This window comes from Oreochromis aureus, linkage group 5, assembly GCF_013358895.1.
Source record: "Oreochromis aureus strain Israel breed Guangdong linkage group 5, ZZ_aureus, whole genome shotgun sequence".
Classification (NCBI taxonomy): domain Eukaryota; kingdom Metazoa; phylum Chordata; class Actinopteri; order Cichliformes; family Cichlidae; genus Oreochromis; species Oreochromis aureus.
In genome coordinates, this window is record NC_052946.1 from 34,929,749 (window position 1) to 35,155,797 (window position 226,049).

A 226,049-nucleotide genomic window follows, 5' to 3' on the forward strand; every position below is an offset into this window, starting at 1 on the left:
TCATACTATATACTCCAGATAACTTCTGCAAGCCTGTCTCGTTCCTCTTTCCTTCCTCTTAGTCTCTTTTTCATTTCCCCCTCTATTTCTCCCTGTCAGTAGCATCATGCATGTTTTCACCTCTAAAGTGATTGTACCTGATTTATATGACAGGCCTTTAACCCTGCGTGTTCTTGTCCATCAGCATCAGGCAGAAAAACACCCAAGGGCATGTGTGAGTAGGACCAAATCTGGTTCTCTGTCATTCAGTACCTGTAACCTCCAACTAGAATGCACTCCAACAAATCGCATTTATTCCTGCCCGGTTAGGAGATGTGAATCAATCACACAAGGTGGGAAGTGCTGCTGAAAGTATGTATCCAAAAATACATTTCTTTCTTGTGCCAGTAATCTGTTTGAGTTATGCATTTTTGTCCGTATGCATTTTGGTTAGGTAAATGAATAGGATACTAACTGACAGTGACTGGCAGTATGAATAAAACCACAGCATTTGAATCCAACTCTTCACCAGAGATAAGGAGTGCAAAAATAGTTGGAAACTAATTTACAGAATGTATTAGGTGAAAGAGATGAAAGAGAACACCTTCATGCAGGAGGACATGGATTTCTAAAACATTGTAGTGAAACTAAAAGGAGCCCAGCAAAACGGAACATTGTCTCCACCTGCAGTACAACGATGGAAACAAAAGTCAATGGGTTGGTGGTGTAACAGCCCCACTTGCTGACCACGAATAGGAACAGACAGTACGGGCAGGGAAATTAACTGGGGAATGATTGCCTGCAGTTTTGCTACATTTAATGGCCAAGATAATTATCGTCAGCAAATATTCATAAGAGCTTAAGCACCGTATCTACCAAGAAAGTGGTTTATTAAGGTCTACAGGAGTTTATTAACAAAATAACTGCTAAGCATATCTCCATAAAATAATATTTAATGGCCTCTTTATTAGTTAACAAAAAAAACAAATCATCATTACAAAATCCCATTGCTTTTACAATCTGAGTAAAATAAACAAATACTTGTGTAAATATTTGTTAGCTAAAGCTCTAGTGGTTATGTAATGTGTCTTTTTTTAATGTTTCTCCATAGTTTAACCTCCGGTAAGGAAGCTGGTTTAGTTTGTGTGTGTGTCATTCTTTCTGTAACTGTAAAATGTGATGTGTATTGCCCACATACAGAAGCTATGTTAACATTTGACCTCTGATCTTCCCTTCAAGGTTAATTGATTGATCTAAAGGTCAAAGTGATAAAACTATGTTTCTTACTGCTATTGACTGTATTGACAACATATAGGCATATAGGTAATGATATTTGGGGATTCTAAATATCACATTACTAATCACATTGCTTTCTGTGTATAGTTAGTTAGAAATATACTGTAGTAGCTTTTCCAGTCAGAATTACGATTATGAGAATTGCGAGTGCATTCAGATCATAATTCTGTTTGCAAATGCTGCCAGACAAGACAAGATAAAAAAAAAAAATAGCGAATTGTTTTTCAAAAGCTGAAAATATTTGTATCCAGTTATTTACAAATCAATACCACCTGCTCCTACATAATGCTTGTGTAATCAAAGTACATATATGTCATGCTACCCTTGTCTGATTTTTACTGCACTGTAGACTTCTTCGAGTACTTTTAAAAAGAACCAAAATATATATTTTTAATGAATATATACAAAATACAACACTTTTCTCTTACAATTAAATACTGGCTAGAGAGTGAGCTGAGGTGAGTTTTGCGCTCTTGAAGTGCTTATTAATAGTTTCAGTATTTTGGTATTTAAAATATAAAGCTGTTTATAGTATAGTATTAATAAATTCAGTCGCAAGACGTTTGTATGCAAAGTATACGTTCTAATAGTGATAATAGCTTCTTTGGTTTAGATGAGGAGTAAATAGCGTGTACATGTGTGCAAAAAAATACATGCACGTTTTTCTCTAGCCTCCGGAAACACTTTTCTTGCAACGATTTCAAAATAGAAGTCTTGTTGGTCCGTGGTCACGTGACTCCTCTGTTTACAGACATCCGGAGAAACATGGAGGACAGCACTGGCAGTAATCCCCAGTCACCCGGATTCACAGAGAAACTGAAGTCTTGGCTCTCTTGGTCATGGACGTATGTGTGCTTCCTTTGGTTCGGGATGGTGCTGATAATGCTATACGTCCTGTGGAGTCCGCTGAAACTGCAGGAAACTCTTACCTCAGGTGAATTAAGGCAGATGCTAGCTAGCTATTGTTAGCCTACGGGTGTATAGCTTTAGCGAAAGCTGTTGGTTTGACAGCTCGCTGTCTGTGTTATTGAGACACGAACAGCGGCGACTTTCTGGTTAAAAGTAAAGCTTGTATTTAGATATTAATTGGCAGACACATTTTGCATTTTCTCCTACCGTAGATCATACTGAATGCAGTCGAAATTAAGTAGTTTATGATTTGTGTTACCAAGTTTGCTACTGTGAGCTAAATGTCACCTGCTAAGGACCATCGAAGTTGAATATTTTTAATGTTTTTATTAAAACGCGTAAGTGTCTCCTTTATTTTCTTCTTTCAGCTTCAGTGTTTTTAAACACACTGACACCCAAATTTTACGTGGCTCTCACTGGAACCTCCTCTCTTATTTCTGGACTCATCCTTGTGAGTTAATTTCTTTATCACCATAAATTACATTTTAAGCGTTACACATTTTAATACATTCAGTTTTAACTAACACTGCTTTGTAACGTATAACGTATATATTTAATTATAATTTTTCATTTTCATTCCTTCTTATGTTCAGAAGAAACCCAAAAAAATCATTATAAAACCTTTAATCATCATTATTATTATTATTATTAGTATTATTATTATTTAGCTTTTTAAGTGTTTAAATTCATCAATTTCAATTTGAAGGTTTATTTAGCACAAAGTAAATAACAAATACCAATACAAATGTTCAGGCTGTGTAATGGCACATCACTAGTTTTCTGATCAGATTTGCTTTTAAGGCACATATTAATAAAAGCATATTAACCGTTTATGTTTTTATTACAGATATTTGAATGGTGGTATTTTCGTAAATATGGGACTTCGTTTATTGAACAAGTATCGGTGAGCCACCTGCGTCCTTTGCTGGGTGGAGTGGAAAGCAGCTCCACAACTGGTCTGTTCTCATCAGTTAATGGAGATGCAGAGCCCAGGCCCAGCGTTTCAGGTAAAAAAAAAAAAAAAAAAAATGTACATGATGCAGCCGATCATAGAATTATTATTCATATTTATGTAAACAGTAACAACAATCTCTTCCTGTTTGTAGAGTGCAAGGTCTGGCGAAATCCTTTGAATCTTTTTAGAGGAGCTGAATATAACAGGTATGTTTTTGTTTAAGATTTTAATCAGATAATTATGTGGCTTAAACATATTTAAATGTCATAAAGGTTAAGTGTGTAAAATCTCACCACTTGATGTCAGTAGATTGCAGATTGCAGTCAGCTTAATTGATAGAGCAGTGGTGGAGGAGGAGAAAGAGCTATTTGTGATTTTTAGATCAAAAGAATGTTGTAAGGTATGCTACATATGTGGCCAATCTTTAGCTAAATATATAAAACTTATCAGGAACAATGGCAATGTCCATCTTAGCCACTGTATTCAAGACAAGGAGGCAACATGGCAGCTTTCACCAACCAGTGCCTGCTGCTATGTGAATGAACATTATTTTTTTTTCTGTTAAATAACCTTAAAAAAACTACTGACTGTACCCTTTAAAATGAGTAATTCATAATATCTGAATTTTTCTAAAGATTTGTAATGATTTAAACCTACTTTTTGTCTTTAGTGCAGAAGTATTATTTTTTTAATTTGATTCACTGAACCATAAAATGGAAGCTATTATTTTTACTCTGTGTACAACAGGTACACCTGGGTGACTGGGAAGGAACCCTTAACATATTATGATATGAACCTGTCTGCTCAAGATCATCAGACCTTCTTCACAGGAGACACCCAGCAGTTAAGGCCAGAGGATGCTGGTGAGTTATAAAAAGATGAGGAAAATTGCTAAAATCCATGCAATCAATGCATACATGCAATACATGTCAGAAATTCCTTTTTTATGATGTGAAGCACTACAGGTTTGTATACCAGTACCATAAACTCACATCTATATTGCAGTAAGCCTAGATGATCATCTTCTTACAGTGATGCAGAAGGCCTGGAGAGAGAGAAATCCTCAAGCCAGGATCAGGGCAGCTTATCAGGCCATAGAGATCAACCACCAGTGAGTTCTACTCGTACACAGTGAACCTCGCCATACATATTTCTAGACACCTGCAACCTCAAACGCCTCAGTGTTAGGCTTCATTAAAGTGAGACTGTATTCCATTTATATTGCCATCACATTAATGAGAAAAAGAAAGTGAAAGTGTTTTTTCTTCTTTTTTGAGGTTGGTGCTGCAGTTTAGAATCTTAAATTTAGAGTACTTAGAGTTTAGAGTACAAGTAAATTCAGACAGCTTTATATGGTATTTATAATAATTAAATAATCTTTGAAGTGTCTTTATTGTGCTGAGTTTTGTTTAACTGCATTAATATATTTCCATTATAATGTGTATATACAGTATATTAGCCTCTTTAAGGGTGCTACCATTCTCAAGTTTTGTCTTTGTTATTACATCATCTCTTATTTTTTATTTGTGAGTAAATATAAATATTTTCTTGTGCACTATAAAAAACAGCTTGGATTGCTATTTATAAATACATTAATTTCTTGTGTACATTTGTGTAGATGTGCTGCAGCCTATGTGCTTCTAGCAGAGGAAGAAGCAACAACTATCACAGAAGCCGAACGCCTTTTTAAAAAAGCTCTAAGTATTGGTAAGGATGGATTTTAGTGCAGTACAATAAAGGACTCTAGAGCATAGTAGTACAAAGAAAGCTCAGTAGATGAAGAGTAACTCAACACTGTATATTAATCCTGCTTGTGCTGCATGCCCTTACCCACGTTGTGCAGTGTAGTACTTCAGTATGGACCTCTCAACAACAATATGCCACAGATAGATATGATACAGCAAAGTGTATTATTTTTTTACACTCCCTCTCATGATGGAAGAATTACAGCTCCAAGATAACATCAGTGCTTTACATTGGACCATAAAATGTAGCGTGATGATTCATACACAATACAGTTTAATTTGTTTTGTTTTTTAAACTGATAGTTATTTTGCTTTGCAGTGAAATATTTTCTCTTTGCAATACAGCAGGAAAAGATATCAACCTTCTAGTATACATTAAACGCAGATTGGCAATGTGTGCACGCAAGTTGGGGCGAATTAAAGAAGCAGTAAAAATGATGAGAGATGTGAGTATCACCTTTAAACATGTTTACTGCTTTATTGTTTTGTCACGGAAAGTATGTAACTGTGTCGACATGTTTACTGTAACTAAAACTGTGAACCTTAATATGTTTTATCTCTTTACAGTTAATGAAGGAGTTCCCATTGTTGGGAATGTTAAATATACACGAAAACCTCCTTGAGGCTCTTCTAGAGCTTCAGGCATATGCTGATGTGCAAGCAGTCCTTGCAAAATATGATGGTAAGACTAAACTCAACAAATATTTAAATACTTTTGAATATCAACATACCATGATTTTGCACAAAGTAGGTCAGTCATTTGAGTTGCATGCCCAGTCACATAAACACAACTTTTGCTTCTACTTTAGACATCAGTTTGCCAAAATCAGCTACTATATGCTATACATCTGCACTGCTGAAAGCACGGGCTGTCTCAGATAAGTAAGTTATCTTTTCTGTTAGCTTCAGTTGTTGTATGTGATTGCCCTAACTTTGTCACTAATGTGAGATGTGATGTCTTAGGTTTTCACCAGAGGCAGCATCCAGGCGGGGGCTAAGCACGGCAGAGATGAATGCTGTGGAGGCCATACACAGAGCCGTTGAGTTTAATCCCCACGTGCCAAAGGTCAGTCATTTATCTGACAGCAAACATAGGTCTTCATCCTGCAATGTTTGCCTATAAATGAAAACATACATTAGTGATCAGATGATCTTTAAACCAGGCTGTCAAACACAAAGCCCGGGGCTGGAATTGCCCCACCAAAGACTCCATTCCAACCCACTGGATGGCTTTGGGAAAAAAAACGAGGGCATAGATTTTGCACTTTTAACTGTATTGTTTTTTTTCCGTTTTTTTGCATTTCCGGCTTTTATTGGATAGTTTAACAGTGAAAATAGACAGGAAACTGGGGAGAAAGAGAGGGGGAAGAAACGCAGCAAAGGGCCGCAGGTATGATTCAAACCTGGGCCGCTGAGATTAAGTGGTGCCCACTTTTCAATGTATTTTCATTGGTTTTACAGCTTTTTTACTGATAAAGATCGCCACCCTAATTAGATAAACAATAACACCTAAAACAGAAGATTTCTTGTATTTTTTTTAAAAACTCTCTTTCACTATCTACTATGGAAATGTCTTTGCATCAGGTTGAGGGGGGTTATGTTAATTTAGACATTTTTGGTGCTGATAGAGTTCTCTGTGCTACAGCAACATTTCTTTATCATATAAAAAAACTGAGATGTACTGTTAAAATAATAATAAGCATCTTTACACTGAGAAAATGTTTATGTTTTTGAATTTAAACCTTTTTTATCTCCACACAAACGGTCTTGAGGCATTGTAACACTGTCAGTTCACGTCCTTCATCCGTGTGCCACAAGTGGTTTGGTGGATTGTTTTTTGTTTTTTCTTCTTTTTTTATTGGATGGATAGTTCTGTTTATCCATCACGTTTTACTGGACACATCATTTGGAATTGGAAGTATGAGTATGAAGTATGAGGTGATGAAATTCAAAAGTCACTCTAACCTCACAAAAAATGTATTTTGGTCACTCAAGAATGCGCTTTCTGTTACAAAATTTCACCGTTGCCTTATGTAGGTGAAAATGATGAAAAACTGGCATTTTAGAGGCGAAAGGTCAGAGGACAGTCTCACTGTGACACCTTAATATTCTGAAAAAACAGCTTTTTCAGCTAATGAACTGAAGAGGAAATTCTGACCAGATTTCACAGTTGAATGGATACTCAGTTTGTGATACTAGTGTTTGTTGCCCAGATATTAAATTATTTCAGAGCCTTGAGTTCATATATTACATGAGTCTGCACAGACATGGACGTAAACTGCAACTTTACCTGTACGGGGAGACATACAAACAAAAGGCAGAAGTTTAGTTTGACGTTACTTTCAATTTCACTGCCTGTATCTAGTCTAATCACGTGACACTCACATGGCTGCCATTTGTAAAGGTTCCATACAGGACAAACAGGAAAAGCAGACAGTTAAGTAAACAGTCAATCAAAAGCGAGTTATTTTGACTGTAATAGGTGGTGCAACTACTGCAGCTTTCATTCCATTCATTCTGTGGTGCTGGCTCACCAGGAGATGTCAGTAAAGGTTATTTTCTCACTGGTAGTGTCATCTCTAGACCATGGATTTTTCTACAGTATACAATTCACTTTGATTGTTATTAGATTGATATTTATATATATTTATATATATTATGTTTATTATTGTTGTAGTTATTATACAATGTATACAAATTTGATCAGCATATTTCATTTTTTTAAGTCGGAACACTATTTTTGGTATCAAGTCTATATTGTTCTTACCAGTTTTTTAGTGCAAAGAATATTTTTTAACTTGGTGATGAGTTGGTCATATTATCACAGCTCTGTGGGACTCTAGCTGCATATCTCTTTTCACATCAGTTCCCACAGGTTTAGATGTCACACGTCCACATGCACACAGATTGATACACAACCAGATGCAACAGAGTTTTGTCCCAGTTCAGCCTTTGTAGTGTGGTGTTATTTCATTTCACAGACTCCTATTCTGAGAGAGAGAAAGAGAAGCTGTGTGTTTGCATGCACGGAGGGGGAAACATCAGCCAGCACTTTGATCCAGCCTTTGATTTTAAAGTGAGGGCCCTCATCTTCAATATCTCTCCAACTGCTCCCTTCCCATTCTGCCCAGAGGCAGCCGTCCTCTTTCCTCTCATCACATACCCTCATCTTGTTTCTTATCCTCTCATGTTCCCTTATCCCCTCATCCCTTGTTTGAGCCAAACAGACAGTCTGAATGTCACACTGCCAACTTTGTCAAAATGACTTCTTTGAATTGAGGTGAATGGCTAAATGACATTATGAAATTTTAACACACCTTTCATGGAGGATTATTGGACAGCTCGTCTTTCAGCATTTGACTCTGGAATCTGGTGCATACCCAGTGCTCTCATAGCAGAGCACTGGGTATGGAAATGCAACAGTAGGGAAGGAGGGGGTGTTGCTTTGTGTTGTGTGGCATGTCTAAGAGATGAGTGCACCTGCGACTCCTTTGGCCTCTTTAAATGGGCGGGCTTGTTGTCACCAAAAGCAGATTTGGTGCATGAGGCTTTTAAAAAAAAAAAAAGAACATCTGAGTTTAGTTTCCTCAACTGTAGGACAACTGTTGCTTTGGCAAAGTTTCTAATACAAGAACTATACCAGCCAGATCACACCATCATGTTTCCATCAGCTGATGAAAACTTCAGAACTGTTTTAAAGACAAAGTCTCAAAACTATCAGCATCTGCCCATTTGAACTGAAAGTGATTTTGGGTTATCAGAGTCATTTCTCATTTTTTATAGTAATTGGTTTCAGTACAGATTTAATGTTTTTTTTTTATGATCTTTCCACAGTACATCTAACTTTTTTGTCCTACCAAAGCATCTATAAATTTCAGTTAAACTTCAGACAACATTAAACCCACTAAAAAAAGAAGTAATAAACTAAAACATGTACGTGAGACCACAGAAGATGCATTATAGTTGGCTTGATAAGAGAAGGGGAGTATGTTTTTGTTACTGTAAAGAATCCAGAACAGATAGTATTGCACTCAACCGGTGCAAGCAGAGTAGAGGAGCTTTGGCTGTTGTGATCCAAAGTTTAGAGAAGTCATTGGGCAAAAGAATAAGTGACCAATTTCCAATTTGCAGGTTAAATCTACATAAGAAAAAAAAAGCTAACAGCTACTTGATTAAGTGTGCTAGCCATAAATTCTTTTTTCCAAAGCACTGGAAAACAATTAATGGCAGTAGGTGAAGAATTAAGTAAGTATAGTTGTTATTAGGTATAAGAACTTGTGCATTGAGGACTTTAAATATATTTGTGTAGGTCTTGATATAGCATACTATAGTATTTCTCACTGCAGCCAAAATGTCATCCTCCTAGATTGATAAATGAGATCACCACCATTGCAGTCCTTTGGATTTTCAAGCTACTTCTCAAAAACAAATTTAATAAACATTGAACTACTGGAGCTCCTCGAAGAAGTCAAAGTCAGCAGAATTTATTCTCTGTATGATGAGAAGCTGAGCCAAGCGTTATGATCATGCTTTCATTTCAGTCCAAACTCAGGTGGTTAACTGACTTTAGTCAGACTGTCGTTACCGTCCATACAGTCACACAATAAAAACAGTGCAGTAGCCTGTGGTACACAATACTGAAGGAGCATTGTTGCTCCAAGCATTAAGTGGTGAGTGTGTTATCAAGCATGCCAAGCAGATTATATATGAATCTAATACTAGGCTACATCACATGAGTTCATTCAGACTGCTTAAAAGGCTATGCACACACAAAAATCTACTTCCATATACAGACACACACACACACACTTCATTTGCACAGCTGGTTCAGTGCTCTCGCTCAGCCTCTTCTCCTCACCAGCTTTTCATCCATCTAATTTCCTCCTCTTCTCTTTTTCTCCCTTCTATTTTCTTCTCCTCCTCATCTTCTTGTCCTCTTCTATTTATCCTCCACTCATTTCTACATCTGCCTGTCCATTCCAGTTATCCTCTGTAGCAGCCAGTGGTTAAGAAACTGACAGTTTCCCAGATGCTTGGATAACTGATCAAATGTCCCTGCTCGCTAAATCTGCTTTACATTTATTTTTACTACCATTTTTGCTAACATGCATTCAATCTGAAGCGCTCAAAGCGACCCAGGCCTATTTACTTTGCTAGTTTACCCCACTTTAAATGGCAGTTTTTTATCTCACCCCATTCTCAATGACATTCTCTCCTCTAGATTGCCTGTCAAGGCTCAGAAAACCAGAGTTTTTTTTCTAAGTGTATCACTGAAATTGGCTATTTGATTTGTAAATTGAGACGGAATACGAGCATTTGGGTTTGTTCTGAATTAAGATGGACGAGGTTTCATATAGATGACAAAAATGGGGTAGTTAAAGGACTTGGACTGTGGTTTAAGTTTCGCCCACTTGGGGACAAATATAAGTTCCCTTACCTGTGGCACAAGATGAAGTAGCTGGTGTCAATGTTTGTTAAAATTATATATTTAAAAAAAAAAATTAAACTTTAAACTTTTCTTTGTGTTTTTCCATTGTTCACATATTTGGCCAAAAATTATAAACAACTACAGGGTTGATGGCATGTTGCCTCTGCGCTCCATTGTGTGCGGCAAAGTGCCGCAGATTAGAATCAAAAGGAAGCTTATGAGTTATGCTCTGAGCTTATGACTGCCCAGGGATGAAAGGAGAACACATGAAATTCAATCCCCTCATCAAAGAAGCGACAGGGAGTGCAGAGGAAGGCTGCAGAACAGGGAGGTGGGGGTGTGACTGAGGTGTCACCAGTTCTAATGCCATGGCATGCAAGGAAGGACAGCTGAGCAGCCAGCCACTCTAAATGGTTAGTCTTAAAACATAGAAACACCCAGACATATGTGTGCCATGTACTGTCCACTCTTTATTAACAACAGAGATAAAAAATACATACAAAAATATTCAGGTTTTACTAAAAAATATGTAGAAGTACGGTGGTGCTTGAAAGTTTGTGAATCTTTTAGAATTGTCCTAATTTCTGGATGAATATCGATCAAAATATCATCTGATCTTCTCAGAATACCTATAAGTAGTTGAAGTTAACCCAGTTAAAAAATTAGAAATATTTACTTGGTCATTTATGTATTTTCAAGGAACATGATCATTAAAAGTTTGTGAATCTTTACTATAGCAACATTACGAGGTACTGTGGGATGTTGGTGGTGTTTCTTCCATGAACTGCTTGCTTTAGATCCTTCCAGCATGATTATTAGTCAGGATTTTGACTTAACTCTTCTAAAACCCCACCTTTGTTTTTCTCTACTGTTCTTTTGTAGAAGAACTTTTATGCTTATGTCATTGTATTGCTGCATGACCCACTTTTCCTTACAAGTTCACCTTTAGGATTATTGATGTCATCTACATCTAAAGAAAATTGAATGCCTGTCCTCAATTAATAAATTTAAAGTATAATATCCTTGTATATTTTATAGGGATCTTAGTGTCTGATTTTTTATAAAATCATGTTTTGAGCTCAAATATATTGAAATACAGGAAATAATAATAATCGAAAAAAAACACCTCTGTTTTACTGAAGGAACGAATTGGCTTGCTTGCTGATAAATGGTCTGAATTAAAGCTTGCTTCCCTACTCACTAAGTTCTTTCTTCTATTTTATGCTATCCTTTGTTGTGTTGCATAAACTTAATGTGCATTATTTTAGCAGTTAGGGTGGTTTTATAATCCACCACAATAAACCAGTGATAGGTTTCGTCTGTGGTGGTCGAGCTGGCTAGCTGCCTCTCCTCTGAGAGGGAATAGAGCATGGTGAAATGTTTGTGCTGAGAATAAAGGAAGGAAGAAGATGAAGACAGTCAAGTGCCTTGGCTGAACCGAGTAGAGCTGATGTAAGTAAGTCAGACAGGATAAGTGAGAAGGGCAAACAAGCACCTTCTGGTTGTCTCTTGGCTGCCGATTGCTGTTACAGAGAATGTCAGGATGGACAGAGAAAAACTGCAAGACAGTACAGTCCACTAAAATCCTGTGAAGTACAGATGATAACTTAAGTGTTGCTTTATGATGGTAGGCTGCTTAATTGAGCCTTTACCCGTGAAGCTGAGAGGTATGAGAGATGAGAAGGACAGAGGTAACATAGGTGTAAATTTGCAAGCTTTTTTGTACAGCTATGTATAGGTGTCTAAAAATAATATGTGATGAGAAATGTAAGAATCTGCATGTCAACTGAGAAAGAAAGAAAATGATGCGCAGCTACAGGCAGTAGGAAAAATGGGTGAGACAGGTAGCAGTTATAGGGCCTGGAACATAGCAAGCTGAAAATATGTAAAGACAAATTGGAGAAAGACAATGATGAGCCTTGGTAGTAAGTGATTATGGGGATGGGGGTAGGGGACAGGGTCAGGGATGGTGAAGCTGCATGGTCTGACTGGCTAGATGGATGGATGGATGACTGAGCCTGTGACCATGGAAGGGATTAGACAGGATTAGCTGTGGGGTAACCTTCCCAAAGTGTCAGTTTGAGATCCAAAGCACTGCAAAGCTGGCCGCTCGGGAATCCAGCCCAGGGGGCCCCAGCACTGCACTTGGATTTTGTTTAAAGCAGACCCCTGCCACAATGGCCACCACAGAGATGAAATGCATAGATTGTCACATTCATCAGCGTCAGTAGGTATACATTAAGGACTTCTATGCTGATGGATATAGACCTTTAAAAACATTTATTGCAAAAAAAAAAAGCTCTACACAATATATTGATGTATGTACTCTAAAAGCTTGATTTCTTCTATTTCAGAGTGAGAGAGGAAGTTCCATAAGTTGTAACTCTGGGATTTGTCAGCTCAGTGAACCGACTGACTAACTGGGACAAACTTATGCAGTAGGCCAAGAAAATAGGAGCAAGTTGGGCATGTTACACATTCATGGAATGATATTACTGTACCGTAACAATAAAACACATACACTGACTCACATATATGGAGAGAGTGAGAGCTTTGGAAAACTGTTCCCTTCCACCTTGAACAATTGCAGAATGAGGTTCTAGAGAAATACCTCACACGTACAGAATATGATTACATTCCACAGGGAGTTAGCCCGGGGGATTTGCACAATAAAGGAAAAAGTACTCATTGAGAAATGAGGAGAAAATATGAATGACAACATTGAAGCTGCATGAAGTTATTTGGGACCACAAGGAATCTTTTTTTAAACCCAAACCCTCATCAGTACAGTTGAGTCAGCTGATCTCTAATAATGGATATGGGCACGTGAGTTTGTGGGCATTGGATAAGATTTTGGTTGCTTTAATTTTCCTGGTTTCTGTTTCCAGTAGTTGTACTTTTGAGCAGACTTTGGTTGCATGTTGTTAAGAGTCCATTTGTCCAAATGCAATTTCAGAACCATCAGCTTACATCTAAGATGCGTCATAAATCTGCCGGGTCTACTGTCATAGACATGTGTGCCGGCTGCATCAAAAGTCCCAAAATGTTGTCCAATGTCCACATTGCCTTCCTCAGACAACACCCAGACTGTGATTCAGTAAACAGTTGTCTGCTGCTTTGTCCAAATTGTCATGCAATTTCAGGTCATTATCTCACCATCTATCAGAATAGAAATTGTTTTAAATGCTTTATTTTCCTTGCTCTTCTTCAAAAACATACTGAAAGAAGTCAGTAACCCTGAACAAATTCAGGATGTTTTTTTTGCTCAGAATGGTCTTTTATGAGCGTGACTATGTGCAGTTAATCCCCATAGAAGAAAAGAAGTGTCAGTCTTACCTTGTGGATCAGAAATCTATGCAAACTTATTCACATTTAAAGCTATTTGAAAAGCACGTTTTCATTCGTTATGCCTGAGTAAATCCTGTAAAGAAAAAAAAAAAAGGTGGAAATCTGAATCACTGACTAAACATAATGTGCAATGTGCTCGTTTGAGTTCATGTTGTTTGCGCACCTGATCACAGTATGACAGTAAATTAAAACTAAACAGTACAGCTGAGAGAAGGATGAGAAATGAAGATATAAAGGTACCAAAAAGACCAGATACTGAACAGAAGTCCTGTATTTTTTCCACTTCCTATTTGTAGTACTTATTAGAGATGAAGAGCCTGATCCTGCCTCCAGAGCACATCTTGAAGAGGGGTGACAGTGAGGCAGTAGCATATGCTTTCTTCCATCTGCAGCACTGGAAGAGGGCAGAAGGAGCCTTAAACCTACTACACTGCACCTGGGAGGGCAGTATGTACCTTTCTTTTTTTGACCATTTTTTTCAGATATAAATGTTTTAGGTTCTCGTTTGCTTTCTTCAATGTTAGTAAGCTGTCACCCAACCTAGCCTGTACTTTGAAAACACTATACTAGAAAAGCTACTTCGGTTCTCTTGATAATGGTTTTGAACCTACAGCCTTGTAGTTGTAAAGCTTTACTAGTCAGCTGCCCTGTCTTTTTTTTTAATCATTGTGTCATAAGTCATGTATCCACAGTACACCCACAAATACGCATTACTCTAAGTGGATGAGATCATCACAAGAAGAATATTATTGTTATATTTTATCCGGATGTCAGTATCTTGTATCCAACTTAAATGGTTTACCGAAAATTGCTCCGTATTTGTGTTTTAAATAGCTGCACTTAAGCATAGTTTGTGGTGTGTTATTCACCCAGATTTAATGTCCTGCTTTCCCCCTTTGACTGTCTTCTGCAGCTTTCCGAATAATTCCCTACCCACTGGAGAAGGGTCACCTCTTTTACCCCTACCCAGGATGCACAGAAACTGCAGATAGGGAACTACTGCCCTGTAAGTACATTAAATCTACTTAAAACCTCGTCTCTTTAAAACACAAGTTCATTTGCCCTGCTTGTGATACTGTTTCTCTTTTTGTCTCGATTTTCTCCAGCTTTCCACGAGGTGTCTGTGTACCCAAAAAAAGAGCTTCCCTTCTTCATCCTCTTCACAGCAGGCCTTTGCTCTTTCACTGCCATGCTGGCCATGCTCACACATCAGTTTCCTGAACTAATGGGTGTCTTTGCCAAAGCAGTAAGTGGTATTGCTTGACTTCCCAGTTTCATCTCAAACACTTTCGGTTTGAATTTATAGATTTCTTATCACTGAAATCGGCGTCAGCTTCATTTTTAACTTTATCATGAGTTTGACTCAGATTTCAGGGTTATTGGCTGACCAGTTTTAGCTTTGACCATTGGGTCTCATTTTTTAATGGATGTTATTGGTAACCCGAACCTTTAAGTTCCTTTGGTAATTGCTGCCTTCTATCACTGTCAGTAACACTGGAGGCTCATGGGAGTCGAAGGCTTGTAAAGTCAGTGTTTACGATAACAAGTTACAGTCTAACTTTAGCTATCAGTGGGAAGGAGCTGAAAAATACAAGTTTAAACCCACAGCAAACATGCAGCCTTAAAGATGAGAACTTGTGGATGCTTGCACTGCTTCATTTTGTGTTTGTGTATTATAGAAGTGTTGTGTTATGTGTTTTAGCCAGTTTAGCAAACTTCTTACTTTGGCTAATCTTTTGTTTATGGTCAGCCTGTTTATTAGGACCTTTTAGTCTTGAAGCGTGTATCTGAGAACATCTAGTTCTGTTCCTTTTGTTATGGGAAAGATTGGGTGCAGATTGGACTTTTACAGCCAGTCCCGCTAGTCTGGTTTGTGTAATGTTCAGATGTTCAGATAGAGTGCATGAAAACCAATGAGGGAGGAACACAGAGGTCCTCACTGCCTTCTGAGGAAAAACAGATTTCTATGAATCTGCTGCTCTTAAAAGCAAGAAAACTCGGCGGATTTTGGTGGTGGTGACAGTCCGCGTGTTTTTCTTACCTGTGGATCACCCACTTTTACTAATTGGATTTTAAGTGTATCAAACACACTTTTAGCAAGACCTCATATTGTAATATTTCAGAGGACATCTAACTATTATTATTAGCTAGCATTTAAATTATATTCAAATGTTATATAACATTTATACTAGATCTAAATTGCATCATAACGTAATTCTTTGTGGCATAGATTCAACAAGGTGCCTGAAACATTCCTCAGAGATTGTGGTCCGTGATGAGATGATAAGATCTCACAGTTGTTGCAGATTTGTTGGCTGCACATTCATGATCTGATTCTCAACTACATCCCAAAGGTGCTCTACTGGACTGAGATCTGGTGACTGTGGAGGCTATTTGAGTACAGAGACCTCATTGTGATATTAAAGTTTGACATGATTTGAGTTTTGTGAAATAGTGCACTAAGCTGCTGGAAGCAGCCATCGGAAGATGGATAACCTGTGGTCATAAAGGGATGGACGTGGTCAGTGCACATTTAGTAGCCCTGGTTCGAATCCACCCTGAGCATTTTAATGCATATCTTCCCTCTGTTCTCTCTCTTCAGCTTTCCTGTCTTCTCACTACTGTCCTATAACAATAAAGGTTCAAAGCTACCACCAAAAAATATACTTAAGAGGTTCTTTTTTCTGCAGTCTTATCTCTTTAATATAATAAAGTCTGATTGTAGCTTTTGATTATTGTTTGCCTTTTGTTGTTATTGCTCAAATCATACTATCAAAGGTTATTAAGAATCTTTTATTCACTTTTTATGGGTAAGTCTGCAGCTTTTCCCAGCGGCAATAAATACTATAGTTTATTTACTTTTTTTCATTTTTTCACTTGAAGATGGTGAAGCTGTAAGAGTGACTGTTATTGATACTGCTGTCCAAAAGTGTCTCGCATAAATCATGGATAATATAAAGTTTATAGAGAGACTGCTTAAATGTAGTGATTCATCTGCGATCTTTCTACAAATGCAGTTTGTAAAATGATCAATCTTGGATGATGCTGCTTTCTTGAGGAAATGTACAAATATGTTCAGCCTTTGACTTCCTGACTGCACCAAATTGTAAACTGTGCTTTGCATTTGCAGCACTGAATGACTTCAGCTTGATTTATAGGGAGAAAAAAAGCTAAGCAATCAACTGTATATCCCAGCATATAAAAGTCAGGCTTGTGGGGAATTCTTATATAATTTTCTTTTTCCGTGTATGTTGCCATTTTAAAAGGGGTGAGCTAGAGGACAGTAGTTTGTATTTACTTTTATTTAAATCTGTGTATTTTTCTCACTGTGTGTAACAGCAGTATTTTGTAATCTTTTCTAAATGAGGCTTACTGTACCTCAAAGTATATATTAAAAAAACACATAATACATTTTTTTTTTAAGTTTTGAAGTCCATTGTTAAATGGACTTCAAAATTATATGTTATGTAGTAGTAATATTAATTTGAAATTGAAGAAATTTCACAAACCACTGACCGGAAGTCACTTCTGCCTTTTCTTACTTTCAGTTCTTCAGCACACTCTTTGCACCCCTGGGTTTCTTCGCAGACAAGATGGAAAGCTTCATGCCGTCCAGTTTTTGGCACCAGCTGACTCGGATCTGACCCCGTCTAACACAGACAAATGCATACACACAGACACACAGACACACACCAATACCACTCCAAACCCTTGAACAAAAAGTGTTTGCTCTCCTGTCTTCAGCATTACTGCCCACTTGCTGCATTGTTACTGATTATGTTGGCTGAAGTTGTATCAACACAGTAATACCACTTCTAAGATGCTCTCCCACACTCTTCCAATAGTCAGAGTTTTTCCAAGAACACATTTGGTGAATACCATTTGCAACAGTTTCATAGGGTCATTAACTTTTGTTAGCATGGGGAAATCCTGCATTTTTCAATAATCCAGAATGCCTCGGTGAGAGGAGTTCCTGAGTTAACTCAGATAAAAAAAAAAGAAAAATTAAAATTTGGTTTTGCCTGTGTATGGAAGAAAAAATGTGTACATAAAGGATCTCCTGCCCATTTGCAAACACAACATATTCTTTTTATTTGTGTATATCAAAAAGATGCCATTTCAGTGTGCTATATCGACCCTCACACACATCTAGCAGGGCAGATTTAAACGTCTGAGGCCTCCTAAAACAGAGGCAGGATTTATAACCTCAGAGGGACTGCAGTGTATACAATGCCTGTGCAGTTCAACTATTGTCGCTAAGGCTGGACATCTCAGCACTACATCTCTGGGGTAACCACTGCAACATCAAAATGTAAATAGGATCATCAGCGGTCAGTTAGGCCTCTTTGGCATTACTTGTGCACTACAGACTCTTTCAGCTGCTGCCTGACAAAAATCTCGAGGCAACAATTGCAGCTATCATACTTAAAATCACACAGCATAGGCAATTTCACATCTCCAATAACAATAAATAAAATAATTCTAAATATGCTGTTTAAGGTCAACTTGGGGCAGTAACCCTCATGATCTATCATTAGGCAAACATGTCAAGTTGGTCACTTCAGCTGCCTGCTGATATGCATTTAGAGTGGGCAGAATTTCCCTATTAAACAAATACTTTACTAAACTTTTGATGACTGTCTGAACTGGTATAATTAAGGTAATGTTTTCTTCTGTGAAAGGTTGTCTCTTTTGTATTAAATTAAATATGCTCTATTAGATGTATACAGTGAAAGATCTTATTGAAACATAACAACAGGAAACAAATGTACCTGTTTTTAATTCATAGAAAACTTATAAAGGTAATATAGAAAGTTTTAAAAACCACAAATTTACTTGGACCTTCTAAAATAATTTCCTTAAATCTCAGGTATCAGCATTTCCTCAGATATCCTGAAAAGAAAGTGAAAGATGTTATAATAATTTTAAAAAGTGCCTTTTAGATCATTACATAGCTAAACTACTGTGTAGTGATTAAAAGTCTGTTTGGTATTTATTACACCTGCAGTATGATAGACTCAGTTTGGAAAAAAATGCTTAAAGGGTGATTTTTATAGAAATGTTAAAATATGGAATCAGTATAACAATGAAAAACAAAAGCAAAAAAAGGGCATGCTGGTTATTATGCAAGGGAACACACAAACACATCATCCAGACCTAGTCCAAACTGTGACTACTTAGGCTGTATTCTGTGTTTTACCTTGATCTTAAGTATTTGTCTATTTAAATTTGTGACACACAAAGGATCTTTAGTGTGCAGCTGAAATTTAACAGTGTGCTGAAGACAGGAGGATCTGTGAACAACTGTAACTATGCGTGGATGAGTTGGAAAGCAAAACAAAATAAATTAGTCTTTCATTGACCTTTCTGTGCTTTTGTCGTATTTCTGATTTGAGTTTGTTGCAAAGAGCCCCATTTTTACCCTGTTAAAGGCAAAGTCGATGTTTCCTATAAGCAAGCTTTATTTTTTGATGATTTGTGGAAAGCGGCTTACAGAGGCACAGCCAATGGCTTAGCTGATAAAATGAGATATATAAATGCGGTCCTTTGCACAGCTGATGTCATTTTCCTCCATCTTTTTAAATCTCTAGTGTCTTATTGAAAGACACTTACTCTGGCATCCAGCTACCGCTATATATAGCCAAGAGCCATTTTGCGCAGCATTATGATTATACTACTCTGCCACCATCAGCAGATGCTTTAATGTGGCATGTTCCCACTGAACCTTTGATGCCATAATCATACTCCATACACTCGTGCTTAAGTGGTGTGCAGCAGTAATGAATAAGTCTGTTGAGGACTGTTGACTGGACCTCAAGTGTTTGCTCAGAGTGCCAGAGCGTGGTTTCATGCTGCATGTCGAAACTTGAATTGCTCACGGACCTTCGTGGCAGAGCCATTCAAGGTCAAGATGACAGGAAAAATATGTAAGAAAGAAAAAAGGAAAATGCATTTGTGTTTCACTGAATAATCTGAATTTCATTTCTGTTATGATAAGTTGAAACATTTACATTTGTGACCACAGTCGGTACGGTTAGTACAAAATTAAAAACTGGAATGATGAGAGGTAAATCCACGTGGAAAACTGTTTAATGCATACATTAATGGCTGTGATGTGTGACCTTAGTGCATACCTTAAACAGTTGACCTACTAAATAAGAGTTTTTAATACTCCACTATCAATCTAGTAAAGTCTCCGGCGTGATAAATGAACAAACTCTTGTGGAGTGGGATCTGTGCCAAGTCCAAGCATGTCCCTGAAGGCTGCATACAGTATGTGTTGGACTGAAGACTCTTGAAAATCTGCTTCTGGGAGTGAAAGAACATACTGCTCACAACGGTTTATGGGTTTTGTCTGTCCATGGCTCTGTTTCACTGTGTTCACATCGATCCTTTCCAAGAAAGCACCAAGTGAAATGTGGTTTTGTAACTTATAAATTCTGACATTATGAGGTGTTTTGCATATTTCATCATGACCACCCAGTGCGTTAATATAAGCAACATGGCACAGCGCTAACAGTTATATTGGTCCAATATTCTAACGTGTCCATTGCATTTGACATAACTTGTCACTCACAAGTGACAGACTATAACTGATTACAGTATATACTCCATCTGTCACACTTCACACGGGTTTGCTCTGCTGAAAACAACTGCGATCTAGGTTTTTATTACATGATTTGACTGTTAGCTAAATCTATCTGCTCCTATGTTGCCACAGTAACTGATATTTATCAGTTTCATCGACTGGCCTTAGTCCTGGCGTTCCATATCAGAATTCAATTAAAACTGGAAGGGATGTTTCTTGAGGACTTCTTCAGCCAAGTTTCATATAGCGCTTTTCAAGGCACCCAAAGCGCTTTACAATGCCACTATTCATTCACTCTCACATTCACACACTGGTGGAGGCTACGGTTGTAGCCACAGCTGCCCTGGGGCAGACTGACAGAGGCGAGGCTGCCATATCGCGCCATCGGCCCCTCTGGCCAACACCAGTAGGCGGTAGGGTAAAGTGTCTTGCCCAAGGACACAACGACCAGGACAGAGAGCCCGGGGATCGAACCGGCGACCTTCCAGTAGCAGATACGCTTCCCAACCCCCTGAGCCACGGTCGCCCCGAGTGCACTGCTGTGTTTCCTAACATACGTATCTTTCAAAATTTCACTTGGACGAATAGCATGTAATCCCATTTGTTCTTTACCCTTTGGGTTATGTCTCTTTGATTGGCAAATAAGTAACCACTGACTGTTTTCATGTGTATTGCTATGGTTATTTGCTTAAGAGTAGTGCAGCTTTTTGCCAGTTATTGGTTGCTGGTGATGCTGAAATTGACATGGTAATGCATGCTGAGGTCTAAAGATAACACTTAAATCAGACTATTTTAATGTTATTTGCTTTACAAGAGTAAACTTGTTTTATTGCAAACCTGGTTTTGTCACACATATTGAATGTGAATGTCCTCACCCTAAAGCTTTACTGCTGCTTACACTCCTCCTGCACCTCCTTAACAATTTATCCATGGCCTGCAGTTTACAACTGGGATGTAAGATGACATTGTTTGCACTGTTTGCATTTTGAATGCTGCTTTGATGGTTGATGGTGGATTTACTCATTCCAAAAGATGAATTTTGTAAGGAAAAAAGTGTCACAGCAGCTATAAAATATACGCTGGCTCTTCCTGCTGCAGTAACAGCTGCTGCCCGACTCAAGTTTTCTTGAAAATGGCACTAAAATCTGAAATGTTAGTTTTTTTGCATGTTACTATAGATTTGGTGGTGAAGTAGATACTTGAAATAAGGCTAAGTGTTGTAAAGAGTCTGTTCCTTGGCCTTTATATGCATACATTATGATTTATATCTAAATTTTACTCCTTTTACCAGTTACAAATCTGTAACATATCACTTGGCAAGTAATAAACTATAGCAGCTACAGTCGAGTCCAATTTCATGTCCACATAATACCCTTAATTACTCCTGATGGGGTCATAAGGGTGATCTTCTTTTCCAAGAACAACAGTGAAACTGTTGGGACATTTCATTAAAAAAAATAATTTTCATTTCCAAAACGCTCTACAGTGCAACGGTTTCAGCGTGCATGCGTATCAGCATGTTTCTCATATTACTATACGCAAGTCACAGATGTAGATGTGATCGGAGTGCAATGACTTAGACTGCAGTACTTGTCAAGCAAGGCTAAAATAAACATGTTTGGTTTAAAAGTGGCATAGCAATAAATTGTTCTTGAGTCATTACAGTTTGTGAGTACAGATTATGGAATTTCTTTCTTCTGCTTCCCATGAATGTGAAACATCCATGCGGACCACACTGTCCCCTGAGATCATTTTAGCTCTGAAATGTTGTTAAACCATTTGATATCACTGCGATGGCAGTGAATGCCTGCAATGCCACTCCTTTTATTTTTACAGACTTCAACTGGGTGACCCACACTGGAGGACAAAGTAGCACGGATACTATGACTAATTTGAAGATCAACAATATATTAATAGAAATTTCTTTGTTTATACAGCTTAATAGTTGGTCGATCAAGAAATTACTTTGAAAAGAAACGTAGATAAAATGTTATATTTTAATTTAAAGATATTTTGTGATTCTTTTTATCTAAGACTACCTTCAGTCGTGTTATGCTAATAAAAAAATATTTGTCTAACACTGAACAATGAACTTTAAAAAAACCCAGCCTGGCCATTTGCATTGTTTTTATCCCCTCCATGCCATAGCTAAGGTAATGATAACTGTAATAGGAGACCAGATCAATATATAAAACCCAAATATATACATGTGGGTTATAGGCCCTTAGGCTTAATTGAGAAGATTATTATTACTTTTTTCTGCCTGGAATTACAAAAAAGAAAAAGAAAAACATCTGGAAGTTGACATCTTTTAATAGTAGACCGAACAGAACCAAATGAACTCATAATTATGACACTGGCGCTCCATAAATCCAAATCAGTGAAACTGCTGTGGTTACAGATGTAGGATTGAATATAGCATGTTAAAACTTATAAAGAACTTGGGAATTAAAAGTATGAACAGAACAGCACAGGTCCAGGCCTGAGCCCACAATGTGAAACAGTTTTCCTCTTATCTTTCAAAAACAGCTAAATTACTCTTCATTTACATTCAAAACTGGCTTTTTTCTTTTTTTCTTGCATGCAATTAACTTTTGACTTGGTGTCATTTGCCGTTGTCCAAAGCACTTTATTTTGGCTGTGTATCTCATTACGTGGACTTGAAACAATTTGTTGACTCTTAGCATTTCACAGCTTGTTGTCAGATTCATTTAGATCTATAAACTCCTCTGAGGGTTGTGTCTCCAATGGCTTAACACTATGTCTGGCTGTATTACCAGATGTTAGAAAACCAAATGCAAGGTCTGTAGCTACTTCAGTGCTCTTTTTGCAATGGCTTGGCTTTGTTTCATGAAATAATTCACTTCTTACAAACCGGCCAGAGCCAGTGAGTGTGTCCACAAAGAACTGAAAGCACAGTTGCATAAGATTGCATTATAAATGTGTTCTGTCACAATATGATGGCTGAAGAAATATGCTGTTTTGGCCTTTGTAATGGGGATAAGGCAAATGGTAAACAAAAGCTGTATTTAAGATAAATCAGTCTGGAAACTAATATTGAGTTTTGAAAATATTTGCAGGTCCAGTGACATATCAAGAAGGCGGGTTTAAAAGTCTGTATTAACTAAAATGCAGTTGCATGACACTGCATTTTACAACTTTGGAGGTCACTATGTCCAAAATAAAGAAGCTTTGTATTTTCTTTTTACTGTGCACTTGTCTGTATTAGCATGGCCTATGGAATTTGTTTAAAGTTCACAGTAATAATGGAAGCAAAAACAAAGAACCGGAGGTAGAAATTAGAATTGTTTTCCATGAAGCAGAATGATTTGTTAGATTTGTTACAGTCAAATATTAGCATACTGTACAAGTATCTTTCAAACAACAGACCAAAATTTGTGAGGCTATTTTGTTGTGTTGGTGTGTCCTTTTTCTTTCAACACAGCTAAATCTACCACAACCCTTGTACACAAAGTGAGCTGTCACTGTAAATGGTAAGTCTTTGCTTGCTCTTCTGTTTGTGGCTCCTTTGACTTCACAATGTGATTACCTGGCTTTAATTAGGAAGAAAGACCTCTTGGAAAGCACTATGTTTCTTTAGTGTGATAGCTGCACAAATTAGCACAGTGGGATCAAAAACGTTTTGGACGTTTTGGAAAAGCAAAAACCACAGGCTAACACCAGTCTCCAAGTAATCATGTGCAGAGGTCTGCTGTAACATCTGGAGCTTTCACAGGGCACTCACCCTACCCATTAGATTTGGTTCTATGCAACTTGATCTTTTTTCATAAAATTAAGTTAAACATTTAAAGGTCACTGTTTTGCCACTGTGGAGTGTGAATGCACTACCGGAGAGTGTTCTAATAGAATGGGAACCAGTCCAGGGGTGTACAAGGCAACCTTGAAGGAGAGATCCGCAGACGATCTCACTCGCTTCAGTCTAAGTACTACTGTTAACTGTGATTATCTCTTTCATCTCTTATGTGCACACAGTTTTTACATACTATAAAACAAGAAGCAGGCAGTAGCTCATATATCTGCCTCAACCAAGGGTACATTTACAACAGAATATAATATTAAGCCATTTTGCATCAAAGATTCAAAGTCTGATTCAAAAACGCTCAACACATTATTTTTTAAAACACTTTTTAAAGCAGCACATGATCAGTAACTGGTTCTAATTTCCAGTTTACCATCACCTAACAAAGGTTTGTGAAGTATAAAAGCATCAAAAGCCAGAGGTATTATAGTTAAAAGATCCCAACTAGAATGGAGTCATTAGTGCACAGGCTAATGAGTCAGGTGCACGTTTGATTTGTCCGCTCTCCTTCCTAGGTTACGTCCAGCCAGTCGGGTCGCTTGTGGGGCTTGCAGGTGTGAACGTCCACTACGTTTTCACAGTCTTTGCACTCCACAGCGCAGCACCACTTGAACTTGCACTCACACTTAGTGACACGTTTGACTCTCATGGTGTCGTAGCCACGTCCACAGCACATGACCTCACAGCCATCTATGCCTCTTGAGGACTTGTTGCACACTCTGCCTGCAGTGCCCAAGGAGCCTATAATGAGAATAAAGGACCAGAGATGTTGTTTTGGCATACAAAGAATATTGGTACTGCAACTGACAGGAAAAAGGTTCGTTTATTATTAGAAGACAGCCATCTGTGCATGCCCTGCCAAATTATTAAAATAAATAGTTATCACAAAGAGAAATAAAGGTTAGGATGAAAGAAATCGAATGTTCGTTAATACGCATGATACTTTTGTTTATATATATTAAACAGCTAATATAAAATTTAACCTAACACAAGCAGTGGATTTCCTCTCAGTCCTGTAATGTGTTAACAAGTTTTAAATGTCCGGGACTCTCTTTTTTTTTTTTTTTAGAAAAAAAACTAATGATTTTGTCATTTGATGTTGGACTGATAATATGCAGCAGATTTAACAATTAGATTTAAGGGAACAGAAATACCTGCTGCTGACAAAAATGATGCTGATGAGAGTGTTTGCAAAACCTGATCAATGTGAAACAAACATGTGTCCTGTAGAGCTGCAGAGAGGGATGATAACTCTGTGTGCTTTCATTATTAAATCACTGATAAGTACAGCTCCTTGATTAGAAGTTGCTTCTTATTTTAAAGTAGGCATAGAATACAACTTTAATTGCGGACATCCAGTAACTATACTGGGTTTCCTGTCTATGCATTCCCTTGGGGAACTGAATGATTTATACCACATTCTAGTCTGACTGACCGCTCAAATGTCTTTCCACCATAAACTACATTGACCTTTTCGCATGTATCCATAGAGCACTTTTTTCAATGTACCTAAGTGCTTTATCTCCTGTGCATTCACACCTAAAGCCCATTTAGAATCCCAATTTAACCTAAGAGGCATGTCTCAGTGCTCAGAAGGAAGCAGGAGTAGACACAGTTCGACTGCACCCTGCCATTCAACTCAGCTTAATAGCATTTTGAAAAATTTCCATGATTACGTGGATGCCCAGGAGTGAAAGCTGGCAGGAGTTATTATTGGCAATGTTCGTGTTGATGCTGAAAACTGAAACTGTTTTGCCAAAGCAAAATATCACTTTCCCTCACTCTTCAGCAGGCTTTAAGCTTCCCAACAGAATAGTCTCAGACCTAAATGCAATTGTGTTCATGTACTCAGGTGTAAAATCCAAGCCTAAGATCAGGTGCCAGGTCCATTAACAAAGCATCCCAGAAGTAGAGAGAACAAAAGATAAGAGGAGATCTTCCCCTCAGGCTCTAGGGAGTGGAGCTCAATGCTGACCAAAGGAAAGATTTGAAAAATAAGCCTGCATGTATCCTTAGGCTGTGAATTCCTATACAATGAAGATTAGTGGTGAGGAGGGTCATGGGCTACTTTTTAAGATCACCTTGTAACAAGGAAAGGCAGCTTTTCCTTTGAGCGAACACACCTTCATTGCATCTCAGTTGTCAAAGTGCGGCCAAGCTAACCGCAGGTAGGAGTGACAGAATCTGTTAAGTTAGAACCAACGTGTCCACTGCACATGCCATCTTCCCTAACATATTAACAGTGAGTTAGCAAAGTTCTTCACGCTCTACTGAAGGAGCTGGACTTTAGGAAAGAGATGAGCCTAACAAGGCAAAGCAAACATTAGGTATTAAAGGAGATGTTAAAGGTCAAATCACTGAACTTTAAGCTGTGAAGGAATGCAAGCCTGCGGTCAATGAGTCTCTGAGTCTCATAGATTTTGTTAAGCAGTGGGTCCTATTTGCCCCGTCCCATTACAACATACTCATGATTTTAAATTAAAATAATAATAACAGCATTTTACACAAAAATGATTAGACTGTTTAAGCACAACTTCAAAAGAACTTCACTGAATCTCAGAATGTAAGTTGGTGATGTTTTCCACAAACACAACATATCAATATGCTACTCCTCAGAAGTTAGGGTGACACTATAAAAGGACCCTCTTTAAGGCAATTTCTTTATTGTAATATTAAATTATTGTCATAATAATATTACTCTTGTGTGACAGTGGCACTTTACTAAAGTTTGACATGTTAAAAATTGAATTAGCAAGTTAGCACAAGCAAGTTATTTAAGAATTATCAGCATTGGCCAATAATAATTAAAAAAAAAACCCTTCTTTTAAACTTCACTAGTCTCACTAGTGACACATATCACCTGCCTAAACGTTGTTTTCCCAAAGACAGTGGCCTCCTTCAGCAGGACGGTGTTTCCCACTACGCCACAAAAACTGCTTGTGTTGGAAAAAAGCTAAAGGTGTTGACCAGGCCTCCAGACACCACAGTCTAATCGAACATCTGTTGAACATGCTGGGAAGAGTAGATCCACGGAAACCCCCCACCTGCTGCAATCGCAGGACCCAAATGATCTGCTGCCAGTATGCTGGTGCCAAATACCAATGAACACCCTCAGAGCTCTCTTGTCCATCCCTCAACTAGTCAAAGCTGTTCTGACTGAGGGCTGTGGATGTACACAATATAAAGCAAGTGGTTTTATTTTTGTAGCTTATTTGTGTGTCTCACCTGCTGCACGGTCCATGAGACAGTAATCTGGAGAGTTCTCAACAAAGACTAACTCATTCTTGGTGCTTCCCTTAAAGTCCTTGTCAGCCACAATAAATCCTGTCCCATCTTGGTTCATGGTTACCTCGACGGCTGTGTTGTACTTCTTGCGAAGATAGTCTCCAGTTCGCCTGAAGTCAGACATAGCCAGCCAACAGGTTCTCAGAGAACAGGAACCACTGACCCCGTGACACTTGCACTCCAGCTTCATAAAGCGCTTCACTGCCTAGAGCAGAGATCAAAGGTGACACAGTATCAAGCCAACAATGTTGTACAAGAGAAGATGTAGGTGTAATAAGCCCTCCTAGCATAACGGCTAGCTAAATATTCTTAGGATAACAGATTTTACTTCATTATCCTTCAGAGACGTCTTTACTGAAAAAGCCAGTTCAATAACTTGAACAGTGCAGAATTTAATGCTATGGGACCCTCATATACAGTTATCATATTAATATGCATTATGCTGGATCATCAATAGATGCTGGGATAATGCTCTGAATAAACAGATTCTTAGTCTTAAGAGATTTACTTCTTAGCCAAGAAGTCAAGTAAGCCAACTAGCCTAGTAGTTGAAGACATCTTTAGGCAAAAAAGAATTTCTAATGATTTTAAGAGTCAGTGTTTATTATGACCAACTTTAAGCTTGGAGAGACCAATCTATGACTCACAGAAGACGGATGAGTTGAAGGGCCATGTGTATCTCTCAGGTTTTGTGACACGTCTTTTTTTGGTAATTATTTCTACTTTTTTTATTTCATTGGATCTTTGTTATCTCTTGTGTGCAGACACAAAAAGGGTTCATCACTTGAGTTGGGTGCCTTTTTATGTTTGAATAAATGTGTAGGTCAATGTTAAGTTTAACAAAAACAACAATTAAAGCATCCCCTGAAAACGTTCAGGTGAAAGGACTGATGAAGAACCTTCAGAAAGCCTGGAGTGGTATTTGCTTCTCTTACTTTTTTGTTTTCATTGTTACTTCCTAAATGTATCTAAATTTAGAATTCCACTAAGAGATAAAGCTTAAACATTAATATCAAAAACGTTTCCACTGACCATCCGACCGCATCGGTTGTTGTGCAGATTCATCAGGGCTCGAGCATCTTTCACCATCCTCTCACGGGCATCGACGAAAGCTTTGGCAAATTTTATGCCGTAGTTGATGTTGTCGCTGCATCCGCCCCAGTCAAAATTGCCTTTGTCGTCACTGTCTTGCCCTCGTTTTTGGCTGTCACAGTTGCAGATCTTCAGTTCCCCCTGACTGCAGGCCCTGGTAATGGCATAGACCACTCCTGCTGAAGAGATGGCGTACACAAATGCTGCCTCTCTGCTGCCTGGGTAGACGGGGAAGGGAGCGTTGCAATTGCAATCATTTAAAAAAGTAACTTATGACTGTTGGTAAAGAGAGACCTAATATTGCCTATATCTGACATGTGACAGTATTCAAAAGTTCTCATAGCACTTGTTTTTTTTCAGCTGTTCTTCTAGTGCCCAGAGTCACGTGTTATTGGTGAGTAAAGCAGCCATCTCTCTGCAAATTCTAGACAGTAGGCATACCAAGATCAGTTCATTTATGGTGGATGGTCCAGACAGTGGTAGCAGCTTGTCAGCTATAACATTAGACCAGCCGACTCTCCTTTCACCTATTAATTTGCACAGATGGCAGCTTTCTAAGTCATTGAGCAGTGTTTTCATTTTAGATGAGAGGAGATTTTGGAGGTTATTTGGTCTGGCTGTCCCACCCTCCTCCTGTTCTCATTCCTGCTCACGCAATGAAGCAGAACACAGGCGATATGTCAGGGAGTAAAGCTTTGTCTGGCTGCCAGAAACATCTACCCAAATATTTACATCTCCTATTACTGTTTATACATCACCAGTGTGGATCTCTCAATCTGCTACTTGTTTTCAGAGAACATCCACTTTCCCAATGTTCCTTCATTCCTGAGAAGGTAAAAAACCCACAACAATTTCTCTTTCTGTTTGCATTCCAGGGTAAAGTTGATTTAATAAGACACCTATTAATTCCCTGCTTATCTGATAACAGAGGAGACATTTATGAGGATGATTAACTTGAGTGTCACTGATATAAACAACCACTGTCACGCACAAAGAACCACACAGATAGAAGCCCTAGCCATGTATGTTCAGACTCACTTCGGAGCATCACCCTGCCAAAAACGGTGTGGTCCCGGTCCAGTGTGCTGCAGTTCCAGCGGTGGTGTCTGAACTGATGTTGGCACTCTTTGATCCACTCTTTGGCTCCCTCGCTGATGGACTGCATCAGGTCCGGGTGCCGCTGACAGAGCTGCCGCTGCTTGTTCACAAGACCGGGAATGTTGTCGCATATCACCCGCGCACCCAGAGCTCCGATGTACCTGCGCACAGATCCATCGAACACAGTGCTGGTAAATTCAAGGACAATTGCACTGAAAGCGCACTCTGTGGTAGTGCACCTGCAGCTGTCACTACACTGTGTGCCAGGATTTCTTTTCCCAGTGAGTTTACTTTCAAATTTGCCTCCTGTTTTCAACAAGAAAAAACTGAAAAAATTGTGTAGATAGCTGATCTAGCTGATTTGCAAGAGGTTAAGGTCCAGTCTGATTTTCAAGAAATATACATGGCGGAAATAGTACAAACAACAGAGGAGTGTGTTTGCTGCATTTAGGTTAATGGGGTGAAGCCCACCCTACAATGGCCTTTGGTGTGCCACGTGTTTTAAATGCCAGCACAAATAAGCTGTCAGTGTGAAATCTGTTCTGACTACATCTTCAGACAATTCACATTTCTAAACATTTGTGTAAAAAAATTGGGAACTCTGAGTGAAGAAAATTCCAGTGTTTACCACATATAGAGGGTCCCCCCAAAAATCTTTGGGGTTATATTATGGGTAACCAACATTTAAGAGCTCATTAAATTCTGTGGACTCAAAGGGGCCTGCTACAGATCACTGCTGCTTGGGGTTTTTCATGTTAAAAAAAGCCCTTTAACTATCAGACATCTGTACTCAGTGCTCCTTTGTAATCACAGGGTTCTCAAGTGCAGCCTGCAGCCAGGAGCAACCCCTGAGCAGCATTTAATTCAGTTGCCATTCAGTGAGGTACAGCAGTGCGGTATGGTAGAAAATATTCACTATATATTAAAAAATATTTTAATATTCCCAAATTTGGCTAGTGCAAAAATAGGAAAGGCTCTCCCACTAATTGAGAATTTTAAACTAGCAAAAGAAATAAATTTAAAAAAGACAATTACCAGCATAAATTTAACATCTGACAAATTTAAAAGTTTAAAGTAATACTTGCACTTTGAAACATAAAACACCAAAACTAAACCAAAATATGTTGGTGCTCCTAATCACATGCATTTGATTAATTGATCATCAGCAGGTCTGGTCTGAAGCATTCAGGTTTGTGTTAACACAATGCCACAATAGAGTGGATATCGCAGCAAATTCAGATCAGATCAGAATGTGCAATACTCAGAGAAATTACAGATAAATAAATAAAATTAAAGCAAGAAAAGTATGGCTTGTTTGGAAAAGTTGCCAGGAGAAAGCCTCTTCTCTAAAAAGAACAAGACAGCATGTCTTAGTTTTGCAAAGTTGGATCTAAGCAAACCACGAGACTGCCCCAGGACAAAAGCAGTTCTTTGGTTTGTTTTATGGAACATTAAACATCAAGTAAGCTATAGTAAAGCTGCTAAGTGGATTTTATTGCCTTTAGACAAAGAGAGGACAAACTGTTTTTCATTTTCTGTCTTCTGTGTCAGTTAACGTTACTAGTTTACTTTTCTCCCAGTGTAAAATGCTTTTTGATGAATCTAAATTATTAATAGTGTTCCTAATTTTCTTCACATTCATCCCCATTGTCTTCTTAAGACTCAGATATTCAGGATGTTGAAGAGATTATTACATTCCTCACGTTCAGTGAAAAGCCTTTGCTTCCTGCTTTCTTCAAATAATCCCCAACTTTGTAGCAACTCTTAAGAAGGTTGATCACATGCTGATTGCATTGTGACTCTGGGGGTCCTCTTATCAACAGGACATGGCAGGCATCTACAGTACAAATGAGCACTTGCCCCCCCCTTCTCAGTCCATCTATAAGCCTACACACTCTATTCTCCATCCGGATATCATTATAGTCCCTAATCACAGCCACATTTGTGTTGCCTGGCCACTGAGACAGAAACAGATATAGCAGGTAGTTTCCACTCCTGTTATGGCTGTCCCAGTCCCATTCTAGCTGCAACTATCTGCCTGAGCAGTATAGCAGAACAGAAGCACTGCTTGTGTTTATTGTGTGTTGTACAAACCAGCTGTGCCAAAGGACCCCTGACTCTCCAAGAGGACACACACAGAGGGAGAGAGAAGTGCAGCATGACACACGGTGCTTATATAAATTATTACAATGGTTAAAAATAGGCCTAAACAATTCAAAGGAAGATTTAAAAAAGCATGAATCAATTAAGTTTTTCTTTGGAATTTCTCAACGATTTATTCACAGTTTACTCTGAATTTGCCTAAAAGGGAAACTTGAGAGCAAATTGGATGACATATGCTTTCGGCTCTCTTGGGAAATTACCAGACATAGCATTATTTACAATCGGTGCGTTTTAGCTTTAAATACATTCATAAATTAGATCTTAACTGTTATGAAGTGTAGGGTAAGATCCTAAAATGGGGGATTTCCTCCGGCTAGTTAAATGTAAAGTCATTTAATAGGTTTTCTGTTAAGTGTCACCTGAAATATGAGAACAACAATTTCAGGTGAGAGAGACTGGGGGTGGGGGGTCTCCAGCATGTTTTACCCTCCCCATCAGGGTCTTGAAAACCTCAAGAGAAATCATCAAGGGGCATTTATTCATGCATCAACGCCTGCACCTGCCGCGTACTCTGGGCAAAATAGATGGATAGGGGAGACGCTGCCTTCCCCCCGTACACACACACACACACACACACACACACACACACACACACACACACACACACACACACACACACACACACATCATTAATCTTCATGAACTTTGGATATACAGCCTGCTCTTTTCATTTATGGACATGGATGTTCATGTGAACTTTGGCAAAGTAGATCTTTTACTAGAAAATCTGAGAAGTAAGCAGGTGTACATTACATGTAAACAGAAGGATTTCTCATCTTTAAATCTGTAACAGATCCAAGGACAGGGATACATAGGGTTAAATAATAAAATCCACTGTAAGATGGCTTTTTCAACTGCAAACGTAATTAATTGAAACCAATTTTCTGGGTGAAAATTTGCCCTTGCTGTAGTTGTAAGTTGTACTTTATATTAGATTGGTATGTGACACCAGCTAATCAGACGAAACATCAAATTCCTCTCAGTGGTGAAACTTACCACCACGATGAATCCACTATCGGTGTGAACATGAGCAGGAGCAAAATAAAGATGAAGTATATTTTAGAGATGGGTTTAGAGTGATGCTGGTTTCTTGCCCCATTTCTGATCCCCATTGCCTTCTCCGGCAACCCCCGAGATGTCATCATGTTTCTTCTTTTCATGTATTGGCTGTGCAATAAGGTGTGAAAGTCCTTGACGCCTGCGCGTCCTCCATCATCTGGTGGAAATAAAAGTTAGGAAAGAGGAAAAGTGCTTTTGAGATCCCTCAGTTATTCGCTGTCATAATGCAGTCTTGATTTTCTAGCATTACATCCATAAGCTTTGGACATCGCACTTGAGTGAGTGGGATGAGTCCTTCGTTTCAGACAATCTTGCGTAGATTCACGTTTTCTCCTCAGCTGTTGCGCTCCGAATCTGTCTTCACTAAATCTGTGAGAAGTTGCAAACTATAAAATCCAATGCCGATGATCAGTTTCGTAACTGGTAAAAGCCGCTCGAATCAGATCCTCACACAGGAGAAGTGTCTGCGAGGATGGGACAGGCGCTGCTCACCTTTCATCCCACTTGCCGATAATGAAGATGCGCACCGAAATGCTCCGCTTTCCGCTTCAGTGCGTCAGCTGTCCGCGCCTCCCCTCCCTCCCTTCTCACCACACCAATGCCCTTTGTCAAAAAATCACAGACACCGGTATGCAGATCTGCAGACAGAAGGAAAGGAGGTTCTGCCTGACTTCTCCCGGCAAATCAATTAATTCACTCTTTAATTTACACCTGCATCGCTGTTCGTTAATTTAATTAAAAGGTCGGTAAGAAGGTTGTCTCTGTTTTCTCTTTCTGTCATATCAGAGAAAGTTTAGTTTGAAAAAATCTGCTGTCAGTAATGATGCAAGCGTGTAAGCGTTTACACATTATCAAAAATACATAATCCTTCCCAGGGCTCATTGCATCTGCTCCTCTAATGTAATTGGTCTCAATCCTGGGGGGGGGTTGTTGTTTTTGTTGTTGTTGTTGTTTTGTAAGGTTGTGTGATTCCTGGCAAAGGAACACATATTAGGAGCAATTTACAGTCACTGACATGCTGAAGTTTCTTTTAAAATGAAACTTGTCATTAAGTGGCCAGTTTGTTTATTACGTTCAGCAAAACGTTTTGCAAAAACTGGCTTTACAGTAAACCTTTAACAGCATCTAACAACAAGAAAAGAGGAGAGAGTTCCCCAAAAGAAAAACATCCAATAGATGCATGCAAAGGTATGCACTCTACTGATCTGGTCCAGATTTTGCTCTTGTTCTTCTGCTTTGTTTGTTTACTGTACTTTGCATGTGCAAGTGTTTGTTGCACATAGCCACACTTATTTATACATATGTTTTAATAAACTGTATGCATGTATATGTATAAAATATACATATAAGAGAAGACATCAAGCTATGTTGTGCTTGCAACGTACACCAAACCTGATAATAATAATGTGTATGCGACCTGAACCACCCAAGCAGTGCTTTTGCTGTTTGTTTGCTTTTTCTTCTATTTGTCTTTCCCTCTATATCCAAGTGCTTGCTCAGTGGGGATCATCTGATTGTTGGTGTTTTCTCTCTAATATTGTAGGGTCACTATGTTGCAATATAATGGGCCTTGAAGTTACTGTTATTGCGAATTAGCGCTGTATAAATAAAACTGAATCAAACTGCTAAAAGTTGACTCCACTCAGCAATTAGGCCTGGAAATACTTAAGGTGATGGAGAGAAAAACCCCAGTGCTAGAGTGTCTTTGTCTTGAAAGCGTGTGGCCTGTGTGTTCGTGGCCACCTACGCCTTCCCTGTGAAGAGGAACACATTTGATTGTTGAACTGTTTGACTTCCCTCATGTTGGTCATTTTTGATTCTTTTTGTTTTTCTTAGTAATCACAGCTAAATATCTCTTCTGCCTCCCCGTCTCCTTTTTTCTCTCTCTGGCAATAACACTACAGCAAAGGTCATGTAAGAGGCGTACACATGCATGAAAGATGTACCAGTATACACTCAGGCACTGAAAGCCCAGATGCTGCAAGACTTCCCTCCAGTTACAACTGAGCATGTAGAATAAACATTTGCTTCTTTATTAATTTGAGCTCCATGTGAATAAAAGTAGATTTATTGTCGATCTTGAACAATTTTTATAACTGTCACGTCGTGCAGTATTCTCTGGTTTCTCCAAATTTGGCATAGTGCTCAGTATAATTCCCTTGTGCTCAAAAATGATTAATAAATTACTGAAGTTTCCTCTGTGCCATGCAACACAGTGGGAGAATAAAATGTTCTTTTTAGGTCCAAGCATTTGAAACTCCCTTTGTAATGCCTCTGGAGCGCATGTTTGTAGTTCAGCTCATACCAGCAGTCCTGATCCAATATCATCTGGGTAATGTGGAAACATCTGACCCACCTCAAGGACATTTCTGGCTTGTATCCCTTCGACTTAGGTGAGTAAATCAGTGTCTTGTGTATCCAGCAGGTAGGCAGACCAAGATGTCATGTGTATGAGTGTGTGTGAAGTCATTTTAATCAGTGCAAATCCAGGGTGTTATTTAGGGATGTAAGTAAAGGTCAATAACAATGCTGCTGCCTAAAAATACCACAGCACAGACAGTGAATGTAATAGTGTGTTTTACATGTGAATGCAAACAGTTTTCCAGCTGGGAATTTACCAGGATTTTTTTAAAGTATTGTATAAGTATGTAATTGTAAATTTTACTGAAATAACATTGCATACTTTACAATAATAATTTAGTAATGAAGGCTTAAAATTTCTGGCTCGTCTATCACCGGACATTTTCTCTTCTCATCCTATGTCATAGACAAACATAGGTCAGCTGTTTGTCCTTCAGTTATGTCATACCTGGACTTAGGGCCATACTATGATCCACATTACATGTAACCCTGTCTTCCTTTACCACTGGACAAGCTATTTTACAGTGACAACTCCATAATAAATTGCTTTACAGGGAGCAGGTGATGGTGGCGATAACATTCATCATCCAGCCCTCCCTCTACCCCTGTCTCGCTTTGAGCCAGCTCCAGCTGTGGTCTTTAAGGGGCTCAATATGGGGGCTTGAGCTCCTATTCTTAGCTCATGTCGTGGCCTGGGATAATTTTGGATGGAGAAAATGAGATCAAGAAAAGAAAAGGAACAGGAAAATAAGAAAGGGATTGGGCCACTGCAACCACAGATGAGTGTGTAGATCGTAATGATTACAACATTTTTGGGGGTCCAATGCTGTCACTCATCGTCGATACAGACGATAAAATGAAAGGCCAGACAGTTGTTCTGTGCTTTCTTGGAACACGTCTGACTCCAAGATGACAAGGCTGTAAATTTGTGGTTTAGCTCCTGACAGGTTATGCGCTCCCTCCTTGACCTCCGTTTCATCATCTCATTCACACGACATGACACTGCAACCATATGCCTTGTCTGAAATTGTAATAAAGCATGCCAGGGAGAGGCATGTAATGTCAGCAATCCTTTTTCAAGTTCAAGTTCATTTATTTATATATAGTGAAATAGAGTGTATATTTTGCAGAGTGTGCATTTTGATAGAAGGAAATAAAAAATCTGGAGCCAAAAACTTAAAAAGAAATCTAATCAATTGCCCTGCGATTTATTCTTTGTTTTTCCAGTTATTCTTAATAACATGTCTTCAAGTGTCATGATGTTTATACAAGTTATCTAGCCCAGTTAATCTGGTCCCTGAATATCAGTTCGGCAGGCTGATATTTTGCCTTTGTGGCTTAACATCGGTAAAACTGCATAACCCTGCTGAAAACTCACTTTAGAAGTTATCATATCTAGTAGAGCTGGGCGATATGACCCAAAATTCATATATCGATATTTTTAATAAAACTCGATATATCGCCCAGCTCTAATACCTAGGCTACAAAACAATGTAATTGATATTTATTTTGCTAAATACCACGATTTTCAGGGTCCTCACATAATGTTTTCAATTACTGACTATTTCTTGAACTCTGTGCCCTGCTGCTGAAGGCAGCAGTGGCGTATGAAACAGAGTGAGCAGCCAGCATGGCTTCCCGGACTGCTGATGAGCTGTGACCCCTCACAGCTCATCAACCTGAGCCCGTGTTTATGGAGGTGGAGAAGGATGGGGCTTTGCTGTGTCTGTGCATGTCTGTGTTAGAAGTGGAATACAGCTATGCTGTCCTACACTGGAATGTTAATTAGGTGAACTGAAAAAAAAGAGAGATGACCCGTCCTGTTAACCGCTCATTGCTTTGCCCGCAACCAGGAGGGTAATTTAGTGTATCAAAAGAGCCGAGTCAGCGAGTGTTCACTGTTAGGACACTCGGACTCAGACTAAGAATGTGATCGACTCAGAGAGAATGCACACCTTGTCAATTTATTAGTCTGCTGCTTCACCTCTTTCTGTATTTTGTGTGGACTTATACTAAAATAAAAGGTTAATAAAAGGTCATCGCCGCAATCTAGCTTCTCTCTCTTAACTGACTCTCTTAACACGGAGCACAAAAACCAACCAGTTGAGTTAATTCAAAGATCTCATATTCATTTTTGAAATGAAACAAAAGCAAAATATAAAAATCCTCTTCTCAGTACACCCTTCCTTCAATCTTAGATATATTTCCATAAGATATGGGTGCTTCTTGCTCTGACTAAATTTAAAAAAAGAAGAAGCAAATAATACACTAACCTAATATCTTATGTTAATGGATTCACTCTCATTGTCAACACAGTCAACAGAACTTATTTGATAAATTTTGCATGTAAGGCCTTCACGCAGAGGTTTCTGTCATTATGCAGACTGAACCATGCATGTAGTGAAATAACCATTTTTCAGTCTGTAAAATTACAAACAGATGCACAGATAAACACACCTGTTTTTTACAGCTATATTTATGTAAAAAGTACAATATAGAAATTGATTTAAAAATCTGATTCCATTCACAACTCAGCACTTCCCTGCCTGTGCAAAGCTACCTGTGGCTTCTTATCAAGCACTGACCTCTGGTGGACACTGTTTGGCAGTACAATATTGAAAACATAATAAGAAGCCACAACGTTTAATATTACCTGTGTAATATTGTATGATATGAAATTAAGTCACTCCAGTAATTATATTCACTGTGATGGATTGTTAGACTATGTTTTTCAGAATTGATTTAATGCAATGTTTGCTTGCTCTCAAGCACATCACTCCCAAACCCAACCAAAAATTTTAACAATTTTTCCTGCTCAAGACAACACACTCACGTTTCTTCAAGACAACAGAACAACAGAGTAAATAACAGAATGAGCAAAAAGATAACACAGATAAAGATGCACTGATACAGACGAGAATCTTATGGGAAATAGACATTTAAAACTCTGTTTATTAAAATAGTTAAATCGGACCAAAGGTTTGCTCCATGCTCTGTCAACACAGACAGCAGCTTGTAAATGGAATTTTAAAACAGATGACCCCTTGGTGCACAGTCATGTCAGCTGCCTGGCACTGAGATGTTGGGAGCGGATCCTCAGGGTTTGGCAGGGTGGGGCATGAAGCCTGATTGGATTGGGATCTCAGGGATTTAGAGGTCAGGTCAGCACCTTGTGCTCAATGTCATTTTTCTCAAGCTGTTCCTGAACAATTTTTGCAACAACTGCTTTTTTAAGAGGTGCATCATGCTTTATGTACTGCTTTATGTAGCAGCGCATGTACAATTTTGGATTTTTTTTGTTATATATAGTATACATTCACTACTTTGTTTAGTATACCTGTGCCGGTGTTAATTAATGCAAATATAAGTATAATCAGCCAATAACATGGCAACAACCCAGTGCATGTAGACATGATCAGTACGGCTTGCTGAAGTTCAAACTGAGCATCAGAATGAGGAAGAAAGGTGATTTGAGGGAGTTTGAATGGTTGCAATTTCCCACACATGCATCTCTAGGGTTTTCAAATAATTGTCTGGAAAAAAAAGAAAGAAATATCTGTTACATCCAAGGTATGTAGAAAAGCATTCTTTGGTTGCACAGCGCGTCACATCTTGAAGCAGAAGGGCCATGGCATTAGATGGCCACAGCATGCAACACTCCGGTTACATGCTAACAACAGGAAACTGAGATTACAATTCACACTCTGGCTAACCCAAATTGTACAGTAGAAAACTGGGAAAAAATTGCCTGGTCTGATGAGTCTAAATTTCTACTGCAGCATTTGGATGGTACGGTCAGAGTCTGGCTTAACCAACATGAAAGAATGGACCGTCCTGCCTTGTATCAATATTTCAGGCAACCGGTGGTGGTGCAAGGGTGTAGGGGTTATTTTCTTGGTACACTTTGGACTCCATAACACCTACAGGCTATAGTTGTTTCTTAAGCAAATCTGACCTCACTGGTTTTTCCATATCAAAAGTGAGGAATTAATACGATTTATCATATATATAACACCAAACTGAATGTCCTTTTTTATGTTATTTAAACACGTTATTGGCAATAATACCCAAAACACTATAATTCCTGTAGGAGGGCTAATAAACAGATGAATGCATGACAAAATTTAGGATATATTTATTAAAGATGCCACTTTCCAGCCTAAAAAAAGTACTATAAAAAATATAATTAAAAACAGAGGAATACCCAGCATGGCAGGATGCGATATTAATCAAAGCTATGATTGGCTACATTTTCTTTCTTATAGTGATTTGTTATAAATGATAAAGACATGATGATCAGAACAGTTTTTACAACAGCACCTGCATATAATCATCAGAGTCTACATAGTTATTGTAACTACATCATTAAATTAATAGAGAACAAAACATGACATGACATTACAGCACTAATCAGATTATTTGTTGTGTTAAAATAAGATGCAGTAATAAGTAAGGACTACTGGGTTTTTATTTAAAAATAAGAACACTAGTGCAAACTAAAATGATTCTGTAGCCTAAACTGGTCAAAGATTGAGTTACTGGTGATTATTCTTACAATAAAAAGCGACATACTTGAGACAAAATAAATGGAAAGACACTTTAAAAAATATACATCGTAATAACATAATATGCACCTTATGAAACTTAAACTCAGCTGTAATTGTTCATTACTACCGGCTCTTCATCTACTACCTACAATAGTGCCCTTGCACGTATTTCAAATAAATCTAATAAATACAAACAGCATAACAGTGTTTGAGGGGCATTTGTTCAAAAAAAGGAAATGATAAAACTCTGGTTATATACAAGCCTATATCTTATTATGAAACGTGGATGTTGCCACAAGCAGATCGGTTAATTAGATGAAACCACCATGTCCAGTTCTTTAACTCCTTCCTGGCCGGAGGTGAGGCCACAGCTTCCTGCGAGGGGGCTATCAGAGAAATGGCTGGCAGACCTGGGGACTGCAGCTGGAGAAGAAGGGGCCTGGGCTAGACCAGGCTTCTTAGGAGGGATTGGTGGAGGGTTGCCCCGCTCTGCCCTGGGAATGGTGGGCGATTTTATTCCTTGGGGAACCATCCCTGCAGCCCTTCCAATGATTGGAGACAAAGGTGCTGCCAGGCTGCGGTAGTCTGTACCAAAGGGTGAGTTGTTCGATGTGGCGAGCTTCGCTGTAGCACTTTGCTGGGCGGTGGTGAAACGTGACAGGACTTGAGTAACTGTGCTGCGGGCAATCTGCTTGACCGGGCTGGCCTCTGGCGACGAGGTGACGGCCGCAGGAGAGGGGTCCTTCGGCAAGAGAGGAAGAGCAGGCTGCACAGCCTGGGACTGCGGCTCTGGGTCAGGGGTACCCTGAAACTTATGACGAGCAGCATGGAAACGCTGATTGATCCCGGCTTGGTAGGGAGACTGAAAGCTTTCTTGATTTGGGCTGGTTGGTGGCCGTTTGGCAAGAATGGGTGAGGCGCAGGGGGAGGAACAAGGAAGAGTTGGAGAAACAGCAGTGGAGGGGGAGAACGATGTTTGGGTCTGAATTGGAGGATTTTCATTTCCATTCTGTGGGCCATGATGCCCGTTAGTCTCTGCTGGACAATGATGACCGTTTGCCTGTGAAGGTGGCTTATTTCTGTCCTCCTCTATGTCCTCAACCTTAATAGAGTCTACTAATGACTTTCCCGGAGGAACTTTTGTGGCCCACTCCTTTTCTCCTGGCTCAGTTGGAGCTGTAATGGCTCCTCTAGTTTCCTTCGTTGTGTTCACTTCCTCCAGCTTCCTCTTGAGCTCTTCTACCTGATTACAAGAAAAATAAAAAGATGCATTTTTAAGCAGAAATGTGACTCTGCACTAAGATTCCCCTGCTGTAGTAAGATTATATGAAATTAGAAATTTTGCCAAATGTGCATCCTCCATAGTGATGACTGTGTGCAAACCTGAAGCTGTAGCTGACAACAGTGAGCTTCCTCCTTCTTCAGACGTGAGCGGAGCTGTTCACGCTCTGTGTCAAACTCAGCCAGCTGCTCCTCCACTCTCGCCTCCATCCTCAGAGCTTTTGTCCTCTCATCCTCCAGTTCTTTTCTAAGAGACTGACAAGTCTCTTTTTCCTACATCAGAGAAAAAAAATCAAAAATCTAACATGCCTAAGCACAAACAGGTGCTAGGCAATGCTGGGGTTCCAAATGTTTTTATACCTTTTCGAGTTTACGGCTCAGTTCGCTCAGTCGGTGTCCCTCCTCCAGAGCTCTGGCACTGGCCCACTTGCACTCTTTGGCCAAAGCACAGGAGAGCTGTTTGTGCTGAGCCCGCTCTTCCTCTAACTGGTCAGTAATGCGCCGCTGTTCTTTCTCCAGCCGGCGGACCTGACTCCTCTCAAATTCCAGCTAGCAACACAGAGAAGAAAAAATAAATTTAAAAAAATCTGAAAATACACTGATTTCCATATACACACTATGGTTGCTTAAAAATCTGAAAATTACTGATTTAGCACATTTTGGACAAATATTTGATGAGTCATCAGTGAGAAGGCACCTGTTGTTGTAAGCGCTCCCTCTCCTTTTCCAGGATATAAGTGACATCATCTCCCTCCGCTGTATCCTCTGCATGCTTCCTCTTTTCCTCCTCCAGGTCTGCAATGACCTGAAAGAGACACAGCAGGGAGACAAAATCTGAGTTTGTCCTGCTAAATAATAAAATTAATACTGATTATCTCTATAACAGCTGCCCATGGCAGATAAGTTAAGCAAGTTAAATGGGGCAGCGGCCTCCTGGCCTGGTGGGCTTTGGAGGTACTGCATATGCGGTATTTTACAGAAAAATAAAATCTTTTGAATTTGCATTTTTTAGTTATAAATAAATAATAAACAACAGTAAATATAATAAATAATATAAATATAAATCATTTGACTGAATATTTGCATTTTGAAAAGTCACCAAAACTCATAAAAAGCAATTTTAAAAACCCTCTTTATTCACAGTGCATTACAAGCCAGCACTTCACTGGCTACTGCCTCATTTATGTTTTCTTTCTCAAACGCTGAGGATTACTTTTAACTTTTTTTCCCTCCAAATCATCTCATTACCAGCGCTTCTGATTAAGGACGACATATCCACCCACCCTTCTGTGCCTGCTCTCAGCTGCAGCCAGCTGGGCCAGCATCTTCTCCTGCATTCTCCTGCAGTGGCTCACCACCAGTTTGAGGACCACTAGAGGGTTGGAGGTAGAGGAAGAACAGCCAGCCTCTTTGTCCTGGCCCCCCACAGCCTCACTGTCTCTCTGCAAAGCCTGGAAGGGGTCACTGAGGTTGTACCTTCCATAGCGCTCCTGAATGAATAGCTCTTTACGCTGTGCCTGCAGGGGAGGGTAAAAAAAGAGAGAGAGAGAGAGAGAGAGAGGAGTCAGCCTTTTTCCACACAATGTTTGTAACTGGGCTGTAGCAACTGTATCAGTTTTCTGGCTTCTCAGACTGAACAGAATCTTAGCCATTATTGCCTTTTGAGAATGGAGGGCAACGGAACTTGGTACACATGTTCTAGAGCTTGATGTGTTTTTTGGGGGACAATAAAGAGTAGAAAACTGTAGAGTAGAAAAAAAGGCATTTATATGAAACATTATAATTAATATATTATATATATATATTAATATATTATATATACACACACACATACACACAAACATATATTTTAATTATAATGTTTCATATAAATGCCTTTTTTTTTTTACACTGGTCTTTTTCAAAAGCTGACTCATGAAGGACTTTAAAAGTTTTTCTGTGGCATTGGCTGCTTTTTTATTTATTTTAGTACTTGAACCTGATCATTTTTGACAAATTCTTTTCTGTTTCTTAACCCACTTGACACTAACCTATGAATCATTCCAAGGAAACCTAACTGAAGTAATGAGCCAGTGCTCCGTGTATGCATAACAGACAAATTAACAAAGAACCCATTTTAAATTGTATCTTTAGGCCCTCCGTTATTAGCAGACTGTCACAAAAACACAAACATTTGTTACCACCTCTTTAAATGAATATGCAAAAAATGCCAAAGATAACAGTTTTACAGGCATAAAACTGTGTTTTTGTACCAACAATATTAACGATATTAACCAAAGAGCTATTATCAGAAAATGTAGCATATCTCAGGTTTTCGTGCAGTGTTTCCTTTAAAGATTTGTGGAAACTGAACGATTGGATGACAAATAAAGAAGCAACAGGCCTAAAAAACTATCTACACCAAATATCTGAAAGTCATGTCCTTAAGACATTTAGAGGAAGAAAAAAACAGACAAGAGACCTGACACATAATCTAAGAGACGCATCTGGCCTTTAAGTTGATCCATCTACTGTTCACCGAAGTCTCATCAGAAAAGTCTCAAAGGAAGGGTGGCTGTCAAGAAACCATTTTTAAGGAAGAGAAACAGGGAGAAAAGATTGAGGTACTAGTGGCAACAGGTCTTTTGAAGTGATGAATCAAACTATGCACACAGGATGTACAGAGTATAGATTATTCTTTATAAGTTATTCTTTCACTTTCCAGGCACGTATTTAACAAGAGTCATTAACCTACTGTGAAGACAATATCTGACTCTGCACTGCTGTATCGTAAGATATTCACTTGACCCTGACCACTATTTCTGCATTATATGATATTGGATGACACATATGCCAACACCAGAATATGTATGATAGCCAATTTTATCAGCTGACATCTCTCTTTTGTGTTCATGAACGGTTTAAGTTCTCCAATAGACCCACCATGGGGTTGATGTTCATCTAGTACCAACATCACATCAAAATAATTCTGTTTAAGAATAAATACTTGCAAAATTGAATGAATATTAATCTTGGTGCATTTTACCTGGTTGCATCAAAATGCCTCCATACCAAAGAACAGTCTCATGAACAGAATTCCACTCTAGTATATAATGCTTCTCTCGGTCGGTAAAAAAGATATCCTATCTCAATTAATTTAAGTAGACAGTATCAATCCACAGCGTGCGATTATGAAATGATTTAATAGCTTTAATCTCTGGCAGCTATGACATTAACACATGCTGCTATCTCTTCCCTTCCATGAAAAGAGGAAATCAAACGCTGTTTTCAGCACACCATGATTATCATTTCTAATACTGATGGTGAAGATGTAAAGAAGCAGTACTTAGGGGAAGAGAGAGAAAGAGAGATGGAGAAGGAGATGTTTAAAAAACAAAATAAGAAAAAATGCTAACAGGAAAAAGAGCAACAGATGGTCCACGTGTCAGTCTATCTTTAGCAGGACAGCTGCACTAGACTGGGCCTCGGCCACGGCAGACCTGTTTTGTTTAACTCATGACAAAGAAGGGACAATAGCAGCAAGACATTTCAGGTTTAGATGTCTTTAGGCCTGCCCTGAAGAGGTACTGCAGAAAGAGGTAGAGAGAGAAAGCAAGTGAAAGAGAGAGAGAGGGAGAGGAGGGCTGTAGCAGAGCCGGCAGTGTGTTAGTGGGGTTTCAACAAAAGAGGATGAAGAGATTAAAGAGAGCGGTATCAGCTCTGGCAGGGTGAGGACAGAGCTCCTGATGACTGATACCAAGATTACTTGAAAGGTTTAAAGTGTTGTCAAAGTGTGGAAAGGCCTGCAGAGCAATATTCATCCATTCTTTTACAAAGCCTGTAAGAAAAGCAAAATAAGTAATTAAAATCTTTACATCTTGCTGCAGTTCATTGGGAGCATTTATTAAGGAGTCCCGTGGTATAAAAACCCCACTGTGGCTGACAGATTAGCCATCATGGTGGATAACTACCGAGCTTAATAAATTGACTATTGCATGAGCACATCATCAGCTTCCTCAGGCAGAATATAATTAATACAAAAGTGCCATTAGCTATTAGTAGTTGTGGAGAGATTCTGACACAAATGAAATTTCACAAGACAAAATAGACATTTGCTAATCAAGCGGGGAGAAAACGTGAGCTGAAAAACACCAAGATCCTTTATAATACTGTACTCAATTCTATAGAACTAAAACGACAGTGTCAGATCAAACTCTAACTGCTTTTAGGAAGTTCTTCAAGTTCACTTAGTTGTTTCCAGAAAAACACCGGGAGTGTTCACCAATGGCTTTAGACAGAAAATCAAAGTTCAAACATGGTTTCACGAGAGATCAGAAGCTTTACGGCTAACGTTTTCTCCATCCTCAGTGTTGGCTCATCTGGCACAAAGCGAGTAGGACAAGGCTGCGAGGCTTCGCAGCTGTTATTTGATCTAGTCCGCTGAGGACGGTGTGAAGGCGGATCAAACAGAATGGAGGGTGAAACAGGAAAACACAGTTTGCCCGAGAGAATTCAAAAATGCCTCTCAAATGTGGGCACTATCAAAAGCCCAATCACCCTTCAGGAACTCAGAAGCAGACTTTTGTGCCATGCAAGACATCTACTCTGTTGTTCTTGTACCAACTATGTTATAAGGAGCATATAGTGTTTATACTGGGGCTAAAAATAACATACCATCACCTAATTTTAAAGAGAAGTCTGAAAAGCGAAATCTGTCTGCAGAGCTGACCCACAGCCCACTCCTGTTCCCGTCAGTGACTGTCTGCTCTGATGTGTCACTTTACATGCCAAGACTAAAAAAGCTTATATGGGAGTTTCCATTCTTGCCTAAGTCAGTCATATAAAATGACACTTAAAGGGAAAATAAGACTAGATTTATAAGTCATTCCTTACAGAGGAGAAAGTTGTTTAGAAACATATGCATAACTAAAATAAAGTTTTCATTGCTTTCCTTGTTTATGTCTATTTATTCAGTCTGCACTGTTTACACTTTAATATACGTAGATAACGAGCCTTTAAATTGTCAGGATTTTTTAAAAAAAATAAATTCACAGCACCCCCCTACCCCCTCGTTACACAAATGTTTACTCATAAACACAGACTGTGCTTCTCTCTCTCTCTCCTTCTCCTCTCCCTCCACAGCCCTTCAGTGCACAGACAGATGTGTACTTCCTCAGCACAGAGAGAGTTTGTTTTCTTCTGCATTGCTTCTCTGTGAAGGGAAAAAAAACAAACATTTCTCATGCTACTTCATACTTAGCGCCCACACCTACCAGAGTATTCATCGCATCATACAGTACATGTACAACACCCATAAATACTCAGGGCATGGTTGTTATGCATCACAGTCTAGTTTCATTATTTACGCCTTTGTCAGTTGGCAACAGTTCCTGGCAACCTGTGGGTGCTTTTTCTTGGGAAGCTGTCTTTTTGCCATGGCTACGTTGGTTCAAATCCAGCTTATCTTTTGCTGACATATGCCTCAAGTCTTTCTGCTATGCAGTGTGAGTGACAAGATTGATAAAATACAAAGTTATGAATAACTTTCTACCCTGGAATCCTGTATACTGTATGTCAGATGTTGTTAATGCATGTCATTAGCAATCTATGGTAAGGAAAAGGTTATCTAAAACCACTATCCATCACTGAAGTGCAAAATATGTTACGTTAACTGATAGCGAATCTAATCAGCTGATGCATCGCAGCCCAACAAACAAACTGCTCTTTCCTATTTCAGCACCTAAACACAGCACAAGGTAAAGCTTTTGAAGTAGCTTCATTTGGAAGCTGTAGTCTGCCACACCATGCGAACCCAACAGTTAATTAAAGGCTAATTTCCATATTTGAGTCCCTTTTGAACATAAAGACTCATATTCCTTTCCCAAACCAAAGGGACTACTGGATCACTGCAGGGTTTTGTGTGCCAAACATAAGCGTTGCCAGAGACTCACTTCCTTTTGAAAGCCACAGCGTGAGCAGCTGCAAAAGTGAGTCACAAGGGGAAAAATGCAGCAGATAGTTAGAATGCCACTGATAGTTCTGCATAATTAAATATAGAGTACCACAGAAGAAACATGCCATTTACCTCACATCCTGTACTTGCCATACAATACAATATCCTGTAGAAAATCACTGATAAGAGATTTGAAAAACACAGAGAAAGTAGACAACAGATGAAACTTGACAGTTTTTATACTTTTAAAAGCAAATGTGTGAAGAGTTTATCGTGCATGTGATACAGTTTATCTGTATCTGTGTTATTACTATGGAAAATTGTGTTAAAGCTAAACATCTCTCACATGACGGTGACAGTGTGGCACTGACACATCAGCTAAAACCAACATGAGTGGCCTTACTTCTCCAATTACTGCTGGCAGACTTGCTAATATCCACAACGAGCAATGGATACAAGTTACTCTTATAAAGTACAAATATTAGACAAACTCAATTTTTATGGGGAATCAAATCTATCCACAGTGGACAACCAAAAGCCCAAAATGTCAACCTCATTTATGTAGATAAAAATGAGAGAATTAAATGCCTGAGAACTTTGCACATAACTTTTGGGTGTTTTTTTTGTTGTTTATGACAGTCCCTTCAACGGCAGTTACAACATTTTACTAACAGACAAACTGCCATTCATAAATCCATGCAACAACAATGGGAGATATGGTTATGGGGGTGCTATTTCTCTGATAACAATCCACTTTTCATGTCAGGGCAAGACCCAAGGTGCCATGTTTCAAGAGCAGAACACCAGAAAGGTATGAACTTGTGTTTTCACTTTAGCAAACTCATTTAGAAAAACTAGAGTCCTGCAGCGCTGGATGATTAAAAATCCTAACTGCATATGACTGGAATTAAAGGCTGCGTGACTAATACTGATTTTTTTCCTTGAAAAAACAATTTTTTTTACCCATAACTTAGTGATCGCATAATTATTAAAGTACCATAAAACTGTCTCACTAGTCCAACTGAAGGGATGAATGGGTTAAGAATTTGTGTAGATGAGTGCAGCATAGCCATATTCACTTCAAGCTCCCTCCAGTTAAGGCCAATGTTTATTTGTTCACTCCTACTCTTGCTCACAGTGAGTCATCAGGCACCTAGTGTGCTGTAACTCTTCTTGCCTTAGATGGCCAGATCCCTGAGGAGATGTAGGAATGTGGTCTAGACACAACACATGAACATTCAGCAGTGGGCCCTCTTAGACGGCTGCAGCCACTAGCTGCCTCCTCTCAAGTTTGTTCTTTCAATGGCACATTTTACAACAAGAAAATGACTAGCATTCCAAGTGTGTAAGGGCTGTAAGACGCAAACATTACTGGAAGGAATGAAGTATGCAAAGCATTAAAAAAATATTTGAAAAAGGCAAAGCCATCTTTTGCAGGAATGTTGCATCATGAAGTTGCTTAACCGCTATTTATCATGCATTTGTGATTTTGCGTCAAAGTGACATTTATTACCTTTTTTAAAAATATCTAAATAAAATACAATAGATCCTTAATATAACATAAACATTTACAGAAAGCATGAGAAAGCATGTGAGCCTGATGGTACAGCAAAAGGACACAGAATGGGGGAAAATAGCCTGCCAATCCTTTAATTGAAATGCAGCATTAATCCTGCCAGCGTAAGGCATTTTAACGTCAGAGCTGGTGGCTCTACGTCAAACTGACAGTCCAAACTCTGCAACAGCTAGTTCAAAGTGAGTGCATGTGCACTGTTCACTGGTCCATCTATTCACTCCAGCTTATGGTATACGTAGACAATGCCCGGAAAGATTTAGTCCATTCTCTCAGACACAGAGAGTAGTTCTTAGATTAGGCAAACTCAGAGAAATTTTAGCTTAACGGTCACAGAAAATAGCCTTGCATGATTTTTAAATGTCTACAGCACACTGTATGCTACTAAAAATCTAGATGACATGTAAGTAGAAATGGTTTGTAGGCTACATATAACTCTGTACTTGGGTTACCACTTGTGTACATTAACCAATGGACAAATCCCTCTCTCCTCTTTTGAAAGATGATTTGCTGATAAATAAAGATAGGCTGAGATACTGGATGGATATATCAGGGTAAGCATACCCTGATATATCCTATCAGATATATATCCTATCCTACCTTCTCTTCCTATCTGTCTTTACCATCCTTTTCAGAGGCCGCTTCTAAGGTCAGATTCTCTTCCATTCATCCTGCCTACAGCGTACCACAAAGTCCTGTTTCAGGATCTTTCCTTTTTCTGTTACATCTCCTCCCCCTTCACTACATTTTGATCACTTTTAAGGATATTTCTTATCACTTCTACACAGATGACATTCTGCTGTTTATCTCTTTTAAGGCATGAGATATTTCTAAAGTTATGATCTTGCACAGGTTCTTAGATTCTATTAAAAGTTGGATGGCTGATAATTTTCTCCAACTTAATGAAGAAAAAACAGAAGTCCTTAATTGTGCGCTGGACAGAATGTGTCTAAAGTAATGGAAACTCTAGATTTCCTTGTCACTATCGCTGAATTTTCATTTAGGAACTTGGGGTAACTTTTGACTCCTTTTTCACTCTGGGATTCTCACATTCATTTCTGTTTTGCTCTTAGTTTTATCACTTAAGAAATATTGCCAAGTTCAGTTCCATTGTGTCATGCTCTGAACTGGAAATTGTTATTCATGCTTATATTTCATAACATCTGGATTATTGTAATTCATTGCTCACTTGTATTAACAAAACTTTACTGGAACGTCTGCAGGTTATGCAGGACACCAGTGGGAGGCTTCTGACTACGTCTTCTAAGTATTAGCATATCACATCATTGGTAGTTCATTTGCAATGGCTCCCCATTAACGTCACTCCACTTTAAGATTCTGATTTTGACTTTTAGAGGTCTGCACAGACAAGCATGAGAATAAATTAATGAAGTTTTACTTGGAGTTCATTTGTAGGATAAGAGACTCACTGCAGAGCCAGCACTGCAGAGCCAGCTCATTATATCAGTTCATTATTTAATTGTCATGAAGTACTTGCTCATGCTAATCAGCTTTTGCTAATCTGATGAAAGCGTTAATGTTTAAAGATCCTTCAGGTAAAGACTGAACTAAAAATGCACTCAAATTTTTTGTTTACAACCTAATGTGGATCAAGTCCTGTCTGTAGTAGAACAATTTTAGTAGTAGTTTTTCTAATTAACAAACAAAGACGGGGGAAATCGAAAAATGTCACATCCCAACTACATATCTATAGATTAGTATCTAGAGACTTGAACAGAGTTATTATAATGGGTTTATAGTTATAACATTATTCTGGATGAAGATTTCTAATGCATGAATGCTGTGGTAATATGCATGCTACTCCTCATGTTTCCACATTTCTACACCAGGGTCAAAAGTGAAAACTTAGCATGATCCAACATCCATAACATCCAAATTAATGGATAAATACACCAGTTAGAAATAAAACCAAAATGATCGTTTAAGCAGACAGTATAAATGAACAGCGATGGCTGCATACAAGAGTTATATGAGATATTTCTATGGATAAATTAATTGCTGCTGTGAAAGCCTGTCATTGCTGAATTCATTCTGAAAACTGATTTACTGCCAAAACCACGAGTGTTGAATAGCCACTTTTCAGCCTCGGGTTTGAATGTTTCACATTAAAAAGACATTTTGTGCAGAGAATTTATAATAACACAACACATTCCCAGCTCTGATGACGGGTACCTTTAGGGCTTCAATGACAAGATCCCGGGCCTCCAGCTCTCCCTCCAGGATGCTGAAAAGCATCAGCAACTCTGGCTTGCTCAGACTCTCCATGTTCAGTTTGGACTGTGAAGGCAAGACATAAAAGAGAAAGCTTTTTTTTGTTGCTCATTGTGATTTATACATTGTGTAATTATTACTCTACTACTGAAGAAAAATCACATGGAAAGTATTAATCTTGCTTTTTCCCCATAACAATACTGCAGTTACTCAGTCTTTCATTTCATTGTGAAATAAAGCTTAATGTTTTCCAATTCTCCCAAAATCAGAGATCCAGACAGCCATCTGATCTAACCCACTGATTTATGAGCTTTCTGTGGATTAGTGGAGATTATCTTGGGATAGGGTCATTTTACAAAGCAGACTTAGTTTGCAAAATATATACAGAATCTTTTCTGTCTTATATTTGAGGAAACCCGATCATTAGTTTGGATATAGCTTAAAGGTACAGTGACTTTCTCTAGTAAAACGCAATAAATATTTAGCAACAGCGCAATTTCTATGTTTGTAAGGTTGCTCACTAACATGACTACAGTGCAAATGGATGTGTTGATCAGAGCACACGGATCTCAAATAAGAGACCGTAGCTAGAGACCGGATAATCTCCGAGTAACTTAACTTTCACATGTAGAAGAAAACATCACTTTGTTTCCCAGCTGTGTGTTCCCATCATAATTGGACATTATGGCAGTTGGTTATTTTTTTGTTGTTAAAGTTATGTGGTCTCTTTGTAGTGTCTCTGTTCTCACAGCTGTGTTGGTACTGCTGACAAGCCCTGCGGTGTCCACATCTCAAACATCCAACCACGCTCTGCCCAAGTGAATGCAAGCAGGCCTCTCTTTGAAATGAGATCAAAGCTGTTGATGGCACTACACTGACGATCCTTTATAGACGAGAATCATCACGTGGGATGTCTGGGATGGATGAACACTCCACCAACTGACTACTTAATAACAGTCATGCACGCTCAAGCTTGAATAACTGAAATATTCTTTCTGTTAAGTGGCTGAAGCATCTAAAAAATCTCCCTCTTTGGTGTCACCAGACTGTGATCAAGACCTGAACAAGCATTCGCTCTGATCTGAGCAGTCTGTGGTCACCACACCTTCCCACATCACAAAGTCATCACGAGATATCTTAGCAAAAAAAGACACAATATTTCCCAGTCTTCTACAGCGCAAGTTGCACAGAAGCCTGAAGATGAATAGCATTCTTGAAACCTTAGCATTTACACGACGCCTAACAGGAGAACAAGTATGCAGAAATTGAAATGAAATGACCCTGCTGAACTGCATTTACCGTCTACAGCAGCGTCCTCTCACAAAGAAGGCACAGTGTTTTAGTTGTGCCGTTAGAAGAACTCATGGCCTGTGGCCTAACCACAAGGGTAAAAAGCTAATTAAACTACAGCACACACATCTCCCTCGGTTTTGGTTTACAGGCCTGCTTGCTAATTTCACAGGCCACCATAATCACTGTGAGAAGTGTGTGCACTGTGTTATGAGAAGAGTCTGGACCAACAGGAGCCTGCATGAGCCACTGTACTTTTCTAGACCCTCAACATTTTAAAATTGTTCTGCCTAATCCCCCTGAGCTACAGTTGGCAATTATTAGTGTATACAAACAAAGAGTGGTAGCATGGGAAATGCAAATATTCCCACAAGTTCTCCTTGCTCTACTTCCGATGACGAAAGCCCTGTGTCCATAATCTTTTTATCCGTGGTTGTTTTAAGCCAGGTCAGCCATGTGCCTTGTCTGCAACACTGTAAACTCGTTAAAAACACACAGTTACTTTCGCTGCAAACAAACATTGGAGCAAAGAGGCCTTTGTTTTGTATCTTCTTTTGTCTTTGTATGTAGTATAAGGGGCAAAAAAACCCTCTTTCACCCTAGTACAGCCAAAGCCCTTTAAATACCCCCCCCCTCCTGTTTTTTCCTTTTTTCTTTTTTTTTTAAATCCAAGAAGGATTTCTAAGCTTCCAAATCCCAGTTGGATCGCAACAACAGTCATACTGACACTATCCAAAGTATGTCAGACAGCAATTTATTTTACTTGAAACTATACGAAACCTTATCAAAAACCACTCAACCTCATCTGACAGATGATTTCATACTTAGTCAAAGATAAAAGTTTCGCACAGATTCTTATTTGCAGTCTGAAACCACACAAACTAACGTGAGATGGAGGTCAGCTAGAAATAAAGCCTGAGAGGTCTCCTGAATTTCCTGCAGCATGTCTAGATACTAAATTGGATTTGTTAGCCAACCTAATTTCTGCACAGGCCACTTAGCTTCCTTCCTCACTCAGCTTCCTCCCTACATGCGGGGATGTATTTTTAAAATAAGAACTACATCGAGTTAAGCAGCTGTTTGTTGTAACACCGGCGTATGCTCCTCTGTGATTTAAGAGTCGTTTAACAACTGGAGCCGCTGCAACAGAGAGCAGCATTATCAAAGATCAGTCGGTCATCTGAAACTCAAGATGATGATGACGAGCTGAAAAGTCGTTTGTTTTGTTTTTTGTTTTGTTTTGATTTTTAGGAAAAATATTTAGTCTTAAACTTTTTTCACAAATAGAAACACGTCAAACGGTTCGGCCTGTACCCTCTCTACTGAAGCTTTATGCTTTTTTTTCTTTTTTCCCTTCTTTAGACAAAAAGTCTCCGTGCAAAACTGCAAACTATCATGTACAACTTCACAACGCAAACACAGAAAACGCTGTCAGCGTGACTTCTTACCTTCATGAGGCCCTCGGAGGTCTTTGAGAACTCCAGCATGAACTTTTCTCCTGTCAGAAGATTTCTTTCACTTGATTTGCGTCTTCTGATCCCGTCGCAGCGGAACCCTGGACGGCCAAGAAGCGTCCTGAACGACGGCCGAGCTAGCCAATTGGCGTGAACGGCCGCTGAGCCCTGACCAATGAGAGGCGAGATTACGCGGGAATGGGCAGACTCTGTGACGATCTACTTCTTGGTTTTTGGTTGGACTTCTTTGTTTAGTATTTCTCGAGTTCCTCCTCTGTCTTTTCTCTGGTGTCTTACAACCATGCAAACCATGCGAACGTCTTTACACGTGGTTTACTTTTAGACATGTCACGAAGTGACTTTGTTTCTCTTGCATATCGCGCTTTTGTGTAGTAGAGTTTTTGTTGTCCTCTCCTCGAAATAAGCGTGTAATATTTCCCCAGGTAAATCGTGGACATTGATGCGGTTATAATAGTTAAGTCCTTCAAAAAATACAGAATACATTTATTTCAGTACTGTAATACCACAGTAGACTAAGGAAGATATTCTAGTGCAAGCCCGAAATAAAAGCGCAAATAAATATTAATAGTGCAGTATACTTAACAGACTCTAGAGGGGGCTATTATGCGTAGTGGGTTGGTGAATTGGACTGAAACTTATTGTCCTCCTAGAGACAATATTATGCGCTGCCCTGCAGCGTAAAACAAGTAAACACATCAAATAAACAGAACCAACAACAATCCCTCTAGCAGCCATTATAAATGAATAATTAATTATAAAAGCATTTTTCCCCTGATTGGTCAGTAATGAATATTGTTGGATTGGGGATTCTTTTCATGAATCATTTTGATTGTGCTGTTTATCTGATTTGGAATCACAGCTGCTATGTTGGATCAAACGTAGAATAAAAAGAAAAATCTCAAGTACAATACTTCAAAATCAAACTTGGTGCAAAAGTGTAAAGGTAGTCACGTTGTGCAACTGACAGCATGAATACTTCATTTTCACACACACAAAAAATCAATTTAGTGTGACATGTGCACATTAAAACAGCACATAACAAATATAACACACACACACACACACACACATATATATCACCTCATTAAGAATTTTAAGATATGTCCATGAATATTAATAATTCCAGTAAAGGATTCGTAGATTTGTGGGATTTCAGTATTATTGACTGCTGTCTGGTGCCACCGTCACTGTAAGAGTCTGCAGTAAGTCTAAGTGCTTTTTGAAAAGAGTGGTAAAAATGTCACAGGGTTGCTGAGGTCACTTGGGAAATCAAAGGGTTTTCAGACTGTAGACGAACTAATATAACAGCCAGTTTCAAACTCTGAGAATTTAAAGCTCCCCGGATGGAAGCAACTGGAGGTATTAAATTCCCTGTGTTTTTGCGTGATTTAAAAGACAGACCTTAATAGCTCTTTGTATCTTATTAACGAGACAACGTTGTCTATGAATTTCTAAATCTATAGCAAAGGGGATACAGCTGTGTTGTTGTTTTTGTAGTTGTTATCAGGCGTAGCTCTCCAGATGCCGTGTGCAAAAATCAGGTGAGTTATTCATTGTGCTGAAGAGCTGAAGATTGAAAACTGTCTCAGAGGAAAGCTGGAGCCCATTCTGCAATACATAATAGCTGCCAGTAGAGTGCAATGCTCTCACAATGCAAGCCAACATTACAATGACCAAAAGGGGCTTTATCACCCAATACACACGCGGGGAATACTAACGAAAATACAAGCTATTCACCGTGGCTGCGGATAAGAATAATGGTTAATTAAGCACTTTTATTATTTCCAGTGCCATTAATGGCTGTCAAGAGGTCATTCTGGTGATCCACTCCTGCTCGTGATTATTGGCCACAGGGACTTAAGCTATAACTCTGAATCTAATGCTGAAAGAGAAAAGGGCTTGAAGTTTTAGGGCATACCACAAAAAGCACAAGTGTGCCTCCTATCTATGACTATGCAGCATTTCTGTGCTATTCGATAACTGTGTCTCTTTTTTCCCCTCACAGTATCTTGAGGGTATACAGAGAGCAAAGTCAGAGAATTGTCTCTCCTGATAGGCTGCTGGTGAATGGTGTCTTCCCAGCCCTAATAGAATGTCTCTATTTCAGGCTCCTCAATTAGCCAGCTCTGTTCAGGCTGCTGACTGGCTGCTGTGAAGAATTCGTGTCCTCAGATCCGTTGTCCCGTGTCCTTGTCTCTCTTTTACAAACAACCGAGTGTGCAGAGTTTTTCATTTAGCTCCGCTTTGTTGTGAAAACAGTGGGTATAGAGCCTACTGGCTTAAAATTGAACCATCAAGAGGGATTTTCTCAGTGCTGGTCTTTTTATTTAGAAGTGATCAAAAACAGTACTTTTGTTAATCATCAACAATATTATAACATGGTTTTTGTTGGACTATTAATGTGAGCGAATGAATATTTTTTTGAATATGAATATAATTTTAAGTACTTTTTATTTTACAATACTTCTCCAGTTCAGGGGGAAACATGATACTGTACATTATATTAGATTTACCAGAGGTTACATGTCATTTTATGGATATAACTCTAAAACAAATGACACACTATCACCCAGCACTTAATAAACTATTTAAAAGAGCGACAAGGCCATACTACGCATTACAGCTTTTCACGTGTGTGTGTGTGTGTGTGTGTGTGTGTGTGTGTGTTATGATTAATAAATCAATGCCAGAAAATGACATTGTGTTATTTTATTAGTTTGATAGAGTGACTGGTGACTCCAGAAGCGTGCTATCCTCCTTAAATTCCTAACAGTCTTGTCCTTCATCATTTCACTGATGATTACCAACCCAGATAATTAATACTTAGAGGATGGCTGATTTCTGTTTATCAGTGTGAATGATAATATGATGGTTAGGGGGATTTTCCTCGAATGGTCATGGAAAACAGTAAACCACAGTAAAAAACAAACACCCAGATTATCAACACTAAGACATGTGCAGGGATGAAATAATAAGCCTCCTGTGAGCAATATTAAAGAGAGTAACAGCAACGGTGCTTGCAATTCGTTCACTCATTTGGCCATAGATTCTCATCGACCAAATGTTATTCTTTTCATTCATTGTTTACATTTTCATATTGTTCTTTGCAAATCCCTTTATTTTTCACATGGTAAATGGATGTAGTAGTTTATTGAAATGGTCAAATTTACGCAGAAATACAGTATATGAGGTGAAAGCAATGCATGTACAATTCTAATAAGCTTAAGTGTAATATGACGACCTTTATTCTTCTGAACTTTTTTAGGCATACTTTCTTCTAATTATTTTAAATAGTTTTCAGAAATAGACCCTCAGTTCTCTTGAAGGAGATTAAAAGCTCTTGTTTTGATGTTGGCTGCATTGTGTCCCTTTTTCTGTCAACAGTATTTCAAACTGCTTCACCGTTGTTGAACATTTTTGAAGGTCTGGGCTCATGTTTTTCCATCTAGGTATTCTTTTACTGAATTGCCGGTGTGTTTGGGTTCGTTGTCATGCTGATGAGACATTTTTCAGATGGTGTTGCATGGTGGATCAAATTCTAACTGTACATTTCTGCATTCATAATTCCATCAATTTTGACAAAAGCAAGATAAAAGCTCCACTACATTTTACAGATGGCTGTAGGCACTCACTGTTGTAGCTCTCTCTTCACTGCCTCATTCTATAAGACCTGTTGACACTGAGTTTCAGTTCAGGTCGTGCATAATTTGGCATACCTCAGTCTGTTCTCCATTTCCCGTTCTTAAAAATGGCTTCTGCACAGTCACGCTTCCATTGAGACATTTTTGATGAGGCTTTGGTGAACAGTAGGTGGATCAGTTTAAAGGCCAGGTGCATCTCTTGGGTTATGTGTCAGGTCTTTGATGGATTTTCTTCCTGCTTCTTAAGGACATGACTTTTAGATACTGTTCATCTGCTGTAGATACTTTTTAGGCCTGAAAGATCCTCCTTTTTCCTCTACTTGTCCAGTTTCCTTATTTTTTTAAGAACACATTGCACAGTGCGATATGCCAAATTTTTGGTAATAACTCTGTGGGAAAACTCTGTACAAAAAGCTATTATGCCCATCAAACTGTGTAAACTTTAGCATTTTCCACAGATTCAAAAATGCTAACTATATGTGTAGTTACACCAGTGGTTCATACTCTTGAGTTAGGTGGCTTTTTATGCGTGACTCAATATTAAGCTTAGCAACACCGCGCCACCCCCACCCCCCAACAACACACACACACACACAAACAAATAAAAAACAAATAACAAAAACAGTCCTCTGAAAATGGTGAGGTATAAGGAATGGACTGAAAATTAATGGTATCCAGTGGAAAACTTGGAAAGAACTAAAAAGCTGGGAGAAGCATTCCTCAAACGGCACATTAAAGAGAAATGTCTCTTGAGGTTGCAGAGTATGGGGGTGCCTACTGGGGTCAGCGGGGGAGCTGGCCCCAGGGAGGGGTCACTTGCCCCTCCCTTCCTTCCCTCCCCATCTCCAGCTGCCTCCCTCTTCCCGCTCCACCACAATCACCCACACATGCAGGGCCTTGGGGTAGGGGTGTGTCACCAGGGTGCAGAGGAGACATCCCCCCCCTCTGTCCCCTTCTGGCTGCCTCCGCCTCAATTTTATCCCACAACTTAGACATTCACATTACTCACACTCTCATTACACATACATATAGGATCTTGGGGGTGGGCACGCTACACGGATTCCAAATTACCATCAGGGTGTACACCTCACCCCTGGCGTCGTTGCCCACCTCTCAATTTTAAATACACGTGAGACATTGAGGGCTAGCAGGAGGGGCTATACGCTTACCTGCTGCTCTGGCAGGTAGCTCCATGCCCTCCTGGGTTTTAAATGCACCTTAGAACACACATACATCAACACTACATATGAGCGGGTGGAGGGAGGTTTGGAGTCTTCCTACACCCCCGTTCTCTGCGGCCTGCTGGAGCGGGGGGGCTAGGAGGAGGAGTTGGCCGTCCGACTGGGGTCTGGAATGTGGGGCCTCCCTGCTGCTGCAGAGTCGGGGCGGTCTGCTTCTCCCCACCGCAGGAAAAGGGTAACACCACCTGGGTCTGGGCGCAGTTTCCCCTCCAGGGGCAAGGGTACCTAGACCCGGGGCTTAGAGTACGCTTGGGGAGTGTGATTGTGTGTACAGTGTCTCTCTATGTCTGTCTCCACGTTGGGTGAGTGTTGAGTAATTGTATATGAGAGCATGAGGGTGGGAATAGATGTTTGTATCTGTGTGTGCCTGTTTGTCTGTGTCTATATGTCAGGTTGGGTATCAGACGCCACCTCTCTGGGGACATCTCAGGCCCTCCAAGGTTTGGAGGCCCATCTCCCCACCACTTCCCCTGCCGGTGGCAGACGCCCTCAGACATCGGTGCGTTGGTGGTTCTTTGTGTCCGGGGTGGGCGCCCAGGTACCCACCGGCTCACTCCTTGGCGGCTGCTTATCGGGGCCTGGAGCCTGGGGCTCGCTCGGGCCACGCCGGGGATGGGGTGCCCTTGGCCTCGGCCCGGGGCTCGGTCACTCAGGCACAGCTGGCTGCCGGCGGAGCTCACGGGCACGTCACTGCAACCCCCGGCTTCTGCTCCGCGGCTGCTGAGTGACCCCTCATCTGGGACTCTCCTCAGCTCTTTCTGGGATAGTGACGCTGGCTGCCCCTCTGTTGGTCTTCCTTGGTCTCTTGTGTTCTGGGGGCCTCTGGATGTCTGGAGTTTTGATCTCCTCCATACCTGCTTCATGCCCTGGAGGACGGGGCAGTGGCCCCCACACCCTCTAGCAGATCATTACATGAAGGAACCTTTTTAAAAACAAGCGCGTTCATGCTCACAGGTGCACACACGGGTGATCACACACACAAACTACACCCTTTTTGGCTCCTACCTCAAAGCACACTGTGCGCTGTCGATCTCACGTGCTGCACAATAATGTTTAATATTTAGTATTTACTGTCATATTCCCATATATCATTGTGATGTTGTTTATTACTCTCGTTTTCTTCTGCTTGCTTTCTTTTTCTTTCTCAACAGGTGATCCAGGTGATCGATATATGTATTTTTTGTCTGCTTATTCTGTTGGTTTTGGTTTTGCCCTTTTTCCCCGTCCCTCTTCTCAGCTGTTTTTCTTTCCCTCTTTCTTTCTCCCCTTTCTTTCCACCAGTCAAGTCTGTCCCGTATTCAGCAAGTGAAAATAAAATAAACAATAAAGGTGAATCAAATGGACCATTACGGCAAGGCTGGGATGGTCAATTTGTAAAAGTAAATCCGTTGGGCATCTTTCTTCGCCTTTAGACAATAATTCTGATGGCAAAAGAACCAAACGGGACAGGTTAAAAAAAAAAAAAAAAAAAAAAAAAAAAAAAAGAGAAATGTCTCAAAGTGTCACTCCTTGGAAGTAATTGCAACGGCAATTTTATTTGTATAGCATATTTCATTATATGTAAGCTTAATCTGCTTAACACTGAAGATAAGAACATAAAAACCTCTGTGTGTTTACCATTCCTTAAGGCAGTAAAAACAGCAAAATAAAACTTAAAAATAAAATAATTTTGAGCTTGTTTATGTCTATTGGTTCAGAAGTAATTGATCTCAGGTCAGCAGGCAGCTTGCTCCAAAAAGCAGGGCCACAACAACTGAAGGCACCCTCAGCATACCTCTTCATTCTAAGAAATTTTTAAAAGATCTACACCTGATGACCTGAGAGCTCTGACTGGGTGCACAAGTCAAAGATGTACTGGAAGGCCAAACCACTGAGAGCTTTGTGAACTAATAAAATGATTTTAAAAGTAATTCTATATTGCACTGCGAGCTAACAAAGTGGTATCAGTCCTGGAATAGGTGCAAGTGTGTCATCTGCACAACAATGGTAGGACATATTATGATTTTTTTTCATGATAGTACCAAACCAGAACATGTAAAGTTGAAAGAATAATGGACCAGGGACAGAATCTTGAGGACTTCCTGGTTGAATCTTTACTTGTGCATATCTAAAACTGCTGATTGAAACATAAAAACTTCCACACTTCAGGTATCATGAGAGACAAATAAGAATCTGACCAACTGAATCATGAAACCGTTAAATTAAAATGTGATGAATAACAGTGCCAAAAGCAGCAGTGAGATAAAGTAAAACTAAGACTGAAACTCTCTTTAAATCACTGCTGATCTTCAGTAACTCGTGCTTTTAGTAAGAGCTGTTTCTGTGCAATGATTAGCTCTGAAGCCTGATTGGCACCTATCATAAATACTATGTAATGAAAGCATTCATTGAGTTGTCTGTAAAAAAATATTTCTAATATTTTGCTGAGGAATGAAAGATTAGAAATAGGTCTATAGCCATTAATTACCAGCATTAATGTATTTTTTCTTAAGCAGCAGTGTGATTACTATGCTTTTAGGAGGAAAAAGAAAAATGCCACACTATGGAGAGCTGTTGATAATATTTACTAAGTGATTTGTAAAACAATGAGATACAGATGTGAATAGTTTGGTGGAGCCGGGCTCAAGTATTGAAGTGCAAGACTTTAACTGATGAATAAGTTCTTTTAGATCGATGATCCTTCACTCATTCTGCTATTAGATTACTTAACTCTGACAGGGCTCGTTTAGAATAATTTCTCTGTGACTGTTCATTTTTACACACTTGTCCTTGTCATTACTTATTTATTTTGGAGATATTGTATTTATGGAGATATATTATTTATCTCTACTTCATTGTTTTCTGTGCCTTGACACACACCAGTGTTAATGTAAGAGGTGGCTCAAAACTTTTACACAACACTATATAAATGGCCTGTATTTGTATAGCGCTTTACTAGCCCCGCCTAAGGACCCCAAAGCGCTTTACATACCCAGTCATCCACCCATTCACACACACACACACATTCACACACTGGTGGAGGCAAGCTACTGTTGTAGCCACAGCTGCCCTGGGGCAGACTGACAGAAGCGAGGCTGCCATATTGCGCCATCGGCCCTTCTGGCCAACACCAGTAGGCGGTAGGCGGTAGATGAAGTGTCTTGCCCAAGGACACAACGACCGAGACTGTCCGAGCCGGGGCTCGAACCGGCAACCTTCCGATTACAAGGCGGACTCCAAACTCTTGAGCCACGATCGCCCCTATAATATGTTGTCTTACCACTCCTCTTCCTCTTCCATGGATATGCTGGAGTTTGACAATTAGATGAACAATACTGCATGTGAAGACTTGCACAGTGGAACATACATATAGTGGTGAATAAACCAGTGAGGGAAGAAACATTATAACACATATACAATACAACCAATGTTATTTGCCTGAATGTTATAAAACATTTCAAGATTCAAGATTCAAAATTCAAGAACTTTATTGTCAGTACAACAATATACACAGTATACAGCGTAACGAAATGCCGTTTCACCCCAAGCCCCCCGTGGTACATTTGCTAATTTTTTTAAAAGAATGAGAATTTCTCTTTTTTGAGTGCAGAAGTAAGTAAATATTGTGAATTAAGCCAAAGCAACTCAAAAAACATTGTAATACATCAGTGATATAATGTGTAGCAGCATGGAACCCACTTTATGTATTCTTCATAAAACATTAATACTGATAACAAAACCGTTAATTTAATACGTTTATACTTTAACTTGGTGGTCCTATAAATCTTCTTCAAAAGAAAGGCTTTCAAGTCAAAATTTTGGTGTCAGCACATGTTCTGTATGCTCCTTTGTACTTTTCCCCCACACCAATCTTCCCCCACACTCTTTCTCTTATCTCTTTTGACATCATTGCTGACTAGGATGTTTTTTTTGTCAACTCCATAGACCATTTTTAAAGATCCTTGCTTTCAGTGAAATTCAGAATCCAATTCTAAACTGAGGACTGATATTTAGCTCACCACTGGGGAAAAAAAAAGAAGAAAAAACACATTTTATCTTTCAAAATAGCTGGATGAAACACAAAGAACATCATTTTCATTTGCTCAGCTGTGATAGTTCCAGGTTCCGTCATGAGAAAATGTTTTAAAAGTGCTCTCACAACTGCAAAAAAACATATTTAACCCCTAACATCTGGGGCCCCGGTCTGAATCGCAAATGCATATACTTCAAAAACTTCAATCTCTCTTACTTCTGCAGTATTATTCCCTTCTTAAGTGAAAGTGTGCTGGTATTCAAAATGAATATTTCATCTCCATTTCACACCTGGCACTCCATCGTAGATGCCAGACATAATGTGGAGATGACACACCACGGTGGCACAGACGATCAGAGGAGAGGAGCTGTAAATATAGCATCAGTCTTGGCGGGAGCCGATGACAATCTAGGATCTAATCTGAAGCAGTTATCAGCATCTGTTGCCTGGCACCCATTTCTGTGGGGGTTTTAGTTATTCATCTATTGCTCCATATCTATCACTTTTTTGCATCTGATTCTCTGTACAGAGGACACTTTCAAGAGTGTGGGAGGATGTAGCCTCTCAGTAGCCCCTTCTGACTTACTCTGTCACCAGCACGCATGTCTCCGTTGCCAAGTCACCTAATGGCATGAAGAGGTTAAGTTTTAGAAATTGATTTGTTTTGCTAGTGACCATGGTAAATGTAAATTGCCTGAGCGCCTGACCTTGAAGAAGTCCTGATTAATAATTTGCATATCTCCAGAGGGGTTATGTGTCTTCACGCTGTGGACTCCCATCATGGTTACCAGAGCCTTTGTTTTCTAATTATGCAGCAGCAGCTGGATGTGAAATTTAACATCTAACAACAGTTTTTTCATTCTGTAGTCACTGTGTACAGTATGCAAGCAGGTTGTTTACAGACATTTTTTTGTTGTGAGTCATAAAAAGTCTCATATTAGCACAGCCATTTAAGTGTATCTTCACTTGAATAACTGGATATGAAGTCTGGGAACATTACTTGGAGAAGGATGTAAAGAGTCTAATTTATGGGCGAGACAACAAGAAGTCTCTGGGTTTAGATAAACTTGAATATGAGCAGACAAAAAGGGAGACCACCACAAATCACAGGCTTACAAGAGACGGGAGACAATTGGAGGTTTGTGATTTATCAGTGTGCAACGTTTGAACCAGCTTTTTGACAAAGGCCTTTTCTCCACAAAGAGACAAACCAGCCTCATCAATTTGGCTGTCCACTGCAGTCTTTGTTATCAAGGCTTGTGAGTTATAAACCAGAGTATGTTGATCAGCATGGGGCTTGTTTTATGCCCCTGTCTGAGCTGAATATGCCTCAGCTCATTTTCCTGAAGGTGGGATTTTTTTTGTAATGTGTGCAGAAAGAAATATATTGAATGATGACTGGGAGGCACTGTAAGGCTAAAAAAAAAAGAAAGTTGGCTCTAATATGTCACCAAGACAAGAAAGGAATGAATGCCATCTTAACGTCAAATATCCCTCAAACTAAGATGCTTTCATAACTCAAAATGCGACTTATTGTGTGGTTTATGATGTCTAAAAGACATTTTTTTTAAATTGTTGTTTTCCCTTATGAAATGGACTTCACTAAACCCGGTTTGCTAGGATCAATACTTCACTTCAACACTTGACGCAGTCTTTCTTACTCAAAGAGTCTGAACTCAACTGCATTGAAAGTGGAAGTAGCAGTTTATTCTTTGCAGCTGCCAAATGCAACACATCTGTTAAAATTAAAGGTATCAATATAAAACGGCACCGTGACACTGTGTAGATATCATGTCTCTCTTCTGCTCTTAAATTGTACTCAAACTCTTAAAAAAAATGCAATTTGAATAAATTATTGTACAATATGGAAAACACATATCTCTCTCGGAAGAGGCAGCCTGTTTATCCAGGCAACCATCCAGGCTAAAAGCACAAAATAGTAAAATTATGAATGGTAATTTAATCACATAATGGCTCCTACACTCTCCAAAAGTCTAATTCCTTGTGTCTGCTCCTCTGTAAGTAGTATGCAGTGTGAATTTTAATGATGGATATTGAGGACAATTGTTTTATTCCATTTTAGACAACTCTATTCGTGACCGATGGAAAATGATCTTCAGCAGATTCAATATAATAACTCAGAGGAGATATAATGCTTTTGCACATCTCTGAACAATGTTATAAAAGTGTATTAGATTATCTACTTCATAAGAAATATCAGAGTTATAAAAATTCCAGAATGGCTTGTTATCCTTTCTTCTTCTGCTTCACAGTGCACATTTAAGTATTTATCTGCAGAGCTAGATAGTATTCAAGGAGACATTGATAAGATTTTGCGATAGTTTTATAAATATTCTAAAGTTTAATCCGAATTGGGTCCATCTGTGGGGCTCATAATTCGGCAGCTGCCTGTACAGAAATCAAAATTAACTTTGATGTTCAAAACTATTCCCAGGCAAGAAAGTTAATAATGCATGATTCAGAAAAACTGTGCATGATCTTTGGCAAAGTTTTAGAGTGCAAAATGTAAACATCCACAGATGGTTATTACAGTTGGGTTAAAGTTGGGAGAAAGATGGTCCATATGATTATTATAAACATGACCTTTAATTGCAGGTCAGTGACAAGAGGAAAGTTTCCTGCATTTAAGTTAAGCAACTTACATCCACAAACCTGACCTCCACATCCTTTCTTTCAGCCTCTTACAAGTAGCACACAGTAAGTGACAATTTGCTAAGCCCAGCCCCTTTAATTACTGCCCTTATCCCTGTCAGTCTTTCTATTCTTGCACAGCAGATAACAGGGATTTTTAATTCCTTTGCAGTTTTTAAGCAGTTTAGACCTAGAAGTGGGGAAATGTTGCACTTTTTTTTGTAACTGCAAACTTTAGGGTTAGTCTTTCATGTAAATGGATTGGTTCTTATATAGACTTTTCTACTCTACATGAGTGCTCAAAGCGCTTTATACAACTTGCCTCATTCACTCATTCAGACCCACTCATACAAGACATAGAAACAGAGTTTATTTAATCCCACACTGGGGAAATTCACTTGTTACAGGAAGAAAAGGTGAATTAGAGCTATATTAGAAAAATGTAAATATAAAAAAGAAGCCAGAATACCATACAATGCAAAGATGGCTGCTATATACAGAAAACAAGCACTTTTTCCTACCTAAGTGCTTTCTTTCTAACATTCACACACATTTATACTTTAATGAGTGCATCGGAGAGCAGCTTGGGGTTAGTATCTTGCCCAAGGACATTTGGCATGCAGACTGGGAGCAGCCAGGGATTGACCCACCAAGCTTCCGATTAGCAGCTCTACCTCCTGAGCTCCAGCCCCAATGTGTTTCATGATTGATCGACATTTTAAGAAGTTATCTTGTTAGTCATGTTACACATGTCATGCTTGCAGCTTGCATTAGAGCAGATAAAGGCACTTATACCTATATAAGATGAAATCCAACTATTTGAATGGTGTACACAAAAGTGCAGAACAATGTTCACTTCTCATCCTTAATGGCTGCCATCTTGCTATCTGTGTGGTAGAAAGGTAAAAATTATAGAATCGAGTCATAGGGTAGATCTGACTTAAAATAATCATAATGGTGGGCTTGACCTAAAGCTTGTCATTTTTTTTACTTTAATGGTGAGCATAATTCACTAACTGAACATCATGTTGTATTCAGTAAGACTACAAAAACTCCCAACCATAGAAGTTGCCATTTGCTGGCTATTATGAAAAGTATAGGTTTATGGCATGTATGCACTGTGTTCTCTTTTCAGGCCCAGGGGCACGTCCATGTTTTTCACATGCAGTCTGTTAGCCATTAACAAGCCTCTGGCTGGATATGTGACCAGTTCTGTCTTAGCAGAACTGGTCACATGTGACTGTCTACCAGTTCTGTCTTAGCAGAACTGGTAGATTTTATTCAAACTGGTTGATTTTAAGTGGGTCAAAACCAGTTTTGATGTTTGTTTGTGATCATTGTCCTATTGGAACACCCACCTGTGTCCAAGTTTCAACCATCTAGCTGCTGATTTATGGTGAAGTTGAAGAATTTCAAGATAGTCCTCCCTCTTTATTATTCCATCCACTTTCTGCAATGAACTACCACTGGCAGCAAAACCACAGAGCATGATGCTACATTGTGCTTACAATTAGAGAGATACATTGTTGTTAGGTTTCAAAGAGTCACCTTTACTACTTCAGACATACCTTTGTCATTGTGATAGCTCGTTTTTGTCTCTTCTGACCATGAAACTTTTTTCCAGAGAGTATCTTTGCTTGTCAGTTCAATTCAATTCAGTTTTATTTATATAGTGCCAAATCACATAGCAGTCACATCAAGGTGCTTTATGTTGTAAGGTAGAGACAGTACAATAATACAGAGAATGTTGGCAACTATAAATTTCAGTCGAGCTTGAAGGTGTTGATTTTGAAGCTGGGGCTTCTTTCCTCATCAGCACCCTCTCAGTCCATTGTGGACAGTCACAATTTTCCAGCTAAGGGTAAGCTTGAGCTTACAATGTATATTTGTATATAATGTATATATGTATATTTGAACCTGTGTGTATAATTTTGACCATGCCTGCATTAGAGAAAAGCAAAAAATAAATAGAGAAAATAAATTCAAAAATCTGCACCAGTCCTTGTTTTTTCACTCTTTAAAGATGCAATCACAAGAACATTTCAAATATAATTCAAAAATAATTCAAATTTCGCAAAACCACGACATTCATGCCTATGATGACTAAATAACACAGAATGTAGTACGTTACTTAATTACTCCAAAAAAAAAAGTAACTCGTTATACTACTCTTTAATTCCACGTTTCTCCATAAAATGACGTGAAACGCATTATCTCATAATCACCATCCAGTAATATAAACCTATAGGCTACAGTCCTATAGGTTACACACCGACACAAATCCCTATTTTAATGAATTAAAGCTTTTCTTGGTATTTAAACACAAAGCCAACAGCACAAAGCTGAGGTGAAAACCAGCACAAAGACACTTCAGAGCAGTCGTCGCAGTGATTCTACTGTAGAAATATGAACAGGTAGAAATAGAGGCCGCAGGCTGACTGCTCATCACTGCCTTTGTTACCTGTTGAAGTTCAGGGTCTGGCTGCTGGGCTGGTGTCGGCGTTTACTCAGCTTTATCATCACGCTAGGTTCTTGGCTAGCTTAGCATTAGCATGCTATATTTGCAGGTGTTTGCAAAGATTCAAAGTTCGGTTAGCGGCATAATACTGGTGTTTCTGTCCTGGATGCAGTTTCCACTTTAGCATCGCACTCCCATCCTTTTTGTGCAATATAAGTACAATGTCGATATCCACGCTGTAGACCGTGGAGTGTGCCACTATTTTCCTCCTCCAGCACATGAACTCAGCTCAGCTGATTGTACTGCAAGTGCAACTAGAACCAACAAGCTGGATTGATAGGCAAGCAGACTAACAATTCCAAGTAATTGAACTATTTGGAACTGGTTCTTGTAGAGAACCGGTTCTCGATTCCCATCCCTAGTGATATTATGCCTAAGCGCTGATTATATCTATATATATAGAGAGAGAGAAATAGAGAACATTTAAAACATGTTTTGAAATGATGAATTTAAGTACCCTGTCCAAATTCATGTGCTAGCCTGCACAATTAAGAGTCTCAGACATGGCTTGCTAAATGGGGCATGAGACACAGGGCTAGTTTCAAAACATGGATTAAACCAGGTCATAGACCACAAACTTTCTCTGTGAAAATTTCCATCAAACTTTTCTTTCAATCTGGGAAATTTGCTGTTGTTTTCTGACTTTGACACAAAAAAGTCAGTTTGATTCGAATCAGTCGCTTTTTAAATGACATGTTTTTTAATATGTGCATTTTTAATGGGGTGAAAATGAAATACATATATACATCCTTTCTGTCCTTCAATCCAACCCACCAATTTTGGCTGTGACAAATCAATAGACAAAGGATAGATTACCTTTTGAGCAGCTGGAAGTATCCCTGCCACCCTGCCGGGGTATTGCTCTGAAAGCCGGGCACTTTTCACTTTTATGTTGAAATGGTGACACTATTGATTCAGAGACATAAACCCTGGAGGACTTTCAAAGCATGTCTCCACCCCCCTCTGAATCAAAGACCTGTTTGAGGGGATTTGAGGGGTATATTCCTGTCAGAAAAACAGAATCTGAGCAGATACTCCAAGAAATTAATAAATAATGTGAAACTATATTTTTTTCTGTAACTCTTTAAAAGATGAGCACCAAGTAAAAGTAACCATCACCAGATATTTAGAACTCATCAAAGTCTTTGTGCTAAGTACAATCTGTGGCTGGACTCAAATAAATGCCATTTGACTTCTCAGGTGAGTAAAGTAATTCTTTTTCTCGATGTGAAATGGCAGGCTGTGACTGCTCATATAGTGCAGTGTTTACTTCTAGCTTTGCCATTATCACTCACCAGACAGATTGTCTCAAAGGCACAATCAGACCAGTTGAAGAAGATTGTTTGTTTATGTCTATCTGGCCCTGGGTATTTTTGTGCAGTGCCCTATTTCAGTCTTGATAGCGGGCCATAATTTCAGTGTTCACTATGGAAAAGATCCTTAGAATAAACTCAATTTTCTGTCATTTTCATCAGTAAAAAGATCACTGAAAAGTCTAAGATGACAGCCAAATGAGAGAAAAAGTTGTTTTTTGTGTTGTTTTGTTTTTTACCCAAAAGATCTGAACTGAGTTAAAATAAATTAGAACACCATAGTAACAGAAGGACATCACAAGGCTTTAAAAAAAATTCATTTTAAGCATCAATGCCAAATGGATGTTGGTATTCAGATAAGGTATTTCCCCCATATTGCACATTCCATGCAAGGAAGAAAAATGGACATAGCCAAAAATGAATCCAGCAGTCTCAAAATTTTAAGTACTCGGTCATACTTCACTCTAATCTAATTGAGTTGGAAATTAAAGCTCCAGAATAAGGTTAGTGACAGAGCTTTTATAAATGAGGTATAATAATAGCCAATGCAAATTGGGTGTAATATCATCAAGTCAGTACTGGGAAGTCATGGAAGGTAAAATATCTTCGGACAAAGTAGTTTAAAGTGAGTTTCGAATGTATTTTTTTTTTTGTGTAGTTGCAGAAAATGCAGCATATTTCTAGTAAAGTGTGAATTAAAGTGTGTATTCATAACTCATCTTGTAAAATTACAGCAATGTATCCTCAGTAAATGTTTCACAGAATAAAGTCTTTCACAAAATAGTCTGGTAGCGTGTTAAATAAATGACTCGATAATGACAGGAAAGTAACCACGCTCGCTGTTTTAGAGTAGAGGATAATATTTGAACTCGACACTGCCCTCATCAAAGTAATACATTTCAGTTGTTTCTGTGTTTGACTTTTAAAGCTGATTAAGTTCAGAGCATGCATGCAGCTTTCAAGCTAAAATTAACTCGGTCTGGAAAATATCATCTAAATGTCATCACAACATCATACCTTACTTTTCATTGTGAGTATATGGCCACTGACCCATGCCTGATTGGTCAGAGTGTTCAAACACTGGCGCTAGTGTATCGCTTTCTTTGATTTTCGCATTCTTTCATTCTTTTTTCTCCATCTGCTTCAAACACACACTTTTTATTTTGAACTTTCAGTCAGCGATGGTCCTTTTGATGTAAGGACAGTTTCAGAAAGTACAAAAGTTAGTGTTGCTGTGCTTTTCTACAATTTTTTTTTAGGTTGCAAGTAGCTGATAGCTGTCCCTGTAATGTTCACATTCGAGAGACAGCTGTTTATGGAGAGCTCAGAAACTTGCCATAAATTAAGGTAACAACCACTCTCTTTTTTTCAATATCAACAATGCAGAATCTAGCAATACAAAATTTCTTACCAGCCTGGATTTATGCTACAGTCTCCTGATTTTTTATTCTTGGCCTTTCCTGTGTTTCCTGTAATCAGTTGCTAATTTCCCCCCAGTATGGATGTTCAAATGTTTTGTTGCTTCCTGTTTTATTTTGTCAGCCCCTCTTCTTGTGTTTATGGTGTTTGGTTTTGCTTCCCTGGTCTTGTCTACTGTGATTAGTTTAAGCCATGTGTCTTCCCACCCTTGCATTAAATCAGTATATTCAGAGTCCATCCAGAAACTCATTAAGATGAAACATCAATCCCCAAATTCCTCCATGAAAAGTGGCGTATTTGCTGCACAATGACAGTAAAGACTGGGCAACCTTGCTTTTATGTAGGAATATAAACAGCATGAGGTACTAAGGTAGTTGAGTCCCCTACTGCACAGACAAGTGCACATGCAATGCAAGTGAGTAGTGCACATCGGTGCAGTCTAACTCAGATCAATTGCAACATGTTGGCATTGTATCCATTCATAAATTGGATGGCAATCAAAATCTAGGAACTGGTTATCGATTAGATGAGAAAGAAATGAATTCAGCCCGTTCTCAGTAACTACACAAAAGAACTTTACAGTTCCTGCTGCCTAAAAAAAATAAATAAAAAAAAATAAAAGACCTTTCCCAAGGTAGACACTTTCCATTTGAACTGCTGCCCTCGGGCAGATGTTTCAGAGCAATTAAAACACAGACAAAAAGATTAAAAAATATTCTTTATTCAAAGGTCATGACTGCACTAAAGACTGCTGGGACCAGTGCATTTTTTAGGGGAATGCATTGTACAGTGAATCCCTGCAGAATGTGAAAATGTCTCTGTGTGCAGTATGATGTGTCTTTCGCTTTCCTCTTCAGAATTTCTGTTAGAATTTTTGTATGTTTTCTTATTTTTGTGTTTTATGTAATTTTTTATATTTTTATATATATATATTTTATATTTTTTGACATATTTTGAAGCCTTTGCAGAGGTTTTCATAGGATTTTATCTAATGCTGTTGTTCACATTGTATTGTATATTTGCAGTGAGCCTGAGTCCGACCACCAGGCAACTAGTTGCAAGGTGATTGTAGTCGCTTATTTTTAAGCTAGTATGACGGAACAATTAGGGAACGTAATGTTGGTCTCTCGACCAGTCAGCTCAATGCTTTGATACAGGTTAATTCACATGAAATATGGAACTTGCATCCTTTTTTTCCTCTGCTTTATTCTGGTGAGCCACCATGAGGTTCACGTCTGTGGAATTGAGTGAAATAGCTTAAACTATTAGAAAACTATGAAATCTTGCACACATGCTGATGTTTGTCAGTGTGTGTCAAACGTGTAGATACATAATAATCTGCTATTTTGCATTTAGGTCTAATTCAAACACTAATTTCAACATTTTTGAATATTTTAGCACATTTTTGAAAACTGAGAGTTAAAGTCATAATGCTTAGTGCTTTGATGTCTTTGAGTAACTGGTACATATTATTATGATGCAGGCCATTAGTAACCCAACAGGAGGTTGGGCTGTAAGATCCTACTGTTTTAACATTTTCATCTATCAGCACATTTTTATGTGTGTGTGTGTGGGCATACATGTTGCTGTAGTACAAGACAAGAATTAGAAAATTCTTGTGCCTCTCACATGAAATCCAGACTAAACTTTCAGAGAGTGAGGTTTGTCACATTTGAACGCACTGAGGCTGATGATTTTGTCAGCCAGGACTGCTATAATTGAAAATATTCATTACTCTGTGTAATTTATAACTTTGTCATAAATCAGCCTTGGAGTTCTTGGACCATCCAGTGTGCTCATTAGAGTTTTAATTAAAGCACTGAACTACGATAACGTTGCGATTTTCTGAAGGGCAATGAAATATAATGGTAGAATCACTATATCTCCTCTTAATTTTCTCTATTGTACAGTACAAGGTTTTGTCTCTTTTGCTTTGATGATGCCGTGCAATCAGCTTGGGGCTTTTTCACCACGTAAACACGCAGTACTCTGCATCTTCACACATTTGCTTTCACATTGCAAAGTTGGCTTTGTCCTTTAAATGGTGGGTTGGAGTTATTCATGTGACAGTGACAGCATCAATAGATGGGTCTGTGTCAGCCCTACTGCTGATGGGTTTTCCATAGGCTGTATATAATTTAAAAACATGGGTGAACGCAAATGTAATATTCACCACTGAATATCCACAGAAGTATGTCATAAACAAACAACCTTCAGAAAGGATCATTTGCATCACCATTAGAGTCGACTACCATCAATGCTTTAGTGTATAATTGCTTAAATTGTCTGTTACTTTAACACACCTGCATTTTCTGGGTCCATTTGCTGTTGACAAACAAGCTTTAACACTCTGCCACAAAGCTTTCTATTCACCATTTCATCCTTATGGCGGGGTGCTGCGTTTACATTCGAATTCCTCATCCCACCCCCACCTGATTTGAATCTGTTTTGTGCGTGCACTATCGGCTGTTATGAATTTCACGTAGGATTTTTGTATGGTGTTTATTTGCTCTGCTGCTCAAAGCTTAAGAGGTTCCCAGAGTCAAAATCATTTCTCTCTAAGTGGTGGGCTTTCATGAGCAGCTGCTACACAGCAGCCGGTCCTAAGATGTTGGTCAACACTGCAGTTGATGAGTCTTTTCAGATTGTGCATTTTCTTTGCATCCCTGCAGTAGGCTGGATGAGCAGGATTCACATGCTTGTTACTCTGTAGTGTGGCTTTATGTTTTGGATAATGAGGGGTGGGCTTTGATGTTTTGTAAGTGAGTCATAAGATGACTACTCAAGTACAATCAAGGCTACTGGGGTCCCTGTGAATTTATTAATCCACACCCACATTGTTTTTTGTTCTCTTTTTTTTGGCTCTATAGCAAACTGATTATCTGAGCTGTTTTCTCTCCTTTGTAAATGCAATCTTTCTATTTGGCATAGTCACGATTTCACTATCTTTTCTACATGTTTTACCTTCTTGCTCTGCTTCTCCAGTTGTTCATGCATTGAAACTGATCAGAAAACACTTTTGGCCCATGTCCACCTCATTGCCTTTATTTCCTTTTCTTGACTGCTACCTTTTTTCAATCCCCCTTTCAACCTACTGTTTATCTATTTCTCTTTCTAACAGCTATTAAAATGGGTTTCTTTACTTCAACAAGGAAGAAATATCTGCCTTTATTCCCTTTTGAATGTCCACTGCATGTATCTTGAATAACAGTACCACACATCTTACAGTAATGAATGTGTAATGGCTGTAGTAATTGCTGTAGAAAGGGTTTTACCAAATAAAGAGGGACATTAAAACCACTATATTTACAACATTCGTACTCATGATTAATATTCATTGGACTGAGGCTTGGCAGAAAGACCAAATGAAATCATTTGCAATCATCATGGGTCGTATATCGAGGGATATTATGTATATGAGCTGTGCTGTGTGAGATGGTGCAGACTAAACTATGAAAATATCATGTTATGGGTTTTCATCATGGCATCACAAAGTAAATGGATGCAAATAATCCTTTTTTAAAATAAAATCAATTATCCTTGATGCTTCAATCATGCATTAATCGATTTCTTCCTTTGATATAGTACTTAGCAGCCTATCAACACAACACTAATTTATCATCACTTCATAAAGCTAATGTGATTAGTTTTAGTTTTATTCATTATTTTTCAGGAACCATCCACTAAAATATTGATCTCACAAGAGAAAAGTTGCCTTGCACTAGATTTTGCTAACAGTTAATCTCCATGTGCATTTGCTGGACTTATACACAAAATATTAAATATGCTATAAAGGCAAATACATATCTACAATGTAAGTATAGTAATATAATCAAATATATTCATACGTCTGCAACATATTAGCAAAATTGCATTGACCTGGAGTTGTTTTGCGTGTGCTTCTTTCCCCCTTTTCTGCTTTGATCTTCACCAGTTCTTAAAGGGATTGTGTGGCGTAGCTGCTTTATGTTTACAAGTCCTGTAACTTCTTTCTTTTCATTTCTTTCAGATCACAAATGTTTTTGAGCCTTTTAGGCAGTAAAATTCTCACTGATGATGTCTGTGGAAGAGAATAAAAAAAAACTAAAAAAGCTGTAGGCTGTGCTAGTTTTTTTTTTAAAAACAGTCCAGATAAAAGCTCAAATGCTGTTGTGAGCTTAGGATCACTGCATCAATGAATAAAAATGTTCTGTCACACTTTTTATATTAAATAATTTCATTTAAGCAGTTTGGATTCTCTTGATTCAAACGCAACATAATTACCACCTGTTTATTTATGTTAATGATTCATTCTTTTTATTCCTAAACATAAGTTATCAACCAACAATCAGTGAGAATGGCTGTTAGTTGATAATAGTTCATTTTAAAAGAAGATGTCATTGTTAATCATTTCATTTATTCAAGTGTATTCTGACTGTGAAGGTGAAGTCAGAGTTCCAGTATGTTAAAGTTGCATGTTAAGCGAGCATGACCATCGTCTCAGTCGTTAGTACTTCTGCACACATAATACTTCATGTGCTTTTGAGACCTTGAAGTTTTTATTTTCCTTGTGGAATAACAGAGCAGTTTAAGTACAGAGAAAAAAAATGTCCATGCAATCCTGAAACTAACTCACTGCCCACTATAGGTACACCTTGCTAGTACTGAGTTGGATCCCTGTCAGAAATGCCTTAATTCTTCATTGCATAGATTCAGAAAGTGCTGGAAACATTCCTCTCAGATTTTGGTCCATATTAATATGATAACATCAGATATGTGCTGCAGATCTGTTGGCTGCACATCCGTGACCTCCTATTCCACCACATCCCAAAAGGTGCTCTGTTGCATTGAGCTCGAGTGAATGTGGGGGCCATTTGAGTATAGTGAATTCATTCCATGTTTGAAAAACCAGCTGGAGATGATGTGGACCAGTGCCTTATCTGGCTGGAAGCAACCATGAGACGATGGGTACACAGTCAAAAATGGATGGACATGGTCAGTAATAATACTCAGATAGGCTGTGGTGTTTAAATGATGCTCAGTTGGTATTAATGGCCCCAAAGTGTGTGAAGAAAATAACCCGCACAACATTATACCACTGCCAGCAGCCTGAACCACTGACACAGGGCAGAATGGATCCATGCTTTCATGTCGGTTTTGACAAATTCTGATCCTACCATCTGAATATCACAGCAAAAATTGAGGCTAATTAGACCAAGCAACATTTCTCCAATCTCCTGTTATCCAGTTTTAGTGAATCTGTGTAAATTCTATCCACAGTTTCCTGTTCTTAACTGAGAGGAGTGGCACCTGTGCTGTAGCCCATCTGCCTCAAGGTTTGACATGCTGTGCATTCAGAGACGCTCTTCTGCATTTCTTGGTTCTAATGAGTTGCTGTTAACTTCCTATCAGTTTAAAGCATTCTGGCCATTCTCTTCTGACCTCTGGCATCAACAACACATTTTCCCACACAGAATGGATGCTCACTGAATATTTTTTCTTTTTTAGAACGTTCTCTGTTGTGTGGGAAAATTGCAGCTGTTTAGCAGGTTCTGAAATGCTCAGCACAGCTCATCTGTCACCAACAACTATGCCACATATATATATACACACATATATATCAGTCGAATTTAAATCAATCCAAATAAATGTGGTACTCTTGTAGAGACTGTTTTTTCTGTTTTATAAGGGGCTATAAAAAGACTAAATTACATACAAATATGTCTCATGCACTCAGCAAGCATTGCCCCAGGTGCAGGACAGTGACATCAGAAACACCTTCAAAACTCAGCTTTATGGGCAATTAACTATTAAAGATATTTCCCAGTCATTGTGGAAGATTGGAATGTATGACGCATATAGTCTGAATGCACCTGTATTTTCTTAATCTAACCACAAAGATTAAACTAAACCTTAATATGCTGTTACCATTTTATCAATGAAAATTTGAGCACATTGCCAAAAATGCAATTTTGTCAAAAAAATACCCACACAATTAATTTTAAACGACATTTTCCTGTTATCCTAAATTTTGGTGAATATTTGAAAGTCTCTACTGTCACTAGTTAATGCAAAGCACTGTGAAAAATTGCTAGTAAATGTACTCTAAAGTTCAGCTGGCACCCAAAAGCTTTGAACGTGTCACAGAAAATAGTGTGAGAAATCATCAGGCAATTGACAGACTGAGGTAAGAGTATGTCAAATTATTAAATATATTAATACATAATTCTGATATAGACAATGATAACATTATTCTTTATTTTTAGGCTGGATGTTTTCATTTATTTTTTTTTTATCTTTGTTATGCAGGGAACAGTGATAGATTTTGGAATAGTGCACCTTTACCTACATTTTACTTGACATGGTGTGCATATCACATAACATACAATGCAAAAACTTATATTTTTACACTAAATTTTACAGATTTATAGAGGAAAATTGGAAAACTGGTTTACAAATGTGCCCCAGCACCATAACATGGTAGATAAAACAAAAGCAAACCCTGTGTGAAAAATCCATGCGACTTAAAAAGTTTAAATCCTCAATTCATGAATATTGTACATCATGTCGTAGAACTTGATCTGAATATCTGAATGTACTGGAGTCCATCAATAGCCTATCTGTCTTAATACCAAAGCCACACAGCCTCTCTCTCCCTTTCATTTTCTCCCTCTGACTCTCCCCTCCAACAGCCACACACAAGGCCATCCATTCAAAGGCCTTCCTCGTCCAGTGCCAGCAGTCCCCTGAGGCGTCTATACGTTCAGACCATGCTGCCTGGGATTAAAGTGTAAGATCGAAGTAGCTAGTGGGGATTGCTGCTTCTTCCTAGCTGATGGCGAGGCTCTGTAGGGCTTCTTTTGACACCCCCTCTCTCCTTTGGCTCACAGTTTGAAGATGAAGGCTTATTTGAGGAAAAATTATAGAGGAGAGTTTTTGGTGCTGGTTTATATTAATGTTATTCTCCTGTACAGTATAAGAGCCCAAAAGTTAAAAGCATTTAACAATTGGATTGCTGCATAATAATCCTGCCCTGTATTTCTTTCACATTAACTGTGTTAAAAAAAATCATAATGAGAGGTGTCCTGTGATTTTAGCTAGCTACTACTCTAAATTGTTCACGCGGTACTTTGCTTAATCAGTAAACTCAAATGATGCTTTTATGTACCAACAAAAATATCTGGACAGCTCTGTGTCAGCTGGGTTGTCTGGATTTAATAGGAAATTCTTCCAGGAATATGCATCACTAAGGTATAATAAACTGCATCACACTGTTCTGATTATCACTGAAGTCTTTTTGCATTACTGCTTGTATTTTAAGTCTGTCCAAATTATGTTTTGAAATTACCACTCATCATCGACAGAGCACCATAATGGCACAAATTTAAGGTGATATTTTTTCGGCATATTGCATTATTCAGAACGTGTAATTGACTTTTAGTTTTTCACAACGCCAATATTATTTCTTTATAAATCAAGTAGTGTAGCATGGATGAAGGAATAAGGCTGCCACATTACAAGAAAACTCCTTTATGGACTGTTTGTGGTCTAAATGCACCATTGTGTTTAAAGTATGCCAGTATCCTAAATAATTTATCCATATTTTGCAGTTTTACACATCATAATTTACAGTATTCTTTTATCTAAAAATGTCCTGTTATTAAGCTCCTTAGATATGTTTACATATGTTTAGCTCTGTGTCCAGAAAATTCACCCCAAGATCAAACCATGCAGTGCTCAATGAATAAAATACAGAGCTTCATCTCAGAATCTACAAGCCTCAGCTTGCATGTTAAATCTTAAAGTTCATAACAGTACAATTGGAACAAGTCTGAATAAGTAGGGCTTGTTTGGAAGGGTTTCCAAGAAAAAGCCTTGTCTCTCTTAAAAGAGCATGCCATAAAGCTTGGGTTTGCAAGGTTGCATCTTAACAAATCAAAAGATGTCCTTCAGAAAGATGAGACCATAGTGGAAATGTTTTGCCATAATACGCAGCACCAAGCTTGACGATAACATACAGAGCAGATCAGCACAAAGCACTCTGGTGGAGGGATGACAATTTGAATCTTGAATTGCAGCCATGGGACCTAGTCACTTTGGAGTCATTCAGTTAACCGTGAACCATGTATACCAAAGTCTTCAGGAGGCAAATGTCAGGCTATCTCTCTAGCAGCTAAAGCTTGGCTGAACTTGGATCATACAAGAAGACAATGATCCCAAGCACACCAGCAAATCTACAACAGGATGGCTGCAAAAGAATCAAGGTGCAGCAATGGCCCTGTCAAACTGCAGACCTCAACTGGCCTAAAATGCTGTGGTGGGACTTGCCAACGACTTGCATAAACAAATGCTCACAAACTTTAATGAATTGAAGCAACATTTAGAAGAAAAGTGGGCCAAAATTCCTCCACAACGATGTGAAAGCATGTTAAAGTCATACTCAAATTTATTACTTCAAATTATTGCAGCTAAATGTAGTTTAGCTGCAATACAAGCTACTGAATCATGGGGTATATCCAGGCTTTCAAAGGATTGCACAGGGTCCTGTAAAAAGTCTTTTTCACATGACTGTATGTAACAGCACTTTATTACATTACACCACGATGCATTTTAAGGTAATTTAACATTGTTTAAATGAAAATACAAGACAGCAAAACAGTGAAGCTTTCTTTTCAAGTTTTTAATACTACGTCCTAGAGTACATGGTGATGTTTTAAAGTGAAGTGACCGCTAGCTCCTGTGTTAATCACTGCATAATATGCACCACTGTGTCCCACCTGTACTCATGATGGAAAGTAGCACCTGAAAACAAACACTGAGCTTTGTAATGTGTGTTTAATTTAGTAAAAAGCTGTATTTTAACTCAAAACACGTTGTTGTCCTATCCCTAACAAGCAGTTATATGCCAAAATGTCACCTACCGTGAATAAAAAATTAAAGTAAACAAGAAATTAAAATAAAACTTTAAAGTGGTTTTGAGCAACAGTCACGTTCCAGCATCCGAGGTAAAAGTTGGATGTGTTTTTGCCACCTTCCTGCTACCCTTCCTGCTTTCTAATGCAAACTTTTCCCCTTTTTTTAAGTGCAAAAACCTGAATATATGTCATGTCCCAGCAAACACTTAATCAATGAATTACCGCTGACTGTCAATCTTGTCTTGACATTTGGTATAGAAACATTTCCAAAATGAAAGTTATGCCAGAGAAATAACTTAACTGTTATACCTTCGAGCAAATTTGTGTAAAAAAAAATGAAAAAGAAAAAAAAATATTATATTTCTTCATACCACACAGACAGAGGTAAATTCCTTCCAAACAAGCACTGTTTTGTCAAATATTTTGTCCACGAGAAAACTGTCAGCAGCATGCCAACGCAACAAGTGGCAATATAACTGACTTCATAAAAGAAGATAAGAGCGCACACCTTTGACACTGTAAGGCAAGGTTTTATTTTTTTTTCCACAGGAAAAGGCAAAAGCAGAGTTTCTAAAATTCTTCAGCCTGGAGGAAATCTTCCGAGCTGTTTGTTTGCTTCTTTGTGAAAGGAGTAAAGGACGATTTGATCATTTAGATGAGGGACTTGTTAAGGTCAAACGTTAACAAGGGTACCAAGCAGGTTAAGGCGGGGTGTAAAACATTAGGCCTACAGGGCATGAAACATGTGCAAAGGGGAATTAGTAATAATAATAATAATAATGATAATAGAAGAAGAAGAAGAAGAATTAAAGTTTTTTGTGTGCCAATAGGTTTTATTTTTCATTTTATTTTATTATAAAAATAATAATAAGTAAACAAATACATAATAACTTGAAATTTTAAATCACATTTAAAGTTGATTGATTTATCAAGTCCAGTTTCCTGCATCACAACGTCACGTTTTCTGCTTTACAGTGCATCACCACCATACTGGAAGTGCCAAGTGAGTTGAAGTCTGTCACAGATGATGGCAAAGTGAGGCGGAGGAGGAGGACTGATGACACGGAGCTGGCACAGCGAGCGAGTCGTACATTGTACTTTGTGGTGAAGGAAGGGAAGCGTGCGTCTCCTCTCCATCACATTTCACTTTTTCAAACAGTGACGGGGAATCAAAGAAGGCAGGATGTAGAATCCGTCAGACACACAGAGCGTTTCTTCAGAGTCTTGCGGTCCCACAGAGTGGTTAATTCTGCTGCTTTTAGTCGCGTTTTTTCGCTCTGCTCGGTGCGGGAGTCTGCCGATCGACCGAGGTGGAGAAGAGAGGTGTTGCTCGCTGCCTCAGCTCGCTGGATGGATCCGAGCAAATCCTTTCTCACTTACAACTGAGGACTCGGTTTGGAAGAGTTGGGATTTTGTTCCCTCCTCCACTCCATCTCCTTTTCTGTGAGTATTCCTGTTTTCGCCGACCCTTTCATCCAGTTCTTATCTTTGGAAGGGCTGATATATTTTGAAATTTGCATTTATCAGGTGAATAAATGCGTTTGTTGGGGAAGTTGTGCGATTCGTGCGCTGGAGGCGAAAAGCGGTGTTTCTAATGCGTGAACGTTACAGAATCACTTTTTGTCACGTTTTGAATATAACATGCACGGACACAAGCTGTTTGCTTATACTCGTCCAGGTAATACAGGTCAGTAAAGAAACATCATCAGGTCATTGTGTAATTTATGTACTTTAAAATTCTAACAGGGAAAGCCGCGTAACCTTATCAGCGCATGGAGAACTCTGAAGTAGATTTCCTCCTTATTTAGATTCAACAGGTTTGGCTGTCACTGTTTTTCACCGTAGGATAGTTAATGAAGCTGCTCAGAACAGAAGCCTTATAGTTGTTTCTTAATGTCGCTGATGCTGGTTAAACTGTACATCTAATTGTTCCTTTCCGACATAGGCTTGGACACAAGAAGGGAGTCATTTGATTCACATGCATACCAATTAATTGTGGTCTAAGTCGAACTCGTGCACATTTTATTTTTTCATAGAAATCAGATTTTGCATTTCGTACAAACTTTTACATCCACCTTAAGCTGTTGTTTCCATTTTTAGCAGCTCAGGTGGCATTTTGTATAGATGACATTTTCAGAGATCTGAACAAGAGACTGCTGAAAGTGAAAGGAGATTTAACAGAGGGGAAAAATGTTTTGAAACTCATAGTAGAATAGGCATAATGGTATACAGCACCTTGATGGTCAGCACTGATCATTTGGTTGAAGACTGAATGTGTTGCTGTTAATTATCCACTTTCCCTTTTTTGTGTTTTCTTCCTCAGATGCCAGATCATTTTCAGGACAGTTAAGTCTGAAGGTGTGGAAGACTTTGCTTCACAATGGCAACAGGAGTAGCAGCGTGGCTCCCCTTTGCCAGGGCTGCAGCAATTGGCTGGATGCCTGTGGCCAACTGCCCCATGCCTATCGCGCCAAGAGACAACAGCAAGAAACAAGATGAACTTATCATCCTCAATGTCAGCGGCCGTCGTTTTCAGACCTGGAGAACAACATTGGACCGCTACCCAGACACACTACTGGGCAGTTCTGAGAAAGATTTCTTTTACAACGAGGAAACCAAGGAGTACTTTTTTGACCGGGACCCTGACGCCTTCAGAAGCATTCTCAACTTCTACCGAACGGGAAAGCTCCATTATCCTCGTCACGAGTGCATCTCGGCCTATGATGAGGAGCTGACTTTCTTTGGCATCATACCTGAGATCATTGGTGACTGCTGCTATGAAGAATACAAGGACAGAAAGCGGGAGAACTTAGAGCGGCTGCAGGATGATCAGGAAGAGAATATGGACCTGAAGATGCCCAACATGAACTTCAGAGAGACCATGTGGCGCGCCTTTGAAAACCCCCACACCTCCACCATGGCCCTGGTCTTTTACTATGTCACTGGGTTCTTCATTGCTGTCTCGGTCATCACGAATGTGGTGGAGACCGTGCCGTGTGGTGCTACTGCCAATCAGAAAGACATGCCATGTGGCGAACGCTATACTGTTGCGTTCTTCTGCATGGACACCGCCTGTGTTATGATTTTCACCGTGGAGTATCTGTTGCGCTTGTTTGCCGCACCTAGTCGTTACCGCTTCATGCGCTCTGTGATGAGCATCATCGACGTGGTGGCTATCTTGCCATATTATATTGGTCTAGTGATGACCAACAACGAGGATGTCAGCGGCGCCTTCGTGACACTGCGTGTGTTTCGAGTGTTTCGTATCTTCAAGTTCTCCCGCCACTCGCAAGGCCTGCGGATCCTGGGTTATACACTCAAGAGCTGCGCTTCGGAGCTGGGTTTCCTCCTCTTCTCACTCACCATGGCCATCATCATCTTTGCCACGGTCATGTTCTATGCAGAGAAGGGCTCCAGCTCCAGCAAGTTCACCAGCATCCCAGCTTCATTCTGGTACACTATTGTCACCATGACGACGCTGGGGTGAGTAATAGACATATGCAACCCCCACACGCGCACACTGACACAGGTAAATGCATTCACACACAGTTACACATTGTGGTATATGTGTATTTTGTTTGCAGAATTATAACAGAGTTGCTTATGATTTTAATAAACTGAATAATTTATGAAAACCACTTTGAATTTCAAATGAGCATTAAGACAGCCTTCCCCCATACTTCAGTACGCTACAGCTTATTTGAAACTGCCAGTGTGATTAATGGTGGGGAGTGTAGCATTTATCTATCAGCACAAACATTCATGGCGTTTTGTTTGCCTTAGTTAGAGCTCTCCAAATAAGAAGACACTGTTTGAATACATGCAATACACAAGTAGATGCTCAGATAATAGATTTGTATTTGTGCAGGGGATGTACAGCTCATGCAGAGCCACATCTTGTAGTTTCTCTTTTGATCAGTGTAAATTCTTGGTATAGAAAAAAAAGTTTACATTTCATTTCCCATGTCATTAGGTTGCCACAACCAAAACATTTGAACATTTTTACTAATATTAAAACAAACAGTTCTGATTATTCATAACCCTCCAATTAAGTAACAACTCTTTTCCACCTCCACACTCTTATGGCATGACTTCTAATCATCTTTGAATAAATAGTAAGTTTGATTGTTTTCAGAGGACAAAAAATAGCTTTTCTACTGTTTTTTCAACAAACTTTCCTTTTGCTAATTGGGGCCAAACCAGGAGCTCCGTATGAATGGCTAAAGCTTCAGTTTAAAAATGCTTTGCGAGCGTGAAATAATTTAACTGCATTATAAAGTGAGATTTTCCCTCTGTACGCCTGGAGGCGAAGTGTCCCATGAAGCATCCTCTGTCACCTTTATTATGATTCCACTCTGCTCTTAATCTTTCCTTCGAGCTCGCTGAGATTCTGTGCCATGAATGGCAAGGTGAACTTAAAAGTGTTCCCGAAGTTTGGTCGAGTGTATTACTCTATTAAAGAAGCAGAATTGAAGAATAATTACGAGTTCCTAAAAATGCATTCTTCACTCAGACTCTCTTTGTAGATAATGCTATGCATGTAAATGGAAAATGTGCTTTTGGAAAGAAATGACATGACACAAAATAATTTGAATGGTTTTTGTGACTCACATGAGTAATATAAACGTATTTTTGAATATAAATCACTTTCAACATGAGTGAGCAGGAAACACGTTAAAGGAAATGCCTATCGTTTTAAGTCTGTCTAAAAGGAAGACCTACATTTTATATGTATTGAAAACATTTTTGGCCTCTGTCATTTTTCATTCTCTCCACAGCAGCTATGAAAAGATTCCCACCTCATGTGATTTCAGTGAAAGTAATGCGCGACTCTAAACTTCAGGATAAAAAGATAAAGTTTATATGAGTCTTCAAGAATTTAATAAATTGTGAAAAATGGACTTAAGATAATAATATTTTTGAAACGTCAGTGAGTTGGATTTTTTTAGAGAAACGGTGAAAGATGCTATTACTATACTAGAACTGATGGGTTGGATTTTACATTGTTTGATTTATGTGACCACAAAGATATGTATGTTCTAATTACCAACAAGTGAGAATCAAGAACTTTTTGAACGTTTATTAAAAATACATATGTACACTACATTTCATTAATTATTTCAGCTCTTTTACAATATTTAATCAACTCAAAAAATAAGGTAAAAGTCTAAAAAAATACATTACTCACTGAAATTTTACCAATTCTTTAACCAATTATTGGTAGGAGGGCTGTGAGATACACTCATAACTTCCTATCCGAAATGCAATGTTTATTACAATAACATCTGTAAATGTAGTGAATTTATAAGGTTATATAATGACCACAAGGATAGACATTTTTCTTTCATCATTTGATAAATATGGTTATGTTGTACAGCCCCGATTGCTGGGGGGTAACCTACTAGCCTTAATAAACCTTTATATATACATTTTTATAAACCTAATAAATAGACATTAAGAATTGTATTTACAACATTTAATTACTTTAACCTACACCGATCTTTATTCCTATCAAGGAATAAAGCTAATAGATGCTATGAACTACAAATTCCTCTTTTAATTCTTCTGAATTGATTAACAATAGGAGGCCTCACATGTGAGTGTGACACTGTCACAAGGTGTCACTGGTTGTGTCTGCTGCAATGATCTGATTAGATTAGACAAGAAATTATGAAATCTGACAATTCTGATATTCTCATTCTCAAAAACAAGCCTTAAGCAGAAAATTTGGTGTAACATCATATTGCAGACCAGTCAGCTTACCATTTGTTATTGAGTTGGCCATCCTCATAGAGAAATGCAGCCTCGCTGAGATCTTCTTTGACATGAAGTCTACATTTCCATGACATTTCTTTTTAAACTGACCAGATGTTCTATGCTGTTCATGTGTCTGACTTCCTGCCCAGCTCATCAGCTCTGTGCAGGTTGCCATTGCTTCCATCAGTGTACTTTTAGCAGAGCTACTTGTGGGAAGCTTCTGAAATGCAAAGTGGCATATTTGGAGGAATCATAAGCATTAGCTTGACTGGCCATGACCTGTTCCTGCATCCTAGCGAGACCGAAGGCACAAGGTTAGATGAGTTCAAGACGGTAAAGACACGGACAGATAGCCTGTTCCTCTCACCAACGAAAATAATTGATTGATGTTGAAACCTTATTGATGTAGCACTGACTGTTCAATCACTGAGAATTTCCTTTTTGTTTCACTACAGGAAATCATCTCAAACTCAAAGCAAAGTAACTAACTTTTCACTTCAACCATTTGCTTTATTTATCTATTTGACTACAAAAGCTATATCTTAGCTTTAGTTAGGATTTTGAATTGTCCCCTTTGTTGAAAGTGATATTGTTTGTGCAGATATTAGTGCTGCTGGATGAACCAAAGAATGGCTTTAATTTATGTGTGGAAGTTTTGTTTTACACATAGAATCTAAAACCTAACTTTTTACTATCAAGATTTATATTGTCTAGAAACTACAAATATTTATGTTTAGTGACATAATAATTTTTATTTTCAAAAATAATTATACTGTTTATTATTGATTCATATGCAGAAACCATGAATGCTGGATTGGACAGCATGTGTGGGAGCTGTCCTGCTGCACCAGATTACTACAGATAATTACACTGCAAATGTCATGAGCTTCTGCCTCTTTCCTAAACTAAAATGAAATTAAATAAAGTATGGTTAGATTCCTGGTCAGGAGTCAAATGACATGTTTTGCTGGTCGACCTAAAACTTCTGAACTAGACATTTCCCAGCTTGACTTGTGGCAAACAGCCTTTTTTCTGTTTTGTTATATATACAGTATAGTACGAAAGACAAGCATGGACCATAATAGTCCTATTAGTCTCTGTGTTGTGTAAGGCCAAACAGGCTGCCTGACCTTACCTGTGCAATATTTGTGTGGTTTGCTGTGTGTGGTACAAGTACTTTCTTTTGTATCACACATACTAAAGGATAGAAATGCCAAGGTGAAAGCATTATGTAAACTGTAAACCTGAACAATGTGTTTTTACAAAGACCCATTATTTCTGATGCACAATAGGCAGTGGCACTGAGAGTCTATCTACAGCTCTGACAAAGTGATCCTCATCACTACCCAAGGACAATTATTTGTAATCGGGAAAACTATCAATCGATGCACGTTCAAAGCAAACACACGCATCATTTTGTAAGTGCTGAATTCAAGGGCTGAAATTCAATACCTATTACAAAAACTAACATTGGATACTGTTGGAAATAATTCTGCAGACAATATCGAATGTATGAAGTCAGAGTATAAATCAGTATAAGAATAAACTTTGCTGTGCAGAGGTTTGGGGCAATACTTACAAATGTTCGCTATCATCAATCTCTATATTACAAAAAAGGGCCATAAGGATAATCCATAAAACTGGTTACAGAGATCATACAAATCCACTGTTCTTAAAATCAAAAATTCTAAAATTCACAGATCTGGTTCATTTTCTTACTGCACAAATTATATATAAAGCAATAAATAACCAGCTTCCTGACAATATTCTAAAATGTTTTCTAAAAGGGGAACGGGATACAATTTGAGGGGGGAATTAAATTTAAAACATCCTCGTATCCGTACAACATCAAAAAGTTTTGCATCTCTGTGTGTGGAGTGAAGCTGTGGAACAGACTAAGTAAAGATATGAAGCAATGTCCGAGCATGGCGCAGTTTAAAAAGCGGTTTAAGGATATGGTTTTTACAGGGTACAGGGAGGAGGTAGAGATTTGATAGGGTGTTCTTGTCTAATATTTTCATGTGTGTGCGGGTGCACGGGTATATTGGTATGGGTATATATATATATATATTTGTAGGTTGTGTATCCTTGAGGTGTTAATGGGGTTATTGAAAATGTGTATATGTGCGTATGTGTATATACGTATGTATGGATAGATAGAAACATATATGTATATATGAAAAAAAAAAAAAAAAATACACATGACATATAATGTAATTGCAAGGAGGTATTTCTGTTGTCTATTGATACTAGATAGTGGAAAAGGGGTGGGATTAAATAAGCTTATGCTTCTTCCTGCTCCTTTTTGAACATGAAAGTTATTTGGAGTTGTGGTTGCTCGTTTTCCTTTTGTTTTGCTTTGTTCATTTGTCTCTTTTAATTCTATTTTGTTGTACTTTTTCAACATGTTCAAAATAAAGATTCAATCAATCAATCAATCAACCATACAGTTCATACCATAGTTTATACCATAGGGTTTTGTCTAATTACCTGAAAAAGATCTGTTCAGTATTATTGACTCTGTAAGTAAAAGATTCATTTTAATCTGAGTCATTGTCCCCTGTGCTTTTAGGTAACACTGAGATCCGTTACAATATTGTAAAATATATTCTATTGTGTAATATACTGTATATTGTATATATTTAAAGTGTATAATATTGTATAGTAAATCTTAAAATATTATAAGAGTTGTATTCAGCTTGAGTAATATCATAATCACTTCACCATTCTCTCCTATGTTGAGGTGGGCTTCATGTGTGCAGTAGTACACATCATAAAGTAGACATAAATCAGAATAGACTCACAACTCATCATGGTCATTTTGGGCTTTTTAATTATTTCTTTGAAATGTTCTTTTTTTGAGGGTGGAATGATTGTACAGCATATATCTTTAATGACTTTAAACAATTAGAATTTGGCTTTATTTTGTATTTTCTCTAATCCACACAGGGTCAACTATACTTATAGGCTCAAATATACACATAAAATCACTTAAAACTTTTAGTAAGTGGCACTGAAGGTTCTAAAGTGTCTTTTAATTTGCCAAGGCCAAGGCCTGTTAGCTTCTCGTTAGTGGTCATGGTTGACTAAAACTAGCAATTTCTCGTTGTCTGAATAAAAACCATTTGTTTGACTGCACACACTGGACTGACCAATTTCAAATTTGCCAAATCACAACAACTCAAGGCACTTAATATTTTAAGGTGATGACCCAACAATATTATGACTGACACGCAGAACAATGGGAAAGTTCAAGGAATTCATTGAGGATCTAAGAAGGAGAACTATATATCTACACAAGTTAGGGGAAGGTTGCTTGAAGCCATTTCTATCCAACTGCACATTTGAGGATCATCTGTACAAACAATTGCATGTAAGTATAGTTTATCGCCACTTTGCCAAAGTCTGGAAGAAGAACCAAATGGTCACACTCACATGAGAGGAAATTGGTTAGGATGTTCAGAAACAACTCAGGATCTACCAAGGCTTCCATGAACTGCAAACTGCTTGAATACCAGCATTACTGTTCACAATGAAACAAGTTTTAAATCGCCGCCCGTGGACTGAGAAGGTCCCAACAAAGGAAGATTCTACTCCAAATCGACACCTTTAAGCTTGACTGAAATTTGCTGCCGCCCATATGGACAAGCCAGTTACCTTACAATAGGTATGTTTGGAAGTGTAAAGGTGAGGCTTTAAACCTAAGAACTCTGTACCAACTCTCAAGTATGGTGCTGGTAGGGGCATGGCCATGATGAAACAAGCTAAGGTTTTGGAATGGCTTTCTCAAAGCCCCAGCCTCATTCTTTTCAACACACTAACCAACTTAAATAAACTTTACTGATTCATCAAGTCAAATATCCAGTCAGAATTATGCCCAAAGGCTTGTTGGCTACTAAAATCCTCTGATCTGATCTGCATTTAACCATATATTACTGGGTGTATGTATATATCAGAGACTGTATGTATACTTGTGTGGATTACAGAAAATTCAAAATGAATTCAAACTTGTGCATCCAATCATTATTTGTTAGAGTCATTGAAAATGTATGCTGTACAGCTAATCCACCCTGAAATAAGAACAGTTTAAAGAAATTATAAAAAGTGCCAAATAACCTTTACATTTAACCGTATATAAATAACCATACATATAAGGTCATGATGTAAACTTCTGACGAAAACTCTATATTTAAAAGGGCAACCAAAAAAACAAGCAAAGACACAGTACTGTACACTCTTTGTTTTAACAGCTTACACCCACACCTATAAAACAAAGCCAGTCAGGTGAAAATAAAATAGTTCAAATGTTTTTGCGTGTACATCACCCACCCGCCCTTCTCTAAAGCTTCTTATATGTGAATTAGTATGGGTAAATATGTATATATGAGTACAACTGCAACTGAACAAACACACCAGCCTTTCATGAGGCGCAGTGTTCCCTCCTGCCTGTCGCCTGTCAGTCTGTTCACCTACTGAAGGAACATATGCTCAGGTGATGAGGTCACCAATATCCCATCTGTCAATGCATATAAAAAGCTCTGGAGATGAAAATCTTTTATCTAACACTGTTTTTTTATTCCCTTGGGTTGTGTTTGAACTGGTCTGTTTGATTTCTGAGAAAATCTATCTGCACTAGTTTAAATCCACATTTATGTTTGCTTGTCTGTGTTTTATTATTTATGTGTTATAAATGCTATAAAATCATTTACAGTCTTTGTGTTCAAATGAGTTTAAGTTTGTATTTCCATTTTTTATTCATCAAAAAAACGCTTTTAGCAGATATTGATATGAATAAGTTTCTATCGCACAATATACAACGTGCTGTAAGTTTATTTTTATTTTTATCTTTAGGTAATGTAGATAATGGGTTTTTTGGGGGGAGGGGGGTTGTATCTTGTGTGGACATACTGCAAATCAATTGCCCACTGGGGACAATAAAGTTACCATTGAACTTGCAAGCAAACACCCATGTACACTAGCTAACCACACACTTTATACCATATAAAAAACATTCAGTCTAAACCCTCTGATAGAATTTAAGCTTTAGCCTTAATACAACCTAAAGCTGTATATTTTCTCAAAGTTGTAAAAGAAACATTAACAAAGGGGATCTGAATATTCTCCCTAGATTGAAACAGCTTCAAAACCACTGAAATTCTAAACTTGTTTTTTTTTATTAGATCTATTCTGACATCTTTCAACAACCACATTGTCATGTTAGAAATACACAACTTTTTGAGTATCACAGCTCATGCCCAGCTTCAACACGGTGATTCTAATGATGAATACATTTACTCAGTGAAGTACCCTTTTAGTTCAGCATAAGGTGAAATGGTTACTGCATTCAATTTGGTTAGTGATCATATTTCTGTGAGACTTCTGCAAAGTCCAGAAACACAATACACGAGACAACAAGCACCTTTACAAAAATATTGGATGCTATTATGTTATGGGTTTGAATTTTTTTAAAAGCCATTAAGATTTACATAAAAAAAAACTCAGTTACCAATTTCTTTTGCAACAACAACAACAACAAAAAAATCAAAGTCTTTGATGTTGATAGCCAATAATTGAGTCTGTCAATTATTTATCAGCCACATTTAAATTATAACCCCAAAGAGCACATATGCACATTCAGATTTTGATTCATTTACACGCATAAATAGTTATTGCCTTTGATCTTGTCGGGTTTATGACCTGCCTCCCTGCGCCCTCTCCGCGTTTTCATGAGCCCAGACAGCACAGCACAGCAGTTCTGGGTAATGGGCTGGAGCTGAGGGAGATGAGGGGGGAAAGGGACTGACTGGCTGTATAATCAGCCACTTTCACTGTCCAGGAACAGGGGTGTTAAATCAACCTCAGGTGGCTGATAAAAGAATCTGGATTGAATCTCAGCAAGGTCCGCTCCCTGCGGCTGCCTGCCGATGCTGGCGCTGTCGGATACACGGGCACCGGCATCAGTGGGACAGCATCCGAAAGATTGATGAGGAAGGAGAAATCCCTCTCTCCTGCTCTCTTTCTCCCTCCGACTGTCTTTTTCTCCCCCATCCTCCCCTCATCCCCCATGAGTCTCCCAGGGGAACAGCTATTTTGAGAGCACAGACACTATGTGTGAAAGGGAGTTAGCAGTTTCAACTATAATCTGATACATGAGCCAGACACAATGCATGAAAGCAGTCATTTTTACCTGCGTGACAGGTGCACTGAAAGCAAAGGTTCACTGGTGAGGTATCATCTCTCCCAAGTCTCCCACACCTCTAAAAACATTATTAACCCAATAATGAGAGAAATATTAATGAGGTGTGCATTGAAATCTGACTCTGGTGTTATAATTAGAGTGATTCTCCCAGTTGTAGAGTCCTGGTCCTGGACGGAGGCTTGTTCTGTAGCAGAAAGTGAGAGAAAATGTTGTTATGCATGTAGGTCATGTTCCCATCTCTGCCTTAATCAGTGGCTATATATAATCTGCTTCTTTCTTCAGAGAGACTTTAAGCTCTCTTCCCTCTGTGTTCTCTGCTCAACATCTCTATTAGATAAAGTGGACTGGGCCTAGGGGCCAAAGGCAGGACTAGAGAGGTCAGATGAATTGTGCTTGCTGTTCACAAGCGCTCTTTGTTCTATTGGGAAAAATGAATAGGAACTGGCTGAGAAAGACAAACAAAACTCGCCAAAGTCACTCCTGTCATTGCTTCAGTTTTTTTTTAATACAGTGCTCAAATTCCTAAACCACACAACCATAAACATGCAGACCTGAATGAGGAAACTAATCATTATTTTCATCATCGATCAAGATAGGGATTAATTTTTCAGTGTGTCCATTAGGCTCAAATTACACTGTAGAACCATGAAGGATTGCCTAATGTAAATTTATTTGCCCGTGAAGGTGGTATTACATTTTTTTCCCTCTGGTTGCCGCCAGTCCAGCATCTGACGTTGGCCGATATATAAATGGAGGTGTGTGTGAAACTTTTCAGGAAGGTTCTGCAAACACATTACCTAAATTGGGTTATTTGAGTTCAAACCCAGATAAAACTGACTCGAGTGAAAGCAAATGAAAACATGTATGCCTATAAGGTCCAACCTGTAAGGTGTGGTGGTGCTGGTGAAAAATTTGCAATGGCAGGCTCCAGAATAACTTTTTATCTCAGAAAGGACCTGGGTCTCCATGGCACTGCATTGGCAAGTCACACTTGAATAGCAGAACACAAACAACATAACCAGCGTCAACTCATTAAAAAAACCAGAAGGTACCACCTTGTGGTTTTCATCCAGCAGTGACAAAGTACCTCTTAAACTAGTGTGTCAATAATAGTATGCATAATGTGGCCTCAATCCAACCGGCACTTCCACTTAGCACATTGCCTTTGATTGTGTTTTAAAGGTTAATTATTGATACTGAATTACATTTTCAAGGAGGGAGACCAGTAATCAGTAAAATTAAAACAGCAAAATTCAACCAAAAAACAACTATCCAGCAACAGACTTGATAACTGATATGTATATATCATATATTCCTCCAATGCTCCTCTCTGCAAATATTTGCATTGAGTGTAAAGTTCAACGTGTGTATTTGCACTCCATGAAAACTGGGATTCGTTTTTTTATGCAATAACAACACATGGCTCTGGTGACAAACCATGTTGTAATAATGACTTCTCAAGGTTTTGTCCCAGAATACCAATCTCTGCAATGCTAGATTTCCTTTTCCAATAGTCAAGTCTGATTTCTTTGACCTTCACCATGGGGTACCTATTCTAACCAATCATCCTCATCCCCTAGTCATAATACCATAGTTTTCTGATCTCATACCAGCTGTTTTCTTATGTAAACCAAACAACAGCATAACTATGGCAGGTTCACATCAATACACCTGCAGGTTGATATTTGCAAAATGTGCAAAATAATACATTGATTTATTTAGCAGTCTTAGGAGGCACTGAAAATATTATTCACACTTCCCAAAAAAGAGCTCAGATCACACAGTGTTTGTCTTTTTGACTGTTATTATTAATAATGTCTCAGCATAGGATCACATAAACATTTTTGTTGTTTTGAGCTTTTCCAAAACTCTTGTTCTTTGTGCACCTTATGAATATTTCACAAAATCTAAATAGGTTTAATTGCTCAACTTCACCACTGATTCCCAGGGTAATGTGAAATTTTAATGAGTAAGTCTGTAGCACTAAGTTTGGTGATGATTAAAAAAGCAACAATCTTAGACCTGATTTTAACTCTTAAATCCTTTCTTAGTTCAACACTCAGTTTTGTGTAAAGCGATTAATTAACACTGAGAAGAACAAAGCCTCTCATGTTGGGACTGAATTAACAGTCTGTAAAAGAAGCTGAGTATTATATTTTTTTAAAGCCTGCATGTAATATCTGAAGGATTCTTTGTTTTTCCATGGAAATGTGGTTATCACTGTGCAAGAAAATGGGACGTGAATTTGATTTCTAGCCTCTGCTTGTTATGTTAATCTATCTATTTCCCTAGTACTTGCAAATTGTGTTTACAGTTAATTATGGATAATTGGTAACAAAAGTGGGGAGCTGGATTGCATTTTAGAAAGCAATAAATGCCAATTAATTGTGGAATGTCATACATTTGTTAATAATGCAGGATCTCTGTGCCAAGCTGAAACAGAACTGGGAGGCAGTGCTTCCTAGTTTCTAAGTGGGATTATTCCTTCACACAAATCATCTGACGTTGTTAGAGATTGTTGTAGTTTTCTATGGCAGTCTGCTTTCAGACAAAATTAATGGGCTATTTTGCTGCCTTGCAGAACCCCTGGGGTCAAAATGAGTGCAGCTAGTAGGAAATTAGAAGTATTCCTGCCTTTATCGGGCCAAGATGCTCTTGGAGCCAATTTCCCAACACAAGGCTCTTTAATAGAAACCTTTCTAATGATAGCTGTGGAATTTAATTTAGCTCCAGTACGGGTTCATTTAACACCTAAACTCATTTAAAAGGAATTAAACTTGCAAAGGATAGTGGTCTCTGGCAAGCTTAACAACCCCTACACTCTCTTGACATTTTTCTCTTTCTCTTACTGGGATTGTAAAATGGCCAAAGCTTCGTCCTATAAAGCTTCAGATACTAGTTTGACAGCAGGGAACAAGAAAAACTGGCAGGTAACATTGCAAAGGGTTTTTTTTTTCAAACTATGTTTAACCAGCAGTGTGCTTACATCATTTCTTTTTCAAGGTGGAGCAGCAGCACAGCATAGTGTACAAAAAAATTGCTCATCCAATTATCAAGTTGTGTTGTTTCTGCATGAATCATGAGGCAATATATGCAGAAGCAGGATTAATAGTTACACTAACAATCCTCATTATTATCTATGTAATCTATCTATAAAGCGATTATCCTTGGTTGGAAGATGTTACCTTACAATAACCTATTAAAATACCACTTTAAAGGTAATTCTAACATAAAGTAAGTTCTCGCAAGAGCTTTTCTAAATACAAATGATATAAACAATGGTGTATGAAATGCCATAGCTAGAGGACATTACATGTCTAGGAGTGAGAAGGCTAACGAGCATGTCAGAGATATAATGTACTAGTAAACCAATTACATTTCTTTTTAATATTGTCAAAGAATTCCACCTACTTCTGCATAACCCAGGTATAAACATCCAGTGACAGAAACACTGGCAGGTAGAGTTATAATCTGGAAATTAAGCAGATGTGGAAACCTGGGAAGCTGTTGCTGTTGCTTACTTGCACACCTTGTAGATGCTGAGAAGCATAGTATACTCCCACTAAAAGGATGTTTTTGGCCTGGAACCCCTGAGATAAATTCAGTTTTCTTTTTGTAAAAGGTAATAACTACTTTAGTTTGTTCAAAACGATATTTTTGTGTTCAGTGCTGTGTCTTAACAACTGCGGCATTTTATAAAAAGAATTAATACATTTATATTCACAGTTTTGCAACCTTAAACTGAGTTTTTTGTACCATTTCTCTCCCTCCTAGACATCTAATAGTTTTACACCATCAGTCCACAGGCTCTGTAATAACTTCTCAGTTATTTTTATTTCAAAAGTCAGTTCTTTTATGACACCACTTGCCTAAAACAAGCAGTTGGGGCATCACTGAACAGTCCTTTATCTATCTTCATAGAAATCCAGCTTGAAACGGCTGAACTATTCACTCTCGTTCTCTGCTGTCCCTGGACTCCAATTTTTTTTCTTTCATCTTTTTTTCTTTCATCTCTTTTTTCTTTCTGGCCCTGATTTTTTAGTTCTCTGTTGCCAGTAAGGTCTGATTGCTTTTAACAGTTAAGCTGCAGCAGTAAACATACTGCAGTCCATTCACTATTAGTTTTTAAGCAGTGAGGGGAAAACGTTCTCTTCATATAGTCTGAATATAGCCATAAAAATGATTATTGATACAGCTGAAAACCTCTTTATACAAAAGCTTATTATAAAGTTATTTCTTTTCTTCCTAGTCATTACATTTTGAAAACGCTACATTTTTAGGTTTCAAATTTGTTTCATGACAGATTACTTGTAAAAGTCTTTCTGCTGTAAACAAGAGCTGTCAGCAGGCCTCCTTCAACCATGACTTATCGTGCACGCTCTCTCTACCAACTTCCATTCAAGTTGCGTGTTTTGCGTGGTGCCGTCACATTAAGTGTCATAAGTCATGAGTGGGAGTGTGTTACAAAACCCTCCACAGAGAGTCTGCCACAGTGCTTCACTTACAGGCTACATATAAACATGTGCTGTTTGCCACGGAAGACGATCCATGCAAATGTAAAGTGTATGTGACTACTGGTATGTTTACATTTTATAAACTACTAAAACTGTGATATAGACATAAAGACTAAAAGCTGATGTCTTCACCAAGACAAGCAGTCACAGATGACCACAGTAAAAAAAAAAAAAATTGATTATCAGCCTGAAACCTACGGTGTCCTGGTGACAAGTGTATTTATGACTACCATCATGGTCAAAATTTGTATTTGTTAGACAAACTAACACCGAAGTTCAGTAACATACACCTCTCTGGTTTAGACATGGCAGGCCATTTCTCCCTCACACTACTCCAGGTTTCCCTCTCAATGACCACTTGAGAACTGAAGTCTCCCAGATGGAACACTTTCCAGTAACCTACCCTGAGACTCCAGTACACCCACCCCTCTTTAGCCATGCCTTGACATAAACCTGACTGCCAGTATCTCTCAACATTAGAAGCTTGGGCCTCCTCCACCAAAGAGATGATATTCCATGTCCTTAGAACCAGTTTTGGCAACTGCCTCATGTTCTGACTGCTTCACATGGCACCAGACCCCTACGGCTCCTCCTACTGGTGGTGAGCCCAAAGGAGGGTGAAGCTATTTGGCTGGGGTTAGGCCCTGTTGGGCCTTTAGGGCAAATTGCACCAGGCGATATAATATCTGGGATCACACCTTATACTATGACAAAATAGTTTTAAGAACACAGACAAACCAGGTGGATTATGTGCCAGTCATGGCAAAAATATGGAGGGATTGCTTTTTTAGCGAGCTGCAGGGACACTTGTGGTGTAACCCAAGGGGAAAAAATTACAGCTGATCTGTCAGCTACAATTATGAGAAAGTTGGAACCAGCTGGATGAAAAATATTTTTCAGCAGAGAAGTTCATACCTCAGGCTGCACGACTTAAGAGGTGCAACAGCCTGAGGTATGGACCATGCGGTATGGCACCTCTAAGGCTTACAGCCTGAGGGCGAGCAATAAAGTACTAATTGTGATGTATTTTTTGATGATTTCATACATTTTTCTCTGAATGATCTGGGGAAAAACATTAATTAAATATAGTTTTAAAATTTGTTTTAGGTGTGTTTCACAAAGTCAGAATTTCCTTTTAAACAAAAATGGGTTGTCTCATATGTGTGGTTTGTTTATTTGCTACAAAGTAAAAGAGTTGAAGATCACAATTTTTGCCAGGAGCTGTAAACATTTTTATTAAGAATAAGAATAAGAATAACTTTATTTATCCCGAGGGAAATTCTTTTGTCATGTACATGCTCAAAGCAGCAGGAGAGACAGAGGAACAGATGAATAAGATATAAGATATACAATATATACAATAAGAATAGTAGTGTACAGTAATATACAGTAGGATAGTGCAAGACATAGTATCGAATAACTCTAACGAAGTAATATATATAACTATATCCTGGTGAATAAATAACTTAACTATCAGTGTAGGCGATTCTAGAAGGTGACAAAGTATTGTGCAATAGAATAAAGGGAGTAGCAGCGTATGATGGGGGGATGAAACAAATATTCAATAAGGTACTCTTTGGTAATATTGCCTGGCCTGGGAGGGAACAGAATAACATTGGTAATCGTCTCAGGAAAATCACCTACAGAGTGAGGAAGAGTTGAACAGTCTTATTGCCACCGGCACAAAGGATTTCCTGTGGCGGTCAGTTCTGCATTTCGGGGCAATGAGTCTTTTGCTGCGTTTGCTCCGATGGTCCATCATGGGAGCGTGCATGGGGTGGGAGGGGTTGTCCATGATAGAAACAAGCTTTTTTAGCATTCTCCTCTCAGACATCCTCCAGGTTCTCAAGTCTGACACCCAGGACAGAACCAGCCTTACACTGGTATAAAATTAGGCCATTTTATACCAGTGTAAATCTAAATTAAATAAATAATAATTATATTAATATAAATATAAGCTCTAACTCATATGGATTGGAATGAATATACATTTTAAATGTTAGTTTAACAGTTTAACTGTGTGTATATGTCTGTCTGTCTGTCGCTGTGGATTGTCTTACAGCGAACACTAAAAGGATGGCTGTTTGATAGCATATGGCAACTTTTGTGACAAAGGCACAAGCTTGCCTCCTTTAAACAAGTTTAAGTTTGTTTATTTGCCACTTAAAGTGAAAAATACACTAAAAAAATGTTAGGCTGTCTGCTCTACATGTTTGTGAAATTGCCCATGACATGTTTTGCCTGCTGTATGATCTCACCCTCTGAGAGAGTAGGAGCAGTCTGTTGCACTTGGCTGAGTGAGTGAGTGTATATGATTGAATTTGGCACACAAAGTTCAACAAAGTGAGGGGAAGTGTAGGAAGATTATGTAAAATTAGGTTAGGGGAAAATCAACATGTACAAAGGGAAGAAGCATTGGAAATTGGAAACATTTTTTAGATAAAATTATCTGAAGAATGTGACATTGGGAAGTGATAGATGAGAGAAGGTACGAAAAAAGAAAGCAAGTAGTAGAAAGGCAAAAAGGAAAAAGGAAGTAGGTGAACATCAAATTAAAAAGAAAAGGACAAAAGGGAGCAAGGAGGATAGAAGATGTGATTGTATCTAGTATAGCTCCCTGCAAGTTATCTCAAGATGTTTGTATCAGGACACAAAGAAGAACCTTGAATGACACAGCATGCTCTTTACCCCGAATAAGTGGGCTATTTTTAGATGCTTGGCCCTTATCTCACTACACAGCTGGCAAGGTTTTGGCTCGCAGAAAAGGTAAAGAAAATGTATTAATAACCTTCAATGTGATGTGAAGGTGGATGCAGACAGGGGAACAGGACTGGTACAGTTACATTATCTGAGTGGACCGTCAAGGTTAACTGAGCGTACCTTAAAGATAAAATAAAATGCATGAAACAAAGAGAGAACTAAGAAATGTCTGATTGTAGAATTTTGTGTGAGCTAATTTAAATGATATGTAAGTGAATGTTACTTGTTATGTGTGTGTGTGTGTGCGCGCGCGCGTGCGTGCGTGTGTGCGTGTGTGTGTGTGTGTCCAAGCCTCCAGTGCATATATCTAACTGACATTATAAATAACACCAGCATGTTTATTTGTTTTCCATTACTGTCTCAAATGTAGCTCTAGGATACAGACTCAGTTCCTTCTTTTTTAACCTCACCTTTAAATATAAATTTATATTCAGCCAGAGTTCAGCAGATGGTTAAATAATACAAAGTGTTGGTTTTCCATACATGTTTTGAATCAAGTGTTATTTTTTATTCAATATCAGACTTGCAAGTCAAGTCATGAAGGAAGTAAAAGAAGCTTTCTGATTGGATGTCAGAAGTAATCAACATTACATCATTTAAATCAGTTACAACGAGGACAAACAGCATGTTCATATGGAAGAGGGGTGTTGCATTTATATTGTGCCATGATTAGTGAATGACAATGGAATGGTTACTTTTCTGGCTAATTTAAGCACCAGTTTGAAAAAGCAAAGTGGTGATTAGCATAATTATACCTTAATCTGGCCTCATTAGCAAACCAATGTCTGATGTTAACATGTAATAAGAGAGTTTTCTGATCATTTCTACCTGTACCTGTTTTTTATTCACTCTATGCTTTCATAAACTGAGGAAATGCTATCACATTTCCACTAGTGATTTCTGAAAGCATTCATTTGAACACAGAAAAAATCATAGTAAATTAAATACAAACACATAATGTAAGTAGTATTCCCTGAATTTACTGGAGTAAGGAGCATCACTGCCTTCTCGAGCTTATAAAGAGAAAAAGTAATAATTTCAGTCAAAAACCTTTTGAAAAATTTGTAAACTGACTCATTTTATATTTGCATAGGAAGTGATCCAATTGAGGTCATAGGGGGTTGGAACTTCCATAGGAAAGTCAAAAAGGGAGGTACACCCTGGACAGGTTGCCAGTTTGTCATAGAGAAACAGACAACCATGAAAACCTACTGCTGATTTAGAAGCACCAGGTAACCTAACCATGGACTGTAGAAAGAAGCCAGAGTATCCATAGAGAAGCCACACAGACACAGGGGAACATGCATACTCCACAAAGGCCTTCTTGCGAGAAGGCAACAGTGCTAACCATGATGCCACCCTGTAGGAAGTCATGATTTTTGTTTATGCAGTTGTTGCAAAAGCTCCAGTAGTAAAGCTGTGACATGTTCAAGATGTTTAATCTTTTATTTCCCCCACTCCTCCCTGCTGACATTTTGCAGTCCCTACCCTGGAAATTTCCCTGCATCTGATATAAATGTTGGTAGTTTGTCATTAGTCAAAAGTACTGTGTTAAATTTCAGAAGTCATTCATTAGTAATTATACACAGATTTGTTTATTTTGTATTTTTGCATTAAACACTGGTCCTAATTACCAAGTAATGAATATTCCAAAACAAGTATTTTTAAAAAATGAGGAATGAACCAGTTTTACCACACGATATGTAACAACAACAAAAAAGTTATGTATGAGAAAGCTAATTGTTGATACAGAGAACTTCTTTTGTTAGTGTAAACTTGCTCCCTTGAGATAGTTTAACAAACCAAAATATACAGTAGTTGTATAATGATGCTAAAATGTGAAAGCTGTCACTCAACTGCACATCGTAGCTATTAAACCATCCCCTTGTGAAAGCATTTAAACCCTTGACAGCATAGAAGCTGGGTGGCCTGTGACGCTATGCTGATGTAACAGTTAACGTCAAAAATACAAGCCGCGCTTACTAACAGGTGCCATAAAAGGACTGTAAGGTGACAGTCTGACAGCTGGCCTGATTTTGCTTTTTAATGTCTCCAGCTGTGCTGTTTTTCTAAACTGCCTGTGAGCCACCAGTGAACAGTGACATTACTTTTAAATATGAAACAGTGGAAAAATACTAAAGAATGAAACAGATGTGTCTCACAGATTACTGCCTTTACATGATGCTTGCAGATTGTCTGCGCTGGTTAGTTTAATACACCGTTGGGCTAGTAAACAACACAACCACAGCTTTTTTGATGAAATTCCAACAAGTCTTGATCTTGTGATAGTTTGCTTTAGGTTTTTTGAACTGTTTTCAAGTATTGCCTACTTTTCAAATCTTCTACAGCTATGATATCATTCAAAGTATAAATAAGCAGATAAACAAGAGCCTCGAGCTGTGCTTTGATTACCATTCTTACAGAGTCAGAGCCTCCATTTAGAATTGTTATCGTCTGTCAAACAGGGGTCCGGCTCTGTCTGTGGCCACTTCAACATGACACATCTCTCTTGAAGTGAATCAGCTGCTCTGGATGCCAATTATGTTGGCATCTACAGACCAAGCTGACTTCTATATGTCCTTTCACCACAAGAAGCCTCCTCAAGGTTTGTCAGACAAACATGATTACATATTCAAACTGCATTTACCGCAGTTACAGGGCATGTTCAGCCACTGAGGATCGTTTGGTAATCTTCTTGTTTTATTTTTTCTTTTGTTTTTTAATCATCTGGCACTAAAACATCCTGTTCAGGCAATGTTATTTATGTTAATCGTCATTTTGTTGACTAATGATTATTGCATCATTGCATCGTTAAGAGGCTGTAAATTACTTTGTCAGAACTCACAAATACATTAATTCACTCATAACATTTTCATTTTTCCTTTATTTACTGTAAGTGTGTTGATTACAAAAGCCCTTAATCTCCTGTTTTGGTGATAATGACATTGATTAAATTCAGCATAGACATAAAGATCATTATGAATACGACTTGTTAAACAAAATTGTTTTGTGCAGCATGAATTGCATCCCTCATAATTAACATGTTGATTTTTTGTCTGTTTCCAGTAACGTCTCTTCATTTTTGATGCTTCTCTCTTCTCTGAACTTATACGGTGCCTTCATGTTATTGTCTTGCTCATACTCGCTATATTTTGTCCTTCGTTGAACTGCTGGAGTCACTGCAGAGATCATTATGACCAGATGAGTAATTATTGGTGTGTTTTGCTTATCTACTGCTAATCTGTAATGACAGGAGTGGTAATGACCATGTGTGAAATTTGTCTGACTGTTATACTTTTGACAAGTGTTGAATTGCATCTGTTGAATTCACCGTGCAGCTGTGTTAAATCCTTTTAGATAGTTAAAAATGTCAAGCTGAAAAGCTTGAAAAGTAGACTGATAAATGTGAAATACACACAGGCATGGCCCACAGATGAGACCAAATGACATCTCTTCATAGACACGCCAAGCAGTTTCAGCCATAAGCATCAGCAAGGCATTTATTTTTCCTCAAGCACTGTGTATACCTTTATTCCTTGTCTGTGCCGACTTCCCAGCCTGGGTGGAACTAGTTTATGAATTCCAAAACGTTCCAAGAGAAAAAGTTTCAGCTCAAAGAGGTGAAACTGAACTGATAGTCTGTTTAAGGCAATTTTTGTGTATTTGAACAAGCAAATACTGTTAAACAGTACTTTTGAACTGTCACAACTGTCATAAAATGTGGATTCAGTGCATTTCTAAAAATACTATCTCATGATAGCTGTTCACTTACACAAGCACATGCATTTTAGCTTTTTTGGTTGCCCCACCAACACTCAGCCATTCAGTCTTTTGCAGTTTGACTATTCAATTAACTTTTTTTTCCCTTTTTGATACATTTGGCCTTGTACTTTCACCTTTTTAGAACAGGAAAATACATTTTTTTTTGAAAAAAGAAATAGGAAAACATGTAGAAACTAACACACCAATTTTAAAGCCTTTGAAATGTTATTGAGTGGTCAACAGGACATAGCAACAAGCTGGAACCAACTGGAGAACTAAATTGATCAAGTAAATTGCATATCAAATTTGAATTTCAAAACCCTGCATCCATTTCGGAGCACTCCATAATAAATTGCAGTTTTGGGCTGGAAGATTGGTATTTATTCCTTTTTCATGTGAGCAACAGAGTAATCATGAACCGTGACTCTGTCCAGTATCATCATTTGCATCCTTTGTATCTCTCTCTCTCTCTCATATAAACAGACAGATAGATAGATAGATAGATAGATAGATAGATAGATAGATAGATAGATAGATAGATAGATAGATAGATAGATAGATAGATAGATAGATAGATATACCACCACCACCACCAGTTGTCTGCTGCTGTCGCCCATCTGCTTCGATGTTCATTGTGTTGTGCCTTCAAATATGCTCTTCTGCATACCTTGGTTATAATGAGTTCGAGTTAATGTTGCCTTCCTATCAGCCTGAAGCAGTCAGGCCATTCTTCTCTGACCTCTGACATCAACAATGCATTTTCACCCAGAGAACTGCAGCTAACTGAATAGTTTCTCTTTTCCTATCCACACTCTGTAAACTCTAGACATGTTTGTGTGAAAAAATCCCAGTAGATCAGCAGTTTCTGCCACTAAGAAGCATGCCACATTCCAAGTAACTTAAATCAGCTTTCTTCCTTATTCTTATTCTCAGTTTGAACTCCAGCAGGCTGTCTTGACCATGTCTACATTCCTAATGCACTGACAGTGAATGTTGCTGACATCTGATTGGCTTTGCGTTAATGCACAGTTGAAGAATTTTACCTAAGAAAGTGACCAATGAGTGCGATCTGATTTACACTTTTTTATTACATCAAAAGCATTTACGCCTACTCAGTTTACAATGGGGATGGCCAGTCAGCCGTTAATAGTCAGAGGTCAAAATTATGAAACAATGTCTTCACTTCTGTTACATCACTTAAATAGCAGGTTTTCTGTTGAATATATAGTACTGTGCAAAAGTTTTAGGCAGGTGAGGAAAAAATGCTGTAAACAAAGAATGCTTTCCAAAATGTAACCGTCAATCATTTATTTTCATCAATCAACAAAATGAGAAATCTAAATCAAATCAATATTTCGTGTGACCACCCTTTGCCTTCTTGTAGGTACACTTGCACACAGTTTTTGAAGGATCTCGGCTGCTAGGTTGTTCCAAACATTTTGGAGAACTAACCACAGGTCTACTGTGGATATCATGTAATCCCAGACACACTCAGTGATGTTGAGATCAGGGCTCTGTGGAGCCCATACCATCACTTCCAGTACTTCTTGTTCTTCTTTACTCTGAAGATAGTTCTTACTGACTTTAGCTTTATGTTTGGGGTCGTCATCCTGCTGCAGAATACATTTGGGGCCAACAAACAATCATTTCTGTTTCTTAAAGCATTCTTTGTTTACAGCATTTGTTTCACGCCTGCCTAAAACTTTTGCACAGTACTGAATGTTTCTTTCCACTTGATAAAGTCACATAACCCATCAACCACAGATTGATTATTTGCTACATGTGGCAACAAAAATGGCCTTGATTCTACTGTAATTATAACAAATGGAAAAAAAAGCTTCCTATTAAAGTTCTGTCATTGTGTTCACATCTGTCTATGGAGTCCTCTTTGTTTTATGTAATCTAACTCTTCCACAGCTTAAGCTGTATACCCCTGTCTCATCTGAACCCAGACATTCAGCACTGAACTCAACGACAGTTCCAGGCCTTTACTTCCTGGGCTATTAAACTTATTATTGGTCTCATTATGCTATTGTGTATTCTTGATTTGCTTGTTTGGACACCGCTGTGGTTGTTGCATTTTTCTAAGTGGCCCATAATGAGGCACCAATGTCAGTTGCACTTTTGGTGTAATTTGATGGCTCTTCTTAGTGGCAAAGGGTCAAATATAAAGAGTGCACACACGCTCCCCGCTGCTGCTCATGGCTCTGTGTGTGTGCCAAACAAGACCATTTTGTTTCTGTTTATTCTGCCGCTGTGAATTACTGTTTATCAATTCTTTATAAAACTCTTCAGGAGATTGCATAGATTTGTTTTCCACATAGCTGTCACCTCACATCTAACAGTGATTGCCACTATTGATTTTTCTTGTGTTTGCCGCCTCCGGAGAGCACATCTCTGCTTGTAGTATCTGAACATTTTTGTTTTAATAATTTAAGAAAGGATTTAGAAGATGGAACCCAGGCTTACCGAGAAGCAATAATCTTGGTCTTTGGCAGATGCCACTCAAGCATAAGAGAGAATATCATGTACTGAGCTGAAACTGTTTGTTTTTATTCTCTGAAGTTAGACTTTCTTGTACTTCAGTATATTTCAGTTTCACCTTCAAAATAAAATCCACCTTGTAATTATTGTGGTATCCTCTGTTAATCTGAATCTTCCATAACCAGAATGTTTATACAGTTTATATTCTGGTAGGGGAAGAGAAATAAAGCTTTTTTTAAATATATAATGTGTGCAACAACTTTAAATAACATTACAACTGTTTCTTTTTGAAACATTTATGCATGTGTAGTTATTCATATTTGATTTAAAATTTAAATTTAAAATTTGATTTGCCCACCTTTGTCTACTCTCACTCTTATCACCAGGCTTCCTTTAATATACCTGTAACTACTAGCAAAACCTACCCTGACTGATTCAAAGTGAAAGCATCATGATATTGATTGATACTCACTCCAATTATTTGTGCAAAGTTGCCTTAAATACATATGCAAGAAAGACTGTGCCATATATGTAATGTCAACTGTCCTCACAGGCTGCTGTGTCTGTGTGATGAAACCCACAGAAGAAGCAGAATGCAAAGATGTAGGTAGTTTGGCCCATAGTAGGCAAGGGCAATAATACTATATACATAAACATATAATATGTGTATATAAGTTTATACTATATGTACTATATGAGTAAAATGTGATTTACCTGATTTTAGTCGTGGTATTCATAAGAATTTAAAATTGCAATGAGATGAACCACAAAACATTAAGTTGCTCAAAATATGAAATAATACAAAAGAAAGAAAAAAACAATGTTTTCACAGGACTAAATGTAATCCTGTGAAATATTTAATACACCCTTACCGCTGGGAATTAAAGGGTAAGTCGCAGCCAGATAAAAGCAGATGTTCTGGCAGCGTGCTGGTCTGGAGCATTCAGGTGTGTGTTAACACAATGCCACATATTCCCAGGAGTTGACATATCAGCAAATTCACCCCAAGGTCAGGCTGTGCAATGCGCAGAGAAAGTGCAAAAACCCCAAAAGCTACATCTTAGACTCTGCAGGCCTCAGTTAGCATGTTAAATGCTAGACTTTAATGTTAATTATTCAGTAAGATCAAAAAAGATTGAATAAGTATGGTTTGTGTTTAAGGGCTGCCAGGAGAAAGTCTCTTCTCTACAAAGAAAATGGCAGCATTTCCATTCAACGTGTGCATCTTAATGGTGGCCATCCCACATGTTGCCCATCAACATGTGCTCAACAATATGCGTCCTGGTGATTCATTCACATCCAAAAAGCAGAAAGCTGCCAATCTTTCATAAGAACAGAAGATTCCTTCACGTTGACAGGAGCACATGCAGTTAATATATCAGCCATTCTCTTGCTTTGCACACCATCTCCAACTGTGTAGAACTTTCTTTGGAGTCACTATGCAGAAAGGCTTCTGCAAGGGGTGGTTTTATCTGGGTGACCTGATCATAAAGGCCTCCTTCCATTTATCAGAGTGCCACTCTTAGAACACTTGGTTTTGGCATAAACTGGCAGAAAAGATTTCAGTTTCCCACTCTTTACATCCATGTGTAGTCTGTATTAAATCGGCTATTTCTCATGACGATTAAACTGGAGAGATTATGCCTTGGGTACAAACAGTGCACTTTAAATAAAGCATTTCCTTAAAGGGTCCAAGGAATGGAGAGCTGCTGTAGGCATCTGTGTAATTTATCTACTGCTGTCCCTTTTTCATCCAATAGCACAAACCTCTTAAAATGCTCTCTTTAAATTTTAATCTTGACTTCAGCTAAGATAGTGAATGACATATGTGCTTGCCATCCTCTCTTAATATCATATGGATGGGAGCATTGCTACTTTACATCCAAAACCATCTTTTTACTGTACATACTGTGCCTAACAGCATGAACAGCTCTTTTAGGGTGAGGGTTATCTCGCTTTCCTCTCACCTTTAAAGAGTGACGCATAAGAGTCATCTCACCTGCTGCGCTTGGTGCACGCTCGTTATGTTTGGCATATAGCCACCATCAGACAGATGCAAGAACTTTTCATCTGACACAGAGGGCTTTCTTTCAAAATAGTGTTTGTCTCATTGGCTATTAGACAACCACACAACACAACAGCATCAGAGGCTCTGCAGGACGCCTGTGTTCACTCTGCAAGAGCCTTAACTGTGGCAGACACAGTAGCATCTTTGCTCTCTGCCTCTTCATTGGTTTGTTTCTGTGCAGTGTATCTGAGTACTCCCCGGCTGACTCAGTTAGCCAGCATGCTGGGCAGTCATACTCTTACATACGTGATACAGCATGTCTCTCTAATCCCATCATTGACGAGTAAGCGTGTGCAAAATGTCCTGTTCTCCTGCTGTGGAAAGTTGAGATAAAGGAGTGTTCTTTTCACAAGATTTTTTTTCAGACAGATAAGCCCTAACTTGACACTTTTAATAAATTACAATAATAATACAATAATAGTACAATAATGCCACTTTTCACTGCTTTATTGTGCGTTTTACTTTGTATGGGTTGTTGTCCGATATATGTTACCTGCTTGTAGACCTTGATATCGCAATGGCCATATCTCGCCATCACATCAAAAGTCACAGTTATAGCATATTCAAAAACACATATACTCTACATGTACTAGAGTAGCCCTCTATGCAGTGGACCACACTGGTTCCACATGTGTAATTTGAAAATGTTCATACTGTTGGTAACATAAATAGTGATACTAAATTTGACTGGGCTAACAAAGCTAGCGGCTGGCACATTTTACAAAAAAAAAGATATCACTTTAACTGTCCTTCTAAGAGCACTATAAACATATTTTTGCGAGTATTTTTCTGACAGTATGACATTTATAGCAAATTAACTCAAAAGGTTTTGTTGAACTATAAAAAATGTTTTAAAAAAACAAAAAGCTTGTTTCTCACCCCTTGTCTGAAAAATACTGAAAAAATACTTAACGTAGCACTAATAAGAGTGTTAACGTTTGTTCCTGAAACAAAGACAGGAAGATAGAAACTGTTTGCTCCTCTAGTGATATACCAGCATGCCCTGAGCATAGCATGAGGCAAAGTAGATGTTATTTCTGTATTGTGTATTTAGCTTTAGTGGTTTCTGATCCCTGTACAACCAAAGTGACAGCTCGGACCACACTGTCAGCAAAAAGTCAGATTCATTCCTGGTGGTTGTTGGTCTCTAGCAGGGCTGCCCTTTGTCCAAGATTCTGTTCATTACTTTTTGTAGACAGAGCACAGAGTATCTCGTGTCTTGTTCATGTATAATGGGAGCGTGGAGCAGTGGTGTGGTGTCTGCAGTGATGAGTATGTTGAAAATGGAGCTGTTGATTTACAGATAAATCTGCGTTTGAGTCTTCATTTAGCTATGTCACAAGCTTTGGCTAGTGACTGACACTGTGAATGCAAGTGGCAGAAATTTATTCATTTGGGAGGGGTTCGGAATACTGTATACCCACTACTCCTCTTTATCAAAAGGAGCCAGCTAAGGTGGGATGGGTGTCTGACAAGGATGCCTGAGGTGTTTCAGCCATCAGCTGCTGAGATGAGGCCCCGAGCAGATCCAGGACAGACCGGAGACATTACATCTCTGGGCTGGCTGGTGTTTATAATGTTAGTATGTTTATTTCAGTTATTTTATAGTGAAAATGACCCTGACTGGTTTCATCATGTAAATCCAGCACAAATAATTACTTGATATTGCTGAAAACTAAGGGATACCAGAGTGGAAAGGATGGTTAAAGAAAAAGCTTTTGTACTTTGAATAAAAGCTGCAGGTTGTATTGAAGAAAAGCCAGGATTTCCATGTTAGAAAATATACAAATTAATGGTATCTACATGTATTACACAACTAATATTGCTCTGAGAAGATAGTTTTGCTGTTATTATGATTTTGCTATTATGATTGTTTCTTACAGTAAATAATTCTAGGGGTCCCCAGGGATCTCAGACTGCAGTCCATGTATGTTACATGTTAGGTCGGTAGGATGAGGGTTAATGTGCGTGTTGAAAAAACATGTCCTGGTCAAAAATTACTCCAAGATTCCTCACAGTAGATTCGGAGGGGAAGGTAATGCCATCCATATTAAGTATCTGGTTAGATGCAGTGTTTCAGAATTGTTTCCAAGATTTATACTGGCAGAATCATTCTTGATGTATGCCAAGGCTAAGTACGATTCGCTCTTCTCCCAGTGGTGTGGCCCCTGCTCATCTTATCTGAAAGAAGGAAACAAACTCCCTGATATTTAGCTCTCCTTATAAGCATTAGTGTATCTGCACAGAAGTAGCTGCACTTACAAAATTCTACTGTTCTGTCTGTGCAAGAAAGCATGCATAAGAACTGGAAGATAGTTCTCAGTTAGGAGGAAACTCTCACAAGAAGAAGCTCTTTTTCCATAATCAAGCTAAACCAGAAGACTGGTTCTGGTTGGGCTTCACAATGTCACTGAACCATTTCTTTAACTTGTCAGTGACTCTTCTAGGTTCATGATAACAAGGTAACCAAATGCCTCTTTTTCTCATTTCGATCAAGGTGTTCAAAGATGTTTCTTCTTGAGAGAATTCACAGAGTTCACTGCACTTATACTACATGGATTAATTCCACCTTTTTCCACCCATTTATGCCCTCAAACCTATCACAGTTCATAATGTTCTGATGTTGAATCATGAAATGAGCATAAGCGAAGTGCAATGACTTTAGCTTTTAAATAGCTTCAGTGGCTTTAACTATCTTTACAGCCGCAACCACAGAGCCTCAGAACTTCAAAGCAATGCAATAACAAAAACATATTACAGTCAGTGTACACAACATGTCTACAGTTAAGATTCTGGATCTAAACTTTACTGAACATCTGATTTTAACTGTTCATCTTACTAAAATGTCAATTGTCTGACCAAAAGTTATGGAGGTTTATAAACACATTTCCCAACTTATTTTAAAGTTCCAATAACTCATGATGATTCCTATAAGAGCTCATCATTGTGAGGTGTTGTCTATGCTTAGACTTAGGTCATAACATCTTGTTAGCACCAAGTCAGACTGGAAGAACCAGGGCAGCTTTTCAAAGCGGGGAGTCACCATGGAGACGAACCGACTCAGTTTAAATTGTCTCCTGTGGCCTTTTCTCGTCTGTCATTGTCTCTTCAGACGAAGCAGCAGCACAATGCTTCATTCCCTTGAGCTGTCAGGAATGTGTTCCTCTACTGTCCTCAACACAATAGACAGGCTGCCTTGTTTGGTGCTCTTCCTGGAAAGCAATGTGACTGTGGGAGTTTGGGCTCCGAAACAGTATTGCTGCTGCCATAAGAAAAGCTCTTTCAGGTATCGATTTTTTCCCCAAAAATGGCATTCGTGATCAATTTTAAGGCAAATGATCTAACTAAACTTTTACATTACAGTTTACATTTTCATTATAACATAAAGTATATCTATAACAATTTTGAAGCCACTTGTTTTGGGTTCTGACTTCATCCTGCCAATGTGTCAAACTCATAGTTTTACAAGGCTGAGCTGCAAAATGTTTTTAGCACAACTTTTCACATTTACTCTAATTTCTTTAGTTAGACAAAGATTTATAACTGGTACCCTCTTTTATGCTGAGACCCATCTATGTGACTGTTAAATATGAATATATATATATATAGCTGAATAGCTTATATAAATAGCTTGATGTGAGCTTAACAAAAAGATTTTGAAAATCAGTGGGGTCGATTTTTAGTGAATGTTTATATAATTTTACATTTTTTAGATACAGTAATAGAGTTAGAATATACACAGGTAAGAATGTTGTGTAAACAAGTATAACTCGTGTAATGCACTGAACAGAAAATAATACCACTGACAAAAAGAGAACGGTATTTTATTTGCTGAAATATCTTTTTGTTCTCTGTTTTGTTGTCTGGTATCTCACCATTTATCACTTTTCGAAAGGGTTGTGTTAAATTTTAGATGCAGTCTCGTCGTCTGCAGTCATCAGCAGTGATAAATCAGGTGGAGCAGCAATTACTCCATACCCTACACAGTCTTCTAAGGTTTACACCTCTTAACAGGAATATCTTTAAGTACGTACATGTTTTTTGCCTCATGTTCACTGTCAGCCTCTTCAGGATAAATTGCCCACTAAAGGTGAAAATGCCCCAAAAAGCATCTTATGAGCTAGATTAACATTTTGTAGTATTTTAGCACAACAGATATTAAAAATCAAAAGTGGAATATTGAGAGCCTGAAGGAATGCAAATTTTAGTAGATATCTTAAAAATGCTTTACTGCTTATTAACAGAAGGTTAATCTATAATAATCAATATTCAGTTGTGGAAGTGAACATAACAGTAATATGACATCAAATCTAGATGACCCATTAACTAAAAATGTTTCCCCTAGTAGAAAGCTCTTGAGTTATTCCTTGAGCTCTTCCCTTTAGGGGTGACCACAGCACATCATCTGCCTCCATCTTACCCTTATCCCCCAGTATTCTCCTCATTCACACCAGCTCTCCCAATAAAGTCATTCACTGATCCTCTGTTCTTGACCTAGCTTCCTAACTCTTTTCCTATATTTTCATGGTATGGCTCTTTAGTTTTTTTTCCATCTGTGGTTACTAGCTAACTTTGCACATCACACTTTTTCTCGAAAATTGGTATCAGTCCACTTCTTTTCCATTCCTCTGGCATTTTCTCACTTTCCACGATTGTATTAAACAGTCTCATTAAAAAGTCTGCTGCCCTCTCTCTTAGGCATTTCCATATCTTCACAGGTTTGCCATCTGAGCTAACTCCATTTTCACTCCTTATCATAGCTGCCCTCACTTCCTCCTTACAAATCCTCCGCGCCTCCATCCATCCTCCTCTCTCTCTTAGTTTCTTCATTCACCAGTTTCTCAAAATACTCCTTCCACCTTCTCAACACACTCTTTTCACTTGTTACTATGTTTCCATTTCTATCCTTAATCAGCTTAACCTGCTGCATATCCTTTTCAGCTCAGTCTCTCTGCCTAGCCAACTGATATGAGTCCTTTTCTCCTTCTTGAGTCTGCAGCATCAGATACAAATAACTGTAAATCTTTTCCTTTGCCTTTGCCAAGATATTTATTTTGTTAATTATATTTTGCACACATTACAGGTTCTGTAATGCTTTGACTGAATTTTGTGTAATGAAGAGGAAAATTTAAATATTCAAGTAAAATATAAGTAATGCACAATTGTACTTCAGTACTTTACTAGATTTCCACTGATGAATTTGGAGAACTTTGTGGTTTGAGTTTAAAGCAACCAATGCTTATTAACACAGCAACACTTTAAACCTATACATGTTTTATGTCATTCGTTGTACTTCTTTTTTAGATCCCACGCATTTACCGCATCTGCTGTTTAAGTGGTCAAAACAGAACTTCTAGTGTTGTTGATCAGGCCAGCTTTTCTCTGTGTTTTTTAAACATCTCTGATTCACACACAGCCAAGTATCAGCAAGCAGAGATGAGAAACAGAGGGGCTGCATTGTGTTAATGGTTGAGTGGTTGATGATGATGGCTCAGCCCTCTTACAAATGAGCCACAAGATGACCACTTGAGCACAATGAATGTTCCAGGCTTTCAAATGAACTTATTGAGCCCACCAATCAAAACTCTCATATCTTGTGTCTGTCTTTTTGTCTGTTTTTCTCCGTCCCGCTCCTTCTGCTCCAAATTCTGCATTCAGAGCCCATTAGACCCTATTTTCTCAATCTAATATTTATTATCTTAGAAAATATGTGTAACATAATGACTCAGTGTTGCAACAGATCCTTGTAGCAAACAGGTAAAGTCGTGAAGCAGCTGGTGCTCAGAAAGACATTAAGATTGATATGTACCCTTTCCTAAAGAGCCACTGCAAAAAATACTGATGCTAATTAACTCCAAGGACGTCTATAGTTGCAGAGCTCGTATCAATTTCCTCACTAGATCATTTGTGGTGCTGAGATCAGGCAGAGAGCCAACGCTCTGATATGTATGCAGTGTCGTGAGATACTTGATGTGGTTCTACTTAAGGAAACGTTACACATGGCAATGCCTGATGTTGTTATTACGTTTAAACAGAGAAGGTAGTGGAAGGCATTAATGATAATGATTGTGTACGTCAGCATCACTGATGGATGTCCACCCAAACAGGTGGCATCCTGCAGGCAAAGCAATCACAACCTCATCAATAAGACGTTGGCCAACTAATATTCTGTTAACATTCAAGACTGTCTGGTATTTGAAAAATGCAAAGAAAGATAGGTGCATGTGTGTGTCTGTCTGTGCATTATTATCATAAATGAACAGTACAACCAGTGAAGCAAGATGCTAAAACAACTTAACATAAGTCGAAATTGGGAGGCAGAATCAGGCATTACCACTTTTAATATGCTCATGTCAGGAAGGCTGACACCCTAAAGAGCATCGTGTGTCATTAAGTCTAAGACTTGAAATTAATTCTGTGACCTTTAGGCGGTTTTGTTGCATTGCATAGAGGTCGATGTATGCTTGCTGGTTAATTTCATTTTTAAGTGAATATGACTGATTACTTTAGGACATTTGAAGCAGACCTGTATAAGAATGAGCCCCACATTTCCACAGTGTCAACAAAGTCCACACACAGGCACACATTCATTTTTTTTTTCTCAAAATCAAAGAATAAAAATAATTGGTGCAACTTGGATTTAAAGCCTAATGAATAATGACATAAATGCAATCAGGGTGTAAAACTAATGACAGGAAAAAGCACTGCAGTGGCAATTTTGAACTAATTCAGTCTCACTCAGATTTCCAAAATGCAATAACAACACAAATAAAATAGCTGTTTTGCTTAAAGGTAAAGACCAGGAAGAGTTGTTTGTTTTGCTTTGTCTCTCTCAGTGCAGGTAATTGAAAGCATGTCTGATAATATCTTGCATATACTTGTGTTGTATTCTTGTGAAAGTAGCTAGCCTCTCTATCTCTGCTACCAGCTAACGCCACTTTCTCAGATTACAGCCAGACCCGGCATGAAGAGGTACCAATTTATTATGGTCATCACTCAGGGCATGGTTACTTTTGAAACGTCATGCACTTGTTAAACTTTTACTTACATTTTTATTGACATGGGCCTTTTTCTATCATTTTATGTCAACCTGAGCTAAACCTGCTTCAGTATGGTGGGGAGTTAGTTTGAGCTTTTAGAGTGGGCTGAAAGAGGTGCTCTGCATTTATACCTCAAAACAAAAGAAGAGCACTATTACGAAAACGAATAATAATTAGGATAATTGCTTTATGGGTTTTTTTTCAGAATTGGTGGAAGTTAAAATTCTAATTGAAAATAAAAATTTGATTACTGCACTGCCATGCCGTGCATCATTAATGAAACTTGGTCATTGTGTGTAGTTTGATTACTTTGCAGTTTGAGGGAATCAGCAGCAATGTTGAATATCCAATACTCTGAACAGAAAATTGAAAATCAGAAAGCCAAATAAAGCTATTTTCAAACATGAACTCAAGTCAGGACATGAACTCAAGTCTGATGTCTCCCCACAACTGAAAATTCTGGGTAGACTTTGCAGAACAGGAAACACATGAATCCCAGTGGGATGCTGTGAAACTACCTGCTCTATTCTCACTAGATCACAATCAGATGGTGCGCGGGCTTTGTACTACGAAGGTCGCAGAATGACGACCAATAAATGTCTGATCTGCTGAGTCAGACACTTGCGTCCTCACAGACAGCACCGCCGGGTAATGGTGAAATAAGTAGTGCTGTAATAGAGTGTGAAATCAAGACAAGAAAAAAAACATACATTTAGAAAATCTAGGTCATGGATGGTATTAGAGATGTTGTGAAAATGCACCAACTACAGTGTAATGACAATTTTGCAAGGATTTGTTTAAAATGTAGGCTCTGTGAACGGTTTTTATGCCATTTTATGATTAATTGTGGAAAACTGTATACAATTACATGCTTTATAAACATCTAATATTAAAATATGAATTTTAAAACTGTACTGTTTGTTCTGATACTCGTTACCTTTGGCTTTATAATTGCTCTTCTTCCTTAGTGAGAGAAAAACACAACACATATGATGTATGTATGCTGTATGTCGCCTAAATTTCATTATGATTTTTTCTGTGCAGTTATTGCCAAGTCAATCAAAACTGTTCTTGAATTGCTCTGGATGAAAGAGAGTGATCATCTCTGAGGCAATATTTAAAATCAGCCATAAGCAGCTGAAAAACAAAATACACAAAAACACAGTTGACTGAGTGATGAACCTAAAACTCAAAGCTGAAAGCCTTGTTGGTATTAATTAAAGTGCTGTAGCCAAATAGGCCATCTGTTAAAGCGAGTTTAATTCTGTGGTAGTACAGTGTACATATACTGTCATGCCATTAATACAAGGCTTGGGTCCCTTGGGCTGCAGGCAGAGGCTGAGCCAGATGAGTGCCTGATCACACCGCTCCGTGATCCTTCAGGGACCTCCATGAACACTGAGTTCAGTGTGGTCTTAGTTGGAATGTGCATTCATGTGGAGCTTATGAGTAGTGTTGTGACTACTCACAAGCTCCACATGATGCCATAGCTGTCACACCAGACGTGAAATTAGGTTTCTAATCATGTGTTCTCATGCTTTCTGCAAAATCAGCTGCAAATCTCTAAAATGACTGGCAAAACATGTGCACCCACTTGACCTAATAGATAAGATTAAAAATTAGAGTTAAACTATAAATAGTCTTTAAAATACTTTGTATTCTGATACAGAAAATACTGTGTGCTGCTAGTCAGTGAAAGTTATGCCCAGCTTCTGAATAATAAATATCCCTGGCTCCAGCTCCAAAATTTTAAAATCAGTCTTGTTGCCCCATTTCTGAGCAGCTGGCAGGCTGAATTGTAAATTGCCCAGCCGCTTAAATCAGTGAAAAGTTTTAAGTGAAAACTGGGCGATAGCAGTTAAAAGACAATATTCAGTTCAGGCCAACTTGGTAGACTGGATTATGACTGTATTTTACTCTTTTGTGTATGACAGGATGACACATGCCAGGATAGGAATCTGCAGACTTACAGAAATATCAAATGTTACGTTTCTTTTAACGGTTGGGCCAAGGACTTCATGATAGTTCTGTTAGCTCTTTGAGAAAAAACATAGCATCTTACGACGTGTTTTTAACATTGTTTCCCTTCTTCTGCTTCACTCTGCTCTGTGTGTAGAACATGAGGCATATTCATACAGAATGAAAAACAGGGCTTAGAAAAATTACTTCATGCTATTTGGATGAGTTTTAAAGAAGCTGCACACTACAGTCTGCCTCAGTTAGTATTCACTCTGCTCCTCACAGTCACCATTTTCAATTCAAGATTTTCAATTTATTTTCATGTAAAAACAATCGAATTACAGTTATGCTAACCTCACATGGTGTATAGAATTAAATAAGAAACAAATAGTTACACATATGAAAAGTATGTATGTGTAACAACAAATATAGACTAATATCAAAGTGTCACTGAAACATTCTGAGAAAATGACCCTAAAAAATTTATAATTGGATGATCTCCCAATAAAGGTCATCCTCTCTGGCATATCCAGACAGCTTCCAGTGTGGTTTCATTTTTAGATCAGTCTGTGATCTCACCAGGGACTTCAAACTTGTGCTGAGAGTAAACAATCAATTTTGTTTCAAACTATGATTACCTGCTTGAAGGCTCATTAAACTGGCGATCTGGCTAAAACTGAGCAGTTTTTTGTTTGTTTTTTCCACAATCTCAAACACAAAGGAAGTAAATCAGGTGAGAAATGAGAGCGAAAGACTGCTCATCATTTTCTCCGACATTCATCATGATGCACACTGTGATTTAATGCCAAAGGAACACACTGTAAGTGTAGAATTCCACTAAATTCAAAAGACTGCTTTTTTGAAAGAAAGGAGACCCTGCATGCAACACAGGGGCACAAGGAAACATAACAGGGCTGAGAATTCAAACATAGCAGCTGTTGCAAATGGTCCTGAGGTGCACAAGAAGATGACTTTGAATGTGAGGTGACTTTCTGTCCATCTCTCCCCAATTCCTGCTACGCAATCAGGATTTGAGCAACCAAACTTGGAAAACAGGTATATCTTAGACCACTAAGGTTCTTATCTATAAGACATACTGCCACATCAGCATCACCTAGCAACCACCTGCCAACAGGGCAAAATTAGCCATTTGTAGCATTTCTGCATCAACAGTATAGCACCTTGTGAAAGCGTTGTATTATTTTAATTTGTCTACAGTAATTTATATCCGCAAAGGATATATCAGTTATAATGCCATGTTACCCAGCAACAACCTAACAATAGACTATATTTATATAGAAGACCATTGCCTTTGTAGACTGGAAAACAAGGTCTATCACCCCTATTTCTTTTTACCTTTCATTCTGATTAAGTATATCAGCTTTGGCTGGTAAATATATGTAAGCATTCATTCACACAGGATTTAATATATTCTTACAATACATCAATGCTGCAATATGTTTATTGAGTTCAGGATTAATTGTGTGGCTGCTTTTTGAAAATGAGAAAAAAAGCTTTTATTTTTCATGGCTGCAGTTTTCAGAGCTCCATAGTAAAAGTGTCTGTATTTGTATGTGTAGAATAGGGAAGTGTGAACCTTTTGCTCTCACACATATACACAGTTTAAACACTAAAAGCTAGAGATACTGGAGAGAGCAATTTCTTTAAAAAAGTTAATAATTTTGACCACTAAAGTCCTCTGGGGCATGTCTTGTATTAAGAGTAAGAATAAATTGAATTCTGAAAAGAGACAGGCGAGGGAGGAAATGAAATGATTATTTCCTGTATGGCTTTTTCTTTACAGTGTGTCCTGGGATTAATTTCTGTTTTCCTGTGTATACAACAGAAAACAGGTCCATCTCTCATTCTCTGAATTCACTAGTGTCTTTATCTCAGTGCGCTGTTGCAGTTTTTTCCCTTCCCAAGTAGGATAGGTGCACCTAAGTGGCTGGATGTAATTTGTGAAATCTGGTGCTTTTGCCTGCTCTGTTTGATTGCGATAAACAAACGTCTCGTTCTCCCAGTGACAGCTGGACACCGTAGATGCCCCCAGACAGCAAAACAAGGTGATTTGGAAATTACAGGGCCTTGTTCTAGGTGAATTGCACTCAGTACCAGTGAGTGCTGGCAAAGGTTGACTAAGTTATTTGATTTCAGTTGTAGCTGCTCACCTGTCAATAGAGCACCACTGAACAAACTTAAAGTTCAAATGCTTTTATTGGATGTTCATGCCTGTGTTGCCCTTTGTATTGTGTCACTAGCACTAGAGAAATGGTCGACCTGTTTTTGTGTATTTTCAGAGAAAAAATTTCTACTTATTTTGGCATTTACCTAACAGAGAATTAATTTTTTACTCTACATACTTCTTTTTTTTAACCCAGACTACTCTTCAATTTGACCTTTTTTAGCAACTACAGGAGTTTTCTCGCCTTTAGAAAGATGCCCTTTTAGATTAGCTTCACTTTTAAAGAGCTGGAAGCTACAGCCTTGTTATGTTTTTTCTATATATGTAATATCTTATGAAAATAGGGATACAGCTCTCTACAAGGGAGAACAACACTTTAATTGAAATTAAACCTATATAACACAGTTGGCTCGTTATTGCTAGATGTTAGAAATCATTTCAACTAACTTACCTTTGAAGTCAGAATGCAAGATATTACCTTCCTCGCCTCTGACAGTTTTCCCTGAATTCACCTAAAATTGTTTCGGTAATAGAGGCTTTGGTCCAATGCGATGGCGTACAGGGAGGTGGTCTCTTTATGGTTTTGTACTTGCTGTTAAAGGCTGAGGTCAGGCTGAAAGGGTACTACGTGAAGCCTCAGAGCTTGAGTGGGATGGGGAGGGTACATTGGAGTTATAGACTCCCCCTGCTGTGGACCACGGTGGGTGGAGAGCTCTGAAAAGCACAAGCACGTTCTGTTCTCTCTCACCAACCCCAGTTTCTGCAAGATGAAAGCAGGGGGATGATGGTGGAGACGTGGCGTGAGGGGGAGTATGCAGCTTCAGAAGAATCGATAATAGTATATTTCTGACTGTTATGCTTTGTCTTTTGTTTTATTTTTGGCTGTCGGGCAGGGCCGTGTGTACATACATGGAAACCTTTTTCCCTTTTCCTGCTATACATTGAAATATGGAGATGTTTGCTTCATCTTTACTTTTGTGATATGGCTTTGCATTTCTTTCATCTTATATCCTCACGCCTCCAGCTACAAAAGGGATTTGATCAAAATGAGTCTCATACGTTTATTTCACCTCTGTGTCTTTATTAAGCGTACCCTGCATTGCTTTCCTCTTCCCACCTTTTCAGAGACTTGGAACTGATCTCAGGAGTTAAAATGGACATTTCGTCCCCTGGCACATTTCAAAATAGAAGCCTAGCAGTGAAAAAAGGGGAAAAAAAGCTTAGATTTATTTTCAAAAATGCCTTACACTATAGATAGTATAAGAGGTTCAACATTAACATAGCTGCCATAGTCCTATTAATGAAATGGAGCAAAATGTGTAAGTTTTGTGTACTTGTTTTTGTTTATGTATGCATTTTTTGCAAGCTAATAAAGAAAACCCCGATTTACTCTTTATTACCAGATTATACACTACTCTGTAATAATAATCTATATAGCCACCATAATGTCACCCATTGGTTCATGTACTTGTAAAGCTTTGACTTGAGCTAGAGCACTGACCTCTAGGAGCACTGTGAAGCATGCTGAATTGAGAACTATATTTACAGCACGTGCTTCATATGATGCAAAAATTGAGAAAAATTAAATGACAGTTAAAACTCCACAATTTATTGTTTTTAAAAGGACAAGCATTATGATTCACAATTTATAAAGCAGACGATTTGCAACATTTATAACTGCACATTTATAAACAGCATGCTGGATAATGCTAGCTAACTAGCCAGGTGGTGTAACAGTGTGCTACCAGCAGGTAGTGGCTCTGCCTCTGCATTCAAAAACAATGAAGACAGATGGAGGATGATGAAAAAATCAGCAAAGACACTACAAAATGTGACCAAGAGGAGCTGTGTCAGCTGTTTGGAAGCTTTTTGGGTTTCAGAAATGAAATGTGTTTTGCTGTCATTTCTGTCACATGGCTTCAAGGCTCAAGCAGCTCATCTATACATAGCGACAGGGGACCAGGTCAAGGTAAAAGCGTGTGTTACTCAAGGTTAAAAGGCTGTTTTTCTCATGACAGGTTAATTCGTGCTATTATATTTGGGGGGGAAAGTCAAAACTTTGGAGTTTGTTTTAAAGATACACTTTACAGATTTTCTGTAAGAATAATCATTTTAGTTACACTGCTCAGTACTTCCAAGCTCCTGCTGTATGAGTAAATTATTAATAAAAAAAAAAAAGACACACCCTAACTCTGATTATTTTACTATAAACTGGACCTTAATTTAAAAATTTAGCATGATGTTAGATAAAATACTCAAAACCGGCAATCACAACTATCAACTTATCAGGAAAGTATATCTCATAAATGACGTCGGCAGCAGTGTTTTTTTAACCCTGACATCTACAGTCTGACTTGTTTTAGCAACTACAGGAAGTTTGTTCACCTTTAGAAAGAATCCAGGTGTAAGGCACTTATCCATTAGCTTCACTTTTAAAGAGAAATTCTTGTTTTATATACAGTCTGTAATTCAGACACTTAGACAAGAACATTTTCTGTCTAGCTCATATTAATCATAGAAATTAAATAGTAATTAAATACTAATTAATAGTAATTAAATTCTAGAGCAACACAGATGAGGAGTTTGACCATTGCCATTTTTTTTCTTTGCCAACTCTGCAGGCCTCAGGTCGAGGTTTGTTAAACACTGTAGTCTTTTTAACTGTTGCACTTAACTCTACACTATATCCAATAGCCCAGGTATGAATGACTTTCAAAATGAAAAGCCAAAAGGCTTTTTGATGGATTATTGTAATCATCAAATCTTGCTGTTAGCCCAGTGGATATCTAAATTAATATCATTTTCAATTTATAAAATCCGCCTTACAGTACGCATTAAGCAGGATTTGTACCTCACATTCTTAATCATTTATGGTAGTAACGATATTCATCATGCATGTAGTCACCTCTCTTCTCCATCCACGGTGTCCAAACACTAACTGCAGCCAAACACATCATCATGTGTGACAGCTAGATGATGACAATATTGTATGTAATCAGAAAGAGGCACAGAGGCACATACACAGTGCCGATGTGTTCATTTATCATGTTTATTGGCTTCCCCGAACATGCTCTGTGATGCATTTGTCCCACAGTAAAGAAAAGTGGTTTGGTGCATCACGGTGAAATCCGTAAAATACAGTAAAACTAATGAAAACTGCATTATTCTCACCTGATCTGATTGAAGGGGGAATACCATTAAAGTCCAGTGCAATATTAATCTGGCATTTGAAACAAAGGTCTGATTAGCTCTCTATTTGACCGGAAGAGGCAAAGCATTTAACTACGAGTTTATTTAAGATTTATTTAATTTTGATGTAGTTCACTCAGATATCCAGCTCTGGTGAGACTCACCATCCTCTATCCCTGGGGAACTCTCCAAGCTTCTAAAAGTTAATACTGGATCATTACAACGACTGGTGAGAGAAAAAGATTTATGCATTGGTAAAACACATTTTAACTTGTTCTTTCAGCAGTATTAAACATGGATTAAAACAAAACAAATAAGAATTGCAAAGTGTCGTTTCAGGGTTTTTTCAGGTGCCATGTGTCTCCTTTTTTCATAATGGTAACATGCATTTATGATTGTGAAGATTCACACCGCAAGGTAGGGATGAACGATAAGTCACACAGCACTGCTTCAGTATACACCGCTGGCTAAAAGCAGTCACTCTAACATTTCGTTGGACTGCCTTTACCTCTGATAATGGCACAAATTTGCTGTGGCATAATTTAATAAGCCACCCAGAGAGATATTTTATCAACATTTTGTATTAATGATGGGAGAGTTGGACCACAGAGTGAAGTCTTCTCCAGCACACCCCAAATTCTGTCAAAGGGGTTAAAGTCTGGACTCTGTGGTGGCCAATCCATGTGTGAAAATGATGTCTCATGCTCCCTGAACCACAGTTTCACAGTCTGAGCCTGATGAATCCTGGCATTGTCATCTTGGAATATGCCCATGCCATCAGGGCAGAACAAAATCCATTGATAGAAAAACCTGGTGATTCAGTGTATTTAGGTAGTCAGGCGTCATTTTCTGGGCACATGCCATTGCTGAACCTAGATCTGACCAACTGAAGCAATCCCAGACTACAGGGAGTGCAGAATTATTAGGCAAGTTGTATTTTTGAGGAATAATTTAATTATTGAACAACAACCATGTTCTCAATGAACCCAAAAAACTCATTAATATCAAAGCTGAATGTTTTTGGAAGTAGTTTTAGTTTGTTTTAGTTTTAGCTATTTTAGGGGATATCTGTGTGTGCAGGTGACTATTACTGTGCATAATTATTAGGCAACTTAACAAAAACAAATATATACCCATTTCAATGATTTATTTTACCAGTGAAATCAATATAACATCTCCACATTCACAAATATACATTTCTGACATTCAAAAACAAAACAAAAACAAATCAGCGACCAATATAGCCACCTTTCTTTGCAAGGACACTCAAAAGCCTGCCATCCATGGATTCTGTCAGTGTTTTGATCTGTTCACCATCAACATTGCGTGCAGCAGCAACCACAGCCTCCCAGACACTGTTCAGAGAGAGGTGTACTGTTTTCCCTCCTTGTAAATCTCACATTTGATGATGGACCACAGGTTCTCAATGGGGTTCAGATCAGGTGAACAAGGAGGCCATGTCATTAGTTTTTCTTCTTTTATACCCTTTCTTGCCAGCCACGCTGTGGAGTACTTGGACGCGTGTGATGGAGCATTGTCCTGCATGAAAATCATGTTTTTCTTGAAGGATGCAGACTTCTTCCTGTACCACTGCTTGAAGAAGGTGTCTTCCAGAAACTGGCAGTAGGACTGGGAGTTGAGCTTGACTCCATCCTCAACCCGAAAAGGCCCCACAAGCTCATCTTTGATGATACCAGCCCAAACCAGTACTCCACCTCCACCTTGCTGGCGTCTGAGTCGGACTGGAGCTCTCTGCCCTTTACCAATCCAGCCACGGGCCCATCCATCTGGCCCATCAAGACTCACTCTCATTTCATCAGTCCATAAAACCTTAGAAAAATCAGTCTTGAGATATTTCTTGGCCCAGTCTTGACGTTTCAGCTTGTGTGTCTTGTTCAGTGGTGGTCGTCTTTCAGCCTTTCTTACCTTGGCCATGTCTCTGAGTATTGCACACCTTGTGCTTTTGGGCACTCCAGTGATGTTGCAGCTCTGAAATATGGCCAAACTGGTGGCAAGTGGCATCTTGGCAGCTGCACGCTTGACTTTTCTCAGTTCATGGGCAGTTATTTTGCGCCTTGGTTTTTCCACACGCTTCTTGCGACCCTGTTGACTATTTTGAATGAAACGCTTGATTGTTCGATGATCACGCTTCAGAAGCTTTGCAATTTTAAGACTGCTGCATCCCTCTGCAAGATATCTCACTATTTTTGACTTTTCTGAGCCTGTCAAGTCCTTCTTTTGACCCATTTTGCCAAAGGAAAGGAAGTTGCCTAATAATTATGCACACCTGATATAGGGTGTTGATGTCATTAGACCACACCCCTTCTCATTACAGAGATGCACATCACCTAATATGCTTAATTGGTAGTAGGCTTTCGAGCCTATACAGCTTGGAGTAAGACAACATGCATGAAGAGGATGATGTGGACAAAATACTCATTTGCCTAATAATTCTGTACTCCCTGTATAGTAGACACTAGGCACTAGTAACTTCATTCAGAAGTTGCTTTCTTAAGGCTACACAGCTGTTTAGTCCCAATCCCTTGAGTTCTCTTTGCATTGTATGTGTAGAAATGTGCAATATTCAAAATTTTTACAATCTGATTTCACCAAACGCTTACAGTAAAAAAAATTTCTGACCACATTTCTCATTAAAGATGATGGACCACTGTGCGTCCAGGTTTTCAGTGATGCATTGGACAGTTCTTAACCCAATGTTGGTCATTTCCAGTCTCCTTAGTTGTATTGTGGCTTGATGCCAGCCAGTAATTTAACCCTTCCGATACAGAATAACACCTTTTCCAAGAAAATGGGATATGTCTTCCAATGTGCTAATTGGATAATCACTGCAGTAGGTGGCCAACGAGAGGCTCTTACCTATTTCCTCAGTTATATCCTAGTGTTGATTTTTTTTAATGGTGGGGCGGGGTAGAATGCGAGAAACTGTTGACAACACAGCTGCCATATTACTGTCATGCTTGTTTGTATACAAATGGTAAAGCTTAGCATTAGAGCATTAACATAATTATAGACAGTTATAGCACAATAACAATTTATCATAAAATCAAGTAAAAACAAAAATCTTCTAGAAATCTGTCAAAACCCTGTTTAAAGCTAAAAATTATATTGTTATTTATTTGGAAAATAAAAAGCTGCATGAATGGTTATATATACAGAAATGAGCCGGCACACTGGAAATTAATCAAGCATTCAAAACCTAAAACTAATTTTGTTGTTCATGAATGAAAGTAAATAACTGCAATTTGCCATCCTAATCAAAAATAATAATGTGCTTTACTATTTTTTCAGATTGTTTTTATAAAACAGTAAATTTGAAAATTCATGGATAAGAACCATAATTATATTTTAGCATTAAAAAATATAATTTCCATTAAATTGCTTGCTCACACTGGTGGATTAACCATCACAGAAACATAAAAAAATAATTTTGTAATTAACAATACTGTTAAATTTGAGCAGCTGTGGTATAAACCTTACACTGGTTAGTAGTGTAAGAAATTTGTTAAGCACTGAAATATTTAGTAATATGAGAAGTGTACCATAAAAATACATTAGCAATAAAGGCTACAATAAAATGAAACAAGTCTTTAAGCTATGGAGAGCTAGGAAAACTTGACAGACTCTATGCCATCTTTATTCTCCTCATGTACCAGATCTACATCTTCTTTCCCTGTAGGGTTACATTTCCATGCTATTACATACTGCTCACACTTTTGCCTGCAGTTGGATGGACTCATAGAGAGAGAGTGATTGAGAGATGAGACCGGAAGATGAAGAGACTAAAATGAAATACAAGGTGAGAGACAAAGTCAAGAAACATGTTGAAAATTGCAGGGACTCACTGGTAAGTCCACAAGTCTGTATTCATACTGTGTGTTCATTCACAGCTGACACACACATTAAGGAAAGCTGAGCAAAAGGGGGAAGAAGCCCATATGTAAATAACACAAGAAAATAAACAGTTTTCCAGTGGCACAGAATCGCTGCATTATCACCCTCATGGAAAATGTCAACTATAATTTATTCTGAGACTGCCAGGTAGCTCGGGGAAGCTTTTCTGCCTAATATTTAAAACCTATCACAGCTGAGCAGATGTTTGCTCAGGGAAATGGCAAAGTAAATAGTGTTTGTTTAAAGGCCTAGAACATGGAGCGACAAGCACAAACAGATGGTAATAGTCTTGGAATTACCTAAACGTACACCTAAAACTGACATTATAACAAAGTCCTTGTCTGGGGTGCAGCTATTGTGCTTCACAGTTTAGCTGCCTAATGCTGTAGTAACTGATTTGAAATGTCTGCTGACTGACCTCGCCTGACAGGAAAGGATCAGTTGCACTGCAGCTAATATCATAACAATCATTCCTTCTAATAATTTAATGTAAGGATATTGAATTTCAAGTCTAATTTGCTATACTTAACTGCTATATTACAGTTTGTAGCTGCGTTAGAAATGCTCATATTTCAGGAAAATCTCATTTATTTCTCATTTCCTGATCTGTTACCTGCAAGTTGCAAGATCAGATTTTAAGCATTAGGAACAATTAATCTGCACTGACTGTAGTTAACGATGTAGGTATGTGTACATGTAGTACATACACACAGTTTTTCATGTATGTGTTATGTTTTTTTATTATTCAGCACAAGTTAAAAATTTAAAACTAGAAGGCGATTTAAGATGCAGCCGTCCTACAATCCTCAGATCTAGTTCTAGTCTGTAGTTTAGCTTATTGCATCAAATATCTTCAGCAGTAAAGTGGTCGATATAAAAGTAGGGATATATACTATTGTCCTTTAATGAATTATTTCCACTTTATTTCCCCTTATTTTTATTCATTCCAAAGAAAGGCCAGTCAGTTTACTACATTTCAGAGGTGAGCAACACGTGAGCACCTACAAATCAGCCCACTTTCTTCCTTGACAAAATTGCAAATACTAACATAAAACAGCTCCCATGGAGCCCCCAAATGGAAATCATCCATATGAACTGTTATAAAATGTCAAACTTTGTCAAACTTAAACATTCCCCAAATGTATTTCTTTAAGAGACTTTATTTCATCCAAATATAAACCTTTAACACCCAAAACAGCACTATCACATATTGAAAATCTCACACCTAAAAATCTAAACCAGAAGGGTAAAATTTCTATATTCTTCACAACCCTGATGTATTATGATAAAAAGACCACCATAGACTGGATGGAGGCATCGAGACTGAAGAAAACATACAAGAAGCTGATTGGGAAACAGCCTGCTTAAAGTCTCAAAGCAATCAGTGAATACGAGAGTAAAGCTATTACAGCGCAAGTGGTTAATGAGAACTTATATCAACCCTGAAAAGCTGAATCTTTGGTCCCCTGACATCCCAGACACATGTTGGAAATGTTCAGAAGGAAACAGGCGCTCGGTTTCATTATGTGGAGACTGTAAAAAAACAAAACAATACTGGAAGCTTGCTGTTCAGCTATAACTGATATTGTTGGTATGCAGGTACACTATGAAGTGAAGATGTGTGTTCTAGGTGTACAATAAAACAACATTACTGTTAACCAGAGATGGGCAGTAACGCGTTACTTGTAACGCGTTACTGTAATCTGATTACTTTTTTCAAGTAACGAGTAATGTAAGGGATTACTATTGCAAAAACGGTAATTAGATTACCGTTACTTTCACGTAGGAACGCTGCGTTACTGCGTTACTAAAACCGATTTTTTTTGCGAGAACGTCTCATGACAGTGACGTAAGCAAGTGCGACGTTCGTGACAACAGCTGTCTGCAGATCATAATATATCGAGTGCGGGACAGAGTGTAGCATGCAGCGTTTAAAGCGTGGAAGTACTGACCTTATTTTGAGTTTGATTCCATAAAAGTGACAAAAACATTAGTGTCCGTTGTGCGTGGAAGAAAACTTCTTTTACAGCGAAAAAACCCCTAAACTTCCAAGCAAGCACCGAGTGTACTACGACGTAATGTGAAATTCACAGAGAAACTCGCGGATTCTTCCACTGACCGCTGCGGCACACCTGCACCAGGGTAAACCTCCTCCGCCTACCCCAGTCCTGCTTTACAGGTGAAAATAGAGCAACAGGACCGCTAGTCTTTGATTTTATTTATTTTCTGCTGTGTTTTACTTGCATCTATTTGAAAGAGTGAGTGTAAACACAAAAAATATTTTATTTTATGTGCTGGAATGTGCAGAAAATAGGTTTAAATGTTAAACAAATTTCTTCCAGTCAGAGAATGTTGCATATAATTTAATTTTTGCTTGATGCATAAAGTTACAAGATTAAAACTAATAAAACAAGTTTTAAAAGAGACTTTTCCATTTGATTACATTTTGTATGATGAATTATGCAGAAAAAGTAGAATTGGGCTGAAAGATCTATCGCTTTATTACCTATTCAGGTTGTAAATCGTGTTTTTAAAAAGTAACTAAGTAACTAAGTAACTAAGTAATTGATTACTTTTGAAAATAAGTAATCAGTAAAGTAACGGGATTACTTTTTGGGGGAAGTAATCAGTAATTAGTAACTGATTACTTTTTTCAAGTAACTTGACCAACACTGCTGTTAACTGAAGGCAGTTAACTCCAATGGACTTTGCATTCCTGCAGAAAGTGACTGTACCTTCAATTTATGTATGGCTAAAAGAGATGGCCACTCGCTCACACTGGAGAAATTAACTTATATAATCAAAGGGAATGGATCAGAATTTGAAGATACGTGGAAACATTTGCTAAAGTTTCTGAAGTGCCAAAATGCATTTTAATTGCACAGTTTTGAGTGTTGTGAGCTTTGTTTGTTTTGTTGGTTAGTTGTAATTCAAATGTTGGTCTCTAATCGCTGACAGTTTGTTTGAAAAAAGAAAATGACAATGGGATCATGGACACTTACAGCACAACACATGCTTTCTGTGTCTTGCTTTTAGGGTCAAACATTTGCACATTTACACATTAATTTAGAATGAGTAGATTACTTTAATAGCCTTCTACCTATTGTAGTATAGTGTGTTGGCATGTTTCTGCCATTTGGTGAGGAGTGAGACTTGATAAAGCCCAAATCTAATATCAGTTCCAAATCTTCTAACACAGCTGCATTTGGGAAGCCAGGAGAAAAATGAATGGGGAGAATCAACCAAACAGAAAAAATAAAAAACTGTAAAATGCAAAATTCTCTGTATTTTTGTCACACCAGCCACTTTTAGATTGTGTTCACTTTGCCATTCAATACATTTTTACTCAAAAATGTCAACAGAGAGGTGAAGTTCACCGCTGTAGACTCCCAGTTGTATTTGGATGATGAGGAGGCAGGTTTACTAATCTAGCAGGAATAATTGCCATCTGAATGTTTTACTTTGGGTTCAAAGAATATGCGAAGAAGTTTACCCTGTCTTGTCTTTTTTTTTTTTTTCCATCATGGTGTGAATTCAGTCGGCGTAGGGGCACGGTCTACTGAACCAGCAAGGGAAAACAAATTGCCTGAAGCTCAGATTCCTTAATTAGAAACATCAGAGGAAAGAAAGTTGTTGTGAATGAGCTTTACAGATGGCTGTGGGTGGCGTGTACATCTCTATTAAGATGCAGCGATAGGAAAAAAGATTGTGTTCATATTTTAGCTAACTATATTCATGTATGGCTCCAGTGTCTATGATACTAAAATACAGTTGAACCACTTTTATGTTCTTGACATTCGCGACACTACGTATCTTTTATTCTGACAAAACTATATCTGTCAGTCATTTTTGTTTTGGAGTGAATCATTTTTCTAATATGTACTGCATAGCCTCCTCAGGCTTTCCAAGGTTGACTTCATGATGAAATTTCCAGAAACTGTTTTTTATACATTTTGACCTCCGTAAAACTCACTTACCGTCATTTTGCATTCATGCTTGATAAAATCATACTTCCTGTTCTTTCAGTTTCTTGCTGCATTATTGGATACAAAGGCCAAGTATTTTATATCATTTTTTCAAAAAAGTTTTCAGTCCAGCCTTTTTAACCATTCAGTTTCATACAATTTCAGTGAATATGTGAATAAGAATTTGAATGAGTAGGAGTACTTTTTCAGTAAATCGTTGAACTGCAAACAGTTGTTTCTACAGTTCAAGCTGTCATTTCTTTCTCTACACGTAGTCCTTTTCTGTCATTAGTTTTGCATCCCTTTAAAAAAAACTCTGCTGAACTGCTGTTTTTACCTGTAAATTAGATTCCATCTTTGTCTCCAGATTTTAATTAAAGTATCTCATTAAAGCACCTCCTTTCTATTTCGCTGGAATTTATTTGGGTGGATTGTGACTGAAGTAGGTGTTCCAAACAATCCTGTTGACAGTCTGTAAATATTATCACCTTTATCTTCACTTGATTTGTGCACATATAAGATTTTTTTTATGTTATGCCATCTTCTTTAAATATTCTGATGCCATCTTTTTTTCTTTAACTATAGCTTAATTATTGCTCGTGATAGATGACTCTCAAAAAACATGATTTGTCACACCTTTAAACCACTGAGACACAAAACAGAGAAACAGAGAGAAACAAAAGTATGACACAGAGTGGTTACATGGTTACCATTTCCTGCTGTGCACTGGAAAAAAAAAACAATAGTAATAGTGATAATAATAATAAAATGCATAAATTCATGTCTCATATGTTTTAGTCACTGATTTAGCACTTGTAATGTTCTTTTAGGAATGATGCAATCTGCATGTTTTTGAAAAGCAACACTGCAGGACTTTACTCACACAGTATCTTTTGGCTTTACTTAATCTGGGTTTTAGGCTTTTTAATTCTGCTTTTGTTATATCAGTAGACTTGAGTCCAGCATAACACATGCCATTAATCTAAGGCCTAAAGACCCCAGTCACAAGGGAAGAATGTGTGTCCCTCAGCTGGCTGCCAAGGGTTTCTGACAGCTCCTTGTTACCCTGGCTGTAGAGGGTGCCACGCCAGAAACCTCCTTGTAATTGCTAATAGTTGTATGGGAAATGCTGATTTGTCTAACTGACCAAGTACTTGCCGAGTGGTAGAGAAACTTGAAAAAGTGCGATCAAACAAGTTTTTATTTTGAACGCAAACAGTCTCTGTTTCCACTTTACATTACACTTTTCACAGTTTCACTACCACTTGGTGAGCAGTTTGTGAGTGCAAACAAGCTGGCACTTTGGGTGCTGCAGGCAATATAGCAATCTGCTGGCGACCAAAGGAAACTCAAGGAGGTTTCTGGTGCATCATCTCTTTGTGAACAGCTCTTGGCTCTCCCTTTGTCTACACTAAGCTCCTGTCCAAAATATAAGTGAAAATGCCTAAAGATAAAATCTTTGGAAAAAAATTATGTATTTATATATGTGTTTCTTTGTTTATCTAGGACTGGCAATGAAAGGAACTCATCCCAGCAGTGTGTATATGGGATATCATGTCATGGAAGTGAAATTTACATTTCAAATGCATAGCATATTTCTCTATTTTATATGATACCAGAGAGGAGTCTTCTACTGCTGCAAAGCCACACATAGACAGTGGCTTCTCCCACTGTAAGAAGGAATATTTCAGAAGCTTCCACCACAGAACCGACAAGGGCCAAAAAACCTTAAAAAATTAACAAGGGAGTCGTTTTATTTCCAAGATATTATCATAATAATGCTTGGAGCCTAAATGAATAGTCTACATGGATACTGTGTGTTGCACAAAGCAATACATGTGCCATCTCCTCACTCCAGCTGATACATTTGAGGCCAATTACGCTCAGACTGCTTCATCACAAATACCTCATCTCTCCTTTCCCATCCTCTATCTCTTTATGTAGACTCCTGAAGTGGGATGCCACTCCTCTCGAGTGATACAACAGTAGCTCCTTGGGTCTCTGGAGCCTTTCTGGCAGCCTACTTTCTCATTTAACCTACTTAGGAGGCTTTTTAAAAAGATCCCAAAGAAAGCTTTTTTCATTTCTGTTCTCATCTCACACTCTCTAATGGAACCTAATGGGAGAGACAGCTGATTGGAGGTTGAACGTGAGAAGGGATATACCACCAGTAAAGGCAGACACGTGGAAAGGGAGATGTGTGTTACTGGAGAGTAATGCAACCAGTACTGGCTCATCAGTAGGAAGTTTCTCAGCCAAACAGAGGTAAACTCAGGTGGGAAGTAAATTCTGGTAAAACATACGGTTTGGAAATTTGAACAAGCACAGTGTGCAGGTGCTACTTCATAGTAATACTGATTTACACCTCTGCAGTGAGCCTTCATGATATTGATCTCAGTGCTGTCTCTTCTGTCAAGCCCTTCCTGTTGCTACATCTTGACACTTTTCCTTTTGCAGCATTGTGGATTTAGAATTCACCAGCAATTCTCGTCACATCACATAGGGATATTTTTCTTTTATTTATTATTATTTAACACTGCATATCATTCAGACAACCAAGCATGAAATATTACTGCATTCCTTCTTGAAAGACCCACTCTAGTGACCTTATTCGCATAATCGAAACAGGCAGTCAAAGCCATGTCTGTGTAATTCCACCTTGCGCAGTGCTGTGCCAATAAAACACAGATTCAGAGAGCCAAGGTTTTACAGACCTAAAGAATAAATTCTTTGCCCCTGACAAACTTGTCAGAGTTGGGGATAGGAAACAAGGTTTATCTAACATTGGCAACATATTATTAGCTATTTGATAAAGTCCTTTGTTTTTATGCGCTTTTTTCATTTCAGTAAGGCGGTCGCTATTTTATTTTTCTCCTCTCTTCTGTTTGCTTTTTTTTAACATTTTTTGTGTTGCTCTTCTGCTTCCCTTTGTTTGTCATGGTACAACAGACTTTGAGCAGAGCAGAGAGGAGACAGGTGAAGTGCAGATAACCTTACTAGAGTTGATGATGTCAGTGCAATAAAAGCATCCCATAAATGTCAATCCATCTGTTCTTTTTTGTGAGTTTTGTTTAGTATTAAAAGCTTACACCTGGCTGCAGGCACTGAGGATTTTTTTTTTTTTTTTTTTTTTGATGCATTTTATGAACACTTTTTTCTCCCTATCCACTATGTTGGCTTCAACGGTGTGGACCCGTGGCTCCCATTATCTAGCAAGTGATGCTTTCACAAGGAGGGCAGGGTGTGGACCTAGGACTTATTTCCATAGATGCCCACATACCAAAGGAAGCAAAGGTGCAGTGTTTAGTCACTGGACTGGAGAGGGGGGCTTTAATTCTCTTGTGAAAAGTTTGTGAAAATAGTCCTTTAATGGTCAAAATCCTTTATTTTGAAGATGACCTGTATTGAGCAGCTGTTTTGAGATTTTTGTCCAGACTGGTGGCCGAAATCCAGTAAACCACTCAACACACATACTTGCTAGTCATCAGCTGCGTCTGGTGTACCATCTGGGTGGATAGCAGGTCCCTACTTTCTGTTTCCTCTCATTTAATTTTGGGTTTTTCCTGCCAAGTTCTTCCCCGGTCTTTAAGTTGTCTGTGTTGTTTCAATTTTTGTAATGCGGCTTCTGTACTTGTCTGGCTACAGTCTGATAGTTGTTTAAAAGTATCAGGATGTTCTCTTGAAGAATATTGTGTCACGCCAGCCTGAGAAAATATTGTCTTGAATCTCAAAACTAGCTCTTAAGTGAATAAGTAACCCTTCCTTTACCTAAGCAGTATAAGACTGATAACCTGTGACTAACTCTCCACAATAACCTGGAATTTGGTAAAAAGGCCCATTAACTGCTTGTGTGGTTACTATATTGTGAATATATAAAGTATTGTTTTCCAGCAAAAACATGACATTCCTAAAACAATCAATATATTGAGTTTAGTTTGTGTTTTTATTAGTGCTGTCAGTGCCAATCTCGTAAAAATGATGTTAACGCCATAACCGCATTAATGCGGCAAATCTCCGTTAGCGAATTAAAGCGGATCGCCCCATGCTTGGGGGCTGCATGGTGTCAACGCTTTATCGCAGTTAGCTTGTTAATGCGTTGACGCCGTGCAGCCCCACGCACGGGGTGATCTGTGTTAACTCGCTGACGGAGATTTGCCGCATTAATGCAGTTATAGCGTTAACGTCATTTTAACAAGATTAAAGCTGACAGCAATAGTTTTCATCCACTTCAGTGTGGTTTTCATCCTTACTAACAATTAGTGAAGACTCATCAGCCTCAAATTGTATGTTTTTTGTGAAATCTATATGTCTTTAAGACATTTTAGAGAGAGCAGTTTTATGTTTTGTTTTTTGTATATGCATTTTTTACTTTTTTAAAATACCCATGAAACTAATGGTCTCACTATTACTTCTAATTAAGTTTTTATTGCTAATTAACTAATAATACGACTCTTACCCACTAAAATTAGATGGTGACCATGGGAATGTGATGCAGCTGCTAATCATCACCATGTTAGCTTTGTCACTGCTAGCATTTATATCCACTTATTCTTTGATAGTAGTTCTGGTCCCTGCACAGTCACTGCATAGAGAGTGTGTCATATCTTCAGTGATGGAGCTCAGTCGCAGAATTACCAGATTGAGCCATTGGGGAATGAATGACGGAACAGGACTTCCTGCTTATTAATTGCCACATTTTCATTTCTTTGCCCCTGATATGACACAGGAGGCAAGTTCCCCAGATCCACTGCTAATTGTGTGGCATTCCATCACATCATGCTGGCGAAAATTCAAGTGCCATTGATCAAAAGCTATAGCTCCCTCCACTGGATACACCCGTGGTGATGGTGATTAAGGCCAGGAGGAAGAGGAAGAAAAGTAGAAGATTTTTTTTTTTTTAAAGTTTGTGATTTAAAATTCTTGGCTGCATTTGTCTAACATATAAGAGCATATAATAAAGGGAAAAGTCATTATATTTGTGCACTGTAAACAAGGACCGGATTTAATTATTGAATAAAATAGTGAAGGATTATTTGGTCACATCTACTTTCACAGAAACAACATAGTCACCCTAAAGTATTATAACAATACTCTAAGGTGTTGTGGATATCCAGTACAATTACAGGCTATCAAGCCCCAAGTATTGAGCTCTTCGTCTGAGTTTCGTGTTGCTGTTTGTCTGTAAAAGAAATAACTCAATAGAAAAGAGAGCTCCAACAATGCTCTGACTTGTCAGACAAGGTAAAGAAATTTTATACCAAAAGGATTTGAAGTGTTGGCATTCAAAAGCACAAGTCCTTGATTAAAATACTTAAAGTCTTTGCAAGCATTCAGTTGGTTTTTGCCCAGTATTTCATCATCCTGAAGCATCCAAAACATGCTGAAATTTTAATTATTTGACACTCGTAAGTATGTCTGTCATTCACTGCACTCGTACTGTATAGTGCAATAGTTCAAACTCTCAGTTCACCATTAGGAAGAACTCCATGAAAGCCAGTTAAAGTAGAGCCTCCTGAATGACATCGTGCTTTATGTGCATGTTTAGACATCTGAAAAAGTCTTCTGTTTCTTCAAGGTTTAGCGGCTTTATGTTATTTCTGTGTGGACTTTTTATATCATTGTAAATGAAAGTAGACAAATTCTGCTCCCTTACCCATCGCTGGTACACTAGTGATACAGAATGTTCTACAGACTGAGCACCTCTCAGAGCTGCAAACAGTTCTGCATTTCTACAGCAGAGTGAAATACAAAAAAAAACCAAATAAGAATTTCCTGTCATATCCTCAGGACACCATGCGTCATTTCTTCTTATGATTGTGTAGCTAAAATTGTCAATGAGACCTCCCTAAAAGTGCAGGGAGAACTCCACAAAGAAGCCTGGGCAGTCTAAAACAAGAGGAAACAAACAGAGAATATAGGATTCAGAAATATAGTCCTTTAGGATAGAGGAGAAACACAAAATACATGTTTCATGCTACACTTGTTTAAGTTGTACAATAAAACGGATTTCTTAATGCTGGTTAGATTTTTGTAAGTCTCCCAGACAAAAAAAGAAATAGGATGACCGTCATAATCAGTAAACTTACCTACAGTAAAGTAACAAATGTGTGTAGAGCATCTCTTAGGAACAATAAAAATGCTACCTGGGCCTTATTAATAAGTCAGTGTTTGTTTCTCCAGTCTTTTTGACAATACTAGGTTTTTAGATTGAAGCATGGCCACTAAGCATGAAGGCAAATGTCTTGACTGAGCACACTGAAATACTACTTCTCAGAACGGTCTCGAGTAACAATAATGACTGAAAAATATTGATGAGAAAAAAAGAATAACAGAGCAGATGAAAAAGAAGGAAGCAGGTGGAGGACAGTGACAACCTGGGGCCTGTTCTCCATATGTGGATTAGTCTTTTGCATGCATCAAATTGTCACTGCAACATAAAAGGAAACCATCACCCAACAGTGCTGCTCCGTTCTTGTGGGAGAAACTAATCGTGATTGGTGCACTGGTAAGAAGAGCATTTCAAATTAAGAGAATAGTGTGTGATTGTCATTACGGTTTAGTGGTCCCTGACTCAAGAGCCTCCCTTGTGGGAGGGAATAATTCACATGAATTGACATTTTAGATTTATTAGCCCGCTGCACAAAAATATGCATGGTAGTTTAGCTGGTGATCCTTAATTGGTTGTTAATAGGAGTGTGAATGGTTTTCTTTCTTTCTGTGTTAGACCTGGACTGGCAACCTGGCTCAGGCGTACAGCTGGGCATGCCTTGCTGATGTGAGGGTTGTAATATTAAAGCAAAGCATTTTTTCTTATGTTCTTATGCAATACAGCTTTGCAAAATGCTAAATTAATTAAAATACCTTGTGGTTCAGAGTAAGAAATGAGCTTCCTCGACCTCTGTAGCCAACACTTTATCTGTTTTTCAGGCTGTTTCAGACTTCTGTACTCTACCACTTGCATTGAATCTCTGAATGATTAGTCAGAGGTTGTTTACTGGGCAGTGTAGTTGTAAGGCTTTGATGAGATCGAGAGAAAAAACCCCAGATTGTATCCCGAGTGATTTAAGCCTTCATAGTATGTCAAAATGCAGCTGTAAATCTATGGTGTACTGTAAAAATCCTCTATAACTGCAAATACTACAAATAAACAGAAGAATACTGGAAAGGAAAAACAAATGAACAACATAGAAAATGACAGTGACATTACTGGGTAGTGCAAATCAATACTAGTACTTGCTTAGGAAGTTTTTCTGTGAGTAAATAAAGATTTTTTTTCTTTAACAAAACGATTAATTCTCTGCTTTCATTTTTAGCTATTGTGCAGCTTTTGGTATCTCACACATCATCCTCTGCTAACAGTGAACTATGGTTGAACCCTCTTTATTCATGCTTTTAAATAAACTCACTATTGTTCGGGCCGTTTTCATCAGCCCACTTTGGCAGGTTAGCTTGTCTTTAATGTTAACTTGCCCTGTTAAGATGAACCAGCCTCTAATTTAAAAAGGAGCTCACAGAGGTCATGATGGATGATGTTTTCTTTCCAGTGGCAGGAGGTCACACGAACTAATATCCCACATCTCTCACATGCTTGTGTGTATAAGAACAGACATGAAATTGTTTCTTTTCCTCATTTTTAATCCCGTTCCACCCCCTCCCTTTCCCTTTTCATTCCTCGAGCTTGTTTCCGTTGTTATCACACCGTCTCCTGTTTGCCTTTAGTAGAAAACAGGAAGGTGAGCTTGTGTGTGAATATCAGTACGGCAGGTTGTATACGCTTGCCGTCCCCCCTGGATAGATGGTCAAGTCACCCATTTCTCATGTTCACTTCCGTGAGATTTAGTAGGGCAGATTGGTTTCAGGGTTGGCTCTGCACTGATGAGGGGAAAAGAAAAGGGTCGTAAATGTGTCCTGAAATGTGAAAGAGAGAGCAACAAACATGACCACGGTGGAGCTGCAGGGTGCGGTTTGACCTGTGAATGCGGCTTTACCTGCAGGGAAAGAAAACTGCGGTAATTTTACTCAGAGCATCTCTCAGCAGTGTTTTAAGTTAATCTTGTGACTTTGCTATTTCATGATCTGTTCTCAAACACTGAAGCAGTGTTACTTGAAATGGTATAAAAAGCCCAAGGGCAACCCTTATACAACCTTATATTTCATACAGCAAATATTAGCGTGTTTTTTGTGCCTATTGACATTGTGTAGTTTGTGTACCGCAGTGTTAGAGTTAACGTTAACATCTTTGAGTTCCTCACACAGTTTTAGCTCATACGCTAACGGGTAAAGCATGTTTTCAGATTATTATAAATTTGTTTTTAGTACATTTTTTAAAATACAGACATTTGGCAAACTGAGAGAAAAAGAAAACAAAAGTGTTAAAAAAGACTTTTTTAAGTCAAGTTTGCTTATATAGCGCACTTAAAAAGCAACAGCTGTTGACTAAAATAATCAAATGACATAAAAATAAATGGCAGAATTTAAGACCAAAAAAATAAATTTACAGAAAAGTTCTGCTTGTTCAGCTTTGACCTGCTACACCAGCCTCCAGGTGGTGTCCAATTATCGCAGTGCATCAGTTATGACAGGATAGTTTGCTTTATTTAACACAAGTTTTAGTTCCTTTCATGTGTTTGAAAGAGGGCCTTCTCATTGTGTCTTTGTTTAGGTGATTGTTGGAGTGCCTGACAAAGTGGATTGACATTCTCTAAGCTGTGTACTTGTATCTACAATGAGATTATCCAACACTCATTCTTGTAGCGTACTGTTAGGGCTATTCAGATTTGAGGCAGATTATGTAAACATCATGCAGAGATCTTGTGTTAACCTGCGCTGTCACACAGCAAATGTGTGCCTCTTACCAAAAGCAATCAGGGTTGAGCAGCTTAGCAAATTTGCAGGAGATTTATATAAATTTGTTATAGTTAATCCTTTAAAGACATGAAAGGATAATCCATCCAAATTACTGTTTTCAAAACTTTACATGTGCATGTGGCACATTTAAAGACAATGTTTCCCATAAGGTAATAATAGCTGTCACTGTTGCCTTATCTTTCAAAATTGCTATTTTATTTTAGAAAATGAATTCGGTCTCACTTTGTGGAATTAAAATAAGCTTTTCATCCATGGAAACCACCTGAAAAACTGTTTATAAGCTGACAGATGACTTTTTAATTTTAAATTAATTGCTCCAGATGGACAACAGAGACATTTCACTGTTTACAAAGTGTAATGAATTTCTTGAATAATAATGAGCTCAAATTTAGAGCCCTTTTTTGCCATGTGCTGCATTCCATGTCATTACAAGCACTGAGATGAGTTCTAGTAAAAATAAGCTTTAAAATTTTTGAAGTTCATTTTTTCTCTTTCTCTTTCCTCTCACAATATAAAAGGCTCGGCAGTCTTGCCAGCATCAAGGTGTAATTTATTTATTATATGCTGCTAGTTTAGAGTAGTCCATTAAATCAGTTCTGGGAATCACTTCAGCTGCAGTATTAGAAACAATTTACATCACTTTGCAGGTAGTATTAGAATCCTTCAGTGACCGCCCATCTGCCACTTTCTCCACTGCTTCATAAGTTGTGCCTGTTGGGTGTTTTCCAGGTGGTTTTGATTTGCTTCTCTTGCTGTAGAGATTTAAAACCAAAGAGTTTTGTTAGTTTGAGGTGTGTGTGTGGTGTATATATAGATAGATATAGACAGACAGACAGACAGACAGATAAGATTATTTAATTATTTACTGGTGGCTCGATAGCTGTGACTTGGTTTTGAAGGCAGCTTCCAAAGGTGGAAATTTTCCGAGAATTGCAGGGTTTTTCTTTGTTTTGTTTTGGCACTTGGTGCTGGCTTCAGTGCTAAGAGTGGCCCATGTGAGAGTGTGTGCACTGATTGATGACCAGCAACAATGGTTGTTTTACAGATTTTCAGCGTATTTTTCTAGATACTCCCACAGAGGTGATCAATCTTCATGAATAGAAAACAGGACTGATAAATTAAAGTGTAAGCTCACAGTAAACTGTCAAACCAAGAATAACACAGGCCCTGTATAATTAAGAACTAGTTTTGGCCTGTTTCCTCTTGTGATAATGATTTTAAATGTTCTTTATCACAGCTGTAACAATGTTGGACGTCCAAATGGAGGTTTGGCTGTGCCAAAGTCTGCTTTTCATAAGCAAAGCCATTCAACAACAATAGTGGCTTTTTGCAGCTTGTCCATTCAAATCTCTTTGATTTTATATCCATCGTAACTATCTGGATCATGTTGTTCCTGTCACACATTGCTGAAGCAACAGCAGCTTCTTTTAATAAAGTCCAAAACAAGCAATTTCAAGCGATTAAACACAAGACTAAATAAATGATTTTTCCCACCTGCTACTGTCTTAATTGTAAAATGAGGCAGGAGCACAAAGCAAGGAAATGAGTCCTTCTGGTGCAGATGTCCATTAACCAGAGAAAGGTTGTACTGCTGTGTTTTGTACCTCACTACACCATTTAATCAACCCGTCACTGATCAGTTCACTGTTTATCTTTTTATCTTGATTTATTTCATTTTAACAGGTGAAGAAAAACTAAAATGAATGCTTATCTGGCAGATAAGCGCCTGCCTGGCCTGTACACCTTTGGAAGTTTCTTTTCTGACTGAGTTGGCTGTATAATTGATTATAATTGAGTGAGGAGATTTATAACTTACAACATTTGAAATTGCAGCTGTCACATTTCCCTCTATCTCCCAGTCTGCTTCTCCACTCTGGTGTAAAACTTTGCTAGTATGCAACTTTTTATGAAACAACCATGGAAATTGATACATGTCTCAAATGCTAAAAGTAAAGACATATTAATTTCTGTTTTTTTAATGTAATTTTATTTATACAGCATCAAATTGCAACAACAGTATTCTATAATAATACCCCAAGAAAACCCCAACTAACAAATGACCACCTTTGAGAAAGCACTTGGTAACAGTGGGAAGGAAAAACTCAATTTTAACAGGAGGCATAACCAGGCTCACGAAGGGGTGGTCATCTGCCACAACTGCTTGGGGATAAGGGGAGGAAGAGAGGATTAAAGACACGCTGTGGAAGAGAGCCACAGATTAATAATAATTCATAATTAAATGCAGAAATGTATATAAACACATAGTGAGTGAAAAGAAACCATGCATCATGGGAAGCCCTTAGCAGCCTCGCCCTATTGCAGTGTAACTAAGAGATGAATCAAGGTCACCTGAGCCAGCCCTATATGCTTTATCAGAAAGGAAAGTTTTAAGCCAAATCTTAAAAGTAAAGTGTCTTTCTCCTGAATCCAAACTGGGAGTTGGTTCCATAGAAGAGGGGCCTAAAAGTTAAAGGCCCTCCCTCCCATTCTACTTTTAAATACTCTAGGAACAACACGTAAGCCTGCAGTCCAAGAGTGACGTGTTTTATTGGGGTGATATGGTGCTATAAGGTCATTAAGATAAGATGGGGCCTGATTATTCAAGACCTTCTATGTGAGGAAAATAATTTTATATTTAATTCTGGATTTAACAGAGAGCCAATGAAGAGAAGCCAGTATGGGAGAAATATGCTCTCTCTTTCTAGTCCCTGTCAGTACTCTCTATGCAGTATTTTGGATGAACTGAAGGCTTTTCAAGGAGTTTTTAGGATAACCAAGTAAAAGTTAATTACGATAGTTCAGCCACATTAGTGTTTTAAATTGTCTTGCTTGGCAAACTATTATGTTTACAACATGATCTCAGAAATAGGTTGTGAAGCGTTAGGCCACAGAGATCGCTTGGCAGACTCTTGGCAACCCCTGCACACTGGAGAAACATGTCTGTTCACTGGCCAGTTGGCGAATGGTCGTTACTGGCAGCATCTAAGTGAAATTGGTTGGATACAGGTGTATTGTGCTGCACCACAAACCTCCTTGCAATTGCTTTTTTGTCAGCAGTGTTTGCCCATAGTGTGCATGCTCTGTGCAAACTCTCCAGGTACTCACCAAGCAGAAGTCAATCATGGCTTTTGAAACGTGTTAGTTACAGCAGTAGAAATGCGGTAACTGAAGGCAAATATTCTGCATTCGGCTTTGTGTCACACTTTTTCCAAGTTTCACTATCGCTCAGTGAGTAGTTTGCCACTGTTGGCAGATAAGTCAGCGTCTTCCATCCACCTACATGTTACTATGGTAGCCTGCCAGCACGCAAAGCGATGATGGTGCAGCACCTTCTTTGCAACCACTTTCACCTAGTGACAGCAACAACCAGCAAGCACCACCAAGGAGTGGTTGAATACAAATATTAGGTCTAACAGAAGGTTGCAAGGTGTTGCTGACTGGTCTCTAGTCCTGTGTAATGAGGCCTAACATGACATTTTTGATATACTGTTTATTATTGGAGTCATGTGATTCCTCTAGACAGGGATTCAGATGAGAGAAAATACTATGGTAGTTCTTGATAGACCTTTGAGATATACTCTATAAAATATTTTTAATTATCCTTGTAGTAGCGCTAGGAATAAGAATATGAAAAACTAAATGTGAACAAGTCCAGTCAGAAAAGCCTGAAAAATCACAGTTCTGTTATTCAAACACGAAAACTCTCTATAATACTGCAACATTAGGTAGGATTTTTTTCATGCTGGCAGTTGTTTAATGCCTGAAAATCACAAGAGTAAACAGGAAAAATAATACATTCCCTTCAAATTCATCTGCTGCAGCCTTGAGTGGTTAGGCACAACTTCTGTACAGTATTGGCACCATCTCCCACAAGAAGAAAGTGATTTCATTCAAATTAATGAGGTGGCTGAGTTTTTACACACACGGATAAAACTGTTCTAAACGTAGCTTATGGAGCATTTTGGCACATGAGAATTTGCAACATTCTGCGGTTGCAGATAATTTTTCACCCCCAGACTGATCCAGTCAAATCATCAGCAATTATTTAGAAGCAAGTTTAAAAAAAACATTTCCAACAGAATGGACCTTTTCATTACAAAGTACGTTTCTATTTTGCACAGCAGTCAGTCATCACTGTGAATGAAGGGGTGCCTCCATAATGAAAGCGAGGTCAAAATCCATTGGTGCCAGCACAAAAGTAACCACAACCCTTAATTCATTAAGTGTTTAGGCACCAATCTCTCTTTGAAACATGACGGCCTGATGTGAGCTAACTCGCTGCAGAGAGCAAAGTTTTGAATATTTCACGGTAATGCAGTTCGCAGTCGTAATGATATTTGACACATCGTAGCGGGTAAGGAGCGTCAAACATTATTACAACAAAGCAGTCGGAGACAGCCAGGAGAATGTCGTCTCTCATCAGCTGGCAGACAGCTTGCGAAGCGAACTGTGAAATAATTTGTCTCATTGTCTGGCAGCCAGGAGCAGGACTCGGCAACAATAACAACAAGCCCTGTGGTCATCTCTCCATCGTTTGTTAATAATCCTTCATATTTCTGACTCTTCTCTGCTTGCAGTACGCGTCAACCTGCCTGCCAGGAAACATCATGAGAGAAAGTTTTCAAAAGAGCTGTTTGAAATTCAGTTTGGTGAATGAAGAGCAACAAAAATGTATTATTCTTCTTATGTGAACATAAATAATAATTCATAGAGAGCCATCATAATTGATGATAGCTAAACCTGTCCCCTACTTTCATGCTGCTATGCCTTTGAAGCTTTCTATTTTGACAGGGATGGATAAAACACAAGCGCAGTATTCTTTGGTTTTTCACCACCGAGTCCTTTACTTTAGATACATGCAGGTAGACCGAAGCAGGGTTAAAAATTCATTACCATGAACTCTAGGAACTGGTTTAAACCACCACATCCTTTTCTATGAATCAAACGTACTGTAAATTGCACAATGAATTTTAACATTTTAATGGCAACTCTGCAAAATCACTAAACTTGGCAGTGACTACAGTGACTTTGTTTTTCCCAATTTATTTCAGTGTGCTTAATAAATTTTTGATTAAAAAGGAGAAAGTCAAAGCAGTCTGTTCAGTTCTTTTTTTCATTATTTCTGACGTTACTTCTGTTATTTCTGGTCTAAATCATCTGTCCTCATCTTTACTGTGTAGAGAAAAAAATGGAAACTCATTTTGAATTAGGATTTGAGAAACATATTCTTCCCTACCTGCACGCATTGACTCAGGCAGAGCAGACGGCTGGGTTTGTGATAATCCCTCATCTCCTCATTCTGTGGGTAGCGAGCAGGAGGTAGGTAAGACTGGTATTATAGTGCTCTTCGGCAAGGAGAGCAGGCCACGGTGGAAGCTTTAGGTCAAAAAAACAAGAGACAGAAAGGTGGATAGCCAAAGAGCATCCCTCAAGAGGCCCAGTGGTCAACAGTGCATGGGTCTTACCTGTCATAGGTCTCTTGGTGTCGAGAATGCAGTGGAGAGGAAACTCGGGAGCCAAAGAGGCCAAACAGTCAGAGAGGAAGCAAAAAGGGTCTTTTGACAAGTGCAAGTGTTCCAGTGAAGACTAGAGGATTAAAATCAACTCTGTTCTTGAGCCTGTTTTAAGTGACTCTTATGTAGATGGGTTGGTCAAGGTCAGAGGTACTATATGCAGCATAGTCCTCTCTGTTTTCTTCTTACACAAAAACGGTGCACGAGCAAACACTGGTGAACATCGTTTTATGTCACAGTACTTAAAGTCGATGTAAGTATCCTCTCCAGGTGATGATTTTGTGTCTCTTCTCGCCAACTTACAAGCACGTCCTTGAAGTCCGTTATTAAATCAATTTGTTGCCCCAAATGCCATCATGGCTCACAGCATTCACCAGAGTACACCTTGGCTTCTTCCTCGCCTCAGATCCCACTGGCAAGGCTTTGTTATGCCTGGTCTGAGCCACACAGATAGCACTGGTCCTATCTTTCTGCTTCTGTCCACCTGTCACAGCAGTCATTCACCTGTGTAATCAAATTATCAGGGGCCCAAGAGAAGCAGAGGACAACAGGCATTAAAATAGGGAACAAAGAAAGGAAAAGCAGCAAAGATTTCTGTACAATGCTATGTCAAAAATTATTTCACTACATATTATTGATGTAGTAAATCAGTAATAAATACCGAGATATTTTTATATTAATAGTAGGTAATAATACTGCATGTTTTTGAGGGAGCCAGAAGTAATGAACCAACAAGGAACAATTGACTTCTAATTTCCTTTCAGCTGTACAGACCTCAGTACTCTTGTACTTTTTTCATTTAATAATAAGTATTTATAATTTATCTGAAAATTGATGAGTGTAAAGACAGAAATAATTAATGTTCCTGCATGCATGTGATGTTGTTTCCACTCATTTTTGTGGCCAAGGACAGGGTTAAGGTTCACAGAGCAGAGCAGCAACATTGATGTGATTAAGGACTTTTAGCTAGCACTTGTTATGTTATTTCTGACATATGACAAAAGCAGATTTTTCATAATTATAGCTGAATTTATTTATTTATTTGTACATGAGGTATTCTAGGGTTATTTAGCTTTAAATTTAGCTGTAACTCACTTACTTTAACTTGTCTTTCCCGTTAGTTGTGCTACTCACACGCCGTTCAAATTCAGCATCTTAGATTTACTTTTTTTCTCAAGGTCATTTACATACTAATGGAACGCCCACTGATTACATTTTCTTCCCCATATCCAGTTCAGGGTCATGACAGGGCTGGAGCCTATCCCAGCTGTCATAGGGTAAAAGCCAGGGTACACCCTGGACAGGTTACTAATCTATCACAGAGCTAACAGGGAGACAGACGTTCATACCTATGGCTAATTTATCATTTAACCTAACATCCATGTTGAACTGTGAAAGGAAGCCAGAATACCTGGGGGGAACCCATGAAGGCACAGAGAGAACAGCTAGCTGCCACAGAGAAGGTCTCAGCCAGCGAGTGGATTTGAACCTTGTGGATGGCTTTGAAAACACTTGCTGTTGCTGCTCTGACCAACCTCCAAAGCCAGAAGAAACCACTGTTGAGGTAAAAAAAAGAGGAAATGCCAAGTTACTCACAAGCAGGACAAAAAAAAAAAAAATCAGTGTGAACACATCTTGTGGAGTGATGAATTTAAAATTTAAATTTGTGGGTCAACTCATTGTCAATACGTCCTGAGGAGGTCAGGAGAGCAATGAGTGTCTACGGCTATCTATAAAAGATAGAATCTACATTTCAGCAAGTGGTGGGGATCTTATCAAAACTGATGAAATTATGAACAGAGAAAATTACCGTCAGATTTTGATCCACCATGGAATTCCATGTGGAAAATGTGGGATTAGAGACAACTTAATTTTTCAGCATGACAAATTAAGTTGCCTATCCCGTAAAAGCATAGAGTGCCTGGACAGAAAACACACACATGGAACACTACCATTCATGTACTGGCCTCCCGAGAGACTGGACCCCAACATCATATATATATATATTATATACATCATATATATATATATTATATACCAGTGTCTTCAGAGAGAACAGACCAAAAGAGAGCCAATATCCAAAGAAGAGCTTTGAATGTCCTTCAAGAAGCCTGGAGAACTATTCCTGAAGAAGGCTGTGTTGAAGAACAAAGCTGGTCATACCAAATACTGACTTTCAAGCTTATAAGAATTGTACAAACTCTGTTTTTGCCTTATATTCTGTATTTCAATATATATTTGCTCATGTTTCAATAAATCACTGCATCTTAAAAGGTGATGTCAGTTGCGTGTTTAAAGCATGTATCCCACTTTAACCACGAGTGACTATTATGGTGAAAGTGACAATTTTCCGTCTGTAGTGTCTCACAACTATGATTTTCAATGATAAATTATATAAATATGCAGAGCTTTCAGACAAGAAACAACAGCATGACAAGAATGTTTCTGGCACTTGCCTTAACAATTCAATTTTCAAGGTTGAGAATTGCAATGCGGAGCCAGTAATTGCACTGCATTCAAAGTGTATAATTCAGTTTTGAGCAAATTTCTCTAAGAAACAAAATAGAAAATAGAAAATCAATTTGCTTATTTATTTACTACCATGAAAAACAACTTGGCCTTCATTAAGCTCTTTGACAGGATGTAACTGGCATGGTTTTGGGTCGGTGACCCAGTGTTCTGTGTTTTGGACTTTTTAATCTTGCTAAATTTATTTTGAGTTTGAGAACTGGACCTATTTCTGGATGTTATTATGTTGGGTTTTCTTGTTTAGTTACTTTAGGTCAGCGGTCCCCAACCTTTTTTGCGCCACGGACCGGTTTATGCCCGACAATATTTTCACGGACCGGCAATGAGGTGTCGCGGATGAATACAACAAAATAAAACTAGTGCCGGTACCGAAAAAAAGAAGATTTATTCATAACACACGTGAAAAGACCCAGGAAAACCGAGTTAACGATAAAACGATAACAAAATAACGTTGAAAACCGATAAAAACCCTGAAAACCATACATTTCACACCTGAGCCTCAACTCTCACGGCCCGGTACCAAACGACTCACGGACCGGTACCGGTCCGAGGCCCGGGGGTTGGGGACCGCTGCTTTAGGTCATCGGTCATCAGTTTATTTTCCCGTTCCCTCAGTCCTGTCTCTGTTTCTTGTTTAGTGTTTTCCTCCTGTTTTCTTACACCCGTCTTTATGTTTTGTCCTCAGCATCTTTCATGTTAGATCTGTTGTTTCCATGTTTGTTACTCTCTGTCTCCCCCTCTCATCGCAGTGTCCCTCACCCTCTCTCATCCCAGTCATGTCTCCCTTACCTGTTCCCATGTTCTTTTTTGTGTTTTGTCTGTCGTGTGCTCCCATGTTTGTTTATCCCCATCCCGGTGTCAAGTTTGCATGTTGTATGCGTACTACTTCCTGTTTTATTTTGGCAGTCCCTCCTTTCGTGTGCTTTGTGTTCAGTTTGCTTCTCCTGTCTCGCTGTGTGCACATTTGTTCCTGCTGTGTTCCCGTGTGTTTCCTTCTCCCTGATCATCCCTTAGTGTGTCTGTGTTTTCTCCGGTCAGTTGTCACAGCGTCTGTTTACCCACCCAGTGTCTCCATGTTCCAAGTCTTCCAGGTCTCCCAGTGTTTTCCAAGTGTTTAGTTTCCCAGTTTAGGTTTTCATGAGCAGTTTCTTTTTTTTCTTTTTCTTTTTTTTTTTTGTCTGTCCCATTTCGTTCTTTAGCCGTCAGAATTGTTGTCTGAAGACCAACAAGGATACCAAATGGATTTATTTTGCCAAATGGATCATCATGGCATTGCCGTATTGGTCCATTTGATCAAACTTTGTTGTTATTATTTACTTTATTTTCAGTTGTTACAGATGGGACAGACATGACTGGGGGATAGGAAAGGGAGAAAGAAAGAGAGGAAGGAAAAGAAAATCAGAAGGGAAAAGGGACAGTGAGAAAGGGCACTTACAAAGACAAAGAGAAAAAAAAAATCTCCTGGATCACCTGTTGAGAGAAAAAGAAGAGAAAACAAGCAAAAAAAACAAAAAAACAAAGCAACATACTAAACACAACACCATCACGTTAATCTAGCTAAGTGTGAACAGCAGTAAATACTAAATATTGAATGTTGTTGTGCTAAATATTGAATGTTGTTGTGGAGCAGTTTCTTTTTAAGTTTGGCTGTCTTACTTTGTTGTAATGTTTATTAACAGCCTATATAAAGGTGATTAATTCATTTTTCTGCCCCGTGAGAACACTATGGCACTTTTTCTGCTATAGTGATGTGTAACAAAAGTCCAGACTTTGAAAGGGAGTCCTTACAGTTTTCCACTGCAGTGTTTATTCTGTATTTTTTGACCTTTCTGATGAGTGGCAGGCAGTGTGAATTGCTGCTTTGTCTACAGTAGCAGAAGCAAGCGCCACAATGTCAAGTGTATTCAAAAATTATAGCCTTTCTTTTAATATGCCATCTTTTTTTTCACATCAGTCAAAGAGCAAGGACTTTTTATACAAAGGGTTTTCTTTTCTTTCTTTTTTTCTGCTGGCATTTCCACTCTCGTTTCTTCATGCACAAATTCAAAAGACATTAAAACAGATCATAAAAAATAGAACTACACAGTAAAGTGCATTTGAAACTATGCATCAATGTAAATCGTTTTCCTAACCTTTCTCATTTATCTCCTTTTGTAGGTATGGGGACATGGTGCCAAAGACAATTGCTGGAAAGATCTTTGGCTCCATCTGCTCCCTGAGTGGCGTCCTGGTGATCGCTCTGCCCGTCCCTGTCATAGTCTCCAACTTCAGCCGCATCTACCACCAGAACCAGAGAGCAGATAAACGGCGTGCTCAGAAGGTACAAGTTGGTGTTTTTATCTCATGTGCTGTGTTAAATCATGTGCACATATTACCTGAGGAGTGTGTGCTCTTTGTTTTCAAAAGGAAAAAGTTGTAGTGCAATATGACACATTATTAAGTTAATGAGAATAAATGGGAGGATGAAATGTTGAGTAAAACTTTTGGATGTGCGGGTACTAATGGTTATTCCTAAAATGGGAAAAGAAAACTTTTGAAGGTCCTTTTGTTTTATTCGAATCATTAAAATAATGGATGTGAGTTTAAAGATCTTGATGACAGATGAGTTTCATTCATATGAAAGGCACACAAGCATTTTACCAACTTAAAAAAAGGTGCTGGTGAAAGGGGCTGACCCCAATTAGGAACTGTACAACTGCTTTGCGAATGAATGTCCTTCACCATAATTCATCCCACATTTTTCAGCACCATCATACACACAAGAAATGTGTTGCCCTTTAGATGCACATTAACTTAACATACTTTTACACACACACTCACACACAAGTTGTGTGTTTCTTAGACACACACTAAGTACCAAATGTTAGCCAGCCATTCACTACAATTCCCCCAGTAGGCTTGACCTTTCTATGGGGCTAGATAACAGCGCTATTAAGTTAGAGAGCAGCTGCTGATAGCTAATTGAGGAGGGAAAAGTGTGATTTGAATCCTTACTGATATTAGAATCCTAGGTGGGTGGTTTTCTAATTAATATACTGATTTGAATCAGTTCAAACACAACAGCATGAGCTCTCCTGCACCTTTATTGAGTCCAGTGAGCCTCAGTTCTGAGTAAAATAGGTCTGATGGAGGCAATGAATTGGTGAACTGGTGAAGCTGGATTTATCCTGTTAGATCAAACCTCAGTCAGTCTTGGTAATATTTACATTTAAGAAATGGAGAAAAACCTTATGTACTTACATTTGGTTTCATAATATTTTCAAAAGACTGCCCAGTTGTGTATGTTTCATAAAAATATAACGCACTAAATTATTTTATTGTGTCTACTTTAAAACACTGTTTCCCACTGATGTGGTATACAGGAAATACAACCTCTGCAGTACTTCTTCTGTAACACTTTCATAACAGATGCGTAGTTACTTGTTCATTGACAGAATGTCTATTGTTTTGATATTGATATTGATATTAAATGGGCATGGTCGTACTGTTGCTAAGCAACAGCGACTGACAGTAGGGCTGACCAAATATAATCCATGACCCAGCAGCTTTTGTTTTCCATGCATTTGTTGTGCAACTTACTTTTTATATTGATCCTGAAGGATTTTTTTTAGATATCATCTTTCAGTGGTTGTAAAACATTTTTAGACCACAAAGGGACCATAAACTCTTCACACTAATGAAGTTCTTTTAGCTTTTTGATGCTTTTCAGGCTTATAATGCCTATTAAAGCACTGAGGAGGCTCTCTGGGAAACAGAGCCCACTCTCAATGAGGAATTAATTTACAAAAACATTATTAAGCTGTTAAAGGATAATTAAAAAGAAATAACATTTTATTGCTGCTTTTTGCCATGGTTGTTGAGGATCTTCCCTCAATAGAAATCCCTGATGCAAGTAAACCATTATTCACATTTTAAAAGCTTAAAGGCTTAAAAACTAATGTTCAAAGTTCAAACAACGGACAGGACAACAAAATGCAAGCAAACACGGAAGTGCCAAAGTGCTTAGAAAGAAATCTGATTCAGCAATTAGAGTTAAGGTCTATAGGTGGCTTTAATATAGTAATTTAGCATAAATGTTTGTATCTAAAGTGTCGCGTATACATAAAATGAATTTTAAAAAAAGAAAGTAGGTCTAGACTTGGTGATGTATTAATAAAATTGTTACCTAAATAAAATAAAAAAATAACTTGTTCTGGTATTTCAACATGACAAGCTACATTCTGTCATTGCTTTAAATGGATTTAATCCTATTACACAACAAAAATGTCCCTCACACACGTTGTTGTTTTTGTGAAGCTTTAGTTTGTCTTGGTGATTGGCTGCTTTTTCACTCTTTTTCAGTCCAGTCTTTGTATCGGACCACTTTCAGAGGAATGTTTTTGCTTTTTAAGCCTCTTAACACTGACCTGTGAATCATTCAAGCAGAAAAAAGGCACCTAACTCAAGAGATGAGCCAGTTCTAAATTATAAATATTAGGCACAAGAAACAAGAGCCTACCCAGAACAATATATAATTTCTTCCCACTTCTTTAGTTGAATCTATAAAAAATGCTAAAGACAACATGGTTTAAAAAGCATAAAATAGTGTTTTAGCTGTTTAGATGATTTAGATTATTTAGTGTGCAGTGTGTCCATAAAAGGATTAAAGTGCATAAGTGGAGGACAAAAGAAAAAGTGGCAGGCCTAAAAGAGCAGATGAACAGTATGTCAAAGTCATGTCCTTAGAAAATAGCACAAGACACTGACACCGGCCCTGAGAGATGCATTTGGCCCTTCAATTGATCCATCTACTGTTCACCGAAGCCTCATTAGAAATGGTGGAAGGGTGGCTGTCAAGAAGCTCTTCTTGACATATGACGGTTATGTACCAGGAAAAAAAAACAGACCCACATGCAGGACACCGAATACAGGAATGAACTAAAAAAAACAACAAAATCCAACACAAATGCAGGGCAGGAGCAGAAAAACTAAACACCAGGAAACACAAAGCAGGGGGACACACGACCATGAAGGAGGACATGACAAAGGACAAGAGGAGACTCACAAAATAATGGCAGGAGAGGAAACAGGTTGGAACATAGCTGAGTTTATTTTGTCTGTTTCAAATCATTGTCAATATGTACAAAGGAGGCAAAGGAGGTACAAGCGTGTCTACAGTCATCTGTTAAACACGGCAGAGGCTCTGTCATGATTTGCAGCTGTATTTCAGCAAGTGGTGTTGGGGATCTTGTCAAAGGTGATGTTGGGCAGAAAAACTAAGCAACACTATCAGTCATAGACCAGCCTGGACCCTGACATTAGCTAGAACAGTTTGGGAACAAAAGACAGCCAAGAGATTTAAGTGTTCTGGGGGGGGGGGGCTATTCCTGAAGACTACAGGAAAGTGTCCCTGTGAGAGTTCAGGCTGTACTGAAGAATAAAGGTGGCTCTATGTGTATGCTGGTTTCAATAAACCAGTGCAACTATTCATTTTTTTCCAGCAAAATATTAAAAAATTATGGATTACTGCTCATGGTTTTTGTACAGTGTCCCCCAGTGAGCTAATTTTGATCTAATATAGTAACTTCTTCTTCTTCTGCCTTTAATATAACTTAAAACAATAAGAAAAATCAAGGGGAACGGGGAGAGATCTGTTATTTTAACTCTCCTTGATGGAAAATTCCTTTTCCTTTTATTACTTTATATCTCCTGGCCTCCCATTTCTCTCCAGATCTCATTCGTCTTCATTCTTCTATAACAACATGCTGCTCTCGGTTCCTATTACAATTATGTAGTCATCAGGGGATTTGATTTTACAAAAAGGTCTTCTCGTATATCCATCGTAGCTTCTCAGTCATTAAATAGAAAGTAGAGAAACCAAATTGGGCTTAATGATAGTTATTGCCTGCTAACTACTGGAGTGTATGCCTCAGTGCAAAGTACAGTCTCTCTTCAAGTTCAGTAACCCACTGAGGATATAACTAGCCACAGAAACAACCCCTGCCCTGATACTAATGTTCCTAATTCCCCAATAATTTGAAAACCAAACGTGCAGAGGACGAAGACAGGTTCCTCTTTTCTTCCTTCAGCAAATCAGCACTGCAGCACAGTGCAGTCAGAGTGCCGATAAGTGTCGAGGCAGTAAATGGACTGAGGTCACACCGGTAATGGGACAGCAAAGTCAAGTGGAGCCACACTGAGAGATGGCAGGTTGTTAAGGAAAAAAAGTCCTGAGACCAGAGACGTGAGGGCAAAACAAGACGATGGGAGCAAGAGAGGAAAGAGGGATGGAGGTCTGACAAGAGTAAAAAGACTAAGAGAATAAAAAGAAGACAGAGGAAGCAGAAGGAAGACGTCTGAGAGAGGTCTGATTGGGGTAGAAGAAAGAAAAAACAGGAAGAGGGCTCCATATAGCAGTAGTTTCAAGGCTCACTTGTCTTGGAGGTGAACATTTTGAACCTTTCTGCTGTCTGACTGTCACACTGTGGGTGGTAATGTTGGAGTATATAGGTCTGATTTGTGTGGTCAACCGAGACCACCGATGAAGTAAAATCACCACAATCATGACTGGGTTTTAGTCAGGATGTTGAAGAGGCTCGTTAGGGGCACACCAAACTTTAGAGTAATTTCTTAAAGAACTTCCCCAGCCATGAAATACTTATTCATCATCCTTTAGGAGGCATTTACTTCTAAAGATGAGTTTAGTGAATTTGAACTTTAGGGATTTTGAGGGATTTTTAACGTAACCTCTCCTCCCCTTTTACAGTATCATGCATTTGTTTTTTTATTTTATGGATGGTATTTGATGTATCAGAATAACAAAGTATCAAGTATTTGATACTTTCATCAGAATTTTTATACTTTAATAGAAGAATGAGGTTTATTCAGGTGGCTTTGGCTCAGGAGGTAGAGCAGGTCATCTGCTAATAAGAAGGCTGGTGATTCTATCCCTGGCTCCTCCAGTCTGCCTGTGAAAGTATCCTTGGCCAAAATACTTATGCTCACAATGCTGCTCACAATGCATTCATCAGAGTGAGAATGTTAGATAGAAAGTGCTTGTGTGAATGAGAGATGCTGTATAAAGCGCTTTGAGTGCATTTGCCATAAAAATAACACATTCAGACGTAGCTGTATGGATTCCACATTCTCTTACAGTGAATTGACATGAGTAATTATCTTTTCTATCAATCTCTGACTTTAATCATGTCTGGGTTTTCGGTTTTATTTTACAGTAGTGTCTTAAGGTCAAGAAAAGCAGTAAAGTATATCAATTGAACACTGTGGACGTTTTCAACATATTTGAAAAAGCAAACATATGACCAACTCTGAAACAGCTCTTTTATATGCAAGCTTTATATGAAAAAAACAGAAAATGTTTAATCATTTTCATAATTTGAATATATAAATGACAAAAAATTGCAGAAAGACGCCACTAGTGAATGTAAAAGCATCGTAGGGAATATGGGGAACGAGAATTATGAGTGTTTTTCTTTTGTCTTTCACACTACATGTTGTGGGTATTTGTATCCCATATATTATGTTGTAGAGGTTGTATTTAATGTTTGCTACCACGGTCAAGAATCCCTTGTGAAATTTGATCTCAGTAGAACTTCCTGGCTAAATGAAGGTAAAACAGATCAATCACATTTCAGCTTGGGTGCCAATTGTGAGATTCTCCTTAGGGAATGATACGTGACACCAAACATCCAGTGTCTTCTATTCTCTTTGTTATTGAAATGTGTGGCATCATCATGCCTGCATCTAAAGAGCTTTCTGAGACCTTTGGGATATTTATGAATCTGGCACTGAGGTCAAAGAAACTAACCATTCCAGTCTAAGGAAACTATTCTAAAAGTAGAAAAGATTTTCAACAATATGAGAAAAAAATGCCAATCTGTCTAGGACTAGACTAGAAGTCTCGGATAATGTAAGATTTCATTACAGGATGTGCAGGTAATGCTTGCACCTGTTGCTATTAGCATACACGCATTTATAGTCTGAAAGAGAATCCCAAATTTAACCTGCATGTGAAGCATGCCATTATCAGAATCAGAATCAGAATACTTTATTGATCCCTGGGGGAAATTATTTTTTGTTACAGTGCTCCATTATAAACCAACATTAACAAAACAGACAACACGCTAACTAAGAATAGTACAATATACATATATATATATATATATATATACATAAGTCACACATTAATAAATAGCTGGAAAGAAACATATAGTTGTAGCAGTAAACAGTGTGTTAAGTGGATGTGTTGTACAGGGAGATGGCCACAGGCAGGAATGATTTCCTGTGTCGTTCAGTGGTGCTTTTCGGTACTCTCAGTCTCTCACTGAACGTGCTCCTGTGACTGACCAGCATGTCATGGAGTGGGTGGGAGGTGTTATCCAACATTGTCTTTATTTTGGACAACATCCGCCTCTCTGACACCACCTTGAGGGAGTCCAGCTCCATCCCCACAACACTACTGGCCTTACGGATCAGTTTATCGAGTCTGTTGGCATCTGCGACCCTCAGCCTGCTCCCCCAGCATGCCACAGCATAGAGGATCGCACTGGCCACAACAGACTCGTAGAAAATCCTGAGCATTTTCTGGCAGATGTTGAAGGACCTCAGTCGCCTCAAAAAATAGAGACGACTCTGGCCCTTTCTGTAAAGTGCTTTGGTGTTTTTAGCCCAGTCCAGTTTATTGTCAATATGTACTCCAAGGTATTTGTAGTCATCCACAATGTCAACACTGACCCCCTGGATTGAAACAGGGGTCAAGTGTTTCCTGGTCTTCCTGAAGTCCACGATCAATTCCTTGGTCTTTGCCACGTTGAGCTGCAGATGATTCTGCTCACACCACGTGACAAAGGAGTCGACCACAGTCCGGTACTCTGTCTCATCATCCCCGTTGATGCATCCAACCACCGCAGAGTCATCAGAAAACTTCTGAAGATGGCAGGTCTCTGTGCAGTGGCTGAAGTCTGTGGTGTAGAGGGTGAAGAGGAAGGGGGAGAGGACAGTCCCCTGTGGTGCCCCTGTGTTGCTGATCACCTTGTCCGACACACACTGTGGGAGACGTACATATTGTGGTCTTCCTGTCAGGTAATCAACAATCCAGGACACCAGAGAAGGATCCACCTGCATCGCTGCTAACTTATCACCCAGGAGGGTCGGCCTGATGGTGTTGAAAGCACTCGAAAAGTCAAAGAACATGACCCTCACAGTGCTCGCTGGCTGGTCCAGATGGGTGTAGACACGATCGAGCAGGTAGATGATGGCGTCCTCAGTTCCGAGACGAGGCTGATAAGCGAATTGAAGGGGATCCAGATGTGGTCTTACTATGGGTCGCAGCTGGTCCAGGATGAGTCTTTCCAGGGTCTTCATGATGTGGGAGGTCAGTGCCACGGGCCTGTAATCCTGGGGGCCACTGGGACGTGGCGTCTTTGGAATAGGGACGAGGCATGATGTCTTCCACAGCACTGGTACCCTCTGCAGACTCAGACTCAGCATAAACAGTTTATGAAAGACTCCACACAGCTGGGGGGCACAGGTCTTGAGGACGAGGGGACTCACTCCATCTGGTCCAGCAGACTTGCCTGAGTGAAGTCTCCTCATTTGCATCTCCACCTGGTATTGAGTGAAGGTGATGGGTGGGGGAGGGGTGTCAGGAATCCCACAGGAGGCAACAGCGCCATGTGAAGAGAGAGGCTGGCACAGTGGTGTGGCTCTGGGTTCCAGGCTGACTACAGGTGAGGTTGTGGGGGTGTGAGCAGACACTGTTGTGTCGAATCTATTGAAAAACAGATTCAACTCATTAGCTCTATCCTCACCTCCCTCAGCTCCCCTTAAAAAGTTCTTTCTATCCAAAATGAACATTAGAGTAAAACTGCAGCTTGCTGACGAGCATGTACGCAAAGACTTTTTGGAATAATGGATAAAGATAGAGGCTTTTTGGCCACAGTAACAGTGGACATTTTTGTGCATTGATTATAAGATGACTTGAATCATATGAAAGGATTGCTTGAAGATAATGTGAGGCCATCTGTCCAAAAATTGAGGCTTTTGGATTATAATGAAACATGCCTTCAAAAATTAATTTCTCATAAGGAAGCAATGTGTGTTTCAAAGTCAATGAACACTACATACATGTTGTATCTTTTCTATCAAAGACTAACAAATTATTATCCACAAAAAAAAAATTCAAGTGAGATTTACTTACTTGCTGATGCCCATCTTTGTGTAAAATTTTACCCTTTTTTGAACTTTTAAACTTGTGTATCCAAAGCCTAATATACAATAGTGTTCCCTACTACACTTTCTTAGTATATAATAATGAGGCACAGTGAACTCAAGACACTTTCTTTTCATGATGAACATGGGTACTGTCACGGCTAGCGAGGCAAGCCACGTGGAGTTATGAAGAAGGACCCAAAATGCAGGCACTTACTTGATGCGAGTGAGCTTTACTTACGATAACAAAATATAAACAAAAGCAAGGGAGGCAAAATCAGAATTAAGAAAACCTGAACTGGAAAAACTAAGGGTCAAACAAGCAAATCTGAAACCTGAAGGAGACGGAGAGCAGCACAAACACGGGGTAAGATATACAGGGAGAAAACACGGAGTTAACACGGACGGACCAGTGGTGCGCACAAGAGAAAACACACTATAAATACACACAGAGGGAAACGAAGAAACTGCACACAGGAGGGAGACACAGCTGAACCTAATGAATATGACGAGACAAGAAGGCTGCAAACTGAATACACTAACATCAGACACTGACCTTCAAAGTAAAGCAGGAAATACACTGACAGAACTCAGCGACAGAGTGCAGACAAAACAAAGGGAACACAGAGTAACATGAGGACCATAGAGACCAAAACCGAAGAAGCAGAAGGAAGAAATCTGAGAGAGGTCTGATTGGGGTAGAAGAAAGAAAAAACAGGAAGAGGGCTCTATATAGCAGTAGTTTCAAGGCTCACTTGTCTTGGAGGTGAACATTTTGAACCTTTCTGCTGTCTGACTGTCACACTGTGGGTGGTAATGTTGGAGCATATAGGTCTGATCTGAGCATAGAGACCAAAACCTAAGAACAAAAATACAGAAGCCAAAACACTAGTAAACATGAACCAAGAAGAGACTACAGACTACTAAAAAAATAATACAAAATCAAAACACTGACCCAGGATCATAACAGGTACTGTGGTGAACATGGGTACGATCTGACATATATAGTCCTGTTTTAATCCCTAAAAATTCCTGTTTTTTTTAGTTTATTCATATATATATTTTTTACTTACTTTTAAATTATTTGGAGGCAAACATATTTTTTCTGGTTGGCATTTTCATGAAGATGAGTTTTGTAAGAGAAAACAATAAATTCATAATCATTGGTTGAGAATTTTCAGTTACATTTTCACTAATATTTCAATGAAAGATTAATTCTGTCCCTCTGGGGCTCAGACAAACTTTCAAATCAATGGGATTTGAAGGCCATCAAAAGCAAACTGACCTGGAAAAGGCCTGGTTTGCAGTTCGTTCAAGAGCATACACAATGGTTTACAGCATAAAAACGAACACTACAGTGCTCAGTTGGAAAACAAATCATTTTTATTGCAGATAGATAAATATTGATCCATGTATGATACCTTTATTAACTATTCAGGGACTTGATTTTAAACCAGTTTGACTTAATCTGCTTCAATACTTCTCACTGTCTTTGACCTTGAACTAAATGAGACTCAATCACACGTCTGGATTTTAGCAGAGTTTTCGTGTGTTTAGAGTAAAAGTTTGGGCTCAGCAGCTCATCACAGATGCTCACCGCAACCTTTTGCACTTACAGAAGAATCAGAGACGCTTATTCTTTCATATTTTTTCCCTTTCTTGTGTCAAGTAGTACTTTTGATCAATAATAAAGCCAGGCAGCTTGTGACGGTAATTTCACTGGTTCCTAATTCATTCACTCTTCAGCTGCAGAAAGAAGCCATCAATGATCCTCCCACTTTACCCGTTTCACATACTGACCACGTACATACACAAGCACTATTATTACCTCTCAGGTTCCAGCTTTTCATACAACTTCACAAGTTTGACAGGCAGTTTTTGAAGCCTCTAAATATTACTTTTGAATCATGTTTGGAAAGCAGATGTTCTTCAGTATCTCCTGTTTCTTAAATGTATATAAAGGGGGTGAGAGAGAGAGAGAGAGCACAGTGGGGTGAGGTTAAAGATAAAGCTCACCTTACAGTTGTCATAATATCCTCTTCATTTTATGAAATCCTTAATGTCTCTCTCATTTCCTGTCTCCTTTGTTCTATTATTATATCTATTATTTAAAGCAATTTTATCTTTTTTCTGCAACAGAAAAGGAATAAAATAAACTGATAAATGTTGGCAAACAGGCTTTGCAATGTTGTGATCTCAGTAGGTTCTCATGGGCATAATTGGCACTAATGCAGCAAATTATCAATTTGTGCTCGCAGCACCATTAAATGCAAGACATGGCTTTGTGTCGCATTTATATTTTTCTTAGTTTGAGCCCATTTTTTGTTGTTGTTGTTTTTCTTGGTGGACCGACTCTTTAGTTTTATCCTGTTTTAGAAGAATCAATCTGAAGGGTTCAGACTGAAAAGTCTCACAACTCTCTGCCAAAAATTGGAGTTTCAAAGAGATCATCGTGATTCTTCATTCTTTATTTATGATTAGTCGGAGTTTGCTGCTCTTCCAGGGATCCAAATAAAATGAATTATAAAAAACAAACAACTCGGTATCAATGGACTGGAAGGAAAAAATAGAAAAAGCGAAGCTGTAAAGAATCAGAAAATATAAAGGCTAAAGTTACAGATGAAAGAATAAAAAGTTAAAAGAAGACTTTCATTAAAAAAGCTTTTTGATTCAATCTACACTGTCTTGGCAAAATTGTTGTTAGACATCCCAATTAGAGCTACAACTACCCAAGAATTGTTTTCATGATTTCGATTGTTGTTTTCTCTATAAAACCTAAGAGATCTTTATATATTTAAAAAGAGCACTGTGTTAGACAAAAAATGATCAAAGTATTTACATATTATTTAACTGTTTTAAACCTAAGTCCTCATATTCTTGCACACCTTTAATCTAGAGTTGGTATAAGCCTCCAGTAACTTGAAATCCTATCATGTTTCCCCCAAACACAAAGACAAGCCATTATTGTAGAATTTGCTGTCTAAAACCTTTTTCTAGCTGGTGACTTCAGCCTCAGTCAGCATCTTTGGGAAAAACTGGAAACTGAGCCAGGCCTTATCGCCCAACATCACTACTGGGATTTCAGCTAAATGTGAGCAAAAATCTGCAGCAGCAAGATAGCAACATATTTATGCTCATTTCAGACTTGAAATTAAATTTTCAGCAATCCCAAATGAGTGTATTGTTTGGGTGCCGACTTACAGACATACTCAGTAGCAGCGTGTTGCAGACACAAGAACATGACAGCAGTCTCTGTCATACATAATGAAAGAGAGAAACTTGAAAATGCAGAGATAAGAGCAGTCATGTAGTAGCTGTGAAAATTACTACAGAGTTTGTGTGATGAGTTGGCAGATTCTCATCATTAAATAGGTATTAGTCATCTTCTCCGACCTCCCGCCTACCTTGTCTGATGCTGTGACCTCTTCTTCTTCCCACACCCAGAAAGCTAGACTGACCAGGATAAGAATAGCCAAGTCCGGCAGCGCCAACGCCTTCCTTCAGAGCAAACGCAACGGACTTCTCAACGAATTGCTGGAGCTGACGGTGAGAAAGACCCCTGACCCTCTGAATGCGAAGAACCACCAACAGCAAAGTGGGCGCGATGATTTCTTGGAAGCTGCTTTAAGTGCGCTCATTAAAAATGGTGCAATGCCAGCAGGTTGTAATTCAGTATTAATCATATTGCTCCTTGTCAAACGCCCATGTACTAATTATTTCAGTTCACTGCAACTCAGTAGCTTGGAGGCAACAACTTCACATCTGCAGTACACAAACACAAGCAAAGTGGCAACAATTACTGTCAAATAAACAGAGAACAATTTAAAAGTAATTTAGAGGCTATAAAAGAAGAAGTTGGAGCCATTACATTCTTGTTGTTATGCAGGGCAGAGGTGATAGCAGAGGCTAATAATGCTCCATGTGAGTGTTATCTGTGTAATAACACAAAGTGCTTTTTTTGGTTGTTCATCAGTCTGAGACTTGATTTAATCCGTGTCTGTGAAAACGGTAAGCTGAGGTTATCTAGGATGTAAGATTATTCTTACTTGCTTGTCGAGTCGCTCTTGGTGATAATTAGGTTGTTAGTGCATTAAAGGAGGCTTCAAAGCAAAGCGGAGCCACTGAACAATGAAACAGTGGAGACAATAGAGATTAACTTGAAAGTAGTTTTGAAGTTCAGTTTCTAATGCCTAGCATAAGAACATGCATCGCTGTGTTTCTCTCAGAGGACATAAATAATTATTTACTCTACTGTAATGCATGTCTGCACGTAAAGATCAGCTAACTTTCTACTTTTTGAATCAATCATCCCCCACTCTACATTTACTCATCTCTTTTATACAATATAGATATATATATATATATATTTTATAACCACCATGGAAAAATGTGTTAGGTAATGTGTGAGCAAATTGCCTGAATCCCATCCATCTAGACCATCGCTTGTGTTTTCAGTGACACACTCCCCTCCTTGCAGATGGTTACTAACATCCATTTGGACCTAATAGAGTCCAGTGTGAAAGCTCATGGGTGTCTGCAAGTGGTTAGAATTATCATATAAATGCCATCTGTGAGCACTGAGCACCCCCCTTTCCTTTTCGTGTCTGTGATGAAGCTGCCAGAGTCCCGGCGCATCAAATTACGATGGTGTCAATTCTGACAGTCGGTGACGCTGCATGGGTCCGAGGTAGGAGTGAGTGGAGATATATGACAAAAATCACTGATTCTGTCACAGTCATTAGTCAGACTAGAAGTTCACTCTGGGTCTGGTTGCATCTTGGCTTTTTTATTTGTTACTTAGATCACGGGTATTGATGATCCTGTTGAGTTTTATGGTTATCTTGCATACAAAGGCATTACAGCTTTGTCTCTTATCTGATCTTTTTTCATGGAGTAATTTAAATCTATAAAAAACTGCTCAAAACAGTATCACAGAGGAATGGTGCGTCATGCACTAAAGAAACAAAGAAAGAAGCCACACACCCATAAAAGGCAGCTTCACTTATACAAAAATCAGCACATACAAGAACGCAAAAAAAGAAGGCTGTAGTGAAATAGGACGATATATATAAAATAAATGAGCGGATTACTTATTTACTTGATGCCATCAAGCCTTGAAATATGTATATATACATATATTTGTAATTCCTGCATTCCCATGCCATCAGCTATGCATTAGCACATTTTCAGGTTTCCCAAATGATCCACTTTCCACCCCAGGAACTGAGTGTTCCTAGTGTTGAGAATGCGCTTAGACCAAATCAAATTTTTCATAGGTATTATAAATCACCTTATGTCACCCATTTATTTTTGAAGGTTTACAGCATCTCCATTTCAGAAAAAAATAAATAACTTTTTCCTTTTACAGAAAGTAAGGATACATAAATAAGTCTGTTGAAATAAGTCTGAATTATCTGTCTGGCAGCTCAAAAAGGTGAAACACAAGGTCTTTATTTTAATTCTTATTAAGAAACAATGGCTTTTTTTCAAACAGCAGCATACATCCACAATATATGCTATAAGACTCCTGAACAGCTGACCTACTCCAACTGCGATTTGTAAATGGTAAATGGTAAATGGCCTGTATTTGTATAGTGCTTTACTTGGTCCCTAAGGACCCCAAAGCGCTTTACACGATTTGTACATCAGGACACTTTGAACACTTTTGAACACAAGTTCATTTTGCACATTAAGCTTCTTTGTACATCCATCTACATCGACATCTGCATACCTCACTTGTCTTCACATACTTATTTCTGTACTTATTTATTTGTCTTTCATTATTTTTTATCCTTATTTTTATCTTTATTATCTTGGCATTTGTGTATGGACACCAAAGGAAGAATTTCATTGCAAAGAGAAATGCTGTTTCTTCTGTACACATGACAATAAACACTTTGAATCTTGAATCTTGAATAAGACCTGAGGTTCAGTAATATCTTGGCCAATGTGCTAGAGAAGTATGCAACAACTCAGACATCAGCTTAAATAAAACTATATTTATTATTTCACTGGTTACTCTGCAAATGAAAGGAAAAAAGGTGGGAAGCTTCACAATTGTATTATTTGTATTCAACATATGTATAATAGAACAAACAGTGACAACAAGCAGACCCAACTTTAGAGGGAGGCACTGCTGTAGTGATTCAACAGCTAGCTTAGACCTCAATCACAAAGGCCTAGAGATCTGATATCCACAGGTCACTGGGAAAACTGGGTGCGTGGAGGTTATTATGAGTCACTTGATGAAATTGGTTGCAAAGAGGATGCTGCACCGAAAACCTCTTTCGGATGGCTTTGGTCGTTAACAGGTTGCCATGGCCTCCCACAGTTATGGTAGTTTTGGGAGGGGGAGTTTTTCCTTCCCGCTGTCACCAAGTGCTTGCTCATAGGTGGTCGTCTGATTGTTGGGGTTTTCTCTGTGTTATTGTGGGGTCTTTAGCTTACAGTATAAAGCGACTTGAGACAACTGCTGTTGTGATTTTGTATAGAACATCTTGTCTGCAGTTATAACCTAACTATTACCAAAAATGGAGAAAGTTTGCCTTCAAAGTCAAGTTATGCCTTTTACTTTGAGGTACAATGCTCTGTTTTCACTACCGCTTGGAGAGAGCAGTTGGCAAGTGTTTGCAGGTTTTCAGTGTAAAGCTCTTTGTGACTTATTTCACCTTGTGACAAAGGTGAGGCGTATTCAAGGAATACACATTTAATCCTCATGACCGGTGATTGCCAGATGGTGACCAGCTGGTCTAGGCCTGTGTGACTGAGGCCATAGCACATAGCACTCTATATATCCTGAACTCATGGCATCCTGGACCTGACTCACAGCTAAATGCCAAACTAACTGATATTACCCTTCACACTTCCAGTGAGGCAATGGCCAGGCCAGCTCCAGAATACAGAAGTAACTTAACATTGGATAAAGAGCATTACTGTCATTCTCTAACTAATTTGAACACGTATTTATGGTAATATGAGATTAAATAGTGCACAGTTACAACATCAGTTGGATGGCCAGACTGACAAATCACAGCCCTCTAATGACATCTCCAGGAACTTGACATTTGGGTCACACATCCACTTTGAGGATACTGAAAAATGCCCAGATGGTAGAAGACCTTCTTGAATCTAAAATAAATAAATTGAGCTGCTACAAAGTAATAAAATTAATTGATACACCATTTAATATCAAACAAAATAACCTATAAAAAGAGTCCTGCATCCCTGAATACATCTTTAATCAAGACAATTCATTTTTGGATCATTTCATTTACTCAGTTCCCCAAAAAGAGATGTTCACATAATTATACACATCTCATTATTACTGTTATAGTTTTAGGTATCACATGAATAACATTGAATACTTTAGGGGGAGTTTTTTATTACAAATACAATGGAAAAAAATACATTTAGTTATTGTCCAATCATTCATTAGCAGCAAGGTTATTGTGATCAGCTTCCTTTTACTGACTACACAAAGTCAGCTTCTTTATTTACATGAAAGACCCTTGAATCTCGCAAGGTATCTATATTATGTGTGTATAGGTCCTCTGCCAGAGGGTAAATGCACAAATCGAGAGATCGGAAAACGTGCCCACATGACGGTGTTGTTCATGTTCCTGGAATCCGAATGAGAGTCCTTGGGCTGGTTCGCCTCCCACCCCAATCCTCTGAGTAACAATGAACAGTGTGGGGAGAGAATTAATCATTTTCAGTTTTCATGTTATTTGGCAATTGCAGTTACTTTGAGACAAAGGAATATTAGAGGCTGAATTTCAAACTAAGCCTGTTAGGAAAAATACCAACAAAGGGTTCCATAAGTTTCTGCTTCTGTGGGTTTTTTCCCTTCCTCAAACTCTGCGATCTCTCTTCTTTCTGAAGCTTCTGACATCAATAACTATTTAGCTGCCTCCAGCATCAAATAACACTCAGCGGTACCTACTTAGACAATTAAGTTAGAGGATTCGCAGTAGCACGGTTTTATAATTTGTATGTTGTTTGCTCAATAAACTGAAATTGGAAGTTATTTTGCTGCTTGCTTAAGCAAGGAAACAAATCAAAGGAAAAAACAGTAGGCTGTTTGTGGATATTTTTTTTTTTATAAAACCTACACAATAGGAAATAAATTACAAATTGGAGAAATTGGACCTAAAGATAAGGGATCAATTCACTCCAAACAGGAATGTGGTTTACTGTGTAACAAGTAAGTTATTTGAAAGCAAGTGGCAGGAGCTGCTGTCTACCTGCTCACAACTGAAATAAGGAGAAACTCATCAAACATGAACCACAAGAGTTCAGATGAAACTGAACTCCATGAAGCAGAACCTCTGCCTTTTTATTACTACTTCATTACTAAAAGTTCATTTTCAAAGTAATCTCAGCATCTGGTTCTTTATGTTTAGAGATTTATGTCCAAAGGCAACTTCCTGAATAATTTCACAGTATCTCCTAAAACTTACTGTGTGTGTGTGTGTGTGTGTGTGTGTGTGTGTGTGTGTGTGTGTGTGTGTGTGTGTGTGTGTGTGTGTGTGTGTGTGTGTGTGTGTGTGTGTGTGTGTACAATCAGGGTACAGAAGAGGATGAGCAGAAGCTGACCCAGAAGTCCATCTCTCTGTTAGAGAGCCAACACCACCACCTACTGCACTGTCTGGAGAAAACAACAGTAAGTGCACTTTGCTCTGTTATAAATATACATATCCACTGTATAGCTATGGCTGAAAACTTGGCTACATTAGTGAAGCTGGAGATACATTTTATACCATTTCTCAGTGACTAGTGATGAACCTTTTTTATATTTTCCAAATGTTGCCTTATCAGAAGCTTGCTGTTCACACTGACTTTGCATGTAGCTGCCAAATTCCCCCAAAACAGATGAAAAAAGGTGTTTAGGGCATTTTGCTGATGCCAAAAATGTCTGTCATTGTCACAGTAAGGTGTTCCTTGCTCTCAAATCTGTGGTTTGAGTTCAGCTGGAAGCAAAAATCACATTCTTGGTAAAAATAAATAAATAAAAGAAATATCATAATGTTTGCACGCCAGGTTGACAGTTGTTATGGGACTTTGTGGGTGTGGGGTTTAGAGTGGGTCTGTAAAAACTGGAACTTGCAGGGTTTTACAACTCAGCTGCACCCTAAACTAAATTTGGCATATTACTATGCCAAATCAGCTACACTGCAGTAAACCTGGTTTCTGAACTGCCCACCACAGTTTTGTCATGCAGTTCACACAGATGAGGCGTCACTGACGGCACACCAGTGTGTATTTGGACAGAGGAATATTCTCTTGTATTATTATTTTCTCCGTGTTGTTGCTTGTAATGTATTACTGAGATTTGCGATGTTGTCACTGTTTTTCACATTTCTGTATTGTTTTATATTTATTCAGACTGAGTTTTTGTACACAGTTGTTCAGATTTTCAGGCATGACAATGAAGTGAAGATTCAGTTCAACATTTTAAATGAGTTTCCTTTCAGTACTGAATCACATTTAATTTAAGGTTCCCTATTAGACAGAATACATCAGTTTATACTAATGATAGTCAGTCGTGTTTGAATTAGAACTTTCTGGCTTTAAGCTAACAGTTGTACATCATAATGTTGGACATTTATGTATTCCTTTAGTCTGAGTATGAGGATGAAACATCTCTTGAACTATAATTACATAGTTACAATGTGATATTAAAGGAATATTCACAGTATCTGTTAAATGTAACTACCCCTAAGTTCACTTAAACCTGGTCTGTGGTATACTTGTGTTAAAGTTTAGCTATGGTAACCTGTGCAGACCTGTGCAACAAGACACAGAAGACACTGGTTCGTACTACAGTTTGAGGACAGGACAGGATTTAGATCATCATGTAAAGGTTTGTCTCAAATCTGCATCCACTGTATAGTCTTTAAAGCTACTGTTGCAAAAGATGTTGGCTAAGATCTGTATTAAACACAGACAGTGTTATGCAGGCAGCCAATAAAGGGAATTAGCCAGATGCATGATTTTTGTATGATAAGATGAAGGTTTATTTTTATAATTTCTTTAAATTATATTTGTTTTGGTGTGGTTCCTTTTGTAAAATTATAAGTGAAGTACAACTGGGCAACAAGTCCTGTAACTCTGTTGTGTAGCCTATTTACAGACTGCTGTTTTTCTTCTCTCCTTTTTTGCTATCCCCATGTTTTTTTCATTCATCTTTTTTCTCTCCAGGCTCACGAGTTTGTGGACGAGCAGATATACGAGCAGAACTGTTTGGAAACGGCTCTGCAGACCTATCCCTCACGCAGTCCCTCTGTATCCAGCCATGACAGCTCCACACGTACCTGTTGTAGTCGAAAGAGAAAGAGAAATGTTCCTCTGCCTAACACCAGCCTGCCCACCACCCATTCAACACACCAGGGCCCGCTGCAGGAGCTCAGTGCCATCCACATACAGTGTGGTGACCCGCTGTCGCACACCGCCAGGTGAAACAAAAACAGATGCAGGGGCTAGCATCAGAGGTTTGGCAAAAATTTCAAACTCCTGGTGTTTGGCCATTGAAACTGTTTTATGTGTGCAAGCATTAATCTTTCGCTCCAAAACACATCTCTGGGGGTACACTTTGAAGTCCCTCACCCGACTCTAGACACTTAATAGATGGATCTGAATAGGCAATCGTCAACATTAATCCAGCTGCATTTAAATAATGCAATTAAATAAAATATATCTTTGAGAAATGAGTTATACTTTTTAACTAACAGAATACATTAACTTTTAAAAATGTCATTTTAGTTTTGTACAGCTTTATTACACAAATTCCACTCAAAATAAAAGGTCTTTTAAGGACTCACATGTTTCATATTTTACTTCTCAAATGCATCACTAGATACACGATATGGACAAAGGTGTTTGGTCACACTTCTTGGTCTCTGATTTCAGGTGTTTTCAGTACCATCGCTACAGATGTATAAAATCGAGCATTTAGACTTCTGCCTTCACAAACCTTTGTGAAAGAATGTGTCATTCTAAAGAGCTCAATTAATTTGAGCACGATATGGTACTAGGATACCATTGTTGCAACAAGTCTGTCTGAAATATCTTCCTAAATATTCAACGATAAACTGTAAGTGGTATGCAAATTGCAAAGTGGAAGCATTTAGGAACCACGGCAATTCAGCTACTAAGTGTCAGACCACGTAAAGTTACAAAGTGTTCCAGGCACAATGACAGATGAGTCTTGGTTTTGCAAATGCCAGACCCCTCCTCCACCAAACTTTGTGTTATAGGGTTGTTTATTTTTAGGATTGGTCTGGTCTGGTTTGGACTGATCTATGCCTCAGCATTGAAAATAAAAGTTTGGGGAAGACCCTTTTCTGTTCCAGCATGACTGTATCCCAGTGCACAAAGCATGGGCCATAAGATTATGATCAGCTGATAGTGCTGAAGACCTTGAGTGACCCACACAGAGCCCATTAAACACCTTTGGGATGAACAAGAGTGGAGATTGTGAGTCATACCCCTCATCAGTGTCTGACCTCACAAATGTTCTCCCGGTTGAATGGGCAAGAATTCCCAGACACACTTCAAAATCTTGTAGAAAGTCATCGCAGAAGAGTAGAAGCTATTATTGCTGCAAAGGGGAGACCATTTCCATTTTAATACCTATGAATTTATAATGGGATGTCATAAAAGCTCCTGTAGGTCTAGTGTGTAGGTGGCCCAGTACTTCTGTCCATAAAGTGTTGTTTTCAAGATTTGTTCAGATTTCACAGGCGTAAATAATAAAGCTGACTGTGACTGCAGTAAACTGATAAAACTTTGGTATATAAATTTCTCCAGCATCTTAATTTTCTGCCCAAATTTACAAAAACATTATAGAAATTACAGAACATGTTTTGCTTAAAAAATGATGTAATTACTTATGCAATTACTACTGTTTGCACTAGACATTAACCACATTTAATTATACTTAACAGCCGCTCCAACCTCAACCTCAAAACTGATGAGAGCAGCAGGATCAACTGCAAAAGTGGCCGGATCACCACAGCCATCATCAGCCTCCCGACGCCCCCTGCTTTAACCCCTGATGGAGATGGGCTCCACAGGCCCCCACAGCGGAGGCCGCCACAACCTCCAAGTCACCCACCACCCTTGAGCATTCAGACCACAACAAGCTCAGCTGGCGCCAACATCGTCAAAGTCTCGGCTCTGTGACTGTGTGGCTGACAGATGTAACTCACCCCAACAGGGGGAAGGAAAGAAGAGGAGGAGGAAGCAGGTAACACTACATTCATGGACGTACCATGTTCCCTAATACAGGGTCAGTGAGAAGAGAGGTGTACTCCAGAGGACTCACCAGTTATGGAGACATTACTGAGGTAGAGGACTGTAGATATGTGACCTGAGAATCACGCTCGTGTCATGTCGTGTATGTACTGTAGATACGATGAGAACTGCTGCATTTCTAAACGTTTCCTACAGCAGTGGAGATGGTTTACAGCAGGTACTGTGGAAAATAACTGACGATATTGTGCAACTGGCAGAAACATCAGCAGGCCCTGTTGACCATCACAAATTCAAAGTAAATTTGACGTGAATTCACAGTGAAAAAGAAGATTTGTTGGATTAAATACTGAAGAACAAAGCTGTGGAATTTGATTGGTCATGTTTGTGTTATGTGATTGTCTTTAGTATTTTGAGAAACATAAACTGTTTTAGTTTAAAGTCGCCATGCCTGATGCTGCTAATATCATCCCTGAAATGTGTATTTCATTTGTTGGAGACTAGAAACAGCGTTTCTTTGTTTTTGTTGGATAATCGTATCGGTACATTATGTTGATTCCTCAAACCAAACTGTGATTTTAGTTGTATTTAAAAAATCCCACTGAATGTGGACTGAAGGCTGACGGTGTTCAAACTGCATTGAAACAGAGCAGTGGTTCTCAGCCTTGAGCTGACCGTAGAATTGCTATAAAGCAAATGTGTAATTTAATGTTGAAGGATGAGGTTACAGTACATCCCATGAAAGACCAAAACCAACCACTTGATTGGTTGAAATTCATTCATCCTGATCTTAACTGTTCGTGTTACAAAAACACAAGAAAATAACTTGTTTTAAATAATTTTCTCCTGCAGATTAATATATGTGTTGCAGTAGTTTGTAGAGCAGAAGGACGATGTACATGAGGGTTCTGACATGTTAATGTAAAGAAGAAACAAGCCATGCATTGAAATAGTGATGAAAAATAATAAAAGGTATATAACATGGCAGATTTTGGGAGGGGAAATACTACAACATTTGGTTTCAGTACAACAGCAAGTTTTACGGCCAGGATACTGGCCAATTAATACTGTAATTACAAGGCCGGGATACTGAATAACATGATTGTATCGACAGTGTCCCAGAATGAAGTATCGTTTATGGCTCAGTCACACAACAGTAAAACTGTTGCATTCAGCAACCGATTGCAAGTAGTTTCAAAAACCAACTGGGCGGCCACTTTTGATCGTAAGGTGATTGTGTAGGTTACCTGCTCCGAGGCAACCTGTGTCCAAACAGTCTGACTCAAACTGACTCCAGTCACTCTCAGACAGACTGGTTAAAGCTTGCAAATAATTGCCGTCTAATTTATAAATGCAAACAGATTGCCAACAAGTAGCAATCAATCTGAGTCAGTCTGTGCAGGACTCATCTGTGCCTCATCTCTTTGCAGTTGATTTTAACACAAATTGTTGCCAACTGCTTGAATTCCTAAATAAAAGCAAAGCTGCATCTATATCATTTCGCTGTCCTGCAGCAACCATCACGTCACTATTTGTGGAGAAATTTCAGAATTTCTGTTTTGAGTCTACGAGGTTCTAACTGGACTCTGAATGTAAGTAGTTCATTCAAATTTCTGTTAAATGTAAATTTCTGTGTATGTAGATGGCAACAGATTTGCAACAGACAGCAACCGATTCACAATTTGCCAACTGGAGCCCCTTCTGTCACAAACTGACAGCAAACTGAAGACAGCAACTGGGGTTGCAGACCTGGTCCCCATCTTTGAAAAAGCCATTTTGAAGGAAGCAAGATTCCAAGTCGACTGCACACACTCACAGTATCTTTGGTGTCATGCTCTCCAAGCACTCTTTCCTGGTGTGACTGTAGCAATTTCCAATCTTAGTAACACCACAATTTAATTTCAAATATCAAATATTTTTTTTTCACAACTTAAGATTGGAAATGGTTGTGTTTGCACAGATTCACTTTGATCGTCTCTTGATTTGCCGGTTTTAAATCACTGCATTTCACCTTTTTTCCTGCCATTGACAACATTGGGGAAACTTTACAGATGTAATTAGGTCACATGCATGGCATGAATTGATAGGATAGTTACATTTAAATAGCCATTATAAAAAATCTTAATTTTTTGTAATTGAAAATAAGGTTAAACTTTATTTATTACAAAATACCTCTCACAGCACACCTGTACAACCTACTGTGGTTACAAGTGGGCTGCAGCCCAGACTTTGAGAATTACTGGGCTACGTTACATTCATTGTTACATTGTTGCCATCTTATGGAACAAAAACAGAGAATAGTGCCGGGCTTATCCTGACAAACAAGCTACAAAATTAATATTAAAAAATAAACTGTGGTTAAGTGCTTGTATGAATTTGAAAGCGCACTGACGCTTCATCCCCGCTGTGCTGCTGCCACTCAGGTTGAAGGTTGAGCAGGACACTGAAATGGAAAATAATATTGTGCATGTTCATCATGAATGTTTGGGTATTGAATGCCATGAAGGTTGAGCACCACTCGACCTGGACAATTACAGGAATGGAACGTATTCGTGTTCGGTTCGGCATTTTAAAACGAAAACGAAATCCACTGAATATTTGAAAAGATTAAATACCCAGAGCTGAACATTATTTGGTTTTTCGGGTATTCTGTCGTACCTTAAAAGTTTTAATTGATTTTTTTTTTTTTTTTTACTTTCTTTTTGACATATTTGTAGCCCTCTGTGTCTTCACTAAATGTCTCTGAAAAGATGTGATTTCACTGATGACTTGAAATATTTGTGTGCTGTTCATAAGACACTAAGCACAACTCATATCTTTCAAAACATTTAGAAAAATAAAATAACTTAATCCACTTAACGTTTTCAGTGATTTCCACCTTAAACATTGTTTTTTCTTACATTAAATGTGTTTATCTTGAAAGCCAGTTAAACCAATATTATACCAGCTTCTGAGCAGGATAAACAGCACATGTAAGTGTCCCTGGAGTTGGCATAGTTTTGTCAAACTGCTGTTTTTAAGGTAAAAAAAAAAAAAAAAAAAAAAAAAAAACTGTTCTAAAGAATATGCAGCTAATAAGTCGGTCAGTCTCAGAGATGCTCACAAGATGGCAGCAGAGATACTTTCTAACGCTAAATCAAAATGACAGAAAATGAGCCGAGCCCCGTAGGACTGATTTCTGGCCTTACTCCTCACTGGATTATCATTTCTATACCTACCTGCTGCACACTGTTGCACATTTGAAGTCGGTAGATGCGTGTTTGGAATAGTTTGTGCCAAGTGTGCTATAGTTATCTGTATCAATTACACAACGTGTTTATTTGTCTCTTGGTTTGGTTTGTTAAAGTGGAACTTGATTATTTAACTTAATGTGCTTCTCAATCATGAGGTACCAAGTGAGGTCTTTTTACTGTACTGGTATATTTTTGTGTTGCATTTCTGTATTTTGTCACGTTTTAACAACGAGGTGAAAGTATTGTGTGAAAATGGTCACTTTTCCGTCCTTTGTAAGAACAACAAAGTAGTGGTACTATTTATGCTGCTTTACAAAAACAAACCCTTTAGACATTTTTTGTTGGAAATATTGAGCATCTGCCGGGTCGTGGTGTTCATACCATGGATCTGGGTTACCATTAAAACAGTATTTACACATTAAGGCTTTTTTGCAGCATCATAGACCACGTTCACCTTTTTTAAAAATGTATATTAAGAGAAATCGCCTTTCTCACACCAGAGTGACTCATATATGAAGATTTTTGTTGTGATTATCTGATGGATTTACTTCAAAGGCGTTGTTGAGGTCTGTTTTCTAAAAGTCTTGGCATTGCTGTTTGTGTTGTTTCTTATTCTTTTTATCTTTTGAACTGAGCTTTTTCTGTCTGTTTGCTGTGTGTACAGTATTCTGTCAGTTTGTTTGTTATAAGAACTATGAAGTGTCAGAAAATTAAACTCTGCCACAACAGTCGAACACTGTCTTTCTTCTCTCTCCCGTCACCAGTATCTGTGCATTGCATAGAAATCTGCATTTTCATTTTGGTTTCATTGTTTCATTTTACACAGATTGGAATTTCAAGATGAGCCTAATCTTGTTTAAATTTAGAAATAAATCACATCATCTCTTATATGTCATACTTAAATCTCCAACTCAAGTCGAGCTTTATAAAAGTGGAATTACTGACATAGTATTTCACAGACTTCAAGCAGAGCCCATGTATGCATCATACATACACAGACTTTTGCACACTATTCACTTCGGCACGGGCACAGTGACCCCACATAAAGTTGTCTGCTACTTCATGGCTGACTTGTTGTGGTTCCACTTTGCAATAATACCACAGCTGATCATGTAATATCTAGTGTGGTATTACTCAAATGTAGTGAGAATGGCCCATTCGTGCATAAATGTTCGTGAAAGCAGACTGCATAGCTGCATGGCTATAGGACTGAAAACAGAGCGTCATGTGCCCTGATACTTTTATCCATTAAGTCAATTCAACCCAATATTCTGCAGAAGCTTTTACTGTGTCAGTTACATTTATTTTGTTGTGAACAAACACCACATTTCTTCTTGTGACTATAAAATAGAGCTTTAAAAAGCACTGAATGTTTGTTCATATATACTTCTTATTCTCAAAAACAGGATTAGCATTGCCAAAATGTTACACCCTTCAATATTTTACATAACCACAACATGAATCTGTCTGCACATTAGTAAATGCCTCACAAGATGAAAGTATGAATCAGCCTTTGTAGAATTGATGCCACTGTGTTTACTAAACATATTACCAAACACACATTAACTAAATATTTTATCACTAAAACTAATTCAGTATATTCAATAGGTAAGGTTGTAGGCTGTATCTAAGATCATGTGACCACATTTATTTTAATACAACAACGTTTTAATGTTTTTTTTAATCTTGCAGAGTTTTAGCAGATACAGAAAACTTTTCATATTAACAAACCTTTTAGTGACTGAGGACGAGTTCATTTATTTTAATGCACTTCTTAGGATTCATTTGTTATAAAACAGCCAGTTACTCAGCATGTGGGGATTTTAGCAGGGAAGGTGCTTCATTATGAAACAAAATTTAATTTGTAGCAATCAGATGAGGTATTATTCAATGATAAAACTAGCCCAGTTAAGTAAACACATCACTTAAAGCAGCAGAAATGATAGGAATGCTTTGAAAAACAGAATTTAAACGCTGCATAAATTACATATCATATTACGTTAAAATGCTGTTTGAGTCATGTTATTTTTCTAAAACACCTCTTTCATGTGTGCACGAGTGTTTTGATGTCAGCTTACTCTCAGCCACACGTGTGGCCTTGACAACCATTTGAAGCTTAATATTTGCCATTAGTGGTTGTGTGACTGACGTCAGCACACGGAAGAACTGCATGACTCAAACTCAATGACTAACACTGCTTGAAGTAAACACAAAGATATCCAACAAACACATCTTTACAAACCCGCTTTGGAAATATTAAAGTAAATGCCACTTCAGTTTCATGCATTACTAGATTAGGATAAATTTGCATTAGGTACAGGTAGTTGTGAGTGTAGACCCTGTTTTCTGGTACCCCTAAATTTCAACATACCACCCATAAAAATAACTAAGGTCAATTTTGATATTATTTTCTGACTGATGTCTCTAATTTTATATATATTCTCAACTTGTCTATTGCAGAAGGTAAAGGTTACAAGGAAAACAGGTTTAAATTTCTAGTTTTCATGATGTAAACTTAACATAAATTAAAACATAAATTGAGAGGATTGAGATGTAATTTCATGGGCTAATTTTAAACACATTTTATCTTAAACATTTGCGAGCTGAAGTGCAAATTGTTCTTAAAATGCAGGGTAATTGCTGTGGTGTGAAAAACGTTTTCTTACGTACATCTGTTCTTTAAATAGTGTCCGAAAAGTTAGCTGCCAGTGGTTCCCAAACTTTTTTTGCCAGCCCCCCCTTTGTTTTACAAGGAAAATGTTCGCGCCCCCCACCACCAAACGGAGATTATTTAAAACTCCTTTTTTGAGTTTACGTGTGGACGAGGACTACAGAGTTCGTCACGCAACGACAAAGGTATGTGCCTCTTTTCACGTCACGCTGTGCGCCACGTTATTGTTTACGTGAGATGAATTGCAGAATGGCAGATAGAGACAAAATACTGTTACTGTTAATCTGACTATCTTCAGGTTTTACACGCTTACATATACACACGCAGTTACTGTCTCTGCATTTAGAAAGGCAGAGGCGTCATGGTGTAATTATTTTACATATAGTTGGGGGGGGTTTTCCTGTGTAATAATATTCAACATTGCTATCAATACATTTTTCAAAAAATGCCTCTCTGTGCAAAATGGGTTCAAAAACAAAAACAGCTGTGGGATACTGTTTGTCCGTGATTTGAACAGGGGGAACAAATAACGGCAGGATCAGCCTGATATTATTTGTATCCCACTGTAACTTTACTGCATAAAGAGCTAACATGTCCAAAATGTCAGGAGTAGTCATTACAAGAAGTGTTTGTGAACTAAAAATCCATAATGTGGGATACTGTTTGTCCGTGATTTGGAGAGCCCAGCGCTGCTCCCGACGCAGGGAAACTAATTTTGCAGGGGAGACCTACCTTGGCACTTGTGCAGGTGAAGCCAAAGGGAAGATATGCTTCACCATATTTTCTAGTCTTTGGCTTGGAAAGAAGTTGGTTTGGAAACATATCTGGCGATGCTTCATCTCCTGCTTTGTGTTTCTGTGGGAGCCCCAAACGGGGCTCCCACACCGCCCCCCTGCAATGGCTCTGCCCCCCCTCCGGGGCGGGCCCCACACTTTGGGAACCTCTGAGTTAGCTAATGTATGCTAGATAGAGATCATTAGCCAACTTTAGCTTTCTTATTCAGTAGTCTGGTGCCATACTGCTATTTGCCAAGGAACTGGTGTATTTTATTACTTTAATTGTATTACTTTAACAGTACAGTACAGCTCCAGTGAGTCAGAGGGATGTTGCATTTCAATGGCCAGCAGTATCTCATATTCATATCAGAATATTGTTATAAAGTGATGCACATCAGCTTTTAATTGGGTTATAAAATCTGTTTTACTGGTACATTCACTCTTTGGTGACTCCACCGAGACAGAGACAAAAGAATAAAGAGGGAGAGGGGGAGAGAGGAAGAAGGAGGAAGACTAAAAAGAGACAGAGCAAAAAGAAACAGGTGAGCATGGACATGTAGCCAAAGTCAGCAGAATTATTTTGAATATCTAAGCAGTGTGTTATACTGCTGTTAAATGTGGATCACCACCCTGCTCCTGTGAGAACTTAATTTATTCTTATATTATTCTTTTATTTTAATCCAGTGATTGATGACGTTTATGGCACAGTTTATAGAAGCGTTTAAAAATATTAAGACATAAAAAATAAAAATTGATGTTTCATATCAAATTGCTTCTGTTTTAGAAAAGTGACCTTTTATGCTTGGATTGAAGAACTGAGAACGGAGCTGTGGAACCATTTGGACCAAATCGTTTGCAGATCATGATTAATTTATTTTAACCGTGATTACCTCGAGTCCTGTAATTCTCCATTCGAGCCATTAGATGGCAGTGCACTAAAATATTTGGTAGACCATACAACACTACCCAATGGTTGGTTATCACAGTACATATTAGCCCTTACTTTAGACCCATTTAGATCATATGTAGTATAAAATGTAATCATTTTGATGTCCTTTTATTAAACTAGATACATTTTCCATGCTTATTTTGCTAATTAAGACACTGCTGTGTTCATAAAACATAATTCACATTTTAACAGTTCCCATATTTGCGCAAACTTTGATAATAAACTAAAGTAGTAATTGGAAACATGAAAAATTAAATCTTTCTACAGATAAAATCAACTCTTTTTCAAGAGAAAAAGAAAATGTTATTCTGTGAGGCTTTTGAAGCAGTGAAATTTGAAAAAAAAAAAAAAAAACATAAGAAAAACATCAAAATTACCACATACTAACAAAATTATGAAAGTACTGTTGTTACTGTTATTATGAAGTTGTGCAAGTTACATAATCTTCTCACGAACACATCATTCATCAGCTCCTTTGTGTGCCGTGGTCCAAAGAAATAACCTGTCAGCTCAGAGCGCTCATGTGGTTTTATAGAACAACAGCTTTAAATTTCTACCGGTTTTCACAGTAACTGGCAGATATTACATCATCCCTGTTCCTGCTGTTTATAATGCAAAACATGAAAGCATGCATCTTGTGCAGTTCAGTAAAATGAAGTAACTTAACACACGGAGAGAACCGCACTCTCGCACACAATACCACCATTAAAAGACCAGGTGTATAATTTATTTGAGCTTTGAAGAGAGATGACTGGTTCTGATGGCACAGTTAACCCTCAGTTTACACTGATTGACTTCAGCAAGTAATTTTACATCTTATGTTTTGATAATAGTGGGATTTCAACCAACGCAGGGGTTCTTAAAAACTATCAAAAGCTATTTGAAAAAAAAGATGGTAATGTGATTAACGTCTGAGTCCTACAGGATTTTGCACACTGGCATGCACATGTAGAGAGCTTGTTAGCCAGACTTGTTCAAATGTTGTACATTTGGTTAAAGGCAATCCAAAGGCGCAACTTGTAGTAACATGTGCAGTAGCCTTTGTGTAGCTTTCCACATAAGTGCTTTGTTGGAGGTGGTAAGCTGCTGACAAAGCAACTATAGATAGCAAAAGTCATCTTTCACTGCTTTCATTGCTAAACAAGCCTCTGGCCACTTAAAATGAAGAGATGCACATGATTGCATTGTAATAGATGAAAGAATGGATGTGCAGTATGTTTTAGCTTCATGGTTTAGCTTTTAGTGTCTTATTTTCAGCAGAGCAGCTCTGTAATTGGCTTATTGTTCTGATTTTTTAATGACGATAGTCACAATCCACATAATGTTATGCTTTTTCTTTTCTCAGTGATTAAATTCCTTTTTGGCCTGAACGCAAAAACCAAAACAAGTCATCACAGTAAGTGAGTCACAGTGAGGATCATAAAACTTTCTGTGCTGATGTGCAGTTAGACAGTTGCCGCTGTGCAGCCTGTGTTGCCGTGCTGAGTGATCTGAGGAGACGCTGCCTTATCTAGTGTATGCTCATGCTGACAGCTGGGAGGAAGTAGGCTCGTGAACAAGAAACAGCTGCAGGTCTGGATCACATTTGCTATGAATCTGCTTGATCACGAACCAGCCTGCTAAATGTTAAATAGACACATGTTTCATCATATCAGTCCTGAGGAGGACAGTACACTCATTCTCATATGAGTTTCCTTTAAAAAATTAGTTTTCAGGCACAAAGAAAGTTTGATGGAGTCATTTTTTTCCATGTGACTGAAAACATTTGATTAAAGCTGGCATGCAGGAGAAAAAGTCCCTTTTAGTCTGGCACTGCAAAAAAACCCCAAAACTCTTAATGATGAGTTTTCTCAGATCATTCGTTCAGAAATCAGTATTTCAATAACTGAGGAAACAGGTGGGCTTCCACAGTACTGGTAATTAACCCTTTCAAACCCTTTCTTATACAGTGGTTCTTATAGTTGATTATAGTTTATTCATTTTAATTTGAGGAAAAACACCATCAAATTTATTGGTTGAGATAATTTAATTTAATTGTTTATTTCAATATACACTACTAGTCAAAAGTTTGGGCAACCTTCTCATTTGATGGTTTTTCTTAATTTTCATGACTATTTGCGTTGTAGATTCTCACTGAAACCATGAAAAATATGAATGAATACATTTAGAATTATGTAGTAAACAAAAAAAATGTGAAATAACTGAAAACACGTTTTATATTGTAGATTCTTCAAACTAGCCACGCTTTGCTTTGATTACTGCTTTGCTCACTCTTGGCATTCTCTCGATGAGCTTCATGAGGTCGTCACCTGAAATTGTTTTCCAACAGTCTTGAAGGACTTCCCAGAGATGCTGAGCACCTGTTGGCCCTTTTGCCTTCACTCTGCAGTCCATCTCATCCCAAACCATCTCAACTGGGTTTAGATCAGGTGACTGTGGAGGCCAGGCCATCAGGTGCAGCACTCCATCATCATGGAACAGCGGCTCGCCAAACAAGAAAGCAAAAACATGGACGCGTGTCTGAGGCAACTGAAGCAAGAGCTGGTAGGTTCCGTTGTATCACATCACAAATAGCCCTTACGCAGCCTGGAGGTGTGTTTGGGGTCATTGTCCTGTTGAAAAATAATTGATGCTCCAACTAAACGCAAACTCGATGGGATGCCATGTCGCTGCAGAGTGCTGTGGTAGCCATGCTGGTTCAGTGTGCCTTCAATTTTAGATAAATCCCCAACAGTGTCACCAAAGCAAGCCCACACCACCTTCTCCTCCGTGCTTCACAGTGGGAACAATGCATGCAGAGACCATCCATTCTCCTTTTTCTGTGTAGCACAAAGTCACGGCAGGTGGAACAAAAGATCTCAAATTTGGACTCATCAGACCAAAGTACAGATTTCCACTGATCTAATGTCCATTCCTTGTGTTTCTTTGCCCAAAAAAAATCTCTTTTGCTTGTTGCTTTTCCTTAGCAGTGGTTTCTTAGCAGCTGTCTGACCATAAAGGCCTGATTTGCAGAGTCTCCTCTGAACAGTTGATGTAGACATGTACCTGTTACTGGAACTCTGCAAGTAAACAGTACTTCAGATTAGAGCCCAGATAAATGCCACACAATTTCTGAGGCTGGTGACTCAGATTAATTTATCCTCAGCAGCAGAGGTGACTCTTGGTCTTCCTTTCCTGGGGCTGTGATGCAACAGTGCTGTCCCTGCAATTATTTGTTAACATGCAAGATTGTTAAAGGCTTCAGAGTAAAGTTTGTACACATGCCTGAAACTGATACTATTATCAGCTCATGTTAAATACACAGCAAGGCCAAACAATTACAAGCTTAGAAAGTTCTTCAGTGCACATATTAAACAAATATGTAGGACTGCTTTCTTCCATTTGGGCAAAATTGATCTCTAAAATACATCCTGTCCCAGAGTGATGCTGAAAAACTAGTTCATGCATTTATTACTTCTAGGCTGGTCTACTGTAATTCGTTATTATCAGGATCCTGAAAAGCCTTCAGTTAATCCAAAATGCTGGAGCAAGAGTACTGACTGGGACTAGAAAGAGAGAGCATATTTCTCCTGTATTGGCTTCCTGTTAAACCCAGACTTGAATTCAAAATCCTGCTCCTCACATAGAAGGTCTTAAATAATCAGGCCCCATCTTATCTTAATGACCTTGTAGTACCATATCACCCTATTAGAGCACGTCGCTCTCGCAATGCAGGCTCTCTTGTTGTTCCTAGAGTATTTAAAAGTAGAATGGGAGGCAGAGCCTTCAGTTTTCAGGCCCCTCTTCTGTGGAACCAGTTTCCAGTTCGGATTTTGGAGACAGGCACTATCTCTACTTTTAAGATTAGGCTTAAAACGTTACTTTTTCCTAGAGCATATAGTTAGGGCTGGATCAGGTGATCCTGAATCCTCCCTTAGTTATGCTGCAATAGACGTAGGCTGGCGGGGGATTTCCATAATGCATTGAGTTTTTCCTTTTCAGTCACCTTTCTCACTCACTATGTGTTAATAGACCTCTCTGCATTAAATCATTACTTGTCATTAATCTCTGGCTCTCTTCCACAGCATGTCTTTTATCCTGTCTTCCTTCTCTCACCTTCTCGCAGCAGATGGCCCCGCCCCTCCCTGAGCCTGGTTCTGCCGGAGGTTTCTTCCTGACAAAAGGGAGTTTTTACTTCCCACTGTCTCCAAAGCACTTGCTCATAGGGGGTCATATGATTGTTGGGTTTTTCTCTGTATGTGTTATTTTAGGGTCTACCTTACAATAGTAAAATAGTACATAGTAAAATAAAATTTAATTGAACTGAGTTAGAAAGTGTTGTTAGGACAATCGTGTGTTCACTTTTAGATCAGTAGAGTGTTTTGAAAGTTAGTCATCAGGACTGTCTAGACAATATTTTGTGTTATGTCGGTCAGAAGGAGACAGGCTAGACGTTTGTGAAATCACAAAGAGGCTTTTAGTAATCTCACAGAAACTGGATTCAACACTGTTTCTCAGCACTCCCTCCAGATTAGAGTGAGGGCGGCAAGGATCATATCCTGTATCTGGAATAGGTTGCTCTTTATTGTTATTATTAATTGATCAATCAATGAAGGTCTAAATCTGCTGTCAAAATGACACTGAACAGACACAGAGTAATAAATCTGCTGTGAAACACAGAAGAAGACTCTGTTATCATTTCCAGACACTGAATGTTTATAAAGAATACGAGAATAAAACACACAAGTCAGTTAAAGCTCTTCTCTCAGATGTTGAGTCAGACTCAGATGATTTATTCATTTTCCGAGTTTCATTGCTTTTGGAATCTGAGATAGAGCTGCTTCCTCCCCTTTCTCTCTGCATCCATCTGGGAAGCATCACCAACATCATGCAAGACACTGAACCTTCAACATGACCGAAAGCAGGTCAGGGGGCACAAAGTTTCCTGACTGTCAGGCAACTGGATGAACAGGCAGAAAACAAAAATTGGTGACTGGTGATTTTCTTTCAATTCTGGCTCATTATAACCACGCAAACTCAAAATCACGGAGTATCTCTCTAATTTTTATTTAGTTATTCATTGGGGAAAGTTGTTTGAAAGTATTTCTCTAAATCACACAGGGGGAAATACTGAATTAAAATCAAATTAATGACACCTTTTGACACCATGCACCATTTAGCATCCTCTTGGGATTTTACGAGGAATGTAATTCTTCCTCATTATAAATAATCTTTTTTTTATTATTATTAATGTAATTTACTTAAAGTTTGTTCCTTTTGCTTTCTTTGGTATAGTAGTTTTCACATAAAGTAAATCATTTTGAAGTAAAGGAGACCTCATCAAGTTTTCTTGGCATCTCTAGATTGCAAATGGAACACGAGCTGCATGTGCAAACTTTCAGATGAATCCAACCTATAGAGGCAGGGAGTGTTTACAACAACTTCCACATTTGCTTCTTTGTATGTGCAATCCTTCCTTCCCTTATTCTAATCATATCCGTGTCTTGCAACAAAAGCCCACAGCTCAGGTGTTTCCTCTCTGCGCAGCAAAGGTGGCCAGGAAACTGTTCCTATGGAGGCCTATGGTTTCTCTTAAACACATCCTCTTTCAGTCCAGTGTAATGCAACAAGGACTGCTGAATATATTTGTCTGTGTTATGGAAAATGCGCTCTTTCAGCAAACCCAACTATCTTATCTTTCAGCCTTTATTTGGATATTTCCAGATGTTCGGTCTCTCTTTTGAGCTGCTGTGGACAGTTCTGCTCGCACATAGTAAATGATGGATCCGCGTTTTATCCTGGCTTGAATGAGATTCAGTCCGCCCTGAGAGGCTCGCTCATTGGAGGAAATTGGATGGCCAACGTAAGCGCTCCTCTTGAATGAGAAAATAGCAGCAGGGGGAAAAACAGGCTGAGCAACACACACGACATTGACAGCAGCCAAGCAGCGGCCACTGAAAGAGAGAAACCCGGACCCAGTGTGTTGGTGCAGCCACAAGAAGGAGCTCATTATCATTTTTGTATTATTTATTAATTTTTTTTGGAGTAAACAGATTTTCGTCATCAGGATTTAAACCACGGGATTCGCGTCATTTTGAGCCGCGCGCGCATTCCTCAGCAGGATCTGCGCATCTTCAATTGCCAATTGTTTTCTGCTCTTCTTAAAGCGTCTATAGCCATGTTCGAGCAGGGACTGGCGAAGCGGTTCAGCTGAATTCCTGTCTTTCAAGAAAAAAGCAAGAAAGAAAGAAAAATGGAACAGCGGCTCGCCAAACAAGAAAGCAAAAACATGGACGCGTGTCTGAGGCGACTGAAGCAAGAGCTGGTAGGTTCCGTTGTATCTTCTTGTGTTGTTACCCTGGACCGCTGTTTTACTTTATTCGTGTGCATTTTGAGCATTTTTACCGCTTATACGCGTTTTACATTAAATATTTAACAATTTTCACATTTTAAATTTAGAAATGTCGCTTTATTGCGCGTTGTGTCCTGAAACATTTCTACATTTCCAAGTCTAATATTCTGGCGTCTAGTTTTCAGCTGAGGGTGCATGTGTGTCTTTTTAAATCGCATTAATCTGTGTGGGCTTAAAGCTCTGAGCACACCAGAGGCATGTGTACACTTCCCTCCTCTCTGTCCGCGCATCTGGGACAGATGTTTTAAGCTTAATGAGCTCAAGACGGTTTTTTCTTCTTCTCATAAATACTCTGCGCTGGGTTATGGATTCTTGAAAGAAAGCGATTGAAGGTTTACACTATTCTTGGTGCCTTGTAGTAAATTTAATCATGTGTTGCAACAGACTGTTCGGAGCTCCAGCTCTCACAGGGGAGTGAGTGAAATTGGCAGTCACATTGAGTTTCATCACGTTTCCATGCTCTAAATGAATTTGTTAGACTCCGTTATTTAATATTTTCACGTCTCCTCTCATCTACCATGTTTGATGTGAGTACATTTAGTCTGCCATTTCTTTCCTCTTCTTTGAAATGTAAAAACAAAATCTGTAAGCTTCACCCTCGTGCCCAAAATCATCTGGCAGTGACACACTGTAGACCCATTTTCAGAGGAGCCTTAACTGGCACAGATTTCATTTGGAATCATCTTCAAAGCAGCGACTGATTCTTTCCCCCCCTTTTTGTCCAGCCACTGGCCTGCAGAAAGGCCTTGCGTGGCTGCATGTTTTGCAGCTTAATCTGCTCTGTGACTTCATGATTTGCTGCTCCAAATTAGCCACACGTCTGTGAAGTGGCACTTGAGATTTAAGGGGAGTTGACGTTGATGCCAGAAGGACATGTTGTGTTAGGGCTGCCACATCGCAGTTTGGTAACATAATAGAAAAAGTGTCATGCCATGCCGAGGATCAAACAGGAGAACGGGGAGCAGATGCCAGTTAAAAAGCTGAGGCAGTCTCCCCCCGCTCTCAAGACCATGTGGGATGCAATCTGTTGTTCAGAAATAAGGGGTGTCTATGCCAAGGTTGTCACTTTCCTTTCCACTGTGACTGATTTTCATCCAGTGTTCAGTGGAGAGTGGTAAAACCGGCTCTATCAGGAACACAGAGATCACCAACATCTAACAGCCGACTTACAGCTGTGATGCCGAGTCAAGCGGCTCCTGGACATCTCTTGCGAATTTGTGGCTTTGAAGTCAGCAATTTCTGACCATACCAGTTACGCATGTTTTGGAACACTTATTACAAACAGCATGACCTTAAATCATTCCAAAAAACCATTTTGCATGATGTTTTGTTTTTTCCTGCTGTGTTTTCATTCATTTCCGTGCAGCATAAAAGCAACAGAACTCGAGCTACACAATCCATCACAATCAACATCAAGTTTGTATTCACATTTGTCATTTCTTTGCAATGCGGTGCAGTGCAGACTGATTTAACAGCATTATAACACTATTTACTCAAAAACAGCAAAGTAATGTAGCTTTCCAATCAAACCAGATATCGCTTTCACTTAATTATAGCCTCTGTGTTTATGGTATCTATTTTCTGTTGGGAGAAGTTTAGATTTTATCCCAACCATTCAGCAGGGAGTAACTTTTCCATCTTGCCAACATTACGTCCAGTCAGAGCAGAGGCCAGTAGTAATATTTTTGCAGAGTTTACTTTTATCACATAAGTCAAAGAAATATGCCATTTCTCTTTCTCTGTGTTGGGTTGTGTTTAGCTGTATCAGCCTTTTGTGTCCATTTTACATTTTTTTTTTTCTTACTTTCCATCTGGAAGTGGAAGAAAAAAGTCAGTAAGGAGCACAAATGTCAGTTGTATGAGGGCTGGAACCAGGCTAAGTTTTAAATGTCTGCTAGCTGTATGTTATATCATATAGATATGAATGAAAATAGGCAAAAGCTGGTAGAAAAAATGCATGTAAGAGCTTAAGCTGATTGTGCATGTCTTGAAAAATGGCGTGCAGTGAACGTTGCACACAATGGCAACTGAATGGAAGGAGCAAAAATAATAGTATAGTCCTTTAAACCTTTACCTGATATATTCTAATACTCCTGACTAAACAGTTACAAAGAAACAGGAAAATCTACATAGTTGAGTTTGTTTGTGTCTGTAGCGACACAGAAGCCTGAGTGTGGCATTCAAAGGCTATACGAAAGTCACGTGAATGCCAGCGTGACTTCAGTGTTTCACGCTAGACACACTGAAACCCAAACCCTGATGCCCTGTCAGCTCTACAACAGGAGTGTGATATGAAAGTGTGGGCACTGTGTCAGCGGTTGAGGGTGTGAGTCCTTGTGGGAGGTACAGGCAGGTCACGCTTGAAAATTTGACCCTCAAACTTGAAAAGCTCGGGGTCTAATTTCTTCAACTGCTGACCATGTCCATCACAACAAATGCATTAAATATCAAACCTGACATCCTGTCAGGAATAGCACCATCTGTCTTCCTGTGTGACTCAAACTGAAAACAGTCGTTTAACTTTATTCTTTAAAAGAAATACAAGAGTCCTCTGAAATCCTGAGGATAGACTGTAATGACAACAATGAAATAATTTTAAGCCTATGCATGACTCATGATTGGTGCAGCAGACATGCAGTCATGACAAAGAAAACATAAGCTCTTCCTGCCTACTTGATGTTGAAAATGCAAACGGTGACACGTCTTTGACTCACATTGTCTAAATGTAGGGTTCACACCTGGTTAGCAGCGTCAGACACTAAAACATAAATCAGAGCGTTTCATATCATCGCCGCTGAAGCCGATTTCACATGCAGCGCGCCCCCTTTATCTTTCACACCTGAGGGGAATTTCAAACATGACTGTCACCTTGGAATTCAACACCAAAACCAGCAACCATGAAGTCATGAAATCTGAGAGAAATGCACCCGAGTGCCAAGCCTGTAGTGTCTTCTGGAAAGTTCTTTGTTACCTTTTGGGCGTTGGAGCTGAAAGCTGTACACAAAGCAGGGTTGTGGCTTAACTTTAAGCCCGTTTGTTTTGTGTCTCCCCCTGTGGCTCCCGTTCTCCAAACTGCCCTTCCTTCCCCTCAGCTAAAATTGGACCAACTCTTGGTGGCAGCTGTGGGGTTTGCGTGGGTGATCATTGTGTTTGAGACTGAGCTACAAACCTTTAACAAAGCCTGTTTATCATTATGGCTCTGCACACGTAACCGGCTTTTTCATGGTTCACAGAATGGAAAATGAAATCACTGCCCAAGATATCAGATTTATTTTGGCCTTTTTTTTCTTGGACGCAGAGTGAACAAGTTAAGTTAATGCTGCTGTTGTGACCACACGTGCAATCCTATTAGTGTAAGATCGAGTCCTGACCTCCGTACCTTATACGTTCACTGGAAGCAATGTGTGAGGTATAGATCAATATTCTCTATGTTCTGACCTTTGCATTACATCTTGTCTGACACTGTTGAGGTTATATTTATAAATTTGTTCTTTTTAAAAATAACATATATACAGCACTGAGGGTTTAGAACAAACCGCAAATTGAAAAGTCTATTATCAAACAGCTGTTCATTTAAACAACAGCCGACACCTCAATATTAGAATTTAAGATTCTGTTTTTCTCTGACTTCCAGATAAAAGTAACTCCAATCCATTCGCTGATCTTTCAGCTCTGTTTTGATCTTTACCATCTCCTGAGGGATTTGACCTTCCCCTCAGCAGCAATTAGCCTTTCCGTGTTTACTGTCCAGCCATTAGTGCTGACAGTCATTCAGTAGAGTAAGTTTATCCAAGGGTTTTGGGTCAAAAGTGGTCAAAAGCTAAAAACAAGATTTAAGAGATAATTCTCTAGATCCACTTTCATATTACAAAAGTCGGTCATTATAAGCATTTCCAGTATTTTAAATATGAAAATACAGTATAAAAAGTACTGAAGATGAATTCCTTTAAATCAAAAAGGCATTTATAACTTAGCAATCCAGTATACAGTACAAGTATAAATATCCAAAATGTTTCAAATTCCAAATTGAAAAACTGTAAATAAGCTGCACATTTTTTAAGGGCTTAAAAAAACAAAACACTGCATTAAAGGCTTTGCACAGCCATTCACTTTCAGTTGAAAAATGTGCTAGATGATGCACACAGAAAAAAAACCCAGCATCAGCGACCACATTTATTTTCTTTAGGAAATGCTTGTGTGATTTAGCGCTCCTTTTGATCTTAGAGGGGGGCTGAGAATTGGATGAGCACTTTCACTGCCCCCACACGAGGTGCTGACGTCAACTCCTGCGCTATCGAGCTTCTACGTGACGATTATTGCTTCCAGTGAGGAGTTCCCGCCAGGACAACAACAGATTGGGTCCCAGACCGTCTCCAAATATCATCTGCCAAAGATGATGATATGGATCCTAATCATCCTACATCTCCCACGGCAGCATCAATTGCGATGGCATAAATGAGCTCTAGCAGGAAACAAGCTATTAAACCACCTCCCTTTTTCTGAAAAGGTCATCAGGGAGTCTTTGTTGGCCAGCAGGACCTACAAACAGTTATATTTGCTCTCGACTGGTTCATTTTAAAAGGGGTGCTTCACCTAGTTCCCCATTTTCATTTACCCCTAAGTGTTGCAGATAGTTTTGCTAAACCATAAAGAGACAGCTCTATTATCTGAGTAGGGAGGAAAAGCAAAACATTTTCCTAAAAATGAGAACATCTTCTAAAATTAAAGTACAAGAAGGCTTTTATGTTTATCATTCACACTTCTTCGTCTCCTGAATGCGACCCTGAGGACATACGGGCCAAACAGAGTCGCCATATAACCTTTTTTTTGTCAAAGAGGCATTCATTGCCATGTGCATAGTAATTTATTTCTTTCACTAAATGCTGCCCAGATTTATTGCCCTCTTTATCGTGACCTCGGGGCCATCCACAGCAGTTCAGCCACAGAGACCTTGTGTGTATCCCCCAGACAGAGAACCCATTCCTGTCCTTGACCCACACAGATCACCATTCATATTTAATTAGGGGTGGAGGTGGAGGAAGGGGAGTACACACTATAGATGCCGCTGCTGGTCAGCGCCTTCCAAACAGGAAGACCTTTTGGGTCTGATAACCTTGGCCTCCCCCCTTCAGCTACTAACAAACAACAACAGTGAATGGGCTGCATTTTGTAGGCAGAATAGGGCACTAGTTTGTTTTTGATTACTTGTTTGGGTTTATTTTCCTCCTAATAATCTGAACACAGCATCCATGCTCTAAAAAAGTACACTGACTTCGTTCTACTGAGACACGTCTGGACTTGCGTGGATGTGTGAGCTCAGTGTGTTTGCACAGCGCATTTATTTTTCCCTCCATAACTGACATGAGGTAATACCGAAACCATGATCAAGGCAGAACTTGATCATGACAGACAGCAGAGCAGGAGCATTGATTTATTTATACTTTGTGGTATTTAATTCACTTGCATGTATATTGAATGGTTTTCTAGAAGCGTCTTCACAGTTAGAAAGATCTGACATGTGGCTCTTAAATAAAGAATCACCTATAAACTTTTTTTAAGCTCTTAATTAAATAGCCCAGCACTTTTTAATAAGCCTCTATTCAGTATTAAATGAAGGCTGCCAGCCTTTGTTCTTAAACTCTGAAGCATTCAGCCCTTGATTGGCAATTATGTCTGCTTGGCTAGCATCACTGCAGCCAGAGGAGAAAGTAGAGGGTTTAGGGGGTTTTGGGGGGGTTTGGGCATTAAATGTTTGTCTTATTTTTTTTTCAGATTTTTCAAATTCTCAAAGAAATGCATACTTTCTCGATTAAATAAGGGGAAAAAAAGAAGATTTAACCAAACTTCACAAGACTGCATTAATGATTAAAGTGTTTCTGGGCAGTACAACAATTCCCTGCAGCACCAATTTCATCCCAGTTCTCTTGTTAAATTAGATTAGACAGACATTATTTCTCATCTCCGTTTTTGTCCTTAAACCCTTAAGGTGCACGTGTAGGTCCTCTCAGGTCTGCCAGGCCCTGGGCTGATTCACACATTGTAAAAGTGAGACATCTTAGGATTTCCGTAACATCTGTGTCTAAACAAGAAACCACCGCAGGACAACATTTTTAAGTCACTTTTGGCATTCTGAGTAAGATATCGGATGAGGGATGAAAAGGCTGACATATTTGGGCCACAAAGTTCAGCTTTGAAATGGCATTGGAGTGCCTGGAGTTAGTTGGCATGTTAAAGGTAGAATAATAGGGTTTGGTTTACTGCTGTTCCCCTGTTTGTTCCCCAGAGCATAGTATGAATTATTAATATTGCCTTAGAATAGAAATGCCAGTAAACAACACTGTGTTTTTAAATAACTGTGGGGAGTGTCTGCATTTTAGGGATAATGGAAAAGTTGCACGTGAATGTTAAACTGCAGTGTTTGAGGTTAGCGTGTGTAAACAGGTGCAGCTCTTTGAGTCTGCATACCTAGAAGATGATATTACAAAAGCAAATTTAATACATTAAAGCGATCCTGATCCTGGGATAAACTTTACTGAAGGCTCCAAAAATGCAATGACAAATACATAACTCCCTTTTTGCCTCGAGTCTTGTTGACTTTTCTTGTGTAAGAAAGTAAACCATAATTATGCACCCTTTCCCAGCCTTTCCCAGGACACAGACAATTACAGCTAATGAAGTCAGCCATATGTGAAAGGCACAAAGACAAGAGACAACCTGATTGTGCTAATTACATGTACCTTCACTTCCTAATTTAGCGAGCCAGCGGGAAGCTCAGAGGCCTGCCATCCCCGCATGTGCATTGATAGGCCTATTATCTGATCTTAGAGGTTATTCACGCCCGCATGCACCTACTCAGCCATATGTCAGTGATAAGCCAAGTGTTTTAATGCAGAGATTTACTGCTGGTAAAGGATAGCGTAGTGGTGTCAAAGCCAGGTCACTGTGCTTCAAGTGTATGTAGACTGTCCAAACTGGATGAATGACAAACATGTAATAAAGAGGTGTTTTCAATGAAGAGATTTTTTTTTTTTTTTGCTCTTTAAACTTTATGACACTGTGAGCTAATATGAGATATATGTATATTAGAAAAGAAAGAAAAGGGAAGCTTGTCTATTTTATATATTCATTAATAATTTAAGAGCATAATCTGCAGAATAGTTTGCAATAATTAAATCACTGCATCTGTGTGACATGTGAAATTTCTCCAAAAATGTTTTGATGAGGTTAAATATTGTAAATTCATTATTGAAGTTGTGCAAGTGCTAAATGAAAGCAGAGCAGATGTTGTCATATTTATAATCCATCCATTCATTTTCTTCTGATTATAGAGGTGGGGTACACCCTGGACAGGTCGCCAATCTGTCGCAGGGCTAACTCAGACTCACATTCACACATAGGTCCAATTTAAAATTACTGGAGTACTCGGAGAGAACTCGTGTAGACACAAAGGGCCCAGCCAGATGGTAGATTCGAACCCAGCTCCCTCTTACTGTTAGGCAACAGTGCTGACCCCCATGCCACCATGCTGCCCTGTATTTATTCTGTGCATGAAAAATTTCTTGCACATGCACTTTTTGTGAACTTGCTCCGTTTCTGCTTGAGCAGACAGCAAAATTCCTGTGTTGCAGACATTTACAGACATGCAGAAACCATGAACTTCCTTTAAGGGTCTGCATGGTCACTGGACCTCCAAGATGCTGCACTTGGACACAGTGGTGCTCTAAGCTAAATGCGGCATGCGGACAAGCGCTCCGTGACAACATGCTGATGTTCAGTAGGTTTAAATGTTAATCGCATTCAAAACGTTTTCTGAAGCTTTTAATTAACAGTGAACATACTCTATAAAGCTGAGGCTGATGTGAACAGCGTGGCATGTTTGGTTATAAAACCAGGGCATATTAAAATTTTGACATGTTGGTAGCTCTGCAAGTAATTAACTTCATCCTGTGAAGTAAATGCCTGTGCCAGATTTAATGACAATCAATCCAATAGTTGCTGAGACATTTCTCTAAAAGTAAACATGGTGCCAGAGGAATGGCCAGGAATTGATGTCACATTCTGGGATGAAGTAGTGGACTAACAAAGTGAGCAACACTATATGCCTAAAAAAAGGGCAAAACTTTAGCATATTGTGAGCTAGTAATTCTGACTTTTCCAAAGATTTCATTTATTTTTATGCCTTGTGTTTTACTTTTTAAATCAAAATAAGAATTTGTCACATTTGTCAATTTTCCCACATTAAAAAAAAACTCACATCCCTTCTCACACGGTAATGAGAAGCTTTGATTACGATGCTGTAATGCCAACTGCGCTATGCAGCAACTTTTCCCACCCAGGATCACCACAATCACTGTTCCCTGGAGATCTAAGTATCGCAGCCTAATTTTGTCGCACCTACATCCAACCTCCTGCCCTCTGCACCCCCTTCTTATGTTCTAATGGTGTCATTCATAATTGAATCCATCAACAGTTTTCTCTTCGACATCTAAACATATGGCAAAGGATTCCTCCCCGTTTGCCCCCCCGTTTCCATCTCTGCTCATATGGCTGACTCTCACCACCCCTCTTGCCCCTTTCATTGTTATTCCATTTCCGCCTGAGTGAGTCCCCCCACCCAGCCCCTGTATTTGGGGATTATAGTCTGGATGGGCAGTGGTGATTGGCTGTCGCACCCAGTGGTGTCCCTCCATTGGAGAGGGATACATATAGAGGCAGTCAGACTGATCTATTTGAAAGGTGAGAGACAGTGACGGGCTGGCAGAGGTGCAGACAGGAGGATCAAAACCTGCTGCTTTTTGAGAGTTTGTTTTGGGGGGTTTTTAATTTTAAGGTAAGGTGTAGGTTTTTATTACAGCTGCCTATTTATTCTTATAGTAGCAGTTTATTTTATTTGAAGGAAATATTTCCTGCAAACATATTTTACTATAAGTTAAGTTTAGTTTAAAGGTATTTGTTTTTGTTGGTTGACTAATAGCATCTTCTATGGAAATGTAGTCATGTTCATCTGAAGGTGTGCTCTGCAAGATTTTCACCAAAATTTCCCGCAAACTCTGGCACATTTTTCAAAATTCCTTGCATGCTTCCTCATGTCTTTTCACAGATGCTTTATTTTTCATTCATCAATCAGTAGCATGTTATGAAATCATAGCAGAGAAACCTATAATATCTAAGACAGTTATTCAGAGGGCATGCAGTGATTCAAGGCTGCAAGTTAAGACACGGGTTAGGATGCTGGCTCTGGGTTGTGTGGCTGCCTTCAGGAGAAGACAGTTAGTCCAGGTCACATGACGCAGGCTTTCAAACAGATGAGAACAGGAAGAGAGGCGGAGGAGGTTAAAAGCAGAGAGGATGATTACTGCTGCACAGAGAGTAGAACACACGAATACAATGGGCTCAGAGGAGAAAGCAGATATGATAAATCAAATGAAAGGAAGTAAAAAGGAAATTATAGATTTTTTTTTTTTTAAATGAAAGCAAGTGTGTTTTACAGCTGTCACTAGTTGGATTTTCTCTCATACGCTGGCCATATGGGACCCCAGCCTGTCATCCAAAACTAGGTCACATGACCACATAATTAAACACGGTGCATACCCTGAAACCCACAAGTGACGAGACAAAAAACAGGCTTAGTACAATAACTTATCTTTTTAATAAGCTTCTTTACGCTGCTCCATTATTCATAAGGGGGTCATCGCAGCAGATAGATCCATGTTGGGTTTGGCAGATTTTTTACCAGGGATAATAACTGTTAATATTTCCTGGAATTAATGACTATTGTCAGTTGCTCTTGTGCAATGAGATTTTTTTTTTTTTGGTCTGTGTGTGTCAAAAACACAAATGTAAACGTGAATACCGCTATCAGTCCTTTATCTTTATTTCTCTCTCTGTCTTTTTGCAGTTATCCATGAAAGAAGCTGGAGATGGCCTCCATGCTCAGATGAATTCAATGATGGGAGCCCTTCAGGAACTCAAGCTCCTTCAGGTCCAGACGGCATTAGAAAATCTTGACATTTCAGGGCGGCCTATTAACCGGGGAATGCCCCACACGGCTTCAACTGCTGCTGCTGAACCACCAGCTGCAGCAGCAGCAGCTTCAGGAGAGGATCAGAGCTGCTGTATTAGACAAACCATGTCTGAAGAGCCCAGCCCAAGCCACATGCCGGGTTCAAGGCAGTCTTTGGAAAGCAGAAACTCGACTAGTCTATCAGAAAACAGAAGCAGTCTGGAAACCTCATCCTCCTCGTCATCCAGCCTAGAGAGTGAGAGTGAAAGAAGTCAAAGAAGTGCACAGAGCTCAAGAAATGCAAGAAATGCAAGAAGCGAAAATGACCTGGAGTCTATACCGAGAAGGTGGTCAGGATATACTGCCCCTCAAGTTGACTTCTGTGGACCAGTTGTGGGAAATCCTCCACCAGAGCCCTACCCTAGCCATCCCCGTCCCCGTCGTGCACAGATAGTGGACCTGCCTGGAATCCTGTACAGTCTCTCAAGAGAGGGTCCTTCCTTAGATAGCGACTACTCCCATGACAGCACAGATGACGCCAGTGACTGGACTTCTTCACTCATGAGCCGCTGTCGCAACCGTCAACCATTAGTTCTGGGGGACAATGTATTTGCAGACCTTGTGGGCAACTGGCTAGACCTGCCTGAGGTGGACAGGGAGGAAGGGGAAGAAGAAGAAAGGGCAAAGAGGAGAGAGGAGAGAATGGATGGTGGGACAGAAAGACCAGACACCCCAGCTCACCCTCTACGCCTCAGCCGCTCACAGGAGATCTGCAAAAAGTTCTCATTCACCACAAACATCTTCAAGAAGTTCCTGCGAAGTGTCCGGCCTGACCGGGACAAGCTGCTCAAGGAGAGGCCAGGCTGGGTGGCTCCTGAACTTCCAGAGGGTGACCTCTTTAAAAGGCCGAAGAAATTGCTTCCCAAAAGTTCAAAAGGCAGCTTTTACCTGCCGTTCTGGGCGAATGGACAGCAGGGCAAAAGCAGCACATGTATGCATCTTCCGGAGACAGAGAGGAACCACCACCAGCACTTGCACCAGTTTTACCAGCAGCCATTTGCAGGGATTTATTTAGACAGAAGGCAGCCAGAGACTGGTCTGGAGAAAATGCAGCCCTTGTTTGACTACAACACAGCTGTGTGGGTCTGACAGCGAGTCTCTGGCCAACAGACTGCCAGTGATGCCAGATTGAGCGTGTGACAGGTGCTGTAGGATTTTGGCTGTGATAAAGGAGCGTGAATGAACGAGAGGCTTGGACACAGTTATCTTCCAAAAATGAACCGCTAAATTCACACCAACATCGTGTTTCTCCTGCGACTGAGAGATTATCAGGGCAACATTTCGTCTGACAATCCAAAAACCCAGACCTCGTTTGATGTGTCCGTGTGAGTGTATGCTGCCACGCGTCTGAGAAAGAATGAGACTTTTTTAGGGTTTATGCTGCAACTTTTGTATTATTCAAACTCCTTCACACGTGTGCATGTATGACTGGATTTTCATGTTCTCCTAAAAGACGGTACACCATTCTCAGAATGTCACTATCAATTGAAATCTTTTTAATGCAAACTTTTTCCACTTCTGCTCTACAGGACACACTTCTTTGCACTTCTTTGCATCTATAAATAGCAACACCAACTGTTGAATTGCATGGTTACTGTTTTTATAAATGATGCTACAAACAGCTGTTACTGAACGCACTGCCACTATAGAGTCCTCAGCTTCCTTTGTATTTCCAAAATGGCTGTAACAACCTGGAAACTCATGACTACATGAACTCGTCTTGTCCACCTTTGCTCAGGGAGCGAATGCCACACAGGAGAAAGCACTGCCACATTCAGAATGGGTTTCCAGTATATTTTATTTTATCTTGCTTTAAAAGCATAACAGCAATACGGTGGATGACTAGTTCAAACTTTGTACATTAAACTTTGAGATCTGTCCCTCGTAATCAGAAATGCTGTGGTTGCTGTCATGTTGGAAGCACTCTCTTTAGTTCTCTGCTATGTAGACATGGCAAATGTTGAGTCAACTGAAGTCCTCGTGGGCTGCTATGCAGAGAGAGGAGGGGGTAAAGATGGCACAGCCAACCCCAAGTACTGACTAACTGACAGCCATCTGGTACTCAGACATTATGTAAAGTATGTTCGCCACAAGCTTAAAGATGCAAAACAGGCTTGTTTAATCCCAGAGCTTTGTGAATTAACTGACTGTGTTATATACTGTATATATGCAGGCGAATGCATTACAGGGCTGTAACAGATATAGGACCCATAATCTGTGAAAGGTACAACAAACTGAACAGGCTAAATGTACAGAACATTGTACATATTTGTCATCAAACAGCAGCAATAAGACTCATTTACTGTAATATCCCATCGCATGATTTTCATTATTCTGCACAGATAAATGTCACCATAACAGCTGATTGTGTAAACATTGCTACAGCGCTTGTACTTAAACTACAAACCAGTGAGGTCATATTTAATCTACATTATTTATTCTATTGTACCATAATAAACAGTTTCAGTATTTGTCATTTCAAGCAGAACCATAACAGTTCAAATCAAACTACAGCTTCCTTCAAAACTTCCCTCAGGTCACAGACGACACTGCCCACTCTTGATTCGTGTTTTTTTTTTATTATTATTATTAGTAAGGGACCACTGATATGCAAGGACAATCTGATATTCTTAACTTAATATTAAAGGAAAAAAACATTATTTTAACTCAGTTTTTGATGTGATACCAGACCAATAATCTTAGCCAGCAGGGATTAGGCCTCAAAGGTGGTTTTGAGTGTCTTGGCCAGTTGATCCATATGGTGCTGTCTCTGTTTCAGTAATCAGGTCAATACATATACTGCACAGTCTGAGGGTTCAACACACAGACAGTTTCTTCTGCCATAAAGTGCAGTCTGAGATGTCATGACACGTAGTACATGTATGTAACTGTAACATTTATTTCTTCCTATTAAAGCTGTCTTCTGAGTGTAATTCTCAGCACTGTTGTTGATATTTTTCATCGAGGTTCTGCGAACCTTCAGTGGTGATCTTGTGTCATGTGCACTGTAAAACTGTCACTGACTCTTTGTAAATTAAATCTGTTTTCAGAATGAAATGCTGCTGCGTCTCTACTTTTATGCAACAACGTGTTCGTTTGTGCAACATCTTTCTCTACTGTAGAACTGACACCGAAACTAGACATGTTTGGGCAATATAATTACAGTCTATGTAAATCTTTTCTTGTAATGCTAACTAATACATTACGACACAGTAGTTATACTATATTCAAGACAATTAAGGACAGGGTGTGTTGCAGGAAACGGAAACAAATGGAATATTCACGAGGCATTAATTTGTAGAAATTTGTCCAAAACGTAAAGCAAACAGCAGAAATCAAACTGATGAAAGGTAAACGCGACACTCTGCACAAGAACACTAACCAGCTCAATCTGTAAAGGCACAACAGGCAACAATGGAAGTGGAGACAACTAGAAACTAGATACAGCTAAAATTAATTAAGTTAATGGGCATACAAGAAAAACTAAAATAGAGGACACGAGAGCAAAATTACTACCAAAATAAAAACAGGAAGTAACACGGGGAGGCAGAATAAACTAAAACTGACACAACCAGATTTAAAGTGAAACCACAACTCTAACACACATAGAAACTGGACATTAGAAGTTAACAATGACAAATCTGAGAATATAGTCATAAAGAAATCAACCAGGAAATATATCTGCAATATATTAATATATGAAAAGGAAGTCAAAAAACACCATGAGGCAGGAACCCAAACTTAACTGAAATAAGGACAATGAAACTGATTCAAGAACCCAAATATTAACGTAAAATTAACATTAAAAAAACTCAGGGTCCATGGTAATCAACGTCTGATACAGTATATCATATAATCTTGTATAACATCATATTATAGAACCCTTTGCTATTTTATTTTATATTAAAACAATATGTTTTGATATTTTAAAAAAGTAGTTCTTTGTATTTCTGTAAATGTTTGACTCAAACACGGGTCCCTCCAATGGCCTTTTGGGATATGCGTTGTCTGCTCACCCGAGTGAGTTCTAACAGCATCATTTTAATTCTGGTTGCTGCTACCATTAAATATATGTTTGTTTTATTTTATTTATCTGTCCATTTTCTGAAGAAAACAGTTCTTGATGCATGTTCAATAATCCAGGTAAGGAAATCCTAGAAAGTCTGAAAATGTAGGCTGAAGACATCATACGAGTGATGAAACGTTTTTCCCACTGAAAATGGTACATTAAGATTAACAGAACTGATTTTCTGGGATTTGGTTTTATTTACCTCTACATCTGCAGTAAATTGGTGCTGTGTGTCTATCAGGTTCACTAAGGGCAAAGCCGGCAAGTCACTTCCAGCCAGAGCATCAACTCTTCACCAAACTGATTCTAAATTCGGACCATAACTCCATCAACCTGTTCAATAAATAAGCAAAGTCAACATGAACTCTGCTGCTCTGCACTTCACGATACTCAATCCCTGAGATGCTTTTTATGAGACGCACATCAAACTGCATCAATCAGTTCATCTTTCTGTCCCCGAGCACTCTGTCCAAGAAAAGAAAGCAGTTCTTACTGCGACTGTGGTCCTGGGCTTTTATATCCTATTTATAGAGTATAACTCTCTTACATGATACTCTGTGGCTGAACATTATTCTGTTGATTCAAGCCAAACAAATGACCGCTTCTGTTTTATTAAGCATTTTTTCCCACTTTGTTATCTTATAGAATATTACATTTTTCCTCACTGTAATCCTAGAAAACTGAGAAAGTGTCGTAATAGCCCAGATGCACCATTATGAGCACAGAGCAGAACGGATTTAATCACTGAAAGTTTTACATGAGTCAAATCTACAACTAAAATGGCAACATTGTTACTAGTTACACCTTCTTAAATATGACACTTTTAGCTTTTTACATAGCTGTAGGCAATGTGCTTGCTCATAGGGAGGTCATCTGATTGTAGGGGTTTTCTCTGTATTACTGTAGGGCAGGGGTGTCCAACTCCAGGCCTCAAGTGCCGATGTCCTGCAGGTTTAAGATGTGTGCATGATCCAACACAGCTGATTTAAATGGCTAAATTACCTCCTCAACATGTCTTGAGGTTCTCCAGAGGTCTGGTGATAAACTAGTCATTTGATTCAGGTGTGTTGATCTAAAACCTGCAGGACACCGGTCCTCGAGGCCTGGAGTTGGACCCCCTGCTGTAGGGTCTTCACCTTACAATATAAAGTGCCTTGAGGCAGCTGTTGTTGTGGTTTGGTGCTAGATAAATAAGCTGAATTGAATTGAATGAAATTGAATTAACTGTGCTTATTTTTGAACTCCCAACTGGTCAAAACCTATTTCAAGAAATCGTCATTGGTTGTCGGCATTTTCACCAATTTCTTTGTTAATTTTATGACACAATTTACTAAATTAATCCAGTGAAATCCAGTTAATCTGCTGCCATTTGTTTAAATAAATATTATCTCTCTCGTCTTTTAGTGCCATCTCCCAAAACACATTAGAACATTACACAACACTCTGCGAACAGGTCAGTGAGCATCATAGATTTTAAAAAAAAAAAAGGGACATCAGGTACATTTGAAATAAAAGAATAATCTCTGTTTTTTAGCGTGTGCGTGCACAAACACGTGTGCATGTGCTCATGCAACAGCTGCAGATGTAGTCCGTCTCTTCCTCAGGGATCCCAGCAGTGGACGCTTACTATCTGACCACCACCTCCTCTTGCCCAAACCCCACTCACGCACCCCCTTATTTCTGGTCCCAGATTGTCAGCTGTTGCTCTTTCACAGCCTCACAACACAGCTCCTACCCCAAATCTGGGGCACACAATGCAATGCAGCACAGCAACGTTGTAACATTACAAATCAGAAAGTGTTCAGCACTTCAGGATTCAGGAGAGGTCTGAACACAAAGACGGGGTCATGTTACAACTCAACAGTCAACTGTGATTTAATGCTTCAATATAATGGCATGCATGATGATCACATTTAGAGATAAGTGGATGGTTTTATGAGTGGGGGAGGTGAATTGGGAAGGCAGTGTGGACCATGAACTTTAGCGTGTGCATGCTTGTTTCTGTGACCTCTCTGCATCCTACTGCAGGCTAATTTCCTGCTGAGCACTTGTCTTTCAATAACCCCTCAGCTGTGCAGCCCCACAGCTCTACCTCGACCCTCAGGAATGCGCTCACGTTTCACTTTTTATGATCGTCAGCAACTAAAAGTCCAGAATCGTCACTCAGTGCAGCTATCCGCAGGTTCCCACAAGAAACACGAGACTTCTTTATATACACAGTCACACATGCTGAAGCTAGTGAAACCCTCGGTCATTTGTAGTAGCACATAAACACCCCGAACTTTTGGAAATGAAAGACTACATCTTAAAGCCACAAAGCAGAGCCAGATTTGGCAGAGAGATAAGAGAGAGAGAGAGTTAAATCTAGGGCGAATTATTTGGGATTTAACATCTGGCTCCTTTGCAGTGCAGCGCTTATAGCTGAAGATAAGTCTTGCCCTCTCTTAGTCTGCTAATGCATGCAAAGTGGAACTTCACAGGCATGAAATGATGTTGCATTAAACATTATTAACACGGGTTTGTGCTAGAGGAACCATATTACTCAAAAAGTGCATTCATAACACTTCAGAAGGTAGCACTCAGTCTTTAAATGTGCAAATGAGCATATGCTTTCAATCTTCTCCTTGACTTTCAAGTGCATGTTCAAGTAGATACATATAAAGTTATTGTTAAGAATATATGGTGATCAAGTAAGTTAGTAAGTAAGTTAGTAAGTTAGGAGTAGTACAGGTAAAAATCAGAATTTACAACTTTCAAACAATTTATCAATCTGAAATGAGAAGTATTAATTTTAGCAGATGTTGTAGAAACAATGTCTATAGTTTGACATTTTAGTCACTTCTTAAACAAAAATGTTAAATATTAATATTTATTAGATGCAAAAACTGGTTCAAAATTAATTTTGACACCTTTTAATGTGGAATAACTGGAGACGTGGACATAGACTTTATTAATCCCCCACTTTTTCCAAGATAGTTCACACAACACTGCTAAACCTACAATTTCATTGTACATGCACAGTGAGGGGGGGAATTCATGAGTTACAAGTATACAGAGCTTTCTACTATTGACTATGTTCATATGTATTATTAATACACTCAAAGAATTTTACATATGTACATAACATGCAGTGGAAGTGATATATACATAAACGCAGATTTTTGCAGGTAAATATTACATGTGTGTATTTTACAGTCTCAATAAACTTACCATTTATGCAAATATTAGAATTATTGTTCAGACTTCTAATTTTAATATTTTAGGTGTCAGCAGGAACCTCTGTTTGCAGCTGTATCATAAATCTATAGAATGACTCACTGCACACTCTCATGTGATTAAGTGACTAAGGCTGGAAAACTTAGAGAACTCATGCAAATGATCCCAGAAATGCTGAATATTTCAGCATGACACATGGAGAACTTTTTGGGGGGTGGGGGTTAGACAGCACCATGAAGCTCCCTGCAGACCACCCTCCTCTGAAGCCATGGATGATATCTTTAGGTGCTCTGACAGGTGAACCTAATGCGCAGGAATGTTCCAATGCTTTGATCTTCCTACTGACTTTCAGTCATTTTTAAAGTCTCAGGAATTCAAGTGTGCTTGTACAAATGTAGTCTGACGTTGCTCTAGCTCTACCACAGATTGGCAGATGTGCCGTCACGGCTGTTGTTTCAGGGCTCTCGACTCTGACTCCTGCTGTGTCCTCCACATGTAATCTACTTGGGGGGTCAGCTAAGACACACTGATAGTTTCATCCTGCGCCTCAATATACATCTGGGATTTATTCCAGAAAGCATCATCTTGGGTTGCTTACTGACATTTTAGAAGAGAATAATTTGGGAAAGAATAAAACAATCAAAAGTTGCTGGCCTACTTGCTGGGTGCCATTTACCAGTTCATGCATGACTTTTATTTAATTATTTTTTCAGGTTGTGATACAATTAAAAAACAGAAATTTCCACCACATAATTTGGAAAACTCTGACAGTTGTGAAATACTGTGTCCAAAATGTCTCATAAAGAAAACACAGTAACCTTGCTTTGCAAAATATGAGGATATGGCTGTTTTGATTTATGTAGCACTGGAACTGTTCAATTGAAATCAAGACTGTCACCTCACAGGAAGAAGGGTTGGACCTTCCACTCAGCCTGCATGTTTATCCCATGGCTGTGTGAGTTTACTCCAAGTAATCTGGCTGCTTCCCACATCCCAAGGAGATGCTTATTAGGTTAAGTTGGTGATTCTAAACTCTCGCTCCACGTTATCACTGCAATAGTCTTGCAACCTGTCCAGGGTGTACCCTGCTTCCTGCTCAATGACATAGAGATAGGCTCACTTGCCGTGTGACCCTTAATTAAGAAAATAGATGGATACTGTTCTTCCCTCCACTAGAGTTCCAGAGAATCAGTGCCAAGCTGTCCTGAATCAGATGACACATGGTGGCCACACATTTTTGATGTTTTTCTTTTATAAGAACTAAATACGTGCATTTTACACTCATTTCTTTTACACTCGTCTTTTATCCTGTCTTCCTTCTCTGCAGAGAAGGTTGCGCCAGATGGCCCCGCCCCTCCCTGAGCCTGGTTCTGTCGGAGGTTTCTTCCTGTTAAAAGGGAGTTTTTCCTTCCCACTGTCGCCAAAGTGCTTGCTCATAGGGGGTCATATGATTGTTGGGTTTTTCTCTGTATGCATTATTGTAGGGTCTACCTTACAATATAAAGCACCTTGAGACGACTGTTGTTGTGATTTGCTGCTATATAAATAAAATTGAATTGAACTGAACTGAATTTAATTTTTTTTCCAAAAAGCATAAAAGGTTGAGAAATTGTTACTGTTTTTTATTATTTTTGAAGACATTGTGAACAAAGAAATGTGGGCAACAATTCATTATGCCCTTTTATTGCTTGTTTGAGTCCATCAATAAGTTAATAGATCCAAACCAAAACCCATGTCTTAAGTGATGTAATACATAACCAAAGTTGACCGAGCTGCTGACTATCTTAGACAGGATACTCTCACAAAAAGCAACTCTCCAGAATCCTATTTTCCTAACTGAATAAAGATTAACTAAACAGAGCTTTTTAGATTTATTAACCAGTCAATCATATGTTTAGGAAATATGCAAACTACTAATCAGCATCAGCACATTACTTTGCTTGAAAACCTAATAAAACCACATCTACCATCCATCTGTACACCAGGACAGGACAATGAGTAGTTGCTTCAGTTTGTTCTGTCAACAGAAGCAGCATGAAACCTGCTGCCTCCCACACCAACAACATCACAGCAGATCATTAGGTGCACTTTCTATTCACTACTCCTCACTGACAATTTAAGAGATCATCTCTTTGCTGCAGCCTCAGATCTGAGAGCCTGCAGAGTCGCAGCGTGGAGCTTTGTTTCCCTTTCATGAGTGCAGATCTTTCATCATCATTACACAGGAGCTGGTTTCCTGCTGCCAGTCACGGCAGTCACTCCGCAGTCAGAGGCAAAGACTCTTCCACCACCAACATGGCCACCATGCACTCAGATTAAAGGTGACCCCTGCTAATAGCTCAGCAGCCTCCATTTAAACTTCACCACCCTCCTAACAATAAAAGCATCAATTTTCATGAAGCCCCTCCAATTCTCTTAAACCCCTCAAACAGCGAATAATTGAGCCTCGTACTTAACCGGTCTTATCTCTGCAGGGTGTTGCTCTCATGAAGTGGCTGTTTGCACTCGTACTCGTTAAACACCAATAGACTCCACACACGGACGGGCATACCCGCTCCCACCTTCCTCCACCCTTCGCTCTATTAATTTCCCCTCTATTTCTGTCATTCCTGCACACAAACACACACTCAGACACCCATAGCACCCCAGGGGGTCCTGCTTTCATTAAGTCATACACCGCAAACCAATGGGGGCTCTTCATCATCATTAATCCAGATTAAACACAAATCTCCAGTTTTGACTTATGCCCACAGAGTTATCTAACACCACTTCATGTTACTTAACATAAAGCAGCAGTGGTGGCCATTTTGTATTTCTCTTATCAGGATGTTTTATGAATGAAAGTTGTTTTTAGACATTCTTTTCCAACCGTTTGCTCTGAAGCTTATCTTCACTATCTGACATTTGAAGCAGTCCCCAGACTCCACTCACCCGACTGCCCCTGCTGTCTCCCCACATTTTCCTCCATGTCTGAATCAATGCCAGAAGACATTTTTCCCGAAACATCATTTTCTGTATGAGAGAATATAGTTTCCAGGCCAAAGGTGAGTGTTGCAAGAAGAACAGAAAGCACAGTCTCTTCGGGGGTATCAATAACAGCTAACTGCTATATGGATTTTATGTTAGGTTGTAGGGTCGGAGTTTATTTTCCACAAGAGACGACAAATATAAAATATAGAGAGCAGAATTAATAATCATGCCTTTCATACACATGAAAAAACCACATGCTCATAAAGGACAGAAGGATCTGTGCTACAGTTGATTAAAGTGAAATAGATAGGAAGTGTACAGAGAAATGATCAAATACTTCTGCTTCTTTTTTATCCTTTATACATCCACTGCAGAACACTCACATCTACATATATCTCCAGATAGTCACATATTAGGATTTTGATTTATATTTAATACTTATTAAATCAGCAGCCTCCAATCTGTAAGTTTAGCAGTTCACGTGTCACATTTCATGACTGCAGTTCCACAAAGGAGACGATCCCCTCTAAACGTCTCACATGGTCACATCAGTTTGAGGTCAAAGAGCTAACGTTTTGTGTTCACACAGAAAGGCGAAGATCTGAGAAATGTCAACAAATCAGAAAAGGGCTGTCACAAGTGCTCAGGTTTATCTTGTGACCGTTCTGACCCTTTTGTCTCATGCCCCAGAACAAGCTGGCTGTTTTGTGCGTAACTTAGGTTAACTAAACCATAAGATCTTATATATAGTTGCAACTATATATCAGCCATTACTTTTGATACTTTAAGCACATGGATTTTAAATCTAGGCATTTTCTAATGTTCTTCATTATTGCTGGTTAATGAGTGAGAAGGATCCCTGTGCTGTACATGTTTTTTATAGGAATATAAAACCTTTTTGCTCAGCGAAATGATTTCCAACCAGTGAGACATGTTTGACATTTCTACATGATAACAGCTGAAGGACGGACATCCTGAATGTAGCATCAGTATGATTATAAGAAAAAGGAAGCACTCTGTCAGAATCAAGTTATTTTTCTGGAGAAAGGGTAAAAGGGACAACCAATACACTGTAGGTGACAAACCCACTATCTATCTCTCAAATCTCTAATTAGACGTAAAGTAATTCACAACACATTATAGATCTGAACGCTGTCAATTTTGACAAGATCTGCAACACCACTGATTTTTTCTAGCTATGACAGATAACTATAAATAACTGACCAAGTCACTGCTGTTGTGTTAATTGCATAAATGTGTACAGTTTCTTGTATTGTGTGAAGCTACAAGTATTTAATAAACTATAAGTTGTGCTAGTGGCTGAAAGCTCCTCTTAACTGTAACCGTCAAATCCGGTTTAGGCTACATTCTCAGTGTTAGTGAAGCAGTTGGAAAGTCTGACAAGCCTTATAACTCTTCTCTAGTTTTCATACAGCAGCGGCTTTGAGGCTTATCCTTATTTTCCATTTGATTTGGGTTTGGTATTTTTTTGTTGTTTTTGTGTTTTTGTTTTGTTTTAAACCATGTACAGAACATGTTTGGAGGAGAGCTATTGATGACTAAGCTTACCTTAGTCATCACGGTTCATCTGTTTTCCTGTTTACTGTGAAACTGAATGAACTGCTAGTTCTGACCCATGAAAACAGGCTTAAAATAAAATGTAGACCGTCCAGTTCCTTAGAGAGTCTTTTAAAACAGCTAAACACTGAACAAAGCCAGGGCCTTGCCAATTAGGGCAGCCACACCCTAAAGCATACCATGTTTTATCATTTATTTTAGTCTAAATGGGACCATAACATACTAAATAGGGATCCGGGTCCACTGAAGAAGACTGAAAACTAACAATTCAGTAGAGAAGTTTTAAGAGTGCAAAGGTAATAAATGTGAGAGGGGTAGGTTCCTCATACTGCTAAACAATTGAACTTCTTCTGCAACCAGAGAATTTTCTCCTAACTGTAGATTAAAGAAACATCAGTGTGGAAGCATTGTCCATCTTTTTTATACTGTGTATTTTAGTTATTGCTACAATTTTCCTACAATGAATGTTTAAACATTTACAGAAAGATGTTGAACACAGCACTGTACCTGCCACACCACCATACACATTTCTTCTTGAACATCAAAGGACTTTCAAGACTAACTGTTACACGTGAAGATAATTTATACCCAACAGAGCTGAACAGGGAAGGCATCATTTTTCTAACCGCTTATCTGCTTCTTCCCATCGTCTCTTCCTCGCACAGCATGTGGCCTCGAGGGAAGGGCTCACTGAATACTACACCCTATTCTGTCTGGTATCACAACCACAGCCTATTCCCGGCAATGTGTGGCCCACAAAATCTAAAATCCTCACCATCATGCATGCTGGAACATTTGTTCTGCATGAGTGAATCTCTACATAGAGAAGGATGCTGAATGATGAGACGGGAGACACGGACGCAAAGGAAGATGTTCAGGATGGATTCCTTTGTGAAGCTATTTTTTTAAGTCATAAGAAAGCTTTATGGACATCCACATTGTGGGCAGCAGCCAAGAGAGCCACAGGGCACGTTTATTATTTCATGGGGGTGTGAAATTACAGAGGTGTGGTTCAGTATAGGTCTCTGTATTTGGTCTGTTTCTTACCGTTAATGTGACTCAGCAGTCTGAGTCCCTGTGACCCAGTTTGCAACCTTTTGTATCAGGTTTATTCATACTCTCTGGCCTCTGGAGATGGCGGGTTAATAATTAATGGAAGCGGAAGAACGAATTAGATTTTTTAAGTTCCGTCTCTCACCTGGATAAATACAGAAAGGGTGGCCTGATTTTAACAGCATCCTCAGAAAAACTCAGTGTCCTTTTCCTGCTCTGAAGCACTGCAGCTGACCCATTTCCCCAACTTATTTCCTTTACCATCCTTCTTTTACTTTCGCCAACTCCCCTCTTACATTTCATCTCCTTTTTTTTATCTTTCCCCTCTTTGCTTCTTTTACTCATGTCTGTCTGCTTTGGCTGTTTGGCTGTTTCTCTTCTTTGTTCTTTTTCTCTCTGACACACCATTGTGCTTACTAACACAGTCGCCTGGAGTCAAAAACAAAGCACATGAAATGTCTCTGCAGCAGCCTGATGAACACCGATAGTCACAGCTGAAATGTCACCGGTAGCCTGCTGCTGCTATCTCTTAACAGATCTGTTCTTCCACACTTGCTGCTGAATAGAAAATAAAATTTCATGTAGAGTATCGGCTCTGCTGCAGAGCGGAGTGTGAGCACTACAGTGTCGAGTTCTGGTTCTGTTACATCGGCGTATTTCCATGTAAATAATGCTGAAATTAGAGTTTAATGAAATTTCTCTCGTGCTCCCAAGAAAGCTTTGTCTGTGAACAATGCTGAATATGCATTAGTCACACTAGATTAGAAAATTTCAAATGTCGTCTGTCAGGGGAACATCTATAAATAAGAAACAAGCATAAATATGACAAAAACATAACTGCATTTGTGTAGTTCCTTGCAGTTCAGTTACCTGCAGGATAGAAATATGGAAACTTTCTATGTCAAGGGTAAATTTCTGGCTGAAACCTGTATCGTCACATTTCTATATATATGACGGGGTGTCAAACTCCAGTCCTCGGGGGCTGGTGTCTTGAAACTTTTAAATGTGCCCCTGCTGCGACACAGCTGAATAAAATTAGTAGGTCATTAGCAAGACTATAGAACTTGACTGCACACTGAGGTAGCAACCCCTAACCCTACTCAAGGAACTTTAAATAAATGTACGTTTTTGGAAAAATTTACTTCTAAAACTACTTTTATTGCACCATGTTCATTCACTCATGAGCTGCTGTAACATGAATCAAATGGCTGAAGTGCCACCTCAGCATGCAGTCAGGGTCTATAGTCTTGCTAATGACCTACTAATTTTAATCAGGTGTGTTGCAGCAGGGACACATGGAAAAGTTTCAAGACACTGGCTCTCGGGGGCTGGAGTTTGACACCTCTGCTCTAAAATGTATATAAATCTAAAGATTGGTCTAAAAATAATGGCTAACAAAAGTAGTAGAAGAAGATGGTAAGGATGATTTAACTAAATCTTCATATTCCTTATGCTGATATATTTGAAAGCACAGTGATGGTTAGTGCGGTTGCCTCACAGCAAGAAGGGCCTGGGTTCAAATCCACAATCTGGCTGGTTTGCAGTGTGTAAATAGAGTTAGGTTAATTGGTGATTCTAATTTACCCATGAATGTAAGTGCAAATGGTTGTTTGTTTCTATGAAATCATCAATCCCATATTGGTTCATTAAGCAATAATAGCAGTAATTGCCTTGATTAACAAAGCAGTTGTTAATCATTGTGTTTTCCTAAAGTTGTGTAGAATGAATTAAAACAAATTTCACTTTACATACTTCAATAAATCACTTCAAGTCCATGCAAGTATACTACGTTGATCCAACGTAATCTGATTACATTAAACCACCAAATGCCAAATGTGCTGGTTTGACATGGTCAAAAATGGGTTATTGTACTTTGGTAATAACATACCAAAGTTTCTTGATGGTATTGAGGTCAGAATCAGAATCAGAATCAGAATCGTGTTTATTGGCCAAGTATATGTGCAGACAAATACAAGGAATTTGGTTGTAGATGGAGGCTATCAAGCACAGCAATTTTCTATATATACATTACACATGCATACACATACATACACAAAGCTGTGTAAACCAACTATAAATAACTAAACTTATGTACATAAAATACAGAAATGAAATGAGGTGGAATGAATACTACAGAATGTACATAAGGTGCAGTTGCAGTCTGGCAGTGGGGAGCAGTGTGACAGGTCAACTGTTTAGGAGGGAGATGGCGAGGGGAAAGAAACTGTTCCTGTGTCGGGTGGTCCTGGTCTGCAGGCTTCTGTACCGTCTGCCAGAGGGCAGCAGGTGATGTTTATTTCACACAAATGTGAAGTCTTCAAATTGAGTGAAACAAACAACCCAGTCTTCTCTAAAAGTACAGACGTAACGGAAGAATCGAAAAAATCTTCCTGACAATCAGCAAATGGTAGCATAAACTCTGGCCCAGTGATACACTTCACTCATACAGAGAGAAAGACAACCATTCACACTTCATCCTCGCCTACAGCAGGTTTAGCATCGCCAAATGACCTAACAAGCATGTCTTTGGAGTGTGGGAGGAAACTGAAACCCCCACGCAGGCACAGGCAGAACGTGCAAACTGTGCAACACCGGGAGGTCAGCTGGGGAACCTTCTAGCTGTGAACCATCACATCTCTCTATTTTTCATACTATATTTATTTGCTTAACAATTTATTCATCTGTCATAATGTATTGTCCAACTTTTCTAAATGTTCATTTCAAAAATGTTCAACTGGCAGGGTTAAACCTGGTGGCAAAATCACTTCTGTTATTCCAGGAAACATGCAGGGCATGCAGGCATGTCTGTGCACCTTGTCTACATTTTTCTTCTTGCAAAGGTGTTGTCAAGCTTTGTGGTAATGTTATTTTTGCCAACAATTAAAATGCAGTTTGAAAAACGTGTTTTAATGTGATGATGACATTTCTGGGACTTTTCAAATTCTGTCAGTTAAGGTGAGGCTGTTAGCCTGCAGGTCTGAGAGACAGCTGCAGGGAAGATGGGGCAGGAAGTGTGGCCACGGTTGTAAATATAGCGAAATGCCTCAGGTAAAGAGAGGAACTACTGTATATGAAACTATGCTGGACTTATTTGGCTGGTCTAGCTGGATTTTAATAGAAACATAATGAATTCATAAAAACAAGTTAACTTGTAGCTAGAATGTATTACTGGTTGCAGTCTTATGTTAGGGTGATTGTAAACTCTCTATAATATACTGGGATACTTTCAATCCTTGTTACACATAAGATGTCAAAAGAAGCAGGCAGATGGCCTGAGAAAATACAGTTACCATCATGTTGTTAGTGCCATAAACGAAACATAGTGAGATTTTATCTTTGTTATTTTTTTATTGAATCCTGGTCTGAAAATGAGAAATACACCCTGTAAGAAGAAGCAAAGGTGAAAGAGGACTCAAGGGAAAGAAGGAGAAGCATATCTGCCCTTTATTTTAATCTAAATATGAGGTGGGGGAGCAAGAAGAAGAAGAGGAGGAGGAGGACAAGGAGGATGATGACAGGATGAGATGAGACATTCACTACTACCCCTGAGGAGGAACAGCAGTACATGCTGAAGCCTGATGAGAAGTGAGAGCAGAGGATGTGAGTGTGTCACTGTATGTGCGTGTGTGTGGGTATGCAGCATGTGTGCAGAGAACAGGGTAATGAATGACCCCCAGTTTACCTCAACGTTGCCCAGCCCTGTGATCAACGTCCCCACATACTTCCCAAATTAAACATATGGCTTTTAACCCTTGTGGAGGGGTTCAGCACAGCGCGACAGAGCCCTGCCCAGAGCCAGTGCAGCTGCTGCGGGTAGCGATTACAGGGCACTTCGGTTTGATCCGGACCAAACCCAGAGTGGTGAAGCTAAGACCAAAGTCAGAGGAGAATACAGCTGCCAAGGACCCCCAAAATATCCCCTCACACTCATGGTGACCCTCCCTGAAGAGTGGAGCTGTATCTTCACACGTAGAAAAGAAAAAGAGAAACTCAGGAAACACGGTTTTAGGTGTGTTTAATCTCTTATCAAATTTCCACCTCTTGTTATGAGTTTTAAATAAGACCGTCCTTTTTTAATAATAAATAAATGTGTAAGAAAAAATGAGAATGTGGCCACTTTTAATTAGAAAGTCATTATGAGTTGGTCTTAAGGACTTAAGACACTAAACACAAACGTTCTGTTTGTCACACAGGATCATTTCAGACATTCACCTTTTTTCTGGGATGAGTTCTGATGTCCACACTGGGTGATGTTTGTCTGCTTTTGTCTTATAAAACTAATGGAGCTTCAAAGTAAATGCTAAAGATAACCCATGTAAAGAATTTTAAAATGAAACCAGCTTTATTCTTATATCCTTAAATCACAATTTGTACAACTTGCACAGTTGTACCAAGTTGTACATGAATTTTTGATGCACTTAATTACCCAGAACTCATGTAACATGACATCAGCTACAAGTGCAATCCTCCGGGAAGCACTTGAAACAGGAAAAATGTGGATCAGGAGTTTAAAGGAATAATTTTAGCACTTCCTGTGGACGACATTCTGCCATTTGTCTCATCAGACAGCAGGGAACTCTGTCATGTTTCAAAGTGACAGGAACGGGAGCGTCCTTATTGCAAAATTGGGGACAGAAACATCTGTTTGTGGTCTTGCTGGGTATCTTACAAAGACTATTTGTGTCATGGGGGGGTTCCCTGGGGAAACCTGCACTTCTTCCATCTGGACCTTCATCTCCTCATGGTTCATCCTGAAAGTTCAGCAAAGCAGCACCATTAAACATTTAACATCAGACTTTTACTATTTTCTCAGTGCAACAAAATCCTTTTCCCTCCGCACATGAATATGCAAGAAGGCTTTCGTTGCTGGAGCAATATGAAGGCAGACCAGGGCACTATTACACTGCTGGCTGAGAGCTGCTGTTGTGTAGCCTTAGATCACATCATCTCCTGGTGCAGAAAGGCACATCACTGGAACACTAACCCATTAGGCTACAATCTCAGCTGGGGGGTTTTCTGTGTCATGGCTTTCTTTTCTGTGTCATCGCAGCTGAAATTCATGTGGTTATGTCCAAATGGGGGAGTCTCTCGACTTGCACCCAGAGAAATTCATTTGTGTGTCATGACTATAGAAGAAGTCAAAGTCCAACACTCTGCAACTGTGACAGGATTTTCCAAACAGCTCCTCTAAGTAGGTGACCCAGTGACCGATAGATGTATTTTACCACATTTATTTTCCTGCCTTCTCAGAATATTTTTGTAACATGAAAAAATATTTGCTTTAAGTGAAATGTAGGTCTAATGTTGTCCTGCTTGTCTGAAACCATTTCTCTGCATTTAAATAGTTAATCGACATTGCTCACATCTCACTGCAGTAAGCATGTAAGAGGAACGGCCATGCTAATGGCTCTGTGGAGTTGTCAGCAGGTTTGCCGTGTCTGTGGTTTCTCCAGAGTGTTGCAGGGGTTGAATTTTTTGTTGGGTAGGACTATGAAAGTTAAATGAATGTCTATAAATAAAAATCCACATTTTCTAAGAGGGGTCTCATAGGGATGACCCCGCCCACCTCCCCACTCTTGTTTGCTAGTTTTGTATAGGAGGCAGGCAGAGTGGTAGAAATGGATCCAAACACGAGCTACATCTGAAATGCCTTCACCTATATTCTCCACGATAGGCTGGTATGGATGCTTGTGTCCACCACCACTGTTGTTGTAAACCCTCTACATTTACACTCATGGAGGTTTCTCTTGGTTGTGAACTTTGATACTTATGTGCCTACCTCCTCTTTAGGTTGTTTGTGCTTTACAAAAATGAAAATTGTTCTGATCATCCACTTCAGTTGCATTCTGTTGTTCTCTAGGCTTCTCTTTAAGAATGCATCATATTTTTATATTTTATATTTTGTAAAGTTTTTGCTTTCTCGCGGATAACTTTCTTTTGTTGTTTCAGCCTAATTATGAACTTCTTCAGGCCATCTCCTTAAGCCTCATATCAAGAATCCTAGTGGAATAGCCATAAAATGCAAGTTCAGCACTGGGGATGAAATCCACATCTAATTAATTTGTGACTGAATAAAAAAGACAAGCCTCAATAGTCAATAAAACAGTTTATCGTACAAATATTTATGGCCCTAACTGTATATCTAGGAATAAAAAGTTTAACAGTTCATGCAGATAAAACAATGCAGGCAACTGCAGCTGGCGTAATACAGCTGGCAGAAACACAATGTATACACTGTATAGTTAAGTGATTTATGTGTTTGACATCAACAAAGTGAAAACCCTACAGTTTATCAAATGGTGTGTATGGTCTGTATAACAGAGGATCAATATCTCAACTGATCCTTGAAAAACATCAGCCACAATCCTGTAATGAGTACAAATGAGTGAAAAACAACAAACAACTTTAATAGAAATCCACAAAACTCTACTAAAAACAGAAAAATGAAGGAGAGCTACAAATGGGAACCAGGGGCACTGCCCATGAACATCACAACGCTGTACCGTTGTGTGACTTGCTCAAAGGCACCACTGTACTATGGGAGAGAGTTACTCATTCATACGATCCCCCATTTATTTCCAGTTGGTACACACACACACGTCACAAACACACTTTTTTCTAACCTTTAGGCTTTCACTGCCCTATTTGAACAAGAAAATGAGTCAGGAAATCACTGCTCTCGCTTATGGCTGAATTTAATTGAATATGCAAAATTTAAAGTGCTGTGTATTTATTTGCCACCAGTTTGGAGATATACATAATAAAATGTTCAATGCCACATATTAATAAAAGAAGTGTGACATCAGATCTGAAGTTTACCTGAAATTTTATCAGTTGTGAGAAAGCTGCAGGGTGAGGTGATTGATATTGATTGTGTTTAGGGGACTGTTTTATGCAGCGCTGAGAACCTCAGTGAGCAAAGAATAGCAACATGAGGCTCCAAAAAAACCACAAAGGTCACATAAAAATAGCTCATAGTCACAATGGATATTCATTTTCCTATGCAAGATCCCCCAAACTCTTTATGCATCACTGCAGTCAGGTGTAAAATTGAAATATTAAAGCTTTGCATGGCCTGAGATGCTCCCAGCTGCCATACGTATGCATGCCTGTGTGCGTGTGTGTGTGTGTGTGTGTGTGTGTGTGTGTGTGTGTGTGTGTGTGTGTGTGTGTGTGTGTGTGTGTGTGTGTGTGTGTATAAGCACTTTGCTTGAGTGCACGCCTGTCCTTTATGTGCACGCACATGAACCTGTAAGTGCGTGTGATTGTGTGTGTTTACTGCATGCCCCGTGTCGGTGCAGTCAGCCTGTCCCCAGGGGGCTCATAGTGTTACAGACTGTCCTACTGGCTTTATTAACCAGTTGCTGCTCGGGGCCACACGAAAACATAGCTCAGCGCGTGTTCAGCAGACAGAGCATCGTAGTGTCATCGCTCTCCTGGTTTACTCTGGTTCAAATAATCTCTGTCTGTCTCCATACTCAACAAAAGGAGGTATTCATATCGAAACTTTATTTTTCACATGTCTGTCACATACACCTGCCTTTATAAAGTGCCTTTTTCTCTTCAGTGGAGGAAGTACATTCCCTCAAGTATCCAAGTAGAATTTTTGTACATATGTAAATATTTACGTTACTGTAATATTATTGTACTTTTTATAACAAACTGCGGTGAGCTTTGTATACTGTAACCAATTTCTTTTTGGGTTTATTAAACCATTTAACACTCACCTATGAATCAATTAGGCATAAAAGACTTCTAACTCAAGGGCTCAATCAGTGTTGTGTCTACACATAACAGACAACTTAGCAATTTTGTAATTGCATCTTTAGGCATTTTGTCACTAGCAGCCAGTTGCAGAATCACATAACTTGTTCCTATTTCTTTTCTTTTCTTTCTTTTTTTTTTTTTTTTTTTTTTTTGAATCTATAAAAACACCAAATATGACAGTTTGACAGCCACAAAATAACCCTTTGCACCACTAAGGTGATTCCCAAAAACCTTAGTCTGACAACCTGGCATATCTCAGTGTGGTCCGCAGTATGTCCTAGTCTCCATTTGAGACAGTGGTATCTTGGAGCACATTATAAATGAAGAAACGTATTTTGATCCATCATGCAGTAACATGTGGGAAGCATCTGATTTAAAACAGCTTTTTCATTATGACTGTGACTCCAAACCCAATTCCAATTCAGTAAAATCATACCTGAATAGAAAAACACATTGGAACAATATCAGTCATGGATTGTCCTCCCCAGAGCTCAAACATCAAACATCAACATTACTGATAGAGAGAATGACAGAGAACAGAACAAAAGGCAGCCAACATCCAATAAAGAGCTTTGAATCTTCTTCCAGAAAGGAATTACAAAAAATTTGCTTAAGGGGGTTCAGGCTGTGTTGAAGAATAAAGGTGGTCCCACAGAATATTGATTTTCAAGCTCATTAGAGTAGTACAAACTCTATTTCTGCCTTATTCACAGTTTATTATGTTATTCTGTTATAATGATAGTTCTAATTTAATGCAGGGCTCTTACTAGTAGATGAGTGTGGTGTATTTTAACACAATGGCTCAAAAATTATTTTCTCTGGGCTTTGGGTTTATGGTCTGAGTTCCTGCTTTGTAAATAAACAGCCACTGTTCTGCTTTTACTTCACCAAAGGGAATATTTTCATCAAGCCTCACATTAGCCAACATTTACAAAACAGCACGCCTCATCACGAGAAATTATGCCCTCCTACTGTATGACTGATAATGCTTTTGTTTGTTATCCTTCCCCCGGCTTCATTGTGGGGGGTTGTTTTGTTTTTTTTAAATACCCTATTTATCATTGATAAAACTGTCTGATAGCATGTGTGGATTATATTTGGATGCGGTGGCAGATGGAGTGCTCTCAGTGCTCACCGCATCTCCAGTAACACTGGAGGAGAGAGAGGCGATGGCAGCACAAGGTGCAGAAAGGACATGTGACAGTGGGTTATTAAAAAAAAAACCCTGTAGCTGCTACCATCCCCCCCTCCAAGCTCCTCCAGCCTTGCTTGTCTGAATTTAATGGGGCCCATCTTCATTCTCGCAGCTGTGACTGAGCTGTAACGCTGCAAAATGAGTGACAGACACACGTATTGTTCCTCACCCACAGTGCTCCCTATTGTGCATACTCTCTTGCAGAAATGTTGTGTCATTTTACCATTTTGAGCATCTAAACAATTAAGCCTCGTATATGTTGTTAATAATAATAACACAGTGACAGAAGCCATTGTTGCTATTAACAGTTCTCGTCTTTGAAAGAAGCAGCACGGTGTGTTAAACATGACAAGTCCTTTTAAAAAGTGACTGAATTTATTTCTGGTGTCTGTCTGAAAAATGACTGCTATTATTTTGCAGGGAAACCAGACAACTGCACGGGCTCATGCACACAGCACACCCAAAATGCCTGCATGTACACAAACACTCTAATAGACACATAAGTCAACTAAAACATTAATTAGACCCACATAAAGTCCCAAACACACTCACACGCACATGTACAAGCGCAGATTCACATTCATTAAACTCGATGAAAATATTCCCTTTGGTGAAGTAAAAGCAGAACAGTGGCTGTTTATTTACAAAGCAGGAACTCAGACCATAAACCCAAAGCCCTGAGGCCCAGAGAAAATGATGAGGGGATGGTGTACCTCTTTGTTTTTCATCCAAACCTCTTTCAAGTTCACTCAAATTAGTCTTTAATGAGGTAAATACCAAACGAAGGTGGTAATTCAAGCAAAGACTCGATTATTTTAGAGGAGCTTGATGCTGCATTGCTCTCGTCTAAGCACTGAGTTTAAACTCTGTTGGCGGTGGTGATGTTCCTAACGGCGTTTCGCTGTGCTCTGATGATTTTAGCAGATGACACAGTTTCAAACATCAGTGCATCTTCAGCAGACACACGTGTGCACAGTGAAAGGAACAGAAGCTTTCATATGCTTATCTGGGCCACCAAAGCCAAAAGGAAAATCCATCCAAGGAGAGAAATTAAGTCTTCTTTCATGGCCATCTTAGCCAATTTGCCTTTGTGAACATGAACAGCCCACTCGTTGCGAAGCCACAGTGCAGCCACTAATCAAGGATTTCCCCCCAGCAGAAACTAGAGCTGCTTTGTTCTTTGACATCCAAACGAGCTATCCTCACAACTGAACTGTGTGAACCAGAAAATGCCCATGTCCCCTTAAACTGCCCTCAGTATGTCTCCAATCTTAACAGACATCTCACTAAAACTTACCATCATCTCGCTTTCAGCTGGACATGTATTTTGGTCATGAAACCGTAATAAGACTCACCCTAAAAGCGCATTGAAAGGTTGCACGGTACAGACAATTATGGAGTGTTTTGTGTTTTGGTGTGAAATGTCCCAGAAAATTTCACTATACAGATGAACATGTCAGACAGTGGCATCAACATGTCCGCAGTAGTTATGTTATAATGTTAGCATGATGATGTAACCTTGTGCATCACAGCATGGCTATAGACTTTTAGCATGTGACTGGGTAGTTTTACAAAAAAGCAACATATTTTTAAAAACTTAACCTCAGTGTTTCTAATCAATACTCTGTTGGTGCCGGTAGCTACTCAGCACAAAGAGAATGCTGTGCTATCTCTGTCATCTTTCATTTTTAAAGAGCAGCTGCTCTTTGAACTTCCAGAGTAAAATGAGACTTTAATGTGATTTTTTTTCTCTGTTTAATCTCCACCTGTTGCCTGGTTTATACAATATTTGTTGGATGTAGAAGAACCAAAGATAAACCTGCACCAATGCAGGAAACCAGAAATAAACAACAAATAAGCATGTTTCAGATGTACCAGATGTCATCAAAGTTTAGGAAAATAATGTGCACATTAATGTAGTAACTGACAGCGGAAGCTCCATGTAGTAACAACTGCAGCTATTACTACTTAAGCATTAAGGTAGAATAACTGTGATAAGGACCATGAGAATGACTAAATCTCAATGTTCAGCTACCTGTTCAAATTTCAAATGTCTCAGTAAAATATCCACAATTAAAATAAGCTGCTGTCAGTGCATCTCTGCCATAGTTAGTGAATGCATTAGAGCCGCTACAGCCTGCACAAAGCCCATATCGTATCATTGTAGAAATGAAAACATGATAGGAGCAGACAGACTGACAGAAACCCCTAGAAGCTAAAATCAGCCTCCATCGACCTTCAAGCAGGAGGAGCACCAAACTCCCGTGAATTATAGGATGTATGTATCAGATGGACATTGCTAACAAGTTTGCATTTTTTTTACCATACTCATTGTTTTTGTTGTTGTTTTTAGACTGGACGTGACCATATTTGGACAAAAGGACAGAACTGAGGAATTTTTAGCTAGAACTAGCTAGCTAACTAGCTTATCAACTCCATCTGTAATTCACTTTAATATTAAATGGGAAGCTAAAAGCAAACAGTAAACCAGAACTTACTGGTAGGTATTCTACTTATTTATTGTTGGACATTTGTCCCACTACATATTTTAGGATTTCAAGTTGAGGGTACTGATTTCTATTCATGTAGCCATTCTTTTCCTCCTTATCAAGGTCGCGGTGAGGCTGGAGTCTCCACCCAACATTATTTGTTGTATTATATTTTAAATACATTGTTACCATTGGATTTTTTTTTTTTAAAAAGAGGTTCAAAACAAAGTACAATAACTGATGAGACTGAATATCCACCTCCACAGAGCATCTTTTAGTACGATCTAACACAACAATCCAACTAATATGAAATGAAAATCCCTTTCTTGAACAACTATCTGTCTACATTTTTCATTTTTATCAAATCACAAGAGATAGATGCCATTTCCATATGTCTGTAGGCTCAGCAATTTATCCATGATAATCAGTATGCATGACTGCACAATGTAACCATTAAAGCTTTTGTTCAGAGCACATACACACACATGCAGTTTAAAAGCCGTTGCGTACACAAACACACACTCTGCGCAGCAGGGCTCTACAGAGATATTACACACTTGGAGAAGAATCCCAGTTTTGGCTGATTGGTGCCATAGAAGCAGATTTGTTGAATTTCAATGCAGAATCTTCAAATATTCAGACTCCATGCTGGGCTGTCGTACCAAAAAGCTGGATGGTTATTAGTAAGTGAGAGCTACAGTAGGACACCACGGCACACTGAGAAGTTATGCAATTCAGTGCAACAGCTCTGCAACAAGTACTTCAAAGATAAGGCTTATCCTGGTGAATATTTGTTGTGCCAGAGAGGATATGAGCCTGATTTGTGGTCTTGGTGCATTGAAAAATATTTCATTTAATTGGTGCTTTTTTGTGTGTTCTGTCCTACAACAAATAGCTACTTTATTTTCCATCCTGCTCTGTTTTATCAAGGACACCTTTTAACTTTGTTTTTTTCATGCAAAGGGCAAAACTGTGCTGTTGTCTGGTGTCAGCTCCTGTGGTTTCTTACTCAAAAATCAAGCTTTTAAGTGCTCAGTTGGTGTATGATCATCTCCTCTTGTCTCATGTCTGGACACTAATGGGCTCTCAGAGGCGATGGCTTTACTTTTATGCAATTGTTTTTCTTTTGATGCAGAATTTGATCATGATGCGTGCTTTGTTTATACAACACTGTGTATCCTTGTGACTTTGCAGGATCATCTGTCGAAATCTTTCGCAGCTTGGAGCTCCTAAGTAACATACCAGGAGCATTTTACCCAGTCCTCACTGTACTACAGGAAATTAGAGCCATCCAGACCACTTAACGCGCACAACAGCTGTGAATACTCAGTTCTTGAGAGCCCCTTTTGAATGAAATATCAACCTGCACCGTTTCAATAGGCCCCAGCGCTGCCTTTGAAAAGCTGCGTACTGTGTTCAATTAGCTATTGTTGGGGGGAAATGGCTGTTCATGTGGGTGATATTTAGCTGCGGGTCTTTTAGTGTGTAATCATGCTCCAATAAGCCGTTCAGTATTCAGAGCAGTCATCTTTCTGTGTGTAGAGAGCCACATGAGGACTACGACACAGTTATTATTGTGTGTGTGGAGGAGTGGTGATGAGAACTCTGTGATGAGAAGCCAGTTGGCCGCAACCTCCTCTTCCTCCCACCCTTTGACATGAGGCACATGAGTCTGGAGATGGATTTAGGGTAAATGGATTTCTTCAGTGTGGTCATGAATTAAAATAATAATAATAATAAAATCTGTTTTTATTGGTCTGTTTTTGTTTTTTACAAAAGTAATTTCATTAAATCTAGATTTAATATCTCATTGAAAGATTGCATAAAAAACTGGTGTTTAACATCGTAGCAGCAGTGAAGCTATTGACTATTACATTTACAGTTTGATTTTTTCTCTTGTGATCTCGGTTACCATCAGCACATGAAACTGGAGCAGGTCGTGGGCTCAAGCAGCACCCTTCGGGGCTGAAAACTGAAGCCAGTGCAGAAGTGCAAAAACAGTTCTTGGAGTGGCTACTTGAAGTTGGCTCACAGACAATATAAAAGATGGATGTAGCTTCCAGGCCTGAAAAGTAAAGCCAATGTGGAAATGCCTTAAACCTGCATTCTTTTAAAAGACCAGCATGAAGACAGGAACCTGCAAAAAGACTAGAAGTCTGTGGGAAAACGTTTCTCTGCCAGGACCTTCAAAAAGTGAAACGTGAAGCCAAAGGCTCCTTTGTTAAAATGGCTATTTTATTAGCGTTGAAAGCATGCTTACAGCTTGATACAAAGGAAAGATTATCCCTTCTTAATTACGTTAAAGTGAGTCAATTTTGTTCTGTAACTTGTCCCTTTACAATCACAGCCATGGCGAGGCATCACATACACCTGAGTCACTGAAATGTAGCATTTTGGAGACTTTTTAATGTTATTATTTTACATATAAGTGGGTAGAGACTATCAGAGAAATGTATTTTCAAGTGAGAGAAGTTCTTCTGTTGTATTACTCTTGTTATTTAGCACTAATTCAAAGTGATGTGTGTCAAAGTTTGTGGATATAGGCTGCTTTATTACAGCTTTTTCCAGATATGATCAGTACTGCTTCGCAAAAACTAATGGAGGTGATGAGTAGTCCAAGACCAGTTTAACTACTTTACATGCAATTATACAGTTTAATATACAAGTTCTTCAAACACTAAAAGGTATTATTTGTAATTAGAGTATGTTGCCAAGTGTTAGAAATGGAAGAGCAGGTAGGATTATACACGGCTTGTTAATGAAGGCTATTGTGAAAAAGAAAAATTAAAAATCCATTTTGTGACGTCCTTGATAGACACATCAGTAAAAGCTACAGTGTAAGTGGATAATTAATTACTGAATTGTGTATTTGCTGGTGCTTTTGTTCTTGTTTCACCAAAGGCACAGTGTAACCAAATGGAAAAACACCCAAGGTGTGCACTGGAAGTCTAAGAAACTGGTTTTCTCTGAGTTGATTTATCTCCACTGTGCAGTGTGGGCAGATTATGAAACCAAGCCAGCTCTCAATAAAACCCATTTTCCACAAGCAATGAATTTCATCAAATAGCAGAGCAGGAGAACAGAAAAAATATCCAAACATCCATCTGTACAGTCAAAGAGTCTACCTTGTGTTGAGCTGTATGTGAATACAGAGCAGCCCAGGGAAGCCTCCACAATCCCTGGCAAGGTTTTCATTACACCCACAAACCTCCAAGTCAGCAGAAAAGGAGGAGGACACAATTGAGCGAGCAGCAATCTCCAGTGGCTCTGATTTCATGCTCTGTGTTGCATTTCCATGGCTGCAGAAACCCATTCCTCTAAACCCCCACTTTTGTTTTTCCATTGTCCCACCATTTTTCCCCTCAATGTCGGCCCACAAACGTGACTGGAGGCAGCAACTGGCCATCGCACTCAGGAGGGTAAACCTCTCCTACATGCGATGCCAAGAGGGCTGGGATAAGGTTTCATTACTGGATGAGAGCCTTTATTCGCCAGCGTGTGCCCTTAATGTGTTTTCATCCATGAGGAAAAATGCTCCTCTATCCCCATAATATAAAGTCATGTGATAATATGAGCTCCCCTCTGCTCTCTAGGGATTTTAAATCAGCTGCATAGTGCTCTGCCGCCTTGACTCCAATTCAAGGCGGATAATAGCATCAAGAGTCAATGAGTACGGTTTGTTGTGCACCAGTTTTTCTCCAGCGTACATTGCTATGTCGCCATCACGGTGTGTCACCTCAGTTTTTAAGCCTTTTGTGTACAAAGAACACAAGCAGCTGCTTTGTGAAAGCCGTGTCTCTGCTTTGAGCATCACAATAAAAGATCACATTGCCTACCTGGTGTGCTCCAACAGTAACACAGAAAACCGGAGCAAAAAAATGATGTGAAACATAACTACACACTTTATTTGCCTTCGTTTCTCTAAGATAGTAGTCAAATTAATTCTTCACTGATAGCTATTGTATTTTACCATAATTACATATGTGTATATTATGTATATTACATATAGATATAACATATAAGAATACAATCTTATTCTTCCTGCAGAGCATAAAGATAGATGAAGATAGAAATATAAAAGACTTTTAAAAAGGATGGGAAACACTCCTGATTAAAGACCCTGAATAAATGTGGTGACAGTGGATATGCATAAAGCCTCTTCAGCATCACCTCCATGAAACATATTCAGGTCATTGACCTGCTACTATATCACAGGGGGTGAGGACGGGGTTAGATTAGCAAAGAGGGAGACCATCCGAGACTCAGGCTTTGGAGTAAATTGATATTGAAACATCACTAACACCTCTGCAGCCATCAACCCCTCTCTAAAGATCAGGCACACAGACACAAACACACAGCTATATCAGCACTTACACACAAACACACACACACTCATTGTGTTGCAGACATGTGGGAGCTAGTGACCAGGAGGGAGAATGAGGTAATGATGAAAAAAGCAGAAGAGAAGAGAGCCTCCTCTAATGAGCTATTGACATTTTCAGATGATGAGTTAGGGGAGATGTACTTAGCTGCTGGTTTGAAAAACACGAGCCCGTGATGGGCCATGGAGAAAATAGTAATGATTAACGTTTAAAGCTAAAAAGATGGCCCAAACACTCAAATGAAAAAATACAGCAGAGAAAAGAAATAATAGGTTTTATGTGACAATAGAAATTTTAGACAAAGAGAAAAAAAAACTCATAACTCAAATTAAATTATAGATAAATAAATAAATATAATGTCATAGAGAAAAGTCAAAGATAATATGATAAACTTGACATGAATTAAGATACAAATTGTAAACAGGTAAGAAGCATAAAAAATAACTGCAGAGTGATATAAAGTCTCATAAGGCAAATGTGTTTTATAGTATGAGGGTCAGCTTGTCCTGAATAATCACACATTCTGCATACATGCCCTACTGACTGTGTAATATTATGTTAATGAAGAAAGAAGAGCTATATACAAGTTACATTCAACCCATCACACACACACATTTTTATTACAACATGGCCTTATTTGTCTTCTTTTTTTAAAACAACAGTTTTATGAGTCAGATGAACTGCATATAATCATATTTACAGGACATATGTGTATTTGTTAGCCTGTCATTAGATATTATGGCTCTGTTTTGGTTGCCGTTCCTTTGGCATTAACATCTACTGTATTTCCATTATTGTGTCTATTCTGGGTCTAAGGTTAAAGCCAGCATCACACTCTCTGCCTCCAGTGTAGATACACCATATCTATATGGTATAGTGTTGGACCACACCTCTTAAACTTTGAATTTAGGTGTTTTTAGTCTTTGGTTGCCACAGGTGTGTAAAATAAAGCACTTTCAGCCTGCCTTCATAAACATTTGTCAAATACTGTATCACTCCAAAGAGCGTACTAAATCTGAGTGTGGTACTGGTATCGACGCCTCCTTTGGTGAAATTTCTTCCCTCTTAGATATTCCATGTTCAGCTGTAAGAAAAAAAGTTTATCAATCAAAACAACTCAGCCACCAGGTGGATGACCACTACATAAAGTTACAGAGCGCTGGGGTATGACAGTCTCCAATGCTCTCCAATCTTCTGCAGAGTCCCGAACCTTTTCTGCAATTAACATCAGCACAAAACCTGTGCACCAGGAGCTTCATGACACAGGTTTCTAAGGTCAAGCTAGTCATCTCGGTGAAATGTATAGGTGGCTGCAATACTGTTGTCCATATAGTGCATATGAGCAAACAAGGAATAGCACAAATTTCCTATACTGAGGTAAAAGGCTTGAACTCAAATCAGCAAATCCAAACTAAACACACATGTTTTCTTTATTGCTCTTTTCCAGAGTTTTCACTACAGAAGTGGAAAGTGGAAATTCACATCATCCTGCCTCACCCACAAAGCCCCAGTAAGCTTTTTAATGACTGCTCTTTTAATGTTTTCATCGAGCTTAAGTGCCCAGTATTTTGGCTTATGAACACATACTCCACTTTTGTTTTAAGCTAATTAATAAAAACAAAGAGGCAAACAATACTATGCTAGCATGCTGAAATATGGCGTTAAAGATTTATCTTCATCGTGTTGGTATGCTGGCATTAGACTTTAGCTCGAAAGATTTGTTATGTCCAAGTAGAGCCTCACAGAACTGCTGACACAGCGACTCTGTGAGGCTTGTTATGGGTTTGCTTTTGTGACCACAATTATTTGTGGTTATTCTTTTTCCATCAAGGCCTGTAATTTCATCATTTGCTATAGCCAAATGCTTGCATTTCCGAGTGCTCCTCATTTCTTTGAATATCTGTAATAAACAGTCACAAATGTTCCCTGGACATGTCGCAGTCGACTCGTAGCGGAGGAAGGAAGCAATAGCAATGAAAACTTTTGTAGCATGAGTAAGAGCTTTTTCAAGACAAAGCGAAAGGCCTAGCTGGAAACACAACAAGCTGATTTATGCTTGTGTTGATGGAAAACCTGTTGTGGATGCTTTTATGAATGATTTCACTCTCACTGTTAAACATTTGTACAAAACATTGTGTCTTAAAAGAAGAAGAAAACCCCAAAGACGTTAACACTCTAAATAGGGTCCTGGATTTTTGCCGTCAGCTAATCCAGCCATCTGTCTGTCTGTTGCATGTGATAAAACCACTTTTCAAAGGTGGCATAATGTGAGTCATTTTTCATTCACTGTCAGTCCAACAGTGATGCATCAGCTCAGTCTCCAGTCAGACACATAGCACTGCTGAGACCAAAGAGTAATTGACTGGAACTCAAGCCAACGGGCACAGGAAGGTCCCCGAAGATCGGCTGCCGCTCTTCTCCTTAAATACATTAACATTGATTTTTTTTTTTTCACTGTGCTCTTGTCATCACATACTGTGCAGGTCATGGATCAGAATACACTTTAGGTAGTGGACCAGGAGGAGAATGTTTGATATACAAACAGTGCTGTGCAAAAGACTTGAGCCACCACATATTCATTTATGTTTTGTTTCCAAGGCTTTCTGAAGCTCTTTTACAAGATTTTCTTTGTGCATCGGCTGCTTTTTCACTCACTTTCATTCCAGTCCTTGTATCTGACCATTTTCATAGGATTAGTTTTTGTTATTTAAGCCACTTACTGTAACTCACTCATTCACCTATGAATCATTTAAGGGGTGAACTAATATTGTTACTATACACAATAGATAACTTAGCAAAGAACCTATTTTAAATGGCATCTTTAGGCCTTTTTTGATCCGCAGCTTGTCACAAAAATACATTTTGTTCCAGTTTCTTTAGGTTAATCTATGAAAAATGCCAAAGTTACTGTTTCTCAGGCATAAGATAATATTTTGCACCAACAATAAGATTCCTGAAGAGTTGTTAGCCAAAAACATTGCATATTTCGGTGTGCAGTGCATTCTTGAAGAAGACCTGGCAGGCCTGAAAAACTACAGTAGATGAACACTATCTGAAAGTCTTAAAGAAATAAGAAAAAAGCTGCAAAGACCTCACACAGGTCTACATCCCCTACCCTGCCTCTCGCCCAAAGGCAGATGGGATAGGCTCCGCCCCCCGCGAGAGTAGAAGAGGATGGATATATTATATGGGACTTTTTTTTAACTTTCAGCCTTTTACTTTGATGATGTGAATAATAAAGTTGCACTAAATCAAAATAAATATGACTTCCAATAAACAAATTTAAAAAATATTCACACTAACAGAGTCCCTACACTACTCCCAGTGATCTGCTCTGGACTAAAAGTAGCATCAAAATTAAAACAGGCAAACTTCTGTCAAAACAGTCATGCCACAAAGCTGCTAAATATATACTGCTGTATTTTTTTGTGAGCATGTGTGTAAACAAAGACAGTGACTGTGCTGCACGGCTGCCTGTGTAAATACATGTGGAATTCAGTGTAAAAACATGGCCTCTTGTTTCTTATGTAAACACACAGGTACACCATTGGGAAAAACACCATCCATTTCAATTAGGCGCTGCTGATAATGACAACTGAAGGCCTTCATTTTAATTACAAAACTGCGTGATTGCAATCACAGTCAGGCAGACTGCTCGTGCTAATGAAAATATTATACGTTTAACAGTGTGTGGAAGGGAATAAAGCAAACCAATGTAACTGAAGTATAATCACCAAATCAGAAAAAAGGCAATTTATGAGTTTTCTGCACACTCTTTTGTGTGCATCATTGCAAAATAATAAACCTTACAATTTAAAAAAAAAAACAGCTAGAAAAGGGCTTATTCTCAATAAATCATGTGGCATATAAGAGAATTATCTGAACATCAGAACAGCATCAATATGCATTATCAAAATAAATATATTACAGACAGGAAATGGCAGATGATGAATCCTTGGAGGGCAGACATAACCTTGCACTCCAAACTGTCAATATTCCCCCGAGAGTAAAGCTCATGCTCACTCTCTCTACAGAAAATGCATTAGACAGAGACGATATCCTGGACTCGCGCCTTCAATCTATTACACACAACCACTAATCTGTTAATTGATCTGGCAAGGGGAAAGGAAAAGTGTGTGTGTTTGCGTGCATGCGTAGGGGATACGATGCTGAGGGATGACACGACTGAATAAATATATAATCTTTTATAATGGGTTCAGGGACCTGGAGTGGATGAGAGCTTGCTTTTGTTTGGAGTCCCCCTTTAAGAATTCATCCAAACCAGTTTGTTGTTGGCAGCCTACAGCTAAGACCAGAAACAATATAGAAAGATTTCCCTCTAAATAAATGTGTGCGCATACATCAGTGACAAGATTCCAGTAAAACGTAGGAGAAGATCATGCTTATGTAGGATAATGTGGGACTCTGTTTGGTATGTCTGACTTAAAACATTAACACACATAAAGTGTTGCAAACATTACCTACCCACAAGTATTTGGTAAATAAGCACAGAAGGAGGCTAGAATTGCCTCTATTTGCTTCATCCAGTCAAAAGTGGAGAATTTTTTTAACTCTATTATAGCTTCATTTCCTTTTATGTTAGTTTATATGAGATTTGCTGAAACACTAAACCTTTTATCAAAATGGAAACCCCACAATTACATCTTATTCAGTGCAGAGGTCTTTACATGCCACACTGCCCTCATTCACAGTACAGGTGTGTTTATAGTGCTGCATTATAAGTAAGGGAGGTCATGCTTGCAGGGCCATTGTTAATTTTACCTGAGCTTTCTCTACTGTGAAAAGTCAAATCTCAAATGTGAAAAAGGTCAATGGTTATGGGAATAACGTCATTTAAAAACTCAAATGTTAACCTGATGGTGGTGCTGGATGTAAAAATAATACGAATAATAAAATGGGGAGAATCCCATATCGGGC

General features: G+C 38.8%; 5 protein-coding genes across 8 annotated transcripts; 3 read left to right on the top strand and 2 right to left on the bottom strand.

The window, feature by feature from the left end:
• Positions 1–2,024: 2,024 nt before the first annotated feature.
• Positions 2,025–19,022, top strand: st7l (suppression of tumorigenicity 7 like). 2 transcript variants are annotated; one of them, XM_039612430.1, is made up of 15 exons: positions 2,025–2,209; positions 2,553–2,635; positions 3,032–3,191; positions 3,291–3,345; positions 3,887–4,002; positions 4,145–4,250; positions 4,758–4,846; positions 5,230–5,330; positions 5,452–5,566; positions 5,694–5,766; positions 5,848–5,950; positions 13,957–14,107; positions 14,574–14,666; positions 14,767–14,906; positions 17,209–19,022. In XM_039612430.1, exons 1-15 carry the CDS (start codon positions 2,041–2,043, stop codon positions 17,302–17,304), a joined length of 1,650 nt encoding a protein of 549 aa, XP_039468364.1. In that variant the 5' UTR covers positions 2,025–2,040; the 3' UTR covers positions 17,305–19,022. The 2 variants fall into 2 exon arrangements, with proteins under 2 accessions (XP_039468364.1, XP_031596278.1); XM_031740418.2 differs by having other exon boundaries at positions 4,172–4,250.
• A 3,214-nt stretch (positions 19,023–22,236) lies between these two features.
• Positions 22,237–33,258, bottom strand: wnt2ba (wingless-type MMTV integration site family, member 2Ba). Of its 2 annotated transcripts, XM_039611847.1 has the most exons (6): positions 33,041–33,258; positions 32,704–32,923; positions 29,485–29,705; positions 28,387–28,664; positions 27,295–27,559; positions 22,237–24,810 (listed from the first exon to the last, which is right to left on the bottom strand). In XM_039611847.1, exons 2-6 carry the CDS (start codon positions 32,865–32,867, stop codon positions 24,581–24,583), a joined length of 1,158 nt encoding a protein of 385 aa, XP_039467781.1. In that variant the 5' UTR covers positions 32,868–32,923; positions 33,041–33,258; the 3' UTR covers positions 22,237–24,580. The 2 variants fall into 2 exon arrangements, with proteins under 2 accessions (XP_039467781.1, XP_031596289.2); XM_031740429.2 differs by having other exon boundaries at positions 32,704–33,258.
• A 5,987-nt stretch (positions 33,259–39,245) lies between these two features.
• cttnbp2nla (CTTNBP2 N-terminal like a) lies at positions 39,246–53,653 on the bottom strand. Its single transcript, XM_031740462.2, has 7 exons — positions 53,431–53,653; positions 50,654–50,758; positions 42,239–42,472; positions 41,653–41,760; positions 41,316–41,504; positions 41,058–41,228; positions 39,246–40,917 (listed from the first exon to the last, which is right to left on the bottom strand). Exons 1-7 carry the CDS (start codon positions 53,467–53,469, stop codon positions 39,982–39,984), a joined length of 1,782 nt encoding a protein of 593 aa, XP_031596322.1. The 5' UTR covers positions 53,470–53,653; the 3' UTR covers positions 39,246–39,981.
• Positions 53,654–68,645: 14,992 nt separating this feature from the next.
• On the top strand, positions 68,646–168,434 carry LOC116320757 (potassium voltage-gated channel subfamily D member 3-like). The gene is made up of 8 exons (XM_031740460.2): positions 68,646–68,721; positions 80,123–80,590; positions 81,471–82,630; positions 148,009–148,171; positions 159,502–159,603; positions 164,624–164,719; positions 166,258–166,511; positions 168,003–168,434. Exons 3-8 carry the CDS (start codon positions 81,528–81,530, stop codon positions 168,238–168,240), a joined length of 1,956 nt encoding a protein of 651 aa, XP_031596320.1. The 5' UTR covers positions 68,646–68,721; positions 80,123–80,590; positions 81,471–81,527; the 3' UTR covers positions 168,241–168,434.
• Positions 168,435–178,472: 10,038 nt separating this feature from the next.
• inka2 (inka box actin regulator 2) lies at positions 178,473–195,449 on the top strand. 2 transcript variants are annotated; one of them, XM_031740454.2, is made up of 2 exons: positions 178,473–178,482; positions 192,228–195,449. In XM_031740454.2, exon 2 carries the CDS (start codon positions 192,234–192,236, stop codon positions 193,479–193,481), a length of 1,248 nt encoding a protein of 415 aa, XP_031596314.1. In that variant the 5' UTR covers positions 178,473–178,482; positions 192,228–192,233; the 3' UTR covers positions 193,482–195,449. The 2 variants fall into 2 exon arrangements, with proteins under 2 accessions (XP_031596314.1, XP_031596313.2); XM_031740453.2 differs by lacking the exon at positions 178,473–178,482 and adding an exon at positions 181,715–182,242.
• Positions 195,450–226,049: the final 30,600 nt, after the last annotated feature.

Excerpts from the sequence above, each read along its gene's own strand:
- st7l (XM_039612430.1), top strand. The coding sequence starts at position 2,041 with ATGGAGGACAGCACTGGCAGTAATCCCCAGTCACCCGGATTCACAGAG. Across the intron at positions 2,636-3,031 it reads TTATTTCTGGACTCATCCTT|ATATTTGAATGGTGGTATTT; the intron begins GTGAGTTAATTT and ends TTTTTATTACAG. Across the intron at positions 14,667-14,766 it reads AGATAGGGAACTACTGCCCT|CTTTCCACGAGGTGTCTGTG; the intron begins GTAAGTACATTA and ends GATTTTCTCCAG.
- wnt2ba (XM_039611847.1), bottom strand. The coding sequence starts at position 32,867 with ATGAAAAGAAGAAACATGATGACATCTCGGGGGTTGCCGGAGAAGGCA. Across the intron at positions 28,665-29,484 it reads TGGCAGGGTGATGCTCCGAA|GCAGCAGAGAGGCAGCATTT; the intron begins GTGAGTCTGAAC and ends CCGTCTACCCAG. Across the intron at positions 27,560-28,386 it reads ACAACCGATGCGGTCGGATG|GCAGTGAAGCGCTTTATGAA; the intron begins GTCAGTGGAAAC and ends TCTCTGCTCTAG.
- cttnbp2nla (XM_031740462.2), bottom strand. The coding sequence starts at position 53,469 with ATGCTGGAGTTCTCAAAGACCTCCGAGGGCCTCATGAAG. Across the intron at positions 42,473-50,653 it reads TTGTCATTGAAGCCCTAAAG|GCACAGCGTAAAGAGCTATT; the intron begins GTACCCGTCATC and ends CCTCCCCTGCAG. Across the intron at positions 41,761-42,238 it reads CTGAGAGCAGGCACAGAAGG|GTCATTGCAGACCTGGAGGA; the intron begins GTGGGTGGATAT and ends TGTCTCTTTCAG.
- LOC116320757 (XM_031740460.2), top strand. The coding sequence starts at position 81,528 with ATGGCAACAGGAGTAGCAGCGTGGCTCCCCTTTGCCAGGGCTGCAGCA. Across the intron at positions 148,172-159,501 it reads ATAAACGGCGTGCTCAGAAG|AAAGCTAGACTGACCAGGAT; the intron begins GTACAAGTTGGT and ends TCCCACACCCAG. Across the intron at positions 166,512-168,002 it reads CCGCTGTCGCACACCGCCAG|CCGCTCCAACCTCAACCTCA; the intron begins GTGAAACAAAAA and ends TATACTTAACAG.
- inka2 (XM_031740453.2), top strand. The coding sequence starts at position 182,171 with ATGGAACAGCGGCTCGCCAAACAAGAAAGCAAAAACATGGACGCGTGT. Across the intron at positions 182,243-192,227 it reads GGCGACTGAAGCAAGAGCTG|TTATCCATGAAAGAAGCTGG; the intron begins GTAGGTTCCGTT and ends GTCTTTTTGCAG.